The 203598-nt window shown below is 27.4% G+C and overlaps 3 protein-coding genes across 4 annotated transcripts; all 3 read left to right on the top strand.

The window, feature by feature from the left end:
- The first annotated feature begins 10502 nt into the window (after positions 1-10502).
- On the top strand, positions 10503-75156 carry LOC129955308 (murinoglobulin-1-like). Its single transcript, XM_056068213.1, has 34 exons — positions 10503-10650; positions 14682-14784; positions 15705-15877; positions 15955-16152; positions 17524-17582; positions 19882-19954; positions 20827-20940; positions 23921-24005; positions 24131-24242; positions 30809-30917; positions 32012-32130; positions 32223-32426; positions 32768-32965; positions 34046-34248; positions 35468-35621; positions 37572-37721; positions 37822-37900; positions 39505-39593; positions 43942-44029; positions 46047-46212; positions 48557-48785; positions 50389-50628; positions 57119-57170; positions 58663-58755; positions 60608-60784; positions 61672-61910; positions 63113-63350; positions 64773-64945; positions 67930-68139; positions 69014-69129; positions 70911-71001; positions 73009-73083; positions 74046-74148; positions 74903-75156. Exons 2-34 carry the CDS (start codon positions 14702-14704, stop codon positions 74938-74940), a joined length of 4530 nt encoding a protein of 1509 aa, XP_055924188.1. The 5' UTR covers positions 10503-10650; positions 14682-14701; the 3' UTR covers positions 74941-75156.
- Positions 75157-85416: 10260 nt separating this feature from the next.
- On the top strand, positions 85417-142542 carry LOC129955282 (alpha-2-macroglobulin-like). 2 transcript variants are annotated; one of them, XM_056068211.1, is made up of 34 exons: positions 85417-85524; positions 91179-91281; positions 92289-92461; positions 92546-92743; positions 93964-94022; positions 96383-96455; positions 97298-97411; positions 102554-102638; positions 102891-103002; positions 106860-106968; positions 110826-110944; positions 111037-111240; positions 111459-111656; positions 113380-113576; positions 115698-115851; positions 117715-117864; positions 117966-118044; positions 119515-119603; positions 120629-120728; positions 121233-121419; positions 122343-122571; positions 123217-123456; positions 124417-124468; positions 125832-125924; positions 127354-127530; positions 129341-129579; positions 131320-131557; positions 134802-134974; positions 136477-136686; positions 137510-137625; positions 138435-138525; positions 139779-139853; positions 141142-141244; positions 142307-142542. In XM_056068211.1, the coding sequence occupies exons 2-34, from the start codon at positions 91199-91201 to the stop codon at positions 142342-142344; spliced, it is 4557 nt and encodes a 1518-aa protein (XP_055924186.1). In that variant the 5' UTR covers positions 85417-85524; positions 91179-91198; the 3' UTR covers positions 142345-142542. The 2 variants fall into 2 exon arrangements, with proteins under 2 accessions (XP_055924186.1, XP_055924187.1); XM_056068212.1 differs by lacking the exon at positions 85417-85524 and adding an exon at positions 88205-88253.
- An 8688-nt stretch (positions 142543-151230) lies between these two features.
- Positions 151231-201982, top strand: LOC129961860 (alpha-2-macroglobulin-like). Its single transcript, XM_056075458.1, has 34 exons — positions 151231-151364; positions 154105-154211; positions 157310-157488; positions 157581-157778; positions 159640-159698; positions 162648-162720; positions 163716-163829; positions 167001-167085; positions 168713-168824; positions 168993-169101; positions 169401-169519; positions 169626-169829; positions 171748-171948; positions 173397-173596; positions 173736-173889; positions 174991-175140; positions 175226-175307; positions 175566-175651; positions 176785-176926; positions 178669-178813; positions 180350-180578; positions 181720-181959; positions 182603-182654; positions 183216-183308; positions 184113-184289; positions 185651-185889; positions 187271-187508; positions 190672-190844; positions 192212-192421; positions 193676-193797; positions 195852-195942; positions 197014-197088; positions 199328-199430; positions 201679-201982. The coding sequence occupies exons 2-34, from the start codon at positions 154129-154131 to the stop codon at positions 201711-201713; spliced, it is 4572 nt and encodes a 1523-aa protein (XP_055931433.1). The 5' UTR covers positions 151231-151364; positions 154105-154128; the 3' UTR covers positions 201714-201982.
- Positions 201983-203598: the final 1616 nt, after the last annotated feature.

Raw genomic sequence — 203598 nt, 5'->3', positions numbered from 1 at the left:
TTCCTTATCGTTTTCAGAAATCTGAGATGCAGAAGACTGAACATCAATTTCAGTTTAATATGGTTACATTAAGAAAGAAAAACATGAATACAGTTTTACTTTTTTTTTGTCTTCTAATTTTTATTTAAATACAATTCAATTCAATTAAAAATGTATTTTCTTCCCTTTATTTTTTAATTCAGAATTAAATATACATCTGCAAATAAACAAATAAAATTTCATAAAATTGAAGTAGCAAACATAAAATTTATTTTATAGTCATAAATAAATCTATTTGGATTCTAAGATTCAAATAACGCATCTTTGAAAGAATATACTTTTCCCTTTAAGAGACTTTTTTTAAACACATCGAAAATTAATGCTAATAATTTTGCTTAAAACTATACAAATTTAAAGCTAATCATAAAGATTAGAATCCCATTATAGTTAGGTCAAACTTTCAAAAATCTATCGTCATGACTCGATATAGCAGAAAATAGTCAGAAAAAATATTTATAAAGGAAATATCCGGAGGTAAATGTAACAAACATTTATTTCCATAAACAATTTCATAAATAATGTTTATATTTTCAAATTCCAATAATAAGATGCCCATTTTGCTTTTTGTCTCCATAAATTTTTAATGTATTCCAATGTGTTAAACTTCCAATTCATTAAATTCTTGTTATTATTTTTTAATAAACAGTCAGAGCGTCACCTTTCTAGCAGCAAAATCTGCAAATCATGCTTATTTCGAAATTTAAAGAGGCTTTCCTCTAATATCCAACGGGACATCAATTGCAGAAATGCAAATTTATTTATTGCAAGGAAAATTACCTAATTACACTGACATGAAATATATTTACTAATCATTTATATTGCTTGGGTGTTTTTAAAAATGTAACGATCAGAGATAGTTGCAACTATCATCTCTATGAAAAAAGGAAAAGAAATTTAACAAATTAAATATGTAAGAATCTTGCAGAATATCAAATAAGAATATAAGGCTGCTTAGAACTGTGCGAGAGATATTCAACTTCAAATAAGGCATAATACACTTTACTAAAAAGGAAAATTTTGAAATTGAACTTTTATCTGCAACTTTCATTTGTCGAATTTTGGGACCCTTCAAAGAAATACATTAATAGACGATCAAGTGACGGTAAACTGTGATAGCTATTTTCCAAGAGCACGGATGTTGTAGTTACATAACACAGCATCCGTTAGCAAATTTCTTTTGTGAATTAACCCATTTTGTAACAAGAACTCTATTCAGAACTCGATATTCCAAGACCGATTTGGTTATTGCGGATAATACTACAAATGCATAACTGTCACTCCTGCAACGTTCGTAAACTCCATAGATGGCTTCAATCTGAATATAGCAATTGTAATTGGACTTTATTTCTGCTCAAATATAAACATTCTCTTTTAATAAAATAATTTAGGCAGATTAATGTACCTTTAATCATAAAAACAAAATAAATCGCCAAAATGAACATTTTTATGTGGGAAATACTTCGATAGAATATCACAATTACAGCCTCTAAAATATCTAATTTACCGATCTTCATAATTTCTGTCTCATATGAAAGCTCGATTCTCCTAAATCGTCCGCATCTTCCGTCTTTAATTCCGAAGAATATGGTAAAATAAAAATTGGACATAGGCTCCAACTTCAACAGTTGGACGAACTTCTCCAATATTCGTCATCAAATAATCTTGCCATTTCGAAAGCACGCCTAATAAATCAAAATTCTCTGTCATTATTATGGAAGCCAGAATTTAAATAGTACTTACTTTTGTTTTAACAACATCTATTTTATTAAAATTGGGTGACATTATTAGATTAATATCATTAACATGATCATCCTATGCGACTAGTATTAATAAGTTTAATTTGGTTATGTCAAAACTTCTGAAGAACTACATCTTACCACAATAAAGATATAATAAATGTGTATTTACAATAATATAAGTAAAAATAGGACAAGAATGATGATGCATAATAATTTTTTTGCTGTACCTCAAAGTGGGAAAATTTTCAAGTTTACAAAGAAAATTAGTAAAAGAACGTCAGTTAATGAGGCGGAGGCTCTTTGTTAAAATCTTATATTTCAATAACTCTCGAAACGGCTACAAAGCCATTGTTAATGTATCAAGTGGTCATGAAAATTAATGTGAAAGAAAAATTTTCCAAATCAGCTCAATAATTGATGAAATCTGTAACAGGATTTTGCCATAAACAATATATAATGAGACTAAATATTTCGGATTTCTCTTAAGTATGTAAGACGGAGGAGGCGACTATTGATGACATGCAGAGGTCTTTATCTTTCATATGAAACTGAAACTGATGGAAAGTGAACCAGTATTCATGGCTGATTGAATGTTTTTTTTCTTCTTCCGTATTATTTTAAGTATATAAATTACCTGAAAATTCTTGGGTATGACTTTTCTGAATCCTTTAATTAAAAACCTTATCAATTTTATCAATTTTTTTTAAATATTTATTTCAGCTAGGTTTGGTTTGGTTTGAAGTTTTATGGCACAAGAACCAATTTGATGATTATACTGCGCCAAACAAGTTTATTTCTAATTCAAAGTTTAATAAAAACAGTTTCTATAAAAGCTAAGACCCTTAAATGTTGAATCTTATAAAAGGTAAATTCAATTAAGCTAGGAATTTAATGTTTTTCCGCAGTAATTAGGTTTCCAGAAACAGTTGTAAGCAAAAATTGAAAGCGGTAAAAACTATAACTGTAAAAACAAGAAATGATCAAACACAGTTTTTCACTTTAAAGTATCGACTGAAATATATTTTACGATTTGTAGGCAAGAAAAGTGTCTGGTAATACAGTATTTTAAAAGAACATATACGAGCCAACTAATGTGCAGCTCCTACAGTAAAATTGATAAATTTTCATTACTATTTCTAGCAATTTCTCTTTCGACTCTGACACCATTTGTGCTTTTTTCATTTCATTTTTAACTAAGTTGCAATTAAAGTATAAAAAGGAAAGATTTAATTTTAATTGTTGGACAAATTTTTCATTATATATTTTAAATTTCTAAAAATTTTGGAAATAGTATTTTTTTTCCCCAAAGTGCCTGTTTTTACAGTATCAAAAGTGATTTTACATTAAAAATGGTTTATGTTAGCCAAGCACTGGATAATTTACCCTTATATTTACAGTTTGAAAATTGTTTATAATGTATATTCAAAGAAATACAATTAAAATGTGAAAAAGTAAAAATTTCACTCTAACTTTGGGACTGTTTCATAACGCAATATTTTATCCTTCCAGATTGGCTTTCTTTCTGCTCCTAGCTACACTTAAAACTTTGATTAAAGCTATTTTTAATAGACGATCAGCTCACTTTAGTAATGGATTAAATAATCTACCATTTTAAAGATATTATACAATTGATATATTGCGAGGAAGTACTGAGTATGTGGAATATAGAGGAGCTCTGTATTTGACATATACATTGCATGATTGTTTTATCAAGTATACATATTAACATACTGATTGAATCGAAACAGAGATGGTCCTCATTTCTGGCTTGAGTGGTGATTAAAATCTGTAATCAAATTTTCTATATATTGTGTTGATTTCGCAGCATGCGTTAGCTCGTTTATGTCTTGAAAGATGCCTAATTACAAGATGCTTTGAAAAAGCATTTTTTCTTTCAAATATTTACTTCCAAATACAACTTTTTACTAAGCAAAATAAAAATTTATATGGAATTTCTTTTTTTAACTTTTATAAATATTGCTAATAGAATAATTAGAAAATCTTACTATGTTCTCAGTATAAAAATTTCAGTAATTTAAATTTTTCAACTTACACGTTTTTATAACCACACAAAGTTACTATTCTGGATATATATTTTTAGCAGATATATTAAAGGGCAATTTTTTTTTTTAATTAGGCTACATGTACATGCCTCTGACGAGTGTATTAATGGTTCCTTTCTCATAGAATTTAATGAAAATACTCATATTACAATAGGTCATAAAAAGAATGGAAAGTAATAGTGTTATTCTTTGGAAGTTATAAAATAAAAAATGTCAAAATAATACACTAATTGAAATTATTATTTAAAAAACACATATTCTTACAACTAAACGGTGTTTATTTTTCTAAAAAATACTTTTCTACTTTCAATCAAGCACATGACTTATATCATAGTTGAATAGGTGTAATTTCCCATTCAACTATCGCCTTGAGTGAGGTAGAATACTGTATCGTGAACATCACAAGCGTGTAATTATTATGAAATGCGAACTGTTTATTAATTCAGCCAAAATAAAGCTCAAAACAATCTAAATATATTAGTCACTATTAAATGTATGCTTTAAGAAATATTGTTGCTCTACATATCAAATATAAAAAAAGCATAGTTTATTTCTTGCACTACTCTTTGTTTGACTTTCAGTGGATGATTGGGAGGTCATTAGATTCATTAAGCTCTCATAAACATTGTAAGAAAAAAAAATAATTTCGTTTGATGCAGCAAATACTGTCAAAATTTCTGTATTACGTTTGCAGATAGAAAGTTTTCACGGTAAAGTGCGTCATTTCGTATTAATAGTGTTTGTATGAAACTGACAGTGAAATAAATTTATTCGATCCCTAATAATTGATTTTTTGTAAAGTTTATATAATTAAATCTCAGAAAATTTCCAGTTTTGTTTCTTATTACGATTCTTATGCGAACCATTTTGATTCTTATTACGCTGTCAAAATTTGGAAAACAAAAACCGTAGATAGCGAACATTTCAAACTTGCTCTTTGACCGAATAGCGTAGAACCAACACTTCCAATGCGAATGCATGTTGCTAGTTGGTGAACATCAAACTAAACCCATATTTATATTTTGACTTCATTAGGAATATTTACTGACAATGTGATTTTGTGCAATTTTAAGCGGAATGGAAAAGTGAGCACTAGAAGTTATGTTTTCGAAAGGGAAGACTTGTATTGGGAACATTCCTAATATATTTTCAATTTGAAGAATTTGTGAAATGGAATCCACTCGGAAACGAATTCTTTACAAGTTGTTTTATTTAAGTCCAAACCTTTCATCGTTTAGAGGCAAGTGTAGGACTATTTCTGATGATTTCATCACTCTCTTGGTAAGAGAGCTAGGGCTCTGAAAAGGCGATAAATCAAAGGTAAATTATATTAACAAATGGAAATATTTCTAAGAACCCTTTGAATGTAACTCAACAAATTTTATTGATTTCAAAACTTAACTGAAATTTAAATAATAACATCTTGTTCAAAAAAAGAAAGGTTAAACTAAATCACAATTAGTAAATTCCTAATTTGGAGAGCTTTTTGAGTCAGCTTTCAAGCACTCTCAATTAAAGTAATTAAAATGTGAAATATTTTTTTTTACAAATATTTTATGCATGAATAGTGAATATCAGGTATAATTTATAGAAAATTACCACTGCTAATGAACTTCGCGTTTGAAGAATTTTTAATTTTTTTGTCAGTGCAGTAGCAGATTAAGTAAAGGAATACAGTACTTAAAAATGTGATATAACTTTAAAACTTACTTCAAATTATAAATAATTGAATTTTGTCTCACCCGTTGAGTGATGGGAAAACGGGTGATGGGAAAAATTTCCCTCAAATCATTTCATCAAATTTTCATTTGAAATATAACCCTAATAGAAGAAGATTAAGCGTCAGTTGTCAAATATCAAGAAAACACATCAAATCCGATTGTTACAAAAATTATTACTAATTTTTGACAACAGTCAATACTATCATTAAAAAATATATAAGTAGATGTACTGTGTATAAAATTTCAGATAACGTCTTTCACAGTTGCAACTATCACTCCAGGCTAATTTCGAAATCTTTACAAAGATACATTCTAATAAAATGTTTCCTGTAGAATAGACGTAAGCGAGTAAAAGGAAGAATAAGGTAACTGTCAGGAGTGATTGTATGTCATGTCTTTAAAAAAAAGGACAATTTTCAGTCTGCCCCCTCCCCCAAAAAAAGAAAATAATGCATCTGAAAAGTAACCAAAGTAAATGTTTCTTGCTGTAATCAACTAACTTATCTGACTGAAAGGCAAATATAAAGAAGCTAAGCGGAATGTCAACATAATTAGTAGTAAAATTTCATGAAATAGTACCTGCGGTTTCAGATGGTATTGAAAATAAACAGAAAAGCCATTATTAAATAAAACGCCACGCACACCAAAGTTATCATTTTTTCAAAAAGCAACTCTAAAGGAAGATTTATGAATTTTGAGATATATCGATAAGAGATTCTAGATATCAAATGAAAACATATTGCTAACAAATATCTTAAAACGCATTTTTAACCACAAGATGGTAATAAACTGAATAGTTATTGTGGGACATGACCTCAGCTATTTAAAATGTCTGTTTCATAGATTATGATAAATATTTCTTAAATAATATTAGTATATCCAGTGCTCTGTATTCTGCTCCACAGTTATATTTTTGACTGTGATAATTATGACCATCTCTACCACCTTAATATTTATATCTGATGGGTGAAATTCCCTGGGTTTATATATCAACAGGAGGAAGTCTTCAATCCGAATTTTCAAAAACATTTTACCCTGTGTAAAATATTTATTCAGTATTTTTTAAGATAACATATAACAGCATGGAATTAAACAATTAAACTTCACAATAAATTAAAATAATAATATTATGTATTCTCTCTCATAATTTCTGTCTCTCTGCAAAAAATTTCATTCATATAGTCCTTAAATTCGAAAAGACGAATTCAAATTTTCTATGATACGATATGATTAGTTTTAGCTGACATACATAAAGTGACATTGAATGAAAAGTATAAATGAATGGAGCATTGCCTTGATTTAAGAGATTGGAAAACCCAGAATGAAAAAGTTGATAATACTAAATAAAGAAAGTTTGAAATCACATTTAGTTCACTAAAATAATGCATTAAAGTTTTCTTTAATGCTTTTCAGATTTATCGTTATGTATAAAAATTTTATTAGTTAAATCGTAATTTATAATGAACTGCATTGATGTAAAGAATACAGTGGCTCAAAAAATTGAGAGTACACCTTACTTTTACTTGATAAATCCGACTTTCAATATAAATAACATTTTACTGGTAAGTGCAAACATGTTTTTATTTTTACACATAACAAATGGTTTAATTTAGAGTAAAAATAAAGAAAAATCAACGAAACGCTTCTAAATTTAAAAGTTTCAGAAGCATTTTAAATAAACATACGCAGAATTTTGCCTCAAAAAATTGAGAATGCACCAATGAAATTCTTGCGATATCTGGCACTGAAAGAGCGTGTCAGTATTTAGTTGCATGTTTTTTGGATTTTATAATGGCCTCTAAACATCGTGGTACCGATTCGACCCATTTTTGGTGGTATCTGAAGATATTTTACTCCATTCTTCTTGCAACACTTGTTTTAAATGGGTTTTGTTTCTAATTTTGTGTTTTTGTACCACTGCTTCGAGTGTGGCCCACAGATATTCAATGGTATTGATGTCGTGGTACTGTGGTAGTGTGTATAACTGCAGTTTACAATGAAAAAGACACCATAGTTAGATGTTAAGTGCATTCTGTTTGGGGTCGTTGTCCTGATGGAAAATGGAATTTCCATCTAAACCCAAATTTTTAACACTTTCCTTTAGGTTTCTGCCACCATATGGTTTATCCAACTTGTTGCAGAAACTTTTCAAATCATAGGCAGAAGTTTAAGTGCTGAAACTGTGCTAAATGCCACTAGACAAGCTGGATATAAATTGTTAGAGAGAAACCGTTCATCAGCTTGCAAATTCAGAAAAAAAAAACATTTGAAGTTTGCAAACACCCATCAATTGAAGACTATAACCTTTGGAAGAAAGCTATAATTAGTAATGAATGGAAACTCAACATTTTTGGCAGTGACAGCCATCGTACTGTATGGAGAAAATGAAACCTAATGCTGCTTTGGATCCAAAAAATTTACGTCCTGCAATTAAACATGATGGGGACTATGTCATGATTTGAGGTTGCATGGCTTCATCCGTGGTAGGAAATTTAATTTTATAGATGGCATTATAAACGATATGGTTTACTTGGATATACTTTCGCAGCAATCTAAAGAAAAATGTTAAAAATTTGGGTTTAGATGGAAATTTCATTTTTTAGTAGGACAACGACCCCAAACAAAACGCTCCTAACGTCAAACTATGGTGTCTTTTTCATTGTAACCAGTAGTTACACACACCACCACAGTACCCCGACATCAATGCCATTGAATATCTATGGGCCACACTCGAAGCAGTGGTCCAAAAACACATAATTAGAAACAAAACCCATTTAAAACAAGTGTTGCAAGAAGAATGGGGTAAAATATCTTCAGATACCACCAAACATTGGTCGAATCGGTACCACGGTGTTTAGAAGCCATTATAAAAGCCGAAAGATATGCAACTAAATACTAACACGTTCTTTCTTTCTATGCGAGATATTGCAAGAATTCCATTGGTGTATTCTCAAGTTTATGAGACAAAATTCTGCGTATGTTTATTTAAAATGCTTCTGAAACTTTTAAATTTAGAAGATTTCCGTTGATTTTTCTTTATTTTTACTCTAAATTAAACCATTTGTTATGTGTAAAAATAAAAACATGTTTGCTCTTCCTGGTAATGTGTTATTTATATTGAAAGCCGGATTTATCAAGCAAAAGTAAGGTGTACTCTCAATTTTTTGAGCCACTGTATATATTTTATTATGTAAATACTTAATTAATACAGTTATGTTGTCTTCAAAGCACTGTAATTAGCTCTATTCCCCAGCAAAATATAAAATCAAATTTCCCCTGAATCGTGCAATACAAAAACACTTAACTACAATGCACTCGCGTATACGCAGAAGAAAGTGAAACAGAAAGGAGGTAAATGTCTTTCAGGAATATTTAACATACTTCGCAATACGATATCAATGCACATTGACAATCTTCAAAATTTAAAAGTGATCACAAAATAAGTCTCACAAAATAGCAAGAAATTATCACGGCAATGAACACAGCCCCAAGACTGAGATTATTCCTGAGTCTTGAGAATGAAATTATAAAGCAAGCACAATTTATTAAAAAAAATAGAAAACATTATTCTTGAGAAGGCAACACCGGCAGAAACAATATACTATCTTCTAGGAATCTACAGCAATTGAGGCGTGTGTATACCCTTAATAATTCAAAAAGCAGAAACCGATGCAAATCAGTCTATTTCCAGAGTTCATCACCGCGAAATGCTTTTTTATGATTTATTTATCGGCGATGTCTTTGTATGACAGAGCCAAAAGTATAACAGGCTCCAATGTATTAAAATATGCTAACATTGACTGCTAATGCTTGTAGTATGATCAAACAAGAATTTTACTTTTACTTGTAAAATGTAACACATTTTCCACATTTCATTAAAAAATAAGAAGAAACAAATAATCCATACAGATTCTTGAGGTAACTTTATGTTTAAGAGTTATAATACAGTAAATAGAGGAGTAACAAATGTTCATCCCCTTATCCAAGTCAAAATTCAATCAACGACTATGAGATAAAATTCCATGATCACACTGAAATGACTGATCACATTTTCTCTTCAGTTGCATTTTTGCAAGAACAGGTACTTATTAAAGAATATCTTACCAGATCAAACATGTATTATTAATCACAATAGAACTGTTCAAGATTGGCCACAAATATGTATATTCATATAACTGATAATAATTATGAGTAATATTAATTAAATAAGTTTTATAAATATGAGTTTCAAAAACATGTGCAGTTGAATCCCATGTAAATTTTAGAATATTTATTTTAACAAATAGATTGAAGTATACCAACATAAAGAATGGACTTTTCCAACAATATTGTTATCATGCACATTTAATTAAATACGCATGATAAAAACCATATATTTTCTTCAAAATTCAAAGTAATGGATAAGGTTATTAAAAGTCTATCTGAAAAAATGACATTTCATAGACTTCTTAGCCACAGTGTTCAGCATGCAAAATAATGTGATAAGCATAACATAGCTCTAAAGTACACAGTCCTCTAGCTGAACAAACAAACAATATTTATATGGCAAGTACGAATTGCTTGTTCAATAGTTTTTGTTAAAACTGGCAGAAATCATATCTTTATATTCATCTGAAAAATTTATAAGAACTCAGGAATAACAATAAAAGCTGCCGTAAAATTAAATTTCATTTTAAACATTATTTCTTAAACTTGTAAAATAAAGATCAGTCTGTTAAGATTATATGAATAATGGAAAATTTTATTTCGATTCATAGAACCAAAGAAATTTACTACCAGTTTCTTTAGATAATATACACTATAAAAACATTTCATTTTTAAGTTAAGAGTTAATTGAAGAATTGTGATGATATAATGTAATACTTCGATATTATCAATGCGGTTAACCTATGAGATCACTTAGTAATAAACGGGAATAAGTCTGGAACTTGAATGATGCCATAAAAAACCCTAAGTATTTATAAATATGTTTTATCTGTCACGATTCTCTTACACAGAGAATGCTCGCTTGGAAGGCGAGTACAGAGTAATTTTTAGAACAGGACATTCATTCTTCAATAAATTGTTGAATTACTTTAATAAACAAAGGTAAGCTTTTTAAAACTTCCATTATATGCTTTAATTTATTTAGTATTTTATAAATTAATTATTTTCATAGGAAGTCATTAATTTGCTTATATTTTAAATGTGTACAGCCATTATAAGCCAGTATTTTCACATACATTCAAATGCCTTTTTTATTTTCTGTAATTAATTTTATTTATTTTTTTCATTACAAATTGATTTTAAAACTGAATTATAAACATTATATTTTGTTTTTTGTACCTTTATTTTCTGATTCGATATATCTGTTCACGCCCGGAAATATATCTGAAGACACTGGATTATAAATATTTGCTTCATTACCCTTCATTATATCAAGCAGCATTAATTTGTTAGACTAATAACAGTCAGAAAGACTAAAATATTTAATTTCATCCAAATAGGGACTCGGATTTCTTCCTCATTTAATAAAATATCTTTAAAAAATGTCTTTGGAAGTTAAAATAATAGTCAAACAAAATATTAGGAGGCAATTACTTGCCCAAATTTCAACTATTCATACTTTATATTGTAGCTGTTTTCTTATTTTTGTGCTTTAAGCTCAATATAGTTTTTTTTAAATTTCATTAAAGCGTGTCTTGTTATTTATAGATAAAAGTGTAATTACTTAATTATCAATCCCTAAGTTAAATATATTATGCTGCTTTAATAACGACATCCATAAATAAATGAAATAATATATATATATATATATATATATATATATATATATATATATATATATATATATATATATATATATATATATATATATATATATATATGCAGACAGAGAATATATTAATTATTAATTTCGCATCAAAAATTAATTGCAAAGATATTTAAAATAAATAATGTCATTTTAACTTTGGCATTTATGATGTATGACTAAAAGGGCACAGGTGTATTGAAAATGAACCATTTTGTAATGCTGAACTTCTTAATTTATGGCAAATTCATTTGATAGTAATTAAGAGTTTGAATATTGTATATATTTCATCCTTGTTATATTTTTACACTATAAACAATGAAATAATAAAGTTTGAAAATATGAACTAAAAATTAGCATTACTTATATTAACACAAGAAAATATTGTCATTTGGAAAATGATTTGGTGAAATCTCTTGTACTGAGCATGTTTATATAAATATAAAAAGGAATCAAAATAGATATAGTAAATAAAAAGAAAACATATGTTATTAGTCAGAATAAGAATGTTCTTTTATGATTTAAAATTAAATATAAATTTTAAACTACGAAAATTTCCTACTGCATCAAATTTTCTTTAAAAATATTTTGAAAAAATTCCTTTAAAAATTTTCCTGTTTATCTGAATAATAACATTTTATGGCATCGATAGATCTTCAAAATAAAATATCAAAATTAATAAAAATATTTATTTTTAAAAATTTAAAAAAAATTTCTGCTGCATTCGTATAAATCAAATGTTATGAATGATAAAATATCTAAATATTATCATGTAAAACATCGTAAAATATGGGCAATTAATGTGATTCAGCTAAACATATACTTAAAATGAAAACAAATCCTATCTGGCATTCTAGGATGTAGTAAAAACTTCTTTCTTATAGATGATTTATATAAGTGTTACTTTGTCATTTCAGATAAATTTATAATAAAAAAAAATAATGTGCTCTAAATTTAAAATACTTTGTTTTCGAATACACTTTATATGTATTCCTTTCATATAATATTATAAATAGTTTTATTGAAATGCTATTTTTATTTGCTGTGTACTGCTTAAAGGCTTGCATATTAAATGCAAAAAAAAAAAAAAAAAATGTCATAAGAAAGATTTCATATTTTGAAAACATATTGTTGAAACCTTCTGCCAGATGAGAAGCCTCGCTTCCATTATTTAAATCAATATTTCCCTTCTTTCGCTTTTTCCCCATATTTAGTGTTATAAACAATTTTTTTTTATACATCACTTATAAATAATGAAACTCTGAATAAGAAAAATGAAGTCAAGAAGATAGAACTTTGAATAAATCATGCAGCATTCATTCTACTTTCTTCAAGTACAAAAGAATTCGATGGACGAATTTTAATATTTAATCAGCTTTAGTACAGATTATTGATTTCTTAACTAGAACATGTCAAACTTTATAAACTAACAAATATGTCATAAAAGTTTTAAAATTATTTCTAAAATAATGTTTATTTCTTTTGAAATTTACATAATAGAAAGTTTTAGATGAAAACATTAGAATAAAGAGAAAAAAATTTATATAATGAGAATATTTTTCAAATTTTTGATATAATATTACAAAAAGTCTTTCTCTTGTTTTAATGCCATAGTAAAGCCAATGTAATTTCTGGAAAAGTTTTCTGTGACTTTCTTTTACACTACTTTAAATTATAATAAAAAATGTTGCCAATTTACAAAAGTTAATTCATACCTGTCGATATTGAATGAAATGCAATTCCTAAAAATCCAAAATAAAATTTTGAAATCATGATATTTAATATACAAATAATATAAAATACAACTACTATACTATACTATCAATATATTTAAATATACAATGTATCTAATTTAATTTTTACAAAAATGCATTATTGCTTCTTAAAGTTTCGAAAATTTTACTCAGAGAAAGTATACGTTTAAACAATTGGTTGATAATTATAATATATTTATAATGAAGAAAATTACATTTCTACACTGACATTGACATTACAAAGAAATGACTCGAATCAAGGCGATGGCCACAGAAAATCAACTCTTTACCTCTCGTGAAATAACAGAGAATCAAAACATCAAAATTGATTCGATATACTGTGTTTTGATATCAAAATATCAAAATTGATTTGATATCAACTGTGTTTTGATGGTTGACTGCCAAGAGAATAAGTAAGAAAATTTTAAATGGACTACATTTCTACGGTCAAATTACGCGTGAGCAAACATAACGGAAATTAATAATTTTTTAATGAATAGTTTGCAATAAATTATGATATCTGAAAATGATAAATGTCATAGAATCCTTTCTTTCAGTCGTCTTCAATCAACTGAAATTCCAATATCCATAGCTAGAAAATCAAACTTTGCTTCTGGTAATATTAGAAGGTTGTTTTCTATTACGAGATGCTGAAAAACCAGATATCTAGCTAGAAAAAATTTAATAACCAGTTGTACACTTTGAAACGAACCATTGACCAGAACCACCTAGAATTGGAAGCTTGGACAATAGATATGGTCTTTCATTAGGATAATGCTAGACTACATGTGGCTTTAACCGCCAGGCGAAAACCTATTTGTGTTTGCTGAGATGTCAATTTTGATACAAAATTGTTATATGTTCCGCCCTTTGCAAATATAACTAAAAGTAAAAAATTTCAGTTTTCTAAAATATTGGAAAATGATAAAATTTGTTTGTTAGTGATATGTCAATGGAATAACGAAACTTTCCAAGAGATCATAAACATTTCTCAAATAAAATGGAAATTATATTAATGAATAAATTTTATATATATATATATATATATATATATATATATATATATATATATATATATATATATATATATATATATATATATATATATATGCGAATATTTATGCAGTGTTTTTTTAATCAGTGGAAAATACAAATGAATTAACACGAAATCATTCAGAATTCTTTTACTCAACATAAAGTTTCCCTACTACCACAAAGATATTATTTATTCTTTATGGTATTGTTCATTTATCCTAATACTGTAAAATATTTTAAAATTATTTTTAAATATTTTGTCTCTTTTGTAATAAATCATGAATGTAAATCGGTAAGTTTATCATATTTTAATTTTATTTATAAAACTATTTTCGCTTATTTCTAAAACTATTTTTCAATTCTTAAAATTTGAATTAGAAAAAAAAAATCTTTTTTAGAGTTAAGCGGTGAAATAATAAATAAATAATATTACTGGAGAATTTCTGTGTTTTTGTAATATTTACACTAAATTACTTTTATGCATGAAATATATGGATTTATATATTTTCTTATGAAGTAAAATATCTTGTGTCTTGAAGGTGAGGAAAAGTAACCAAACATGATTATAAAAACTTTATTTGTCTTGACTGCTTTTGGATGCACATTTCTTAGTCTGTGCTGGGCTGATGAAGAAATAGAAAAGTAAGAGCTTTAAAATTTATCACTGTTATAATTTTTATAATGAACTTCAAACTTTCGATAACAGATATCCAAAATAATGTATGAATAAAAATTGTTTATGTGTAGAAAGTCAGCGAACTTAATAATTTTTGTTTATTCCTCCTAAAATTTTACTGCTCCCATTCAACTTTCAATTTAAAAAAATATCTCAAATATTTAAATTGATTTTATGATAAGTTATTACACTAAATTTACACAAGATTCACTATTAATGAATTAACTCCAAGCATAATTTTAAAATAATCAACAAATCAGTGTAAGTAGATCTTCTATGTGCACATCATTTTGTATGTACACATTATTTTTATGATCTAATTTATCAAAGCGTAAGTAATTCTGTTGTAAGTTTTTGTTTAGTGAAAAACTTTCTTCATGATTTCATTACTCGTTTTAAATGCATTAAAAAAAGAGTTTTAAATGTTAGAATGCGTAATGATTCCATGCCATTCATGATGGTTGTATAAATACCCAAAAATCTGAAATCTACACATTTAAAAAAAATAGGCTATTATTTTAGCTCATGTTAATAAAATAGAAATAGATTTGTTAAAATTTACAAAAATAAGAAAAGGCAATAAGGAAAAATATTTTCTGTACATTTTAAGAATTTCGTATTTTGTAAAAATTGTTAGTTAAAATAGTGACTAATATTCAATGGGTTTTAAATCTGCCTTAAAAATGCGTTAATTTTGTTTTTAAATATGAAATAAAAAAAATTTACAAAGAAGCGTTTTTGGCACAAATACATCTTGTAAAATTTTGGGAAAAAAATCTTATTTGAACTAAATTCTAGTTTAACCTTTATATATAGATATGAGAATGCTGGTATGATTTTAATTCTGCATTTACATTTGTATAAATAATTACTTGTTTCTTTCCAGCGGCTATATTTTCACTTCTCCACGATATTTGAAAAAAGAACAAAATAATCAATTACAGCTCGTTCGATATGGATGTCTTGACGACAGTACTTTGAATGTTCAATTATTCTATAAGAAAAATTACAACTCAAATGAAACGCTTGCTCAGCAACAGGTTTACAATATACCAAAAGGTTAGAATTTCAGATATTTTTATTAGTTGTTATATTTTCGATATTCATTACATTATTATTTATTTCTATAATTACAGGCAAAAAGGATACAATACTAAATTTTGTCTTAAAGCCATTTAATGACACAAATAATGTATACAGTGGAAGACTACAAATTAATGGAACCTTATGTGGAAAGTCAATCAGCGGCAGTGATGAAGTCCGTTTTTCAAGTTCAAATGCAAACGTTTACATTATTCAAACAGATAAGCCATTGTATAAGCCTGGACAAACAGGTAATGATATTTTTTTGTTTGACATTTAGCGACTTAATTTTAAAAACTGAAATTTAAAAATTAAAAATCTTATTAAAAAATGTATCACTTTTCGCATTTGTTTACTGCTTTTAAAGAATTTCAATTTTTAATGAATAAAAAGATATGGTCGCTATACAAAATGTACAGAATATTTGAGAAAAAAAATGCGGATATAAAATCGTTTGGACAAAAAAAAGAAAGACATTTTTTTACTGCTTATATAACGTTCTAAGCCTTTAACTTATTATATACACTTTCAAACCATAAGGTTTTTAAAGGGAGAAATCTGAGAGGAAAAATTTATAATTATTACACATTACTTACATTAAGAAAAATTTATAATTATTATACATTACTGACATTAGGGGGGAATTTATAATTACTACACATAGTTATCATTGCATTATTCATTTTCATATGTGTGATATTATTACATCAATTTTAAATATAATATTGTGGTCTTACATATAATTTGTGTCTGTATGGTTTTTAACAGTAAATAAAATACTGAAGAAACTATTTTAATTTTAATCCAGTTATAAAATGGTAATAGTAAAAAAATCAATTTTTACGTAATCAAATATTTTTAAATAACGATTTCATGTTCCGTGAACGAAATTAAATGCTTAAAAATAACTATATACAATATTGTAAATTTTAATATTTTATGCGTTATCTTTTAAATCAAAAAAAATTTTTTAGCTTTTTATTTAAATATATTCAAAATTTAATTTCTTTTACGCAAAGGCAAATAAAAACTTTATATGAAAGTATGTTATTTTTGATATCTTAATTAAATGCTTATTCAAAAATGAAATTGAATTTTGAATATGCTTTATTAATTTTCTCTTTTTCTCACGTTAAGAGAGAAATTGTACTTTATTCCTGAACTATTCACATTTTATTGTGGCAATTAACAATAAAAAAATATCTCAACGCATTACATTATGCTTCTCTTTTAAACTTACTATTCTATATATATTTTATGTGTCTCCTGCAGCTTAGTAAAATGTATTTGATATTTTTTAATGTCTTCTAAGTATAAAATTTCATATAATTTTTACAGATGGAAGGGAATAAATATCAATAAATCAACGTGACTTTAACTGCGCTTTAAAATCATGAATCTAAATATGATTCATTTGTTTGGACAGGTAATATGCGATTGTAATCGCACCATATTATTCTTCACCTACAAATGGGTCGTAATAAAATGAATAAAATTTTAGAAGTTTATTGCAGTGTCTTCTATTTTTGAATAAAAATATGAAACTTAATAAACATAAAATCATCTGGTCATATTTTTGTTTTAGAAAACTTGTTAATCTGTTTATTTTATTTTATTTTTAGTGAAATTCCGTGTGTTGAAGCTTGATAAAAATTTAAGACCATCTAACAAAGAGAATGATGTAAGTATGAAATCAAATCAATAATCTTTCCGATCAATCGAAATATATAAAATAGCATTTCTTTTCTTGCATGCTATTTATGAGAAGTGCTTAAATAACAAGTAGACAAACATCTTCAAAAATTTAGTACTTAAGGAAAGAATATAAGGCTACTATGCGTGCTAATTCAAAATAATTATCCTAGTAGTGAATAGTTATATTTTACTCTTAACCAGTTAATAAAAAATAAAAAAAATAGTACAGGAGATTAACGTGCCAATCTAATTCATTAGGTAAATGTTTTCCATCATTGTAAAACAGCCATTTTACTCTGTGTTTTTACTGTTATAGGAAAATGAGACTTTATGACAGGTTCTTCGGTAAATCTCATAAAATACAGAGTCAAGCAATAATATCAGAAGATTCTAAAACAAAAAAACAGAGCTTGCACATTTCACTTATTGTTTTTAGAATGCGCGTAAACATTCCATAGGCGAAATTTCACTAAACAATACTTTCAAAAAACTTTATAAGAACATGCTTGGCAGTGTCAGATATTAAATGGTCAACTAATGTGATACTGTATGTGTGGTAAAGAATAAACTCTCTGAAGAATTACTAGGAGAGCAAACAAAACTTTAAGCTTCTTTTTCTACGGAGCTCAATTTTTTTTCTATTATTTTGTGTAAGGAAATTATGGTAATTTAGAATGAGAATTAAAAATTTCAGTGTTCCTGCACTTAACTATTTGGCATCCCAAAGTCATTAATGATGCCAGACAAAGATTTTTTTCCTTCAAATGTTGATATAATTTGAAGAATAAACTTTTAATGCCTTTGTATATGTTTTGACTTTTTGAAAATCGTTAAATGTGAAACATTTCTAAATAATTTAATTTCTAAACAGATTTTTTTTCTTTCGAATTTTTATGATTGCTTACATCAAAAATCAAAGCTTCGAAACTCATGAGCTGAGATTTCGTCAAACCGAATCATGCCCATTTATTTGCAATAAAGCCAATTAATCCTCTCATTTATAATATCATTCGAGTTCATATATATATATATGAATGTTAAATCATAACAGTTTCTCTTTCAAATATAAGGGGAAAACCCCTCTTCCTTCAAAAAATCGCAAGGGCAGACATTGTTATTAAGAAGTTGATAAACAAGAAAAGGAGGTCTCTTACCTGATGGCCACTAAGTAAATATATGCTCGGACATCCTTTATAGTTTTCAGCAGAGCTCCCTGTCCCCCATACAGATCTTGGCTAGCATCTCTAGCAAACAAACCAAGCGCTATGGAAACTAAATCAATCTGACTTAACAAAACGGCGAGATAATTCCGTAGTGATATTCAGACGTCTTGAGAGCCCTTCGGTATTGATAGAGTTAAGCATTAATAATTTTTCTGAGTTTTTACTTATAGTTTACACTTAATATGAGAAAGCCGTAGTAAAAATATTAAACATGACTAAAGTTTTTATAAATCACTATTTACGTTATGATTCGAATTGTGAAAAACTATGTTCATTTTGAAAAAGGTAAAAAGCATAATTTGTTTTATTTGGAAACATTTAGCGATGAGAATAAATTATTCCAAAGCCATATGGTCTAGCACATTTAGTCATGTCTATATTCTATAAAATGGAAACGTTCATTAAAGCGCCTTTGAGAAATACTTGTGACAGCACTTGAAATAAAGCTGAAACAGTTCCAAGATATGGTAGTATGTTGTCTCTCTGAAAGATTTTCAGACGGAAAATAGACTTTGTCCACATATGTATTTCATTTATACAAAACCAGAAAATTATTAGGAGCAATTCCGAGAATTCCGCAGTTCATTACCCTGGCTCTCACTATTCCGTAGGTGTTTTTTTTTTCTAGTTTTGACTGAAAGCAGTATAAACGGTTACCTTTTTTATATGTTTATGGGTACAATGTCTTACTTTAGCCAGCTTAAAAATCATTTTAAATTAACCGCATTGCATAGTTATTGCATCAGAAATCTTATTTAATTAATTTAGTTCTTCAGGTCTACGATAAACTATCAAAAAAAAATTCTCACAAACTCAGACAAATTCAGAATGTAATAATGGGAAGTGATAAAATCCATTAGTCTAAAGATATCATGATCCTTGCTAGAGTTATAGCATATTGTATTGTGATATATAATATAAATAATTTCTCATTTAATGTCTTAATAGTGAAATACACAACAATTTTGCTCTTTTTTTATGTCTTCTTACAATGCACGACGCTGCATAATATAAATATTCATTTATTTGCTTTTCTGAAATTCATTGCTCATTTATTTTCAGGCAGCTGATGTTTATGTCGAAGATCCAAGAGGAACAAGATTGTTTCAGTTTAACGGATGCCAACTTGGAAAAGGTATTGTCAAACATTAATATTTAATATGCATTAATTTTGTATTGTTATTACAGTATCTATCTTGCACTCATTCTCTCTAGAGAAATTCTAATTCATTAAAATTTATTGATTGGAACCGTAGAAGATGCATACAAAATTATGAAATATTCCATGGGCCATTTCTATTTTAAAATCTTTGTACATGCAATATTTGTTATTAATATGTTTTTTTTAAATATAACTGATTATTTTGTATGCATGGTATTACTTATTTTAAACATTACTACCAATCTTAATTTTCATATAATCTATTTTACCATGTATATATTTTATAATGAAATTTTGTTATAACAAAAGAGCTCTTTCGCTTAGAAGAGAGTTTCAATCCCCATTTTTTAATGAAATTTATAAAATTTTATTAAAAATTTCCTTTTTTTCTTATAAAATAATTTAATTGAAATTTTTTTATTTATACGCGAGGATTAAAATTATATTTGCAGTTTTTCAAGCATTTAAAAAAGTATTCAGCAGTTATTTCTTAAGCTATCTTCTTTTGTTATCATGTACCATTCGATTTATTTTAATAATTTACAAATGTTTGTCCAGTTTGAAATTTAAATAAAAGGAAACTTATATATCTTTGTTCCTATGAAATTAAATTAAATTTTGTTTGGGTAATCAATTTAATAAACAATAATTTAATTACTACTGCCAAACACATGTCATGCTTATATAGATAAATATTGATAGAAGAAAATGAGAACAAAAAATAATTATTTCGATGAACATTCAATGGCAAATCTTTGTTTATAAGTTATATTAATTATATTTATAGATGAATTTGCTTTATATCGTACGATAATAAAAATTCTAAGAATTACTTTCTTTTGCAGGAATCGCACAGAATGAATTTCCACTTGCTGATGAACCGGTTCAAGGAACATGGAGAATAACAGTAAAAAAAGATAAAGATTCACAGACAACCACTTTTGATGTGAAAGAATATAGTATGTTAAAATTATAAATTTTTATTCATACATTTCTTTTGCGTGACACTTTAAGTTTTCCATTATGTGACAGTTAAAATTGTGCATAATTATCATTTAAATGATATAAATGCGCTTAAATATCAAAAAAATATTTATGCTAGAATAATATTTTATTAACATTTCTTCATTAAAATGTCAAATTTCCTATCTTAAAGTAAAGAAAATAATTAGAAACTAATACAATATTTCATGTTTCGAAATGAATATTTGTAATATTTTTCATGTTTAATAATTATGATGGCAAAAATTTCAATTGGAGTTAAACAATATTTTCTTCAAACAATAATCATATTACACGGATGAGGTAAAAAAAAAATTAGTGGTCTTTGATTGTCAATTATACATAGAATTTTTTTTGTTAAATTCATTAATCATTCCACTAACCATAATTCGGCATAATGTTTCTGTTGATTTCAAAGGCTTCTCTATGTTGATTCATTTATTAAATTATATTTATAGCATTTCTAGCAGATTTATAAAGTGTAATTTTTATCAAAAGGCTGTTTTCTAAAACCAGAGTAAAAATTATAGATTCTGATTGGGGATAAAATGAATATCATTATAATTTATTTCTAAAATCTATTATTCTAATATGAAAACAAAAGTATAAGTGCCTACATCAAGGATATGAATGTTTGTGTACTTGTATAGCAAGATATCTGAAGTATTTTAAACATTGAAGGACAAGCAGAGAATTCTCCACAGGAATATATATTGAGAATCTATTGTTAGGTTGAATTTAGACTTTAGTAAATAAAATGGTTGATTTTTACCTCCTTCCTGATTTAATATCAGTGTTTTTCTATACTTACTAAATGACATCTCCTGTAAACTCCATGTTCTTGCATTCCATGTCTGGGACTTGTTTACGATAGGGAAGAAAACTAAGAGCCTTCTTTTCACCTTTCCAGATGTATAATTGGAACTGACTGAGATATTTAAGGGTAATGACATTCTTAACATAAAACTCTTCTGGTCGAGGAAAATTGTGAGCAGCCACAATGTAAGACCTTAAACCCATATAATATATTTAGGACGTTCTTGGGGGGGGGGCAGATTTTAACTGATTCTCCGCTTTCAGAATCATCCAGAACTTGAAAACGCTGTTGACTGAGGAATGGAAACAACAAACAAACTCTTAAATGGTCTGTTCAGCTGTGAATGGCCTGTAACTATAGAAGGGGATCACATCTTTTCTCAACACCTTTTTTTTTTTTTTCTTTTTGCCCCTTCTCTTTTTACACTTTGCCTGATAGTGCATACGTATGATCACTTGTGGGGTCCATAACTGTCATATGGTCTTTCTTTTTGTATCATATCAACTTACAAATGCACTTTATTTTATTAAAACATACAATGAATTTCTGCAAATACTCGAATAAAAAAAGAAAAAATCTCTTAACATCGGGGTTACTTTTGCTCTTTTCTTTGAGATTTCTTAGTATTTATTTGCAAATACAACTGTCAGTAATAAATATCGAGTCATTCGGAAAAGCACGAGAGACTCAGATGCGGTGAGACAACTGCATTTCCTTAAATAATTAGGGTACTTACGTATTAACGCAACCAGGCCAAAATTCGCATAAATCACCAAATTTGGCGACCCTACTTACGGCACGTGGTTATACGTGGTATTCATACTTTCTTACTCAAACTTACAAATCGCGCCAACCTGGTTGCGATAATACTTGTAAGTACCATAATTAGACAAAAAGTTACATGGAAATAAATAATTTACAATATTTTTAAAATTGACTTACATACTATCGAACCTGTTGGATTAAAAATATTCAATAATTCGAAAGATAAAAGTTGATTATCCTAATTTATCATTGGCTGTAATTCAAATCTTGGGATTGAAAAGAGTCTGGGCAATAACTTTTGCAGTATCTTTCTGTATTGTTTTTACAAAGTTTTTTTTATTGGTTAATTCCATTTTGTACTGATTCATTTTCCAAGGAAAGTACAATTGCACAGCAATATCCTTGGCATTGTTGAAATCGTTTCAATTTTTCTTTAAAATTAAATTTACAAAAAAAACATGTTTAATAGAAAGCGTGCGAAATTTGTCAGAACTGACAAAAAATTCCTATCCATTCTACCCATTTAAACTTATTCATCATCATAGACTTTGTATCATTTGTGCAAAAAAAAATATTGTCAACAGAAATGATATAAAGGATTTACTTTGCCAGGACATTCAACATGGATGCAATAGAGTATGAAGTCTAATCTCAATATAATTAAGTATGAAAAACTTTCCTACAAATAATTTTTCTCTTCTGTGGTATTGTACTCTTTAAAAATGTTATCTTTATCCTTGAGACTGTCTTATAAATTTTGTTTAAACTAATAATATTTTCGAATATTTGATGCGAACTAGATCCACATTTTTAAGGAATTTATATCGTATTCCTTCAAAGAACTAGATTTTTCTTAAATCTATATTTTAAAAAGGTGTGGGGGGTCTAGGAACCCTTCTATCCAGTTTCCCTTTCCTTTTACTTCATTAAGAATTCTTGAAAAGCAAGTAGAAGTGAACAATTAGCAAACATAAAAAAATGTCAAGGAAATGTATCAATTGTGGCAAAACTCACCTTATTTTACAAGGACAGTTGTAGAAATATGTTCAAATTTTAAACGCAATATGATTTCTTTCGACGTTTGAATAAGACCTTTTATATCTACAAATTATTGCATGATTTAACGAAAAATAAATAAAAGCTTTCATGAAAGGTTCATAAAAAAACAAAAAACTCAAAAATCTTTTATTTTTAATAAGATAAAAAAATTCTAATTGAAATTTATAAGTCATGAGAATGTATTGCCTTTTTTACATTATTTGCTAAGGAATATGGGTTTTCAACTACATAAATTACTTTGTAGAAATTCCAGATCGTTCAGTGTCTATCCTTATATTACTTCCTTTCGATTACAGAACTGCCCAAGTTCGAAGTTTCTATTAAATTTCCTACCTACGTGCTTGAAACTGCAGATAGTATTCCCGTATCAGTTTGCGCTGAGTAAGTACAATCATTTATTTCTGTTAATCGATAATTTATAAATAACGCTTTTAATACATTATGTATATTGTTATTCAATTTTTACTATGGTTTTTTCATTGAAATTTCCATTTCTTTTTTCGCAGGTATACATACGGTAAGCCGGTAAAGGCTCATTTGAATTTGAATACATCTCTGGAAATGTACGAATATGAATCTTCATATTATAGAACTCCGATCTTGCAAAATTCATTTGAGGTAATTCTCCTAATAGCATCTCAAACGGCTTTTTAGGATTAAATAGTGAATTACTAAAAAAGTGTATGAGTATTGCTAAATTTTGAAAAATTCTTTACACTCACACATGCACATATAGTATATATTTGTGTGTGTAGAGAGAGAGAGAAATTTTGGAGCTATGTTTTCTTTTAAACTCAAAACATTATTTTCCTAAACTTATTCTAGTTACTGTTACCACAGCATCTAAAGTTTATTTTTCTCAATTCATTAGCTCCAGCAGAATGTATGTATCTTGGCATTTAAATTTAAATATCAAATATACGAATAATGATTAAAAAATTGGGCAGAGGTTTTCTTGCAAAAGATTTAATTTTATTTATAACTAGCCGCCTTTGGCGACCATCCATTTTACTTATCTTAATGATCGTTAAAATTTTAATAATTAAATATTTTATGTAATTCCTACTTTAATAGCTTCTTCTTCAAAATATTTTAAAACTTTAAATTTTGATAGTCATATAATTCACTCATAATATTATAAAGACCTTCACTCATAACGTAATCTATATGAGTGAAGGCTGTCTAATTTTCTGTTCGTTCCCGTAGAATTTATGCTTTAAATTAAAGTGGGAAAGATTAATCTGAAATTAATATAATAATATTTTTTACTGAAACAAAGAATTTTTTTATAATACGATTACTATAAACAGAGTCACTGAGCATTTAAACCTTTTGGGTACTAAAGAATATGTGCCGGCTTCCTGGCATAGGGGTAGCGCGTCTTCCCCGTGATCTGGGCGTCCCGGGTTCGAGTCCCGGTTTGGGCATGGTTGTTCTTCTGTTGTTCTATCTGTGAGATGTGTGAATGTGCCCTCCTGTAAAAAGGGGTTGTGCAAGCGAATGAGTGATGCGTGAGTGGCAAAGTCGTACTCTTCGCCCTAGTTGGCGCTGCTATAAAAAATAAGAGACGTTCCCCCTCAGGCTTAAATCGCTGTCTTCGTAACAGCGGGCTTGTCAGTGGCAAGTGCCATAAGAAACAAACAAACAAACAACAAAGAACATGTTTCTAAATTTATATAATATCTCAACAATTTATCAACAAAATTTTCTCAGATTCATCATGAGCAGATCGATTAATTAACAATATTTAATTTTAAATGCATCAAATACTAAGAAAATAAATAGAATTGTTTAAAATAATCGGTCGAAAACAGGTTAAAAAAACTACTTAAAAATGATGTACTTAAAACTATAAGCATATACAAAAAAATATATAACTAACATAAATACAATTTAATTCCAAAAGCATACAACTAACCTCAAAATAATTTAAAACCAGTCCGCATCCGTTGAAAATAGTTGTCACTAATCAGAACACAATGCGCATGCCTGAATTTTCAACGCCAGTTATGGTAATGCAAATTCGTGAATTTTTCTACGCCAGTTAAGGTAACGCAAATGAGTGAATTTTTCTATGCCAGTTGGGGTAACTGTATGCAGATTAGAAATTTTTAATTTCCTTTATTCTGTTTTATTTTAATTCAAAAGTACTTCAGAATGAATCTGAAAGATCGATTAATTATCAATGATTAATTTTAAATATATCGAACATTAAGGAAATAAGCAGAATCGTTTGAAATAATCGGTCGAAAAATGTTAGGCCCAACCTCATTAACGTGTGAAAATCTGAAGCCTTACTCATTTGGCGGTGGAAAAAATGGAGATTTTTTGGGCGGGAAACTTAATTTTATTTAATAATTAAAATTCTAATTAAAAATTCAAAAAAGGGTCTCCCATTTACACATTTATGACCAAATTTGGTATACATGTACCAAATTTGGTATACATGTGCCAAATTTGGTAGCTGTAAGCCAAAGGGTCTGGCCTGTAGAGCGTCAACACACACACACACACACACATTGAGCTTTATTATAAGTATAGATATAAATATAAATTATAGCAATGAGTTTCTTCCCAATCTAACTTTTGATTCCCTTTTTTATTGAAAACCCTTTTTGATTTTCCTTTCAATTAACTACCAATTGCTCTTAAATAATTAAAGATCTTTATTTGCTCACAAGTATATTCTTCGTCGCTTAGTATTTCACAGCTCTATATTTTGAAACTTTTTTCAAATATAGAAGTACAGAATTGTTAAATTGTTGAATCGTCTGAAGCTCAAAATGACAAAAGGGCACATATTTTTTATTGTAATGTTTGTAAATTTCCTATTTTTCAGTGTTTCAAAATTTAAGTTTAAATTTGCCATTTTCTAAATAAATAAATTCGAATATTTAGAATCCTCATGAGAAACGTTGTTCTGTCGCTATTATTTTGATGGTTCTATGTATTCTACATTTATATAATGGTAGTACTATAAGTGTTCATTTGCTTTATTGAAGGACACTGAGGTAATTTCGCTAAATATATATAGGTTTTTGTTGAACTCATTTCAACATCCACGTCCCTGGTTTAATTTCGTGGTCAGTTATTATTAAGTTATTCTCAAAGTTATCAATTTATTGCCTTTTTGTAACTTATAAACTTTGTTCCTAAAGTAGAACTCACTATAACAGTTTTGTTATGACTTCTTTCTGTTTATCATCATTTTATCAATGGTTACTTTTGTATAATTTTAATAGAGAATGTTTTTGTTAAACCTTGAACTAGAAAAAAACTTGTTTGGCGCAGTATGACATTCATATTGGTTCTTGCTCTCCTCCAATAAAACCAGAGTTGTCATACTGCATATCACTATATTTCAAAAGTTGCTTTTCAAATCTGCCTTCTATCTTAGAACATGTCTTCATTGCCTAAGTTGATTAAATGAAACTAATATCTTCAAAACAGATAAAGGCAAAAGTTTTTTTTCTATCATAAAGAATATTTCAAAAAAATTCTTAATAAACGAGATAATGAAAGATGTTCTGAGCAAAATCCAATAAATAAAAAAACAAGAAAAATTATTTTATACTTTTAATATTTTTTTACACAAAAATGTAAGAGTAAGATAATTAATTTAACAAAAGTGTAGAATAAAATTATATAATGCATTTTCATAATAGAATAAAATCAGATAGTCAAATAGTGGAAGGTAAGTAAACATGGATTTTAAAACATTGCAAAATGATATTGATTATAAAAAGGTTGTTGTTTTTATTCTGTGTGTGAGCTATAATTTTTCTTTTTTATAACTCTTGTAATACAACAAGCGTACAGTTAGTTAGTTACTTTTGAAGATATATGAAACTTTTCGAAACTAAACAGAATGAATTTGTAATAATTTATCTATAAGTATGTAGAAACAAGTACACTGTTCCCCATATCATTATGGCAAATGGACATCCCCCTTATAATATTAGAAATAGAAAGAAGTGCGTGTCTTTAGTGCACTGTGTGCACATTTATATTTCACAATAGGGTCAATAAATAAAACATTAATATTAATCAGTTCAATCAAGGAGAGCCTCTGAAGTTGAATTGGAATGTCTCAGATACTCTTGATTGACTTCTAATGAAGAAGTTTTCAAATCTTATATAATAATTTTTCTATTATTCGATCTGAGTGCATATAAATATGCTTTGCTGTTGCATATAAATAATTACCAGTGTTGATTTATGATTGATATTTTTGAACAATACATTTTGATTTCATTATATATAAGTTTATTTAGCATTAAATATAAGTTAGCAGCCTTTTATAAAAAATAAATTAGGGGCTTTAAACATTTAATGTTCATTGAATTGTAAAGAAGATAGCATTAACATTATTTAAAATTTCAGCATGTAAAAAACCTTTTTAGCAACTAATTGTCATATAAAAAAAGGTATTCTCCAATTTGTCACTTTCATTATGTCTTATTCTTAAAAATGCAACAATTTTCAGAATATTTTAGATCCTAATATAAAACTAATGCTTAGAAATTTTATAATACACCAATAGTATTTCTATGTCGTTCTTTGAATTTTGAGATCCCAGCATAAATATAAACATCCATATTTAAAACATTTATAAATATGCAAAATTTTTCATTCTTAATACAAGAATGCAGCCTATAGAATGTGTATTTGCATATAAAAAATATATCTTAACTTTTAAATATTTAGTATTAATAAGAAAGAAAAGTAATGTTTTTAATTGTATAATTTCAACAAATATTTTTTTATTGTTTTGTGAGTGTTATTTCCTACTGAAAAAGAAAACTTCAGGCATAAAATTATGAATCATTCTTCCTGCCAAAAAGTTACAATGGAATCACCCATAACGAGTGTAATTCGTTACCGAGTCTTGCCCATAATGCGAATCATTCGTTAAAGACGGCAATTTATTCTATAGGGATCCATGCAAAATAGGACATTGGGTTCCATTTCGAAAAGAGATTCAAACAAATTTATATTATAATTTATTATTCATGATGTATGCTTTTTTCGCAAGAAAATTGTTTAAAGACATTTAGACAATTTTCTTTTGGCGAAAGTGAAAAAAAAATGACGAAAGTAAGACAAAACATCTTTCTTAAATGAATTTGTAGCGTACATAACTATTGCTTATTGGGATGATGATGAAACAATTTCAGCATCTCGCTTATTTTACTGGAAGGTTGTTTCTCTGCTGAATCAATTATTTCTTCTTTTTTCCTACCAAATCTCCACACCTTTTATGCTGCGACAGAATGCAGCTCCTTCATTGCTTCTAGCTTCTGTCTTCAACCAGCTCATCCACGCCATTGCAGCTCATCCACGCCATTGTTATCCAACTCTAACTCCATAAGAGTGGTAAGACACAATCTTGTCTTATCAATTAAGTCTTGTCCTACAATCTTGTCTTATCAATTAAGTCTTCACAGACACATGCTGAAATTAATGATAGATGACAAAACTTCTTTCGCATTGACATAAGGATTCTCTTCAAGCACAAACATGCGCTCAACATATACAGTTGCAGGAAATCTAACATGAATCGTCATGCTGTCTTCTCACCACTCCTTCTGCGAAACATCGCTCATTAAGAGAGATTCTTTACGTTTTGTTTTGCTCATTATTCGCATCCCTGAAATTCGCATATGAAAAATGCTTGTTAAGTAAGGTATGACTGTATTTATTACGCACATACTAAATAAAGTAAATTCGCTTGATTGAATGAGTTTTGTGTTATTCGGAGTCAGAATATTCTATTTATTAAATATACAGCACGTAGTTTCTGCAGTTATCCTAACTTTGCATTTACTACAATACAGGCGAATACAATTTATTATTTATTTCCTGTTCAAACTTTAAGACCTTGGGGATACAGAAAATCAATGCAGCTAGATCTCGTCATTTTACAACAATTTCAGATTTGTGGAAAGGTAGTTCTTTGAAGGACTCATCAAATCGTTAGATGTATGCTTCTTTGACTGATATTTTTTTTTTGTCTTTTTTGGGTAATATTACGTATTAAAAAATATTACGTATATAAAATATATAATTATTAAAAAATATGAAAATTATTAGTTATTATATATATTATATATAAATTTTTTAAAAATATTACGTATTTCCAACATATTTAGCATGACTTTAATCGTAAATGCTGAATTTCTAAACTATCGTTGCGAATGAATTAGAAAAACTTGAATCGGGCTTTATTCCCGTGTTTTCACGTTATGTTCTTTATTAAGTGTTTATCATTTAATTTAGTTAAACTTTAACAGCATTTTGAGGCTCCTCTATTTCTTAAAGATTTTTTCTAGTCTCATTCCTTTATTTTTCTCTTTCTTTTTTAAAGAGTCCTTAGATTAGTAACCTAAAATGATAATATAGAATATCATGATTTTTTTAATCTTGCCAAAGTAAGACAGTAGCAATATTTAGTATATACCTTTATAATTGCTACCATATTTGTTTTCATTCTAAGATTGTAGAATCTAAGCATTGTACCAGTCCTGGCACTCAAAAATTACGCCTGTTCTACTCATATTATTGTTTTCTGCAATCGAGTTTCAAGATAGAGGAATCAATAATACATTAATTCAGGAATTTAAACATAACTAGGTACATTTGAATATATATACCCAAGATGTCGGATTCAATTCTCGAAAATCAGTTATTGAAACGAGCATATGAACAACTTTATAATAACTGTTTAAAAATTAAATCAAATAGAAGCTTAAAGCCCTTTAATATAATCTTTAAAATGATTAAACGCTTTTTATTGCTTTCATATAAATGCCCTAACCAAACAGACATGAATGTAATAGTGCAAAAAGATATAAGCAATGAAATTTCCACTTTTTTATAATAAGAACGTTAGTGCGACTTTGATCTGACATTAGTCTTGAAGAAAATAAGTATTAATTATTGTTTAAAGTGGATTAGAAATGTTTTAAGCCATATTTTAAAAAGAAATGGTTTACTACATTTACCAAAAGATTGCTCATTTTGCTTTCATTTTAATACGCTTTTCTTCACATTGTATATTTATTATAGATTAATAGCTTTCAATCTTAAAGCTTGGAAGCTTACATTCAGTATATATTTTTTTTCCGATTTGAAATTGTCTTTGAATGCTAAATCTTTAAATTCTATTCATTCAAACGTTTTAGCTTGATGGATGCTATAATTACACCATAAATGTCACTGAAATAGACCCTAAAAGAAGTAATAACTACAAAAGAGTGCAAGTCACCGCTAATGTTATAGAAGAAGGAACAGGTAATTATTTCATTTTTCTTCAAAACCTTCATCTTCCTTAAATGTAAAAAGGAAAATGATTCGATAATAAACAATTCATTGAGCAATTCTAAGGATATTTGATAATCAATGGGTGATATTCCCTCGAGGTATGCATTAATTACTCTAAAATAATGAAATTCAAAGCTTCATAAAGTAATCAGCTTTAATATCAGATAAGAAACATTTTTTGTTTAAAATTTTAGTATATAATGAATAATTTACTAAATATTAACAGGCTCAAGGAAATAAATCAAATGTAGATTTTGCAATGTTTAGGGAAATGTTAAATGAATAAAATAAAAGAAAGGTAATTTTTATGTCATTTAGAGCATTTTTCTAGTTGCCTGTATATGACTAATTGTAACGAATTAAAAAATTCCATTCGGCCAGCTGTAACGCAAAGGTAGATTCTTATCATTTAAGTTATCACTTTCAAATTTCTTGCAATACTTAGACAAAAACAATGAAACATTACATTTTGAAGCAATAATAATTATTGATTATTGCAGTTCAATTATTGATTGATTATTGCAACATAATTCAATATTTGTCGCAAAATAAATAATATTAAAGTAGATATAATAAAGACAATATGCAAATATAGGCTTGTTACAAAGTTTGTACTATTGAAACGCTTTGAAGCTTTAAACAAATGCCAAAGTTTCGTATTTGAAATGAACTAAAAATTTATTTTTATATTTTAAACATATTTTATATTAGTTTCGATAAAATATATTTCATAAATGGCATTCGTGTATTTTTCAATATGTAGTAAGTTCACTCTGTAAACTTTTATTAACATACCAAGATGATTAAATGCAATGATAATTTTCAGTACAAGACAAATGCGCAATTTTTATTTGAAAACAGTCGCACTATAGAGTTTTCCTCTTTTAATTGATACTTTGCTGAAATCAAAGAAAATTGCTCTTAATAGTTAAAGATGAAAACATTGAAAATTCAGCACACCTAGAGGTTCGTATAATTTAAAACTTATTTTTTAATACAGAAATGAACTGTTTTCATAAATATTTTATTATAACAATCAAATAAAATGGTGTGTTCAATTTTAGGTGTGGAAGTAAACAAAACTGAATATTTGGATAGGAGCTACACGCCTTTAAATCTAAATTTCAATGTGGATAGCAACCATGGACAGTATTATAAGCCTGGCTTGCCATACAATGGAAAAGTATGCTGTTCTATATGAAATACAAATCACTGGTTTTTATGTTTATTGAAAATGTATCTACTGCGATTAACATGATATATTTTTCGTAATAGCTGAAAGTAACACATCCTGACAACACTCCTGCCCCAGGACAGCCTGTTGAAATCTGTGCTACAGTGAGCAGAAAAAGAATAATCGACACCTGGTTAGCTACCAAGGAAGTAAAATTCTGCAAGAATTATACATCGAATTTAGCCGGGTATATCAAGTATGCCTTAGTACCCCAAAACGTCGATTCAACTTCCATCAATTTATATGTAAGACTGAACTTCTTCAGATAATAATTATGATATAAATTTTTAGGAAATTTTTAAATATTTATAATGTATATTTATTATTTAAATATTATTATTATTTACAATTACTTTATTATTTAAGCATTTATAAATTTATATTCAGAATTTATATTCTTAAATAATTATATTTTGTGGGAGCATTACCAACGAGTAATAAAACGTTCCCCAATTTTTTTTTTTTAATTTTTATATTTAAATTTTTTCAACTACAAAATATTAACTCATAATTAGTGGTAACTATTTCAATTGTGTTTTCATATTAAAGTATTGCTGCATGCACATTCTTGTATTTAAATATCCAGGCTAGATCATTGAAATATACAGGAGGAAACGGCTTGGGCAGTGCCTCAGCTAGTGCTTATTTAAATCCTTTCTATTCTCCCTCTGGAAGTTTTATTCAGTTGGAAACTATTGAGAAACCTATTCCATGCGGAACGCAGAAAAATGTGAAACTTCTATTTACTGCTAAAGAAAACACTGAATTTCAATTACAGTATCAGGTATGTTTTGTAATATTTTTAAAGAATTATATGATGGTATTATTTATTATTACATTCGCGCTTTAGTGTTAAAGAAAGGATAGGAGATTTATTTTTTAAATTAAGTAATTTGAAGTTTATCACAACGATGAGTTTTAACCAAATAACTATTTTCTTAAATTCGGCTCAATATATTTTCAGACGATTTGAAATAAAAACTGAAAAAAAAAAACAAATTTCATATAAAATTAATTATGATTAGTAAGGCAAAAATTAATTAGTTTTAATGTTAATAAAAATATGTTCATTTGTTCTTATTTCATAACTCATTTAATAAAATTTGTTTAGTTTTCAATGTAAAAAATGAGAATTCAACATTATACTTAAAATAGTTTGATATTGAAAAAAATCACGTGTTTATTTAGTTTGAAAACATAATTGATGTTAAACGTAAAACCTTCAATCTTGAAAACTCTTTATAAATATTCAGAATTCATTTAATAAAACATTTAAAAATAATTTTCTTGAATGAAAACCTTAAATAATATGGACAGCATCACAATCCGATTTTTTTTTTGTTATAACTTTATTCAGAGATGTTTAATGTTCTAATTTCTATAATTACTATCCATTGACAAAGTGTTAGGCTGAAAGCAAATAAATAAATAATTTTGATATAAAATTTATGCAATTGGAACAATAAATGATTATTAATTCTACAAATTTGCTTTTTAAATCATTTTATAGAAGTGCCACTGGGTAACTCAAACTTTTAATATTAAATTTAATGTTGATATTTTTTTAACAAAATCATAGTATTTCTTATTCCAAATTATGCTCAATATTATACTTTCAACAAACATTTATTGTATTAAATAATAATTTTGCCCTGTTAAGTAAAATTCCATCTTTGCAATTTTCATATATTCTTAAATAATTCAAATTTGGAATTAGTTGTCCAAATTTAAATGATTTGTTTATTAATTTTAATATTTGAGTACCTCATTGCTGTAATAACTTTACACGATTGATTTCATAAAATTTCAATACAAATTAATTCTTGTGTAGAAAATTATAAAAATAATTTTTTGTGCATTTCAGATATTAAAACAAGGTACAATCGTGAAAAGTGGTTCAAAACGAGTGACTTTTAATATCAAGGATGATGTTTCAAGTCAATATGAAAATAATAATGAACTTATTAATGGCTCAGAAACACAAATTTCTCCATCACTGCCAGAATCTACATTAAGTGAATCTGAGGCGGCAGATGAAGATAACTGTCCAAGTGCAAAAGCATCAAAGTATGAACTTAAAAAATAATTTTAGATATTTTATTTTCCCTAAAGTATATTGGTATTTCATAATAATTCTTAAAAAACGATATTAAATTAATACATGATTACAGCATATCATAAAATGAAATTATATTAATACGTTAAGCGTTTATCCTTATTTGCTATCATTTTGGTTTAGCCAGTGATATCCGATTTCTTTCATGTGCTGTCAACCAACGACATTAAGTATAAGAGTACCGCGATCTAGGCATTTATGACCTCTAAATAAAAATTTAAAAAAACAATATTATTTTTAATTGTATTCATCAATAAATAATTACTAATAGAGTCTGAGTAAAAATTATATTGTCAGTCAACAATAATTAATGTGGCCTGAAAGAAAAGAACAAAGGCAGTCACCATTGACTGACATGGTCTGAATAAATGTTCAGGCACCGATGAATAATATAACGCGCAAGATGTCAATTTTTTTTATTTTCATTTTATGTTCTTCAATTGAAATAGAAATTACAGGCATTTTGAGCAGAAAGCTTAATTAATAACACGCACACATACACACAGATATATACGCAAAAAAACAGAAAAAATTTCAGATATATGCGTCATTTTGTATACTTCAAACGGCAGCAGCAAGACACATTACAAAAGAAAAATTTGACAAAATAATCATACGAAAATTAAATGTTCTTTATATCTTTACTTGCATATAAATAGGCTTATGAAAACACTTAAATTTGATGGATTGGATTTCTACGAATTCCTCAAATATATGAACCATGAGAATTCTGTACCTTAAATTTGAGAATGGGAATTATTTTTAAATTTATAAGAAAGTAAAACGTAAATATTGGAGCCCTTTACTGTCACAAAGATAATACGTTCGCTTTTTGAGGAAAAATTTCATTTCATTTAAATATATTTTGTTTATTTTTCCATTTTTCGTAAATTTTTGAATCAATTGGTGGAATCTTCTTACATTTCCAAAACTTTTAAAAATGAATCTAGATGTATATCAATAAATGAGTTCATTAATATTGCTTATTGTTTATTTTATAATTCTAACCAAAAGAAAAGAAAACTCATAGTTTTTTAGTAGTGAAACAGATTTTCTGAAAATAAAAAATCTGATATTCCACTTTTTTTTACTTATAATGAATATATAGCTTAATAAAGATAATAAATAAAGTTTTATAGAAATTATTTTAGATTATTTTATTTACTTTAGATACGTTCCCCCTATTGGAGAAGTGAGCATCCCGATCGATGTCGACGCTTCCTTGTCAGATTCGTTCACTTTATTAGTTTTCTATGTGCGAGAAGATCGAGAAACTGTTGCAGATTCTCAAAAGATTCAAGTCGAAAAATGCTTCAAAAATCAGGTATTCGGTTTTTTTTTTTAATTTTTAAAATGTTTAGATGTTATTAAATTTTATGTTATTTTTATTATTTATAAAGTTTCAATAAACGTTTCTTAATATTTCAAAAATATCAAAAAACTTATTTTATGCATAGTAATGAAATTTATTATGCAATGAAATAAATGTTTACTTTCTGAGTTTCGAAAAAGTGTGTAAAAGATTAGGAAATACGACTAAGCAATTTTGTTTTATCGTATAATAATATTTACATATGTAGTGTTTAAGCTATTGATCTCCGAATGGTGACTATAAAATATCAAAATTACAGCAATAGTAAAGAAAAGAAGAGTATAGACACGTTAGTGGAATAATTTTGATAGTTTGGAAGATTTTCAAGGATAGCAAGCGAGAAGATTTGAGTGCATGACACCGTTCAAACGCAATGTTTTTGACAGTGTATACCTTTTATTTGATATCCTTATGTGGAAATATACAAAGGGAAAAAATCTCCGCCATCATCATGGCGATTGGCAACTCGGAGTCGGCAATCTTCGTATAATCTGAATATCACTAAAAAAAAAAAAGAGAGAGAGAATGCAATAATCTTAACATCTTATGCACAATAGAATTCGACTAACTTTGTGAAATTTAAAAATTTTCGTAAGTGGTAAGTAGTTGTAATAAGTCGTAAGTAAATACAGAGGGCCGTAAAAATAAAGAAAAGTACAAAAAAATTTAAGGCAATAATGAGAATTGAATTTAATCATATTATGATAAAACAAGCCTTTGTCGAATGCATGGATGCAAAATATGTCTTAGGTATAGTTTATGTAAAAATTATGCAGAATGTAAACAAAATTTAATATTTAAGAAGGGGAAATGAAACAAAGGAATAATAAAGTGACTAGGAATATTTTATTATTGCTTAAAAATTCTGTGCATAGTGAAATTTAGGATAGAAATTTTAAAATTTTAAAGAATAGTAAAATTTGCTCGGGAAAAATTTTAATAATACCACAGGGATTTTTTCTACCCTCATTTAGTGTTATTTTCTTTCTTCTTTAAAATCCATCTTCATTAAAAAATCGGATTTTTCCTCCACCTTTTTTAATAGTCAGTTTAGCTTCTTATAATTTAAAAGCAATTTAAAGTCTTCATTATTGGTGTGTTCACTGTCGTCCACTGGTTCATAGGATTTTTCATTCAACATATATCCCTTCATTCTTTGACTTCTTTTTTTCCCTATATCTAAAAAATTCCTGCAACCAACTAATGTTACGATTTGTAGAGTTTCCTCAGCTACGTTGATGAAACCTTCAACGCATTGAAATGACAAAAATGAAAATCCTTAAAAATTAGACTTCTACCAACCGTCTGCAATATACATGAAGTACTAGTATTGGAAAATACTAGTAACCAATTAAAAAGACATAACAAAAATTAAGGATGATAATTGATTTTCTAACGGTTTGTACCCATTTCACACTCGGAGGTTCTGTCAACTCCCACAACTGAAAAATTTGGGCTACCGAAATTTCTAGACCTATCGTGAAAACCCAATTGCATGACGAGAAAGTCACGCTGTGACGTGTACCACATTTCTCATAATTGGACCTTTTTTCTTCAAGAAAATGTGTAGTTCTGTTTTTCAAACTGTGAGTATGATGGATGCGAGGCTCGCCGATATGTCACAGAATCGCATTATCCCTAGACTGGTACACCTGCTGGAAGGTACGATTTTCGAAGTTCGGGTTCGATACGGGTTTCAATAAAATCCATGCAATTTCGAGCATGTGTATCAATTTTTACCTCTCAACCTATAATATTCCATAAATTATTGAATTTCAAAATTACGAACTTTTGAATCACCCGGTATATTTGTAAAAGCAATAGCACTTTGTTATCATATTACAAGTGTATGTGTGTATTTTAATAACAGTAATAAGAAAGAAAAACATTTACTTTTTTTAGGTATCTTTTGCATTCATAAACCAAGAAGCACAGCCCGGAACCGAAACTGCTATCCAAATTACTTCTTCGCCTAATTCCCTTTGCGGTGTGAAAGTAGTAGATAAAAGCGTTTCCCTTCTTGATTCAAGCGATCAATTGACAAAAGACAAAGTAATGCTTTATTTTTTCAATTCTTATGCTTGAATTTTACGAATATATTTTGGTATTTGGATTGGCGCTATATGCACTACTTTCTATTTATTTTTTTTAGGTTTTCCAAATTCTTTCGAATTTGAATCCGCCAACATATTACGGATCTAATTTCTGTTATTCAGATAAAATTCAACCAGGTTAGTAATGGTTGTGTATATCTATGGTGATATCTAAATAAAATCAATTACTTCATTTCACCATTTCGAATTTGAAATAGTATTTATTGCATCTTAAAAGCCCGAATTAAAGTATTATAACTGAAATTAATTAATACAAATTTTGTATTTTGTTAATAGTCGAAAGTCTGATGAATCATATATATTTAAACAACCCTTTTTTATTTTTATAATCATGGTTGATTACATTATAATATATCTTAATAAATATAATAGTTAAATTTGTAATTAAAATTTTTGTTGCTTTAAAAACGTTACATTTTATTTAATAATGACCATATATAAATCTAAGTTGTTAAATATTCAGACTTCTCCCCACAATCATAAATAATTTTGATGAGTTTCGATGAAAACGAAGAAGTAAAATTTTATTTTCCTTTATTTGGTTCTAAAACCAATCGGTTTCTTCACGTAAAGACAAATAAAACATAAAGTATTTGACTAAAAATCAGTTATGGCCCTAATTATATCGATATTCCATTGCGCGGAGTTACTAGCAGTGCCTCGACAACGGCCAGCAATCAGACATATGATTGGAAATGCGATAAAATTCTACACTTGTGATACATATTTTACATCTGTAATGTAATTTTTGTAATTTTATAATTTTTTCTATACTTGTAATGTAATAAGTACTTCATGCAATTTTTGAGGTAGATCATCAGTTGTTCAGGAACTGATTGAAAATGTAAGTGCCTTTTTTGAGATAACATGCGTTTTAATAGCAATGACAGCCATATTTTTTAAAGAGTTCTAACTCGTATATACAACATCAAAAATCTGCATTTAGCTAATTGCTGCGAGCTATAAATATTCTTAAATTCTGGTTTTTAAATAATGCTTTAAAATTTTATCATTTAATCTTTTCATTAATTTCAAGGAAGTTATGTGACAGTGCTGCATTTTCTGATGTTTTATAAAGGACTGGTATTAAATTTTCATTGAGTTAATAGATCATTCATTGATAGTTTCATTGATTTTAATAGATAATAAGAAGTACTTTTATATGTTCTCTTTAAAATGCCTATGAATGAAATGCTGAAGATCTACTTTTTTAATATATTGCAAAATATGTTCATAAGTTATGTATAGTTAATAATTACTTTCCAAATTAAACATTCTATTGTCATAATCAGACATTTGAGCATTGACTTAAGAAAGTAACTTATCACTTTTAACATAAAATGTATAGGAAGTTCATTTTAAAGAAAAAGAAATACTCATATAGGTCTTAAAATAACTGATTAAAAATCTAAAAATTCATTTTTACTGCAAGGTAAAAAAAAAATTAAGTTGTATACGATACTAAAAATGTTAAAAAGTGCATAAATCTATTCTTTTACTTAAAATAAAAGTCACTCTGAAATATCCTGAAGTAATATAACGCTACACTTAAAGAGAATCAATCAACAATAGGATCCTTTAGGAAATGGAATAGAAAAATTAGGGTCAATTAAAGTAATTTGAGATGAATTTTGCAGGCTTATTTTTGAACTTCTCTTATATGTTTTTCTAAATATTACATAATAATAACAAACAATATTTATTTTTTTGTTTTCTTTCAGGATTACAATCAGTGAACACGAGCTCTAAAGTCAATCCAACCGATGCTTTCTACTCTTCATCATATGAGGATTCTTATGCTGCTTTCCAGGTAATGTTTTTATCAAGAGAATAAAAAGAAAAAATTATCAGACTATGTAAATGAGGGCCATTTATAAATATGAGCGCACGTATTTTACTTTGTATCAACTAACTGCTGCTTTGAGAAGACTTTGGATATCATGGCTTTAGACCATTTCAATGATTCAATGATCTCCCTCTCGGAGTCAGTGAAATAGTCCAAAGTCGTGATATTTAAAGATCGTTCTAATTAGCCCACAAAAGATAGAAATGTTTTTGAATAAAATACTAAATGGCCAATAATATTGAATGAAATACGACTAATATAACAGAGGGAGATGTATAAAATATGTTTTTTTTTCTCGTACGTTTGTTATTTAAAATATTTTTCAACTAGATCTATATAATTATTTCTAACGTTACAAATTTGTTATTGAGTCGAGAATAGAAATAAATATCCGTTTATTAAGATAAATTGAGAAAAAAATATTTTTGTTCATATTATTTTGAAGAAAAGTTGCAAATTGATGAGAAAAACAAAGACGAAAATATTTTCTGTATTCATTATGACTTAAAATAGTCATATAAAAGGAAAACAAATAATTATTATTATTTCCCAATTTTTTTAAAAAAATTCAGTATTTTTTTGTTATAGAATTAGCAGTTAACTCTACTAAAATTCTTTATAGAATATTCTTCATCCAAACTGACCTATGAATTACAGCGACACATTTCCTCCAAAGTTAACAATAAAATGCATGAAAATACTTCTGTATGCAATTTTTAGTTTCTAATCATCATTACAATCTTAAGGCATCATCTTATAAATATTCGATATATTTGCACAGAACAAAATTATTTGGTTATACAAAGATGTCTTCGTTTATTTTCCATTTTTACGGTAATTGCTATTTACAAAAATTAAAATTTAATTTCCATAAATGTAATATTATTTAGTAGGGAAAAAAAGTGGTAAGAGTTCAAAAAGTAATTAGAATTAAAACATCTTTAAGAAATTTCTATAGAGTTTTGCTATGCTACTGATCAACACTATGTTTTGAAATAAAAGTTTTAAAATCATAAATATGTACAAAATTTACTTTTTAATTAAAAACAGTTTTTGTAATTTTATTTTTGTATTTTCTTGAAGAAAAGGAAATGGTTGGATATTAATAAATGAATCAAATTTCGTTCTGAGAAAAATTGTTTTTAAATTATATATATATATTTATAAAAGGTAAAATATTAATGACTTCATTAATACGGAATATTCCAAATATTCAATTATCGTATTTCTTATTCGACATATTGGTGTAAACTCTTATATTCAAATTATAATTCATTTTAATACAACCAACTGCAATGTATCTACTTTTCTTCCTTATTCAATTTTTATGGGTTTGAAATAACTTGTAATTACGATTCATTTTTTTATAAAAGTTTTTGGTTCACGTATACTATAATACGGTAAAGCCCCTATTAGCCACGGTTATGCACAACATTATTCTCTGATCCTTAAAGATAGTCTGCTTCTAATAATAATTTGACAATGCTTAACTGCTTTTGAGAATCCTTTCACATCCAATTCAGTTAATAATCCCAGATAAAATAAGCAAATTAATGCCTTTATTAACACAAAAAAAATTATTCTCAAACATTCATCCGAATAATTTCTGCATACTTCATAGCTTAAAAATTGAATTTTATCGTTCTAAAATATCTAATTGCATTTCTCAGCTTTCAAATGTGTCAAATTCCCTATTCTTTCATGTGTTTTCTGTCATTAAGTGTATTGAAGTCAATAGCATATTCTAAAAACAGTCGAAAAAGGCACCTCTTTTGATCATAGGACAAACAGTTTTTTCGTAAGATTTCGGAAAGGAAACCATTTCTTTCAATTGAATTAAACAGTAACTTTTGATTCTGTGAACTATATCCTGACTTTAATATCTAAAAAGTAAGTTTCAGACAACTTCAAAATATTTTTCAAACATGCCAAGAAATTAATACTGATTTAAATGCTACGAATATTTAATAAAGAGAACTCAAACATGACCATAGTTAAAACTTTAATATAATTCAAACTAGCATAAACAGAAATTACTTCTTAAACTTCAAATTCAAAACTTCTAAAATACGTTTAAAAGTCTTCTGTATAATGCAAAACAATTCTTTTTTAAATTCATAACCAAACATTAGTTTATTTTACTAAATTAATTTACTTCCTGAAATCATTTTTATATACATTTAGACTTAGTTGTTTTCCTTGGAGGATTTCAACTGTATTTCAAAATATAAGATTTTGCAAGCTATATTCGGATTTTTATTTACTTTCTCATTTTCCGTAGGAATAAGCATTGATAATTTGCTTAAATGCATGTTAATCTGTTTGAGTTTTACTTATTTTTTTAAAATTTTTTATACTAAATTTCTGTAGTACAAAGAATAAGGGAAACTATGTTGAATAATATGTTGAGGATGTTAATTTAGTATACTTGCTATTGATGATGAACTGTGATCTAATATCTGAACTAAAATACTAATTTATTGAGTTCACCTTATCCTATACGGAATACCATTTGTTATTCTTAAAACTATTTATTACTGATAAAAGATTCTTTGGAGGAATCCAAACTCTAAATTAAAATGCCATGATATCCAACAATATTTAGATTCTCATACATGAAATATCATTGTTTATAAGATATCTTGAGCTTCTTTGCAAATCTATTTTATTTCAAAGAGAGCATTCAGTTTACGTCGCTAAAAAGTAAATGGAAAGGCTTAATGATTTACGATGAAGCAATTATTTGATACCTTTTTTGTTTTTATTTATTCTAGCTACTTCTTAAGAAGGGGCTAATATAAATAAAAAAAGGATTTTAATATCAAACTAGCAACATGATAGCAACATTGATTTTGTGTAATTCCCATTAAATTTCCTATGCTCAACTTAGTGCTCATGATTTTTTCAATAAAGCACTTTCACGCATATGTTTGAGAAAGATATATACTATTGTTGTTACAATAGCCTTATACCTGCACGTGCATAAATACTATACACCTGAATATTCATCGTGTAGTCAAATTCACATATCATAGTACCATTAAAAAAACATAACTATCTGGATAACATTTTTCTAATTGCGCACTGTTTTTCATGGAGCTATTTTTTTTCTCTTTATTTCTCATGTAAATTACACAAATAATAAAATTAATCACCAAATTTCAATAAAAGAAAAAAATCATAAATTTAAATATTTAATGAAAATTTGAAAAAGGTTTTAATGTCTCTGCTAAAAACGCTAATTATGGTTAAACATTATGCAAATAACAATTTTTAAAAAAATTCAAAATTTTGAAAGTATTTGTTAACAACTTAATTAATATCATTAAAAGACATTTTTTTAAATACTAAAAAATCATTTCTCTGAATAATGTTTTTGGAAAAATTATTTGACAAAAGACAAACTTTTGCTTTTTTTTTTAATTGATTAAACTTCTAACAGAAATTTTTGGGGAAAAAATCTTAGCGAAGTACTTATTCCCTCTTTCAGAAGAATTTTTGGTCCACCTTTTTATGCTCTAAGTCAAATGATCTGAACAGCAGAGCACCAAAAGAGTCCCTCATATATTCTCCTTAATTAGAGTTAAAAAAAAAAAAAACATAGGTCCTTTTTTTTTGTTTTACGTTTATATTAAAGAATATATTCTGTGATATTAGTTAATTTAAGCGAAATAAGTTAATACATGTACCAAATTTGGTAGCTGTTGGTCGAACAATCTGGCCTGTAGAGTACCAACACACTCACACACACACACATTGAGCTTTATATAAGTATAGATTACCTTTTTTATATGGTACAACATTGAAAGTGGTAAATATACGATATATTTAACAAGGTAAACAAATTTTCTATGGAAATTACAAATAATTCTCTTACACCTTCATGACAATTACTATGGTACTTTTTAATTTCATGGTGGTATCTTAAAAACGCACTTTTTACAATGAGAAAAACATGAGAGAAACCTGGGGACGCTTTCATAGCCTTGTGAAAGTAATTTAATATTTCCAAAAATGAATATATTTGAGATATTTTACTATAATGACAAAAATTTAAAACATTGCAGATTAAAAAAAAGAACAAGTGATCTAATGATCACCTCATATAATAAAGTATACAACCCCAAAGTTTAAGAAACCAATGTCTCTAACGGATGGTTAATAATCATAAATATATCTAAATAAAAATTAATTTAATATTTCGAAGATTTATTTAATTATTTCCTTACGACTTTGTATTTGTTCAATTTGTATTGAAAGCATATATGTTTTTCAAATGAAACGAATGAAATTTTAAATTTATTCATTACAGGATGCTGGATTCCTAGTGATCAGTAATTTGATACTGTTCAGCAGACCATGTGCGACTTATTCGAGACCTAGTTATGGCCCAGTTCCTTGTAAGCGTTTTTAATGTTTCAAACAAATCTCTTAATTGCTCCTATCACATTCCAAAGAATGCAAAATTTAAAATTTTTTAAAATACCGATATTTTTTATCGATTTCATGCTGAAATGTAAAAGTTCTTATAATGCAACATGTGAACAAATCTTAATTAGATGCAGTTGATTCAAATATGTAAGCGTAATATTTCATCTTGTTTCTAAAACTCTTTATAAAATCATGACTCGTTAGGTCACCCTTTGATTTAAAAGATTGGTACAGTTGAGTAAGAATGCAGGCGATATGTATTAAATCACTGGTAGTCATGCAAATATGCTTCCGTAGACAAACGTTTTAAATGAAGATACACTTTCTAATGACATAATTTAAATAAAGATAAAATGCCTACGAAAATTTCATAGTACTAAATATTCACAAAATAACTATTTAAATATACGGAAAATAGACATTTTCAATATACTTTATACTGTTACGTATTATTCTTCACTGATGGTTCTTAGAAAGCTAACTGTTCTCTGATAAATAATTACCCTTCAATATCTACAGGCGTAGCATTCCCGCCATACTTCTTTTTGATACGTTGATATCATGAGTTTCTAGAAATTAAGAAATGAATTTTTCTCTGCTGCTTTTGCAAGAATCACCAATTCAGAATGGCACTGAAAAAAATTATTAAAGTGGTCACAAAAGTTTTAAGACCAATCACTAATACTTGATACAGATCAAAATATATTTCTAAAAATGTGATTTTAATACAGATATTTTACCAATAAGAAAGTACTCTTTCAACTCGTAAAAGATCATTGATTGCATCTTATGATGATTTATAAGTTATGTAATATTATAGAAGTACTATTTTGAAAAAAAAATGAATTCATTTGTTTAATAATGAAATATTTCCATAAAAATTCGATACATTATTTTATAAATATGAGACTGGCAGCAATTTAGTAAATTAGATTCTTTTCACATTTAGTTTCATTATGAACAATAAAATCTGATACAACATAAGAAATATAAGAGAATGAAGGAAATAATAACACCTTGGCTATTCCGACCCGCTACTAAGGTACACGGAAAAAATCTGAAAGACCAGACATCCACGACAACATTTGATGAAACTAAGGTAGAGTCGTAAGGTCCATCACCAATCTCGGTAGAGCCCATCCCGTGGGAGGTGAATTCCGTCCCCACAACATTTATGCGTCCACATGAGTGCCGAGAACCAACCATCCTACCGGAAACTTCTAGTTCTCAAGTCTGAGGTGCCCCTAGGGAGCGAGAGAAATAAATAATGAAATATTTCGGATTTAAATTGACGTTTATGATATTTAGTTAATTTTCATTATAGACATCTTCTATAATGAACATTCATTATAGACATCTTCTACAATGAACATTCATTATAGACATCTTCTATAATGGCAATTTCATTTAAAAACTAGCCAACTTCATTGTACATTCAAAGACAGCATATAGTTCTTTTAAATACTGATTTTTTGAATCCTAAATTATATAAAACATATGCAACTGAGAACTTATTCTGCTTTTTAAATTCGTGTATATAATATGATTAGACTTCAATTTAAATTCACATTCTATTCATTTAACCAATGGAATAATTCAAAAGCTCTTGTCTGTCAGAAAGGAACTGGAGGCAACTAGTGGATTTTTCACATTTTATTCACACACAGCTAGCATATTTACAGGAAAGCGCACAAAGACAAAGCAATACAACTAGACATCACAACGTACACAACAAGACTCACCCAATAAACAAAACCCAGAGCCCTCGAGCTAAAAATTTTGGATCTCGAGGGGTGTAAACAAAGTTTTAACATCATAATTATCTATATAAATTCACTTAAATTATTTACTTATTTTTGATCATTTATGGAATTTTAAAATTTCCTTGAATATTGATGTTTCTCAAAAAGAAGAGTTCTCTCAGTTAATAGAAATATTAGTATTTATATAATCTATTATATGCATACTAAGAATTATTTCCTCTAGACGGAAGACCCATTCAAATAGTCCCAGCAGGACCAGGGACAACACCCGGAGCTATTGCTTTAGCACCAGGCGGAGCTCCTGTTGGTCCTGCTTTTGCAACACAATCTGCTGTAGAAGTAAGAAATTATTTCCCAGAAACTTGGTTGTTCCAGTTACAGATGACAGGGTAAGTCATACATCAATGTGAAAACAAATATTCAAGTAATAAAAGTTCTAACAAAACACTGAACAGGGATTCACATTTGTCTCACTTACATTTGCGCCTATATTGATTTCAATTGTCAGTAGTATCCGGGTTAATTAATAAAAAAAAATTACCTGTTATATTTTTTCGTTTTAAGTAGGGCATTCTTTGTCTTTGTACAATCATTGAAAATTATATTTTACCTTTGAAATTTATAGAATTTTTCTCAAAGTTTAAACATATTGGACAAATATTTTGCATTTGAAAATCCTTAAGTAGAATTAAGATTTTGTAAAATTAAGATTACCAAAAAGCTCCAAGTTTTCAGTAAAAATATATGCATTCCTGTTAATTTCCAGTATCCCGTATTTGATGAATTACATTTTTCAAGAAGGAAATGTACACTTTTTTCCATCAACATTGCTACTTACAACAACAAGAAAAAAAAGCTTTTAAATAAAAAAAAATTTCCTTCAAAAATATTTTTTAATTATAGTAAAAATTCACACGATATAAAAAAAACTCAAATAAACTGTAAATTGGGTAATACTATCGAAATTTCTCTTTTTACATTGATATAACTTCTTATCATAAAATTACTGATACTTATAGAAAAATCACATTTATAAAGTATTTTCTTGAACTCCAGAATTCTTAATTACGAATTAAATTATATCATAACTTTAGCTAATTAAGATCCTAACAATAGATCATATTTTATAAACTGTATAAATATAATTTATTGAATATAGGACAACATAAATCAATCACCTACAAAATGTATAAATCTTGTAAGAATTTAACTACTCAAAAAATTATTAAATCTTTACAAACTGTATAAAATAAAAATAAAATTTTAAAATTTCTCTACATCACTATTAATTCCAAATTCCTTAAAAATCACACTTCCCATCATTACATCCATTTGTAGAACTTTTTCATTTATGAAAAAGAATCTTGCCACATTTGCATAATTTTTCCAAAATAATTGCTTAACATAAACATATTAGAATAACAACAAACATATTATTAACAACTTATTATAATAACGACAAAGTTACATACTATTTCCTTGACAAGAAAAAAAAATGAAACTCAATCAGAAACTTAATACTTTATTTTTTCTATTATTTTTTTTTATTAATTAATCTTCACGAAGTGCTAAAATCTTATTATCAAACTGAAATTGTATTGGAAAAAATGTCAATATTTTTTGGACTATCCTTACATGAATGTTATAGCAGAAACGGCATAAAAATAGAATATATTTAAATATTATTTGAAGAATTTGAAGAATAATCATCTTTTTTATTTCATATATCTTTACACAGTAAGAAAATCCAGATTTTATTTAACTAATTTCCTTTATTTTAAAAATTTTACTTTATTTTGCATCTTAGTTTAATATATTTTAATATTTAAATGCTATTATAAATGCATAATAAATTTAGCAGGCAACATTCATATGAATTTCTTTTTTACGTCAATTTATTGAAATAAATAATATGGGGAAATGCCGCTGATGCACAACATTGAAAAGTAATCTTATTTTAATGTAAAAATAATTTATGTTTATAAATAAATATATGTTATCTCAATAAATTTATTATAATGATTGCTTTTCATAATACTCAAATTAATATAATTTCCGTTGCCTCGTTATGTTGTAGTTTAGGAAATTTTTATTAACTACCCGTCTTTTAGGGCATTACTATTATTGCTTCTTCAATCAGTATTTTATAGTTGTTTTTTTCTTACACTATTCCTCTGTTGTTGATGATTTTAGAAAAAAATTGTTTCGCATTATCTTACAAATTTCTCATTATTTCACTATGAAGTCGACTGAATCATTAAACATTTGTATTCACTTTTAATATATGGGCTTTCAATTCATTAAGCCAATGAAATTGACGGAAATTTATTTTTATTATTCGCTCTTTCATTCCTTTAAATTTGGCGAGTTATGCAAGAACAGCTTTTTTTTTCTATTATAATGCCATTTTTATCAGACTTAGATACCTGAATGTGTTCTTCCTGTTTAATGGAAAATCATTTTTATTGATTATTGGAGTCATAGAATCTTTTGCTTAGATTTAAAGTACTTCATATTAATATGTTGGGCTTATCATATGATTTATTATTGTAATTTTAAGTATTTTTAGTTGAGTATTTGGGGCGATTAAAAGATATATCCTGTAAGTTTTTTCATTAAACACATATAATTAGAGAAACTAGGAACCTTACTTCAAAATTTTGCTATGAAAACTATGGCATTATTTAATAATCCTATATTGAATTTACTTAAAAATTTAAATTTATTTTTCAGTTCGGATGGAATATTCCAATCAATGGAAACCCTTCCCCACACTATTACTGAATGGGATGGTAGTGCAGTATGTATTGACTCCCAAGATGGCCTCGGTCTGTCGGACACAGCATCCATCAAGGGCTTCCAGGCATTCTTTATATCTTATACTCTTCCTATAAGCGTCATTAGAGGCGAAGAATTCGTTGTAGTAGTATCCATCTTCAATTATGTCGATGCAGCTTTACCAGTAAGAAAATTGTTTATAAGTAACTAACAGGTTTTACCAGTAAGAAAAATATTTATAACTAACATGCTTAGCCAGTAAGAAAAATATTTGTAACTAACATGCTTAGCCAGTAAGAAAAATATTTGTAACTAACATGCTTAGCCAGTAAGAAAAATATTTGTAACTAACATGCTTAGCCAGTAAGAAAAATATTTGTAACTAACATGCTTAGCCAGTAAGAAAAATATTTAAGAGTAACTAACCCTTCTTTTAATTTCTTTTTTTGAACTACCATATGATAAATTTTTTTCCAGTGGTTTTTTTTTTTTTTGCAGTTTGTTTTCTTGCTTTATCGTAATATGCATGAAGAAAAATCCATTTATAATCAACACCGGATATACAGATTATAATTTTTAATCCATTAAACATAATGTAGTGAAGAGAATAGAGAGGTTTCATTTGAATCTATTCTCGTTCACTTGCAAGATTTTGAAACATATCTGCATCGTATATTTGTTTTAAAAATCAGATTTTATTGATATAATTTATTGTTATCGTATTCATATACGAACAAACAGACAGACTTACAAACAATGGATACTTGAAGGAATTTAATCTAAAATTTGATATAGATTTAGAGCGTATAGAGTTGAAAATTAAATTATATTTCGTTTATCTGGCTAATTAAATATTCTGTGAGGTCGTACTGACAGGCAAAAAGATGGATAGAAAGACACACATATCCTTTATTAATTTGTCCAAACATTTTAAAGAAATCAACAAGATGACACATAAGATTTAATTTTTCTAATTTATTGCAATTTTGTGTTATTACATTCATAGATTGATAAACACAATTATAAAATGGTGTTTGGATTTAGGTTAATTCTAAAACATGTAGATAATTCATATGAATTACAATGTCAAAAATTTTTAATAATTTTTTTGCAATATTTATCTTTATATGCGGAAATTACAATATTTTCTTGTTTGACAGTAAAATTTAATGCATTCTCCAATTTATTTTAAATTATAGTATGAAATAAGCATAAATATAAAAAAAATCTATAAATAAATATCTAAAATTTAAAATCTCATCATTTATGAAGACATTTTGCATTTCCACAACATAAATATTGAATTTTGGCATATTTTGATGTCTGTGTAAAAGTTAATGTCCTAGAGGAAGCAATTGTTAGTATTTTACTTTTCTTTTCCTTATTTGTACTTTCTCATAAGGGTAGTATGAGAAAATAATAAGGAATAAAATATGACAAGAATGCCAAAATACTGAATGATCTTGTTTATGATTAATTTAATTGTTTTCTTAGACAACATTTTGTGTTTAATCTATTTTAACCTATTTACGTTAAAAGTATTAAACGCCAGTAACTACTGAACTATTTTTTTAAATAGTCAGAGCTGTTATGCAATTTACATTGAGGAATTTCCAATATTTAAAACTAAAAGTATAAGTAAGCAATAAGTACTTTAATGAATTTAATTATTAAAATCCATGTATTATAAATTTCACTAATAGTCAGAAGTAATATAATTTTATAAAATTTCTCAAAATAATGGATTTTTTTCATTATAATGCAAATGCGTTTAATCTTTATTACAGATCACAGTCACTTTGGATCAACCGCAAGGGTTTGAAGTAACTAGCGATTTGTCCGATACTAATATTTGTGTACAACCTAGTTCAAGTGATAGTCTGCGTATCAAAATGAAAGGTACAATTGTTGGATCAATCAATATAACTGTTGAAGCCGAAACAGCTTCTTCTAGTTCAGTTTGTGGAGATTCCCCGGTCTATGATGGTGAGGCAAGAGATGCCATCACACAATCGTTAGAAGTTGAAGTAAGTATCATACTCTGCGACTACCTGTTCGCCCATTATATAATAAGTATTAACCCTTTCGCAGTCCTCTCCTGTCCGCGAAAATTTCCATTTTCCTTTGTTTTTTGCACATTTGAGAAACAAAAATAAAAACTTAAACACTTAAACATTTAAAAGTTAAACATAAAATGTAGAAGAACGCCTGAAGTGCGTTACGGCCGCCATGCAGAAGTTTCACTTGAAAGAGCAAGACGCGTTAGGGACAACGAAGAGGTTAATTAGTTTTGAAAAAAAAACTACAATTTATGTCAACAGAACAAAGCATTGCTTAAATTGTATTTGTTTAACAATCATAATACATTCTGTGTGGTTTGCTATGATTAAAATTGATGAATCCAACTATTGATTCTGAGTATTTCATTAAATTTTTATTTTGTTCTGTCTTCCGAAAATGGAAGGTGGTAGGTAATCAGTGATGACATATTTAGCGGTTATGAGATTTTATATGAAAGAAAGCAAAATCCATTCAGTGGTAGGAGTTAAATGAGTGGCAATGTTTTTACCACGTAGAAAACTGACCATGGCATTTTGAAAATTTTAATGATCTTATTTTGAAAAAAAAAGGAAGATGGCGGTTGTCAAATACATCTACATATCATGAGAATTTAATAAAATAAAAATTTGCCAATTATTTTAAATACTCAAATGCAAGTTGTTTAAGAAATATTAAAGAACAGCAATATTCTTAGCAATAATAATAATAGAATTTCAATATTCTCTATTTTATTAAAAATTTGTATTAGCATTAAATGATAAAAATAAGTTTTATCATTTTCAATGGGAAAATTTGTTCGAAATAGCTTTGTTGGAGTAATCCTGAAAGACGTCAAAATTACTTTTAGTAACTGACAATCACTTGTTTATATTTGTTGAAATAGCGTAAAATATTAAATTTTACTTAACAATATTTATAATAAATTTCACAATATTTTACCAAATATGACTTTTTGATCATCTGTCTGCTTAAAATTATTTGTTATATTTATATTTAAAAATGCTAACTTGATTTAGAAATACTTTTAAAAATTATTTTCTATGTAAGTTTATTTTTTTCATTCCGTGATGTATATCTTTGTGCACTTTATTTAAATATATAAATAAAATATCTCAATACATGCAAGATGTTCCAAAAAGTCATTTATAAATTTTAATGCTCATCTACATAAAGGGTTGTGTCGAGAAAGGTCACCAAAGAATTGCGTTCTCAGGTATATAGGGTAGCATAACAATAATGTGTGGACTGTTAATATTAGCGACTTCTTAATAAGTTCTTGATTATAAATTCACCGTACCAATGCTGTTGTATTGTATTTGCTTTCAAAAATAACCAAATTTGATGATGATGTTCCAGTAGCTGAACGCTGGCATATATAGTACAACAGAAATATTTCGAAGCTAGCACACAGATTCTTTGATACATTGACAGAAATGATTGGCTGATCTATTGAAATCATGTTTCTCAGATCTCTGTCTTCCCCATAGATTCCTTCTAGCTGGATATATGGCAACTATTTTATACGATATACATATGGCACCAAAAAATCAATCTCGTTGGTAGATAGTACTAAGGGCACACTTAATCGTATGTATATGACAATTTCCCTATTTAAACGAGTCAGAGGTCTCAAGCATTGATGTTTTAAAATTTTGAGGTAGACATTGATCTTCGACTAACCTTGAAGTTTCTCTTCATAGTGGTTTTTAATATGGAGGTTATTTATTAGGAATGGATGCATCTTAATATCATTATTGACTTTATTTTTTTAGTTCATCGGACAGTTCTATCTTGATTATATTTGGATGCAATTTCTCGATAAATTCCTTCTCTATAATCTGAAATATAATTTCATAAAGCTTGTAAGCAATATTTAAGGACACAATACAGTTTTAAATAAAAAAAAAAAATATTTAACATTGTAAGTAAGGTTCTTATCGCTTACTCAGATTTTCTCCGACACGATGCAGTTGAGTACTGTATAATAGGGTGGAACGAAAAAATCAACTTTTGATTTTTTATTTGTAATAAGCGCGGAAAAGTTGCCTTTTGTTGTAGATAAAATAAATTATAAAAATGAAAAATATTGGAAAAGGTCTTGAGGTGCTGAAAGTACGTTGAAGTTTCATAAAATTGAAATTTTTGCTGCATTTTAAAGTTTTTTTATGAAATAATCAACTTTTTATTTTTAATTTGTAATACCACGGAAAAGTTGCATTTTGGTATAGATAAGAGTGTGGTAAATATTAGAGTACATCGTGAGATGCCTCAAGGACGTTAAAAATTCATAAAGACGTACTTTTTACAACTTTTTAAAGACTTTTGCCTGCTTCGATTATGAAGTAAAAAGCTTAAAATAAGCGTTGTTATATGAATAGAAATATAAAAACAGTTTTTTTCCGGCACTGAGTCGTCGTTATTGAGGTAAGGCGGAGGTTTGTCTGCGTCCAGTGACAAGGACAGAGCTGGTTTCTAATCAGTAGCTTTACCTAATTCAGTTGAGTCGGCGTCTCCGCTTTGTTTATTTTGTAGTTGATTAACGTAAATGATTTGCTAATTTGTGCGTTTGTGTGTTTTTCTGTGAGTAAAAATGGCTCAGTATAAATTAGTGAAGACAAAACAAATATCAGAGTGTTCTATTTTTGGGAAATTTAGTGATCTACTTTAAGTTTACTATTACTTCCTCACTTGTTCACTTTCTCACTATTTACGAATCTACTGCTATATTAGACAGAACCTCAAAATTGCTTCAGAGAAGGATCATTCTGTAAGCGAAATATGTGACATATTATTTCCCATAATAGAACAAATATGGTCAAGAGCTTGTATTCTCGTTGCGTCTTACAAAAGAATTTCACAAATGATAAAAGCTTAACATGCTAAATACTGGAATTTATTAAAGTCTAAAAGCAGAAAATGTTCAGATAAGTTTGATTCCAATCTCACCGTAATTTAGAGAAAAGGCCAGACGTTTATTTGATATTGCTGACTTCCATAAAAGAAAAAAAGTGACAATTACGGAATAAAAGGTTCTAAACGATCCCTGCTCTAACAGGAAAATGGCTGTAGATAATATTGATATTGCTAACCTAAGCGCTTTGAGAAAGAAAGAAGCAAGGAAGAATAAAGAACTACAGAGTTAAGTATAATCAACAGCGGACAAAAAATATAGTGCATCAGAAACGATTACTGGCGACACTGACAACACTGAAGAACAGTGTTCTTTACAAAAAGAGGAAAGGAAACCAGATACAACAAACAGATAAGAAGAGAAGAAGCTACTAGGTACCTGTGTAGTTATTAAGTTAAAACGTTCATGTACTTATGGTTCCAAACATCTTTTTAACCTTATCTCATATTCATGCTATCAGTCTGACGATCTCAAGAATGTTATATACTAGATTATTCAGAGAAATGAGTACTTTGATGCTTCAGAAAATATTCTTTTGTCCATTCTAAGTAATGAACATAAAATTCAAAGAGAAACTTGGTTTACAACGTGTTTTAAAAGCAAGAACAGTAAGTAAAGACAGATTCAGAAAGTTTAAAGTTCCAAAGATAAACTTTGATGCAAATGATTATATCGACATGATCTCATGGCTTGAAAATGATGTAAATGAATCCCCCTCCCCCTTCCTAAAACATGTTTTTAGTGATTCTCTCAAAGAATTTATATCGAACGCATCTGAAGATGAACCCTATAGTTTAGGGGGCTGGGTTATCGACTTTTCTCTGCTTCCTTGTCACATGCAAGCAGTGGAAAGAGCTGTGGAACTGATGGCCGATTCGGCATAACGTTTCTGGGGTTCAGTCACAAGAGAAAGATACATAAGAGCGAAAATTGACTCAAGTGAGAAAATGCCAAAATTTAATTAAAAAAATAGTTTAATGGGGCAATAAAGTAGAAACAAATATTTTGCGGTTGTAACATTTTTAATTATTAAAAATACAAAAAAAATTCAAAATTTGTCATAAAATGTTATTATTATACTTTGTAATTAATAATTTTTTTCCAATTGTAATGCTTATATATTATTTAAAATCATCTTTTGTAACATTAAATAAAATAAAAATTCAATAAAATATTTTTCAAAATTTATAATTTTTGATTTTAGTTTTACAAACGTTAAGTTCTTTGCGGCACTTCGATATATTGTTGTATTTCAACCAGAATTTTTTAATTTTTTTTAAAAAATCTAAATGCTAAACTTTCTCCACTATTACGAAAATAAATCTAAGAAAATTTTTTAAGAACCTTTTAAAAATTTCCATTTTTTCAATTTCTGTACAAATTTCAAGCTTTTTGCAGCATCTCGAGATAATGTAATATTACAACCAAATTTTTTAAAATTGTTTTTGAACCTAAAAGGAAGTTTTTCCGCACTATTACCAAACTAAAATCTGAAAAAAAATTAAGGTCATTTTCGTTCTATCCTGCTTAGGGATTGCAATACCGGACCAAAATTTCAATACCGGTATTCGGTATTTTTTAGATCTTAATACCGGGATACCGGTTTTAATACCGGTATTAGAAATTTTAGAAAAAGAAAGAAAACACAGGTGTTTCTTTGTTTTATTTGCCAGTTTTATAAGAGAGTGTAAATATCACAAAAAATAATATGTAACTTATAAATTATAACAGTACATAAAGAATCACAATAAAGTAAAGGAACAACTTATTTATTTAAATCACACAAAAAAAAGTGTAAATATCACTATTCAGTCTGTGGTACTATTAAAAATTTTTGAAATGTGATCTTAAAAAACATAATGCATCAACTGTACTGTCATTAAGTCTGGAAAGTAATTTTGTATAAAAATTACCAGCTGTCGGAAACGCTCTTTCGGATTTACGATAATTGGTGATACTGTTAGGAATGCGCGATATACTTTTTCCAAGTATTTACCTCTAAATCCCTCATCTTCAAATAAATCAAATTCTTGTCGGATGGTTTTGGATATAATTGATTTCTGTATTACATTTTGGTTCATTGAATTTTTTTTATTTATCGCTAATTCTAATTTTTGACAATTCCTTTTCACTATCGACATTAGTGTCATCATAATCTTCGATAACTGAACCGAATTCTTCTGAATGTGGATAGGTTTGTGGGTAAAAAATTTTAAGAAAATTTACTATAAACTTAATCAGATTTGAATTGATTATTTTCTTTTCTTCTTTTTCATTTTCATTTTTAAAATCATTATAATTATGTAAATACCATAAGACATTTACTATTTCGGTATGTCTTTCTTCTGTGCGATTTTTCAATGTAATATATAATTCTTCAGATAGTGATGTGTGCTGTTCTTTCATGACTGCAACATGAAATTTATTGTTGCATTAGCTGTTAATAAATTAAAATCTCTCCGATATAATGCCTCTGTAGTCAGTTTTATTGGAAGTAGAGCTGATATAGTTCTGGATATTAAGTCGAATTCAGTATCTGAAAAATTAATTTACAGGTTTAAGTCGATTATTGCTTTTTGGATTGGATTTCTAAATTTCGAAAATCGTTCCATCATTAGGAGTAAACTGTTCCAACGTTCCTTAGAATCTATTATTAACATATATTCTGTTTTATTTTCAGTAAGTATATATTTTTGTAATATGACATTTTTTTGTAGGGAAACGTTTAAATATCTTAACAATTTTTCTAACTTTATAAACTATAGGGAGCAATTCTTGATGGGTTAATATTTCAACCTCATTAGCAATATCTTCTTCAACAATTACATTGTCATTATCTTCATTGTCAATATTACTCTCACTCTTACTCTCTTCAATGTCGGAATCCGAAGTTTCTATATCCACAATATTTGGATTCTTCTGTTCTTTATTTTTTTGGTATAATACATCTATTACTTCTAATTGAATTCCATGAGCATAGCACAATTGCTGATTTTCACCAATCAACTTTCCAACTTTTTTCATAACTGTTGTTCCATTAATCGTTATGGATACAATATATTCTTTCAGGGATAATCCATGTTTCGCTAATTTAGATTTAAGCAATTAATTAAGCCATTCATGAGCTAATTAATTTAGCCCGTTAGGGAGACATAAAAACAAAAACGTATACTATTTTGCTATATTGGCGATCCCTGAACATATAGTGGAGACAATTTAAAAAATTTCTAGTAAATACCGAAAAACCGGTATTTAAACTTGTGAATACCGGTATTACAAAATTGTACAAATGGCTCAAAATACCGGTATTCGGTATCCCGGTATACCGGTATTGCAATCCCTAATCCTGCTGTATAACCAAACACATTTTATTTTTGTAATTTAGTCAACTTTATTTATATTTTATTAAACTAGAAAATGAAATGTTTTAGCAGCATAAAGACAGAAAATTTAACTTTTCTTATCCGTTATTATTATATTGCATAGTTATTAATTGATTTTTCATAACAACATAAATTAAAATTCGAAACTGTTTAATTTCGCAGGCTGAAGGTTTCCCCAATGAAAATGTGAACAGCATATTATTCTGTCCTTCAGGTAAGATTTCTAAATACTAACCAACATTTGAGCAAGGTTTTAGTTATTATTTTCAAGGATAATATAGCATCATTATTAAAAGAGAGAAATCAGAAAACGAAAACGCATTTATTAATTTTCATTAATTTTTTTTCAAAAATGGATAGATAAAACATAATTTGAAAGGCTTAAAAACTTGTTCAAAATAAATACCTTCGACAAATCAAAAAACACTTAATTTTATTAACAGTACTTGTGCATATGCGATTAAAATTCATCACTTGTGACGTAAAGACAAACATTTTGAATTCATCCGCGATTATCTTCGACATGTATCACCAAACCCAACTCATTCCTTTATTCAGACTTAATGCCAATTAAAATTAACCGAATATTCTTGCCAATATTTAACCTATTATTGTTCAAAATGGAACAGAACCAAAGAGTATCAAAAATTGACATATAATACATTTATTTAAAAAAAAAATTGAAATTTATGATGAAACTCTTAAATGAAGAATGGATTCTTATTGTTTCTAAAGTGATAGTTTTACAGATTAATGTTTCTATCTATATTAAAATTATATTTGTCTGTCCAAATTGTATTTTTTAATAAAAGATTCCTTTGATTTTACATTTGGTATGGTCTAAATGGATAAGTTGATGCCTATGATAAACATTTTCAGAATTAATCAATCAATAACTAATATTTAAATTAATATTAAAATTATATCTTTCATCCTTTGATCAGGAGGAGGCCTGACGGAAAATTACAGATTGATGTAATATGTTTGATAAAACTTGAATACAACCTTGAGTTATTTCAATATCAAAATCTCTTTTCATGCTAAAAATTAAAAATCTCAATAGCAATTCATGTGATGATAAAAATAGATACTGTGTATATCATTGCATTGTTTAGTTTATTTTAATTCATTTTCTACGTAATCTCTACTATAAATATTTCATTATAATTTATTTTTGTATGTATTTTTTTTTTATTACCAGACAGAAAATGAATAAATGAGATTTACAAGATACAAATTTTTGTGAAAAAAATATTCAAAATCCAGTTATGCTATATTAAAAGAAATTTTGTAGCCTTCGTATAATGTAATTTTAAAAATGGTCATTTCAATACAACTTTTTTCAGATGTTACTACAAAATATTGAAATAGTATCAAAAGTATTAAATTAGCAATATTCAATAACAATAAAAATTAACTAATTTGTTAGATTCAAATTTCCAAGTTAAAATAAAATGGAGTTGAAATTATTCCTCAAGTTATAATTGAATTTATCTAAAAAAAAGCTTAAGCAAATTTCAGGTTTAAGGTTTTAATGCTCTGACATAGTTAAAGATGATATTCCCTCAAATGCAACCTACATCTGTACTCGTATTGCTTTCAGGATTTTTTTTATCTTTCGAGTCTACAAACGCCGAAAAAAACCTATTTCTGTATTCTGGAAAGATCTTGCAATAAAATTAATTATTTCACTTTCAATTTTATAGATGAAAAGAACAATAAGTTTTCGACCTCCTACAGTTTACATTTGCCTAAGGATTCAGTGGCTAATTCCTCAAGAGCTATTGTTGACGTTACCGGTGAGTTTTCATTTTAGTATATATTTTTTAAAAAAAAATACCGAGGTAACTTTACTGGAAATTTTATAAAATAAATTTGCATAGTTTAAATACTTAAAATAGATTATTTCCGTGTAAATAAATTTGAAAATTTTCTGCTCTCTATCAATTTACAATTTTAAATAAACTTTTCGTTATCTCGTCGAACAGAATTGACTTTTTTTTATGATTTTAAAACTTATGCATTTTCTCGCCATCTCTGTAATATAAAGAAAGGTTACTCAAAAGATCCAAAACAGTATGAGTTATATGATAGTAAACTGTTTAACATGCAAATTTGCAGGTCAAATATATGCAAACATATATGCGGGTTTTTTTTTCCAATAAAAACTTCGCTTCAAAAAAGAAGTTGCTTAAACTGCCTAGGATTTCACCTAACACAGTAAGAATATTGCCCTAATTAGTTTTTAAAAAATTATCAACGATTATTTACATAAATATGTCCTGTAACTCAGTATAAAAATGGTTAGATGACTTTTATATTTCATCGAAACCGTTCTTCAATGTAAGCTTGCCTTTCTCGGAAACACACAAAAACTTAAATATGCGTCGTTACCGACAAATATTGAGGTTATTGGACATAGGCTCTCAGTAGAATAATTTCACTTCTTTTTGAAAAATCTACATTGTGGAGAAATTCACCGTTAACATTTCTTTATTTTTTGCGTTATCGTATATATGTTAATTTCTTACTAATAAAATAATAACGCATCGTATTCTAATTACTTTATCGTTATACTTATCAGTATTACCTACTTAATTAATTTTCTTTGAGTATATTTAAACTAATGTCTTATATTGCTATTTAAAGGTTTGTAAAAAAATTTCCGCATTTCAATTAAATAAATGGCTTTTATGTCATCCATATTTCTCTTTCTTTTTCTTAATTTTTTTTATAAAAGTATCTAATATTTCTTCATTTAAAATGACCAAAAATCAATCAAATAAAACGACAATCACTTTGAAAAATCAATTTAATAAATAATATGAAACAGTGAATTTGACAGATACAAAAATTATGCCATTTCATAAGAATATGAAATTCTATAGAAATTCTGTTGTTTAAATATATGAACTACTAAATATTATTATAACCTTTCTGTGTTTTAAGCTTCTCATTCAGTCAGTCAATACCCAGATAAATGCAGATGTTCATATTCGCATTTTTAAATAAAGAAAGGTCTTCAGTTAATAACAACATTATTCAATAAAAATATTAAAAAACTACTTTTGACATTGTCAATTTCTATTTCTATTATTTTGATTTAATTGATTTTTCGTTTTTTAATATAATTTCGTACTCCTTTTAAAAAAATTCGCATAACCGAAATTCTAAACTTGTATTTCCTCTGCTGCTTTTATCAAAGTTATAAAAATGTTTTCAAAAGACTTACTTAAACTTTCAACGATTTCGAACAATTTCTAACTTTTTGATAGAGTTATTAACATTATTTTATATTTCTAAATCGTTTGCATCACTTTTATATAAAATTTTGATTGAAAATTCAATTTAAATCAAATACATTGATTTGATAAGGAATTTTTAAATTATTAATATTATTTTACTATTAAAAAAAGATTGCCAAAATATTTTGATTTTTTTAAACAAACAAATTTTCCTTAATAATAAAACAAATATTTTTTTTCAAATGGTTATTTTCTTCTCAATGGAAAATTAACTGAATGTTTTTAAAAAACTAACAGTGTGAAACTTGGATTTTAAATTAAATCCATTACTTTAGGAATGTTCACAGCGTTTCTAAATTTATTGGTAATACGTTATTCCTTTTTTAAAAAAATATTTATATTACAGGAAATGTGATGGGTCCTGCCATACAAAATCTCAACAATCTTGTCTCTCTTCCTACTGGATGTGGCGAACAGAATATGGTGAAATTCACTCCAAACTATCTCGTGCTGGATTATCTAACAGACATCGGGAAACTAACAGACAGCGTCAAATCCAATGCTATTCGAAATCTGAACACAGGTATGATAATAAACTTATAAACTAATAAACTTATCATAATACCTTATAACAGACACTTTTGAATGGCACTGCCTATTAAATTATTAGTAGAACTTGAAAAGCTTTGTCCGTGACAAGATGAATTTCAGTTAAATGTAAGGTCCAATAACCCAAACCCAAGCTATGAAAGATACATAAAAAAAAATAATGAGTTGTGCACATTTAGTTATCTATAGACGTGAAAAATCCATACAAATAACTGAACATGTAGACATGCTAAAAATAAAAAGAGAGCACAATAATAACTTTTTTTTTCTTTTAACTCTTGGTTTCCTAATTTAGCATTCTGCCAACTCAGTCAATCAAATCAATCTTTGTCCATCGAATCGAATATAAATCAGCAGTAAAGAATTAATTAAAATCAATTAATAAAATTTATTTACCCTTGCTGTTTAAATTAGAGAAAAATGTTCCAATAATCACCTAAAAGTGATTGATAAAGATAATGGAATTGGATTGTCGTATGGAGAAATTCTAATTCCAATTCCTAAAATGTTTCGGAAAAAGATTATTTGTGTTATAACGGGATTTGAAAATAAAATTTGAGATTTTTAAATCTAATATAAAGATTAACCACTAAACACTTATTTTAACTTGTTATTTTAAAGAAATGGGTTCTTAGATGAATAAAAATATTTATAGGATTTTGCTGCAAAAAATGTTATAAGTATCTATGACCACCATGGCCAATCATGATAAATAAAAATAGATATTAAATTTGGCCAAACGTTTTAACAAATCATAATAGTATACGATTACACATGGCATATCAACTCACAATATAATTACAGTAATAAAACAAATATGTTTCCTTACTTTTGCATGCCTATATACTCGTATATTTTTAGGTTACCAGCGTGAATTGACATTCCGACACTACGATGGATCATTCAGTGCTTTTGGTAATTATGATAGACAAGGCAGCATGTTCTTGACAGCTTTCGTACTGCGCTCTTTCTACCAAGCGAAGAGATACATTGCCATCGATGACGGCGTGCTGAAAGACGCTCAAAGATGGATAATATCTAAACAGCAACCAGATGGCTGTTTCCCCAATATTGGTCAAATCATTGACAGCGGTATACAAGTATGTAAATAAAAATGTTTCACTACATATATAGATATATATAATTTAGATGTGTATAATATACTGTGATATATCTCAATAACGCATATGCTTGAAAAAACAAATCATAAAATGATAGTTACGATTCATTAGATATCTGTGTTTGTCAGGATAAGTAAATCTTCAAATTATATTTCAAATTAAAAAAAAGAAAATCAATTATATAAATCATGTTGAGTTATGTTATGTTTGACAACTAATCTATTCGCAATGATTCTCGAAATTTCCAAAATTCATCTTGGAGTAGTTAACTAAATATGTAGATGTTATACTACTAAAGGCTAGTATAACATCTTTTTGCATTGGATAACTGGAAAATGTCCAGAATATCAGATACAATAATGGGATTTTTTAAATATATTTTAGAATGAACATATCAATTCGACACGTAGAATTAAAATTTCAGTTATGTTTATATAAACAAATAAAAAAATTCTTTAAAGAAAAAAAATTTTACTATTAGTTTTCGCAGGTTTTGAAGTTCTTCAAAACATAAGAATGAAATTAAAAATAAAAATATTGTACATTTTTTTTTCCTAAAATTCTTTTTACTTATTTTTTTCTCGCAGTAACTCGTTCTTTCTAATTCAATAATACTAGTAATTTTCGAAAAAAAAACTAGTAATTATTAAGCAGGGCTTGCATTAAACTAAAAATTATGAAAGCAAAAATCTTCATAATTTTCATATATAAAATAGAATATGCTTAAGATGTATAGCTAACATTATCAGGCTTCTAATTATTTGATTAAAATAATCATTTTTATTTTATAAATAGAAATAATCCGGCCCATATGGTTAAAAAGGGGAATGTAGAAGAAACAAAGCATTTACCGAGGATGTATGATACGTTGGGCATTTTGTTGCTTGCGTTGGCAAAGCCAAACAAGCACATAGAATTGCTATTATTTATAAACACGTTTTAAAAATATGCTTCCATACATGTTATTGAAACCTTTTCACATTATCTAATGAATTTAAGTTTTCCTTCGATAAATGTCCTATAGTTTCAGATTTGATTTGCTGGCTAATTCAGTATATACAATGTCCTAAAAAGAAAAATTATTTTGCTTTGTACCTAAACTTATGCAATGAACTATAAGTTTCAGCAATATGTGTGATATGTTTCTTATCTACATGTACTTATAATGATGCTCATTTCAGGGTGGACTGAATGAAGATAACAAAAATGGAACAATAACTTCTTACGTCTTAGCATCTCTCCGAATTTCAGATTACCAAAACACAACAATCATTGACAAAGCACTGGATTGTTTAAATAACAATCCTCCATCTACTCCCTATGAGACATTCTTATATGCCTATGCCAAAGTTCTTGCTGGTCAGAAGGGCGCCGCTAAGAAACTTATTAAGAAAATTAGGCCTTTTGCAATTAAAGATGGTAGGTTTAATTTTATTTTCTGTATATTCAGTATGATATGATTTGCCAAATTCTTTTAAATTTTTTTCGTTAACACTCATTTATTTCTTTTAGTTACTTGTTTCGAATATAACGTATGGCAGAACGGAATTTTTTTATATACGAAAATTCCCTCAGAGTTTATGATAATTCCTTTTATTATTAGAACTAGATAATAAATAAATTTACTAACTTTTATCACTATATATAAAAAACGAATCATTAAAAATTGAGTTAACTGGGTGGTCCTATTTTTAATCATTATTTTTTTATTGTTTAATTCGACATTTTAATTAGCAACGAAAAGATCTTCCAAAATAATTGAGATTAAACCCAAATTTAAATTTCTATAAAAATGAAATATTCTTCAAAACATATTAAAAAGGAAATCAATAAATATCATCGTATACTTAAGACCAATTATTGAGATGGATAATATAAATAAATTATCGGCTTATATTTTAAAACCCTTTGATTAAATTTTAAACTGAATTTCATTGTGTAAAATAAATATTCGGGGCATACATCACTCACTGTAATATTATAATGGATAATTCGGAAACATTGCAGGAAAATTTAAATCATGTTCATCAAAACTAATCAGATTTAGGAAAAAAAAAAAAAAAGATAGCGGGGATGTCATGAACGCTCTATAAATTACTTACTTTGTCCTAAATTGAAAAAGAAAATTCGAACCATTTTATTATAGTCACGGAATTAGCGAAAGTAGTTTGGATTTGCATAAAATTTCTTTGATAAAATATATACATCTCATATATTATGCAGCTAATGGAAATATTAAAGAGCTTTGAGCTTCTATTCTGAAAGATTTGTGAACATATTTAATGAACATATTAATTAATTAATGATTGAGGTGAAAGTTCTATGTGAGTTCCAACTTCGATAAACTTTTACAGCAAATAAACATTGATGCGTTACAAATCCACGGCCAAAACAAAACGATGTTGTGAATATCCATAATTTATTTAAGTATTTTACTAGAGTAATTATGACAAAATTACCAAATTCATTTAACATCGATCGCAACCTTTAATACAAACACATAAAGTGTTTAATTAAATGTAATCTATCACTATTTTCTAGATCTTCCTTGAAAGTTTTTCAGATTTTCTGAATTTTCTGAAATTTTTATTTAACTTTATTTGGCCATAATGTTTTTATTTTATAATTAATGTATATATTTGAATTTTAATGCGTAATTTTATACCAATCTTGAAGAAATAGATACACCAATTCAGTATATCTTTATTTCCTTAAGTTGCAAAATATGATGTGTGAAATACATAAAACTAATGTTGAAGATGCAGTTAAATAAAAGCTACGTCCTATTCCTAAAGTTGATTCTGAATTTATGTCCGAAATTCATAGCTGCTCTATTTTTAGGTGGTTTAAAGTATTACAGGAATCCTAACGGTACGAAGTCTCTGGATGTTGAAACAGCTGCATATGCAGTGCTGGCAAATCTTAAAGTGGGTTACAGTAAATCGGTTGCTCTTCCTCTCGTTCGTTATTTATCAACAAATCTTAATCCTTCAGGTGGATTCTACTCCACTCAGGTACAAAATTCTCTATCATTTATCCTTACTAAAAATAGAATATGAATATTATCTTAAATAGTCTAAAAGTTAATTTATATTAGACAAAATACGAAAGAATAAGAAATTTTTAAGAAGATTGATACAATCTTCTTAAAAATAAATTTAAACACATTAATCATTATTATTGATGCACTTTTATATTTCCGTTTAGAGAATTCCCAAATCAGTTTTGAAACAATAATTTAAGGATGTTTTTCATATTATTAGAATATATAAACAGTGAGCATTTTTGACTTATTCTTGGGACTCTAATTTCATTTCCATCCTCATTATAAATAAATTAAGTTATCGTTAATTTGCTGCTACAATATAACAGAAAAATGCCTGTGGTAGGGATACTGAGATTAGATATCGACAAATTCTGAGACTATTCTGCTTCCCAATTCGAAGAGCATTATTCACTTATTCTTGGGATTGTAATTTCATTTCCCTCCTCATTATCAATAAATTAAGTTATCGTTAATTTGCTGCTACAATATAACAGAAAATTACCTGTGGTAGGGATACTGCGATTAGATATCGACAAATTCTGAGACTATTCTGCTTCCCAATTCTAAGAGGAAGGTGAAGTACAAAAGGTTTATTGATATAACTTATATATTATAAGTTCCACCAGCAGATAGAAAAACTCTGCTGATGCAGAATCTATATCTACCCTTAGGAAAAATTAATTCGAAATTATATCTGTAATGAATTTTGGAATATTATGGCATATTATTCAATTCGAGGAATCTCATTTACGAATTATTACACTTCCTACAGCTGCATTTTGCATGCAGTATTCCGGTAAAAAATATTATAATATTGAAAATATGATACAGTATGCTGATAATTTCAACTAATATGAATACTACAGGATGCGGCAGGAAAACTTGGACAAACAATTTATAATATAACTTGATTAAAAATAAATAAATTAACAAAATATAACAAATAATGGTAAGAGTAGACTTTTACTAATAAATAAATTTAATCTGTTTCAAAGTGGACGCCTTTTGTAGTGATGTATATGGAAACGCTTATTGAAATTTTCAGCAATGGGGCGCAAATCTTCTACCTTAAATCTATCCAATTCCCGCCGAAACCATTGTTTTAGAGAGTTCAAACTTTTATGTTGTTTAGTGCAAGTCCTAGACTCCAAAATGGACCATACACTGTAATCATGAGATTGAGATTCGGCGAGTATTGTGCACATTCTCCAATGATATCATGTCCGGAAAATGTACCTTGCATATCTCTTTACTTTTTAGCCTTGTGAGGTGGTCGTACTCTCACTTTTTTTTTGTTGAAACTGCCACTTTACATTACCGAAGTGCGTTTTGGCCCACGGAACTACAACAGCTTCTAAAATGCCCCATTGGTACAATTTTTGGTTTATTTTAGCGCCCTAATCCACAAAAGCCAGAGATGTTTTCGCCGCTTGCACAAATTCTGCCCAGACCATGGCCGACTTTAGAATTTTTGCGATGTTCAACAATTGCCGAAGTGCTTGGAACGTCTACAGACTAAATCCTAAAGTTCTAAGAGTTACGAATTTTTGCACTATAAAGAGCATCTCATTAGTGAAAAGAAACCTCCCTCAGCGATGACTTGTGCCTCATTTCAAAAGTTTTCGGCGTCTTTGGAGCTACACGAGTTTGTTTTCTTCAGTGAGAAGATGAACTTTTTCGAACTTGTAAGGCTTCAGTCCAAGCTCGGTTTTTACCATTTGTTGCACTGATCGGTCCCTTATTCCTAGCTCACGAGCGATCTTACTCATGGAAACCCTCGAATTTCATTGAAATGGCTTTTTGATAACTTTACGGCTATTGAAAATGTTCACCATACATTTTAGTTCTCTTCCTTACGGACTTTGACCATCATTCTGAGCTCTTAGAAACGATAGATTGCATCAATCATTGTTTGAGAGACATATTAAGCAAATGAAGTACTTCATACTGTCTTTTTCTTGGCTTAAAAAATTCTAAAATAGCATATCTTTTGCTTGGAATAGTGGAAAAAAACCAAAAAACAATACGCAAACTAAAAGATACATTATAAAATATGTTATAACTGAAGTGGTAGACAAAAAGATATGAACAACAATTAAAAAGAAATTAATTAACTTCTATTATTTGATGCAATAACTTTGTCCGAGTTATTTTGCTGCACTCTGTAAATAAAAATATTTTATTTTTTTTATAAATGGTTTCATTAAAGTTTTTTCTTAACCAAAATATCGTAAGCCTTCTTCAATTGTCATAACTTTTATGGTGAGCCATTCCTATAAGTAAAGAAAAAATAATGAAAAGAATGCTTCTTTAAATAGAAGATAGAAAGAACAATCGATAATACTTCATTGTGATTTTTTTAATAAAATTATATATAGAAAGCGTTTGGATATTTTTTTATATGACATAGAAAATTTTGTTTGATGCAATATGCATAAAATAAAATTAAAAGACCAAAATGTTTTCAATGTTAATTTCTTGAAAATATTTGAATAGCCAACGACATTTATAAAATTTAAATTTTGAATTATTTAAAACTTTTAGAAGCATAACATAAATTGATGAAAAGAAATTACATATATGCTATGAAAAATCTTTACAAACAACCACATGTCTATCTTTTAAGTAATTATTCATTTTCTTCAGAGGAAATTTGGAAGTTAAATTGAACATGCTCAAAATTTAGTCAAATTATTTAATAATTCCCTTTTTACTCTTGACTAACAGTTTAGCCAACAATAGATACGAATGAATATGAAAATTAAAATGTGGATTTATGTGATAAATATTCACAAACGAAAGTTTCTAGAATCCAAAAGTTAATTCAAAATTTTAATTAAATTATTTAAGAGTTTATTACTTGTTAATTTCTATAAGAAATAATTTAAGAATCTCAGTCTCTAGAACGCTACTAATCAAAATTCTCTAAAATACTTTGTTTGTTATTTTTAGGATACTTGTGTGGGATTGGATGCTCTCAGCGAATTTGCAAAACTAGTTTACGCAGATCCCTTAGACATTTCTGTTTCTATCAAAGGCGGCTTAAATGAACATGTTCAAATCGACGAAGACAACAAACTGTTGGTGCAACGAAATAAAGTTACTCAAATTCCAAGTCAACTCAACATTGATGCTACTGGAACAGGCTGTGGGCTCTTGCAGGTGAGTTAATAAGGCTTATCCGGAAGTTTCTTTCCTGTTAGCTATGGATAAGAATAACTTTTTGAAACATAAAACATTTAGAAAATTGGGTTGCATACGGAAACATGAAATACATTTAAAGCAGAATATAAGACTTAAAAATTCTTAAAATAAAATACAACAAAAAAATGTCAGAAAATCTGAAGTTTCCATTAATATAAATTGAGAAGCTGGCGAAATATTTTAACGGTTCACTTGAAATATAAATTCGGAACGACAATGAATTTAGTATAAACATTTCATTGCCAATTCAGTTACTTTGATTATAGAATCATTATTTAGTAATCTACCGAATTAAAACCTCATAAGGAAAATTCAGTTTTCCCATACTTAAAACTTACGGGGCATTTTTAAACTAGCTAAATGAATTTAAAAATCTAGCATAACGTAAAATTAAAAAATAATGGCACAAAGATTTATCATGTTATGTTTTCATCTTCCCTTCAATGACATTCATACTGCATAATGTCACATTTTATCTTACAAATTTCTCTAATTACCAGCTAAGCAAAATTTATGTTTATTTATTTTTTTACCATATACTCTTGAAAGATCCATTATAAATTTAAGAAACCAGGATTTAAAATTTCCAGGTTTCCTTTTGTGCAAATGTCGATAAAACTGAAAGTGTTATGCTAATTATAAATGTATATTTTATACACAAAAATTCATTTACAACGTATTTATGGCAATGATAAGGATCTTTTTCATTCAAAGTAATGTGCAATATTTTTTACCTATGTTAGCTTAACTTGCTGAATGAATTTCAATATTTAAAAATCCTTTAACTGCATCATAGCCTTAAATAAAATAAAAAATTTCTCTCCATATTTAGACATCGCTTCGATATAATACCCATACACCACCTGAGGAAAAGTTCTTCAATCTGCAAGTAACGGGCCAATGTACAAGTCCAGATTGCAAACAAAGAATAATTGCTGGATCTGTGAGGTAAAATATTTTATAGTATGCCGATAACTTCACTTAATAAAGTTATCACTAACTTAATATTATATTATAAAACTCCTTTGATCCCGTGCTGATGTACTCGAATGTACAAAAAATATTTGTTTAATGTGATTACGGTATCATTTAATGTTAATAGTTTTGAAGAAGAAAATGATCGATTCTCCATTTTCAACATTATTACATTGACAATCGACGTTTACTTTATTTCTTGCTCCAATAATAAGGAAATATCTGGAAACCGTTTTCCCCATGGAATAGAATTTACATTCTTTTGCCTCAGCAAGAGTGATCTGGATTAGCTTAATGGGCAATTGAAATTTGTCGAATAGCCGAATTCAAATGCGATGGAATAACAAAATCAAAATGGGTTGAAAAGAATTTATTTGAATGTTAAATATAAAACTGAAATTCTTAAAAATTAAGGGGCACTCTTTAAAATGAGGTAAAGCAGTTGAAAATTTCACAGCTTCTTCTTTGTTGATTTTTAAAAATTGGGAGCAAGAAAAAGTGACTAACCTTGACGATTTTAATGGAGATTAATGTATTGAAGATTGTCCTCCAATGAACATCAAAAGGAATAAAACATTTGATATTTTGTAACGTGGTGTGCAATACGCAGTATCATTCAACAAATTTTTTAAATCAATGCAAGTAAGAATTGCAAGGGTATAATTGTCTATAAGTAAAAATTAAGCATGTTAATCACTGTTGAATAAAAATAGAAATAAATTATAGATAACCCTGAAGTAGGGCTATATTTTCATTTCCCTTAGTGCAATAAAAATAGGGTTGTTTTTACTTTGTTCGGTTATTGTTATAAATGTTACCGAAAATGTTATAAATGTTAGAATATCACTTAATGTTATAAAAATGTTAAGTCCCGAAGCAATCACATTAAACGGCAGATTTTGTATAAAGAGTGATTAGAAAATTTTATTTGCAGATAAATAAAACTAAAATGCCGTGATTTTTTTTATCTGACTTAATACTGATGTATCGAATTTAAATGCTAATCCAATTGTGTAAGTTATATGTCTTACTATTTTGTTAATGAGAAATGTTTTATTGTATAGTTTAAAACAAAAATATATATAATGTGGTATAATTTAAACTTTCACCATGCAATAGTAAGTATTGTATTGTTGTTGTTTTTTTCAATTTAATATATATTTAGAGCCTATAAAATATAACGGTGAATATTTTAAATTTTATTACTAAATTACAGCTGAAATATTAGCGAATATTTTTTTTCTAAATTTATCTTAATAGAATTAATTATTCTAAATGTTTTCTTAAAATCATGATTGTAAATTTCCTAGCATATTTTCTCTGCATGGATTAAGAATTATAAAATAGAAGCCGTGAACTCATATTTATTAATTTATTTTTTTGTTTAGATTGGTTTTTGAAAAAGAAAAATATTTGTAAACAATTTTTGTAAATGTAATTAAATTATGTAAATTTTTATAACTATAATTGTCATTAAAATATTTCCAGTTTTCTCTTTTTTACTTATTATTGAATATCACTTTCAAAAACACAAATGTCATTTTGAAGCAAAAATTTTTATAAATATGTAAACATTTTTGTGTATTTTCCCGTTACAATAAAATTAAATTATTAAGTGATTTAATTTATTAAGAAAATATGAATTTTATTCAAATATCAGTTAATCAGAACTCCATCAAATTCTTGTGAATAAAAAAATCGAAAACAATTCATTACTAATACATATTTAACATATTTCAACATATATTTTTTAGATATACACCAGAGGGGCAGAAATCTGGAATGAGCGTTGTTCAAATCAAAATGATTTCTGGTACAATTGCCGTAAAGGATAGCCTTAACAAGGTAACTTTTTTTTTGTTTTTGTTTTATTTGAAGTAATTTATTATTTTTAAAATCTGAATTCTTTGTAAAAAGTAAATTCAGTGACAAACATCTACCTGTATCAGAAAAACAGAAAATTTGAACGAATTCTTACAGTTTCATTAAAAGCACAAGAAAGTGGTATTGTAAGATAACCAATGATTAAAATGCATCGTTTTGTAAATTTATCGAAATTAAAGTTTAAATTTCTGAAATTTAATTGTAATGCAATCTGTTGTTAAACATTTGAATGTATGACTCTATTTAATGCATAGTTATATAAATTATGCACTATTTTCTAGCTGATCATTCTGAAACCACTGCATCGAAAAGAATATCAACCTTTATTGAAAGATATTGTTGAATCAGATTAAAATAATCGTTGCTTTAATTCGTAAAATTTTGTATTCTTCTCATATTAATATTTTGTTATAATATACGTACAAGGGGTGTTCAAATGAAAAGGTACGAAACATCGTAATAACGTATCTAGTTCAACTTAGACATCTAGGGATGCGATTGGAGTCTCCGGTGTAAATCGGAGCATGCACGAACGCCCGCATGCGCAGGAGAGACCAAAGGCTCTTATAAAGAGCACCGTCCAATTGACTTGGCAGTGCATATGAAGATAGGATAGCGTTCACATTTCAAAATTCGACGATTGAGGAGCAGCGTGGATTTATCCGATTTCTGACAGCAGAAGATGTTACACCAGCCGCTATTCATCGCCGGATGGTCACCGTATACGGGGAAGACTGTGTGTCAGACAAGTCCTAAGAAAATGGAGTGCTCGTTTTTGTGCAGGCGGTGAGAATTTGGTTGATGATCCGAGACCAGGCCAGGCAAACACAGTCATCACTACTAATCTCATCGACAAGTGGACGACCTAGAGAGAAATGATCGGCGTGTCACATTGCGAATGTTGGCGGTAAAAGTGTATGTCAGCTTTGGAACAATGTGGACAATTGTTCGCGACAGGTTGCGTTATCGGAAGGTATGGGCGCAGTGGGTTCCGAAGCAGCTGACCGACCAGCACAAGGAACAGCATATGGGGCTAGCACTTCAACATCTGCTTCGGTATCATGAAGAACCCGCTTTCCTGGAGCGGATCGTCACAGGTGATGAGAGTCGGTGTCATCACTACGAGCCAGAGACAAAGCGGGACAGCATGCAGTGGAAGCATACATCGTCACCTCCCCTTAAAAAGTTCAAAGCCTTGGCGTCAGCATGCAAGGTGTTGCTCACCGTCTTTTTCGACGTCCAAGGTCCACCACTTGTTGAATTCCTCGAGCACAGAATAACCATTAACTCCGATGTGTACTGTGAGACATTCCGAAAATTGTGCAAGTCCATCAAGAACAAAAGACAGGGCTATTCATGGAGGGTAATGTTCTGCTCCATGATATCGCGCGTCCTCACGTCTCCAGGGAGCAGCTCGACCATCCGCCCTACAGCTCGGATATATCACCCTGTAATTTTCATGTGTTTGGTCCCCTGGAAAGACATCTGAAAGGGAAGCGCTTTAACTCGGACGGCTAACTCAAGGACGCTGTGAAGGATTGGGTCTCGTCACGGCCACAGGAATTCTGGAAACAAGGAATCTTTCGGCTCGTTAATCAATGGGATCATTGTGCTCAGGATTATGGTGTATACTTTGAACAAAGTCTTCATTTATACCCTTGGTGTCGTTTCGTACCTTTTCATATGAGCACGCCTTGTAAAACAAATTCTTTATAAAGCATGATTATTTATTTGCTTAATAATTTTTACAATAATTTCACATTTCAGACCCTCCTAAAAATAATATTATTCTTTCATCTAAGATTATTAAATATTTATTTTCCACAGAAAACATTATATTTGAATTTTAAAAAAGAAACAGAGTCACCAGTAAATTGATGTTTATACAATTTATTTCACGCTTTATTAGACATGATATTTTCAGAAATTATTCATTTTAGTTATAATTCCAATTATTATTTCTTACAGCTGACTTTTGATCCAACCAACAAGATATTAAGAGCCGATGTTGATAATAATCAAGTTAATATTTATTTCTCGGAAGTAAGTGAATTTCTTTTTCTAATAATCGCATTATATTGAAATTAACTAACAAACGAACAGATTCCATAAAAAATATCAGAAAAATTATAATTTTCTAATGCTTTTGATTTTTAATGTTATTGATATTTCTCGAAAAGCGCTTTTATATTATTTGATGTTCTTAGCATTTCTGAAATAACAGCAAATCTTAAAAAATCAAATTGCTATTTTTGTTTCTGAAAATTTCTCTTAGAGACTTTGTAAAGTGCTGCATACTACAGTGGCAGATACGAACAACGTGGGTATAAATGCACTGAACATAAGTCTTAGAAGGGGCCTTGAAACAACAAACTACAGCTGAATATGGAACTTTTAGATGTCAAATATGATAAGAGCAGGAAAAAAAATGCTTCCTTGCCATTTAGTTTTCTTAAGCCAGTGTAGGTAAATGGGATCGAAAAAATCATATAATGTCCAGGATGTAGCATATCTTCTCTTTGGCACTGAAGAAATAACAAATAAAATAACATATTACGAAGAAGTTACCAAGAAGTCAACAATAATTACTACCTTGCATCATTACATCACACATAAAATTTATTACTACAAATTTTTAACTTATACAAGCTTTTTAACTTTTCATTATGAAAATAATTATTTGTTGCTGTGTTTATCTCAACTTATAGTAATGTTTACAAAGCAAAATTTGTCATTTTTTATATTATTTATTAAGTACATGAATATTAGCTTACATGTTATTATTGATTGATAAATCATGCTGCAAAATGTCAGGACATAGTGAAAAAGGTAGCGATCTACACAAGAGTACCTTACTTGTAGTGCTGTATATATCTGAAAATAAAACTGATATGTTTTATATTTGTATCTTTTTTCCCTCATTTCCTACAATAGGAAGTATTTTGTAAAAGTTAATTTTCTAAATGCATTGAAAATGTGCTTTTCTTTTTCTTTTTTTCTTTTAGATATCAAACAATCTTCAGCAATTTTCTTTCGATGTTGAAGAGATTGTAGAAGTTGAAAACCCTCAACCTGGGATAGCTAAAGTTTTTGACTATTATGCACCAGGTAAAATAGAATTTTATTTTATATCTAAACTAAGGAAAAGATAATTATTTGAGCTAAATTGATTTTTATCATTATTTATGTTTCATATTAGTTATAACAATATAAAGAGTGCAACAAGAAAAAAGAAATTGGTGTGCCTTAAATATAAAATAATGTTTTTAAAGACATATTCGATTGTGCTGCCATCTATTTGTTTGGAAAAAAACAAAATGCTCCTTTCCCATATATGGTCAAGATGTGCTGTTTCAGCATTCATTAAAATAGCAATTTCATAAAGCACAATTTATATTATAAACTTATTTTTTACATTATGAAAGATTTGCTTTAAATAAAAAAAAATAATTTCATATTTAATTGTACTGTTAATTATAACAAATGTTGCAAGAATCAAATTAATTAATTTAAGTGTTTGGCAATCGTTTAGGTATTTGTAATAATCAGTAACAAAAAATTTCACAAGAAAATAGCCTATAAAAATTCTGATAGTTTATTATTAAATTTGATTTAAATTATTTTATAATTCTTAAAGTAATTAATTAAATTTTATATGAATTATATTGAATGATAAAGAACGGGTCAAAAACTAGCTTGTATTTATTTTTTTTACGTGAAAGAATTCATTCAATTCCATTTATTTACTTAAAATTTTAATTTTATTCCTCCGGTTCTTGATGCTATTTATTTACAATTTGAAAACTTCTTTAAAATATAATGTACACTTTTGAGTTATAATTCTCCCTCTTTCTGTTTTTAGAATACTCTACATCTGTGAGTTACACTTTTGGAAAATGAAACTGATACAAGAATTTTCGACATGAAGATAATATTGTCATCTTACTATTTTATATGTGCAAATTCAAGAAAATTCTTCAATTTATTTTTGTGTAAACAGCGGAACTGACTGATCTACAACATGAGCCAATGTTCAACATAACAAATTTTATGCTGAATTTTGTAATATATTTTATTGCTTTAAATTATAGAATATTAAAATGTTTAATTCGTGGATTTTTTAAGTATTAATTTTTGTATGTGTGTGTGTAAGGATATGTTATCTAATCCAAAAAATCATGGATAATGATATGTTAATATCCACTATAATATTTTAATATTTACTTCATTTAATGAAATACAGTGCTATTTGCTCTCATGCAAATATTTTAATCCAGTTGAAATTGGTATATGCTGCACTTAAAACTCTTTGTGCTTCAAACTCTTTCTCTCTCTTTCTCTTTTTTTTTTTTTTTTTTTTTGCTATTTTAATTAGTATATTTATTGAGCATAACAGGAACGCAGTAATTATAAAAATCAACGAAAGATATCAAGTCAAAAAACAAAATCAAATTATTATAAAAATCAACCCTTTAATTCAAAGTGTCTTCATACAACTGTTCATCTTAAAAATTAAATTATTATTGAAACTAAATTATTGTTATTGAAATTTTATTAAGACATTCTTCATTTAAACATATATAAGAAATTAATAAGTGAAGAAATAATAATACAATGAATGATAATGAAATAATTATTGAATGAATGAAGCAATAATAATAATGAAGTAAATTAAATGAAGAAATGTAAAAGTTTCATTTCCAAATCATATGAAAAATAATCAATTATAGAATCAAGAAATCTATATATCGCCTCTCGATTCTCAGATGTGTGTTGAAAAATAATTATGAACAATGTTATAAAATTATTTCCCCGTTAAAAATTAAAATATACGATTCAGCAAATACTTTATAATATGAGGAACAAATAAAGATGCATAGCTATAATGGAGCATAAATTTTCACACGAATCGAAATGCAATTATTCCATGGAGGCTATAATAAATATGATCATATTTCGTAATACATTTTATGATTTGTTTGTATCAAAAGCCGGATAAATAATAAAATCCAATAATTAATTACTTCAGGAAATTCTTTGTCTATAAATACACTACTGGTCAAAAGTATTGCCAGTTTGAGAAATTTCACGTTTTTTTTTTTTTTTTTTTTTTTTTTTTTTTCATTAATAAGCTCCAAAAAAGTATTATTTTTTTTCCATTTAAAGTGATATTTTCTAGTATAAATGTGGTAAAGACGTTTCAAGCTATTGTACCATCCATTCTGAAGTAATCGCCTGCAACAATTGTGCTATCCCGGTAGTTTATTATAAAAACTTTCCGATTGAGAAAGATTTCATTTCGTTTGTTTCTTTTCGAACGCTGTCAAAGTACGTTCTCTGTGCATTGCTTTTCAATTTAAAATGTTCATTTCTTTTTTTTTAATGTGTGAATTGACTCGTGCGAAGTTCTATGTTGTTATTTTAATGCATTAAAAAACATTTCAAATGTTAAGATCGCTCATCGGTGCGACTGCAGTGTATCGACTGTTTCACGCCTCCTAAAGAGATTCAAAACTGAAGGAACCGTAGATAAAAAGTCTAGAAGTGGTCGTCTGAGGTTATCTTTTAAACGTGCTGATGCTACATTGACACGATTATACCGTACAAATAGATTTGCAAGTTTTCTTACACTTGCAAGAAAATGGAATGGGTCCACGTCTATCATTGCCAGTCCCAGAACAGTTCGCCGGAGGCTCTGTGAAGCTGGTTACAAAGCACATGCCTGGAAAAAATCCAGTACTGACGGAAGCAATGTGGAAAAAACGATTGGAGTAAGGCAAGGTGCACAAAAATTGGAGTATTTCGGAATGGAGATAAATTAGCGACGAAAGTCGCTTTTATTTAATGTTTGAAAATCTTGGCCACATTTGGCATAAAACAAAGGAGAGCATTAAGCCAAAATGACGGGTTCGTACACCAAAACACCCAGAAATCGTAATGGTGTGGGGGTGCATGTCATATCAGTCAACTAAACGACTTCATTTTGAACAGGGAACCATGTACGGTGACAAATGTGTTTGTGTGATGAAGGATTAATTGCTTAGTAGTGCACGTAACATGTTCTCAAGGCAGAAATGGATATTTCAGCAAGATCTAGCACCCAGCCATAAATCGAAAAAAGTAAGATAAACTTTATAATAAATTTTAAATTTCAGTTCAGTTTAGTTCTGATCTATATATCGAAACATTTGTTATTTTAGGTTAAGGCTGCGTTTGCAAAGTATGATATTAATGTTCTCTCATAGCCAAAGAATTTGCCAGAGTTAAACCCCATTCAGAATTTATGGAGTATAATGAGGAAAACAATAACTGAGAATCATCTCAGAATAAAACGAGAACTTCAGGAAACAATAATTAAAGTTTGGCAACATGGAATACCAAAAAAGCATTGCAAAACCTTATGGATTCCATCTTAACAGAGTGGCTGCTATGATCCAAACCAACCAAATATTAAATCCTCTTCAGTTAACTTGAACTCTTTTATTATCTTTTCTGATCAAAAGAACTTGGCATTTTTTTTTCTTTACTTCCTTTTATTCCGGAGAACCATATATATATATATATACAAAGTTAGGGGGGTTGATTATAATTACAGTTGACTGTAAACGACTGTAAAAAAAGAAACACTGGTCAGAATGCCTTGATATTTCATTTAAGAGAAGCAAAAGGATTTTTTTTCGAAAGAAAAGAATATTCCAAAGTTTACCGATAGATGGAGCTTTTCTCGTCATAAAATGCTAAGTAAAATATATCTCATGTTGTTGCTGAGCTCTTTGTTCAAAGTCCATTTACCATAATAAAATTGTGTCCCTAGAAAACGGTTTTTAATATTTCTAAACCAAAAGCCAAAAAAAAAAAAAATATGAAACCATCAAGAACAGAAAGCTCACTATTTTCTTCTGCAATTGAAAGTGCAAAACAACATCTTCCGCAAGATATCAGTGTTCCAGCGGTGATATTGTGAATGTGTTGCATAATTCGTGTTTTCGATTCTCCTGAGTTTGCAATAGGACTCTTGTACACAATATCTTTTTAGATATCCCCACAGTCGGAAGTCGCAAGGGTTCAAATCAGCTGATGGTGCCAACCAAGCTGTTGAGAACTGACGACTGAATATTTTGCCTCACATTCATTATATTCGACTGATAATTCCGATAGAGCTCGAATGTGTTTGATGGCATTTGCTGTCAAAGTTCATTTTGGGAATTATATTTGATGGCATTTGCTATGCAGTTCATTTTAGTAATTATGTTATTTAATGAGTACTAAATTAACCTGTGGATAAAATGGTAGTAAACTTTAATTTAAAAAAAAAATCATAAATCTCTAATTCAACAAAAAGCGCCCCCGACAGCGATGTTTTGATCCAATATTTTTATAGGCTCAAACAAATTTCAATTTCTTCGTTATTTCCAAGACAAACTTGTATTACTTTCCTAACAATAGTTTCGTCTTTAGACAATATTAAAATAGGGTTGTTTAGTTTTGGGCACTATGCATATCACCAAGCAACATATTCACCTATGTTATATTTCTCTATATATTTTCTTCGCACTCAATTTCCATCTTAATGGAAATCTTAAATACGAATTGTCCGAAAAGTTCATTTTTCTTAACAATTGGAAATTAGTGTTTTGAAACTTTTAAATAATAATACAAAAAAAGGATTTCACTTCATGTGAGTAAAGTTATATCGCACCACAACCTCAATATAAAAAGAATGATTAAATGTTTTTCTTATAATCATTTTTCTTATTTTGGTGAAAACTTTTATTAATATTTGAAATTCATAAATAATTGGAAAATAAAGTATCGAATTTTTGTTCTTACTTTAAGATAAATTTAACGGTATAAACCTCTATTAAATCAATCTACATTCTTTTTTTTGCGAAACAAAGAATGACGGAAATGAAACATGCCAGACCTTTATAAAATATCATTAATTTGTTTGAAATCCTACAGCTGTAAAGTCATCATTAATAGTTCTGAAGTAACTGAATCCTGTCAATCAGAAATAAATAATTACGTGTATTGTGTAAGAAACATTAAATGTTCCTGCAGATTTTTTCCCTCATTTAGAATTATTATTTAAACATAATTTTGAAACTTTCACAAATTGCATTCTAAATAATTGGGCGTATTGTGTAAGAAGCATTAACTGTTCCTGTCGTTCTTTTATTATTTAGAATAAATATTTAAACATAATTTTGAAAATTGCGTTCTAATGAAACCTTTTTTATCGAGTAAATAGTTTAGTTATGGGGCAGATATTGTAGCAATCTGGAATGATCATATGCCATTTTTCAGAAACAAGTAAAAGTTTATATTTCTCAATAAGTTTCGAAAAAAATGGTATCTCAAATATAATCAAAAAAAATTTTCTATTCATAACCAACTTAATCATCTGATTAAAAAATAAGTACAAAAAAAGTAAATTGTATGACAACGCAATATGAGATAAAATTTCATCAAATCATAATTGGCTTCTCAGATGTTATTAAAAATAAATATCTAAGAATACAACATTGAATGAAATGTTACGTATGTTATCATCTTTTTTTTTGTATGTTATCCTTTGTAGAGACTTGTTTGAAAAAAATTTAGTTGAAAACCTATTACATACAAGTTATTTAATTCGCAGTTTTACACTTAATAGATTATAATAAACTAAATAAACGATATTACATACTATCTTTGTTATTTATAGCCACTGTTTCATATTTATTAAACAATATATCATATTGTTAATAACCGATGAGCAAAATTTCCTGAATTGGACCATCCGTAAAATATTATTGAATGGCAATAATGCTCTAAATAGAAAAAAAATTAAATTACTAACTTTCCATGCTTTCTCATAACTTCTAAATGACTACTGTTTCTCTAGTATAAAAAGAGTAATTTCACTCTTCTTTATTTTTATACGATATGATTTGACTGTTTTTCTTTGAATTATATCTATAAAAAGATATTAAATCCGTAAAATTAATGCAATATTACCCTGCTTTTGTAAGTTTGAAAAGAAGGAATTGTAATACAAGAAGGGCAAAAATGCAAAAGGCTGGAAACGTTACCATTAAGTACTATTTAATCTGGAATAACTAAAAAAAAGTATTTTAAATGACGAAAAGGCTTTAAAAAAGGTGATGAAAAAATCTGGTAGTACGGTAGATAAAGAAAATTCAAAATCTAATATTATACATGAAAATCATTATAACCCTTACAGGGAAAGTGGTGGAAGAAAAAAAGCACCAATTAAAAAAAATTCTGTAAAAAAACTATTGTTTTTAAAACTCAAAAAATTGTTGGAAAAGGGTAATTGGGTTTTTTTTTTTTAATGAATAGCCCGAGCAATTTTATATTGTTTTAGACAGATAGACATATAGACCAAAAGACACTCCTACATGTTTCCAAAGATTCCATACCAAATAATGAGTTATTCTTAATTATTTGGTATGGAATTAAGAATAACTCATAATTTGGAATTTATTAATTTAAATTTAACTGTGAATATATATATATTTAGCATTTTAGTTAGATAGTTCTTATTCTTAATTGATATTTTATATTAAATTTCAATGGTTTCTATTTTTTATTATTTATATATATTCGAAATTTCGTAATAAATATGTCTTAAATTATATATTTAATATTTTAAATGTTTTAAATTACCTAAAATATAAATAAAATTGTTTATTTACCTAAAATATTCATAATTACTGTTATTATCATAAGAAATTTGAGCAATTATTTCGAAATATTTACTTACACAGAGATTGTTCTAGACAGCGGTGTCCTCAAACGAGGACACTACCTCCTGTGGAAGGAGGGAAATTAAAAAAAAATTGTTTGCAAAATCTATGTGTACATAACCTATTCATCACATTGATTGGGTTTTTTCATCGTATTTCAAAAATTTTAATAACCCGCCTCTGACAGGGATAACAGATTATTTATTTTATTTCTTTTCCAGTTGATTATCACCGGAATATAGCCACCTTTGGCAACAGCTAATTGTCAAAGACGGCAATCAAGGAACCATTTCCCAAACCAGAAGCACTATATTCATTTGATCAATGGTTTACCGTTTATTTTTAAGAAATATTTCAAAATCTTTGCTTCCCTATTCATTATTTTTTTTTAAAAATCCTAGACTGAGTTTGCCTGTCTCTAAACTAATCACTAATTATCTGAAGTACTGATTTTTGTTAATTTCATTTTCCTATGAAATCTCATGACACCTCCACATATCATCAAACATCATCCGTAATTGTCACATACAGATAAATATTGCAAAATAAAACTTGGACAGAGTCCACAAAGTTAACAGGCGGATAAATTCACCAATTTTGCCAAATGGAATTCTTCATTTTGCAGGCGTAGCTAAACAATAAGAATTTTTATGAAGTTTTATTTATGAATTATCATTAATACTTTTTATGAAGTCATAATTCTTTTTCTTTTATTTTGATAAAATGCATGGCATTAAAATTCCTCGACATAGCTATATTAATATTGTAAATGTATCACCGAAAACGCCTGGTTAGTAAAATTAATTTAGTCATGAAACCCATCTTGATTAACAACTTATTATTATAACAAAAGGATAATAAAAAAGTGATTTAAAGGAAATAATGTATAATAACGAAATTACATTCTGATTTCTATATTTCAACGAAATGAAACCGTCGACAGCGAAAAGTAATAAACTCGTCCCAGTTGTTAAGGCTAAGGGCTACACAAAAATTTTATTTCGTAAAATTTTCCGAAATAGAGATTAAGGGGTAGATGATTATCGATGACTCATTAGGGGCTCATTGCATTCTTAAAAAATAAAATGTTTTGAAATCAGTTCAATTGTTTGGTTTTCGAACTCTGTCACAAGATATCTTATAGAGAATATATAATAAATTTTGTTTTTACCTGTTCCTCTCAAAACTGGAAGATGGTAAAATGCGGACAGCCCTTGAAGACGTATCTAGATACCACGGTTTTTCACATGAAGTGAAATTTTTTGAAGTTTGTTCAGTATTTATATTTTATTATTTTTATTTATTTATTTTGTTTTATCTATTTCATTATTTTCTTGCTGACAGACTGTTTCACAGGTTTTTACCTATTATTTTAAATATGTAGATGCTTTAGTAAGGGTTTAATTCTGAATAAATTATATTGAGTAGCGAACATATTAATGTGAATACCTAAAAATATAATTAGTACAAAATGAGCTCAGTTATTAGCAAAGAACTTTAATCAAAACACCGAGAAAAATGTAAAAACAAAATCACAGCAAGCCTACAGTGCCAAAGTACTTATTTCTAATAAACCTCGCATATGCATACAGAAAGAAGATGTAAGTCTTAGAAGGAGGTCAAAGCTACAGCGAAACCATGAGATGCATGCGTATCGCTAATACGTAAATTTGAAAATGGTCTCCAAACAGCATTTTTCCAAATGCCAACAAAATGACTTTGAACGTGGTCATAAAATTGCAAGGATTATAGTTCCTTGAATTCGAAAATACAACATAGTAAAGACGTTTTTGTTTGTAAACCTAATTTTGGATGATACAATGCCTAAGGTATGAAGATATTTTCTTCTAAGACTCTTCAACCTATTAAGCGTTTGCCTACAACAAATAATTTCCATATCAGTAGCTATTAGAGTCAAAAGTTACTATTGATCCAAGTTCGTTTATTTTCGATCACATTCAGCATTGAAAAGTACCAGATTTGACTTATTCACTGTGAATCAAAACAGCCAAAATGCAGAATAGGCTACAATCATTACATCATTTTTCTAAAATTATGATGTGCAATAAGATCAAATGAAAACCATGCTGCTACTTGTATGATATGATCCTCTCAATAAAAGAGACCCGGAAAGATGAATCATCCAATCTGTATGCAAAAATCAATGAATGCTTATAGATTTTCTTGCAGTGTACCAGTTAATAACTATTGCTAAACCTCTAACCCAATTCAACGTTATTTTAAAGACTACGGTATATAACTTCATGATAACACTCTTCCATCTTTTTGTTATTTTTCTGGATAAGGAAGGCATTATCTATTAATTTATCTATCCAGACCACAATTATGCCTTTAATTGCACACGACTGTTCCACAAAGTATGAAATTCATGTTTTAGAACTCACTTTGCCAGCAAACTAATTTTAAATTCTGGAATGTGTTGTAAAAAGAATTGTTGCATACTCGTACTGATTAATGGAATTAAGTCATATTGATAGGCAATATGAAGAAACCACCACATATGTTACCCAGATTTAAAAGAATTGTGAGCTCTATAAAACCAATGCTTGATTCCGGGCCATGAAGATGCCTTTTAATATTATGTCTATAAACTTTTGTTTGGTATTTTTTCTTTTCTGGTGTGTATAAAAGATTTATTTAAATTTGTATCAATGAAAATTTAGAGTAATAGTTACAGCCAAGAAGCCTGCTATCTTAAATTTTGTTATGATTCACAAATGGATTTTACATTGATAATGGATACTAAAATGCACCAATTGGCAATGAAAATTACTGAATGCTTTAATGCTTGTAATTGATAACTAGCATTAGATATTGAGTTAAAACTTATATCTAAAAATTGATATCTGAAAATTTATATCTAAATATTAAAATAATAAATATAAAATGAACAATAAAAATATTAAATATTTAAAACGAAATGCATAAAATTAACGAAGTGAATTACATTTAATTACATATAATATTGTTATTGATAAATTTTTTTTCTATTGTACATACACATATTTTACGAAAGCATGCACGCATTTTAAATAATAATTTTAGGATTCCAGATTCAAAATCTATAATTGAGCTGTCTGTAAATTTTAATATAATTTTCTTAGCTAAACGGATTAAACCTCTTAACCCAACGAAAAATTGTGATAAAAACTATTCAACATTCACATTAATTAAATTTATGCTACATATGGTATTTTATTTATATATATATGATGCTTTTTTAATATATATATATATATATATATATATATATATATATATATATATATATATATATATATATATATATATAATGTTACGAAATTTCCGGGTTCGTTTGGATAGTGGAAGTTCCATGGTGTGGAGAACGCTCAATCAGCAGGCAGCAGTATAAAATAAAACAACGACGTTTATTTACATGAAAACACACAGGACAGCACAAGGACGACAACTATATACAGCATAGAGAAGACAATTATCTTCAGCCGAAACGTGCACACAGCAGCACACAACAAGACTCTACTGCAGACAGTAGCGCACAGCTTAGTTAGGCACTAGCTTGACTCCATCGCTGCTCTGCTAATCTCTGGGAGACTCGTTCTTCACCGTCGATTCCGACTACTCCTACTCGGCAGCTGCAGACTGCCTCCTTTTATAGGTCTTAGGCGGCGGGCCTCTCAGCCAATCAGGAACTTTCGAGGCGTATCTCGGTTCCCAATGGACGGACCGGGAAAATTCTCGAAGTTTCGGGTATAATCTATTTTGGCGCCGAAGTCGCCAAATGGTCACCAAGTTTGTCGCCAAGCTCTGGGACCTCCGGCGCGACACCCGGACTCCGTCCAATACAGATGACTGTAAAGTCTTTCTGATGATGGAACCAACTATGCTGGGAAGCAGCATCACAGATTCGTAACAATATATATATATATATATATATATATATATATATATATATATATATATATATATATATATATATATATATATATATATATATATATATATATATATATATATATTATGGGCATCAATTATTTTTTATATGTGAATATTTTAATATATTTTTTAAAACAAGCTATTGTGTTCGGCATATCGGATGATGTGGTATACATATTGTTATGCCTAAAATATTAAACCCCTTAGTTAAACCATCAAACAATATTATTAGACAAAGTTATAACTGCTGATTCAATACGTTTCGTTAAAGCTTTCAAAAATCTGATTTTTTTTTTTTATTATTCATTTGACAGCTTTTCAAAGACTGGAGAATAACAATAAAATCTGTCGTAAAAAATAATTTAATTTCATACATTATTTCAAAATCCAGAGAAAAAAACCCAGTCTCTTATGACTATACAAATTAAAGAAAAAAAGTACACCAATTTATTGAGACATAGCAAATAACTCACATTTTATTTATACTATGCATATTGAGAAAAAAAATTTTATTTCTAAGTTAATAGCCAATTGAAGAATTCAGATGATGTAATGTGGTACTTTCCGAACTTATTAGTGCTATTAATCTACGAGATCGTTTGACAGTAAAGAAAAAAAACGAGTCTGGCTCATGAATGATGTCATAGTAAACACAGCGTATTTATTTATATATTTATCTGTCTCGATCCATCCGCAGAGAGAATTCTTGCTCGAGTGGCGAGCACAAAGTAGGTTTTGGAGTCAAGTCAAAACTAATGCATCAAAAAAGCGCGAAGATTTATTATTCTGTATAAAGGTAAAAAAATTTAATTTTTTTTATATAAATGCATTCTTTTATTGAATATTGTAGAAATTTTCATTGCTTTTATATTTTTTATGTAAGATTTAACTGTAACAACTGTCATTGTATAAGATTTAAGGAATAAGATTTATACTTAAATTTCCTCAGTAGATGTTAGTAGATGTTAAATCTTTTTCTTTACTTATTATAATTACATTTATTAAAATTTTTATTACAAAAATTTCTTAACAATTTGGAGTTGCATGATAATTTTTTTGAAATAATTTTCTTCCTTTTCTATATATATATTTCCTGGACTGGAAATATGCTTGAATTTATCGGGTTTTACTTCATAACGCTTTTCTTGTGGAATGATAATCCTCAAGAAACACACACGATTTCATTGCCATTTAAGACTTTAACGAAATAGTGATTTTGACTTAAATGCCCCACCTTTTCTCTTATTTAATTAAATGCATTTAGAAATAATTACTTTTGATGCTTAAAAATAGTACAGTTACCTTGACACAAATATCAAAATTAAAATTTTCATGTCTAAACTTCCTCGATCTGTTCTTTATACTATGGATATATTGTTGTTTTTATGAAAAAGACATAATGCTGATTTTTTTTTATTTTCTTGATGCTTCTAAACTAGTCAGTAGTTTTGAATGTAACCTATTTCTTAACTAGTAATAAATCAATAAACTGAATATTTATACTAGTGTCAAAAAAAGCTTTAAATTAAAAAGTGTCTGAAAAATATAGCACTTTAGTACTTTAAATGCTAAATGATATTGCATCATCTGTTCAATCTAATATTGTTTAAACTATTATAAAAGATTTAATTTAGAACGTATTCAACGTTTATATTGCTTCAGAAAACTGATTACAAATTCACTACAATAAATCTTGTATCCACAAAAGAATATTATTGCTTGAAAAATAATTTGTGAAAAATTCTTCTACCCAATAAGTTTTCGTAGAAGTAAAGCAATAGAAAATTAGATATAGAAATACAAAATCGTTGAATAATATTTTTCTACTTAGAATAAAAATGCACTAATAACTTACCCACATTTCTTATAAAATATTTACTTTATAATGCAATTAAGATTAAGAATGCTTTATAAAATTTATCCAGAGAGTGATTTATGAGCTACTAGCCGCCTTTGGCGACCAGCCGGTTCGACAATCTTAATGTTCGTTAAAATTTTAATAATTAAAGATTTTACGCGATTCTTACTTTAATAGATTCTTCATCAAAATATTTTAAAACTTCAAATTTTGATAGTCATATAATTCCCTCATAATATTATAAAGGCCTTCAGTCATAGCGTAATATGTATCTCTTTAATTTTCTGTTAGCTCTCGTAGAATTTATGCTTTAAATTAAAGTGGAAAGAATTAATCTGCAATTAATATGATAATATTTTTTACTGAAACAAAGCATTTTTTTATAATATGATTACTGATAACAGAGTCACTGAACGTTTAAACCGTATGGGCACTAAAGATTATCTTTCATAATTTATGTAATATTTCAAGAATTTGTCAACAAAATTTTCTCAGATTCATCATGAACAGATCGATTAATTAACAATGTTTAATTTTAAATGCATCAAACACTAAGAAAATAAAAGGAATCGTTTAAAATAATTGGTCGAAAACAGGTTTTAAAAAACTACTTAAAAAAAGATGTACTTAAAACTATAAGCATATAAAAAAATATGTAACTGACATAAATACAATTTAATTACAAAAGCATGCAAGTAACCTAAAAATAATTTAAATCAAGAATCATCCGTTGATAATATTGTCAACAATCAGAACATAATGCGCATGCGTGAATTTTCAACGCCAGTTACGTTAACGCAAATGCGTGAATTTTTCTACGCCAGTTGGGTAACGCTATGCAGATTAGAAATTTTTAATTTCCTTTATTCTGTGTTATTTTAATTCAAAAACACTTCAGAATGAATCTGAAAGATCGATTAATTAACAATGTTTAATTTTAAATGCATCAAACATTAAGAAAATAAACAGAATCGTTTGAAATAATCGGCCGAAAAATGTTAACCCTAGCCTCATAACTGTTGGGGGAAAAAACTGAAGCCTTACTCATTTGGTGTTAGGGAAAATAAAAAGATTTTTTTGGCGGGAAAATTAATTTTTAATTAATAATTAAAATTCTAATTAAAAATTCAAAAAAAGGGACTCCAGGTGCCCATTTCCGACCTTTAAGGTATACATGTACCAAATTTGGTAGCTGTAGGTCAAATGGTCTTTTCTGTAAAGCGCCAACACACACACACATTGAGCTTTATATAAGTATAAATGATGACATTATCTGCATCAAATTTCTTTAAAACATTTTAAAGAAGTTCATTTAAAAAAGGTCCAGTCCATCTGAATAAAATACTTGCATAATTACATGCAAATATGATTTTTTTTTTTTTTCAGATTTCAAAGATAAGTGTTTGCCTTGTGAGAATTTATATCACAAAAAATAATAAAAAATATATATATTTGTATTATCACATCTTGTCAAAAATCGAAAACATGTTGTTATTTAAAATTCGTAAGTATTAAATTCTTTATTCCAATAATATAAAGTAAAACAAACCACAAAATATGATTGTTTCATATGACTCAGCTGATATAACATATAAAAGGAAAAATTTTCGAAAAGCGCATTCGGCTTTCTGGGACATAATAGATATTCATCATTTTAAAAATTCGAAGTGAGTAAATTAGGAGTCAGACTAACTATTTTTTTGAGAAACTGATTTATCATAAAATACTACATTTTTGTACAAATATTTTTTTTTTATTAAATTCAGTTTTCAATAGTTTTCTTAATATTTTCAGTCATTTAATTTAATTAAAAGTATATTTTTTTCAAATGTTCCATTATTTATTCGATGTCATAGAGAATAATTAGCAATAAATTTGTATGTTACTTTAATTCAGATAGAATGATAAGTTTCTCAGATGTACTGTGTATTTGACAGCTTATAATATATTTATTTATTCAAAGCATTTATATATTTATTTTAAATCATTATTTTACAATTACCCATTGTTTAATATTCATTATTTAATTCTAAGATTTTTATTTTATTGCATTTAATTCATTTATTTGTATTAACATCCAGTTTTGAAGTAATATGGAACTTATTTTGGAATGTGCCTCACAATTGTGAACCATGTTCTGATAATAAGGATGGAAGCTGAGTCACCAGCTTTCTCATAACTTCCACACCACCGTAAACTTCCATACTTACAGCCTCATATTCGTGAATGACCATTAAGGGAATCGAATTCCTGATTTGGTCTTCCTTATTCCATATCGGTTCATCAGGTCACTGCAACTAGATTGAATTGAATTACTTGGTTTTAAATTATTGAGCAAATTCTAGTAATTAGATAGCTGATGTTGCGAACGGGTATTAAGAATAAGTTTTTAATAAATTTTCTTATTTATTTAATTTTTTCAGATATTTCATAGGTCTTCTCATGATTAAAATACAAGAAATGAATCTAATTCATATCAAACAACCAATAAAATCAATTTTTAGAATGAACTGCAGTTTATAATTTTAAGTTTAATAAAATACTTATTACAACCAATCCGATACTTTGAACAAAATATCGTATGCATGTATATCTAAAGTTATTTTTAATTTAGGACTCTTAATATATTTATGTATATTTTTATGCATTTTCATGAGTTAAATAGACAACTTTACTTGCGTTAATTTCCGCTGCTACGCAGCACATGAAAATCGTGGATATTAAATGAAAAATTAAAATGTACTTGTTAAAATTAGTAATAAGAAACATTAAAGTATTCCAGATTTCAGATTAATTAGTAAAAAATAAATATTGAATTCCTATTGCTCAGAAAGAGGATACAAGATTTGTAACTAAAGGCGTAAATTTGAGAGATTTTTCTAAACGAAAGGCGCTACTTTCTTTCTTAAGTTAGTATTTAACTTAAAGAAATAAAGTTTAATAGGAAAAGAAGTTAAGTTATTATTTAATTAATTTCTGCCGAGAACTGAATTTACCCAAAATCAATTTATTTTTATATAATAAAAGAATACTGAGACTCCCAATTTTGAGAAGGAAGTCAAAAAGTAGTAGAGTTATTTGGATTATATTATGCGATATTCGTCTTAATTTCAGATAATAATCTAAGGAAGAACTTCCTTATTTAATCAGCTTGAACAAGCATTTTTTTTCTTCTGTTTTATCAGCTTCAACGAACATTTTTTTTTTCTCATTTGAGTCAATGCAAACTTTAGTTTTCTAATAATTACTTCATGCAAGTTCAAAAATTGCCTTACAGTTGCTGCTTTTCTGTTTTGAAATCTATGAGATAGGAAATGTAAGTTAATGCGTAAATGGTTCGTAAAGTTTAGACGAAATGAATTTTGTAATTACATTCTGGAAGATTATGATAAATCAGCTACGACTGACGACGATTAATACAGGTACTGATCATAAATAATCAAACTTTTACTTTTATCGAAATGCCAGAGAATTGGAATGTCAATATAGATGGTATGTGACATTTAATACGACTTGATTTTGATAGTCGCCCTAATAGTTTGAAAGCTTAATGTTTGATAGTTTTGATCGTTTGATAGTTTGAAGACCTATGTAAATAAAGGGAAACTTTAAATGGTCAGTATCGTCATAGACGATTTAAAAGCAGTCGAAAAGAAAAATATTGATTTTTGAATTAAATAATAACCAGTGATGAGAAAAGAATCCCCTATAAATCTGTTGAACAAAGAATATCATAGAATCATTCCCGAAAGTCGCTTTCAACCATTCCTGATTCAAATATCCCTCCACAGAGAGTTATGCTGACAAATTTCAAGCATCCATCCTTAGAAATTCAGAAATCCATCCTTGGCCAGAATTCAAACATCCTTCCCTAGAAAGTTACGTTTTTTTTTTTTTGTTTGTTTTATTGGAAGAGTATTTTTTTTTATTATGATCAGCTGCCGTCTAACCAGATAAATAAATCCATAAAGTATAATATTCGCCTTGACAATTTGAAGGAAGTCATTAATCAGTAACATTGAGATTTGGTCAATCAGAAAAGGTTAGTATTCACTAGGATGATGCTAGATCGCAAATGCTTTCGACTCCCAGGGAGAGTTACTGGTGTTTTCCTGGGACCCTATGTAGTCCTGACTTGGCATCTTGCAATTTTATGTAAAATTGATTAAAAAGAAGTAAAACCCATTTGTATAAAGTATTACAAACATGACTTTGAATATTATCACCTGATTTATTAACTATATATCAGGGATTTTCAATGAGATTCGTGTAACTAAAAGATTTTAAAACTTTATTTTATTATTATTATTAAGAAATATTTTGGGCAGCTTGAGTAGTAAATAATGAAAATAAACCATTCAATTAGTGTAATTTAACTATCAAATTTTAATTTTAAAAGTGTATTATTTACCATATTAAAAATTTGTTTGCATGGATTAAAAATTAAAAATTCAACATTGTTTAGATCGCTACAATAAATTAATAAACAAATAAATGCAAATTTTGGTTTGTATTATTTTCATGAATGAAATGGTTTTCTATATCAATTTATTCATTTCTTTACTCATAAAATAGAATATATTCTCTTATAGATTTAGACGAGTGACCAATCATGTTTGTTAAAATTCTTCTGGCCTTCACTGCACTTGGGTGCGCGTTTCTTGGACTATGCTGGGCTGATGATCCAGTAGAAAAGTATGGGTTTTAAAATTTTTCATTGTTATTATTCGTGCAACGAGCCTTGAACTTCCATTAATATATATATATATATATATTATATGAAGTTTTGTTACTGATTTATTGAACTCAATAATTAAATTACATATATTTCTCCTAAATATTGTCTTTTAATATACAGTTTTTTACAGAGAATACCTGAAAGGTTTAAATTAATTTCATTTTGAGTTATTAAAAATATTTCTACAAGAAGATTTTTTAACTGTTTAACTCACTTTAGAAAAAAAACTTCAAAATAAGCAGCAAATTAATCATAATATATTATGTAATATTAGTATCTTTTCATAATTTTTACAATACCTTCTATATCATTCACACTCTAGATAATCCCATTGTAAGTTTATGATTAATATAAAAACATTTTTATGCTCCAATTGCATTAAAAAAGAGTCCTTTAGCACTAATTCCATCTCTCTCACGAGAGTCATATTATCTGAATTTTTTAAGATTTAAATTCTAAAAAATTTTCAAGAACATGTTAATAATTGCGTTATTATCGTTAAAAATATAGAACATTATGCAAATGAAATAGAAACAGATTCATAAAAATTTATTGAAAAAAATTGGAAAGATTCGATAAGATTTTTTTTCTATGAAATTTTGAGAAGAACATTTTTTGTCAAATAAAATTAATTATACTTCGGAGAAATTAAAAATAAAATATTGAATAATAATTACAGATTGTAATTCATTCCTAATAAAATTAATTTTAAAATTGCCTTTAAAATTCATCATCCTTATTTTTATTTATAAAATAAAAATTTATTTTTTGGAAACGAATTTATTTTGCATCAGATATAAATAACTAATTTCCAGAATAAACATATGATTTAAACTATGTTTGATAGTTGTTGTGTTTAGCTTTACATGCAGATGTAGTGAATGTGCTATGATTTGGTAGATTAAATACTGGATGTATTTTTTATTGTAAACAATTTGCATTCATACTAGCTGTCTCTTTTCAGTGGTTATATCTTCACTTCGCCACGATATTTGAAAAAAGGACAAAATAACCAATTACAATTGATTCGGTTTGGATGTCTTGAGGACACTTCTTTAAAGGTTAAATTATTCTACAAGAAAGATTACAATTCAAATGAAACTCTTGCTCAGCAACAAGTTTACCATATACCAAACGGTTAGATTGTCAACCATTTTCATTTAATATTATATATTAATATATTATATACCATGTATCTCTTACTTATTTCTATGTTTTCAGGAAGAAAAGATGCACTATTGAAATTTTTTGTAAAGCCATTCAAAGACACAGGCTACATATACAGTGGAAGACTACAAATTAATGGTACCATGTGTGGCAAAAAAATTAGCGGCAGTGATGAAGTTAACTTTTCTGATTCAAATTCAGATATTTACATTATTCAAACAGATAAACCATTATATAAACCTGGGCAAACAGGTAATTTTATTTTTTTTTATTTATCAATCAGCAGCACTTCATAAGCTTTAAAAAGTAATAATCCCTCACTGTCAAACAAAAATAAAGTGAAAAAACAAAACACAACGCTTCTCTTTTAATATAATTAAAAAATATTTAAATTAGAAAAATCATTTCTTATATTATTTTCTTAGTTAAAAAGCTATTGATCAACATTTCAAAATTTAACATTTTCTGCCCAAGCTATTTACAACCATTATGCGCAGTCAGTAATGAATTATGCATTTTTCTTATAATCCGGGATATTACATCTTTTTGAAAGTGCATTATTAAGATATTTGGCATGAGAATAATTATTGATAATAAACAAAATTAGGAAATCACTTCTACCACTCTTGAAATAAAATTACAATAACAAAAATCCCATTCTTCCATTAATGTTAATAAAATTTAAATATAGTTTTGAGTTTTTAAACAGGAAGCCAACGGCTTAAAAACAACTTTATTCAATGTAATATTTTTAATGTTCTTACATATCTTTCAATTAAAAAAATTAGTTATTTTTAATATAAATATTTTAGCCTTTGATTCCGTTTATGGAAATATCAAATGAAATATTTTGTGTTCGTGCGAATGTTTTAGTAGAGTAAGAATATAAATTTAATGTTCTTTTCGAATTGAAATCATTTATTCTTCTTTATTAAATTTTTATTCTTCTTTTAAATTTTTTATTATTCTTTATGAAAGTTACTCTTTTAATTTTCCGCAATTTATTCCTTAAAGAATTCACGTTTTATTTCAGCAATTGTCATCAAAGAATAAAATAATTTCATCGCCAAGCAATAGATTTGATCTTAAATTATATTTCTCGTTCCACTTAACATTCCATAAAGATTTTACGTGTCTCCCATAGCTCAATATGATATTTTTACCATTTTTTAATGTCCTTCAGACATAAAATTTGTTATTATTTACACAGAAGGAGCTGAATAGATATCAGTAAATCATTGTGACTCTAACTGTTATCTAAAATCATGTATCTAAAGTGATTCATTTGTTTGGACAGACAACATAAGGCTTCAATCGAACGATAATGCTATCCAACTAGAAATGTGTAGCAATAAAATAAACATTTACAGGTCTTTAGTTTTTGAATAAAAATATGAAACTTAATTAGAATTTATTCACTTAGCATCATTATTATTTTAGATACACTGTATTATTTTTATTTTTACTTTTAGTGAAATTCCGTGTGTTGAAAGTTGATAAAAATTTAAGACCATCTGACAAAGAGAATGATGTAAGTATAGAATAAAATTAATCATTTTTCAGCGTAATCGAAATTTGCCATATAACGTTTGTTTCGATAAATATCGGTTTTACACGATGTATTAATAAATAATCAAATATATCATCTGAAAAATACAATATTTTTATTTCTGGTGTTTCAAAATTAGTGTCTTGATTGCAAATAGTCATGTCTTCGAATTAGTTTAAAAACCATGTAAATCGAAAAGTGGAATTTTTACAGATGACATTTGTAACTACTTAAAACTAATTATTCAATTATTTGCCTTATGAGTATCTTAAAATATTTTTTTGAAAAATTCTATATTCTATATTTATATTTCTATATTTTATTTTATTTTAGAATACAAGTAAATAATATTTTCAGTATTTAGACTTATGAGGTTTTGAAGCTAAGTTGACTATATTTTCAGTACAGTCAATGATGGAAAGATAAGAACTAAATGTTGTTCAGAAAAAGTTTAATATCTCTTTTGTTTATCTAATTACTCCTTTATGTGATAAATTGCATAAATAATATAGAGGTAGACATCTTTTGAGATTCATAATGCGAATGCTCCGCATCATTGTTAAATGGATAATTTACTCATAATGGATAATGGATGATTCATTTTATTTTATTTTAGAATACAAGTAAATTATGTTTTCAGAATATGGATTTTACGAGGTTTTAAAACCAAGTTGACGATATTTTCCATATAATCAATGGCGGAAAGATAAGAACTAAATGTTGTGCAGAAGAAATTAAACTCTCGTTTGTTTTCCAAATTATTCATTTATGTAATGGATCTCATGACCAATATATAAGCAAACATCTTTTGAGATATTCATAATACGAATGCTCCACATCATTGTTTAACGGATAATTAACTCATACCCTACGTTTCAACTATTCAATTTACTATTCTTATTGACTCTAAAATATACATTTTCTTTTCATAGACTACTAATAGTAAAAAAAAGTTCCAAAATAAAGATAAAAATTTCAAAAAACCTCTCAGAAGAACTAAAAGTTGTTCAAAAGAAAATTAAACTCTCGTTTGTTTATTTAATTTTTGTTTTATGTAAATAAATCACATAAACAATATACAAGGAGACATCGTTTGTGATATTCACAATACGAATGTTCCACATAATTGTTTAATGGATAATTCACTCATACTCTACGTTTCATCTATTCAATTTACTCTTCTTATTGACTCTAAAATAAACATTTCATTCTTAGATTAGTAATAGTCAAAAAGGATGTCAAAAATAAAGAAAGAAAATACACTATCATTTAAAAGGAACTGTAAAGGGAATGCTTTGACAAGGTGAAATGGAAAAAATAATGTGTATTACAAATTATAATATTACAAAAGCTGATCTCATTGAACTTGTGATTTAGAGCGCAAACAAAATTCAAAACTTTCTACTTTTCTCATTTTTAATTTTTTCTTTATGTTATTTTGTACACAGAAATTATAGTCATTAAGGTTATAATTTTCAATGTCTTTGTACTTAAATGTTTGACATACTGAAAATTTTAAAAAACATTTTCTTAAAATAATGATGTAATTTAAAGAATAAATACGTATGTGTTTAAGTTTATTGAAAATGATTTATTTTCGATAACTTATCTATCATTTCTTTGCCAAAGCAATTCATTAAAATTATATTTATCATGAAAAAAATATAAATAATTATTACAATTAAATATGATTAAAATTTTTATAAATCATAATATTTAAATAGCATGAATTCACATGATGTTGTTTTAAATTGGGGTTTTTGAAACCTCAAAATGAAGTAGGCAGAAAATAAGGGGTATAATTCTAAATGTATTTCAATTTTCCTAGCTGGCAAAAAGAGTTTTGAAGCTAAAAAATTTTTGAGATGAAGAAAAATCATCGTTTCTTCAAATAACGACCCATGCGTAATATGATAGTCATGTGAGTGTTTTAAACTGGTTAAAATGGTTTTTCATGAAAAAAGATCTGGACTCGCGAAAAAATTTTAGAACTCGATTGAGTTTGAGGTGATTAAAAACCATAACTTTTCTTAATGCTGTTGATTCCGAAATATGAGTCATGTTCTCACATGATGAAGGGGAAAAAATTATATTCTCACATGATTACTTGAAATTTGTGATAGCAGATTTAAATTTTCCTTTTTTTAATCTTTTCTTAAGTGCTTAAAATTATAGCACATAACACTTTTGGAAATCACATGCATATTTTCTTATCGATTATCCATATATCAAAAAACATAGAAATTATTTTTCTCACTGAAAGTCATCAACATGCCAATGAATATGACACATATCAATTTATTTGCTCTTCTGAAGTATAGGCCCTATTCATTTATTTTCAGGTAGCTGATGTTTATGTAGAAGATCCCAGAGGAACAAGATTATTTCAATTTAAAGGGGTTCATCTTGGAAAAGGTATTTTAAAACATAAGCATTTAACATTTTTTCTGTGGCATTACTTTTACGGTATGAATCTTGGACTCAGTGTCTCTGAAGTTTTCAAAGAATTCTCTATTGAAAAATTATTGTTAATCGAAACGGGTCAGAAATACATTCAAAATTATTATTGTCTGCTATAGAGAAACGATATTTTCAAATTCATGGAATATTTGCATAATGTAATTCATGCTAAGTGTTTCTAAAATTCATTGATTTTTATTTTATTTATTCTTTTAGTGTTGTATATACATATCTTATACATATAGCTTATTTTGAAACTAGAAGGTCTTTTTTTTATTTATATTGGATTTTCATTCTGAGAGAAATACAATATTTTATGAACACTGCAAAAAAAACTATAGTAACTTTATAAAAAAACTATAATGTGACTTTTTATAATTAAGTAGCAATGAAGTAAGAATTTTAAATATTAAAGCTATATTTATAAAGTTTTATCCATTTAAAAAAGCATAAAAGTCTCCTGAACTATTTTTTATTATATCATAAACGATACAATCTATTCCTCGGTAGTTGCAAATGCTATCTAGTTTAAATTTATAAAAAATAAAAATTATATACATATAACATTATTTCCCAATCAAATTAAAGTTGAATTTAATTTGTACAATCAATTTAATAATCATTAAATTTTATTAAATTTAGGTTCATAAATCCCTGTTATGAGTAATAGAATCAAAAGCTATTAAAGAGATCTCAATGCAAATTCTATCCCAGAGTTCTTAGTAATTTTCTGATATTGTAGACATAGAATTGAAAAGACGATTTAAGTTTCAAGAATAACTTATATTCCATTGCAGGAATTACACAAAATGAATTCCCACTTGCCGATGAGCCTGTTCAAGGAACGTGGAGAATCACAGTAAACAAAGATAAAGATTCACAGACAACCACTTTTGATGTGAAAGAATACAGTAAGATTTCCTTTAAAATTATAAATTTTTTATTCACACATAATGTTTTTGACGGAAATTCATCCTTTTTATTTTCTCTATTATGTGATTATTAGAACTATGCTAATTACTAAATCGATGATTTAAACGAGCAGGTTATCCATTTTTTTCTATGAACATTTAATTAGTTGTTTTTCATTAGAAATGAAATTTTCGGTATTGAAACTGTAAAAATAATTTTAAAAAAATAATATGTTGGAATAATAATTATAAAAGATGAAAACTTCTAGACGAAGTCATGAAACTTTCTTTAAATAAGAAAAATGTAATATTCGCACGAAATAGAACATACAAATTTGCTATCGACATGTCGATATTTTTTGTTGAATTCCTTAATGGTTCATTTGAAAGATTTTTTTTCCTTAAAACTTTTCTGCATTCAAAGGTTTTAATGTGTTTAATCATTTGTTAAACTATTGGTTGTAACATATAAAAGGTAATTTTAATCAAAATGTGAAAGGTAATTTTAATCAAAATGTGAAAGGTAATTTTAATCAGAAGTGAAGTGTAAATCAAATGGAAATTGCTCTGAGTTTAATTTAATGAATATTGCTTAAAATATTTAATACTTGCAAAAAATATCTCCAGAAAAGCTATATATTCATTTGAAACTTCCACCCTTTCAGCCTCAAAATTATATTGCCTTTTGATTGATTGTTAAAATTTAATAATCAAAGAAATCCATAAAATAGCAAAGTCAATTTATAAATATGAACGCAATTTACAATTTCTCTTTGAACAAAATATTTTATTTCAGAATACAATCAAACTGAATTCCCTGTTTTTAATTCTCTGCAGCTGGTATTTGATTTTGGATTAAGTGATTCTTGAAAAGCTTGCATTAAACTTGCCTAAGAGTAAATTCAGTATTTAATAAATATATAGTCATTCAGTTTTAATTAATTCTTACTTTTGATCGATTATCTCTAGCAGTATTGGCAGGATTTTAATAAATTAGACATATACATAAATTCATATAATAGAACAAAGTAATTACTATAAAATGGTTAAGATATCCTGGCTTGATTGTATGTTCTAATCAAAAAAGGAAAATGCAAAATAGGAACACAAGATGGAACAAAAACAGGTAAATAAGGAAATGTAATCCCCACTTAAATTTATACAGATTCCATGGCGTGAATTCTTGATGTAAATTAAGAGATTAGGTACGTATGTGATAGTCATTTTCTTTCTTCTAGCAATGGTATGAATGTTTTTGATTGCAGAATTTTCTTAAATAGATATAAAAGGTATTGCAATCGTTTATCCCAGAACTTATTATATATGCTTTATGAGGTTCTGATTCCTAAATCTGGATGATCAAATCATTATCTTAGCTTGCCATCTGTTTTGATACCAAGTGGGCATTAATTACACAATCGTTTTCCTTAAAAATGAAATCAAGGTCAATTGCACGTATGAAAATTATAACAGAAAACTCCAAAATCAAATTCGAATGCCAAACTGTATTCATACACATGAAGATATGTATGTCCGTAAATCAAGATGTCTGGTGAAAATTTTCTCAGATGTTAGTGGAAAAGTTGCAGGTTTCTAGTTCCCAGTATGCAAGTTTTCATCTGAAATCAACTATGGATCAACTGGATTCAACTATGAACAGGGCATTTAACTCATGTCCATTTATTTCTGATCCAACTTTATTCTCTGGATCATGCTGAATGGGCTGTCCTGTAAAGTCTAAATCCATCTGCATACATATGATTGCTGGCATTTATAAATATGAAATCATGGAACTTTGTTTCGTCTTTTGATATATAAGGTTGGTCGTCATTTTACTTTTAAGATAGGCAAAAATCTCACATAAGGCTCATAAAATTGAAGAATTCTTTAAAAAAAGGATATTTTCCAAAAAAAGGGTCAACTAGATGTCAGAACTAGGGATTTCAATACCGGGATACCGAATACCGGTATTTTGTGCCATTTGTACAATTTTGTAATACCGGTATTCACAAGTTTAAATACCGGTTTTTCGGTATTTACTAGGAATTTTTAAAATTGTCTCCACTGTATGTTCAGGGATCACCGACATAGCAAAATAGTATACGTTTTTGTTTTTCTGTCTCCCTAACGGGCGAAATTAATTAGCTAATTAATGGCTTAAATCTAAATTAGCGAAACATGAATTATCCCTGAAAGAAGATATTGTATCCATAACGACTGATGGAGCAACAGTTATGAAAAAAGTTAGAAAGTGGATTGGTTAAAATCAGCAATTGTACTATGGTCATGGAATTCAGTGAGGAGTAATAGATGTATTATACCAAAAAAATTGAAGAACAGGAGAATCCAAATACTGTGGATATAGAAACTTCGGATTATAACTTTGTAGAGAGTAAGAGTATGAGTGGTATTGACAATGAAGATAATGGCAATGAAATTGTCGAAGAAGATGTTGCTAATGAGGATGAAATATTTATCCATCAAGAATTGCTTTCTATAATTTATAAAGTTCGGAAAATTGTTAAGATATTTAAACGTTCCCCTATAAAAATGACATATTACTAAAATATATACTAACTGAAAACAAAACAGAATATATGTTAATATTAGATTCTAAAACACGTTGGAACAATCTACTCCTAATGATGGAATGATTTTTGAAACTGAGAAATCCAATCCAAAAATCAATAATCGACTTAAACCTGTAAATCAATTTTTCAGATAATGAATTCCGACTTAGTATCCAGAACTGTATCAGCTCTACTTCCAATAAAACTGACTATTGAGGCAATATGTCGGAGAGGTTCTAATTTATTAACAGCTAATGCAACAATAAATTTCATGTTGCAGTCACTGAAGGAACATCACACATCACTATCTGAAGAATTATATATCACATTGAAAAATCACACAGAAGAAAGGCATACCGAAATAGACAATGTCTTATGGTATTTACATAATTATAATGATTTTAAAAATGAAAATGGAAAAGAAGAAAAGAAAAGAACCAATACAAAGCTGATCAAGTTTATAGTAAATTTTCTTAAAATTTTTTACCCACAAACCTATCCACATTCAGAAGAATTCGGTTCAGTTATCGAGGATTGTGATGGCACTAATGTCGATAGTGAAAAGGAATTGTCTCTTGAAAAATAATTAGAATTCGTGATAAATAAAAAAATTTCAACAAACCAAAATGCAATGCAGAAATCAGCTATATCGAAAACCATCCGACGAGAAATCGATTTATTTGAAGATGAGGTATTTGGAGGTAAATACTGAGAAAAAGTATATCGCGCATTGCTAACAGTACCGCCAACTAGCGTAGTCGCCGAAAGAGCGTTTTCGACAGCTGGTAATTTTTGCACAAAATTACTCTTCAGGCTTAATGAAAGTACAATTGATGCATTATGTTTTTTTAAGATCACTTTTCAAAAATTTGTCATAGTACCACAGACTGAATAGTGATATTTACACTTTTTTGTGATTTAAATAAATAAGTTGTTCCTTTACTTTTTGTGATTCTTTATATACTGTTATAATTTATAAGTTACAAATTATTTTTTGTGATATTTACACTCTCTAATGGCAAATAAAACAAAGAAACACCTGTGTTTTCTTTCTTTTTCTAAAATTTCTAATACCGGTATTAAAACCGGTATCCCGTTATTAAGATCTAAAAAATACCGAATACCGGTATTGAAATTTTGGTCCGATATTGCAATCCCTAATCAGAACCTTAACCCCAGACAACATATCTAGGATGGGATTTGAAAAGCAATTACAATACACATATTCTCTGTTTGAACTGAGAACATTATTGCAGGAATGGGAGAGACATATGTGCACCTAAGCTAATTGACTTGCGATATGAATTCACGCTGTGAAAGGTCCATAACTGTAATAAAACCTTTATCCCCTCCACAATTCCTTTTTTTTCTTTCTGTTCCATCTTGTGAAATCTTTCAAACATTCCTTTACTGAAAAATGCAAAAAATAAAACATTAATGTTATTTTATATCATTGGTTTCCAATTCTTTCCACTGATATAAGTAGTCGCAAACAAAATGTATAAATTTAGTAAATTTGTATAAGTGTCGGAAGTGGAGATTAGTTTTCGTTGCCTGGTGGGTACATAACTGGTGTGGATCAGCTACCTCCCACCGATAAAGAAATATGTTTCTACAAGAAGAGTTATACCGTAGCTGATGATGGCCCTTAGAACTCAACCTTAGTTGCTGCCATAGTGTCCAGTTATTCAGATTTGTCTCTGTGTTTTAAGTTGGGTCAGAGCAGTTATCTATTTTTATATAATTACAATTCGGCATAAAATCAAAATGATAGCCATCTTTATAATTTATCATAATTATAAAATTACCATCTTCTAAGCAACTTGAATTGAGTAATATCTCAAGTTGAAAGCTGTAAACTGTCTATGAGTAGCCGGTCTTCATAACTGCTCTAGAATTATTTAATTCTGATTGTTGCTTTGGAGAAAATGCATATCGTGTATTAAAATCATGTGAGTCTGAAAATTCTTTAATCCATATTATGAAGAGTGCAAAAGGCATCTAGATACTCAGCGTATCAAGTTTTTTCCCCTTTTTTCCCCTTCAGAATTTTTTAAAAGCATCTAAAGATATATGGATAACAAAAATAATAAAAAAGGTTTTATGTGGAGTTCAAATGCGACAAAGTTCACTTTATATTACAAGAGTTATTTTTGACTAATATAAAAAAATTGAATTATAGTATTTAAAAACATTTAATGTTTAACAAATGCGGCCTAATTTAATGAAACATTCACTATTTAATACATGGAAGCATAAGATGCATAGTTTAATTTTAAATGTGGAATCATTCGCCTAATATAAATTGCAAAAAGTAAGATAATAGTACTATTTATCAAAGATGAATAATCATTTTTATACAGTATAGAAACCTACATTTAAAATTGAATAGAATATTAGTTCAACATTTTTATTAAAATTAAATATTCCAAAATAGATTTCTAATTTATGAAAATATAATGATTTTGTGTATATTTCTTCGAAGGTAATTTTTTTCTACTATATAAATTATTTCGCAAAAGGCGTAAATCGTTTAGTAACTATTACTTATATTTCTTCCTTTTATTTTCAGAGCTCCCAAAATTCGAAGTTTCAATTAAATTTCCTCCCTATGTGCTTGAAAATGCAGATAGTATTCCTGTGTCAGTGTGTGCCCAGTAAGTTCAGTGATTTTTTTTCTAAAATAATTATTAATCAATATTCTTGATTAAAAATATTAGATAGTTTATAATTATTCTATAAATGGAAAATAAATTATCTCTTAAGTGATTCCATTTAAACTCCATTTGATGAAAATTACTTTTCTTTATGATATACAAATGAACAATTAGAGAAATTTTTCGAAACATTTAAGAATAATATACTTTATTATAAATCTGCTATTTAAATATTAATTTCTCTTTCTGCAGATACACGTACGGTAAGCCGGTACAGGCTCATTTGAATTTGAATACCTCTCTGGAAATGTACGCATACGAATCGTCATATTATAGAACTCCAATCTTGCAAAATTCTCTCGAGGTAACTCTTCTATTAATAACTAAAATATTTTATCGTAATTAAAATGAATAAAAATCATTGAAAATACTTTTATGCACTGTGAAGGAATTTTTAAGTATTTTTTTTTTTTTTTTTTGCTAAACATTTTGCAGAATTATAATACAGATAACACTTTGAATAATTATTTTTTTAACTCAACATATTAATTGTCTAAACTTATTATATTTATTTTAGTAGAGTTCATATCTTTTGACTGCATTCTCCTCATCTGTCTTCTCTCAATTTATGTGTATATTTCAGGCTAAATTTAAATTCAATGTATATGAACAGAACTATAAAGTGTTTAAATTATTTTTCTTGTATCTTTTCTTCTTCCATTTGTCCTTACAATAAGGAATATCTTCCAATTTAAATTTTTCACATCCTTTCTTGATTAAAAATTATTTGTATTATGGCTTTTTTTAGTCACCAATAGTTGGAATATCATTATTTGCTTAAAAATACGATTATGACTATTTTAATAGTTATCATCTTAACGTTTTTGTCGTATACAAAATACTTCTATCCAGAATTCTGAACTCGATATTTTGACAAATCTCCATGTTTTGGTCCTCCCGAGATCGAGGAGCATATTGTCGGTATAATGTAATGTCTGTTCGCGCACTGTGCTCTGACCTATGGGAATGAAATTTGGTATATAATCTTTAAACTAATTTTGTATATTTCTGCCAAATTTTGAATGAAATGCATTTATAGGATATCTATATGAATGCAACTGAAAGTGGTAATTATAAAATTTTATAAATAATAGTATTTGGTATATAGTCATAGCTAGGGATTGCAATACCGGACCAAAATTTGAATACCGGTATTCGGTATTTTTTAAATATTAATACCGGGATACCGGTTTTAATACCGGTATTAGAAATTTTACAAAAAGAAAGAAAACGCAGGTGTTTCTTTGTTTTATTTGCCAGTTTTGTTAGAGAGTGTAAATATCACAAAAAATAATTTGTAACTTATAAATTATAACAGTATATAATCACAAAAAAGCAAAGAAATATCTTATTAATTTAAATCACAAAAAAGTGTAAATATCACTATTCAATCTGTGATACTATTACAAATTTTTGAAATGTGATCTTAAAAACATAATCATCAATTGTACTGTCATAAAGCCTGAAAAGTAATTTTGTGTAAAAATTACCAGCTGTCGAAAACGCTCTTTCGGTATCTACGCTAGTTGGTGGTACTGTTAGCAATGTGCGATATATTTTTTCCAAGTATTTACCTCTAAATCCCTCATCTTCAAACAAATCGATTTCTCGTCGGATGGTTTTGAATACAGCTGATTTCTGTATTGCATTTTGGTTCGTTGAATTTTTTTTTATTTATCGCTAATTCTAATTTTTGTTCAAGAGACAATTCCTTTTCACTATCGATAGTAGTGACATCATAATCTTCGATAATTGAACCGAATTCTTCTGAATGTGGACAGGTTGGTGGGTAAAAAATTTTAAGAAAATTTACTCTAAACTTAATCAGATTTGAACTGGTTATTTTCTTTTCATTTTTAAAATCCTTCTAATTATGTAAATACCATAAGACATTTTCTATTTCGATATGCCTATCTTCTGTGCGATTTTTCAATGTAATATATAATTCTTCAGATAGTGATGTGAACTTTTCTTTCAGTGACTGCAACATGAAATTTATTGTTGCATTAGCTGTTAATAAATTAGAATCTCTCCGACAATGCCTCAATAGTCAGTTTTATTGGAAGTAGAGCTGATGTAGTTCTGGATATTAAGTCGAATTCACTATCTGAAAAATTCATTTACAGGTTTCAGTCGATTATTGCTTTTTGGATTGGATTTCTCAGTTTCAAAAATCTTTCCATCATTAGGAGTAAACTGTTCCAACGTGTCTTAGAATCTAATATTAACATATATTCTGTTTTATTTTCAGTTAGTTTATATTTAAGTAATATATCCTTTTTATAGGGGAACGTTTGAATATCTTAACAATTTTTCGAGCTTTATAAATTATTGGAAGCAATTCTTGATAGGTTAATATTTCATCCTCATTAGCAATATCTTCTTCAACAATTACATTGTCATTATCTTCATTGTCAATATCACTCTCACTCTTACTCTTTTCAAAGTTGGAATCCGAAGTTTCTATATCCACAGTATTTGGATTCTTTTGTTCTTTATTTTTTTGGTATAATACATCTTTTGCTCCTAAATGAATTCCATGTGCATAGCAGAACTGCTGATTTGCACCAATCAACTTTTCAACTTTTTTTCATAATTGTTGCCCCATCAGTCGTTATGGATACAATATTTTCTTTCAGGGATAATCCATGTTTCGCTAATTTAGATTTAAGCCATTAATTGGCTAATTAATTTCGCCTGTTAGGGAGACATAAAAACAAAAACGTATATTATTTTGCTATGTTCGCGATACCTGAACATATAGTGGAGACAATAAAAGAAATTTCTAGTAAATACCGAAAAACCGGTATTTAAACTTGTGAATACCGGTATTACGAAATTGTACAAATGGCTCAAAATACCGGTATTCGGTATCCCGGTATACCGGTATTGCAATCCCTAGTCATAGCATCTAAACAGTAGATAGTTATCAAATTTTAATAGCCTCCGCTAAAATATTGCCCATTTATCGGTCTTTCTATTGATATGCATGCAAATGCTTATCAAAAATTCAACAACTTATATGCTATTTTGTTAATAGAATTTTGTCTGTTCGAAAGAAGGGCAGCCAAATTGCATGCTTGGTTTTCTCTTTATAGTAAAAAGCACAAAACCATCAAATATGGGGCTTCGAAAACAAAACTGTGTGCACGCATGAACTTCACGACCTTGCTTTGAATATACGAATTTTATGCGAGAGTGAACTGGAATTTTAAAATTCAAAACATTTTTTAAGCATGTTGTATTTTCTGTGCTGGTTAATCGGAACTGTAATTCATCAAAATTGATTTGAAGTAATCTTTCTTATCATTATATTTCTTATATTAGGTTTCAAACATATTTATTTAAAATGCGAAGGGAATTTTGAATGAATAAAAGCAGTTGTGAGATAAAAATTAAAATTAAGAAATTATTAGGAACAAATTAATTAAAATATGCAATGAAAGTTGTATTATTTATTTATTTTAAATTTTGTATGATGCATATAAAAAAAGAAAAGAATAACATGATATGATGTATTTTCACAAACAAAATTAGTTGCTCTAAAAATTTAATATAATGTACTTATTAATATTTTTGTATAATATAATTTGTATCTGTGACATTACAAATTTTATCTGAGTTTAAACATTTCGGTTAGCTATAATTTTCTTTTTTTATACTATTATGATATAAAAGAACATTCCATGGACGTAAGAGGCATTTGAAGCATTTTTTTAAACAAATTACTTTCTTGATAATTAAGTGTTGTATACCAACCAACAGTAAATTAATTTTTTCAATACAATAAAAGAGCATTTAGACAGCATAACTTTTTACTCTTTAAAAATTTTTAAAAAAGTAAATATAAATAATATAACTTTATATTCACTAAAATAATTTCAGTGCATTAATTTTAATTTTTTTTGCAAATATTATTTTCTAATGATAATTAAAATCTGGATATAAATATATGATTGATATGGATTACCTAGAATATATATTATCAAACATAGATTATTCAAAGGACTTGTTCTTATATTTGTGAAGCTGAAAACAACATTCTATTGAATTTTTCTAGTTTAAAATTCTCTTTGACTGCTAAAACTTATCCTATATAAAACTGATCTAAAAATAAAACTTATAAAACTAAAAATTATCCTTTCTTTCCAAAAATTTTAGATCGATGGATGTTATAATTACACTATAAATGTCACTGAAATCGATCCTAAGAGAAATAATAACTACAAAAGAGTGCAGGTATCAGCAAATGTTATAGAAGACGAAACAGGTAAATTTTCAGCTTTTTTTTAATATCAATACTATTCTCAAACGCAAAAAAAAAAAAAAAAAACTGTTTGTTAAATGTTAATGCTTCATGTTATAAGAATGATTTGATTTATTATTTTTCTTTTTTGTACTTTGTTGCACTAGACATCCAATAAATTTCTTATTGTATTCCAAATAACATCCAGAAAGAAAGTCAGTCTCCTGATAGTATATAATGTACAGTGTATCTCCTCTAACCATGTCCCAACTGCTAATTTCTAAGCCATTAGGAATATACTTACAAATGAGAAAAAAAGGTTCTAAGTGACATAACGTATTATAGTGTTTTGTTTTGCTTATTCATTAAATATTCTGCTCAAAATCTATAAATTTTTTATATAGTCATTGGATCTATTTGTCCTATTTAGTAAATAATCCTTATATATTACTATTTTTAACATAAATTGTCACGCATTTCTACTACTAAAAAAAACTTTACATATAAATACTTTAGACGATTTTAAACTATTCCATTGGCCAATTCTTTAAATATTCTCCAATTAATTCTCTGCCCTTAATAAAGTCTTCTGTTAATAGGCTAAAATAAAGAAATTAAAGGCTTCATAAATCAATCGATTTTTTTTTATTTCAAATGTTGATATATCAGAATTATTGCACAATATATGACTAACATCAGTATAAGTTTGTGTATAAATGCAGATAAAGAATAATTTTTAGACGTATTTTTTTACTTGAGCAAGACAAAATATGCTTTTTTTTCATGTCAAATAGAGCATTTTACAAACTGTGTATATATATCTATCTCTAACAGTTTAGAATGTAGTCACGAGATCGCATTTAGAGTAGACATCCAATGTAACTCATTAAATTAAAATTGATACTCAACTAGTGTTATCACATAGAATATAAATTTCTAATTTTCGTTGCAGCTAGCATTCCTTCAAAACGGATTTTATCTAAAAATTTATTTTAACAACGAGTAATTCTGGAAGAGAAATAAGAAAACGATTTCTTGCTTTTAAAATCTCGAAAACCGGAAGGTCACTTGTGATTGCCCATGGGACCTTAATAGCACCTACACATGAAATTAAATATCGAGCTTTCTGCCATGAGTTGATGTAATAGAAAACGGGATAAAAACTGATACATGAGAACAGAGATCGATATTTTTGACATATAAAGTGAAATTCTTTTAGTTTCACATGGTCAGTTTTTCTTTTGTTTTTATGAAGAGGAAGTAAAATCCATTAAATATATTTCAACAAAAAAAAAATCAAATTTCAAACGAGTCTCACAAGAATTTAATACACAGAGATTAAAGTTTATGGCTCTTTCGTTTTCTATTACATAGATATTACAAAACTAATAATTTATGCCTATAAATGGCAATGATTGAGATACAATGCGATTCCAATACAAAAGCTATATTTAGTGATATATCTACATTTAAAAAATATTTTCCATACATCTACGGGGACCTGAACTGTTGTAATTCCGAATTGCTGTAATCAATTTTGATATCTACATAAAATGGATTCAAATATATACTATAATTTGGGTTCAAAGAAAAAAGCATTTTAATTTCATATCAATCGTACCTAAGATTCTTCTTTTATTAATACAGCGTTTCTCAACTTTTCAGCATTCGTGGCCCAGTTTTCAATCATAATTTTCATCGCCCCCCCCCCCGCTTACAATAAAATGTATAAAACAATAATACATTTTGAGTATTTTGGATTCTGTTTTTAAATTATTTTTAACTAACTGCCAAAACAAGAGTAAAAGCGAGCCAACGTTCGCGAGAAACCACATCTTGCATTTTGGACAAGCGGGCGATGAATAGATGAAGCGAATGAAAGTGGAGAAAATTTAAATATTATATTTGAAATGAAAGCCAAACAGGGAAATAACGTCAAAAGAATATAAAAGTAGAAAAATTCGTCAATGAAAGTTAATCTAGAAGGGGTGAGCTAAATTTAGAAATCTAGGAATACATTTTTTCGAATAATAAAATAAATAAAACAGAAGCATAAGGGAAAGAAAGTGAAAAAAATAACAATGTTTGTGCAAGGGAATCCACACGACCGATGCCATCTCGAGCATGCGTGGAGCAAATTTTTTCTCATAGGAAGAAGGAAAATATTCGATAGCGCAAGTTTCAATTCCAGTCAGTCTCATTCGAGTCGATCCTTTTATCGCTATCGATTCTATCGTGAATGTGTATGTTATATATATTTTCATGTTAATTGCAATTCACCATATTAAATATTCACGGCAGCAGATGTATGTAGACTCATGAATAAATTTTTAAGCGTAAGTAAGCAAGGCTTAGACGATAGTCAAGCATCAACAAGTACACAGACGAGCGTGGCAAACATAGAATGGAAAAATTGTGTCGGAATTTACACCTATGGTGCTCGTTCAATGTCCGGAAGATTCCAAGGTATACAAGTACTTGTAAAACAAAAATCGCCTCAGTGCACACATTGCATGATCCACAGAATAGCTTTGACTTCGAAAGAAATGAGTCCTGGTTCGAATATCGTGTTAAATACGGTTGTAACAGTAGTAAACTATATAAAAATGATACCCCTGAAATCGAGAATCTTTTCCGCACTTTATAAAGACATGAGTTCAGTACATTCAGCTTTACTATTTTATTGCGAGGCAAGATGGTCATCACGTGGGAAATTTTTGCAACGTGTTTATGAATTAAGAGAAGAAATCGCCAATTTCCTAGAAGAAAACAGACAGGAGGCCGAGAATTTTCGCGATAGTTTATTTGTGATGAAATTGAGGTACTTGGTCGATATATTCGAGAAATTAAATAACTTGATCTTCAACTCCAAGGAGCAAATACACATATGTTGGATACGAGTGATAAAGTTAATGCTTTTTGTAGAAAATTGGAATTGTGGTGCAGAAATTTAAAGCAAAAAACCTAACAATATTTGTAAATGTGGATGATTGTACTAAAACTTATAAGGCTGAAGAAGAACATGTAAAAGTTGTTTTTGTAACCATTGAAAATCATTTAGCCATGCTGGCAAAGAATTTTAAAAAGTATTTTCATGCTGACGACAAACTGATAGCAAGTTACGAGTGGATTAGGGATCCATTTCATAAGACTCCCGAAGGACTCGCAATAGATGAGGAAGAAAAATTCATAAACTTCACGACAAGTGGCGAAACTAAAAGACAATTTAGTAATAAATCACTATTTGAATTTTGGGCAGGAGTAAGAATGATTTTTCTGCACTAAAAATAAAGACATTTCACTTTTTTATTACCATTCAACGTCCTATCTTTGTGAAACTGGATTTTCTGCTATGGCTTCTTTGAAGACAAAATATAACAGAAGTAAGAGTGGATATTTCTAATATTAATCCTTCCTTCCAAAAACTGTGCTCTGTAAGACAGGCCCAAGGAAGTGACTAATAATTATTAAATTTGTTTTTAATTTAGTATGTTTTGATTAAGTAAGTTTCGATTTAGTAAGTTGTTTTACTTTAATAAGTTATTAAATATGTCGAAATGTATTTTGTTTTCTATGTGTATGTGTGCTTTCATTTCAGTCAGTTAATCAATTTTTTAAAATAATATATTATCTTGAATATTCTCGCCCCCCCCTCTAGTCTACTCGCGCCCCCCTAGGGGGGAGAGCCCCATAGGTTGAGAATCGCTGTATTAATAGATACGTTACCAAATGTAGTGCAAATTGCTTTGATCATTATAGAAGCACAGACTAACAATTCAGTTGGCATTTCGTATAATTTAATATTTTATTTACAAAACAGAAAAGAAATTTCATAAATGATTCATTATATCATTTAAATAATATTATTTACTTAATTTTAGGGGTGGAAGTAAACAAGACTGAATATTTAGATCGAAGCTACACGCCTTTAAATCTAGATTTTAACGTAGACAGCAATCATGGACAGTATTATAAGCCCGGTTTACCATACAATGGAAAAGTAAGTTGCTTTTGATGAAATTTAAATCACTTATTTTTATGCTAATTGAAGAGGCATCAACTGAATTTAACATAACATATTTCTCATTACAGCTGAAAGTAACACATCCTGACAACACTCCTGCTCCAGGACAACCTATTGAAATATGTGCCACAGTGAGCAGGAAAAGAATAATCGATACCTGGTTAGCTACCAAGGAAGTAAAATATTGCAAGAATTATACATCAGATGCTAATGGCTATGTCAAGTATGCCTTAGTACCCCAAAACTTTGATTCAACTTCCATCAATTTATTTGTAAGATTAACTTTCTTGATATAATATCAGTTCACATGTGTAAATTGTTTTAAAAAACATTTTAAATAAGTATTTTTAATCTGTAAATATTATCACATTTAAAAAAATTTTCATTTATTCATTTTCAAAACATTAAATTAATGTTAGCGGTAGCCATTTCAATTTATTTTTCATATTAAAATACAGCTATATGCTCATTCTAATGTTTTATTTTCTAGGCTAGGTCACTGAAATATACTGGAGAAAATGATATAAGCAGTCCTACAGCAGGTGCTTATTTAAATCCTTTCTACTCTCCATCTGGAAGTTTTGTTCAGTTGGAAACTATTGATAATCCTATTCCGTGTGGAACGAAAAAAAATATTAGACTTCTATTCACCGCTGAAGAAAACACCGAATTTCAATTACGATACGAGGTATATATTTTGCAATGCTTTTTCGAAAATATCACTTTAGATTATTTATCATTGAAATAGATTTTGTATCTTGGTTATAACAAAAATTATAATAATTTATTCATTTTAAGAAACAATTTTAAGTTTCAATTCCTGACTTGTAAAATAATTAATGGAATCTAAAAATTATTTGTTTAAAAAGTTGTTTTTAAATATCATATGATTATTAGATATTATTAGAAACTGATCTATATATTAGATGGTAAAGACAAGTTTTAAATAAAATTTAGAAATACCCGTGCAGTGTAGTATATTCGTACCTCCATTTTTGTTGAAACAAATGGTTCATTATTATGTTCTTGTTTCAGATCTCAAATTTTAGACTTACTCAAATAAATTAGTCTTGACCTAATTTTGTCTAGTTTTTACTGTCAAATGGAAAATTTCATTTTCTTTTTATTGAAAGAAAAGGTCCCGGCTTAATTAATTTCATATTTAAAAATGCTTATTGCAAGGTAATTAAAAAAATCTGTATTTCTTTCGCCTAATATTTATTAATGAAATATCTAAAAAAGATATATGTTAAATATAATTAGATTTTTTTAATTAATAGAAACCGAAAACATTATGATCAAATTTATAATCAAATTTCTCTTGGTTATTATATGATTTTACATAATATGTTATATTTTGAAATGAAATGCATCATATAAGACTGACTACCTGTGTGAATTCTCGGATGCTAATTTTAAAATACATTAAAAAAGTAATTAAAATATTTCTTCAAAAAATTGATTACATTACTGCTAGAAATATGCAAAAGACGTTGCTATCTGACAAAGGTAAAATCGATTTCCAAACGAAACTCATTACATTAATTGATAGCGTTGAACTGATAAGTAAATGCCATTTTTTCAAAAATCCATAAATAAATAGTTTGAACCTCAAATCTTAGTATATAAGTTTGTAGATGGTAGGAATACCATTCAGACAAGGCAAACAAGTCTGTACAAATAGTGGTAGGAATGTTGTGCAGCCACATCACCCTTCTAGGGAGAGAAATGGATAGGCTTGAAGAAAATTCGTACATTTTACATGTTGTCCAGAACGAGTATCGAACACTGGATCGTTGGAGATCAAGCTCTAGAACAGATGCCATGCTTCTGTACATCTGGAGAAATGGTCGACGACTGTCAAGTAGTAACGGTACGATTTTACAAGAGGTAGTGATCCGATTATGTCTATGTGGACGTGACGGAATCAGACTGGAAGAATGTCAGAAATGGTTCCCCAATAAGTCCAGATTACGGAATCGAGCTGAGTCAGTCGAGACATCTGCAGCGAAGACTAGTGGCGACATTCAAAAGAGTGCAATGAAACTGAGGTACGAGCAGAGTTGAGGTTGAAGTAAGCACCGGATCCACATAGCAAGAGTGGCTTTAATATCGAGTGACTACTGTAGATGGTTGGATAAACCATCCAGATAAGATAAGATAAGTAAGTCTCAGCTAACTTACTCTATTTACAATCGATATATATATATATATATATATATATATGCAATAAGACTTTGATACAAATAATGGTAGGAATGTTGTGCAGCCACAAGTTCAAATATTTTTATTTCATTATATATTAAATTTATTTAAAATAAATAAATATTCCAGATATTTTGTTGAAATTCCAAAATAAAAAATAATTTACTACTCAAAAAATAATACCAATATTATAACATCCATTTTAGATATTAAAGCAGGGTACTGTTGTAAAAAGTGGCTCCAAACAGGTAACCTTTAACATCCAAGATGACGTCTCAAGTAAATATGAAAATAGTGATGAAATTATCAATGGTTCAGAAACTCAAATTTCCCCATCACTGCCCGAGTCATCATCCAGTGAATCTTCAAGTGAAGAGAATTGTCCTAGTGCAAAAGAATCTCAGTGAGTATATCAAGTTTTTCAGGATATTTCACTTTTCTTAAATTGCATTTATACTTCTGAAATCGATAACACAATATGGTCATCGAAAAAAACGTACATACTTAAAATTTTGGTAATTCAAAATTTATTCTCTAAAATTTTTTGAAATCAAACTTTAGTTGATTTCCTCTAACATTAATAGAATTTTGTGCATATTTTAAACAGGAATATTTAATTACATGATAGAAATTGATTGGTAAATTTATTTCTAAATAGAATCCATAAGCCTGCTCCTTTCGGTTACGTATAACTTGCAAGTTTTCGTCCTTAACCATGAATAGCGAAGAAAGATTTTATATTTTTGATTATTTAATCAAAGCGAAATGATCAATCAATAATATCAAAACTCAATCAATAAATATCAAATGTCAAAGGGCAACCAAGGATATCTGATTTAATTTTCATGAATTTTTCTAACATTTACAGCTAAAATAATTTTTTTTCTTAATCAATATTACAACCATCAAAAATGTACAATAAGATTTACTATTGATAATCATTCAGTACAATTTAAGTCGAGAAAGATAAGTCATTTAACTAAGTAACATCTTCTCCGCAAACATTTCCAATTTTTATCTGAGAAGCAATTTTCATAAGAATTTCAAATTTTCTAATAGCAATTATCAACCCTTTTTTCTCTTAAATAATTCCTTATTTTTAAAACTAGTGTACATAAAATTTCCTGTAATTAAAAAAATAAAAATTTTATCAAAATGAAAAGATATATTGGGTTGTTTTAATCTATATAAATAAAATAGGGATTTTGGTTTATAGGAATTTTGTTATAAACATTTATTGCGTTATAAGCATTTCAAATTTTGTTCACAAATTCTAAAATATAAGAGACTTTTTTACTAAATGTTGGACAAATTGGTTAAACATAATTTTTCAGATTCATTTGTTAAAATAAAGTTAATAGTCACCGATTGATTATAAGAGGAGATATATCGAAAAAACGGCAATATCTCTTTCTAACTGTTTTGAAACTTCAAATTTTTAGTTTACATCAGTTAGAATCCATTACCTTTTTTTTTAATGGATAATTTCTGTATGTATGCGAGTTAATTTGGTATTAAAAATCTGAGTTTGCAGGTCAAACTGGATATTTCCACCGGTAAAATTTAATTTAATTCTAATTTTAAAATGATGACGATCCTTTACTTAAACAGAGATTGCTAGTGTTTCAAAAAATTTTTAGAAATCCCATTTTAAAACGACAGAATGTTTACATTTTATTGTATGAATAATTGCCTTCTGAATAAAAAGAAATATGAGGATACATTTTGATGAACAATTATATATTTACAACATATGATTTTATACTTTGTTAAAGATTAATTAATGATGAGCTCATTTCCCCCAATTATTACGCATATTGACATAAACTGATGGATATGTATAAATATAATATATTAACTTTATATTAAATTGTAAGGAAAGTCATTGCCCTTTTCTATTTTGAGCTGAAGAATATTTTCAGTTCTTTCTCAACTTCCTTTTTGACTGTTAAATTTTCTAATAATCTTCCATTTTCATGTACTTTTAAAGTCTTAAGTTGTGCTTATATAATTATATTGCATATTTAACATGAAAAGAAAGATATCTAACGTTTAGAATATTTCTTTAAAATAAATAATCTAACAAAGTTTTGATTATTCATTTTACAAAATAATGAAAGTCATAATTTTCGAGTAGCAATTTAAAGTTTTCTAAGAGAATGCCAGATTTTAATAATAAAATGTAAAATATGTATTTGAGAAATAAAACCTTTCATATTAAGCGAAAGAAATCTCTCAAAACTGTTTGATCTTGAATAGGAGGGCACAATTTCTTAGCATGTCAAGATTTCATAAAAAAAAATTTTGGCATTATTTAGTTGGCATTATTTATTACAATATTGCTTCAATTTGTATTTAGGACTTTGTTTCGAGTTATAAAAAAATATAGTTCTTTAAAAAAATTGAAAATAAAGCATTTTTTTTTTTTTACTTTCTACCCTTTTGATAATTAATAAGTTGATAAACAGTTGTAACAACTAAGAAGAAATTCTTGTTAATTAATTTAAATAAATCATTTGCTTAGTTACACACCACCTATTGGAGAAGTAAATATTCCAATCGATGTCGACGCTTCCTTGTCAGATTCATTTACTTTACTTGCTTTCTATGTGAGAGAGGATCGTGAAACTGTTGCAGATTCTCAAAAGATTCAAGTCGAAAAATGCTTCAAAAATCAGGTAATGTTTCTCTTATTGGTCATATAAAAGTCTAAGGTCTCATTCTTAAAGTCTTCTGGAATCGTACTTTTGCTTATGAAAATAGTTTTTCAAAAAAATCTATGTTTGCCTCCTGTTACTTTTAACTAATTTGTTAGAACAGAAAATAAAACCTTGATATGATATTCAATATAATCCTTTATTTATATTTCTTGATTTTTGAGTATTAAAACTAATAAATTTCAGAGTTAAAAACATAAAAGATAAACATAAAGAAACTGAAAAAGAAAGGGGGAAAACAGAAACATAATATTAAATTGTTTAAGATAGTTTGTAAAATTAAAATTACACAACATTTTGGTAATATTATTTTTGATTTTTAATATTATTTTGTTTCAGTTTTGCACTAAACCGTTATTTTGAAGAAAATTTCCAATGTTAACATTCTTATGCATGAAGACAGCTGCAATAGTAAAAAGAGATTATATGTTGAAAAAAAATCTGTCAATTTAGATCTCCTTAATACCGATAAAATGTTTTTTGAAATCATGTAACATGTCAAATACGTTAATTTCAAATTTAATGTGTTTGATTAATGAAATCTGGCATATGACATTCGCAAAAATTAAAAAGTTTTTTTAATTTTGAAAAAATAAATTGCAAGCTGCCATTCTTTCGTGCAGACAATATGGAAACGCAACCAGCGAGTGAATGAAATTTGGTGTTATGCCTTATCATTCATGTTGTGTACTTGAGTTAAATTCAGAATCCACGAGGTCAATATGGTTCAAAAGGCACACATGAATCATAAAAGTGGTTTATCCTATAAATAAACGAACGAAATTGATCTCTCTAAACCTTTCTCGCATTCTCTGTAATAAAAGTCTGATTCTGCTCCGCAGCATAAAATTGTGAACCTTTACCAAAAACTGTGAATACCTTCATTGACAATTGTGAACAAATTCTGATTTTCGGCTTGAATCTGTTAGATTTATCGTCTGATCTTTGGCGATTAATCCCTGCATAGGATTAATCCAAAAATATTCGAAAATCAAATTTGTACTTCGGATTTTTTTTACCAATTGAAACCAAAATTTGACACTGAATTATAGTTATAATCGCAAGATCACATACTAAATGTGATTTATTTAAGTCAATGCGTATTTGAGTTATCGTTGTTTTATACATGAGAAAGTACAAACTAATATGAGGCCAAACTTCAACAAGTTTGGTTCAAAATTTAATAACAAAAAAGTCTATGTTTTAGATACTAAATCTTTGTACAAAATTTTGCTTATCTAGTTCTTTACGTTTTGCAATTATCGAACACATTTATATTCCGACAGCCAAATAGATTTCATTCAAAATTTGATAGAAATCTACAGTTTGATGTGAAGTCCCTTTTCTTATTTCATTCGTCTAACTCAAAATGTTTTTGAGTCATCATATTCAAAGACAGGCATGCGGAGTGAGAGGAAGAAATTATTACAAACATGTGCATTTCAGATTCAGGGACATCTGAAGCCTGAGGATTCGTCAAAAACTCAGAGTCCATATTTTTTGACAATTACAGCACTTTGTATATGAGAAATAAACAAGTATTGTAACAAATTGTGTTATATGAGTAAGATAAAACCTTCTCGAAGATTTTATGTACAAGTTATGAAGTTTTCGACAAATCTGAGGTTCTGTAATATTCACGGTATTGATCTTTAATTAAGTGGTTGTATGAAAAGATGAAGGCTAACAACGAATAATGATCCATACCTATACAAGTGAAAATGATAACTAAGTAATATTACAAATATTTCAATTTCTTTATATTTTTATATTATAATTAGTAAGTTTTTATTTATCTTAATTCATTTCCTTGATATCTTTTAGGTTACTTTTGCATTCCAAAGTCAAGAAGCACAACCAGGAACTGATACTGCAATTCAAATCACATCCTCTCCTAATTCACTTTGCGGTGTGAAAGTAGTAGATAAAAGCGTTTCTCTTCTCGACTCAAGCGATCAGTTGACGAAAGACAAGGTAATGTTCTATCTCAATTTATGAAGTGAATTTCATACTAAATATTATACGCTGTTGTAAAGATTCGTCTTATTATTAATGTATCTTATACAATCCTCTAGGTTTTCCAATTTCTCTCGAACTTAGATCCACCGACATATTACAGTTCTGATTTTTGCTATACAGATAAAACTCAACCAGGTTAGTATAATGGTTTTCAGCATCTGATATCTAAACAACCACAAAATTGAAATATATGGGCAATTTCAGCCCGATTATTTATATTTTACAGGGAGACACAAATATATGTATATTCTATGGACAAATATTCCAAAAAAAATTTTTAAGTATGGTGCTAAGTTTTTTAAATCAAATTAATTGATGAATTTTTTAATTAATAATAACATTATTTGTAAATACTAAATTTTGAACGTTATCTTTAGCAAAATCTTTAACTATACGAAAATACTAAAGCAAGCAAAATGTTTAGCAAAAACATAGTAATTTTATATTTTAATCGTTGCATTTATTTATGCCAGTGCAGTACTTTGTCATAAATTCACGGCTCAGTTAATTATCACAATTACTGGATCTGGAGTTCGAATTAATTGATACTTTCCACTTTGATATCTGGTCATATTTACCTTCCAAGAGATACGTATGAATGGTGTAAAGTTAGATCCAGATGAATGAAGTCATCACAGATCATTGTTGGAACATCAGGTCTATGTTTATCAAATACAGGTAAACAAATGGTTAGTATTAAGAAGTAGCATTTCGATTTTTAATTTCTAGATGCTATTCATATAGGTTTATATAGATTTCTTTATATAAGAGTAAATTTATAGTTTAATATTAGTTACAAACGACGAGAAAGTTGTTGATAGTCAATTGTAATTCCCTCATTCTGCCTTATCATGGGTACCTGTATAATAACCAAAAGATCAAACATTTTGTATCTCTGATGAAATTTTCTATGAATTTGTAAAACTAATAATATAAACTAATTTGAGCTATGGAAATCAGATGAATAACTATCAAGGTTTACGTGATAGTTATTCAACATGCAAAAGAATAGCGTTGGAACCCCCTGCAATTTATTATAACGTTTAAAATAGCTGAATATTTCTATATCATAGAAAATTATTTAAATTTAAACTTTTTTCTCTTTATCTAAAAAGAAATTATGCATCTTTAAGATAAAATAGAGTAAGAAAAATTATGTATATCTTAGATAATGCTGTTTTTCCGCACCTCTCATTTTGAATTATTTACATCATGAAATGTTCACATTATATATTGTGAAGTAATCACACGAAAACTAACCATATATAAAATGCTTTAAATCCACAATAACTGATAAAAACTAATCAATGTTTAATAAATTTCATTGGTGAATAAGGAGAATACATTTTATAAAAATATTATATTATACTTAGTAAATTTGGAATATATATATATATATATATATATATATATATATATATATATATATATATATATATATATATATATATATATATATATATATGAAAGTGATAAAATATAACAGCCATATTCAAAAAAAATTGCAGAAATTTAATTTCGCCATTACCTTTTTCAATTAAAATTTTCTAAATATCACTTCAAGATAAGAAATTACTCAAAATGCCATATCTTATTTTCTTTCAGGATTGCAATCAATGGACAAGGACTCTAAAGTCAATCCAAAAAATTCTTTCTATTCTTCATCTTATGAGGATTCATATGCTGCTTTCCAGGTAATATTTTTATAATCAAGAGAAAAAAAATTGAAATCGTTTGCTATGCATGAAAAAACGGGCTATAAGGCTATAGCGTATCTAAGCGTAAATTTCCAATTTCCAGCAGCTAGAAAGGCAAAAAGGCAAATTCAATTATGTAAAAAGAAATACCAAAGGACTATTTGATAAGAACTTCAAAGAGAAAATAAGACCTCTTGGGAAAAAGAACCTATATATATGTATATAAAATTTTTACACCAAGAAACACTGTAAATGTGTAGTAATTCTTTTTCTTTTTCATCCTCATTTCTCACCCATTTATTGATATCTACCGAAAATAATTTCAAATACAATTGGACAAAAAAACTTTCAGAATTCTAAAAACATTTCAGATTCTAATATCAGATCTCGAAATTTGTCCTTATTTGCAATAGCAGTTGATGAACTTTACAAGTATAGTCAAAACATAATGTCTGATAGAATTTATGGCAGTTTGAAAATTGAAATCGGACTCTCATGGAAAAAAATACAATTCTTTATTATAAATATTCACCTTCCTTAACTTTTGGTTTTGCCAGAAAAAAAATGCCATTTCTTTATGTAGTAAAATCAAATATATAATTTTAGAATTGAGTAATTGAGGGGAGTGTTTATTTTCATTTTGTATATTTTGAGAATCGTTTTATTTCCCATTCACATTCAAGAATGGATTTTGTGATATAATTGATTTCTTATTCCATTTATAAACTCACGATATTTTTTTTACGTCAGAATGCATTTATCTCCCCAAAAAGACCAAATTCTCGTTATATCTATATAAAATGCATTCAATAATATTTATTTTACAAATAAGCATCTTTAAATTGTATTTGTTCTGAAAATTATTTGCTCGATTTCCCATGCCTAAGCTACAGTTTTCCATCTACCATTTTTATTTCGAAAATTTATTCCTTTTTTTTTTACAGATGACATACTGATTTAAAATGCATTTAAATCTTATTTATTTGTCAATTCAAAAAAGTGAATAAGACTCTCAATTGCAGGATGCTGGATTCCTAGTGATTAGCAATTTAATTCTGTTTAGCAGACCTTGCTCTGTTGGTGGTGGAGGGGGATTTGGACCTATGCCTATTGCAGGACCTGGTAAGTATAGAAAATGTTTGTTGAAAAATGTTTTATTTTACTTTTAAGGTTTTTAACTCATATCATAGTAGAAATAATATGAATATCAAAAATTACATTTCTGGGAGTAATTATTTATATTTTTTTAAAAAATACATAAGAATATCTACAAACACATTAGAGAATTAGCATTTAAAAAAGTAATATTTTTATATTTCTTTTTTAATTTAGAGACTTAAACTTAAAGGGTAGGCTAATATTGCTAAATGTTTACTTGAAAGAACTTTTGTATTCCAATATATATTGCGAGACTCTTTTTTGAAAGGCTTACATATTCACTGTTGGAACAAATTCAGCTCAATAACTCCATTGTTTTCCTATTACTTACCATTTAATAACATGAGGGTTTTATAGTTTTCATTGATTGCAGTCATATTTTTGAAAAAAAAAACTATTACTGCAGGTATATATTTCATTATGTATTTTTAATTGATGGTGTGATATGTTAAAATAATTTTCTCTTAGACGGGGGACCTATTCCGTTCATGGCGGCTGGACCAGGAGGACTACCACAACAGCCAGGGGCACCAGGCGGTCCTTCATTTGCTTTCCAAAAATCTGCAGTTGCATTTGGGCCCGCAGCAACACAATCTGCTGTGGAAGTAAGGAATTATTTCCCAGAAACTTGGTTGTTCCAGTTACAGATGACAGGGTAAGTGGATAATAAAAATAGGAAACAATCTTATTTTTTAAAAAAACGGGTCTAACAAAACACTACTGTGAAATGCCTAGATTCGTTAAAGAAATTATTTATTATTAATTGATAAAATACTTTATTCTTTAAAATTGTTCATTTAATGCATAAAAAATATAATAGCCAACAACTGTAGTTTTTAATCATTCATTAATTTTCATGCAAAATTTATAATTAAAAAAAAACTTTAATTTTTTTTTTTTTTTTTTTTTTTTTTTTTTTACATTTTTTCTCTATACTGACTTCTATATACGCAATTTCAGCTGGAAATAAAACATTTAAATTTACGAATTCAAACTTTTATAGTATATGATTATTTTTTTAAATAAGTAATTTTTTATTATGCTATTTCAGATTCTCCAAACAAAAAATAATTTTTAAATGATTTCCTTTAATCTTAAAATTATTTTAATGTAATAAAATTAAGTTGCATGAGTTTTTTTAAAAAAAGATTTTGTTTTTCTTATAATCTTCATTTTTTAGACAATTTAAAAATTACTTTTTAAAAATATATTTTGTTATCTATGGTAAAACTTAGTATGATATTATACTAATAAATTTTGGCAAACATGATATATCACGAAATTTAATGCGTAAGCAACGTTTTTAATTTATTTCTGGATTGGTTTGCATATTTCAATACACTTTTAATTTTGATCGAAAGAAAATACCTTCTGTATTAGAAACAAACTCATTTTTTTAAACTTATCTGTTATAAAAATTCATTATGTTTTTATTTATATTTAAAGTCCTAAAATATATGTTTACTGCTGATTTCAACTATTTGAAATAATTTTTGCTTAGAAGATCCTCTTTATTTGACTTTTTTTTATAATTAAAAAAAATAACCTGTATTGTCTATTTAAAAAAATGTTTTTCAGTTCGGATGGAGTATTCCAAGCAATAGAAACCCTTCCACACACTATTACTGAATGGGATGGCAGTGCAGTCTGTATTAACTCCCAAGATGGCCTCGGTCTGTCGGACACAGCATCCATCAAGGGCTTCCAGGCATTCTTTATATCTTATACTCTTCCCATAAGCGTCATCAGAGGAGAAGAATTCATTGTAGTAGTATCCATCTACAACTACGTCGATGCTGCTTTACCAGTAAGTAAAGTCTTGAGAGAAATTAATACCCAAATCACTATTTGGCTCTCACTTTAAAACCAGCGATAATTGTATTTGTTTGTATAATTCTAAGGCTGGTTTGTTTTTTATTTAGCTTCATCGCAATGTAATAAACAGAACTGAGTAATTTTGGAATGCTGAGTGTTGAAATCCCAAAAACTTGAAATAGATCTACACTTTTTGAATCAAGACTACGTAATAAATTTCATTTAGCTCGTTATTTATTGCAGTTTAGAATTAATGTGTAAATATAATATCCAGCAGATTTACTAACAGATTTTCAATTTGATTTTTGGTTTAATTTAATTTATGATCACAACAATAGTTTTTCTGTAAAACTATATACCAAGTATCATTTATCTGTTTCTTTACACTTTTTAGCTTCACAGATATATAATTTCCTATATTATATAAACAAAAATTTTATTCCTTTTCACATATAGAATTCAAAATATTTCATATAAATAATTGCTATTGCACGCTTCGTACTTAACTTATTTTAATCCAATTATTCATGCATTTAAAAGTTAGAAAACGTTTCACGAATAATATATTTTTGTGATACCTTTTTACCAGAAATCTTTTTTGCCATCTTTGTACTAATGCATTCAATTCATTTTACAGGTTACAGTCACTTTGGCTCAACCCCAAGGATTTGAAGTGATTAGTGATTTGTCTGACAATGACATTTGCATACAACCAGATTCAAGTGAAAGTATGAGAATCAAATTGAAAGGTACAAAAGTTGGATCAATCAATATAACAGTTGAAGCTGAAACAGCATCTTCCAGTCAAGTTTGTGGAGATTCTCCGGTCTATGATGGTGTGGCAAGAGATGCTATTACTCAGTCGTTAGAAGTTGAAGTAAATACTGCATATTGTTTATGTTGTTTTGATAAACTCACCAATAATTTATCTAAAAAAAGTTTGTACATTAGAGTAAATATTATCCTGGGATAGAAAAAATTTCAAAAAAAATTGTAAAGTATTTTCCATATTCTTTATACGTACCCAAATACTTTAAAAAATTGATAGCTACCCATTATTGATTGTTAAAAATTAATATACTTGCAGAAGTTTATACATATAAATATTTATATAGATAGATGTAAAAATAAAAATATTTTACAAAAAAAAATGCTTTAAAAAAACCAAAATATTTCACAAAAAAAAATACTTTAAAAACCAAAAATATTTTACAAAAAAAAAAAAAAACAATTATCCTGGGATAGAAAAAATTTCAAAAAAAATTGTAAAGTATTTTCCATATTCTTTATACGTACCCAAATACTTTTAAAAATTGTTAGCTACCCATTATTGATTGTTAAGGATTAATATACTTGCAGAAGTTTATACATATAAATATTTATATAGATAGATGTAAAGATGAAAATATTTTACAAAAAAAAAATACTTTAAAAAACCAAAAATCCAAAAAACCAATAAAAAACCAAAAACCAATATATATATAATAAAAACTTTATTCTATATGCATATATTAATTGTATAGTCAAGCCAAATAAAATGATTTCAATAAAAGAGTTTAGGTTAAAACCCATTACTTATAATAGAAATCAAGAAAGGTTATAGGATTTCATTTCTCATACAAGAGAGTGTATTGTACCTTCAGTTCTGTATAACTTCAATATTGTATCTTCTTTGGGAATTTTCTCTCACATATGTGCTCATATTACTTTACATGGAATTGAAAAGTCACTTAAAAAATCGTATTCCTGAATAATTAATGATTACGTGTTATGTGATAACATTTCATATGTTTATGCAAATGAAAATTTTAGTTAATTTTATATACTAATTCCTCAGGCTGAAGGATTCCCCAACGAAAATGTGAACAGCATTTTGTTCTGTCCTTCAGGTAAAAATTCCAGTATATTCATAATTAAAATAAAATTTATTCTTGTATTAAATTTGAAAAAGAATCAAAATTCAGAATTAATTTTGAAATGAATTATTTGATAAATTTCATCTTGCATATATTTATAAAATATTGTTAATGTAAGATATCCTAATATCCTAATTTTTAAAAGAAAAGTATTATTTCAAGTTGTAATTATTCGTATATGCGAAATATTTATTATAGCCGAATTCTAATAGCTAATTTCTAAACCATTAGAGTTGTAAAATGTCTAAAACATTATAATGAATTATATTCTGTTAACGATAAGTGTATGAAGTACAATTAATGTACTTCTGAAAAAAAATGTGAATCCTAAATGACTCAAACAACATGAGACATAATTTATATAATTTAGAGAATTTTTTGAACTTAAAATATATACTCTCGGTTTAGAAATTAACTTTTGAACCACGATTAAAGTGAATGTCTTTAATAATAAATTTAATGAAATATATTATTTTAACTGGAAAATTAATTTTGAAAAATACTTAATATTAAGAGATCGTTGATTTTTCAGATTAGATGATAATCATTTTAAGGCTTTAAGAATAATTATGAAACTTTTGCAGGAAAATATAGTTATTTCTTACTTACATATAAAAGAAATGTGTAAAAAATATATCAGTTTCTTTCTTTCTTTTTTTTTGGTCATTACACTTGGTTATCTATATACTCTGGCAAAAGATTTTGAAATTGAATAATAAGATCATAACCTTTCTCATTATATTTGTTTAACTTATTTTATTTTAAGCTTCGTACAAACGCTTTTAATATTTTAAATTCTTTTCAAATATATTTTCAGAAGACCCATATTACTATTATAAAGATGAAACCGAAGAAACTTGGTTAAAAATAAGCAAAACATTGTTCAAAATATGACTATGTCATACTAAAGGGAATTATAACAGAACTAGATTAAATCTTATTTTAAAATCCAAAGAGGCATGCAGCTGTTCAGCAGACCCTTTTACTTGGTTTTCGGCTTTCTAACAAAATTTTCCTCATAGTAATAAAAAAATTGCTTAGATAATTATTTTTTTTAAAATAAAGAGTTGAAACTATTGAAAAAATTCTCAAGTTATTTTTAATGAAAATAAAACATTTTTTTTAAATGTAAATGCTCAGATTTTGAGACATTGATACCCAAAAATCATAAAGAGTTAAATTTCCTAATATTAAACCTACATTTGTGTTCATCTTCGCAACAGGAGTTTCTCGTCTTCTCCTAGAAATGATAAAAATGTATATTTTCAACTCCTTTCAATTTTTTAATAAAAACGTATTGCAATTAAACGACGGTTTTATTTATTTTTATTCACAGATGAAGAAACTAATGAATTTTCCACATCTTACAATCTAAACTTACCAAAGGATGCTGTACCTGGTTCTTCAAGAGCTATTGTTGACGTCAGTGGTAAGGTTTCTCTCTGATATCCTACAAAGCAACTAATTCAAGTCAATTTCAGAAGGAATTACAGGAGACAAATTAAATATAATTTTAAATTATAAAAGAAATACTGTTTCATTGCAGTTAAATTATTAAGAACATTTAATATCACTAATTATATTTTCTAAAACGATTTTTCATGCGTATAATATTCCTTTAATTTATTAAAATATTTAAAACCGTTCAAAAATTCTCTAAAAAAATCTTTAATATGCAAAGGTGCACGAAAAAGCGCAAAAATCTTTTAATCTCATATTGCACCTCGATATGTACCTGCAATTGCAAAGTTTCATTAAATAAATAGAAATTAAAATCAAAACACTTTCGTTTATGTAGATTTTGACAGAAAAAATTTAAAAAATTAAATTTTTCTACTTTTGCTGCAAGTGTTAGTAACTAAAATGTTTCTTTTTCTGTTGCAAGTCAAGAGGATATGGACAATTACAAGATATACATTTATAGTTTTACAGCTTGCCCCCAATTCAAGTAAAATCATATCCGTCTTATTTGAAAATGCAATTTGAACAGAGTAATATCGTCTTAAAGACAAACGAAGCATCTTTTTCTATCCACCTTTCTAAAGATAAATTTTTAAATAATTATTTTTTGGAGAGGTAAAAATCCAATTTTTATACAAGCACATCAATAGTTGTTTTCTTGCTGTTGCCTATTTGCCAATGAGCCATTTGGGATCATGTGATTTTCCTGATGTAGGCGTGGCCATTTATTGTTCTCAACAGTTGACCTTGTGTGAATACTGCTTAAAAGGGAACCGATGTGTGGTAAGAATGGAAATATTGTTAGTTTACAAAATGCATTTAAAAGTTTCAAGAATTCAATGCTTTAAATATGTTTTGTCTTTATTCAAATAATTTAAATACTTTTAATCTTAGTAAAGATTAATTTTCTTTTATAAAAATAACTTTGAACCAGTTAAATTCTCATCAGGATCTGTACCTTTTCAATATCCTATACATTATGTACCTTTTCTGTATCCTATACATTCTATTTAAAGATACTTCTGTACCTTTTCAATATCCTATAAATTATGTATCTTTTCTGTACCCTATACATTCTATTCAAAGATACTTCTTTTGTGAACAAATCAATATTATACTATTTAAATTAGAATTTCACAGCATATAAAGTATTCTCTATAATGTATATTTATATTACATAACCAACTTTCATTTAAATAAAAATGTAAAATAATTAGGGAACATAATTTTTAAGCACTTTTGAAATATTTGGTAGTGAATATTTAGTAAAATTCACATTTTAAGAAGGATTGTAACAATTCATAGAAAATCTTTCTATATAATGCATTTCAAAATTTTAAGAAATTCGTTTACAAAATCAAATATATTTTGTTACAATCATAATATTTATGTTACAGGAAATGTGATGGGTCCTGCCATACAAAATCTCAACAATCTCGTCTCTCTTCCTACTGGATGTGGTGAACAGAATATGGTGAAATTCACTCCAAATTATCTTGTGCTGGATTATCTAACAGACATCGGGAAACTGACAGACAGCATTAAATCCAATGCTATACAAAATCTTAATACAGGTTTGTTATTTTTCTTGTTGAATTGCTAATAAATTCCTAATTTTTATTATTTTATAAAAAACACTTTTAAATAGGCCGAACTATTAAATTATTCCCAATTTAATTTGTTTAATATGTCGTCAATTATTCAATATTTGGACATGATAAAACATGAAGAAAGCCTTAAAAAATATCTGTAAAAAGGGGAGAATTTTAAAAAATTGATATTCATGTATTTGATGAAATCACTTTTTTTGAACCAGTGATTGAAAAGCTCTTTTTTTTTTTGACACAGCAAAAATTCTTCCAAACAGTTATGATTCGAATTTTTGTTCTCAGTCTTCAGGTGGTATCTTATACCTTTGCTTTTATTAATAAGCTTAGATCAATATATTTTAAATTTCAAAATTGTTAAATTTAATGAAGCTATGAATTTTGAAACACAGATTAAGGGGAAATAAATATTATTCATCTTACAAATTAAATTCTCATTCATCGAATGATTGAAGAGGGTTATTATGTTATATACAAAAAAATCTAAGAATGATTTATTTTCTTCTAATAGTTAGGCATCATAGTTGTAATAGATATTTGTAACAAAACCACAGTTTTGGTATTTTTAACTTTTTATAGTTTCGATACTTTAAAAGATTTTTTATCACCACCAGTCGAAAACATTTAGTTTAAAAACTATTAAAGTTATATAAGTTTTAACAAAAATACTATAAAATGGTAGATAATATCAGTTGGAAATAATATCAATGAAAAGTAACTTTATTTTCTTTCCCTTAACTTATTCATCTGCCTGACATTAAAAAAAATTATTATCTCTTCAAGGTGCAATAATTCTATAAATAGATTTTCATTTATCCTATCCCAGCCAATATAAAAGAAGCAATTACTAGCAATTTCGATAAACGAATGATTAAACACGATTTGCAATACAAATTAAATATAAATTTAAAAAATGGGTATACAGATCAGCACTTGCACTAATATTTCAGTATAAATAGATTTGGAGGTTCTAATCAGTATCACTGCTATCGGTATCTATCCAAGCTGCTTCCTAGCTAATCCCATTTTGCTTACTTGCTTATATCTTGAAATTGTCTGTTTCTTTACGTACGTACCATAATTTTATACTCTTTGTTAGGATTGTTCTAACTTTGTGGTTAGTGCTTCTATGTCTAGAATCATTCGAATAATAATAGAATAAATTTTAAAAACATACTAAAAAAATTATGTCAGCATTTGAATCTAAAAGAAAAATTCAAAAAATGAAAATCCATAATAAAAAACAAAAACATAGATTTATAATATTATAAAAATAATATAATAATAAGCCAATTTTATGCATCAAATGCCATCTTTATAAATGAAAAATAATGTGAAATTAGGCCAAATATAATCAATAATGAAAATCAACTCACAATTCAATTCTCTGCTACATACTAACGGAATTCTTTATTCGATTCGTTGCGATGAATCTCTGTATTCTTAAATTCAGGAAGTTAATTGACTTATCACCATTTTCATGGATCATTCAGTACTATTGGAGAAGATGACTGGAAAGGTCGTATCGATATTATAATGCTTTTTCCACCAGACCAAATTATTTATTACTTTCGACATCATAATCAATCATGATAAATCAAAACATATATAAAATTTTGCAAAATCAAACCAACTAAATTATCATACAATTGATAACTAATTCATATCAATTCACAGTATCATACAACAATGTATAAGACAAATGTATTTTTCAAATTCACATTGATAGTATGATAATTTCCTTATATTTTGTGTCTATATACCCATATATTTTTAGGTTACCAGCGTGAATTGACATTCCGACACTATGATGGATCATTCAGTGCTTTTGGTGATAGTGATAGGGAAGGCAGCATGTTTTTAACAGCTTTCGTATTGCGCTCTTTCTACCAAGCCAAGAGATACATTTATATCGATGACGGAGTCCTGCAAGACGCTCAACAATGGATAATATCTAAACAACAAGCAGATGGTTGCTTCCCCAATATTGGTCAAATCATTGACAGCGGTATACAAGTATGTAAATAAAAATATTTTATTATCTATGCAATTTAGAAGTGTATAATGATATATTACACATTTTAGGAAACAGATCCATGTGGGCAAAAACCTCATAAATGATAGTTATAATTTCTAACGTATTTGTAATCACTAAGAAAAATAGATTTCAAATTTATATTTCAAACTAAAGAAAGGGAAACAAATATATCTTTTAACTGAGTTATTATATTTTTGGATCTCCTGCACGATGATTGTTAATTGCAATTCAAAACACAGACTTTGAACGAATTTATTAGAGAGTTATTAAGGTTAAAGTTATTTATCTATTTATTTTGCATACATTGATTGGAAAATGCACATAAAATCAGAAGTTATAGAGGGATTTTTTTAAATATATGTGTGAATAAATTCATCTTTTTTACAAAAAAAAAAATGAGAAAACGTTAGCAAAAAAATATTCAGGTCAAATTTTAGTTATTTCAAATTTTAAAGAAAATTAAATAAACTACTTACTAAAGCTATGCATGTATTATTACCATTGATTTCGCAGGTTTAGTCTTCTTTGAAATCTTTAGAATTGAAGCATGAAATTTTATTATATATATTTAATTAAAATAAGCTTGTTCCCCTTATTTTTCTTTCAGTAACTCATCCTTTATAGTTTTAATTAATAACGCAAGCAATTTTCTAATTGCATAGAAATTATCAAAAGCATTAAAGTAAAACGTATGAAAAGAAAGTTTTCATATTTCCCCTAAACATCAAATAAACTAAAATTCTCATTGATAATACTTTATTACAATGAATTTCTAGGTTTTATTTATCTGAATTTTTACGATTCACCTACTAGACCATTTTTCAAAGTTTGTAGAATTCGGCTTGGAATAAATTAATTAAAAAAGCTGCTAAAGTACACTATATTTTTTTTAATTTATTGGATGGAAAATGGTCTGAAAATTAAATGCTTTAATCAGATTTTTAATATATATTAGTATAATGCAGAATATCAAATTAGAATTTCAAGTATAAAAACTGTTTGTCAGAACTATGCAATTACTGTTACTATTAGCTTTCACATGTTTGCTTACTCTTCAAACTTTTCGAGCTAAATTCTAGAGTCTAAAATATTGTGCATATTTTGTTAAAATTCTTTCTATTTATTTTTCTTCCAGTTTACTATTCTCTCATAAAGTATTCATTAGAACAGGCAACTTTTGAAGCATCTAGAAATCGCTAAATGCAGTCTACAATAAAATAATACACATAAAAATAAAGCCCACGATTTTCATACACATCAAATAGGAAGTGCTTCAAGATATCTTGACAATAAACTCAAGAATTTTTAGCAATATGTAATGCTTCCAAATTTCTGTGTACATCAATTATTCTTTTTCAAGTACAAAATGCCTCTTATATCTAACAATAAAAAAATGGAAAGGCTAAAAGCAACTACTAAGCACATAACATTATGACTAGTATTGTTTGTGAATACGTTTTAGGACACTAATTTAGTAAATTCGCAAAGAATTAAAAATTTTAATAAAGGATTTCTAACTCTCTTTATGATCGAAAGCTTACGGTTTCAAATTTTGAATTCGTGTCAGCTATTTCAACGTCTCTGATATTTCTTCTGATTTTCAATCAAACATAATAATTTTCCTTTTGTTTCTAAACTTGTGGAACACAGAATTATAAGCTGTATGAAAGACACATTATTACTCATATATGTGCACTTACAATGATGTTCATTTTTAGGGTGGACTAGATCAAGATAAGAAAAGTGGGTCAATAACTTCCCACGTTCTAGCTTCCCTTCAAATTTCAAATTATCAAAATAAAACAGTCATTGGAAATGCCTTGGAATGTTTAAGTAACAATCCTCCTTCAACTCCTTATGAGACATTCTTATATGCTTATGCCGAAGCTCTGGCCGGCCAAAAGTCTGCAGCTATGAGTCTAATTAATAATATTAGGCCTCTAGCAATTAAAGATGGTAAGTTAATTATATTGCCTACAAATTTGAGTGATATGATTTAAAAGTTCTTTTAGAATTTATTTGAAATAACTCAACTTAAATAACTCAACTGTTATTTAAGTTACCATTTTTAAATGCAACGTGCGACAGAGTTGAAATTCAAAATAAACAAAAATCACTTTATTTGTTTCTTTCTTTATGTTTATTATACTAATTAATTTTCTTTTAAAATTGCAAATATGCAATAACTAATTTTATTAATTTGATTTTTTTTCAAATATAAATAAACAATACGCCAAAGAACTTTTAGTTTTAATGTGAAATTTGATTTTCCATCAATTTTACCTCTTCAAACTCGACTTCGTAATTCAGACGAACTAGAAAAATGTCCCATCACCCAATTGAATTTGAAATACAACGTTTGATGTTGTACAGAGGCAAAATACGTTATCTAACCCTAATGAAAATTAAACCAATAAATACCATTACATACCCAAATTTAATTATCGAATAAAAGTATTAATATAATTAAATAATTGATTTATCTTTTTAAAACAACTGATGAAATTGCTAGACTGAATTTCATTTACATGAAGGGAATACGCAGGAATTCAACTCACTCAGTAAAATATTATAAAGAATGATTCGAAATGATTCTGAGAAAAATCAATCGGCCAGGCTTTTAAAAATCAGTCAGATTTAAAGAGCCACAAGTTGGGGGAGGCAACATGCGTATGCAAGAAATCAGGTTTGGCTTAAAATGAATATGTAATTCGAACTATTATTATTCTAGTCAAGGAATTTATAAAAGTAGAATGTATTTGTATAAAATTTCTTAGACAGCAGACGTGCATTTCATATATTGGGCAGTTATTGAAAAGATCAATGAATAGTTTGTTTAGTTTTGTGAGAGATTTATAATTATACTTATGATTTATCATGAAATGTTTTTACATTTGCATTAAAGGTATTGTGAAACAAGCTATTTACAACTAAAATGAAAATTACTTACAAAAATTCCAATTTCAAAAAAAATTTGTAACAAATAAACATCAATGCTATACAAATCTAATCAATATTGTATCCAGAGATCAATGATAGATGTTGCGAAAATATATATTAATTCATTATGCCCATCCTGGAATAATAATGACAGGCTTACATAATCGATTTCAGATAAATTTCCTCATCTAACAGAATCAAAAACGCATCCACATCTACAGTGAAAGTCAAAAGAAAGTAAACACCAACTTTTCATGTATAAAATGCTTTATTTCAAATGCATTATTGACTTATAATGTAAAACAAATACTTAAAATTAAATGTTCATTTAATTAGAATTTAACAGCTTATAAATGTTAAGCTAAAACAAAATACAAAAAGAAATAGCTCAATTTAAACAAATGTCTAGCCAACTTTCTGAGTCAAAAAAAAGTAAACAGATAACTCTGATAGCAAAATAGAATGAAAAAAATTAGCAATTAATACTTTGTTTGCTTTCCTTTAGATTTTATTACAGCTTTTAACCTTCTAGGCATAGATGCTACCAATTTTTTCGTCAGTTCGATCGGGATTTTCTGCCATTCTTCCAAGATAGTTTTTTTCAATTCTTCTTTATTTGAAACCGTTCTTTGGCGTACTTTTTTATCTAAATATGCCCATAAATGTTCAATGGGGTTGAGGTCTGGAGACTGTGGAGGATGGTCTAAAGTCTTGGGTGTCCGATATAGTAACCATTCTTTTACAATTTTAGATGTGTGTTTTGGATCGTTGTCATGCTGGAAGATCCAAGTTCGTGACAGTCCTAATTTCTCAACACTGGGGCCAACATTTTCTTTTAAAATATTTAAGTAGCCTATTTTATCCATCGTAGATTCGATAAATACCAAATTTCCGACCCCTGCTGCCGCATACATCCCCAGACCATAATAGAGCCACCCCCATGTTTAATTGTTTTAACTGTACATTTATCATCAAATTCTTCGTTCTTCGATCGCCATATTTTCGACTGCTTTTTAGGGGCCAAAATTTCAAATTTTTTTTCATCACTAAATAAAATATTATTCCAAAAATTTAAATCATTTTTTTCGTACTTCCTAGCAAAATTCAGGCGCTTATTTTGATTTGTTTTCGATATGAATGGCTTTTTACGCGGTATCCTACCATGTAACCCATGATCATTAAGAGTTCTTCTTATAGTACTTGCGCTTACTGATTTTCCTGATGTCTGAGATACATTTTGCGCTATCTTTACAGCACTTTCAGCTGGATTTTGTTTTATCTCTCGTACTACAGTTCTAACTTCTGCATCAGTAAGTCTTCTTGGTCTTCCTGTTCTTTCAAAATCCTTAATCTGCTTATACTTCGTATATTTGTCAATGATTTTTTTGACCGTGCAATGATTCCTTTGGACAATTTGTCCTATTTCACGTAATGATTTTCCGTTTTTCTTCAAATTTATTATTATTTTTCTCGTTTCTAGTGATGTTTGTTTCCCCATATCCAGTTTTCTAAAAATGTTCCAGAAAATTTCAGAAATTAACAGAAGAGCGAAATGTACATCAAGAATTCACTTTTGTTTAAGATTCTGTGAAAAAAAAGTGGTGGCACTTACAAAATTGATAACGTTATAGTGAAAGACTTGTCAGTGTTTACTTTTTTTTGACGCTCAAAAATGGGTGTATTTTTTGATTAAGCGGCTTATTTCTTCTTGTAATTACAATTTGTTTAATATTTATAACGATTTAAATATTTTAATATTAATTATTTAACTATGCAATATTAATTTATGTTACAAGTCAATAATATATTTGCTATATATTGTTTCACACATGAAAAATTAGTGTTTACTTTTTTTTGACTCGCACTGTATATCTGTTTTAAAATTGATTCGTTTTAGTATTCTTGATTTACTTTTAATAATTATTGGGCTTTGTTGGAATCGCTCTGAATTTCTTTTCTGCCTCTGTTATACATTTCTGAGAAACCTTAATTTAATTTTAATTGACGAACAGTGTTCCCATTTTATAATTATCTCATCTCGTAGTGGATTATTTATGTGTATAAATTTTAATAATGTACTTAACATTAGTCTAGAAAAAATTTATGAATTCGTTCACTATATTCATTGTTTCACTAAGTTGTAAGATATAAATCGTAAAATAAAGCTAATGCCGAAGGTTTTTTTTTAATAAAGATAGTGCTTCCTTCACCTACAGCGGATGCTGAATAAAGAGTCATAACGTGACTGTTCTATTTCCAGGTGGCTTGGAATATTACAGGAATCCCAACGGTACAAAATCATTGGATGTTGAAACAGCTGCTTATGCAGTGCTGGCAAACCTTCAAGTGGGCTACAGTAAATCGGTTGTTCTTCCTTTCGTCCGTTATTTATCAACAAATCTGAATCCTTCAGGTGGATTCTACTCCACTCAGGTACAAAATCCATTGTCATTTATATATGTCAAAAAATATAGCATTTGCAAGCCCTTAAATGGTATAATAGTTAATTTATTGTTAAGATCGTTCCTGTTATCTTGTGGGGATAAAATTATATTTATTATTATTAATTTTTAAATATCTGAAGAATTGAATATCTAAACATCCTTCTGAAAATAAAGCATCAAAACATCCTTCTGAAAAGATACATTTAAGTAAGTAAAAGATAACCTTAGTGACGTGCTTGATCCTCGCAGATGAGGTTAAATTTCAATTCCTTCCTTGACAGCATTAAATTAAATTGTCAGAATTAAATACTTAAAATGAATAAAAAAGAATAAATGTATGCGAACTGTAATAGAGACCAGGTCGATTAGTTCTTAGAATAAACTGAAATACAAAGGGCTTATATGCAATCTAGGCAATATGGCAATAGCTCCACAAGCTGGTGCAATATCTGTACAATCCAAAAGAAAAAGTTTAACATAAACTTTTCTTTTAATCAGTTAAAATTTTATTTTACGATTTTTATAGTAACTTAGTCTCATGAATGAATATTTGCTTAAATTATATTGCAATATTTCCTATATTCCCATTGCATTTTTTACAATTGTCCCCAGAATTATTCTGGCAAGGTAAAAAATAGCAATTCTGATAATTTTCTTTTAAAACACATACTAAATAAAAACTATTTTTTAGCAAATGTTATAATTGAAGTATTTCACATAATACAATATCTTAAAAGTTTTCTTCAATAATTAAACATTTTGTGGTGGATTATTTCTCCTAGAAATGCTTTACCGTAATACCGTAAAGTGAAATCAAAGAAAACTGATGAAATTTTTGCATTACTATGCCAAATATTGTATAGATGGTATGTTTAATACTTCAAGATATGGTTAAGAGTTTCTAAAAAAATTCTTATCTATCAAAATATAAATGCAAAACATTTCCAACGTTATTTGTTTCAAAATATTGAATATTCACCATATTTTCAGCATTCAAACCTTGCAATAATTATAATATGGAGTAGTAAAAAATTGTTATGAAGATATATTAGTATGCTGCATCAATAATTTTGGAAAAGTTTCATCTGCAGCCGTTAATGTGTTTGTCTAGTTATTCATTTTTTGCGCAATAAAATGTTGAAATTGTTTGATTGAGCCTCCTTAAAATTCAATTGAATGCTTTAGCAATTTCCTTTCCACTACAGACAGACTAACTTATTAGCTAATAAATATGAATATTTTTATCAAAATATGTAGAGATTCTAAAGATACTTTTATAATTTTAATTAGGTTGTGAAATAGTCCTTTTATACTTATAAATAGCTGAATGAAATTAATTTAAGAATTTCAAGCTAGAAAACACTTTTAATTAATAGTCTTTAAAATAATTTGATCATTAACTTTAGTCAACTTGTGTAATAATTTAATAATCTCAATCTCTGGAACGTTACTATTTAAAATTCTCTAAAATACTTTGTTTGTTATTTTTAGGATACTTGTGTGGGATTGGATGCTCTCAGCGAATTTGCAAAACTAGTTTACGCAGATCCCTTAGACATTTCTGTTTCCATCAAAGGAGGCTTAAATGAACAAGTTCAAATCGACGAAGACAACAAACTGTTGGTGCAACGAAATAAAGTTTCTCAAATTCCAAGTCAACTCAACATTGAAGCTACTGGAACAGGCTGTGGGCTCTTGCAGGTGAGTTAATAAGGCTTATCCGGAAGTTTTTTTTGTTAGCTAAGAATGAGAATAACTTTTTGGAGCATAAAAACGTTTAGAAAATTAAAATATATATACAGAGTTTAAAGTAGAATATAAATCTTAAAATTCTTAAAATAAAATTAGAGCAGGAAATTCTGAAGTCTATGTAAAATAAGTTAAGAAATTGGGGGAATATTTAATGGTTCATATAAAATATAAATTCTAATAATAATAATTTTAATATAATCATTTCTGTGACAATTCAATAACTTAGTAATATATCAAAGTGAAATATAATAACAAAACATAGGTTTTTCCATACTTAAACTCACGTGGCATTTTTAAACTAGTTAAATGAATTTAGAATTCTAGCATAACGTAAAAAATAACATTTATAATATAAAGCTTTATCACGGTATATTTTCTTTTTATTCCCCTTTAATGACATTCAAATCGCATAATGCAATAATTGATCTTATAAATTTCTTTAATTTCCAGCTAAGCAAAATTTATGTTTATTTACTTTGTTATCATATATCCTTCAAAGAAACACCATAAATTTAACGGAAACAAACATTTGAAGATTCATTTTGTGTGAATATCTATAAAATTGAAAGTAATACGCTGATTGTAAATGCATATTTTATACACCAAAATTCATCTTTAGTGCATCCAATGTAATGATCAGAATCTTTTTCATTTAAAGTAATATGCAATATTTGTTACCCAGGTGTGCTTAATTTAATGAATGAATTTCAATATTTAAAATTCCTTGAACTGCTTCATAGTCTTAAATATAAATATTTATCTCCATATTTAGATATCGCTTCGATATAACACTCGTACCCCACCTGAGGAAAAGTTCTTCAATCTTCAAGTAACAGGATACTGCACAAGTACAGATTGCAAACAAAGAAAAATTTCAACTGCTGTAAGGTAAATGATTTTATTACATATGATGAAAGATAAAAAAAAATTTACTTGAACCTAAATAAAACTAAAGTGACATATTATTTCACAGACAATGCAAACATACCAAAAGTAAAAGCTAATTTATTTTCATTAGTTACATTTCATTTCTGATTTTTTTTTATTAATCATATTTTAATATAATTTACAACAAAAGCTGCTCCACCATATAAGGTACTGTACTGCATTGCTAAAATGAACTTTATTTAATTTTATATTTATTAAGGATCCATACATGTAACGAAAAACAATTAATTAATTTATGAATAATACAATATCTACAAATAAAATATCAACAGAAATTTTCTTAAAAGTTTATGTTAATAAAATCAGTTATAATTAACTTTTTCATTTAAAAATGAATACTGATTTTCTAGTTTATTTTCTCTACACTAAAAAATAAAATGTAAAAAATGTAATTAATGTAAAAAATAAAATTTGCTTAGTTCTTATACTTTCTATTTATTTTAATTATTCAGATAGAATAAAATATCAATCGACACTTTAAAATTACAAATTGGAATCTTTAGTTTTCTCTCTTTTCTGATTAATGAATATCAAGCTCTAAAATATAAATATTATTTTATTTTGTGTAATCATGATGTGATAATTATATAAATACGCGAATATTTTTATATATTTGTTCCATGAATTTTAAATGATCAAGCACTAATGTATTTATTTTATCATGAAATCTTATTTCAACAACATAATCAAAGTATCTGAATTTCACTGAATCCTAGTAAATAAATAAGTAAACGTGTTTATGTTTTTAGATATACGCCACAGGGTCAAAAATCTGGAATGAGCGTTGTTCAAATCAAAATGATTTCTGGTACAATTGCTGTGAAGGATAGCCTGAACCAGGTAAATTTTCAGAATTTACTTCATTTTATAATAAAGTAATTATTTCCTTTAATCTGAGTTCTTTGTGCAAAGTAAATTCATTGACGAATTTCTTATTACACCTATTATTTTAATTTGAATTCCTATAGATCATTAAAAGCACGAAAATAAGCTAAAATAAAAGCTTCCTATTCCAAAAGTTGAAATGTAATGCATTTTTTTTCTAAGTATTTGGATTAAGTATTTTTTAAGTATTGGATCTTTTTTTAAGTACTTAAGTACTAAGTATTTTGTAACTCTATTTAAAGAATAATTCTATCACTTGTGTGCTATTTTCTGACTGATAATCCGGAAAATGGTGTATTGAAAAGTAATATAAAAGTTAATTGAAAAGCATTCTAGATACATTTTAAAATAAATTTTTTTATAATTCATTATTATTTTTTTCGAAGTAATTGAATAACATATTTCTTTTTATAGAATGTTTATTTATTTTCTAAAAGAATATTATAATAATTCCTAAATATTAAAAATATATCTTAAAAATAAAATTATGTTTTTAAGTACCATTATAGAATAGTAATTGTTCAAAAGAGAACCGTATTAAGCTTGGTAGTTCAGTTTTAACCCTACAGTGCATCGTGTAGCCATTGGTCAAGTTATAAGTTTTTATTTCCATTTATAAACATAACAAAGCTATTACAAAAGGCAACAATGAGTGATTAAAAGTCTTTTTTTAAATGCTTTTTGATAAATTTTATTGAAAATACCGATATATATGGCAGTAACGGTAACAGAATAAGGTTTAATCTGGAAGCTTGAAAAAACACTAAAAGGGCTGTTGTAAATTAGTTCTGTCATCAAAAATACTATCAAAATATTTTTTATTTGCATTGTAAAAAATATATTGGTAAAAAGCGACTTTTATTTTTATTTCAAATTGTTATTATGAGACCTATATCACTGAGATATTGTTTAATTCATAATATAGACAGCCAATTGGCACATTTTAATTATTATTTTTTAATTTCACGAAAAAAATAAGTGAATTTTGTTAAATAATTTTTCAGAACTATATGCAGTTATTCAAAGCACACACATTTTTTTTTTGTAAAAAAATAAAAAACCATGCATTCTAGGGTTAAATAAAGATGAGCCATCAATGCATAATTAGTGAAAAACATACAGTTTATGTCATATTTTATTAAATTTAAATTAACTTCAGAATTTATGCATTATAGTTATCATTCCAATTATATTCATGTTTCTTGCAGCTCACTTCTGATCCAACTAATAATATATTAAGAGCCGACGTTGAAAATAATCAAGTCAATGTGTATTTCACAGAGGTAAGTGAACATCGTTCACCAATAAGCTTTAATGATCATTAGATTTGAAATTTATCTTTTTACAAACGAGGGATTTTCATAAAATGCGCATAAAGTTACTAAGTTAGAAATAGTAATTTTTAAGTCTTCTGATAAATTTTGTTTAATACATTGCATGCCATGGTTAAGTGTGCAATATTTTCCAAGGCACCAAGATGTGTACTTTTGTAATTCTCAAATATCTTTCTTCATATATAATGTGAAGTTATAATTTGGTTAAATTTCTTTAGTTTTAATAAATTTTAGCTTATTTTGATCTCGCTTATATATTAGCAACGTGACTTTCATGTATTTTATTATTTTACATCTGCGCTAGTCACGCTACACAGACCTACCTACATATCATCTACAAAATATCACCAATATAAAATATGGTGTCGCCGCTCAGTACAATGCGGAAATCCCCGTCACACACATATGTGGGATGCGATAAAATGTTGGGAAATGTTTTGCCTGCATGTGTGCGATATGGCTGTTAATGAAATATCTCTTTCTGCATTCTGTTTTTAGTTATCTGATTTTTTTTAGATTCTGAAAAAGCAGCAATATTAAAATTAATACTAGAGTCTTTTATAATTTTTCTATAGACTTAGTAAAATGGTGGTGCTACACTAATGTAGAGACTAGTAGTAAGGGTACATTTGCACTGGGCATTAGCCTCAGAACGAGCTTCTAACATTTTTTAAAGTCAAATATAATCAAGAGTGCAAAATAATAATGCATGCCTCGGCATCACTTAACTTTTGAAACCAATAATGACAAATAAGAAACTCAAAAATTATATGTCCTAGACGTTTCACATCCTTTCTTTGTCTCTAACGTATCAAATGAAGTAACTTATTAGAAAGTAATCACTGAAAGAAGTAACAATAATTACTGCTTAGTGTCATAACATAAAAATTGTTATTACTAGATTTTAATTTTTATAAGATTTGCTCCTTTATACTAGTATAAAACTTATCACTTATATGTGTGTTTATCTCTTTGTATAAATACTACATAATTCTTTATTTTCCATAACAACTACTATCTTTATGAGTATTACTTGTTAAGACTGAATACGGAATAATGCCGTGTATGCCAAAAATATTGATAAAATAATTAACGAATTGCACAATTGTCCTGCTTGTCACGCTGCATTTTTTTAAAAATGAAATTTACATATTTTATACTTGGATCTTTTATCCCCCCCCCAATTTCTCACAATGCCTATTATTTTGTGCTCAAAGTGTTGTTTCCTTTATTTTAGATATCCAACAATGCACAAGAATTTTCTTTCGATGTTGAAGAGATTGTCGAAGTGGAGAATCCTCAACCTGGAATTGCTAAAGTTTTTGACTATTATGCACCTGGTAAAATAAAATTTCTTCTAAAATTAAAATTAAATTATTAAAATAATAATTTGAATTAAATCTATTCTTACTTTTATAATTTGTTTGTAATATTGTAACAAGATGAAAAAAGAAGTACTCTCTTAGTCATCTATCTTTCATTTCTTTCATTATATAAGTTTCATAGCATTCTTCACTCTTTTATATGACAACAGTAGTTTTTAGTGTTATTAATTTTATGATATATAATTATAAGCTCGTGTTAGAAATATATTTAATTTTTCTCATAGATCTCTTACCAGCTAAACAATAACAATTTGTACTAATCAAACAAAGTGTGTATTTTAGATATTACAAATCTAGGATATACTATTTTCCTTCAAACAATATATTAATCTTGAGTGAAGATCAAGCCATTTTACCTATTTTAAATTAATAGCTTCTGTTTTATAAATCATTAAGATAACAATCTCAAACAGTATATTTTATATTATAATATTATTTATCTTAAAATATTTATTTTGCCATTTTAAGCTGAGCTTCTTACTTAGTTGTATTTTTCATATATAATAAATCAATCGAATAGTTTCAATTAAACAGGGAATGAACAAAATAGTTTCTCCAAAAATAATCTGCACAAATTCTAAAAATCTCACGTACATAAATTTCATTTTGAATAATAAAATTTATTATTCGCTATACGATAATTATTATTTTATAATTATAATATTATAATTATTATTAATATTTTTTATTACATTTGAATAATAATGCTATAATTTTTATAAATAATTATTTATATGTACGAATTACAATTTTGTGATTTTTAAATTTATTGATTCTTTTATTTAGAGTTTAATGAGTGTCTGAGAATAGATTGCATGAACAGTTTTATCTGTTGGATTTATCTATTTCCATTCATATATTGAAAACCATAAATTATATCCTATCCTTTCAATTTTCTTGAACCATAAAAAATTGTATAAAAACTGATTGAAATGATGCTATTTATTCACAACTTGTAAAGTTCTTTAAAATATGGTGAATATTAATGTTTATAATTCTCCCTCTTTCTATTTTTAGAATACTCTACATCTGTGTCTTACACTTTCGGAAATTGAAACTGATGCAAGACTTCCAGACATGAAAATAATATTACGACTTTACTATCCTGTATATTTCATTATATGAAATTTCTTCTATTTATTCCTGTTCAAACTACAGAAGTGACTGATTTATAGCATACACCAATATTTTATGCAACATTTTATAAAATTTCTTTTTTTTAGTAACAATATATTAAAATGAAATTCTTTTGATCTTTTTGTAAGAAATGAATTTTTTTCCTTGCAGAAATGTCATGTACACATTATAACACAATCTTTAGTACTATTTACTTGCATCTAATGAAATTGAATGCTATATTTACCGCTGAGGTATTTTAATAGCTTTTGTTCATTGGTTATTCAAAATAATTAACAGACTTATTATTCCAAGCAATGAAATATTTTTAATACGAATCGGGAGATGTTTTGTGTATATTCAAGAATAGTTATTAAAAAAACAGAGCAAATCTATTTATCAATTTCTGTTAAAATTTTAAATAATAGCATGTTTTCTGGGAATCCTAGAACTTTATATTATCCAACATAAAAAAAAAATACGTTTCTTGAAAATAAAGTATAAATTATGAAATTGCAACTGAATGTTTTAATTTAACAAATGAAAAGGAAAATTTCCTTGCATAAATTTATAAGTTCCTACTAGAACTAAAATATCTTTTCATGAGCTTTTTAAGCCTAAAATCAGGTTATCTGTTATTTGAATTAGATGAAATAACTGTACACAGGGCAAACCTTCTTCGAAGTTACGCGTAAATTCTTGATGTGAATTCTGAATTGCCAAAAAACGCCCTTAAATAGTCCTAACATTGCTCGATATATTTGAATATCTTGGGATTGAGTTGGACAGTTTATTCTTCTCATGCTCTCTTCTTCAAGATATTTGTCGACAGCGACGAAGCAAAGTGACATGTTATTTGCCCTAATGTAATCCGAAACAAATTGAAATCCGTTGAATTATACAGTGAGTTCACGCAAGTGAATCTCCATTATGATGACATATTCACATTGTAGTAGACGGAAATATTTCATTGACCGTGAAAAATAATTAGATGTGAAACTCGACAGTATTCCCCATTTTTCGGAAAGAATTAAATAGATAAACGATAACATGAAACGGGTTGTTATGATTCAATTATTTGGGATAGATTTCCTCATAACTGAGATTTCTGTTCCGGATTTATTCCAAAGTCTGGGAGCACAATTTAACAGAAGTTGAGATGCATTATATTGTTATAACTATTACTTTTGATAAATCCTTTACATCCGTCAAACGGCTTTTCATCTTAAGAAAACTTTTGTTAAAGTCTTAAAAAAAATTTTTCTGGACATAACCTAGAATTTCGCACTCAAAAATGAGAGTCATCAAATGATATTCAAAAATGCAAATAATTTTAACAAGAATTTAAAGTGAAAAATATGATGTATGATTGACTTAGAGTTTTTCCTACAATAACAAGTGTGAATGGTCTTTCGGATCTTTCTCATATATTTCCTTAAATAGGGATTATTCTCTTCTTTTGGATAAAAATTGAAGAATTTCAGTAAGGCTATGAGAACACCCCGAATTCTCAGAATTAATTTTCAGTGTACCACACATCAACTTTCTTACTTCCTACAATGAAGAAAATTACAAAAAAAAAATGTTGTATATTTTTTTATATTTAATTTAACGATTCATAATAAATTATTTATATAAACCTGATTTTTATTGATAAGTTCCTGAATTTTACTTCAGAAATTGTTATCAAGTAACATTATATCTTCGGTTGATTGTTTTGGCTTGAATTAAGAGCAACATTATGTGGTCATAGTTGGTCATAGGTCAATAAAATTTTGCATAGCTTTGCTATAAATTAGCACAAAAATAAGCAAGACTAGAAAATAACATAAAAATTAAAAAAATATATGCCTTTATATGTAAGATACTGTACAAACTGAAGATATTGTCAACATTTCTAAATAAAATTAAAAAATGACATTTTTCAGAATTCTATTAAGTGAATCAGAGGCATTTGACTAATTAGTACAAGAATAGAAATCGTAGAAAAGGCAGTGATTAGTCTTTGAAGTGTGAGATTTCATTGAAAGTGTACAAATAGACATTAAATGCAAAGTATTATAGTGCGAACAAGCAAGTTTTGTTGTTTGGCAATTTCAACCTGGTATATTTTATTTTAAATTAAATCCAAATGACTTCCATTTACAGTTTAAATTTACTACATGTTCTCGAAATTATAATTATAACTATGGTGTTAGGTATATGTGTTTATTTTTACTGTCGCCAAAAAAATGAGCATTTTCGTCAACTTGACGATTCGTAACTCGGCGTTGGCGATCTTTACGTAAGCTCAAAATCGCTGACTAGGGGCTGTAAATATAATCAAGTACAGTCGTTTATTCTGTTCTTTTTGATGCCACTGCCTTTACCATTTCGAATGCATTTAGTTATATGTTTCTTCAAATCACATATTTTAACTTGAGAATCTAAAAAAAGTTTCAACCGAATTAGAAATAGAATTATTGCATTAGAAAGAGAATTTATTTTTGAAACGCTTTTATTTTGTTTCGCACTTTTCTTGTAAATTCAGAATTTATGAATACATTTTTCGCTCATTTTATTATGATCTGCAATTTTGAAGAATTATTGGATCCCGATCAAAATAGAATATTTTGATACTTTTTTAAAATTTTCCATTATACATTAATATATTAATTTAGCCAAAAATTAGTGGTGCCATCTAGAATTAAATTTGAGCAATATTAATTTTTTTCAGATTCCATATTATTTATAATCGTGAGTTACGAATATATTAAAAATTAAAAAGGAAATAAAAGTACCTAAAAATAAAAATATTTAAACATACTTTTAGCAGTGGAATGAGAAACATCAAATAAGTTTTTTTATCGAAAATCCAATAATGCTATAAAGAAATTTAAACATGATGAAGAAATCCGAATTCAGTATTCACTGCCATAAAAATTTCAGTTAGACTATATTTATAAGGAATTGATACTTTTACAATTTTATTTTGAGATATATATTTTTAATTAAATATATATATATATATATATATATATATATATATATATATATATATATATATATAAGGTAGGAAATTAAGAATATTATAAAAACATAAGAAATAAAATATTTTGCTTGGAATAAGAATATTGCAGTACGAAATATAATATCAAATATTGTCGCAAAAGGAAGGTCCACGCGTAGTCAATGTGGCTCAGCTTTAAAGAACGGGCGTGCAGAGCAGAAGGTCGGGGATTAGAAACTCAGCCAAGTCGCATTGATTTAACGGTTGAACTTTAATTTGAAATTCTTATTATTCATTTGTTAATCTTCTAGAAGCTTCTAGAACTTTCTATAATCATCCGATTTCTAGATTATTCTGTAAAGGTATAAATTCTGAATTCCACAAGCAGTGGAATCAATTCTTCGCCTGCATGTTACGAGTTGCTTAAAGCTAATACGCTTGATATAATGTTATTTTGTGACTTGTTATTTTTTGCATCTTCGTGACAATATGCAGATCATGTAAAAATCAAAATATTTAATTTTAAAAATATAGAATATTAATTATAAAACATTATCATCACTATGAAATTTTAAATGATTGCTTAAAACATAATTGTAATTAATGAAAGACAGACTGCGATTTTGTTTTATGAAGCATGGCTGGTTGATCGGACTCGAAACCTAAAAAGAATATAACTTTCTTTAAGATGAGTAAAAATCCAAATTTTGCCATTGTTTGGCTTCAAAAATGAAAATTATAGCACACATTTGTTGATTACGTAATTTATTATATAAAAATGTCTTCTTTTTCGTAAATTGACTCACTTTATTAATATTTTCTTTAGTTGGAACTAAAAAACCAAACAATAATCTGTATTCGTAAAAATTGTAAATTGATCGCATTTGAATATTGGAAAAAATGTAAAATTAAAAACAAATGAAATTTACTACTAACACATAATTCAGTTAGAGTGTAAGTTTGGATGCACATCTTTTTATTAAAAACAAACTAAAACATCCTTAATATAAAAATACCTTATTATTAATAGATAAAACACCTTATTCTATACAAATAAAAATGAAAAAGAAACAAATAAATTGTTGAAATGAAAGTAATAAATATATATTCAACGAATTTTTCTCATAAAATAGAATTAGTACCTAATATACATAACAATACATAATAAAAAGGACATAATGCATAAAGTATAACAAAAAATTCAAAACTGTTGATTATTTATTTACTTAGAACTCCATTTTCATTAACAGGAAAAATTAATTTTATATGTGAAGGTTCCATTCTTATTGAATGTACATATCTCATATATACTTCCCATTTTATATATTTAGCACTGATTTACCAATTGAAGTGAATAAATAATAATTTAAGAAAAACAAATTAGCTTGCGAAAGTTTGTAAACTTTTTTTGGTTCAGCCCTTTTTGTTATAAAGAATTTCAAACTATTTTGTGTATTAAACCATTTTATACTAAGAGTGAATGAAAATATTTTTATGTATTTTATTAATAAAAAGAAAAATGTTTTAAAAGTTGCCATGAAACTTTTACTACAGTGCTCTTGTACGTTAATGTTGTAAGCAAAATGTGACGTTCTTATAGCATAACAACATCAACTATTATATATAACCTCATTCACAAGCGTCATAGTTGACCTTAAAATCTGAAATAAACTCAATAATAGTTTTTATTCCATTTGAATTCCTCGAAAAATAAATTACAACCCTAATATGGAAAATAAATAATAAAAATGTCGGCTTGTTTTGAAAATCATGTTAAGTCAAAAAATGAGAAATTTTTAAGAGGCACTAATAACTGTTAGAAATGTACACTAGAAGCACGTTTCTATTAAGTAATATACAAGAGTTTTTAAATAGTATTTCTCGATTATTTTCTTCTGTTAGAATCCAAATAACTCACATTTTTTTAAGAACTTAAAATTGCTAGTATTTGAATCCAAGCCGACAATAAATTAATTAATGTAAAGTAAATAACACTTAAGAATTGATTTTTTTAAAAAATTTCATAAAACAGTTAACCACAATGATCAATTAAAATTTTCAGTAAAGTATTATTTATAGCTACTGATTCTGGAAGTATGTCTTTCATTGAGATTTTCGATTGCGAAATATTATTAATCAAAACTGACTCGGTTGGAAATGCATGAATGTAGACTGATGTTGAGTCAAAACGTTGCGCATTGTTTAAAGTTATGAAATTCTGTAACATGCTGCTTTGCAGTAACAATCAAATTAAAAATTTTATTGAATGTATTCCAATACAAACTTATGCTTTTCATGAACATTTTACAGATTTTTCAAAAATATATTCTTAATATATAAATCCGCAATACAATTGAAAAAATATTTTAAGATGAATAAAAGCCTTGACACTAGTTTCAGAACGAGTATTAAATTTTTATATATAAACGCAAAAATAAATAAAACGTAAAAAAAATATTAAAAAGTCCTAAATATTATCGAAGGCAATAATAATTATGAAAAAGTTTTAATGGTTTCTTACGACTGATTTATTACAGCATCTAATTATACTAGTACAAAAGAACTTCTGATAAGGGGTGTAATAACTGTGAATCTTAGTAATAAATGAAATGAAATTTTAGCACTTCATTTTCTTCCTCACAGCCCTAATATGAAGATAATATTGCAATATTACCAAATTTCACTTTCATGGAAGTAGAAATTTGTACAAATAATTCTAACAGATGCTGAATGAACGTCAAGTCAATGATCCTTGGCGTTTTAATTGGCGTTCAAGGCCGAGTTTTGCGGCAAAGATGAAGTTCCGAAAATATTCGAGAATGTTGGCGATATCTCGATTAGGAACGGTGATACGATATATTTCTAGAAATTTTTTGCAGAGAGTATAAAAAACTAAAGAATATAGCTGCAGTCAGTCGAGAAGAACTCAGCTGCAGTAGCAGGTAAGACAATTGATGTGACAAGCCAAGCGATGAATATTGGAACTTTGATCTCTTGCGAATTATCTCTGGGGGCTTTGTTCTATTTAGATTGTTTTATATTCTTCACTGCTTGTATCTTGCTGTGTAATGTAAATGATGTTTCGTGTATGCTTTGGTAGTGTTTTAGTGTAGCTATTGCGCATTCGTATTCCCGTGTAGAATAAAGCATCATTATTACTTACTAAATATGTTGGAATTTTTCATCATCTTCAATTTCCATGGACGGAAATTGGAGATTTTCCGTGAAAATACATTTTATCCCAAGAAACAAGAATTTATGTATATTAGGCTCGAACACGGTGGACGTTTGTTGCAATAAAGCTTAGGAATCCATGAATATGTCTTTCTTTATACATTCAAATTTCCTTTTTAAAAATCGTTACTGGTTAAGAAAATGCAATTTCTTTTTTATCACTCGAAAGCCGTTAATTATGAAGTTCCAAAAAGTTCCAAAATTCAATAGCATCCTTCCAAATTCCAAAAATTCAGTAACATGCTTTCAAAATTTAGTAATATACTTCCAAAATTTATTAACATCCTTCTTGCCAAATTCAGTAAAAAAGCTCCAAAATTCAGTAACATCCTTCTTCAAAAATACGTCTCACCTATCAATGATTTTAAAAAAGAAAGAATTTATTTTTATCCAAACAAAATTCTCTTTCTTCATTGATCGTGAAAAGTTTAAAACAAATTCTTGTAAATTATTTTGTTATGATAATGATAAAGTATATTTATAAAACAATTATATAAGTATATATAAAAATTTATTTCATTTAAATTTGAGGCATGATTTCCTCAGAAATATGAACACTTAAACCAAGTTCATCTACAAAATTGCCACTTTTGAATTTTGTATGATGACTTATCTTTAAACTGACATATGTCACGGAAGTTCATAAAATTCTCACAAATGTATGTCTTATGTACCTACTCTTTCCATATCCATTTACGTATTTCCCACTGTGTAATTCTTGTGGCGCTTAGTGGTACAAGAGTTATTTTCTAGCTAAACTGCGTCGAAGATATGCTATTTCCCAATGAATCTTGTTATTAAAATTTCACCAAATATATCTTTTAAGGAGGAATTCATAAAATTTCCCACATTGATAAAAAAAATTCGAAAAAAGAACAATATCGGGATTTTCTACAACAAATACATCGTGGCAACAAGAGAACGCCCTTTTTTCAAAGGTTTGAAGGAGGCTAGAAAAACATTTTGGATCTCCTGTTCACCTACATATTATTTATTAATGAAATTAAATACTTCAAGGAATTTAATCATATTTAATAATGAATGTCACAATAAAATGGCAAATATCATTCATTTGTGCTTATCCATTCATATCTAATTTTTAATGATAGAAAGTAACCTCCAATTACCCAAGTAACTCTTGAGGCAGAAGTATAGCATGGCCCCAGGATAATTGAACGGGCAACTATGTTAGAGAGTATTCAGAGAAAACTAGATGACTAAAATTGCATTTCGTTGAAAAAAGCAAATACAAAAACCAATTTATAATTACTTTATCCCCCAAAAAAACTTTATTATTAACGATCCCTATGCAATAAAATATAATATCTACATATTTGGATTACGTAGCAGATTTTTAAAAATGCCAGTTATTAATTTGACAGAGAAATTAAACAAAGAAATAGTAGGTAGGAAGACAATCGCATTACTAAGTTTAGAATTTCTAGATTCTTGATATAATATAATATTCCAAATACATAGAAATATGTTATTTTATTTTATTTTTATTATATAAAAGGCTGTCCCATTACCCCACGATTAAAATTATCAGAAGTAATTGGTAAAGCTAGTTTTTCAGAAGAAGATACAAAAGCGAAAATTACAATTTCCTATTAATCATTTTATTCTACAAACTAGGAAGTATATAATATAACTATTTTCTATAAATATAACCGAAGAACCTGTGTGCGTATAAACAGGGCTCTGAAATATTAATCTAATGAATTTACATTTTAAACATTCACATTACTGAAAATTTTACAAGAAATTTATTTCATAAACTGGTTATTTAAAATGCTTCAGACTTCATTTATATATTTGTAATTAATAATTTTAGGCCCTTAAGATCAAAATCTCTGTTTTTAATTGCAGTCCCTTGAAAAATATTTTTTGAACAACTACTAATTACTTAGCAGACAAGCGCTATTGTAATGAACCTTGTAGCCATTGTTCAAAATTACCAGTCGTGTCAAATTAATCTGCTAAACTCAATTCATATTGAACATAATTTAATTCCGAAAAAATGTCCTTAAAATTCTCAAATAGCACCAAATAATTTAGACTTTCTTTAAAAAAAGTTTCAAATATTTAAAATATTACGACATGATATAAGAAGAAATTAGCAAACTTGTGAATATCAGAAAACCAATTTTGGCGATTTCAATTTTTGTCAATCATAACAATTGAGTAAAATAACTTATTGCGTATAACTTCATCTGACGCAAATTATGTTATAATCAAACAAATCCATCTACAATTTTTAGCATTAAAATAAATTGCTTACACTTCATATTATATGTTCTTGGAAACTTCTTTCTATAGTTTATAAATCAAATATTATTGGCTAAAAAGTAAGAAAAAATTATTCCATAAGTTCATGGAAGAGTTCATATTTTATCAACAAAATATTTGCAAAAATTTAAGAAATTCAAGCTACAATCGTAACATTATTCTAAACACAGAAAAAAAAATGTTATTTCTAAGTAATTTTACTAGGTAGAAAGCTACAAAGAATTCCATCCAGAAGCTACTATACAGTTAAATCATAATCTTCGGTAATAAAAAGAAAACGAGCCTAGTCTTTTAATATTATGGAGCCATCTCTAAAAAACATTTATATTCTTGCTGTACATATACTCTTGAAACTTCAATTACATCTCAGTTTGCAGAAGCTCGCTGCAAGAGCGAGCTTTAAAATTTTTTCTCTGTCAGAACAATAGACGAAAGTGAAATTATTAAGTAAGGTTTATGATATCTTTCTTTATATAATATGGCATTATAATTGTGTGTCAACTTTTATTTTGATCCCTTTTTTTAAATGTTCTGTTAGTTGCTTACTTTTAGTTAGTTTAAATGTTAAATGTTAGTTTTAAATGTTCTGTTAGTTAGTTTAAATGTAGTTTTTAAATGTTCTGTTAGTTGCCTTAAACAATTTTTTGGGCCTCATATTTTCCATTTGTTAATTTTACAGAATGATGATACTCAATTATTGAATTGATGATACTATTTCTTTTTGAATAGTGATTATTTTATTGGATATAAAATTGAAATTGCTAATTGATTTGTTCTAATTGTAAATTACTATTCTAATTGGTTTATTTTTTATTATATTTTTAATATTTTATGGATGACGCACAGCTATCTAAACAAATATTTATTCATCTTCCATATTCTTATTATGTTTCAATAAATTTCTAGCAACTACAAAAACCATCAAATTGTATTTGATAAAAGTTACAAATAACTTTTTCCTGAAATTGTATTTTCTCTTAAAATGAAAACTGTAGTTAATTGAGGCTCAAGTGATACAAATCACGTGAGCACATATCAAACATGTGAGCACAATTTAAGTTTTAGAATGATTCTACACTTTACAGAACAGACAACTGGCAGCTAGATTTATTGCTCCGTGGTTATACAAGATGTTCATTTTATAACTGATAATAAATGTCTTTTGTACAGTGAGCACTTTTTTACTTGATTCAGTGCGACTAGAAGTAGCACAGCGTATTTATTTTGCACAGATATTATGTGAAATGATACATATTTGTAATATATAAGGTAATGAGACCAAGGTAACTTGAATTCAAGGGTAACTGCAGAACTATTACTGAAACTAATGATTCGAAGCAATGATTTATTTTAAACGGTGGTAATGTTTTTTAATAAATGATGCATAAGAAATAAGAAATGATGATGAATGAAATGAAATGAAATAATAAATGAAGAAATAATAAATGAAATAATAAATGAAGAAATAATAAATGAAATAATAAATGAAGAAATAATAAATGAAATAATAAATTTTTAATAAATGATGCATAAAAAATAACAATAGGGATTCTTTCAATTGCGCTTATTAACAATTCCAACCAAACCTTTCTTGTATTGCTTAGTAAATTTCTAAGAACTTGGATCCATATAGCTTATGGTATTCATTTGTAATCATGTTTTACTGAGGAAAAAAGACGGCACAAGTGTTACTTTCCTTGATTTTCTGATATACATCCATAATAATATCTCTTTTGCATTAAGCTTCGTCGGATAGTGAAAAGAATGTAATATGCAATTTAGACTTTATCTTTTCAGTTGTTTGGATCCAAAATTTAACACAGATATACTGTTTTAATATATGAACATATTCTATAAGTCCAACTCAATGCACTTCTTCAACTTTCTTGTTCAAATCCATTTGTAAGAGCTTATAGAATTTTCGTTTATGCAATTCGTCTGAAATTCAACAGAGATTTACAATAATGTGCTAAATCTGTGTAAAAAAATTCATTTGCTTAACTTTATCCATTTTTAGCCATCGTCTGCAGAAGACATTCTACAACATATAACTTCGAAACTCTTTTGCTCAAATTCAAAAATCTCTAAAACATGAAATAGTATCAAAATATCTTGGTAAAACGTATTCTTTGTACTTTTTTGCTTGCAGTGCTTTTGCATGTTTTTTTATGTTATAATTAAAATTAATCTTTTTTGTTGTTGTTGTTCTTTATAAAATAGAAAATTATAAGATTAAACATTGACTGCTTTAAATTTGTAGTTTTTTTTTTTTTTTTTTTGTTCAACTAATGATAATTTTACAAAATTAAATTTTCAAAGTAAGGAACAAAATAATACTAGGTTTGAGTAATATATGCTACAGGAAGTAAAAGGTAAACAAAACTAATTCAAATTCGTAATAAAAATTCTCAAAACTGAAGACGGAATCATAAAAATAAGAGATAAGTAAAAGCTATGGGATGTGAAATTGTACTAAAAGTAGGAGTTTAAAGCTTAATTTCAAAGATGTTTGATAACATCTACATATACAGAAAATAACAATGAATTATTATTTATAATAATATACTAAATTTAATGAGTTAAAAAAAAACAAAGTAAAACCTGAAAATTTCGACATATATTGGCCCTTAGATATGAAGAACCAATATAAAAATAATATTCATAATAAAACTATTATAATTATTATTAATAACATTTTCATTCATGCAATCTGAAATGAGTCGTGTTTTACATTTTGAAATCAAATGATTTATCATTTATCTTTTCTTATGCAAGCGACTGCATTTCAACCTTTTTGCTTATAATAGAATGTTCAAACACATCAGTACAATTATTGTTTGCTCACATGCTTCGCTGTCATTTCAACTCTGTTTTGATATTCATTAAACAGAAAGCTTGTTCTAGATTCAATAAGACGAAGTTTCACAAAAGACAATATCGGTAAAGTATATTCTTCAATTGATAATTTGCAATCATTTCACTCTTTTCATCCTAAATGAAAGTAGTGATAAACAAATAAATGTTGAAAATACATTCTTTTAAATGAATTTGCATAAGACTATTTTTCAAGCTGAGTTATTTCTGTTGAAAATATTACTTTTGATTCTTTTTAATATTTAATTATTTATATAAATGCTATTTTATAAATATATCTATACATAATTAAATAAAAGTATTTCCTTTTTAGTTTTGTAAACAAAAAAGAAAAGGCATGAATTTGAAGTACTTTTTTAGTTTCGTGGTGACTGTTTCCTCGATCTTAAGCATTTGCTCAGCTCAAGACGAAGTAGATAAGTATGTGTTTCTTTAAAAAAGAATTATGAAATTATCTTTACTTTCATGTTAACATTTTTACACATTTTGAAATCTTATTCATTTATCGGAACCTTAATCATTTTAAACTATCTCTCAGGAGACATATATTTAAATATATATTTTTAATGAAATGAAAATTGTGAGAAATCGTTTTAAAATTTGTGAAAATTATAAAGTAACTTTGATTCAAATATTTTCTAAATTAAAATTATAATAGAGTGTAATAAAACTTGTAAAAGAGCGATTAAGTTATAGAAAATATTGTCTTTTAGTCTTTTTCGTGCAAAAAATATAGTGCATATGATAATGTTCATCAAAATTGAAAGCATAAATGACATAGTGAAAAGTAGTGTAATTTTTTAAGAATTAAAAAAAGGATTTTCAACGAGAGGGTAGAACTCTCGACTATTTTTAGACTATTTTTAATGCGGGCCTGTTCTTAGTAACTAAAAATGTTAAAGATGATTTTTTTTCATTAAATCTCACATTTTTATTGTGATTTAATGATGTATATTCCTTAGAATTCAATAATAGAACAACATAATGTTAATTATAAATATTATTATTTTTATATCTTTTGGATAAAAAATTATTATTTAATTCTATGAGCCCAGTTAGTATGAGAATTCCAAAGCCTCAAAACTCGGGGTAATTTTTCGTGTATAAACAGAATGGATGGTTGCGAATTACCTTTGACCCCTAGATTTCAAACATGCGTCTGAGCTAGAACTTTGTCAAAGAGGCGATTTGGGCCGAATCCTAATTCAAAAGTTTAAAATAATTATTATTTTGAATACATTTATTAATATTAGAAAGTTTTGTTTAATAAAAAAGCTTTGAATGCTTATATATAGATTCAGCTTCCTTAGAAATTCAGTGAAAATGTTGAAACTATTTTGAAATAAGTTGCTATTCTTCGAAATTATATTTATCATTCAAAACGAATGATATACTTTTACGGTAATGGTTCTCAACAAAATTTAAAATCATACAAAAAAACCCGGTTATTTCTGAAAAATTTCCATATTGAAACAGAAACGGAACCAATTTATCAAATTAAATATATTTCATGAACCCTACGAATTTAATTTTTGAAGCTTAGAATTTATCTTTAGTCTATAAAAAAGAAATAGGGCTAAAAAAGATATTTTTTCCCTTCTCAAATTTCTCTAAAACCAAAGACTGGAATATAAATCAAAATGATAATGAAACATATAAGGTGTGTTTTCAAATAAATGACTTTCAGACTTAATTCCTGATACATATCTATGAAATTCAATAGAATGAATTTTTTATTTATTTATTATCATTTAGTCATTCTGTTTAAGAATATCATAAATTATACTGAAGGAAATACTCTACCTGCAAGCGTATTGCTTAAAATAATTATAATTAGTAGCAATGATACCACGGGAATTTTTCCAAATCGTCTATTTAGATATAGTTTCTTCTATGAACGCTATAGAAAAATTCCTTATGTTACATTTTTAATAATATTAATTATAACATTATGAATAATGCTATAATCTGCTATGGATATCCATTTCCATAGCAGATGAATAGAAAGATTTATAGATGTACAGGAAGATATATAGAATACAAATTATATAAATATATAGTAGTATTTTCAAAAAAAACTAGCTATTTTCGAAAAAAAGGCTAACTACTAGCTATAGTAGCTATTTTCAAAAAAACAATAGCCATCTTTGGCGAGCAGCTTGTTTGTTTAGATTATTGATTTTTTAGGCTATTAAATTTAATTTTGAAATGCACTTTTATTAAATTCACTTTACCGAATTTCCCTTTACCTATTGCATCAATTTTAAATTCATAATTCCGAAAAACAAGAATTTAACCGATTAAATAGAAAACAAATCATAAAGCATGCAAATTTTAAAAGTGAAAATTCTGCTTCGGAAGAAACGCCCAAAGAAAGGATATTTTTAATAGTAATTTTAACATTTTCAAATGCACGTGATTGTATGTTTTGATGAATGAGTTTAAATTTCATCATAACAATAAAAATTAATTTTTACAAATAGAATATTACATTAAAAAAATATGAAAAATGTAGAAACCATTCTTCACTACTCATACTCATAAAATTAAAATGGTAACTTTTTAAGTTTTAAGATAGTGCAAAAAACAAACTTGTGAGATAATAATTTTGAAACATACAGTCTTCAATTTCTATATGTAAGCCATAGAAATTACCCATACGTCAGCATTTAAGCCTATTTTCTATGCTTTATTAAACTTCGTTTGAAACCTTTTTCTTAATTTCTCCAACGTCTTTCCTCTGAGTGAATAAGGATTTTGTTGAATCTTATCTATAGCGTTTCTAATAAAATTTTGTAGTAAGTGCACATACATATGAATAATGATTCACAATACAACTTTTAGAGAAGATAGGAAACATAAAAACAAGCTAAAAAAAGGATTTGCTAAAAATGACCGACTACGCCAGCTGCTTAATCCAGTGGACACCACACCCCATCTCTTAACATTAGTGCTTTAAATATCGAACTATTTGAAAAAAAAATATGAGTAGCATATGACTGATCTCTTCATAATAATCTAAATCGATGCTTCATAAGTTTACAATATATTTTGATTTTTTAAAAGCGTTCAATAATAGATGAGTCATCGCTATCAATTGCATATAATTGTAAATTGTAAGAACTTTGAAAAGTTGAAATTGGAAAAAAAGTTCCAATTGGTTATAAATTGGACGCTATTCAAATAAAAAATATCACCACAATAGTTTCCACGTTTCTTGCTTCTTCGTATATCCTACAGATTTATTGGTGTTTCTGGTAATCTAACGTATTATTATAGGAATATGACTTCATTTCCGCTTTTTTAATCTTCTCTAGTAGTTTTTACTCTGAAGTTTGAATCAACCTTCACACAATTTAGTATAGAGAACTTGAATTCATAAAATGGTAGAAGTTTTTTCCAACTATTTATGCAAAAACCAACTACTATCCCCGATTAATTCCATTAATTTTTTTCTTAATATATCATTATAAGAATCAAGAGATTTGATTAACTCCAATTTCATCTGTTCGTTACAGTGGCTATATTTTTACATCACCAAGAACTTTAAACAAAGGACAAAATAACCAACTACAGCTTCTCCGATTTGGTTGTCTCGAAGAAAGTATTTTGCAAGTCCAAGTATATTATTCTGACTATTACTCGTCCAATTCAAAAGAAACCCTGGCAAAAGAGCAAATATTTCAACTCCAACAAGGTTTGATAAACATTTGATTTGATCAGTATTAAATTGGAGTTTAAAATGATTTTAACAGCAATGTCAGTAATAATTTTTCATTCATTTTTCAGGACAAAAGGATTCTCTTTTTCAACTTTACCTAACTCCTCCTGATAGCGGGAATAATGCCTATAGCGGAAGAATAAAAATTAATGGAACTATGTGCGGAAAGACTATAAGCGGAAGCGATAATGTATATTTTGCGGATCCAAGTTCATACATTTATATCATTCAAACGGATAAACATCTCTATAAGCCAGGACAAAAAGGTATCTATAATGTTTCAGTAATAAATGATTAGAAAACTACATACAAATTTAGGCTTTCTCCATTAATTGCTCAAGGAATACTTTAAAAAAGTGGGAAATTGTGATTTATTTTTAATGATTACTCATTCTTTTTTATAGTGGTTTATGTATTTGCCTATTACTAACCTTAATGAATTAATTTTCTATTTTTTTCAAGAATTTTATATAGTTGATCATTTCTCAAGCAGAAAAATCTTTAGAAAGAAAAAGCAGTCATGGACGCTTTCTATTCTGTATCTACTTTGAAGGCATATAATAATGCATGTCTCTTTACAGGGATTAACACTATAAATCGTTTATCATTGTCCATGCTATGCTTTCAAAAGTACCTCTTTATGAATTACATCATAAATCAATTAATACTTTTACGTGTCTATTATTTTCATGAGTATCGGTACTCGATTATCTTCAAAAGCCGTAACATTAAAAATGTATTTAATTTTTTATTCTTTGACGAAATCTGAGGAGCAGAATCTTTCATCTGTAAGGAGGTTTAAACATGAGATTAAAACCGTGTCTCGTCAATAGTTGATTTTGATAGCATAGTAATGTAACGCGAGCATTGCATGCTCACACCCATGACGTTGACTGTCGAATAAACTCAGCTGATCCTTTCGTTCAGTTGCACTTCAATCCTCATCATTATACATATTATTAAAGAATCCTTGACTTATTAGAAAGTCGTTACTTTGTATAATTTTAAATAGTAACCCCGCTTTAACTCCGTGACAGTGCATTATGCTCTGTGAAAATATAGCTGCTTGTCACAATAATGACAGACGATAGTTAAATCGATTGAAAGATGTCACTTTCATAGAGTCCCATGCTCTGCGATTGATTATAAGGCAAATTGTTAAGAAAGAAAGAGAAGAATTATTAAAAAAAGAAAAGGATCTATTGTTGTTTTTGCTGTTATTTAATGGGATCAAAATTGTATGCCTCATTTTCTATAGCTTACTGGCCTAAAATTTTATTAGAAATATATATTTTTTTAATGCATTGAGTAGTTATTGCTATTTGCCGTTCCAAAGCATATAAAAATGGCAAAAAAAATTATTGTTAAAGATTCAAGTAAGTTTCGCGGTTTCGGTAATGAACTTTCTTGTTTAATTAGAGTGATATATTTGGCTAATTCTAGCTGAATCCAAATGAATGTAATACTTTTTTTAAATGTGATTGCAAATTAAAAGGCATCTGACATTTTCAAGATTACACTTCTTATTCCCAATATAAAAATTTTCAGTTGCAACAGCTTCTTCTAACTTTCAGCTGCATTTTCTATTTTTTACACATTTTATGTAAGATTTGTTATTCTTTCTAAATTATATAAGACAGCAAATGTCAAATTCAATCAGAAGAGAGCAAAAACTGTTATTTGTTCAAGAGTAAAAAGGAAAATAATAAATCATCCCAGTCAATGTTCAAGCGATTAATATGTCTGCTTTTTTTATATTGCTAATTATATGATTATTTGTTTCAGGAGTATTGGTTGTTTTATGTATCAAAATCTGAACTGCCTTTACTCATATAACAAACAAGTGGAAGGACTTATCATAAAACAAACAATAAAGGAGACGATTTTACGTTATTCACGTTTTTATTTTAATAAAAGAATAAAATATGGAGTAGTAAAAAAATATAGTATGTATAAAAATGCAGTGCTAGTTGTAGTATTAGTAACCACAATAGGCTGTATAATAAGTAATATGGCTTGTTGATAATATTACTTAAAGAACATTAATGCAATCATTTAAATATATTTAAGCCATTCATATTTTTTATTTTTATTTTTTAACTATAAACAAAAATTTCTATTTTACAGTTAGATTCCGAGTGCTTAAATTGGACAAAAATTTAAAGCCAACTAACAGTCCGTATGATGTAAGTATTCCCATTAAAAATTATTACTACTTTTATGTGTTTTATTAAATTTAAACCGCTTCAGTGTTATAAAGATGAAGTTTGGTAATATATTTTTCAATGATTACCTCATATACGGAAGTTCTAAAAACGCATTAATGTATGTGCTCCCGATAACAATATGTATTTTAATATTTTCAGACCCTTATCATCAGTCAACTGATTCATTTTACCTTGATTTTGTAGCATTTTCAAGTAACTGACAGCACATGCTAGTGTTATGGAGATATAAACTGATAAAAAGATTTCAAAATATTTATACTTGCAATTAATAAATAGAAAAAGTACAAAATACAAAAAATATAAGTAATAAAATTTAAAACGTCGCTACTAGCATTATAAAACCAAAATACTATTTTCATCAAAAATCTGGAAGGGGAAACAAAATCCTCAAAATAAGGGATTCTGGAAACATTGCTGGAATTAACCTACCGTAAATATGAAAAGACGGAAAATAAATTTTAAATAAGATATGAATATCATTAAAGTGCATATTTACTTCATTTTTTTTAATTTCAAAATTTTAGAATTTTACATTTAAATTGAACTAAAAACCATTGACTAAGAGAAAACTAAGTTTTCGCTTTTTTTAAACGAATAAATTTGTGATTTTATATACATTTTAAATGAAAATAAGTTATTTAAAATGAAAAACTAAAAATATTCTATTCGTTTCTCAGTAGATATTTGATTATTACGGCGTATTCCTTCATCTAGTTTGATAGTAATAAATATATTTTCAAAATAGTAGGTGTTTCCTATTTAAATAAGACCACCTTAACTTGTAAAAAATGAGAAAACAACTGCATTTTTTTTCATAAAAACCTATATAAATTTCAATATATATTCGTTAGCATTCACTTAGAAGTTGAAGTTTTCACTACCGATGCTAAATGTCCTTTTAGAAAAAAAAAATCACCTTATGATAATGTGAACAGAAAAAGAACAAATTTCTTCTCTTTATATAAAAGGAAAAAATTTCTCTTTATATCTTTATATCTTCTTATACCTTTTTCTTCCGTTTATATAAAGAGAGAGCGAGGATTCTCAAACTGTTTATACATTTTAACCAACATTTTGGAAGCTGAATCTATAGAAACTCATGTCATCCTCGCGACATTGAATTGGCGCCCTCTAGCGATGATTCTATGTTCCGTAAAACTTCTCCGACGGTTTTATTTTATTTATTTATTTATTATTTATTTATTTTATTTTAATTTTGGGGCCAAAAACAGTGCCTGTATTTCCCGAAAGAAGTTTTATGAGTCAAAAAGAAACTTTTATAGAAAACAAAAAAACATCTAAAATAAAATAAATTTTAACACAAATAATAACGAACCAAATACACCAATGATGATGAATCATTTCAAAATTAATGCATACTCAAATTGAAATGAGCGTTCATATCTAAAAGGAGATTCTCTTGGGTGGACGAGATTTAAACTTTAGGCAGAGCCAAAAGCAACAGACATGTCTTATACAAAAGATCTGTAATGCATGCCATTCATACTTTCAAAAGACAGATATTTTGTTTCTTCATTATTTGTCATTCGACACGAGTTGCTTGATTGTGCATTGCACTTTTTGTATTGTTAATACTATACAGCGTGATGAAGATTTTAAGTCTATAGTAATTTTTTTTTTACAAATTTGTAAAATTCCTTAAACATTTTCCCTCTAGCCACTAATAATTAACGCGCAACTAAACATTTGAGAACCTTTCTCGTTATTTGATTAATAATTTCTTCTTTTAAAAAAAATTTTGTTTTGTTTGTTGAATATTTAATTTTCTTTGATCTTTAATTTGCATGCCTTTTGATTCCAATAGATCATATAACAAAATCACTTTTGTTATCAAAATAATTTTTCAGAGTTAATTTTTTTTAGCTTGTTTAAAATTATTTAAATACAAGTATTAATTTTTAATTATAAAACTAAAATATATCTGAAAATTAAATTTACAGTAATGTTATAATATATCGTATTAAAATCACTTCATACAGGAATAACTTACTATCTATGGCTGATAAAAAGTATATAAATGGATTCTACAATAATTTTCAAATATTCCATTTTGTTTATATTAAGGAGATGATGTATTCTAATAGGCACGTTTGCGAATTATTTCCTTAGAATTATGAATTTGTTATCTATATGAATTAAAATATAAATTGTCAAATTTCTAAAAAGCTTTTTAGAACAAAACATTATTTTTAATAAAAATTTTTAAATATACATTTTTTTTAATTTTAAAATTTTCTAAGAGATTTAATTTTTTCTTTTATTCTTTCATTATTATCCAACATAAATTTATTTGAAAAAAAACTCGGTATACTTTTAATTTCAATTAAATGCTATTTTTTTAGAAATATTTTTATGCACACTTACTAAATTTTCATAAGAATTTTAATTTTTTTGAAATAAAATTGTCTTTTAAGTATCTAAAAAGCTTCGAAATATAAAATGCAAAACCTATGTTCTTTTCAGGTTTATCCAAAATCTTTATTATTAATTGTATTTAATTTCCTCAAATATTAAGACACCTGGAACATTTCACAGATATTTCAATCTAATAATATAATTTTGAGAAAAGTCACTAAAATGTGCCTTTTTTTCTCTAGGCCCTTCAGGTATTCATTCATCTTATTGAACAATACATTTTATGACACTATTTTAGTTAAATATAAATATAGATTTTAGTGATGAAACAATAAAAATAAAATTTCATTTTTCGTCCATTTTTGCTTGTTTCAAAGTCCACTAATTGCATAACATCTCTTTTTAGAATTAATTAGAATATAAAGGAAACCCTTAATAGGTTTACAAATAAAATGTTTGTATACAAAAGAGTAAAATTTTAAGATGTTTTTTTTTAATATGCATATTTAAATTATGTTATTATTTTTAAAGTTAGGTGATATTTTTGTAGAAGATCCACAAGGAACAAGACTATTTCAATATAAAAGAGTTCAACTTGGACATGGTATGATCAACTTAAAATCATATTTATGGTATACTTTCTTTGTGTATCAATACAATATACTAAACTATTTACTTTTTAAGGACTTTTTCTCAAAATTCTTTTTATCTATCCAAAAAATTGATGGCGCAATTAGTTACAGAATGTTTGTTGCAAAATAATTATATCTAAACTTTATTTCAGAGTATACAAGACATTTAGGCTTAGTAATGTGCTATCAATAAAAGTGCCTAAATTTTAGATTTCATGAAGTGCCACTTTCTTGAATATAGTTCTGAATAATGAATTATTAAACCTTTAAAAAATGGGGTTTTCTACAATTTTACTTCTTTTGTAATTTTACTACATTTGCTTCTTAATCTTGTTCGTTAAAAACAATATTTAAGGTCCTGTCAGGAATCGCAGTGATATCCAGAAAGCAATTTTGTACTAACTTCTGTGCCTTTTATACATAATCATAAACAAAAGAATTACAATTCATCGAATCATTAAATATTAAATGAAAAAAGCATTGTGATCTTAATATCAACTGTCTTAAACAGATAAACTGAAATCCTCTAAATGTTTATATGAACTACAAAATGCAGTTTTAATCTTTTAAATTTCGAAACTTCGTAACAAACCGATGGTTACACTTATGACTCAGAATGCAATGCAATGTGTGTGTGTGTTTTTTTTTCTTGACAGCTTTCGCATTACTATTTAACTTGGCATACTTATTTGGCAATTTAGTCATATTACTCGGATCATAATTTACTACTTGAAGTCTTCTCAACTGGCAATTTGTTCATTCTATTATCTAATAAAATATATTTTATATTAGTATTTTTTTTTCTTTAAATAAGTGGAAAGTTGGGTATTCTAAAGGAATTATTGTTAAATTGCCCTAAAAATGGAACCAACGATAATTTCTCATTTTATTTATGCAAAATAGTTATTTAATAAAATATAAAAACATACTATAATTAGTTTTTGAAACTATTTGTCTGAATGTAAAGGAATAGTACAAAAGGAGTTTCCTCTTGCTGATGAACCTGTTCATGGAACTTGGAGAATTACAGTAAAAAGTGATCAAGACACGGAGTCAACAACTTTTGATGTAAAAGAATATAGTAAGTAATTTTATATTCTGCGAAAAATTGTTTTAGTTATTTGTACTAGAATATTTAAATGCCTTTTGAATAAATAGCAGATAACATTTATAGAGAAATTTCACAAAAAATTGTATTTAGTTTTATAAAGATAAATGTTTTCATTAATTTCAAGAAAAATCGTATAAAACTAGCAATTAAAAAACCTTTTAAAAGTTAGAAACTCAACATGTCGAAAATCCAAAATTAAAGTATAAAAATAAAAATTCCCTTGGGTGGATTCATTTTTATTATAGAATACTTATGTCAATGAATTCTAACTACAAGAAATTTTACAAAATATATTTAATTTGATACTATTAAGAATATAACAAATAAATCTCATGTTTTGAAAATCTTCATTTCCTTAATTATTATCCGATATTTTGGAATGCAAAAGATAAATCAAATAGTCATCAAATACTTAACTTTATCCTCATTTTGAAAACATTTTCTTCGTACAGCCTGATTAATCAATTTTTAATCGAGAAAAAAAATGACAAGAGAACACACAATAGAGTAATATTCTAGAGAAAAAATCTTGTGATTTTTTTTTTCATATTTCAGGCGATATTTTCGAAGTTTTTCTCGCTATTACATTCAAATTATTGCTTTAACTTTACTCCCTGATGAATCATACTTTTAATTAAATTCAAATTATTGCTTTTTCTTTACTCACTGATGAATCATACTTTTAATTCAATTCAATTACCATGTAAATTCTAAAAATTGATTAATACTATAAAAATAACAAATCAGAATGAGTTTTTGGTAACCAGTTTCACCTACTAACATTTTACATAATCAATTATTAGAAAAAAAAAACCTTTGGTAGAGTGCGCTTCAAACTCTCATGATATAATGGGACATAATAAATACTTATGGACTGCTTATGAGTGCACAGAAATTGCTGAATGCATAAAATAGTATAAGAACTAGAAATATACATGGTATTTTTTTATGAAATGTAAGGATATTTCCTGATATAAAAAAATCAAAGGGGGAAAACATTTTAGTAATATTAAATAAAATTTCATCCAAATTATACAATTTCGTAATTGAATATGGAATAGCTCGGAATGTGTACTGCTACAATGAATGGCTAATCTTCTGATAATCAGAAGAGATATCAACAATACCAGTAGCGAATTCTCTCGAACATAAAGTGAAATATCAATTAGCAGGATCTGATTAAAAAAACTGAATTCATTTTATTTTCACCGAATCAATTGCAATGCACTACCAGTAAAAATTAAACTCAAACCATGAAATAACATCTCCGAATCGGTATCTTGAAAAGAATACTGTTTTTAATACAAATCAAACAAGTAAAAAAATTCGTCTGGCCCATATAAGTTAAACCTTTTTCCCCAAAAAACCAGATTATTCCAATTGGTGCCAGTTTTTAAATATTTTCAGGCAAGATTTACACAGTCAATAAACCGCTCAGAAATTAGAGGTTTTTCTTTCAAAATCTTAATCAAAAGATTAGGATTTCTACTCAATTTATTCCTTATTGTTCGATCGTTTCTACTCAAATGAATCTCCTGTTTAATTTAATTTGCAGAAGAAGGGCAATTATTGCTTGCAATCGAGTTTCTGGATATGCCTCTCTTGCTTTGAAAATTTTATCTCTGGGTTTTCTGTTCGTTGAATTTTATTATAGCTGCCAGGATTATGGAGATAATTACAAAGACTTAACTTCCGCTCCACCACATTTAGTGCAATTTTAGCAACATTGAGATCAGCATTTTTAAAAGCTAGTATTTTGCTTTATTAAATTTTTTATAAGAGTAATCCGCTTGACATGGTTTTAAAAGATACAAAATAAAACAAATATGTATCTACAAGTTTTTTGAATTTATATAGTCTTTCGAATTATGTAATTTACAGATGATTTTACACTTTTTCCAAAGTTCCCATTCATGAATTTTAATAGTATTTGGGTAATACAAAAATATCAGGGTTTAAAAAAAAATATTTTTTAGTTTATTATTTAGTAATAATATTTCTTTAAAAAAATTGCATTGTTTGAAACAGCAATACATTTTCATATTTGCCTGTTTTTCTCCCTATTTGATACTTACTTCCATGTTACTAATTACATATAAGTATTCCTTTATGTCAGCATTAACAATTTTTAGTTATTGATACTTTGTGTTAATTCCGAATACATTTTTTTAGTTATTTGAGAAAGTTTATTAGCTAAAGTATAGAAAGAACAAAAAATTAACATAAAAGGATTACGTTTCCCGATATATATTTCTAATGAATTTCAGTCCAACTGAAATATATCAGTTCTCTAGGTATAATATTTCAAATTCATCAAATTGCGTAATACATGAGGCTCTGACTTAAAAAAACTTAATAAATTTTGTATTAAATATATAACATTTTAACATTAAAGAGAAGAACCTAAAACATAATACATTGTAACTCCACACATTATTATTAATAAGATTTATTTCTAATTTTGCAGCACGGTCTTTTGTAAATCTTTTAAATTCATTATGTATAAGCAAAAAAAAAAATTGCAGTGAATTGAAGAAGCATATTATTGAAGCAATTCGTCTAATAATTCCTGCTGTGCTATGAAATACTTCTAGAGAATCAGATTCTCGCTCAGACATTTGTCGTGCTACAAAAAATGCGCATTTTAAAATTTATTTATTTTAAAACTTGGTGAGATATTTTTTCTGTTTCAATCCTTTTTTTAATTCTAATATGTAATTCAGTAATCATAAGTCATATATGTTTTGGATATTTTTAGCCCGAACATTTTGCATCATTTAATAAGAAATATAAATGTAAGAAATTTAAATCTAAATGAACATCCATCCTTTTTCACTGATCTCAAGATAATTATCATAATTTCATACAATGGTTATAAGGTGAACTAAGACATCAAATGAATATAATCAGCCTCGAAAATAAACATCAACCATTCCATTCTTCCATTCCATTAAATTAAATTGCCTTCAAATGTAATTAAACAATAAAAATAATTTAATTACAGAAATCTGAGAATACATTTTAATTAAAAATCCACTTCTTCTTTTTCATAGTATGTTATTTGTAATTTGTAAGTATACTACTATAATTTTAATTCGATTGAATTAACATTGCTGCAATTTCGATTTGTTTATTTTTCAGAACTTCCAAAATTTAGCGTTTCGATCAAATTTCCCTCGTTTGTTCTTGAAAATGCTGAATCGATTCCAATATCTGTTTGCGCTGAGTAAGATATTTTCCCATTTTAGATTAAAAAATAATCATTTCAAATATCTATGTCTGTGATTTAGGTATAGGCATTCCTTCTCTCAAGGATATGCAAAAGTATGTGAAAAAGGGTAAATATTTCAAAAAGATTAAGCACCTGAGACTAAGATAAATAAAGATAGCATCTTCTAAAAGAAATATAAAATGCTAATTTTTAAAAGTAGACAAACATGCATAATAAATAACTTTATTATCAAAATGTTGTGATACAATTTTTTATACTTTTAAGCTGTTTATATCCAGAAGTTTAAATCATTTCCATTCATTGATAGATTTAGCATATTGAGAAACTAGTTCATATTCGTATTAATCATGAATTATTTATCTTTTCTTATCTCATATGTCATACATTGTCATAATTCATATGTCTTGTGCATAGTGATCAGGTTCCACTTAATGGCAGAAAAATTTCTTATTTGTGATGGTCCCCGCTTAATGTTTGTAAAAAAATTCTAGTGTTTTTTCAAATTAAAAATAAGCAATTCGCATTAAAAAGAATAAGAGTTAGCATGAGAGTTGTCTGATTGATTTTTTTAACAAATTAGCTTCAAAAAATTTTCTTTCTTATATTCTTTTTCACATGAAATTTAAAAATTGCCCGCATTCAGCTTAGTCTCAGCTGATTCTATTCAATAATCTTATAACGTCAGAGGTTTTTTTTTTGTTATTGTTGTTGTTTTTCTTCTTTTTAAATTAAATCATTATCAATCTTTTATTCTTTAAACTTTCCGTTTTCCGTGAAAGAATAACAGAAAAATCATTTGATTTTAATTGTTTAACATTCCAAAATTTGAAGACAATGATTAAAAAAAATTAATTAAAAATAAGAAATGATTTAAAATTTTATAAAATTGGATTCAAAATTGTAGATAATTGTTAATCACTATCTGATGATCAGAAAAATTTATCCAAATTTTAAAAGTGATCGCGTATGATGTTAATACAGCTGTTGAGTTCAAAAGTGAAAGTAAAGTAATTTTTTTTAATTTAATGCACTATAAAATTTTGCCATTGCTCTCTGAATAAAATATAGAAATGTTCTGAAACATTAAAGCAATTAGTATTAAAAGAACAAAAGATATAAGGAAGAAGGAGCAGGGTCAAAGGAGCTAAAGTCACATCAGAATTTTTTTTCTCATTTATGCTTATCATAATAAAAAGGAGTATTGTTTACGAAAAATGATAATAACACGTTACATGTTTCTCAATTAAGGGACTTGAGTTTAATTTAGAAGATGATCTTCCCATTTAGAAACTAGGCAAAAATACTTTAGATGGAACTTTAAATTAGAACTCTGCTCTGATGATGGGGACGGCGCCTAAGTGGAATCCTATTGCACTTTGTCAAACGTTATTCATTTTCTGTTAGGCATTCTGTCTTTTCCTAAGTTTTAGAATAGATAGCAAATTAAAAATAACAGTATCTTTTATCACGCATTATAAGTTTTGAATGTATTATGTATTAATAAACTCTTTTTCTTTCTTGTCTAAATTTTATTTTAATCTAAAACTTTCAGTAAGTTTACTGATTTGCAAAAATTCTACATTTTCCTGTATGCTAATTTTATAATAACCTATTTTTATAGATACACTTACGGTGAACCCGTAAAAGGTATATTAAATGTGAATACATCACTTGAGATGTATTCATATGAATCGTCATATTCCAGAACGCCAATCTTACAGGATTCCGTTCAGGTAATTTTAAATTACATTGCCAACTTATCATCTCTATATCTGATTTAATTACCTTTACAGAAATGAAAATTAGAATTCGTTTTATTCTTTTTATTTTTTCCGACATCTTTCTTGTCTGAGACTGACTTGAAAATTTTTATACAATTTCTATCCTCACACAATTTCTAGCTTGATGGCTGCTACAATTATACTGTGCAAGTATCTTCAATTGATCCTGATGGAAATCACCGATATAAAAGAGTGATGGTAAAAGCGAATGTGGTAGAGCAAGGAACAGGTAAATTTTACTGAGCCTCAGTAAATTTTACTCACTAACTTTAAATATCTCGATAATATTATTTTCACAAATCTAATAAAGCATATATTTATGTTTTTCCGACGATTTTCTAATTTTAACTTCCAATAAAATTTCAATTTTGCAATAAAAAAAGTTTAATAAAAATTTACAAAAAAAAATTCTCAAGATGCATTTACTGAATTTTTAAATCTAAAAAAAAGAAAATAAAACTTTATTTCAAATTTTACAAAATTAAGAATCTTTGAGATATTTGAATCCTTTTTTATTCATTATTTCAGGTACTCAAATAAATGATACTCAATATTTAAGCCGCAGTTATTCACCTCTGAAGCTTGACTTCAACACCGGTGAGAATCAGGGAGAATTTTATAAACCAGGTTTACCATACAACGGAAAAGTGAGTTAACTTAATGGAAGTACAAAATTCTTGATTATCAAATTATTTTTGAAACTTGAAAATTTGCTTTATTAAATTTTTTATATTAAAATCATTTTTACTTTAGCTGAAAGTAACCAATCCTGACGATACTCCTGCTCCTGGAGAACCTATTGAAATTTGTGCTACTGTGACCAGAAAAAGAGTGATTGACAACTGGTTATCCACTAGAAAAACTAAATATTGCAGTAATTATACATCAGATGCGAACGGTATAATCAAATTTACGATCATTCCTCAAAACGTGGATTCGGTCTCAATTGATTTAGACGTAAGTATGATTGGCGTTCACAGAAAACTAAATTATCTCTAAATTATCAGAAAATTTAAGTTTTTATTATTTAACTATTAGTTAGAATGTAAGATGCTTTGTGAAGAAAGTTTTAATCAAACCTAAAGTCATAAATATCGCCAAAAAATATACATGCCAACATCTCTAGAATTATACATCTCTACCTATACATATATCTATACATCTCTAGAATTATTTATTTTCTCATTCAACCTGTGGCCATTGCTTCTGCATTGAAATGCAGACTTGGTGCTTGCAACCATACACATACTATATGAAATAGTTGATGCCAACCATTGAGCAAGTATTTCATAACTTTTATTGAGCAACAATTTCCAACCAGATGCTGATTATCACCAGGTAATTACATATATATATATATATGCCGATGTGTGCAGTTGTAGGATATTTAGAGATACCAAGAGCCCAACAGATACCAGATGTGATAGACGAATTATCTGCTCCCTAAGACATGGATGTCGTAGGAAGTATCTTTAGAACTAATATTAAGAAAACATCACATTTAAGAGAGAACACTTCATTAATTGTATTTATCTGTTGTATCCAACTTTAAATTATTTTCGATAAATTGTTATTATTTGATATTTTCTTGTGTCATTTTTACTTTTTATACCAGGTATACTTTTATGTATTTTTCCAGAGCAGGTACAAAAAATAGAAATGATATTGTGTCAGATTACAGATACTTAAGTTGTCCTTCCGATGTTATATATATATATATATATATATATATATATATATATATATATATATATATATATATATATAATTACAAATCTCTAATGTTGCTTCCAAATACGGTTTTTTCAATTACTTGAAAGACCGTTTTAAGATCAGCTTTGTTGGGTGCTGATCGGGTGCCGCGTCAGTGATCTCAGAGCTTGGCGACAAAATAGTTAATATTGGAATTTTAGGGTTTTATCCAATAGGAACCAAGATAAGCCTGATTGGTCCAGAACCTTCTCGGGAACTATAAAAAGCCTGTGGTCTCAAGTTCAGTTTGGTTGGAGTCGTACACAAGTAACTAGTCGTCGAGAGGATAGCGAAGCAACGGCGGTATAGTCCATCGAAAAGCCAGCTTTCTGGGGACCTGAAGTGATTGCTGAATTGACCTATGTGCCGAGTCCTGGTGTTTATTGTAAAAGTAGCATCGCGTTGTGTGAGGAGTAGCCAGTCGTGTAGTAGTCTGTCGGCAGTTGGATACCGCTAAAGCGAGAAGACAGTGGAGAATTTCAGTCGTTGGAGAAACCGTAGAGTGAAGCTACGAAGGTCCCTTTTCCTGCCGAATTCTTCTGGCCACATTCTGTGCTGTGGTCCTTATTGCTACCGATTACTACTTGTGTGATATTGTTGCAGTGTATTGCCTGTGTTCGCCTCGGACGTAATTTATTTTGTAGTCTGTGTATTTGTCATCTTTGTGTTGATGTCTTCATGTTTAATAAACGTCGTCGTTATTTTCTACTGAGGCTTGCTGATTATTTTCACACCATACATCCCTACGAGTGAACCCGGTGAATTTACTGACTTAGTAGTGGAATTGAAGTAATCCATAACAATATATATATATATATATATATATATATATATATATATATATATATATATATATATATATATATATATATATATATATATATATATATATATATATATATATACTACATTATTAGCTAGATAAAAATTGTGCTATTATCACCATATATGAAACGTACAGTTGTAATCACAATTTTATCTAGCAAAGGATGCAGAATCTTTTAGGCATATGTATTCTATAATTCATGTATTTTATTTGCACTTTTCAATTACTAAGCAGATTAAATTTCTTTTTTACTATTATTTGACATTCATGTAAAAACGCATGTCCATTTTTATCTAGGCTACATCCTTAAAATACACAAGAGACAACACTGATTTGAGTCAGCCGACGGATTTCGCAAGTTTGAGTCCTTTCTTTTCTCCATCTGGGAGCTTCTTGCAGTTGGAAACAATAAGTGAGCCACTCCCATGTGGTTCTCAGAAAAACGTCAGAGTTTTGTTCACTTCCAAAGAAAATTCCGAATTCAAATTGCACTATCAGGTACTTTTCACTATTTTGTTTAAATAAATTAATAATTATTCTTTGCAATATGGTAAGGTATGTTAAAGTAATTTTTAGATGAAACGCGGTGAATATTAATGATCTTTAGTTAAAATAAATGTCTTATTCATTTCAATGTAATTTTTTAATTCTTACTCATTTCAATATAATAAGGATTCCTGCGATGATTTTGATAATTACGGTGTAATATCTGCCTGAAGCCATATGTATTCGCTCTGGTCCAGTGATGCCAGATATCATCACTTGTAATTCCAATACACTTATATTGTCTTAGATTGTATCATAGTCTGGAAATAAATGAATAAATCAGGTATAATTTTAATTAATCAATCTGTAGAAATTTAACTATTTCAAAAAATTGAACAGAATAATTAATAAATTTTACTTATGATATATTTCTCACTTTTTAAACATTTTTTTTTACCAAAAAATAATTTAGACTAAAGTGAGATAAAAATTTGCTGACATGATCGTCAATTTCAATTGAATGGCTATATATTTTACTAAAGTAGAACAATATAAATTTACTACATTGCACAAACATAAAATTTATTGCCTATACAAGAAAGCAATTTAAATGCGGGATACTAGGCTAAAATAAAGTGGAAAAAATAAAGGATTAGTAATTATAATAAACTGTTTCTTACAAGAACTTGTTCAGTTAATATCGCACAGAAATCGTAGTATATAAACTGAGGGACTCTCGTAAAGTATTTTAAACGCACGACTTTTGTCTTTTCGTAAAGAGGAAATTTTTCTCTTTCGAAAATGTTTAAAGTTTTTAAAAGTCTGATCATATCTTTAAAGAAATAGATGTTCCATCGATACAAAATTTATTTTAAGAAAATCAGTATTAGTTATCAACTTTTATTAAATGGAGAAAAAAAATTAATTAGTTTGAGTTTTGCTTGGTTTGAGCGAAGTGTAAGAAAATGATAAGATCAATTATAGAAGTAATATTTTTTTAATATAAGAGAGATTTATTTTTTTATTTATACGTATTTTTACTTAATTTTACAATTTTATTATTTTTTTGTTTATTTGTCTGATTAATTATCCTTTCATTTCAAAATTTTAATAAGTATATAGCCAGTGGTAAAGTAAATTAGTTTCATAAGGCAATGTATTAAAAATATTATTTATCCGAACGCGTGCTTTTAAAATTCTTATATAGATAGAATGTTCAAAAATTGTTGAAATGAAGTGAATTGTTATCTTTATATTACGCTTTGTGAGTATAATTTAATATTATAATAGTATAAAGTAGACACAATAGGCTACAAAAAACATTGAATGCAGCCTAAAATATAATTGCTCCTTATTCATAGAAACTGAGAAATAAATGTGAGTAGTTGGTGTGCAATGGATATAATTCAATATTTAAGATAATGTATTAAGATAATGAAAACGAATGTATTTCATTATAGATATTAAAGCAAGGAAAGGTTGTTAGTAATGGTGTCAAAGATGTAACTTTCAATATTCAAAATGATGTCTCAAGCAAGTATGAGAAAGAAAATGAAATCATTGATGGTTCAGAGACTCAACTAGTTCCAGTACCTGAACCTTCATCATCCGCGGACTCGTCATCTAACGAAGAATATTGCCCAAGTGCCAGAGAATCACGGTAAGTAGACTGAATCTGTTGGAATAAACAAATAATTGAATAATTAAATCATTGTATAATCAATAATTCAATTAATGATGATTACAAAGCATTTATTGTATGAATTAAATCGCACTTCCTTTTCTCTTGCTTCGCATAGATACATTCCTCCAATAGGGGAAGCATACATTCCAATTAATATCGATGCTGATTTATCCCCATCTTTCACGCTGCTCGTTTTCTATATTCGAGAAGACCGGGAAACAGTTGCAGATTCACAGAAAATTCAAGTTGAAAAATGCTTTAAGAATAAAGTAAGATAAACAATTTTTCTACTAAAATTTTTTTTCCAAACACCATTTGCTTTAAACTCCAAAGGAAATAATAAATAAATGCAAGTCATTTTAAAATTTCTTTGTATTTAACATTTGAATTGTTCCTCAGTCTTATATACAATTTTCTTTGAAAATATTTTCTGTTCATTATTTCATTAGCGACAAATGTTTACAAATGATTCATAAATTATGTGTTTAATTATCAGAGTAGTCACTGATATTTCTTTACGTTAAATATACATTATTAAGTTTCGTAATTCCATTTTGTAAATAAATAAATAAATAAACACTTTGAGGAAATTTTTAAGTGAATTTAAGATTTATAATTCCCTTTTGTAGGTAATAAAACACTTTGAGTAAATTTGTTACACATTTTATCATATTTATAATCCTAAAACTCACAATCTTATAAGAACATGAATAATATGCAAAGTAACCAGCTAGAATATAATATTTAAAAATAGTTAAATTAGTATAAAAAGTCTTATCAAGTTGTTTTAGTAAGAACTATTTGTTGATATCAAGACATATGTTTAAAATTTAAATACATGTTTCACCTCCTCTTGTACCGACAGTCAACAGACACTTTTTCTTAATGATTTTAAAACAAAATTCAGTTTTGGTATATTATCACTATTGCACGGTATATTCATTATCATCACTTCAGTATTGGTATGTATCACCGAATAAAACAGTATTTTTCTCATTGGAATAAATGTGTCTAATAATTTCATTTTCTATTGCCCAGCCAACGCAATAAAAACATTTTAACCGCATTAATTTGCAAACAGTTAGCCTCCTATTGTAACTACGAATCTTGAATTTTTTTTAAATTATTTTTAGAAAAAAATTTGACAAATCAACATTTTTTTACTAGAGCAAATCTATCGAAAACTGCATAATTTAACTTTCTAATGTCCAACATTGCGAAAACTTTTCTGCTATACTAGATTTTATGAATTACCGAAAATGCAGCACTTTCGAAGCGTAATTGGTGAAAAACACTAATAGCAAATTATCAAATCAATGTCATGTCAATAACTTTCAAATAAATAATCATTTTACGTATTCTACATTCAGGTTACCTTCATGTTCGCAAATATGGAAGGGCAACCAGGAACTCCAACTGCCTATCAAATTACTTCATCGCCAAATTCACTGTGTGGTGTTAAAGTAGTGGATAAGAGTGTAAACCTTCTGGACTCAAATGATCAGTTGACGAAAGACAAAGTAAATATCTGACTTCATAATTTATATTTCGTTTGTTATACGCAGAGAAACAATTTTCATTTCGTTTTTATTGATATCTTTTAAGGTCTTCCAACTTCTTGAAGATCTCAACACAAATGATTATTACACTTCATATGATTTATGTGACTCAATGAAATCTCAACCAGGTAAATGATGATAAATTGCTTATATTTAGACTGGTAACTGATATCATAATTTTAATTCTATTATTGTGGAATCAGATTTCAATTTTATATTTTAATGTTTTTAAAATGTTTTTATTTCTTTTTTGATACATTTCATGTGAAAATATTATAGCAATGTTATAGTAAATTTTTTACGTCACTGAAGTTTATGAAGGAATTGTTTGTATTTTGTAAGTAGCATCAAATTGTACTTCCTATTTAAATATTGTTTTTTTATAGGACTTTCATCTGAGGTTACGCAAATCAGTTCATCTCCTGATTCCTACCACGCTTCATCATATGAAGATTCTTATGCAGCTTTCCAGGTAATTTTGCATCTATAAAGAGTGAAATAATTTATTTAAAAATGTATGTATAATTTTTTTATGGTTTTATATGAGTTAACTAGTAACAAATATCAGCATTAAGTAAAAATTGAAATAAAAGTATATATGTCTATGTAAATTTTAAAGAATGTCTGCGGCAATATAAATAATATTTCCAAGCTAAATATTTATGACTTAAAATTAGCTTTTGATGGAAATTTATAAGAAATCGTAAATTTCGTCATCTAAAATTTATAACTTTCAAATATAACTTATTGCAACAGGTCATTTTAGTATTTATTCTATCGTCACATTCTCAAAGAAATTAACTATAAATAAATTTACTGACATTAGTTTGCAAACCAATTTTATAAAAAAATATAATTAATTGCATGAAGAAATTACGATAAAAGTAATATATATATTTCTCAAATAACTTTTACAATTTGATTTTTTTTATTTAGATTTTTTAAACTAGTATCAGAATATAATAATTCGTACCTTGTAGTTTTAAGTCATTTTGATACCATTTTTCTTTTGCTTTGATACTTATAGCAGTAATCTTATATTAAGAAATAGACGAATTCTTCTAAAGCTTCACAATTCAAAACGAAATTTTAATGCTTTGAAAACATTTTTACCGTCAGTCAGTTGTTCTCATCTTTAAATGGAAACAATATATCTAGCAAATATAAAATAAGTTTTGTGATACGTTCAACTGGTTTTGATAATTTTTATTATTAGTATTGTAATTCATTCTTTAATTCCTTAAATGGTAGCAATGCATCTTAATTATTAACTATATTCTATGGTATAATTAACAAGTTTTGATAATTTTTCATTCATAACTATATTTATTGCTTCTAATGAGAATGTAAATGAATGTTCTGCAAGAAAAATTCACATTTTAAATGTATTAAAGAAGTTAATAGATGAAGATTATATTAATATCTATTTAACATCGCGGCTAAAAGGATTAATTACAAATAGTTAATGTGCCTGAAAACTGATGCTTTTCATGAAATTACTCTCGACTTTTATTATTAATACTATTCCTACTCATACAAAGTTTCGGAACTAGTATATTTTTTACTGATATTATTTGGTTTTATTTGTTAATTTTCCCATTTTAGGAAGCTGGGTTCTTAGTAATCAGCAATTTAATATTGTTTAGCCGACCATGTATAGGCAACGGAGGAGGATCATATTATGATGATGAATACGTAACAGGAGAATATTTAACTGCAGAATATGAAAGTGCTGAATATTTCTCAGGTTATTTTTTTCTTATTATTTGACTTTCAGCATTATTTTAAACTTTGTCTTTAGACAACAAGTAACAAATTTTGCACTATATTTCTAAATACTTTAAAGTAATTTTTAAAAGATTTCGATAAGAAAACAAATCATCATGTTATGGGAAAATGGCTAATTTTCAATAATATCCTTAAAAAAAGCATTTTTACCAAGAAGATACACTGCTCCTCAGAAAACATACATCATACATTGATATAAAGTCTATTGACTAAAGTTTATTATCATCAAATAGTTTTTTTATTCGTTCTTTTTTCCCTCCCATTAAGTTTTCTTCTTTGTGTTTATAAGGTGGCGCCATCTGAAGAAATGAATTGTAATTAGATTCGATACTCATTTAAATCTCTAAATACATTAACCAATATTGATTGATGAAGAACTATTTTATTCTTTGAATAGCCATTTTCTATTTATTTCCTAAGAGATATTCAATGATTGAATAATTCCTTAAAATTTATTTTATACATGAATATATCTATGAAAACTTCTAATGTGCACTTTTAGTTGCAAATTCGCAATGTTTTTAAAGTTATTTTTGTCCTAACAACGGCATTTTTGTCGTAAGAACATTTAAATGAAGTAAAAATATAAAAGATCATGCAACATTTAAGATATTGTGTTTCTTTATAAATGATAAGAATATTTCTTAACACACTTTTTTTGTTTTAGTCTTTAGCGAAACTATTCTGCAAATGTTATGACCATCATTAGATAACGATTTTCCATTTTATTTTAAGCAGATATTACAGCAGTTCTTTAAACAAAGCTACTCTGAAAGTTTAAAATTAAGGAAAAAAATTTATAGAATGAACCGTAATCGTGATATATGAATATGACAATTTGAAATTTTATAACATTTATTTATTGTCGCACTTATTTGGAAATAAGGGATAGTATCATTTATTGTTAGACATCTTTATTATAAGTAAAAAGGAAGGGAGACCACTGGTTGCCAAACACGACTAGAAATTAATAATTAAAAAAAGTTTTATAAGCACATTTTGATAAATGAACTAGATAAAACAAAATTAATCCTTTAATCAGAAAACTTTTCGTGCACCGATTATTTTTATTTTCAACATTTTCTACATTTTGTTATCTAAGATATTTATTGTTTATTATTATAAATATTATAAGATATTGTGTTCAAATTTCTTATAATCACTTTTATGGGGCGACGCTAGCATGGGATCCAAATTTAACTAAAATTAATCCACTAACTTATGAAAATATCTCCTAATATAAAATTAGTATATTTTCTTAGATAATTCATTTGTTAAAATTTTCATAAATTTAAAGCACATAAAAGGTAAAAAAAGCTGATTACTAAATTCAACCATAGTTAAGTTAAATAAAAAAAAGTATAACAGAAAGATTTCCCTTTTTATATATATATATTCTCTTGTATGTCAGCTTTAATTAGAAAAGTGATATATTAGTTTTCATAATACTTCCGTGATATTTTTAAAATTTAAAATCTCGCCTAGCAGGTAGAAGAAAATGCTATCTGATATCGTACAGTATTGTTCAAAATATTATGCATAACATGGTTGTATTTTAATATTTTGGGAAAATTCGTATTTTGTGAATCATTTTGCATTATACGGTGTATTTGTTGCTGAATTATTTTGAGAAATTGAAAAATAAGTTGAAACTAATAGGTCACAATATCGATGGCTTAAATCTTGATTGATTGATTTCAGACGAGGCAGCAGGTGGACCTGCAGGCGCAGCAGCTCCGGCTTTCCAGCCTGTTGCTCATGCTAAGAGAGTGGCTGTAACTAATTCGGCTGTGAGTGTAAGAGATTATTTTCCAGAAACTTGGTTGTTCCAGTTGCAAATGACGGGGTAAGAATTTTGCCACTTTGAAACAAACTTATCTCCTCAATTTCTGTTTCATGTTAAAGAAAAATGATTTACCTTTTCGTAAAAGTCGAATTCATTGTTACAAAGTTCTCATTGTTTATCTGCTGAAGAAAAAGAGATAAAAATCTGCTTATATGTTCCAATAAGACTAGTGATTTTGAATAGTCATAAGCTGTACTACTTTCACGTTTCTTAGTGTGTGTGTGTGTGTTTTGATAGAAATTTTATAATATTGTTTCCATTTAAGATTGTTTCGTAAGTGAATAAATAGGAAGTACTATTATAGTAAAACTAGATCTGAAGTTACTAAAATTAATTTCAGATTCTCTTATTTACTGTTTATGAAAAACATACAAGAGAACTATGACATGAAGGATTTAATATCAACCCAGTGAAATTGGTCTCCTGAAATTTTTACTCTGGAATAAAACTCTTTTCCTCATCCATCTCGTAAAATTGTGTAGCTTAAGAAAGTCCGGCTTTACATGACATTGGCGAAACAATAGTTGAGAAATAAAGATCTTTGGCAAGGATCTAACATTTTTACTCAATCTATAGAGCAAATATATATTTTGGACGCCTTTTTCTGACTGAATGGAACCAAGAGTTGGCACGGAAATATGGTTTTAGTCACAATATCACATACTATATTTCATTGACTTAAATTATTGCTGTTATGAGTTATTGCGTTTATATGAAAGCGAAAGAACAGATGGTAAATTCTTTAATGCCTTTTCCTCGAAATTTAATATGAATTTACGTTTTAGATGCTAAATCTGTATACTAAATTTCATTCATTTAGCCCTTGGCGTTTGGTAATTATCGATTACATTTTATAAGAAACCAGAGAGACAACTTCTTCTGAGCAGATTTCGTTTAAAAGTTGTTAGAGATCTACACATTTTATTTGAAATCTATACACCAATTCTCATCCGTTTAGATCAGAACATTTTTTAATTATCATGTTAACAGACAGACAGACATAATGCTAAAAATGTGTTTTTTTTTAAAGGAAGGTCAGAAGCGAGGAAAGTCGTCAATATTTCTTGTAGAGATTCGAATGTTTTTAAAATTACATATTTTCTTTTTGTTTCATATATGCGAAAATAAAAATGGAATTGTTGCGCATGCCAAAAGGCAAGAAAATCAATCTATAAAAAATTTTTGGAAAATTATATCAACAGTTACGTTTTAAAAATTGAACAGCTGACAAATAAGCATGGGAAATACAAATACTCATAAATCTGAAATTTTTAAATACATATTCATTTGTAATTCTTAACTACATCTAAAATTATATTTAATGCAGAATTAAAAAGATAAAAACTTATTTCAACAAATTAAAATATATACCCAGATTCAATAACAAAAAATAAAAAAATACCCACGGATACTTTAGAATAAACAATAAGGTTTTTATATAATATTTGAGTGAATACTGCAATATTCAAATCATTTCTGAAATGGTTTGGGCTAAAATTTATTTTTGTTGAATATAATTGGTGTGTGTTTTTTCAGTCCTGATGGTATGTTTCAAAAAAAAGTAACCCTTCCGCACACTATAACCGAATGGATTGGAAATGCTGCATGTGTAAGCGCACAAGATGGTCTTGGTATATCTGATATGACTTCAATTTATGGTTTCCAGGCTTTCTTTATATCTTATACCCTGCCAGTAACTGTCACTAGAGGAGAGGTGTTCACTGTTGTTGTCTCACTCTTCAGTTATGTCGATGCTGCTTTACCAGTAAGTGGAAACTTTTCTTAAATATTTAGGCAGATAGAACATAGGTAAATATATTTCTAAATAAATGACTTGAGACTATAAGCAAGAAAAAATCTTTAATAAAAACTCACTTCAGGTACTGTCGTAAGGTACTTACTAGTTATCAACATATATCAGCAATTGTTCATAAATGTGCGTTTAAGCGATGCCTCGGGTTAATTAAACCCGGCTTTAGAAAAAAATTACAATTTTTCAATAAACTGCTTTTTTTAAAAATTTTCTTAATTTCTTTGCTTTATATATTTCCCTTGATTAATTTCAAAAGGCATACCAGTAAGATTTGCTACTTTTCTCATCACCATTTTGACCTTACTTTAAGAATTTTAAATAAATATGGTCATTATCAAATTACAAAATGTATCCAATTTCTCAAATCCTTTATGAAAACAGTCTAAAAAAATCAACTTTCCTAGAAGTTTTTTCATTATCTTTGTTATAAACTGCACGAATCGATTTCTAATTTTATGATATTTAAGACCGCAGATCTACAATTACAATTACAATTATTGCTGAGCTAAAACAATACCAGATAATCGACTAATATTTGTATAATAATTTGTTCATCTAGTCCTAATGATTTCAAATAATGTCAATTAATATTATAGATCAATGATTTAATGTGTCTTTTATAAATAGAAAAAAGTTACTATTAATTGATTTTTTGAACAATTTTCATAAGCAATGTAGGTTTGATTATTGTCTAGAGAGAGTTTCCAAAAATGTTTTATTTCAAAAATCAAATCAATGTCATTCTAGTTAGCTGGCTATTAATTCAATATACCATTGAAAGTACATGAATCTATCTAAGTATTTCTATCTTATAAGTATATCCATTTAATAAGCACCACTAACATAGGGATTAAACTTCATTTCTTCAAAGTTACTAAGAGGCAAAGTGTATGTAAAATCAGATTAATGGTAAATTTGTTCTTATATTGTGCTACCTGGTAAAATATAGCCACTCTGCTTTCCATTTTGTTGAAACAACAGGTGATTGTACTAATTTCTTATAGATTTATAAATATATTATCTTTGCAGACAATTTAAAATTGATTTATTTTATTTTTCCCAAAAAATTAAAAACTTGTCTATGCCGTTACAGATAGCAATTTCTGTGGATCCATCTGATGGCTTTACAGTCGTAAGTGATTTATCTGATACTGAGGTTTGCATTCAACCAAGAACAAGTAACAGCCAGCAAATCAAACTACAAGGAATGAAACTTGGAGCACAGAACATAACTGTGCGAGCGCAAACTGCCTCTTCCAGCCAAGTTTGCGGCGGCTCTCCTGTATACAGTTCTTATGCTAGAGATGCCATTACTCAATCTGTTGAAATCGAGGTAAAATAGTCGATTTAAATTACCAATTATATATTCACGAAAAATCCATAAAGTGAATCTATGGTAAAGATCATTGCTTTTTCCTAGATGAAAATGCAAAATACCGGTAATATATCAAGGCTGAAATGTTAACAACATAGTTCTGCAACTCAACAATATGCGGCGGAGCAATTAATCATTAACTTAAAAGCAATGGAACATAACATCACTCAAATTGCAGCAAGACAGCTTGATCCACTATAACGCTCCAAATATAATATTTACTCCCCTGACTCCTCTCTCTTAGCCACGTGGTTTAAATAGAGGTTTGCCAACAAGGTGTCGAAAAAATATAGAAAAATCCTCATTTAACGAATCATAATACAAATAACACCGTAATGCCTCTATTTTACGGAAACTTCATTTTTGTCGCCAAATAATCGCCAAGTTTTTCGCCAAGAGTAGGGCATTTATTAAAATATCTGTAAAAATATCTTGCTTGAGGAGGAAAGCAATATTATAGATTCATAAAAATATAATAACAATTCGTAACAATATTTTTGTATTTTAGTGCAGAAAAAATATACCATTTCTGTAGTCCTTAATTACATTAATAAAACTATGTGATTGTAATTGGATTAAATTGCATATAATAATTTTATAGGCTGAAGGATTTCCTGCTGAAGAAGTAACAAGCGTACTTTTCTGTCCTCAAGGTAATACTTTATTTACATATTAATGAAATTTGCTACCATTTATTTACTAATATGCAATGCTTGTGTGTCTACAAGGATGACTACTTGATCTATAGTTGTAAAAGTTGAGAATCTCTTGGAAACTTTAAATACATATATAAAATAGAGGATAGAACCGCGTCCTTTAGTATATTTTTTCAAAATAATAATTTATTAAAAATAAGTAAAATTTTTGTTCTTTCCGGGTGATAAATTTTGCGAATATAATCGCACAAACATAATTTTGCAGCATAGCAACAAGTGGTTAATACTTCCATTTGTTAAAATATATTTATATTAAATATGATAACTATAGATATAAAACACCAACAGACACACGCATGATTTTATTAGCAGTATAGATGAAGAGTCAATAGTATTAACCACCCAGAATATTCTCATTTCATAATAGATTAGTGCATGATACAGACTTTTTAAATAAAATTCATTGCAGTGTTCAAAATTTCTTCCAGCTTCTACTATCCTTCTTCTCTATGCGTTTTTCGAATTTGATATTCTTTATAACTCTATTTGACATTTCAGATGAAGAAAATCAAGAGTTCTCACAATCTTTCCCTCTGAGCACACCAGGTTATGCTGTCCCTGATTCAGCAAGGGCAATTGTGGACATAACAGGTAGGTTTTGTTTATACATTTGAACAAGAGAAAATAATTATTGCAAATAGTTCAAAGAAATATTCAGATCGATCAGTTCATTTCTTTAATATAGAAATCTCTGAAAAATTCTTTTACCAATCTTGAATTTTTTATGCTTATTAATTAAATCACTGCGACAAGAAGTTTATATTCAAATGCATTGGATGTATGAATATGTCCTATTTAACATATGGCATTAGTAGTACTAATTGCTTGCAGAAAACTCGGGAAAGCTGTTTTAGAACACTTTGACAAACAATCTTCAAAAATTACAGTTAATATTTCAAAGAATTAGAAAGTATGTCTTGTGCCAAATAAACAGCATTTGCAGGATGTAATGTTATATTATTTTACTGCAAAAAAAAAAAGAAAAAAAAACTGAAGCAGAAACACATCGATGGCTATTGAACTGTTATCGTCGTGACCATGCCCAATATTTTGCAAAGAATGGTTCCGGTTATTGAAAAAAATAATGATTTCAATGTACATGGCAAAAAGCAAAAGTTTATTTAAACTATTGTAACCTGTCAATGATGAAGAATGTAAGCAGCAATGGGTCAATTTGAACGAGGTATTGAAGGAAAAATGCTCAGTATATGACAAAAGACACAAGTTTATTTTCCAACAAGACAACGCTTGTTTACATGTTGCCATACAAGTGAAACAAACTTTAAAATCCTTTCCCTTGGATGGGTTGCTGGGAAATTCATTACTGAATTGCATATTGCAAAACTTAAATTCATTTTTTTCATTTCTGCTAACTTTTGCTCATTTAATTTTCAGGAAATGTAATGGGTCCTGCAATGCAAAATCTGAATAACCTTGTCGCGCTTCCAACTGGATGCGGTGAACAAAATATGGTTAAATTCACTCCAAACTATCTCGTATTGAATTATCTTACTGATATTGGTGAACTGACGGATAGCATTAAAAGTACTGCTATCAAAAATCTAAACACAGGTAAGCTGATTTCCTTATTTAAATCAATTTTAATTATATTATTAAATGAAGTTTAATATAAGCTGCAAACTCGTCATAAAGATGCTATTTCATTAAAAATGTTATTTTTAAGAAAGACTTTAATGTGAAAATACTGAGCAACATTTTATTAACTTCATTTTACAGACTAACATTTTACCTTTTTCTAAGATATATGTATAGTTGAAATAGGGGGAATGGTTAAGAGATAATTGTTTTTATAAAAAATGTTTTAAAAAATAAATTTTAGTATATTTTTCATATTTTTTTAATTTTAAATTTATTTAATTTACACTCACTTTCTGAAAATTTATAGAAAAAAAATAGTTTTGAAGAAAATTGATACTCTGAATTTCAAGGATATAAGAAATATTTCAAAAAGAGAATTCCTTCATTTTCTAAATTTATTACATTTTTTGATTTTAAAATATCTTTTTGATTATACAAAACAAAGTTAAATTTTATGAAGTACGATTATGTTTTGAAATTGAGTAAAGTTTTCACTTTTCAATTTAAAAAAAAATTAACAAATATTTTTACCAACGGCCTTTATACATTGTTTAAATTATTTGATATGAATAATAAAAAATAACTATTGAAATAATTTTGATGCAATTTAAATACTCGATGATACATCTATATTTGCTTGGAATGAATTTATTTTCATGTCTTTTTTTTATTTAAAAAAGATTTATTGTTTTCTACTTGTCATAAAACCTTTATTAAAATACTTCCTATACTACAGTATTATCTATACTGTAGTACAAGAAATTTGAAAAAAGATCGCAAAAATTGAAATGTTATATCAAAGATTTATAGAAAGGTTAAAAGTTAACAAATGTAATTTCAATTCATGAAATCTTCTTGGTGTAAGCATCAGAAACAAATAAAAATAATATTATCCAATAAAATACCTTTATATAAATTATTGCGCTGCACAACACTTTTCTATTTTCTACAATTTTATTTTTCACTAAAATAAGGAAATCTGTTTTATCAAATAAATTGAAAATCTCTTAGCAGTTACACCATCAAGCAGGTTTCGGTTAATGAAAACTCTGCCTATATAATTTTGTCAAACACATTCACTACAAATGCTGAATGAAAGTAACAGTGTGTGGGAGAAAAGTGGAAATACATGCTTTAAACGGAGAATAAATAAAAACCGTATTTCCAAACAATCACCATAAATGCAAGATATAGGTTTTTCATTTTATATATCTAATGGACCTTTTAAATTCGAAAGCTTTGCATTTGTGTATATTGCCAATTACTCATTTTACTTTAAAAACGAATGCCTGGTATTTCTGTGAGTTCGAAATATAAAATGAATACATTATTAGGTTATCAACGTGAATTAACATACCGTCACTACGATGGATCATTCAGTGCCTTCGGTAACAATGACAAAGAAGGCAGCATGTTCTTGACAGCATTCGTCCTGCGCTCTTTCTACCAAGCAAAGAAATACATTTTCATCGATGACAGTGTAATAACTGATGCACAGAATTGGATAACATCCAGACAACAAGAAGACGGATGCTTCCCCGACGTTGGACAAATTATCGACTCGGGAATTCAAGTAAGAAATGATAGAGCTTTTTTTTATATACTTTATATACAGAATAATTTAATTACGATAATTAAAATAATATATTTTTATACTTAGATTGTTTTTATATGATTCTCATTAATAAAAATGTATATAATATATGTCAGCATGATTTCTTGAAGCCTTTTTTTCTAAAGGGAAATGTCATATTTACATATTCAGATATATGGTGATATTTGTTTACCTTATAATGCTCATTTTAAGTAAAAGGGTTGATTATTTGATAGTAACGAGTTAGTTACTATCAAATAATCAACCTTGTTAGTGCCAAGTAACTGATATATGAGCTCACTACCGGGAGGACTAATCACCTAATGGTTAGGCCGTATCAGTTCAAATGTTATATAGTCCCCGACATTTTCGCTGACTTTCATTTTACTAGCGTTTATCTAAATGTACGCAATCTGCCGAATGTTTTCATTGATCTAACTTGTTATTTAGCAACGGACATCTAATTCGATGCAGCGTCACATTAGCTTGTGGTGAATAGCATATAAGCCAGTTAACAACTACGCTACACTGGCATATGCTTTTGTATCCTGGTTATATTGCTGGAATGCGAATCACAAGATCCCGAGTTCTATCCTCGCGCATCTCACATCGCTAAATTGGTGACCTCGGACGATGAACCTTCAACATTTTTAACAGCTGTTGTGGCGCCATCTACCCGCAACCAAATTCACCAGACTCACTTGACGCAGCAACCAAAGTCGCCAGACTCACTTGGCGCAGCAGCATCAGCAAGCACTCACCCATACTCGCTCGCCATAACGCTTGGCGCTATTCAACTGGGTACAAGGCCCATTAGACAACAGCTAAAAATACATCTCTACTGAATAGCCATGTCGTTCGTCTCACCTCAACTCACTGGAGGGAGAGTATGTGGTGAATAGCATATACGCCAGTTAACAACTACGCTACACGAGCATATGCTTTTGTTTCCTGGTTATGTTACTGGACTGCGAACCACGAGGTCCCAAGTTCTATCCTCGCGCATCTCATATCGCTAAAAGCTCTTGAAGTAAACTTGACTCCAGGGTGAAAGTAGGTTGCATTCCCGTAAGAATTTCGAATCTTCCATTTGCTTTCCCTAGTTGGAGAATCAGGCTATTCCCCAGACCATAAAACTAACTGCAGTCAGTAATTCGTCGTTACTGCAGATATTGGTCTGCCTTTTGAATAACATTGGTTAAGAGCACAACCAAAAGGTAGTACCTTAATCTTTTGTCCGTCAAAACATCACGTTCTTCAGATAAACTTTACTGTAACTCTGTATAAAAATAAGACAATGTGTCCTATATTAATTTTTTTTTTAAATGCGAATAGATATTTTTATATTATTTCATTTCAGGGAGGATTGCAAGACGATAAGAACGAAGGAACCATTACAGCTTATGTTCTCGCTTCTCTTTTCCTTTCAAAATACAACAATTTAACTGTAATTGGAAATGGTTTGGGTTGTATGAATAAACACCCCGCTACAAATCCATATGAAACATTCCTCTACGCGTACGTCGGGGCACTTAGCGGCAACAAGGGCCCCACACAGATGATTATTGATAACATCAAGCCTCAAGCAAATATAACTGGTAAGAAAAATTACACTTGGAAACATGTTGTTGTATATCATGTGTTTGTTTCTGTTTCATATTTATTCCGTTTGTTTCGTTTAGTATTTTTTTAATAAGAAAGCAAAGAAATAATGTACCTTAGTTATTATGACTGTAAATAAGTTAATAAGCCATCTGATGAAAGTATAAAACAATAAGCTTGTATTTCAGTAAAATTCTTTAATTTGATATTAGAAGTCTATGAAGGATTTTTCTTAATTTTCACAAGATTTTTTAATTTTTTTTTGTCTAAATGAATATTTGAATTACTAAAGATTAATCAACAAATACACATAGATCTGTTCCGTATGTCTCACCACCAAAGAAATTAATAGATTGATAAATGATTTTTCGTCATTAAAATTTTTAGTCGTTTTTTAAGAATAATTAAAACAGGAGACAAAATTAAAATCGCTAATATCTATAGAGATGTATATTTTTCATTCGATCCAGAGCTACTAAATGTCTCTCTCTTCTTTTAATTTATAAAATGCAGTGCTTCAGAGCTTAAATTTGCAAATAAATGATTATGAGTATAAATTATAAGTTTTTTTTTCTTTTTATGCGGAAGAAATTTTAAGCTGAACATATTGACATATTTTTCTTTTTGAAGAATTTCGATAAATTTTATAATATATACGATGCGGTACCAGTGCTACAACTCTCTGAATTTAAAATAAGCAAGCAATATTTATATACATTAAGTGTTTTAATGAAATTTGTCATTCATGTTTTTCAAAGCGAATGAAATATCTTATCGATTTTTCTTAGTCCCAGTTTTATTTAAAACGTGTTTATTCAAAACTAAATAAATTTAACCTGTTAGCAGGGTATGACAAAATATTTCTATATGAAACAAATAGAATATGAGTTAATTACCCAGTTAACAGGCAAAATTTCGAAATATTGTCTCATAAAAATTATTTTTGCCACATTTTAAAAATTATCTTTTCGATTATTCTTTCCATTTTTTTTTTCAAAAATAAATTATTCACAATTTCTAACAATAATTTCACTATCGTTACCATTAATGCCATTTATTTTTATCAAATCATTCAATCTCGTTCTTTTATTAGAGTTTAATTTATGATTTTAAAAACGTTATTTTTGACTGAACGTTATGAAGACGTAGTTATTTTTTAAACACTGCTTTTTAGATTGGTTTGAATTCCTTTTAATGTTTACATTAAATAGTTTAATTCCGCCACACTTTTTTAATATTTAACATACCCGCATCGTATAAAAATAAGTTCTATTTTTCAGATCTAGTTCAATAAATAAAATTTTATCTTATTTGTCATTTTTTTTTAAAAAAAATTGATTATATTGTTCCATATTTGCTCCAACTAGGTAATATTACTTTAAGCGAACATTTCTCCTTGGCTTTGCACTCCAGCTACAGAATTTCGGCCTCTTTTTCATTCACAAGTACCTAAAATTCACACATTGTTTTCTTTATAATAATTACAACCAGGACTATGACATCAATTTTATTCGTAAACATTAATTGCAGCTTTGATTTACTCTCCTATTTTGTTAACTGATTCATATTGCGTCCACAAACCCAACCTTTTTATGATAACAAAATTATAAAAGATCTCATCATACACGCAGTAGAAAAACTTTAAATGCAAGTATCAACTAAACGAACACGGAGTTGAATTTTATCTTTTTTAGCCTTTTGCATCGAATTCAAATTTTTGGAACAACGAATGAAATGCAATGAGTAAGTATATGCAGATACGGATGAGAGCAATCTCAAGACTTCTAATTAATAAGGAAGTGAATGAGGTTTAAAAAAATCGAAATATCAATTCCTTTTTCAAAGAACTTCTAAAATTAGGACAATTATAAGAATATTCATTTAAATGAAAGATAGTCAGCATTTCTGATCGATCCTATCAAATTATCCAGAGCTGAATTTAGATCTTGTGTTTAGTAGAAGGTTCAATCAGGAAGCCAAAGGTGCTTGTAATTGGCATTTTATTTACATCTTGGTTAATTTAATTTTACAAAGAATGAATTTGTTCACCAGCAATTAGTTACCTGCTTACTGTTTTATTTATTTATTTATTTTTGTTCTTAAATCTGGTCTCGCACATATATTTAGTTTACACTTTAAAATGCTTTATTTAGAAGCAGGTTAGAATAAAGATAATTAATTTTCACATCAATTTCAATTCCCATAAAATTTCTATCAAATAACAGGAGTGCAATTTCAATTAAATACATAGCATATTCACAGTTTAAAAACTAAAAGAACTGATATTCCAGAAGAACACCTTGGTCCTCATAGATGGTTATTGCTTGAAAAGTTAAATAGAAAATCTAAGGAAATTCAGTAAATAAAGTGCAAGTTTGTTTATAAGACTAAAGAATTTGTATGCAATTCGTATAAGCGTATGTTAACAGAATTATCCCACTTGTCTTAAATTTTATATTCTTACACAGAAATAGAAAGGTCTTATCATATAATAAAGTTAACGGGGGAAATGCCGTAATCACTGTATCAATCACCAATCACCGTAAATCATCGATGGAAGAAATGTCCAAGAAAAACACATTCTTTCTTCTCTCTATACGAAATGAACCTTACGAATAAAAATAACAAAAAGTGAAGAAGTGATAAAGTGTGGTAAATAGCACACTTTTGTTTACAATGAATGAGCGAAATTCCAATTTGTTAGGTATATAATGACAAAATAATGTGAATATACCTCTAAAACGCATCTACAACTATATAAAAATGTAGTAGGTAATGTTATTTTTAATCATATGCATCTGGATAAACAATTAAAGCCATTTTCTAATATAGCACTCATTTATTTCTATGCAAAATGTTAAAAGTGACGCCATTTTTTTCTTTATTTATAGAATACATTTAGAATTAGACCCTTTTTTTTTCTTGAAATATTCTTTGATTTCGTTACAAAAATAATAATTGCTTAAACCTCCCTTTGGGAATGAATCGAATGCATATGAATTATTAAAACATGACTTCATTCAATACCAAACTTATTCATTTTAATTTGAGACTATTGTTAATATGGTGCATTTAATTTTTACTTTGGAAAATTCTTTAAACAATGATATGTTCAATTTTTTTTTAAATTTCTCATTAAATGCTTCGATCTAATTTCAGATGGTATGGAATATTACCAAAATCCTGGTGGCTCAAAATCCCTGGATATCGAAACAACTGCGTATGCTGTGCTGACGAACCTCAAAATTGGAAATAGTAAATCCGAAGTTCTTCCTCTAGTTCGCTATTTGACATCGAATCTCAATCCTTCGGGCGGTTTCCAAAGTACACAGGTACAGCAAAATGTTTCTTATTCAGCAAGTATGTTATTGGTTTAGTTGACATTTTAACATATTCTGCTCCAGATTGAAGTTCCAATTTATGTGTTCTGACAGAAAATTTGGGAGGTATATAGCATAATGAAAAGAGCAGCATAATTCTTCTAAAAGGGTACAAGTTGAATGTCTATGAAATTCAAGAATATATTATTCAAATAACATATTAAAACTAATATATGAAAATAAAGATTTATTTGAAATTCTTCGAAATAAAAAATTCCGATGAATAGTTTGTAGCCAAAGAAATCCAATAGATATTAGAGAAGAAGTACATTTATTATATTCAGTAACAGGAATCAAACATAATATAGTTACTACAGACGAAAGTCTAGCAGAACACCTTGACGCCAAAATAGGATATTTAAGTCACTTTTTTAAATCAATTAAGATGAGAAACCGAAAACAAAACATGATATCTCAGTGCATTTGCTACGAAATTGGGCATTCTCCAATCTAAAAAAAAAATACTATGTGAATAAAATTATTGAAGTATATCTATGTGTAATAAATTAATTCAAGGTAAAAGTAAGCAATACGATTGATTCGTATATTTATTACAAATAATATACCAATGACTTCTGTAACCTAGAGAAAAAGAATTGTTACATGTAATAATTGTCTGCGAATTTTTACTTTTGGACAACCAGAGTGAAATGCATAAACTTCAACAAGTATCTGAACAACTAATTTTTCTGACATATTCAACTTTTTAATAATATAATGATTCAACGATTTGATAGTCAAGTGAAACAATCATAACGTGAAGAACATTTTGTCATTCTTACTCATATAGCATTTACAAATGTTTTTGTGGTGGATTGGTTCCACCACAAAAACATATTGGCTCGAGAAATAAAATTTTACTGTCATGTAGTAGTGATTATGAGTAACTGACATAGATATCACTAATCCTTTTGATCCTCCCGCTTCATCTAATATTTGCCATTGAAAACTGGTATAAATGCATTGTAATTTTGTGTTCGTGGCGTCCCCATGAGCGAATTCAAAGGTATCTCTAACCACTCTTATCTTTCCCTGATTTTTCCTGCTTCTCTTTACTTGAGTAACGAGTCACAAGTCATTGAGTCACCTAAGTTATAACAAATAAATCTCCATAGTATATTTTGACATCGGATGCATCTAAAGAAGTAATGTTGATATAGTCTCCTTATGTGTGAAAATTCATCATAGAAATCTAGACGGAAAAAGTTATTTTTTTAATTAGCAGCTCTTCTCAAATAATTTCTAATATTCTTATTCAGTTTTACTATGAAAATGTACAATTAAACATTTATAAGAAAATGTTATTTTTATTTCAACAGGATACATGTGTTGGATTGAATGCTTTAAGTAAATTTGCAAAGTTTGTTTACAACGATCCAGTTGAAATTTCAGTGACATTAACAGGAGGCTTGCAGGAAAACTTGGAAATTTCTGAATATAACCAACTAGTTGTTCAACGAAATGAAGTTACCCAAATACCTAATGTCCTCAACATAGATGCCATAGGAACAGGTTGCGGTCTCCTTCAGGTAATATAATCAATTTTTAGAAGAGAAAAAAAATAAGTCGAGTTGTTACTTCGTACTAATCCGATAACACTATTATCATAGCAATATGTCTATATGTTTTCTGTATATATTTATATATATATGAGAGAGATGGTGAGGGAAGAAGAGGGAGAGAGGAAATGTCCCCTTGGCAACAATGCATCAGTTGCCAAAAAATGTGCGAACATGATAGTTATATAAACTGTACGAAGCTGTTGAATGGGGAATAAGGATGCTTAGTATATACCGCAGGCAATTTAGCGACTATTTCAAACAGAAACACATATTTTTTTAAGGATATTTTTTATTTACAATAAAAATAATTGTAAAATTATTTTTAAAGTGAGATCTTAGCATTTATGGTCAGTCAAAATTGCTTCGAAAAAATTATCATAGTTTTTATTGATGATATGAAATTAAAAACAGAGCTATTATTTCTGTTTAAATAAGTGGTTTAACAAAGCGTATACCCTCGCATATTTCATTTCGAAGTAAGATTTTATTCCAAATTTATTAATGATCTTTTAGGCTGCTGAAACGAGGGAAACTTTGCATACGACCTAATACATTTTCATTTTTGATTAGAATATCAAAACTTTCAAAGTTTACACATTCTTGATGGATTACAATTAAAAAAAAAGAAGGGAATTATTTTTATCAAAATCTACCTTATAATGAAAGTCTAACTTTCATTATAAAGTAGATTATTGAGTAATATTTCATTATATTCATAATATCTAACTTGAAGAATAACATGAATGTTTAGTTTTAAAACAAACTCAAAATATAGATACGAGTAACGTGTAAAAAATTAACTTTCTAGAAAAGGTATGAAAAAACTCAATCCTAACGTGTTAGAACTCTTTAACATAAATTAACTATAATAGACTAATTTAAAGTTAAATATATAAAAATTAAAATAAAGAGGAATTTCAATCGTCAGTAAAAAATATTTTAGCTTTACTGACTTTCACTTTTTAGAACATTTTCATTAGTTTTCATTTCTATTATGTTTAAATGTTATTATTGTCACAAAGGGAAGTAAATAGCAGAATTGATATTTTACATTCAACGTATCGCGACCAGTAGTGAGTTCTACTAATTACAATTTAAAATATCAAAAACTGTTGATTATTACTTAATTTCTTTAACTAAACCAACTATTTCTTCTCATTACGTTTCAATTTCCTTGTAAATCTTGATCATTGACTAATATTTGTCGATCTTCTCATTTAGACGTCACTTCGATACAATACTTTGACTCCTCCCGAACAGAATCAGTTCAGTATTCAAGTTACAGGTCAAAATGTTTGCATGAGTCCTGAGTGCAAAGGAAGAAAGATAACAACTGTAGTAAGGTGCGGGTCTCTTTGTTTATTTATTACATAAACTGTTACATGAAGCATTAATATTTATGAATACGTAATCAAAAACGACTTTTGAACGGCTTGTTTTCTAATTAATAGTTATTTTATTTCTGTTATCTGTCATTTCATTTTTTAAATAGAAATAGAACAATTTTAAAGTAAAAATTGTTAATCAGTTGAAATAAGTTATATTTAAAAAGTTATAGCCGAATTTATCATTGTATAAGCATAATTGAACTGTAAATAAACTGAACAACAGTAATGCAAATCTCGATAGAATGTTTCTGAGTCTTCGTATAAATTGAGAATAATATTTCAGACAAATATTTCAGATTTTATGTTATAAAATTACTTTTTATTGTTATTCATTTTTGGCTACCTGTTGGTTTGCTAAGATTAATGATTGCAAAATTTTCAATCAAATATTTTGGAACGCTAAATCGAAATAGTTTCCCCAGGACAATATTTTTAAGCTACAAATTTTGAATGTAATATAATCCATATCGTTTTAGAAGGCATGCACCATTCTGTTCATTGTATTATTATTTCCCTAATTTTCTGTTATATCCCCTTAAATTTGAAATCTAATTTGAAACAGAAGTAGTTCAACTAATAAAAAATGTTTTGCATAGTAAAAAGAAATTTCTTTTTAACAAACATGTTTTTAAAATTATGAGCAGTGAAGAGAGAATCATTTGGAACTGAAGATTTATTTGTAACACATTTTTATTAATCATTTAGCAATATCTCAGGGTCTAATTAATTTAACATTTATCAAATTATACATAAAAATTCATTTCAGAACAATAAAAAAAGTTTATTAAATATACCTTATTGTATGTATAATTTTGATTTAATTTTAAAAGAGCTTTTTTGCATTAGCTGCTTTTTAACAATTTTTTTAATGAAAACGAATTTTTTCATAACGTTGGATAAAGAATTTTGGAAGATTCAGTCGAAATTTCGGACGTTTTATAAAACTCATTTATCTGGCTGCAATATCTTAAAGGCTGAATAATAATGGCTTTGAAATATTTTAATTGACCGATTTTCATCGTCTACGCTCACGATTTTTCATCAATTAACAAACTAAAAATGTTCAAAAACTTGCGTAATACTGCACTTTCTCTTCCTTGAGTTGGGTATTAATGAGTCATATGCTGGCCATTGCAAATGTGGGATTTTTTTTTCTTTTTTCAAAAAATTATATTGAGGTTATTTGATAAATTCCGAAATCACTTTACTTTGAAATAGTTATCTGAGATTTTTCAGATACAAAGGAGCATTCATTTTTTGTATTAATTTTTTTTTATTTTGCAAAGCTTGTAATTTTCTAAAATTTTTAAGTAATATTGAAACATTTATATATAGTGACTGTCTTATTGTTCACTCTGAGTTGAGTTTGCATCTTATTTTTAAAATAAAAAATTTATATTTCTTATTTTAAAAGAAAGACTTATATGCGTTGTTTCACAAATAGTTAAAATAGTTATTAATGCTACGAAAAGGAAAAATATTTCTTTTCCCTTTATTATAATCCAACATCAGGAATTTTCACATCTTTTTCGATATTACGATAATATAGATCAATGTTATTTTCCACTATAGTTCTAACAGTAAAAAATTATTTTTCGGGTTCTTATTAACTTTTGTGTTAAAAAAATCTTTTAATTTTTAATTGAAATTTAAAATATTATTATTCGTATATAACTTGAAAATGAGAAAAATATGAAATTCTTTTAATAACATATTGTATTTAAGCTTAACCATATCAATATCACTAACTTTGACAACTTCTTTTCTGCTAACTTGATAGCAGCCAAAATGTGTTTCAAATATTGCAATTTTACACTGAACAAGTTACAGTTTTTTGCCAATTTTATAATATGAGATGTATTTTCTGCACTTTAACACATTTTATGGATACAAGTTAAAAGAAAAATTGCATTTCGAAACAAATTTTCAGTCTGTTAACAAATGTTGTTGTGGCAATAATAGAATGCTTTAAAATCATTATTTTTCTATTTTTTGTGCATATTTTTCAGATATCTGCCAGATGGAAGGAAATCTGGAATGAGTGTTGTGCAAATTAAAATGGTTACTGGAACAGTACCCGACAAAGATAGCCTTGACCAGGTATAGAAGTCGACGTTTTTTTAATTATTTTGTCCAAAAAAAATCACTCACAGGAAACAAATTATTACTATTTATGAATTTTCTAATTAAAATTGCTGAGATGGAAAAGCCTAAATAAAATTAATCTTTAATAATAAATATTTTATCTGATTAACACGAAAGAAATTATTTACTTAATTAATAAATGGTCGGCTCGAAATGAAGTTGCCAATATGTAAAATCATGTATTGACAACTTTTTTTTAATTCACATTGTCCATTTAGGAAAAATGAGTAACATGACATCAAAAAAAAAAATTTAATATAGAAATGGCCAAAACAATAATACAATTTTTATAATGTAATGTTACATTTTATCGATTCTTAAAATTAAACAAATTTTGAACAAACATTCTAAAAATCCGCATACATAAATATAGTCAATTTTAATTATTTAAAAAGCCTAAAATTTAAAATTTTATTCAACATTTTAATCTTGCAATTTTTTGAAATTTATTTGGTTACTTAATTATAGCCCTTTTATACACTGTTATTTAATGTGATTCAATTTACGTTTGTAAAAATGAGTTTCTATAACGGATTTTTCACCCACTCTCTGATGGTTTAGATTGCTGAAAAGTTTACACACTTAGGGGTTCTAGCTTATAACACTTATTAATACTTACTAGCTGTAATACTAATAATACTAGTTTATAATACGTATTAATATTAATTAGCTAATAGATTAAGTTAATAAAAAATTATTTCCATGAGACGTTTGATAATAAATTTAAGAAAAAAGTTTATTTGAAAATTCTGCATTATTTATATTGATTTGTAATTTAAGATTAAAAAGAAAAATATTATATAAAATCTTCTAAGAGGCTAATAAAAGCATATTTTTAAAAATTGTTCTATAAAATTTATTCAGCTAAGAGAAAGAAGTAAATCTCTATTCATTGTATGAAAATCACTTTTATGAATACATTTTTCATTTTTAAGAATAATTCTTTTTCGTCTAATAACATTCATACTTAAAAATCTGTAAAAAGTGTTATTATTCTGAATATAAATATAAAAATAATTCTTTCAGCTCGTCTCTGATAAGAACAACAATATTTTGAGGGCTGATGTTGAAAACAACAAAGTCAACATTTATTTATCAGAAGTGAGTAAATACTTCGCACACTTATATTTACCTTCATTATTTTAAGCTTTCGTAAAAAATGTATTAATTAACAGCATTTAAATTATCAAGTTATACAATTTTAATAAATATTATTGATTATTTTATTATTATAATGTTACTTATTTTAGTATAAAACAGTAAATCAATTAAATTGACAGAATGAATAAAAGCTGTATCATAAGACTCATTCAGTCAAGTATATAACAATTTGATATGAAGTAAGAAAAAAAAATAATTATCTTATTTGTTGAACTATTGAAAAAAAAATATTTCGTTACATGAAATTAATTTTAGATTCAATAAGAGTTATTTTGAATTATTTTTTTTCGATTTGTTTCGATTACTGTTGGCCATATTTTTGTATGTACTCCATAATCATTGTTCCTGGAAATGCCATTTTGATATTGCCAAGTCTAATTAATATTTTACATTAATTAAATATGTAAATTAATATGACATATTAATTTTGACTTTATGGGAAATTAAAGAACAGAATTCTACATCTCTATGTTTCTTTTATTTGTAATGAAGGACTTAGTACATTGTATCAAATACAGTTTTTCTTTACACAAATCTGTAGAAACAGAGACACATTTTTTAAGAAATGATGCGTCATTTTGACAATACCCCTTTCAATCCAAAGTGTTTAGAAACTCTTACAATGTGTCTTGAAATTTTGTTTCAAATTACAGGACCTCTTGTAGAATCATATTTATTTCATCGTCATTTTTATTTTGTATCTACGAAAAATATTCTTCAATATTTATAGTAAATAAATAGCTAATTTGCAACCCATTTGTATATAGAATGTCTAGGATATATCTTTCAACATCCACATTCAACATATCATGTGGATTTGTCGTTCAAAATCCACACACATTTTTTTATTGATTTCAAACAGCCCCTAGTTTGTCACTACCGTAAATAATGAGGATTACACGTCTTAATAACAATATAATCAATTATCATAAACATCCAAAATCTTAATTTAAAAAAAAAGAAATAGGCAATATATTAAAATTAAACAAAAGTTATCTCTGACTTGTCAAATCATACGGAATAAATTTGATAGTCATCACCACAGCTGCAAGGAAATGGGAATTAAGTTTTGGGTAATTGTCATCACCAGCTGCCGCATAAACTCTTCATTAAGAGGTTCGTCTCAACATGCAGTCAATGGTAACTCGATCCCAGTCTTTATGCATCTATCCGGGAAGCAAGAACCAATCATTGCGCCATGTACTGACATCCACATATCAGAATTTAAACTAAATAAGACAATATAGTAAAGGAAAATGAGTCATGAGATAAAAAAAAAATAACGCAATATTTTTATTACAGAAATGTTTTTCATTTTCACATATGCAATATTTCACTTGCAAAACAACTACACAAGCTATTGGAATGCGGATGAATCCTTATAAGTAGTCCCCAAATTCGCCATAACCAGACAGAAAATGAATCTTTTTAAAAACGCTGAAGAAGGAAGAATTAAAAGCAAGTTAACATTTCATGAAAGAACTTCGCCTTTCATCTGCGAGATTTATAAACTTTTATTTACTGAAGCTTCATATTAATATTTCATAAGATTATTATGAAATGTTTAAAGTTCAAATATCCATATTCAGATATGTACCTATCAATCAATATTTTCCCCGAAATATTTAAAAGGTTTTGAAATAATCAAATTATATTTAGCGTTATTTTACATACACAGACAAAATTTCTATTTGTTGAGGTTTAGTTACGTTATGTAAATCAATTTCAACCTTCATGTATAACAAATACATACAAAAAAGATTATATTGATAATTATACTAATTATTGATATAATAATTACTATAAAAAAACAATGACTGCATAAATTTTTGAAAACAAGAAAAATTTGTGTACCGTGAAAAATTTTAATTAAAAATTCATTAAATTTTTAAATAATTATCAAAAATTTAGATATTTCTAAACCTTGTTTGATTGAAATGAAATCTTGTCATAAAATAGGGCACCTTCATAATTATTGAATTGTCTTTCTTTTTTTTTTAAGTCACTTGGTGTGCAGTGTCTTAATATTTATTGAAAGATTTTATAAATTCAACTCTAATAAATGTGATTAGATACTTTCTAGAATTATTATTTCCGAGTATTTCTATAAAGAAAATATTAGTTGTGTACTTTTTTCAATAAATTTTACTTTCCTAATCTTGGCACTCATTTTTCTTAGATATCAAACAATCCTCAAGTTTTCTCATTTGATGCCGAAGCTGTAGTTGAAGTGGAAAATCCTCAACCTGGAATGGCAAAAGTGTTTGATTACTATGCACCTGGTAAGGAATTCATTAATTATATCTTCGCTTTTTAGCCATTGCAAATTTCATTTTTGTTGCTTTTATATAACTTACAAATAATCAAGTCCTCAGAAAAATAAGAACTAGAAGTTTATGATAAAACTATAATTTCGTAATCAGAGGATAATTTTCAACTCTTGCCTTGACAGAAGATTTCAGTAACATATAAATGTTCGTGAATGAATAAAGTGGGTATACAATGAAAAGTCCAACGAGTTCAGAAAGGATTACATTTTATTAGTTCTGAATACACAGATGCAAAACATAGCCGTCTTATATACAAAAGCAGATATTGCAGTAAACAGCACTACACAAGCAGAAAATAGCTATTAAGCAATTGCAATAACACAAAACATTCAACAGCTTTCTCTCGACTTGACAACTGATTCACTTTTGTGTATCTTTCAAGTTTTTACAGCTTCCATAATACGTCATTGAATGTTTTAGAACGAGGGCAGTTTTTAATGGAGTTATCATCAAAATTTTCGAATATTCTAGATCCTTCACTTTTGTCATCAAATTCTTTGCCAAATTGTCTTCAATTTTGTTGCTAAGATAAGGAGTCATTGACTCGGCCTCCATTCAACAATTATTGCCATATCAATAAGGCTATCTTATTTTTCAGGAGACGTATTGAAAAGGGAAGCAATAATACAAATTTGTAACAGCATGAACTTTTTATTTGGTCTTATTGGTATTCGTTCCATTTTCAAGAATGATAATGCCCTCTGTCATAATGAGGTTGGATGAAAATATTCAAATGGAAAAATGCGTTCAGTGCGTATTCATCCAAACTTAATTCCATAGGGTATGCAGGAGGCACAGCTCAGAGTCTTATACTAAAGTTCAGTTCGCCATCATTTATTAAAAAAATAAATTACTAAACAAGAATGGCAGAACTTCTGTCGAATTTTTCGAGAGGATTTGGTCAAAAGTATGCAAAACCAATGCTACTCATGAAATAGAAAAAGAGCTGAGTGCACATCTTACTAAGGCTCCATATAAGAAACCACAATAAAACTTTGTGATCATTTTTTTTATCTATCCAAAATCATTTTATAAATTTATATACATATGAATCATTTTGGTACACTTTCTTACATTATAATTAATAATATATCTTTTCATTGCATTATTGCTTATTGTTTGTGATTTAAATTAGTAAATTACTACCATAAAACTATTACATCTCATTTTTTTCATCAAATTGTTTCTGTCCTTTAACTTTTTGACAGCAAATAATTTATATTACTTTGAATTAATACTTTATATCACTTTCAGTTTTTTTAAAGTGCTTTAAGAATATTTTAAAAATTTGTGTCATATTTTTGCGAAATAATCGATTATAAAAAAATTAAAACCTACAATAGATAAAATTATATAAAAATCCTCTAAAATACGAGAATTTTTCAAATATCCAAAGAATACTTACTTATCTATTAACAGGAAGTATGGTATTTGATGTGTTATATAATTTTGTCATAAAATTAAATTTCGACAAATTATTTGTACAAAATTATAATAAGCTTTTTAACTGTTAATATATCTTGCTTTCAAAATAAGTTCACCTTAATGATTTACAACGAAATATTTATATAGATTTAAATATGTAAAGAGAAGACAGATCCTTTGAGATACCATCCATTTCTTTTCAGTCTCTTTACCAATTTATTTAAAAGAATGAATATTCGAAAAAAACTTGAAAAATTAAACAATAAAAATTGTTATTATAGAATACATTGAAAATATTTTCAAAACATAACAAAAAGGTGGTGAGGGCTCGGCCTCGGAATCGAAAGATTTCAAGTTCGAGACCAAATTTCACCGAAGAACCTTCGTGTAAACGTGCCAGATGCATGTTAAATCCATTGAGGCCAAATGTGCTCCAACTGGTGTGGTGCAAAAGTTTGGAGAGGAGTTGCTAGCTGAAGCATCGCTCTCGTCATCTGACGGAGGTTCAAAATTACGAGGTCCGTTCCAAAATAGCCCTAGTGTTGCTTTAAAAAACGAGACAATATAACTGAACTAGAGTACCTTACTTGCTCTCTCAGATCCCCTTCATATATTATATACAGAAAGAAACCATTTAATAAAAGGAATCGTTTATTAAAATATATCTATATATCTATCTTTTATTAAATATATCTAACTTTTTTTTAAATATATAAAATTATATCGCTTTTTAGCAATCTACATTTCGTTGTTATCATTGTTTTCTTTTTTCTAGAATACTCGGCATCTACTACATATGAATTCCCTTAACTACCTGGTAAATGAGCTGCAGCAAATATTAGGCAAGCAATTGAATGTCAATGAGTTTTTTTTAAAAAAACCAATTAATTTTTCAATGAACTATAAAGAAATTGTACAAAATTTACTCATAATATTATCTATTATACGTATATTTTAATTTTACAATATACTATGAAAGTTTTATGAATTTGATGCCTAAAAGTTTGTAACATGAAATCTATATTATGTACATGTGTTTTATTATATAAATGAAATAGTAAACCTTCAATTATAATATAGTTTTGTTTTCATTTCTTATATAATGTTATTACATATCATTTGTATACATTATTTCATATAATAATTCATGTAATAATTACTTATAAAGCGAGTTTCTTCCCATTGCTGCATTGTAAGCATATACAGACATTTATTAACTTTATTGTAGAGCAATAACTTTGAAGAATTATAATAAGCAAGCAATTAAATGAAATATACAGCATTAAAATGAAATACTTCAAGAAATGAATACAATGAATTCACCTATTTATCCTTTTTTTGTGCCACTTTGGCATTTCAAACTGTTTTTTTTAATTCTCCTTTGTTTACCCATTTCACAGAAAGTCTTAGATTGGTGACTATTTTTCATTAAAAAAAATAATAAGGAAATGTAGGTTGTTTGGAAAAACTTCGATATAAGACCACATGAATATGAATATGTTTTATCCCCTTATAAACTGAAAAAAAAATTGCCCATTCATTTTATATGAGCTATCAGTTTTCAAACTTTTTTAGCTTCCTGTGTTCTACTACCATTGAGTCATGGATCTTAAATTTTGCTGCATCTTCTTGGATTGTTCAGATTCAATAATATCCTTGCTTGACTCTTCAGCTGTCTTTTTAAGGTCTTCATCTCCATTATGAAACTTTTGAAGTAGTATTGAAAAGTACGTTCTTATTTATTCACTATGAAATGACACCCTTCCTGTTATGAGCAATTTCTGTTACTTTAAGAAAGAGGCAGCTTCTTAATGGAACGAATTTGCTTTTTCATTGTTATTTTAAAAGTTTGAATTATTAAAAACGAAAACAATATCATAAAAAAATTTAGATGAAATTCTTATATTATAACATAAACACAAATGAACATTATGGAATGTAACATGAGCGTAATTATATAAATTTATTTATCTTAACAAGTATAAAAGCCGAAGTTATTGTCCCATTGGCAAATGAATTATTTTTTTGCGAATAAAATATGCCATCAAAAACATAACTTGTAAAAGAAAACCAAGTCTCGCAACTCAATTCTTCTATCGTTAAAAAGTTGTGAGATCCATGTAATACCAAGTCGGTCAATTTATTCAGTCTCTACTTAAGGATTCTTCTGTCTTAAGTTATTACGTAATTAGCTAACCTAACAACATCTTATAGTGACCATATCAATATTAAAAATCTTTTATGGTTTAAATAAATAGATTGACTTGGCCATCGCATGAAAACACAATGCATCTTTACATTAAGTTAGATTACATTAACATATTATATTAAATTAGATTGTTTAGTGCGATTGCCAAGTCAATCTATTTATTTAAACCATAAAAGATTTTTAATATTGATATGGTCACTATAAGATGTTGTTAGGTTAGCTAATTACGTAATAACTTAAAACCATAAAAGATTTTTAATATTGATATGGTCACTATAAGATGTTGTTAGGTTAGCTAATTACGTAATAACTTAAAACCATAAAAGATTTTTAATATTGATATGGTCACTATAAGATGTTGTTAGGTTAGCTAATTACGTAATAACTTAAGACAGAAGGACCCTTAAGTAGAGACTGAATAAATTGACCGACTTGGTATTACATGGATCTCACAACTTTTTACGATAGAAGAATTGAGTTGCGAGA

The sequence above is a fragment of the Argiope bruennichi genome, chromosome 2 (assembly GCF_947563725.1).
Source record: "Argiope bruennichi chromosome 2, qqArgBrue1.1, whole genome shotgun sequence".
Taxonomy (NCBI): domain Eukaryota; kingdom Metazoa; phylum Arthropoda; class Arachnida; order Araneae; family Araneidae; genus Argiope; species Argiope bruennichi.
Note: the sequence above shows the minus strand (reverse complement) of the source record. Positions and strands in the feature narration are given on the sequence as shown.

What these genes read in the sequence shown, in the direction of transcription:
- LOC129955308 (XM_056068213.1), top strand. Translation starts at nt 14,702, where the DNA reads ATGATTATAAAAACTTTATTTGTCTTGACTGCTTTTGGATGCACATTT. An exon ending in CATCTAACAAAGAGAATGAT is followed by an intron (nt 17,583 to 19,881) that starts GTAAGTATGAAA and finishes ATTTATTTTCAG; the next exon opens with GCAGCTGATGTTTATGTCGA. An exon ending in TAGTTATGGCCCAGTTCCTT is followed by an intron (nt 44,030 to 46,046) that starts GTAAGCGTTTTT and finishes TATTTCCTCTAG; the next exon opens with ACGGAAGACCCATTCAAATA.
- LOC129955282 (XM_056068211.1), top strand. Translation starts at nt 91,199, where the DNA reads ATGTTTGTTAAAATTCTTCTGGCCTTCACTGCACTTGGGTGCGCGTTT. An exon ending in TCATTGACAGCGGTATACAA is followed by an intron (nt 129,580 to 131,319) that starts GTATGTAAATAA and finishes GTTCATTTTTAG; the next exon opens with GGTGGACTAGATCAAGATAA. An exon ending in GCCTCTAGCAATTAAAGATG is followed by an intron (nt 131,558 to 134,801) that starts GTAAGTTAATTA and finishes TTCTATTTCCAG; the next exon opens with GTGGCTTGGAATATTACAGG.
- LOC129961860 (XM_056075458.1), top strand. Translation starts at nt 154,129, where the DNA reads ATGAATTTGAAGTACTTTTTTAGTTTCGTGGTGACTGTTTCCTCGATC. An exon ending in AAAAATGCTTTAAGAATAAA is followed by an intron (nt 173,890 to 174,990) that starts GTAAGATAAACA and finishes TTCTACATTCAG; the next exon opens with GTTACCTTCATGTTCGCAAA. An exon ending in TTCCAGTTGCAAATGACGGG is followed by an intron (nt 178,814 to 180,349) that starts GTAAGAATTTTG and finishes GTGTTTTTTCAG; the next exon opens with TCCTGATGGTATGTTTCAAA.